Below are 282,974 nucleotides of genomic sequence, written 5' to 3' on the forward strand. Positions count from 1 at the left end.
AGATGGTGTTCAAACCCAGGTGTGGCCGATCCTTGATCATGTCCTAGCTTTGTTCATCTAGTTTACAACTGGTCGCCTTCACCCGGCTTTGTCTTGTCCCATGGCTGGACTTTGGAGCTGTTCGGTTGCTGTGGGCCAAGTGGCGGTTGTGGGAATCAAGCTGGTGAGAGAGAGCAGGGTTTGATCTAAGAAGGAAGGAAGGTGATGTCGTCTAACTGATTGTGCTGAAGCTGCTTTCATTACCACTTCAGAAGACCAACCTAGTGCTTAGGGTTGAATCTGAGCTGGAGGTTTGCTGCAGGTACCAAAGAATGGGGGGGTTGGGGGTGGGTTAGAAGCCAATGTCTGATCCTATGGGCAGTCTGAATGCTGTCTCTTTGATAGCTTGTAGGAGGGATTTTATTTTGGGTTTTGTGTAAGGTGGTATAAATCAATCCCACGCAGCCGGAATCCAGAGGCAAGGCTGTTTATTTTAAGGCTATGAAGATCTCCATTCCAATGATAACTATCTTGCTGCTGCAGTGGTAGGTTTTATTTTGCTGAACAAAAGCATTCCCTAGGGTGGGAAAATTCCTGGAAGAATCCCGATGGGCTTGAGGACTGTTTTTATCTTTTTTTTTTTATCCCTGAAATGGGCTGAGTGCAGTTCTCAGAAAGCTGGGGTTTGGAAGCCAGGGAGCACTGAACTGATGGGTCTGAGAAGGTTCCTGACAGCAGGGCTGGACTGCAGATGTGGCTGCAGGTCCTAGAGGGAGATGCTGGCGGTTGCAGGGGGCTGGCCTCCCTCCTTTTTTGAGGGCACTGTGTTCTGTACCAGCTGCTAATAACTGTTTTCTGTGAGTAGGGCTGATGGCCCATCAGCCTGTGTTCTCAGAGGAGCCTGCAGGAGTCCCTTACGGAGAGCTTTGTGGTATCTTGACAGCCTTTGACATTTCCCAGACAATGCTTAAATCTGCCAATTGACAATATTTAACACTATCCTCTGCAAGAGCCTTCCAGCAGTGATGCCTATGAACTTTAGTTTTCCTTTCAAAGAATTGTTACCAGAAGCTTCCGTGTTTTTGTCACTTGCCAAATGCCACCAGTAAATCTGTTTCTGTTGCTTTGGGCTTTTACATGTTGCCTTTAATGAGGATGTGCGCTTTTCTGGACAGCGGCCGATGGACTACTCTGGTGAGCAAATCCAGGAGAAAACCAGAGGAGTTGCTGTGTTCTTGTGCTTGCAGGAACAATCCTTCAGCCCAGGTGATTTTGGACCAGCAGGCAGCCAGCACCCACCACCCTGGCACGTATTTCTCAAGAATTGCTGCTGGATGGGTCACGCTTTCCTGAGGAACCACCACGTCCCACTGGAGCATATTTCCTTTCCTCTTTCTTCTTCTCTGACTTGCGTACCTTCTGGTTGATTTTTTTTCTTCCCCAGGCACTTTGTTGCATCAGATCAAATCTGAATTCTGTTGTAGTTTGCATAATGACCTCTGTGACAATTAATTGATAAGTTTTGCTGCAGCTGGTTTGTATGTTTAATTATCTTGTCATATAAATCTGTCTTGTATCAAGAGTTAATATGCAGACAATCTCCAGACATGCATAAATAACCTGAAAGAAGAAACATTCTCTTTGAGTTGCAAGAATTTATTGATATGCTTAATTGTCTTGTAAGATGCAGCTGTTTTAGGTCAAGAGATAACCTGAAGGAAATCTCCAGACATGGTTGGACAACCTGAAAAAAATAAACATTCTTTGAGAACTTACACAGTTCTTTGTCTAAAAGTGTATACGCACTGCCTTTGTAAGATGGGATGCCCTTTTTTAGAAGAGCATCCAATTCAGCGCTGAATTCTATAACAAAAATATTATTGCCTTTGCTTTGAAGACTTTGTCCTTTTCAATATTTTACCAGTGAATAAGTGTTTCTCACACCTTGACAGTATTGAAGGTATCGGACTGGGATCTGTTTTGCAACTTTGAGAAGTTGTGACTCGGAGTGCACCCGAGTATGTTTTATGATTCTGGCTGTGTCCAAAATCAATACTGCATTTGAATTTACTCTGGGAGATTTGCTGCTCTCCAATTCGCTGCACAGTATCCAAAGAATCCTTTCCATTCAACCTTTTCGACTGTGCCGGTTGGGGTGAGCCCTAACATTACTGGTGTCAGAAGAGGGATGTACAACCGACTCTGCCTTCTCTTTTGTGGGGCTTGGGTGCTCCGGCAACTCTTCCTTCTTTCCTTTTTATCAGCTCATTTACCTCAGGCTCTGAGATTGACTTCCAAAAGAAGGACTGCAGGATCACAACACTCAAGTTTCTTGGAGGCTGTGCTGTTGCTGAGGACAAATGTATCCCTGGTCGCTTTCAAGACAGTTGATGCCGTGAAAAGCCAAACTCAATTAATGCCAATTTGATTATTAAGCAGGTAGTCCTTTAATAAATGGCACTGGGGTACACATGGGGTAAACCACCTAATGTGTCCAACTATTGAGACTAGTTATGTGACTTTTATACTGGTTAAATGTACATATCCATATAGATTCCCAGAAACATGTTACATGTCCATTTTTTTTCTGGGAACTTACTATCATAATTTATCACTCACTCTTGTATGCACATCGCGGTTTCTTTGTGTCTTCAGAAGCCTCTGATGGTCTTTATCTTATCTCCTTCGTCATTGTGTCCTCTTGGTGAGCTCAGGTTTGTTCCTGCTGCTGGATTTCCCTTTCAATACTTGATTTTTCCGTTTCAACTAATAAACAAGTTAAGCTTCTGCTACAATCACAGTCTTTATAACTGCAAGCTGGTCAAGATTTGATTCTTATTATTATTCTTACTCTTGCTTAAGCTAATTCAGTCCCTTAACATAATGATTTGTTCCTTCCTTCACAGGTAAAGGCTTACGTGACCCAGCGAGGTGGGGAATCTCCATCGGTGGAGATATTTAACACTGCTGGACACATCTGCTGTTTTAACATTGAAATTGTCTGTTTTGTGTGGATGAAATTGTCTGTTTTGTGTGGAGGGGTTGTACTAGAGACATCGGAAATCTCTCCCACCTACGTTTCTCCATGGTTCTTTGCCTGACCCTACTGATGACTCGTGTGATGTGCTCCATGAGTGAAAGAAAGAGGGGGGGAAAAAAACATTATAAACCATGCGGAGTCGCAGCAGTGTTGCTGTGCCGCGAGCCCTGATGGGGAGCAGGTGCTAGCTGCCTTTTCTTTCCTCGATGAATTTATTTTGCTGGAAAGCCAACTGCTGTTGCCAGATGGACCTGTACGTAGACTTGGGGCAAGCGGGAATGTTGAGAGGGGGTTTTGGGAAAGCAAGGAGCCCACACTGGCAGCAGCCCCTGCCCTACCAGGAGACTGAGCAGAGCTCTGGGAAGGCTGTGCTGGGGATCAACTTGTGTTGCTTCTCTCTTCAAGAGCAGCTCTTTCAGGTTTACTTGGATGATGACCATAATGAGAGAGGATTTCTTGGGGGCATATATACCCAGGAGTCAAACCTTTATTTTCATTCCATATTGGGTGTTTCAAGGCCTAGGATTTTTGCTCAAATGAATGGTTAAATCAAGGAGTGTGAGCATAGGATTAGTTCCCAGGGAGACAGGATGTGTGCAAGTGTAGTGCTGTTAAAGCTTTTGTGAGAGACAAACAAGCTTTGTGGGCCAAGAATAGCAGGGCTAATGATGGGCATTTCTAGAGGGTTATGTGCCTTTAGAGCTGTCTGCAAAAGTCAGCCAGTTTGTCTGCTGCCCTGCAAACTCCTGGGAAGGAGAAATCCTCCCCTCCCAAAGGAATGCTCCACCTTGACTGCTTTTCGGTGCACTTTGCCACTGAGACTAAAAGAAGGGGGCAGCCCTGTGTGGTTGCACAGAGATGCAGCCCAGCGAGCTTGAAGGGGCTGGTCTGACCTCCCCAAGGTCTTCCCGGCGGACAGGGAGGGACCGGCTTGCCTAACAAGGCAGAAAAGCTTCCTGAGCAGTGGAGAGGCACGAAGCTTAAGCCCAGGGACCAAAGCTGCCTTTGCAGGTCCGAATTCCCTCTCTGAAGGGAGGTTTGCTCTCTCATCTGCTGCCCCTGCCTGGGGAGGGAGGGCATGCAAACCCAGGAGGGCAGAGCTGTGCTCTGTTAGCAGCTGGAGCCTTCCAGAGCCAGCCTGCAAAGCTGTCACTGCATTTGCTGGGAGAAGTGTTATTCACAAGCTGGCTTGCTGATGGGTCTCGTTGCTGGGCTGCTTGCCCAGGTCTGCTCCGTAAGGAGCTTCATCAGCTCCCTTTGCAGCCCAGCTAGTCCTTGTGAGGGTTTGATGTAGCTGGCTTGGTTAATCCCAGGTGTATCTTTAATGAGAGATCATTTGTAAAAGGACATCTCGTTGCTGGTGCAGCCAGCCGGGGGGGGGGGGGGGAAGAAAAAACCCAAACCTGTTTTCTAAGCAAGTTTGGAAACTTCTGCCTTTTAGTCCTAGGAAAATGAAACTAAAGCCATCTCTCTGCACTTGGATCAGCAAGTCATGGTGATGCTGAGAAAAATCAGCATCCAGTGCCTAATTAAAAAGGTGGGAGTGGTAGTCAGGGAGGGTTAAAAAAAAGGTGTCTGCCTGGAGGCTGTGCTAAAGAGAAACTAGATATTTGTTTCTCAGTTAGAAGTTCAGGTGATGGATACCAGTAGAAAGTTGTGCTTACGCATAATTTTACTTGCCCTGTTCTGTTTTTCTTTAGAAACAGGATGCTGAGGGCTGTAGGCGTCACCTCGATGCTCAGTGCCCTTCTCTTTCCCCTTTTTTCCCAGGTTTTCAAGGGGGTGACCAAGCAGAAGGCAGGCAGCTGTACCTGACCTCTGGTGTGCTGGACATCTGACCCCATAGCAAATCTGGCGTAGGAAACCTTATGTGTCTTCTAGGGGACAAGACCCTGCCTGTGGGCAGTTGCTGGAGACAAGCTGCTGCATGATAAACTTACTGCACAGGAAAATCGAGGTATGTTATCTGGATCACAGTCCTGTTCACAAAGCTGAGATGCTTTTCCCCCCCCCGCCTTTTGGGACTGCTGCAGGCGTGTGTTTTAAAGATAGGTGCATCTATCCAGTGTGCTGTAACGATATGGATTAGATGAGATTTGTCGGTAATGCTTTTTGTTCCCATCAAGTTAATCTGGTAAAAAAATAGTACTTCCTACTAAGAGAACTTATTCTATATGTTGCTAAAAATATTGGGCTGCTCAGACAATACAGAGAGAGAGGGTTATTACTGAGAGAGAGGCTGGATAAACCTCTCCATGGTATTCACAGCAGTGTATTGAATGAGAGTTGTTTGCTAGTCCTTGTGACTTTGCCTTTTCCCAAATAAGTATTGCTGGTGTTTGGAACTGCCCTGCAGGAGGTGGACTAGACCTGCTGAGGCTGTGGGTGACTCACTTGTTGTGAAGCCAGGAGCCAAGGACACCAGTCCTCCGGCAAATGGATCTGCCAAGTGATGTCAGAAGCTGGGATTGCCAAGGACCATGTTTATGGACCACGTGAAGCACGTGGGGATGCTGGAGGAAAGACTGCTTATGGTATCTAGTGTGATCTTTGGAGCTGACGGAGCGAGGATAAACATGGGTTTTGATTTTTGCCCTGGGAGTGTCCTTGCTGGCCTCCGGATTGCCACACAGAGAAATGAACCCACACCCACCAGTCAGGCCTGGAAGCGAGTGTGTGGCTTGTGGGTTTGAGGTGTGACACCATGGCATGGTCTCCTTAGTGGCTGCCTTGCTATCCTCCATGTCAGACATTCACCTTGAGCTGTGGCTGCTTCTTGAGGCTTGGAAGTTTTCTTCTACATTCACACAAAGACAGCTGGCTGGATTAAATGGTTTTGTAGTATTAAGGAAAAAGAAACGGTGGTGTTATGCTTGTTGGGGTCAAGGACTTGACTTTGTCTTAAAAAAATACGGGATAAAAAAAACCCTGTTTACTCTTTGGATATCGTGGCTGCAAACCTAGTGTGAGGGTCTCCAAACTGCAGGCATTTGAAGTGTTGTCTTGATTTAGAAAAGAAGTAGAGAAGCAGTTCAGGGTTTGGAAGTGAGATGTAAAAGAAGCAAAAAAAAAAAAAAAAAAATGAGGAAACAAAATTGATTCCCAACATGGGGATAAAAAGGGAGAAAGCCAACAAGATTGTGCGTTGAGGTCTGCGCTGCTAAGATGATCAATGTGGGATTGCATTGCTTGGAGGAAGGCAGGACAGACGTGGCTATTTTTCTTCTGAGAAATAAGGAAACTGCAGATATGAACCCTGCTTGAATTAGAGAGGATTATGGGCTGCGTGATTGGGACTTCATGAAGTTGCAGTTAAGTGAGTGGTCTCACTGCAGTTACTCCATAGGAAGTGTCTTGATAGCATCTGAAATGGAGTGTTGTGGTCAGACCTTTCTTTAACTGAGGACCAGAGTTCTTCCTAAATGGTAGTAGTGAATGCTCCCATCTGATCGTGTAAGCGGTCTGTGCCAGCATTTCTCCCCTCTCCTGGGATCCCCAATGCAGCCCTTGTCTTTGCCTTTGCTGCAGCTCTGCCCTTTGCAGACACCAATCGAGTCCCACTTTTCTGTGGGCCTGACCCGGTGCATCCAGCAGGGATGGCAGGAAAGCTGTTTCTGCTGTGCCTGTTTCAGGGCCCCCAGGGGCTCTGGTTTTGGTGTTCAGGAGCCAGGCAGTGCCTGTGCCATCAGGTCTCATCTCAGAGCCCGTGGCAGGGCTTTTGGGGGACACTGGATTGTGGTGCTCTGTGTCCTTCGTGCACTGCAGCAAAGGAGAAGGGAATAAGGCAAGATGCCTGCCTGTCGCCCTTGGCGGTATGCTCGTTTGTTTCTGCAGGAGGATAAGAGCTATGTAAACAGCTTTTCCCAGGGGATGTGGGGAAGGATTTTCAGCTCTGCAGAGTTAGCTGCACAGACTAACGGTTTCCTGTACCTTCAAGGAGACAGGGCCAACAGCCTGGTTTGGTCAGACCCTGCCAGGCTGGAGAAGGGTGGCTTGTCTGAAATGCTGAAGTGGCCAGTGTGCTTCTGTGCTGGGCTGTATTCTCCTCTCTGCTTCCCTGGGAGTAGCTGCAGTCTGTGCTGCTTGAAATGGGTCATTCTCGGAGTCAGAAACACAGGAAGCCAACTGAGGGCCAAGCGTGAACTGGAAATGGTGGCTCCAAGCTGAACGTAATGGCGATGTTTGGATGTTGTGAAGGAAAACAGGTGAGCTTATTGGGCAGAGAGGGTGTTAGTAAGGGAAGTGGGGCTTGTTGGTCCCTGTGGGAACAAGGATGGCTACGTACAACCCCAGGAATGGAGAGGAGGCAGTGAGATAAACCGCACACCTTCTGAGTCCATAGTCTTGAGCATCTGAGGTGGAGTGAATTTCAACTTCTGGTCTCTCTTTTTGAAAGCGTGGGTCTCCCCTGGGGTGGATTGCTGCTGCTTTTTGTGCCTACTTTTCAAGCCACCATTTCCTCGAACTAGTAAGTCCTGTCCTGGGGAAGAAGCTAGAAGAGACTTGGTCTGCCCTCCACTTCCCTGTCTCAGCTACACCTGTGTATCTGAACAGCCAGCTCTGTGAGAGGGCAGTCCTGTCCTATGGCTTTGCCCTCTCCAAGCATGGTGGAGCCCAGGACGAGGTCAGAAAGCAATTACTGCAGTCTTAACGCATCCTGTGGAGTGTCCTGAACTGCGTGTGCAGGTTTGCAAAGTGTGTCCACTCGCATTGATTTTAATTTCAGGTCCATTGCTGTGCAGGAATGTCAGCCTGGCAGGACTGCTTGCTGTCTGTAGCCATCAAGAGCCATGGTTATGGTGAGAAAGCTGCAGAACGAGCTGACTGTGGGTTCCTCCTGCTCAGCAGCCGGCAACGAAGGGCAGTCTGGCTGGTAGCGTACACCTGCAATGATATCACCCCTCTGTGCTCTCTGGGAATGCAGTGTATCCCTCTGAGTTGCTGTTAGACAAAGTAATAATCTGTAGTGTTCACTTTCTCTGCCATCAGAAATTAAGCAGCTTTGGCAGAGTGCATGTTTTGCAAAATGCCAGGGATCCTCCCAGGGCCTTGTGCACAAAAACTGAGTGAATGGGATAAAGCTGCTTTTTGCAGAGAGCACCAGTCCCTTTCTGCTTGATCCCCAGGGATTCGGCTGCTCCCCTTTCACAGAGCTGCTTCAGCTGTTACCTGCTCCCTGCCAGGATTTTGTCTGGGTGTCTAAGGCCCTGGCAAGGGGAGTTTACCTCCCTTGGGGTTGGAACATGATTTCGCAGGAGATATGCAGGCTCTCCCTCCAGTGACAGATGCTGCAGGGAGGTTGAGGAGCCTGGCTGAGCCAGGGGTGGAACTGGGGCACTCTGAGCCTGTTTCAAGAAAAAACCTGCTGGCACTTTGTGCCATATCTTGAGATCTTGATGGGTTTAAATGTATAGGAGAAAATCGGCTGGAACAGCCAGGCTGTGGTATCCATATTGCAGTGTCTGCCTGGAGAAATAAGGGTGAAGAAACTGACCTTTGTCTGCCGGTGTTGAGTCTGGCAGGAGGGCAGCAGCAGCTGGGAAGATCTGCAGGTCCCATCTCCCCTGCTTCCCTGGCTTCGGAGCCCTGAACTCCCCTCTCTCTGGTAACAACAGGAGCATCCATCTCTACCAGCAAAGGGAACATAAGGGAAAAATCATAGAATTATTGGGTTGGGAAAGACCTTCAGAGTCCAATTGTACCTCTCCACTACTAAACCATATCCCTGAGCACTTGCACCTGTTCTTTGAACACCTCTAGTGATGGGGACACAACCGCTTCCCTGAGCAGCTTCTTCAAGTGCCAGATAATGCTTTGGGTGAAAAATTTTTACCTACTATCCAATCTAAACCTCTTCTGGTGCAGCTTAAGGCTTTCTTCTTTTACTATCCCTCGTTACTTGGGAGAAGAGACCAAATGACTCTGTCCGGCTGCCCATGGGGCTGCCGTTGGGCCACCTGCAGCGCAGCAGCAGAGCTTGGCACGCAGGTTTTCCTGAGGCTGGGAGGCATCGGGGCAGTGGCGAGGGAGCCGGGAGCTCTCGCGGGAAGCCTGGCTGTTGCCAGGGCAGCAGCGGTCGCACTAGGAGCGACGCGGAGCTCTCGGCTCTTGGTGCAGGGACTGCCTTCTCCTGCAGCTGGAGGTGAGTCCAGGTGGAAGGTGCTGGGCTGTGGTGCCCACCTGGCTGAGTGGCATCTACTGCGCTCGCCAGTACAGGTGCGGCCCCACAGACTGAGCTCCCAGGAAAACACGCAGCTGTCAGAGTCCCGGGCTGCAGGCAGTGCCAGAGCCTGTCCCTGAGAGCCAATGGTGGCAGAAAGAGCAGCTGGGTGAGGGATGGCAGGGGATGAGCTGCCCCTGGAAAGAGAAAGGCTAAGGAGCACCGGAGAGAGATGGGCTGGTGGAGCCCTGCACTGCCCTCCCCGTGACAGGAATGGGAGCATCCACGAGCACAGAGATCAAGGGGATCCTGCATCCCTACCCCTCCCTCTTGTCTTGGGGATGAGGGCAGTAGCCCATTGGCAGCAGGACCTGCTGTGTGTGTCCCCACGTGCCCTGGGGAGTGGGAACATACAAAAGCTAGACTACTCCAAGAGGGTGCAGATTGCTCATCACTGGTTGTCCAGCCTTGCCATTTGACTGAAGGGAGGGGAAATAACTCAGGGGTCTGTTTCTATGTGTCTTAATTCTGCTGCTTTAATATGGTTTAATCATGAAACGGGGTGTGGAGGCCTTCTGTTGTCCACTTAGGAAGGATGCCAGAGCCTAGAGACAGAGGTGTATCCTTGGGTCTACCATGAATGGGATTCTGGATTTTTAGTCCAGTTGTTGCTCCTTCCACATGAGCTGAGACATGGCATCTGGCAAGATCCATCAGTCTGTGGGGTTCTCCAAAAACGCTGATGCATTCCAGAGCAAAGTGGCCGCATCTCTTAACTGGAAGCTTGTGAAAGTAACAGAGAAGCCTCTAACTGTAAGTACCTGCCATGGCCAGGTAGGAGCTGTGTTAAGGCTGAGAAGTCCTCCCTGTGTGCCTTCTCTGCCCACCCCTCCTGTGATCCAGCACCACTGTGAAGGTAGATGCCACCTCCACATCTCCTCACTGCTGTGCTTCTGTTGGAAGTGCCTGTTGTGGTGCAGTGGGGTCTGGACTGTGTGTTGCTTCAGGACAAGTCCAGGGTCTTACCTGAATGTGCCCCTGGAACCAATTTAAATCAATGTCTCAAGCATTGCACTGGAATAGTTGAAGTATGAGCGTGTGCTTCTTTCCATTCTCTTTGGGTGGGCAGTAATAGCTGCTGTCGTGTTGGTATACTTACAAGTGCTGTTTCGGCCATACCTTCCCTCCAGGCAGCTGGACAGGTGGCAGACAGCTCAAGCTGCCTGAAGACTTGAGAGATGTGGCTCGTCCCAGGTAGAGTGGGTTTCAAACTGGTTACAGTCAGTGTGGAGCACAGATCCAGCCCTTCAAACAGCAATGGAGTTGGGGCAGTTTCTCCTTCCCATTCCTTTTGCTGACTGGAGCTCACTCGACTGGAGATGACCTAGTGCTGAGGCTCTGTCAAGGAGATATCCCTGTACTTCTGTGGAGAGATCTGGGAGGCCAGAACAGACAGAAAACAAATCGTAATTTAAAAGAGATAATGAAAACTCATTCCACATCAGTTTTGGCACAATGCTGGTTTTTTGCTTTCCTCTGACTCACCCAGCACTGACATCCCCACATGCGTGTTGGTTGTGAGCATCGTGCAATGATGGAGTTAGGGGATTTCTGATAGCTCCTCCCCACCCTCTCCAAAGGTCACTGGCTTAGCCCAGCACAACTAAAGAGGAAACAAATGCCTGAAGAGCAGAGGTTCCCAAAAATGTCACATCACATCATGAGGGAGAAGCTAATGGGACATAGCCACTTGGTTAGTGCATGTGTATCATTAATTTACTGCTGTTAAATATTTCAGCAGGGAACTTGGGGGATTTCAGGACTATCCTAGTGGCTGTGGTCACAAATTATTCATCAGTGGCACTTGAACAAGAAAAGCCTTTCCGAACAAAGGCATTTCTGTAGTTCTTGTTGATATTTTGTATTTCAGCTGACTCCATCTGCCTTCATGAAGGAGATGTGTCTCACCACTGAGCAGAGGCTGGCCAGCAGTCAGGAGGTGAGGCAGCCCCAGATTATCCAGCTTCGAGACATGAGTGAAACCTTCCATCAAAAGGTAGCCTTTTCCTGCCCTTTTCCTTACAATTTGATATGACATTTGAAGAGCGTGCGTGCTTGTGACAGGCTTGCCTCCAGCTTACCTAGACCTCAGTGACTAGGTCCTGTTGTCCTTTCAAACTACTAGTGGTGATGGAGTTCCTTCTGCCTTTGGTCGGAGAGGAAGGGAAAGCATTTTTCCTGGCGAGGCACTGAAGTCCTGATCTGCACTAGGTCAATATCAATAGCCTCTGCTGAAGTTGATGGGTTTTGCTGGAGTTGAGCTACTACGGCTAAAGCACAGTACTGGGGGGAAGGCTGAGGCAGGATACAAGGGCGTTACCTTTCCATTTTCCATCCTCTTGCTGAAATAGCCACCTCTTGCTTTGGTGTAGTCACTGTCAAATGACTCCCTTCATGGTGGCAGCGTTGGCTTTTGAAGGCTGTAGGGCTCTGTGGTATTTTCTCAAGATTTAACAAAACCATTACATTCATGCTTTGGGTTGGGACAACACGTGGGACCCTTAAGAGTGTTAGGTTTGGAGGCTGCAGGATGCTGCCAGATATACAGGGGAATCACCCTGGGCAGAGTGAGGATGTGCCTTATCTGGATGGATGTTTACTTAGATGTATATTTAAAGCTGTTTCTTTTTTGTGGGACTGTTCAGTATAGCCCATGGGCCAAATGGGTAGATTACTGAGATAGGCTGTTAAGCAGAAAATTGCCAGCAAGAGACCTGTAACAAATTGGTTAAGGACTGCCGTAGACAGCACAGGAGGTTAGGAATGTATCAGATGAGCACACAAGTAGCTGTCAGTGTCCTGCACCTACTGGCTTCAGCATGACCGTGATCTCTGTGGAAGAGCAGGAGACCTGCCTATGTCTTTAGAGTGGGAACGCTGCAACTGGAAGCAGGGAGACAAAACAGGGAGGAATTTTCTCAAAGTAATGTCTCTGTAAACACTTTCTGTTAGTGTATATTTTCAGGCATGCTTCTGCAGTGGCATTAAATCGGCCAACAATAATAAAATACAATAATGCATCCATTTAAAGGTTGCAGAAAAAGGAGATACCAAGCCCAGTTTTATTCAGGTTGCCTGGTTGTGCTGAGAAGAGCTGAATCTAATCACCATTAAGCATTCATAGAATCACTAGGTTGGAAAGGACCTACTGGATCATCGAGTCCAATAATTCACATCAGTGTTTTTGTGATGTGTGTTACATTCTAGGCTTCGTATAAAAAATGATACTTGGAGCCACATGGGGCTTGGTCCCCCACTCTCAGAGTAAAGATCATCCCAAAACTGTCTCCCATGGAGTCTTGTGTAAATTCTTGTTTCACTTGCTCTATGAGCGCTCATGGCTCTTTCAGTAGGTGCTCTAGAGCTGTGTGACCACATGAGCACAGGGCTCTGCTGGAGATAAGTGCTGCCTTGTGGTTTTGAGGAAGCCTTTTGGCGAAACACCTACCAAAAATGATTTGTGGCTTGAGCCTGCTTAAGGTGATCCAGAATCCTTTGATCTGCTCAGAACACAGAGGGGTGAGCTACTGTTTCCCTAGAGTGAGCCAGGCTGATGTGGTCACCAAGAGACTGCACTTAACTAGAGATCAGCGTTGGATGCTCCTTGATGATTCATCCAGCAGCTGAACCTCTCCTTGCTGTCTATCTTTTATCTCCAGCACTCTGCAGGTGACTGGGAACAGAGTTCATTTCAGCCTTTCCCATTAGAGCTGGTATTTCAGAACTACATCCCCTGTGAGGTCTATGAAGTGCCACTGGTTCTAAAGAACGATGACAAGGTAAGAGCTGGGATGTGAAGGTTTGATATCGTGCTGGAAGAGAACAATACACTTCACGTGCTGTCGGTTACCTGCTGCAGCACAGCACATCCAGAATAAAGTATTTCATTACCTGTATTTCTCAAAATGGTGGAAATCTCCCCATGCTGGGGATACTCCCCTGATTTTGTCTGTGTGTTGGTGGTATCTAACCCAAAGGAGCTTCTCTGGTCAGCGTCCTTCCCCTGGAAAGTCCTGGGTTGATGGGACTGTTGAGGGCGGTACAGTTCTTGCCTGCTGTCATGCTTTACCTCGAGAGGGTGCACCACGTCATGGTGGCTGCTTGGTTCATCTTGTTTTCTGGCAGGGCATCTCTGCCTCTCCCAGTCTGTTTAGCTGCCTTTGCGTAGCTCACTGTCAAAGAAGAGAGGGGCTGAGTCTTCTCCACTTCATACTGGAATAAGTTATAATTAGTGGCATTAGCACTGCAGGAAAGGTGTTTTGTGATGACACTGGAAACAGATGGACTTAGCAGAAGCAGTGGGAGGCCTTTAGGGGACCCCTTAGGCTCCTGCGTAAGCTTAATTCACTTCTGCTCAGGTTTTTCTAAGACAATGTGGCACTCTGCTTTCCCTTCGGAAAAACACAGCACATGCAGAGTAATGTGCTCTTGAAGGTCTCCACCTTTACTTGAAAAAGTTGTAATCATTTTTGAGACGTCCCTAGAAAGCTGAGAAGGGAAGTTGAAAAATGTTAGCAATTTTGTTCCACTGTAAGGGGAAGATCGAGACCTTTTGAATTTCAGCTGGGGAAACATTCACTGGAATGAGGCTTATGCCAAAAGCAAGCTGGTGGGAAAAGAAAAGAGGGAGGAAAGGGACTGAATTAGAAAATGCTCTAGGAGGGAATGAGGTACGCATGAGAGTTTCTCTTGACACCTAACATTAAGTGTACTGGAAGCAGGGAAAGGTCAGAAAAAGAAACATGTAATTAAAGGTTTTCTTCTGTAATGAAGAGTGAGATATATATGTGAGAGAAAGGCAGAGTGGGAAGATGGAGGTATACAACAGAGCAGGTGAATTAACGCTCTCTCCAAATCTGCCTGTTGGTGGAAACAAGCAAGTGGACGAAAAAAAAGGCTGTAAGCTGTAAGAGGAGGAACAACAAGAGGAGTCGGTGTGTTCTGAGATAATAGGTTTTGACAAGGACATTGTTGAAAATGGAAGACCCTTTAGCAAGGAAGGGTGCAGGTGTGGTGCCTCAGTTATTCCAGGAGGGAACTGTGCCATTCCTGGTCTGGTGCTTAGCTTGGCAATATTGGAAAGATGCAGCGTGTATGCCTATGCCCAATGGATACTATTGGCATGGTCCACACTGGTTCTGGGCACTCTTTGCAGGAGGTATCCTCTTTCCTGATTAAAATGTGCCTTAACTTCTCTTCTCCTGTGACTATTTCTTTCCACCAAGTCTTTTGGCTTCAGCTGCTCCGTTATCCATGCAGCACTTCAAAATGTTTCTTTGCCTGTTGGCTGGTAGTTGGCAAACAGCTCATTTGCTCTGTTCATGCTTCCTCAAGTGGAAAAGAACACCTGCGCCAACATTTCTGCCATTGTACAGCTGCATCTTGGGATTTGTATGCCTTGCATAGGTGAGGCAATGTGTGAACCATTGATTATTTTATTTTTTTTTCCCAAGGTGAATTTGTTTTGAAGCTAGTAAGACCTCAACCACTGAACAGCACTGGTGTCAAAGTAAGGTCAGCTCTAAGGCAAATCCTTGACATATTTAAGAATACAAAGACAGAGGTGATAATCCCAGGAGAGGTTATTGTATTCTTTTTTGTTGGCCTTTGATAATGTCTTGGAGAAAAGTGACATTGTGCTCTGTCTCCAAGTTTTCTCACCACTTTCCCAGATTCCTCTGGATTGTACTGACCTACACTGCATGGTAGCCTGAGGTTCTCTGTTCCATAAAAATCCAGCTAACAGCAAAGTCTATTCTAAACAGAGGCTCTGTGATCATTCAAACACAAGTGCTTCACTGTGTACTCACTCTTACCTGTGTGCTGTAAAATTGTTCTTCTATCTTTAGGCTGTTCCTTACCATCCTCAAAGATGTTGTAGGTGGCTTTTGCTGAAGGTCTTGGCCACCTGTGCTCATCTCCCAAGGGACTTGATGACCAAAAAGTTTGTCTGCACTGTGGAATTGCCCCCTGGAACTTGCTGTTCCAGGACATTGCTGGAAGCAAAGGGTGTTTCGAGAGTTCAGGCCTGCTTTGGCCACGATTATTAGCTTTGGGTGGGTGGTGCAGAATGGATCTCCATTTTTGCCCAGCCTCATGTGGGTTTATCAGTGAAGCTGCCTGTCAGTCAAAAATCACCTGTTATAGACTTTGTGAGATGAGATTTGGTGTTCTGGGGTTGATATCTGTGTACTAGAAAATGCATGTTTGCTGTCTCTGTGCTCATGGCATCTTAGAGGGCAGAAACTCGCAGCAGAGTGCCTGCAGGGACTCCTGGATATGGGGAGGAATACCCAGAAATTTGGCGTTCCTGCGTGCGCTGGCAGCTGCCTGGCTACCATCTCCAGGCAGCAAGAGCCTCCAGAGAGCTGAGACTGGCTTTTAATAATGAAGCCACACTGTGAGTCAATGCTGGTCTAGATCTCAAAGCAGGAGATGCCTTTGAAGCCTAGAATTGATAGACACAGCCTTAGGGGTTGTCTGGCTTTCCATTCTTTTGGTAAGTTGACTGCTCTGGTCTTCTGCATCAGCCTTTCCTTGTAAAGCATGACACTTCTCCCTTGCTTCTTTGCAGCTGCCTTGAAATTCTCTTAGCTATCTCCTTGTTTCTGGAGTTGTCTCCATTTCGCTGTTTCTCCTTTTGATCTTCTTCAGTTTGCTTTTATTCCCAGTAAGGCCACAATATCTGCAGTCTCCTCTTGCTGCTCTGTGTGCATGACATGGAATGCGTGACTGCATGGATGTGCGCAGGCAGAAGCAAGCAGGTTCTTCGGGCTTGATGATGACTTTTGATGGTTTCTCTGTACTGGTGGCGTATTCCCTGACTGGTACTTCCTTCACAGCCTCTGCCCTAGAGCTGTTTTGCTCAGGCAGAAGGGAGTCAAGTCCACCCTTATATATTATGTACAGCTACCTCTAGAGCAGAAGTTGCTTTGGAAAGGTGATGAAGAAATGATGTCACGAATATGGTCAGGTCTCTTCTCATGTTTCCACAGGTAGAAAAATTGGTTTCGTGTTTTTCCTTGCAGGTTCCTCAGCTAGTGAAGGTCATCTTGGAGAGCTCGCCTTACTTCAAGCTGGTCAGTCCCAGTAATGGGTACCGTAAGGTAGCACCTGGCATGACTTCAACCTTCCGCATCCTTTTCACCCCTCTGGAGAGCAAGGTGAGACTGGAGGTCCCAAGAGATTGGTGTCCTCAGTGGAAGCTGAACCTGCAGGGCTGGATTTGTAACAGGGTATTTGCTGTGGGTGTTGAGGAACTGTTTTGATTTCAGTGGGGTGGAACCGAGTCTAGAATTGGTGAAAGTTTCCCCGTGGTGAAGGATGCTGTCATAGGCTGGAGGCTCTTAGATGTTTCAGACAGTTTTTATCCTTCAGCACTGGCATGTTTAACATAATGTCTGCTGGCTTCAGGGATGAGTCTGCTGTCTGTGGTGGCGCAGCCTCTCAAGGTGTTAGTTTTGAGTATTTACCCATTGCTGCTTCATTAGGGGTTTGCTCCACTAATTATAAACATACAAATGTGTTTAAAAGTTACCTCTTATTAAGAGGACCTAGAGTGAGCCTGATCAGAGTGAGGACTACTGCCTTTGAAAACTGGAGCTACCTTGAAGTATATCACGCTGGACACAGTAGTGAGACAGCTGAATGTTTTGTCCAAAGCCATCATTACTTTTGCACGCTGGTTATAGCCCACTCCCTGCTGTGAGCTCTGCTCTGGGCTGTAGTTGGGCAGCCTGCAGCTCATCACAGCGTTATGTGGCGCTGCTGGCCACTGCGGCAGGGACTGACAAGCTGTTCTTTCTGGAGTGTTTGTGAATGAAGATGCATATGGAACAGTAGGAACGTAGCAAGGAGGGGTGATGATGTTTAGCTATCTCCCTACTCAATGATAAGGGTTTATTTATTATGGAAAATAGTAGAGAAATCAATCCAGAGAGTTTTTCTCTTCCCTATCTGGCAGCCACTGCCCTGCCTCACCCTGGACTGGAGCAAAGATGGTGCTTTTTCTTACTCTCTGTTTTCAAGCCTTGCAGCTGTACCATCCCCAAGGATCCCTGCCAGCCGGCAATCCAGCTATGAACCTAGGGTAGAGGGAGTGCTGTGCCTGTGGCTGGGAGCCACCCTGGCACAGACACACTGAGCTGTAAGTGTTCCTAGCTCCACAGGAGGTTGATGTACTGCCGATGACAGAGCCATCTGCCTTGAAAGTGCATGTATAGGAATAAATGGGCAGGTACAGTCTGCAGGCAGACACGTTATTACAGAACCTGAGGGCGGTAATCCTGGCGTGTTGGTGTCTTCATGCATGTTACTGGGATTGCTCTGTCAGCTGGCACCTATTCCATGCTGGACGTGCCATGTTTTTGCTTAGAGGTTTGACCATCAGTGCTGTGGTCCTGGCAAGTCTGATTCTCAGTGCTGTGGCGTGAGGGGATCAGTGCTGTTGCCTGGCGGCCTGTTAATACAGAGGGGCTTAGAACATGGCATGGACGGGAGGAAGCATTGAAGGGAAACGAAGACAGACAGGCTGACTCCACTGGCATCATGCTACGTCTTAGCATGACTTTGTTGGAGAAGTAAGATCAGGGGATAACTTCAAGCCAGCAGATGTTTCTGCAGCAGGCCAGAGGTGCAAGATCTTTTGGGGTATACCAGTTTTCACATCATTCACTTGCTGTTTAGATTTAGTTTACAATTTTGTGCCATCCTCAAACAGCACAGATACAGAAAAGTAAAGAGGAAATGGGCCCTAGCTCCTCATGCTTGTGGAATAATCTGTTCCTTTGGAGGGACTGAGAAATGATTTAACGTGATTAATATTTAGGGTAAAAATTACCTTGGCCTGGGGCAGTTCTCCAAACTACCCAAGTGACATAAAGAGCTTAATCGCACTGAAGCAGGCTTTGCGGAGTACACTGGTGCCTTGAAAATGTGATGTATTAGTACTAATTAGTGTTCATTTTTGTGGCATAAGAGGTAAATTGGTGCCCCTGAAGGACGAAGTGCTGCTCTTTAGGTTTAGAGGCAACAGAGCAACATATGAACATTGCCACAAGCTGAAGCAGGGCAAGACAACCCTGGAGAGCAGTAACTTCCAATACTTTGTCCCTTGTTTTGCCCTTGAACTGGTGAGTGTGGGGAGCAGGGAGCACTGCCAGAGAGAGGTCCTCTGCACAGCTTCATCAACACCCGGGTGGCTTCTGCTGAACTGGGTTTGTGCTCCTTGCAGGACGTTGGGAGAGGGGTGTGCGCAGCAGCACGTGGGGACTTACACAGCAGAATTAGAGTTTTGTACAAATAGAACGTTTTGTCTCATTCTCGATGGACTGCAAGTCAGCGAAGTACCAGGGTGCTGCAGCTCAGCTAGAAGTGCATCAGCAGCACAGTGAGGAGGTGCACAGCACCTTGGAAATCGTTTATCCCTGAGACAGCCTTTGGGAAATGGTTCTGTAAAGCTACTTGCATTGGGCTCGCAGTTGCCTGCATGTACAATAACTGCCTTTCATTTGTGGGAGGCTTTTAAGCGCTGCCTTTGGACCACTTCTGCCCCTCTGCTGCTGTGTGATCCACAGAGATTGTGGATAATCCAGTGAACTGGAGTGTGGGTACAAACCCCTCTGTTAGGGCTGGAGAGAGCTTGTTTGTAGAATTCTCTCGCTTTGAATCTTTTCTTTCCTGGAGTAGATCTGACTTCAGTGAAGCCTCTCTTCGTTCAAGGGAGTGAAATTGTGGTGAAGCCCTACATAAAGGGGATGTGTGCGTTGCTAGGGGCTGAAATGCCATGTGTCACAGAGCCCTTTCTTGAAAAATGAGCAGTTTTCTACTGTCTCGCAGTCATTTGGGAGCGTGCCGCGTGATGGGACATGTCTCTGTTTACTGGCACTTGTGTTATAGATATGAAATGCTAATTTTTCTGCTGGGCCACATTTCCAATTAATTACTCTTGCTGCTTCTGATTTACGCATTTCTGTTATGGCTCTGATTGTACCGTGTGGGTGTTCTCGTGCCATCCTGTGTTCCTGGTATCTTTGTATTATGGTCTGACAGTCTTCGCCTAATTGGAAACAGTTGTGGGGCAGGAACACTTGCATTTGTGTGTCCTTCAGCTTGTTAATAGATTATCTTGAAGGAAAAAGGAAGTGAGAAGCATATAAAAACACAGCACAGGCTATTCCATTTTGTCCTCTTGCTCTTTTCACTGTAGCAGTACAACATTTTCAGGCAATACCAGTTCAGTCTGTAAGGTTTGCAAAATTCATTACTGATGCTCAGTGGAGACTGAAGTGATGCTCATTGATTAATATAAGAGATGACAGGACAATGAGTTATTGCATTCCTGAAATTAACTCCTTTTAAAATTCAATCCAGCCCTGTTAGATGTTGTGTAGCACACAGAAGCTATTCCAAGTATACCTCTGAGAAGACTCTTGAGAGGAGGAAAGGGGCAGCAGATGAAGGCAAATGGCCTCTTGCAAAATGAGCCTGGACCAAAGCAACTGATTTCAAAGCCTCCTGTGAACTGGTAGCGGAGGGAGGCAGGAAGAGGGATACCCCTTCTGCTGTGAAGCTCTCTTCATCCTCCAGTCTCATTCTTCTCTTTCAATGACCCTTATTGTCCAGCTTTTATACTATTATGCTTTCAGCAGGGAGCTTTCTCCGCTTTGCGTAGTTGCCTCATGCTACAAGGATCTGTTCTTTGCTGTTGTCTGCTGCAAGGAATTCGGTGAAGTATTTAGGATTGGTTATGCAGCAAAACTGACCTCAGTTTGCTGGTATACTGGGTAGCTAATTACTGGCACAGCAATAACAACCTTATTGTTAGCCTGCGCTTGCAAAGAGCCTGAAATGACATCTCTGCTATAAGCATTTGCTTTAGTTTCAGTGGGTGCCAATTCAGATGCCAACGCTGCTACTTGGAAGGCCAGAGCTTGTAGCTTATTGCTTATCAAAGTGAATAAGAGAAGAGGAACCATCATACAGTCACGTGCATTTTCCTTGACACAGAGGAGTGGTATGAAGGAGGAAGATTGTATTTTCATGGTAGTCTGTAGCCCGAAGCCGCATCTAAACACAGCAGTCTTTAAAACATGGAAGTGATGCAACCCCCCGCTCTCTCTCTCTCAGGCCTGTTTCTTTAGAAACCTGCAGTGAAAATGTCTGCTAAGAGTTTGCAGTTGCAAAGTAGAACCCAACTTTGAAATGGTTTCAGTTGTACCCCTGGGCTGCGAGTGCAGAGCAGAGCTGGTGACGCAGGGCAGTGCTGCAGTGAGCACTGCAGCCTTGCTCTTCTCCCAGGGGAGAGTGATTCAGCTTTCAAAAGCTTAAAGGGCTGTGGGTTCACAGCAGCACCAGCCGCCAGCTTCTGCCCAGCATCTGTCTTCCCTTGTATTCCCACCGTTTCACCTGACACAGCATTCAGCTTTGCACCATCAAACTTTGGTGAGGTCCTGGAACGTGACTGAAGGGTTGGCACACGCCGAAGTGCTTTGCTGAGCCAGGCTTTGTGTGGGAAGCTGTGTCCCTGGAGAAGGGGCTCGGCACACAACATGCCTGTGCGTGAATGGCAAGTGGCAGCTTTCTCTCTCGAGGTTGTGGTCGTCTCTGAGTCCATATCCTTATTGCTCTGCCTTGCCTTTGCATTCCTGGAGAAGTCCCTTTCCCCATGGATTTTTGTGCACGCTGTCCCAGTGCCCTTTACCAGTAGTGGAGCTGGAAAGGCTTTTGGGGGAGGATTTATTCCTTGGGCTCTTACTTACACTGCTGTTGTTCCCCTTACTCCTTAGCAATGACAATGACTTGAAAATGGTTTCCTTTTACTTCCCTCAGATACCTCCAGTTGTTGACATTTCTTTTTTCCTTTATCCCTCTGCTGATCTGAACTCCTCGCATCCTCCTCTGTCTACCTGGCATCTGGAAGGGTGAGATAAGTAACTACGGCATGCCAAGACTTAATAAGGCACGCAGCTTTCAATTGGATTTACAGTGCCTTTATTACAGTAGTGTGGCCAAAATATCAAAAAAAAAGTAAATAGCATTCTTCCTTTGCTAGTGCGGTGTCTGTGGATCTAAACAGTCCAGAATGTGAAGTACCCAGAGAGTAGGTGCTTTAAATTCACGTGGACTGCCCACAGCTTTTATTTTAGAGAGCTTAGGCTGCAGGATTGAGTATGAAATTGCTAATTCAGAAAGACTTGCTGAAGATGAAACACTCTTCTGAAATGTGATATTAAATTTTGTAGATTGTTTGCTGCAGTTCCCTTCCTGGTATTTTACCTTCCAAATATGAGAGGTTAAAGCCCTGCTGCAATTTCCAGTGTGAATATTTGAGATGGATGGAAAAAAGAGATCCTCCTTTATTCTTTTTACATCTTGGATGTGACAGCATTTGTTACTGCAACCCTAAACCCCAGCTGAGCAGGTAGTCGGTGGGCACTGGGTGTTTGCTGTTGTGTTAAAGCAATAGCCGTGTATCACCTGGCTGCCTTGGGTCCCTTCCCGGCTCAAGAAGGGGTGAATATGGGAGCAGGAAATCCCGAATGCAGAGGAATCCGAGTGTCTGGTTAGGGGAGCTTACTGCGGTGTGCAATTCCCAAATTAAATTGCGTCCTTGCTGCTTCGACGATTATCAAAGTATCAAATGAGTTGAAAGCACCGAGGACAAAAGATCAGGACAGCAAGTGAGTGGTAAGAGGCAGAGCTTGTTCACTTGTCAGTGGAAGCGCTGCTGAAGGTAATGGCTTCCAGCCCCGCTGTGACAGTTTTACCACTGATTTCACCAGGGTCAAGGTGATGCTCGCAGCACAGCAATGCCACAGCGTACATCTGGAGATGATTGCTCGGCTCAACCTTACAGTAAAATGATTTTAGTGATTCGATTTGCCTTCCTTCTGCTCAATGCCAGACAGCTGGGGGTGGGGTGGAGAGGTGGAGGCTATCTGGCTGAACAAGCCAGTGACTGAGGAGAGCATAGCTGAGGTTGCTGTGGTGGGGATGTCCCAGTGTCTCCTATGTGCGTGCTAGGATGGCTGACGAGGCAGTGGGTTGCTTGTTCTAGAGATCTTGCAAAAGCCACAGATTAAGGCTTCAGCTGGGTTGTGCAGTATAGAGAAAGGAGAACCACTACCTCTATCTCCTGAAGTTAGGATGAGCTGTAAGGTGGAATAGAGGTGAGACCCAGGAAGAACCACTTTGGCGTAGGGTAGAGCTGGAATGGACTGCTGAGGGCAGGGAATCATTAGTGCTTTTAAGTACTTGTCAAATATCTCTCAAGAGTAGTTCAGGTATAGAGCTGAGCTTGGGAGCTGGGCTTGGGAGATGGATCAGATAGCTTTGTCAGGGTGCGTTTCCTCAGCCTCATCCCGATAATGCTCTGGGAAGGGGTGGGAAATACACGTGTACCCAACACTCACCTGACATTAAAACAGTTACCGTGTCCAGCTTGTTAAGTATTTCACCAGGGACTGATGGTTAATCTTGCATGTTGTGAGGGGGCTGGAGAACAAGTCTTATGAGGAGCGGCTGAGGGAGCTGGGGTTGTTTAGCCTGGAGAAGAGGAGGCTGAGGGGAGACCTTATTACTCTCTACAACTACCTAAAAGGAGGTTGTGGAGAGGAGGGAGCTGGGCTCTTCTCCCAAGTGACAGGGGACAGGACAAGGGGGAATGGCCTCAAGCTGTGCCAGGGGAGGACATCAGGGATGTCAGGCTGGACATCGGGAAATATTTTTCACAGAAAGGGTCATGGGGCACTGTCAAAGGCTGCCCAGGGAGGGGGTTGAGTCACCATCTCTGGAGGTATTTAAAAGATGAGTGGATGAGATGCTCAGGGGTGTGGTTTATTGGTTGATAAGAATGATTGGATTCGATGATCCTGGAGGTCTTTTCCAACCTTGTGATTCTGTGAAGGGTGTACCTGAAGGGGTAGCTGAGCATCCCCTGCCAAGGTTCAGTGATGTTGCTGCATTGCTGGGATTGGAGCTAGTGCTGTGGCACAGCTGGATTCTTAGTGGTGCCTTTTGATCGTATACACAGGGGATCGAAGGTAGGTTCTTGTTACTGTGGTAATCCCCTACATGAAATAACTCTGTTTTGTTGCCTCAGAATCAAAGTATCAGGTAATTTTGTCTGGTTGTGCCAGCTTCCTGCAAAAGGTAGATCAATAGGTTTGTTTCTTCTTGGCAAGTTAACAGCCTTGTGCAAATTATGCTACTGGAATGGAAAGCCATTAAGGTAAGAAGTATTATTGCATTATTGAATGCTGTGGTTAGCGTCATACAAAATAGCAGTTTTTCTTCTGCCGTGGGGATGGTACTAATTGCATGATGCTGAAATGGATTCTTTCCTTGCAGGATTATTTCCACCAGCTCACCTGCATCACAGAAAGGGAAGAGTTTATTGTGCCAATCCGAGCTATCGGTGCTCGAGCTATCCTGGACTTCCCTGATGAGCTGAACTTTTCCGTCTGTCCAGTCAAGTACAGCACCCAGAAAACTCTGTTGGTGCACAACATTGGTAGTCGAGTGGCCCACTACTGCATCAGTACTCAGAGGTAAAGGAGCTCATCTCTTTTGTGTGAAACACTGTAGTGTGGTAATATAGTTGGTAAACAGGAACAAAAAGGAACCAGAGCCTCTGAGCTGCTGTGTTGCAGCCACAGCTGGAAATAGGCAGGACATGCAGGTTTTGTAGTTGGTTACAGTGTTCTAAACACAATGCAACTGTCAACAAAACACTGCAAGTTGCAGCAGAGTTTTATACTGCAATGTTGTCTCCAACACAGCATCCAGCAAGACTTATACTGTTAGATTGAAAGAAAAAAACAATGTAAGAAGGCACCTGGACTGCCTTTGGGCTGTCTAGGGTGCTCCATGGCAGGCAGCAGCTCCAGGAGCTCAGCTCAGGTAGAGCAAATGCAGCGTTCAGAAGCGGGTAAGGTGTGAGCTGGTGAACGAGGTATTTAAGAATTTGTCAGCAGCTATGTCTATATTAGTAAGTGCAACCAGAAATGATCGATCAAAGCATGGTATTGAGGCGCTGAGAATAATACTGTGTGATCTAGGAAAATGGTTTTGCAGTAGGCTTGGTCTGGTCCCTGGGACCAAATATTCTTAAGTAGAATGAGCTTTTAAGTGGACATGAACAGGCAGTGGCTCCAAACCTACGTTACAGCTCCAAACCAGAATGCTGATGAGGGCACAGACAGAAGATGCAGCAAGTATTTGGTGCAGGAGTTGAGGGCCTTGTCTTCTAGAGCTTGATCTCCTCCAGATATCCTGGACAGAGCTAGAATGTGTTGATAGCTAACTTGTAACCTCCTGGTCAATAAGTACCTTCTGAAATGCTTATGTATCACTGTCAGCCAAAGTCTGCATTGCTCCTTTCGGTCTCCAAAGGCAGTCATCAGTTTTCCAGTTTGCTGAACTGGAGGGGGTAATGCTTTGTTAACACCACATCTGCAAGGGAACCGGCTCAGCTGGCTGGTGATTAGCGGAGAGCTGCGTGGTCCCAGAGATCTTTGCGTAGGAGCTGAGGTCAAGACTGCAGCAAAGACCTGCTGTCTGACTTGGGTTGCCTGAGTTGCCTCAATTTCTTCTGCAGGAAAGTAGGGCTTGAAAGAGGACTTGGCTTTTCTCTTGTGAACTGTGAGGGTCAAAGAGAAGCTTCCCTGGAAGCCTGGCGAAGCTAATAAGGCAGGCTTCTAGGATGCTATTTATGCAGAAACAGTGCTTTTCACTGTGGACTATACATGCAGGAACAGTGCTTTTCACTGTGGAGTATACAAGCAGGAACTGCAGTTTTCCTTTGGGTTTTCCAGATCAAGTTGTCACCACCAAAATAAATACGCAGGAAATGTCTTGCATCTTTCTGCAATACACTTACCAACTATTGAGCGATACAGTGTGTGTTGAATCTTACTTGATAGGCATTCTAAGAGTTTCTGAACTTCAGCAATCAAGCATTGCAGTCTTGATTTGCAATAAAGAAGTGAGAAGCATTACAAAAGTTTTATTTTAAACTACAGAAAAAAGTGTTCTGGATAACCATATTGCATGTGTACAGAGATCAAAAGCTGATGTCATTTCCCTTGTCAGCTGAGGGCATCTGTCATCTCCTCCTTTTCATTAGGAACTTTTGAAAATCCATTTGAAATTTCCAACAGATGATTTAAATCTTTTAATATAAGCAGCATTTTATTTTAATTAGGCTGCCCCCTCTTTCATTCAGATTTCTTTTTAAATACTCTGAAGTTTCTGTGTTTCTGTTCTCTCTTTTGGCTTTCAGTGGAATTTCAGAATGAATTCTCCAGTGGGAACTTCCATAAAGGTCGAGTTCCTATAATGCCTGTCTGTATACCATCTGTCTGTACTTATGTGTGCGATTTATAGGAAAGAATAGAAATTTGGGGAACATGTCAAATGGAATTGGACTGATTTAGAAGATAAAATCGTAGAATATTCTTGGTTGAAAGGGACTTCTGGAGGTTATCTGAGGAAACACCCTGCTCAAAGCAAGACCAGTGTCAAAGTTTGAGATTTGCAAGTAACACAAGTCAGACCAGCCTTTATCTTTCCTTCTCAAGTCTATACAAACCCATTTATCTCAGCATCTCCCTGTGTGTCCTGTGCTCTGGCCCCTAAGGTAGCCTTCTGTAGAAATGCTTTCTATCCTATCAGCACTCAGCCTGTACTGCTAGGGATTATTCCATCCCAAATCAAGGATTTAGCATTTTCCATCTCTGATGCTACACAGAATTGTTCAGCATAGGAGTGGCATCTCGGATGCCTTCACATGACAGACTGGGTTTACTGGAGTAGTTGCTCTGCTTGACTTTGGCTGCTATACCATTGCTGAAAGTAATAAATGCTGAGATTAAATTATCTTTGGGCTTTTCCTGCAGTAGATCTTAGTGGACAGATGAGGCAGATCAGTCACCCATAGACATTACTGCCTTCCTTGGGGTTGGAGGTAACTTTTGATGAAATGGATTCTCCCCAAATGAGATAATTTTGTAATGCGAATCAAGGCATCAGTAGACTAAGGAGAGGTTTGGTTGCAGAGGGTACACATGCCACGGGACTTGAGGAAAGATGTTGCAGCCTCCTTGCTCACTGCTTTACTAAGTGTATGGTTGCAGGAGAAAAGGTAGCATGGTGGTTTGAGAGCCTGAGTCACAGAATTGCCAGTTTTGTTCACTTGTCAGTTGTGTTTCTGAATTACGTCAGGAGCATTTGGTTCTTGGCATCCTCAGGGGGCATAACTTTTGCAGAGCTCTGTAAAGAAGGGGAGCCGATGCCTGGTGAAAGTAAGCGAGACATAAATGCCAAAACAGAGCATTGTGAAATGGCTTACAAACTCAGCGTTGGTCCCTTACTGAAGGGCAGTGATATGCAAGATCTCAGCAGGTGCTGGTGGGAAGGTCATTCCTAAATTCGTGTGACTCGATGAGTTTATACAATCTGGGCATTGCAAGGCGCTGTTGGGAGGTCTGGACCTGTGAAAGTTTAGATCTTATACAACAAAGCCAGCGTATAAACGGATATAGTTAAAAAGCATGTCAGAAGAAAACAAGCTATTAAAAAGCCTTCCAAACCATGTGTTTTCTGTCTTTCAGGAGTGGTAGTGATTCATTAAAAGGGTAGATGTAACAGTTTGAGAATTGTCTTAAAGAACAGCTCACAATTAGTGGGTAGAAGGGCAAAGCTTTGCCTGCCAACTTCATCTCTTGGCAGTGGTTTTTACTTGGCTATTACAATGTGTCAGGGATGTCTCCTTAGCATCTTCTCTTATCTGTAGGCTGCAGGGAAAAGCTTGGTGATGTTGACTGAAATTCAGAGGACATAAGTTTAACCGGGGAGATTGCATCTTTGGGCCTTGGAGAACCAGCTCTATGTGCAGGATGAGGAGCTCCTGCTGCAGCAGTAACGGGGTTGTCTTGTGCTTACAGCGTGGGGTGGGATGTAGGAGATGCAGTGTCTGATTTGTGCTTGGTTTCCCAGTCCTGAGAACTGGCTCTTGAGCTTGGCTGGATCCTCTTCCTCTTGTGGTAATTTGACGATATGAAGTAACCTCCTTTTTCAGGTGTGCCCTGCAGTCACCCCCAGGAGTGTTATTTCCATTCCAGCCATCGGAGGGCAGGAGTGTGTCGACATGGGGGAGAAGTAGGAAGGTGGTGGGATGGGTGGTAGTGCTGAAGTGTTGCTGGGGTTCCCCTTAACCTGGTGGCTTTTCTGTTTCTCGCCACGCTTCTGGCATAAGAAAAGGAAAAGAATCCTGTGAGTTTCTCGCACCAGGCACTGATCCCACCCAGAGGTACCAGCAGAGACCAGCAGCAGTCCTGGCAGAACTATCGGTGCAGATGCAGGACCACGGAGTAATCCAGTTCTGAGGCTGATGGTGCTTTATCTTTTCTCCTCTCATAAAAACCTCAAGGTCCAGCACATAAACATTGCAGGCCCAATGTTTCTCCATTAGTCACTAGTTACGGTGGGGAACAGGTCAGGCCCATCATTACAGCGATGTCTCCTTAAGGAGCAGAAACACCAGCAATTCCATCGGGTGTCACTACTTCCAAGAACAAATTTCAGCTGGTGTGTGGCTCCAGTTGTTCTCATTATTTTTGTGTGTTGCATTCTCTAATCATGGTAAAACTATCCAGAACATGTTTTTAAGGTGACGAACCAACCACCAACAGAGCACTAAACCAAATAACTTCTGTTTTCTGAGTGGGACTGTGCAAGAGTCATGAAGCCCATCTGTCATTGCGCAGGAGCATGTTTCATCTGACATATTGCTCAGCGTTAAAGCCCTGAATTTTGTCTGTCAGTCGAGAGCTGTTTAGCTGGTGACAGATTATAATTGCTCATATTGAATCCAAAGTACACGAACACATTTTCATAATTATTTCCAAAACATTGTACAGAATTTGTCTGGTGGGCCAAGCAAACAGTTACTAAGCTTGGATTACAACCCAGAGTCCCAGATTGCATTGCTTGTGAACACATAGAAAACTTCCTATTAAATTGGCCTTGATATGCTCCTGTTGATGGTGCTTGATTTATTTAGGGATTTAATTGTTCAGGCTGTAAATGAGATTCTCATTTTGTCTTGTTTCCATGGCATGGTTATCATCACTCTAATCTGCATTTGCACTCATTCAGATTTTTCTGAGTGTTCTTAGAGCAGCTTTCATTGAAATGCTGATAAACTCACCCTTTCTTGGGTTGAACCAGCACGTTTTCAAGGAAAAAAATTAATGCTTCAAATTAAGCCATAATTATTTTCTGGTCTTCAAGGGAGACTTTTATTCTGTCTGATATTTGCCTCTCTTGAGGTGGGGTTTATAGGTGGCATGAAAAGATGGATTCCTGAGGAAGTCAGCGTCAAGTTGTGCATGCAAATAGCTCTTACCACCTCTGTGCTCTTCAGAGACCATTGATCATGTTGGTAGCAGACACTTGAGCCTCACTGGAGAGTGCTGCCTGGAGAATATGGGGGAGAGAATGTTATTCTGTAGCATTCTGAGTGCTGGATCCCTTCAGAACAGAGAATGAGTGCTGTTTCTGATCCTATATGTTGTCTTTTTCTTCCACTGTCTGTGTTTTGGTTGCTCCTCGCTTGCACAAGTGAGTTGAAGTGAACTAGACTGCAAAATGACTATAGTCGACAAATTTCCTACAACAGTCCTGATATCTCTGTGTTGCAGCCCTTTTTCTGCTGATCTCTCCGTCGGGACCCTTGGGATTGGTGATGCCGTGCAAGTAACAGTGGAGTTTCACCCGCTGAAGTCTGGGAATTATTGCAGTTCCCTGGTAGTTCACTATGACACAGGTAAGTGCAGGGCACTGCATGATGCACGCTCTGTGTCCTTCAAGAGTCCTTTCTAAGCAGAGTAATGTTAAGCTTGCTTTGCAAACTACTGTTAACGCATTTTCTTTCAAAACCTTTGCATGTTTTGGTGCCTAGAAATGAGCAGATGAGAGGCAAAGGCTGAGTTCTTCTGTGTCCTGTCTTGCTGTGTGCTGGCCCATCCCTGGAGGAACTTAATGTAAGCAGCGTGTTGTCCACCCAGCACCCCCCTGTGATGATCAACTACCATCATTCCTTGTTGTCCCAGCCAGTTTACTGCCCGCTCCAGAGGCAGTCCCTCTCCGTCCCAGCTTTACCTCAAATAAAAGTGAAAAACAGTTGGTGATGAGAGGATTGGTAAAGCAGATCCTCTCAAACAGGAATGAGGTTTTGGAGTCCTGTTTTGCTGGGAGTTGCTGAGTGCGAGGAGGAATTCTGTTTCTCCATCAAGTGTACATATGCACATTATCTTGTGGTCCCAAATGAAACACTTTCTCTGTTGGAGCAGTGCGTTTGGTGTGTGTTTTCTCTTGCCTGGAAGAGTTTTATTTTGTCCCTTCTCCTGGACACTGGTCCTGGGAAGCATGATGTCCTAACTGTGATGCTTGAGCCCAGCAATGACTGTTTTGGTTGTTTCGAGTTTGTAGAAATCATAAATTGGCTGCTATATATTCCAAATACTCTTTGCACCCTTATGAATTATCACAGCTTTGTTTAATAGTTGTCAGTTGATGACATATTCACAGAGAACAGTTTATGCCCAGCATGAAAAGCTTGTGGGTTTGGATAACGCTTTCTTGGAAGAACTACTGAAATTTCAGATGGAGAAGCACTAAAAGCTCCTCGCTTGTGTGCATGTAGAGAATCTATAGGGTAAAATTTGGAGTGCTAGGTCTTTCTCTGGCCTAAATTAAGAGTAACGCTAGAGGTTGGGCTGTAGGATTTATGCTTTGTGAATGAGAAGACAGAGTGAATAATCAGGGCCAGGATCGTCACGGCTTGCTTTGAAAACCTGAGTCGTCTTATTACTGGACCAGAAACACTTTGTTCCTCTATGGTTAATCTTTGCCAGAGTGATTTGCATAGTTAGGCCAGAGGGATCGAATTATCTGCTGGTTCTGAGATGGGCGACCTCCTAGGAACATGTGCAGCTACCTGGGAGATAAACCCAGGATTCATTCCTGCCTGTCAGTACAATGCTGCAGTTACTTTAAAATAAACTGTGGATTAAGAGGGAAAGCAGGGGAATAATTGAGGGATTATCTCTCTAGGTTTGAAGCATACAAATAAGTAAAAGGCTGCTGAGATTAATGGCTGAAGTGAAACCGAAACATTTAATCAATCAGTCTTAAAAGCTGCTTAATGCAGGTGTAGAGCAGGGCTCCGGGCATTATTACCCAACCTCCACGTGGCAAGTCCTGTCTACTTTGTTCTGCACTGAGTCAGACTCCCTGTGACTTGCATACAAAGCAGCTGTGTTGATTTCGTAGCCACCAACAGGCTGTTTATTATGAAACGGAAGTGCTAAGATCATAAGAGCAGTTTAGGAGGTTGGGAGGCATCTTCCTTGCTTTACTGTGTACCTGCACTGACTCACTCGGCTCACAAGTGGCGGTACTTCCCAATACGTCAGGCTGTTGTTACTGCATCTTACGCAGCATCAGGTGCATGTTGCATTGGTTTAATTTTTACTGAAGTTGAGTCAAATCTGTCCCTAGCATCGCTTAAGCCAGTGTTAAGCTCTTCAATGTGAATGTCAATTTTCCCTTTGCCTATGAATTGGTTGATTTAAACTGTGCATCCTTCAGACTCTCCTGGCTAAGAATGTAGGTACTGTCCCCTGGGTATACATTATATACATATGCGTGGTCCTGTTAATACAAACTTCACAGATTAGTTAGAAGAAAACAGCTCTGCTGCTAAAATCATAGTGATTTACGACAGTTTCAGTGCTTTACATATTGCAGCTCCTCCATTTTGCCCCATGCATATGCATCTAGGCATGAAAAATCCTAGCCCATCCTGAAATGTAGGTGACTTGGGATGTTCTGGACTACTCGTCACCTCTGTTCTTCACCTTAAAATCAGATGATGGTGTCAGAAGGGGTTCCTGAAGCCTGCACGCCACCCACACATGGTGGTTTGGAAAGGGTTCTGCGTTCAGGGCCATTTGAAGGTCTGGTTGGTGGCTTGACCCTTCCCAGGTGACTTCTAGTGCACCCCATGTGGACGCAGGGGAAAAAAAAAAGCCCTATGGGGTTAAGTCTAGTTTTAACCAAGACAATATTCATAAAGCCTAGATATTCTTACAGCTCTTAACTGAGATGCCCAAGCTGGTTGTACTGAGTGCTGCTGTTTGCACGTCAAACTCATTTTGCTGCAGTCACAACGTTCGCTGCAACCTGACAGTAAAGCACAAGCTTGGCACGGGAGGGTGAGCTTTGTTCAAGGATGCCAGGTTAAGGAGACATGTGACAGCTTCCCTGAGCTGTGGTAGAGGCACAAAACAAACTCGCCAGTCCCACAGCACCCAGAAACAATAACATCTGTGGCAGATGCTCCATGCAAGTGAAGGAGGTTGACATAGACTGGATGTGCTGGGAATTGTGGAAGGAGGATCGGTCCTCTGCTCAGAGGTCCCTAAATCCTGCCTCTTGCTGGACTCGTGCTTCCAAGAAGCATCTATTATGGTACGATGGGTGGTCTTCAAGGTGCAAGCTTGTATGAGTGTCTGCGGTGCCTGTGGGACCCTGTGTCAAGGTGCTATAAGGTGCTTCTAGCCAGGGGATCTGTTGTGCAGCACTGAAAGTCCTCTGTGCCATTTTATTCCCATTGGTCACTGCATCCCTTGGGATCCCTTTGTCAGCACGGGAAATTTCAGTAATTAGCAAAGCCTCACTGAGCTTGTGCGTGGCTGACAGACCCTATATATTGAGATGCTTTTATTGCTGTCAGTAATAAGAGTAATTATGCAGATCATTTTCCCTCTCTGGTTCTGTGAGACTGTAAAGCAGAATCAAAAGCCTGGGGGCAGGATATTACCCTCTTTGAGGGGAGAGATCAGAGACAGTACTTATAAGTGACTTTTAGGAAATGTCCTATCCAAACAGAGCAACCCCTCAAGCAGGAACATCTACTCTCTTGCTGACCTCTTTCCCCTTGGTATAGAGCTATAGAAGGTAGTGCCCCTGAAGAGGTAGGTAACGTGTGTCTCAGGAATAGTTGTCAGAGCCTCCAGCCTCATGCTAGAAGCCTGCTGAGAAACTGTCTGGGTGTTTGTCAGATTAATGCCCTGTTTTCCCTAGGCTTCCTGCATAGCTTTTGGGAGGACTTGACAGTTCCTGAGCAGGAACTCTCCTAAAACAAATATTGGCTTGTTTGGCGAGGATCACAGAGCCAGTTTCAGAGCATCCTCTGCGGCTCTGCACACCCAGGGCAAGGAAGGGAGAACTCAGCCTCTGCTCCTTGATGAATAACTTCAAGGGCAGGTAGAAAATGCGGTCAGCGTTTGTCTCTGGCTCTGTGGTTATCAATCAGATTGGTTGAAATTTCCTGCATTGGGTTAGTTACTGTCCTCATAGGAAGTGGATGATGTAATGAATCCTCTCTCAAGCATGGAGGAGCAAAGCTTGCTCTCTGCCAAATTCAGGTTATACCTGTATGTGAGAAGAGAGCAGCTAGATGTTTCTCTAGTGCAGCACACTCCAGAGTTGGAGATGATGTGGAGCTGAGCTCGCCCTGCCCTGGCTCAGGCCGCCTTGTTCCCCTGCCTTTGAGCTGTGCTGTCTGGCAGTGAAAGTATGGGGTTGTCCAGCATTGTTTCCTCGCCATCGCTGCGTGCTTTAGATGTAAAGCAAACCCATCAGCCTCATTACGTAGCATCAGGCTGCAGCGTGGAGAAGGCAGCCCTGGCCTGAGGTGTCTCCTTGTTGGCAGAGCCTCTCCAGTCTCTTCTGTGGTCTCCTCCCCAATCCAGGTAAGTAGGCTGGCTATGCTAACAGGAATAACTGCAGGTGATTTTGGTGCTGAGCACCCGAGAGCTGGCTTGATGTGCAGTTGGGGTTGATCAGTATCTGCCTGTATGGACTATTTCTGTGGCTGCTGGCCCGATCACTGGCCCTGTCACTGTCTGGAGTGACCAGGAATAGAAGGTCTGGTCTGTGACTTTCTGCTTCCTTTGAACCAGCACAAGTGCTTGTAGGGGAGATGCGACTTCCTTGGGGCAAAGTAAGAAGAAAAAAATGAAAAGAAAAAATTCTAGGGCAGATCATAAAGCAGTGAATGGGAATCACTGTACACAGTGTGCAGCAATGCTCGGGTCTTTACAGGGGGTATTGGAGATGAATCTAGGTCTTCTACTCTACATGGAGTGCCCTGACCCACTGCCTTCAGATGCTTCTGCCCTTGATCTAACCAGCACCTCTGAACATCTCAGCTACCCCAAGGATAAAGCATCTGAACAAAAGCACTGCCTTGCCATGATAACTCGCCTGTGGTGTGTGTAGGCTTTGGAGAACACAACCACCTTTGCATGTCTGTTCCCTTTCCTTTAAGAACACCCTTTCTACCAAGGATCTTGTCATCAGTGTTTGCAATCAATGGCTTCCAGGTACTTGTTTGAAAATGAAATGAAAATCCTATTGATTTAGTCTCTAGATCAAGCTTTTTTCTTTTTTTTTCTTCTTTGTAAATCCCTTGATGGATGTGGCTACGCAGCAGGGTTTAACTCAGGTCTAGTCCTTGTTGTGTCACATTTTCTGTTCCTGAGATCACTTAAGCTGTTGAGTGCTATCGGTTTGTACTGACTTCAGCCAGAGTGGAGGCAGAATGAGGGAGGCTCAACACTTGTTGGGGCAAACTCTCTGCTTCATTAACATAAATATCTATTAATCTTAGTCATGCCCATGTTGTGCAGAATACCAGAGTGGGAACACCAAAACCATTTTCTGGTTTTAGTCTTAGCCTTGTGAGTGTTTACAGGGGCTCTGATGTTGCTGTGAGTAGCTTTACTGCTGTTGAGCACAATTCGTGGCAACAGACCCTGAGCTTCTGATGGCCACTGCTGTGTGCCATCGCTGTTCATGTCTGTGATTGTTCATCTTCACACAGTTCTACATCCCTTCAACACCAGGCAGACCTATGGCAGCTTCTTAAAAGTGCTAAGAGGTGGGGAAATCGCCTAAGTAGCAGCCTCTTTTGACTTAGAAGCTTCCCTGTAGTGCACAAACTGATGTGATCTTTTTAGTTTGTTCAGTGCTGACAGATGCTTAGGTAAAAACTTACCTTATTCTGAGTTTATAAAGATCTTGTTTCCTATGTTAACCTAAGTTGTAAGGCAGACTGTGATGCTGTAGCTGTTACAAGAAGCTTCTCTAGTTTTTCCTTGGACTGTCAGGCATGTAAAAACTTAGCAAAACAATAATTCTTTTTGCTTGTTGCAGGTGGTGAGTGCAGGTTGTGATTTTCTTCCTTCACTTGTGAAAATTCCCAGCAGCATGGCTGGTTTCTGACTTTCATGTTCTTGTATGTCTGCTTCAGAATAAGTAGAGACAGGCATGTATTGTAGACACATAAGGTGTAAATAGAAGTTTGTACAATTGTAGTGTTGCAACAGATGGAGGACTATTAACTGGGACTTTATACAACTGATTGGTTATAGGCTTTTATAGTGCAAATCAGTTAGATTGGGTGAGTCTAATTGCTCTCCAAAGCATTCATTTATGTCAAAACAACTAATGAGTAACAACCGTTTCCTGTCTTGGTTTCCCTTTTTTAGAGCTGCCTGTGATAATGAGGGTTCTTTTTGATTCTGCTTTGGATAAGGTTGTTCTGCTTCTTACAGACAGAGTATGGCCTATGCCCCCTTGCCAGGGCCTTGTGTTGCAAGACCGATGGCCCAGCACTTCAAGGGTAGATGAAGGGCAACTAAGTTTGTGCTTCATTTGCTTGAGGTTTGGGGTTTTTTTTTTGCACAGCTTTACAATTCCACAACTACATAACACCCCTCCTGCAAAAGCCCCTGCTGAAGCAACCCATGGGGTTGACTGCATGAGCACAGACTGGAGTGTCTGTACCAGGAGGGTCATTTGGAAGTTAAAAATCTCCTTTTGGCTCCTTTGATCATCCCCAGGTATGCTTTGATCATCCCCAGGGACAGGCTTCCATGTGACTGTGCATATCCCATTTTTAGCAGACGAGATTTCTAGAAGGAAGTGGGTTTTATCTCTTATTGCTGATCATAGTCAACTACAGTTTGTCTGTCACCACTGGAACTCACTAGTATGTTCTTAAGTGTCATTAACTCGGGATGCATTCCAGGGCAGAACTGACCATTCATTAGCTGTCTTTCCTTGTGGATCAATCAGCATCTGCTGAGAATCAGAAGAGCAGCTTGAAGGGTGATTGATTTATGAAGTGCTGTATTGGGCATGACTTTGCCAGGCCATCAGAATGGAAGTTCCTGCACTGTTTTCCCCAGGGGCCAAAAGAATTGTTTCAGCCTGTCCGGTAGCCCACTGTATCATTGCTGTAGTAGCAATAATGATTAAAAATAGCCTGCGGCATCCTGGATACGCGGCAGTGCCGCCTGTCATCATCTGACTGTTTTGTTATCCTTCTCAATATGTTGTGAGGCTCCTTCACACTGACTCCCAGATACTCCTGTGCCAGAGTATTTCATCCTGTAACAAGGAAACTTGTTCTTTCTACGCAGAGTGCAGAGAAGATAATGGGGAACACACAGGGAGTCTGATGGAAAATGAGCTGTCTTTTGATGTGCGAGAGAGCTCTCTGAAGAGCCCGCAACCTGTCCCGTTGACCACCAGTGTCTGGTCGGTGCCTTCCAACTCCCTCTTCCTCCCCATCTGTTGTCTTATAGGTCCTTGCAATGCCTTTGGGGTGTGGAGACTCTCCTCCTGCCCTGAGCTTCGTGGGCTCTTTGCTTAGGACTGGGCTGTGCTGGGGGTTCTGGGCCATTAACAGCGATAATTGCAGCAGTAGTACTGATTAGGATGCTCTGGGTTTTGTTGTGGCCTGGGAATGATTCCTCGGAACGCCCCCTGCTAGCAGCAGCAGTTATTTAGTGGTGCGGTTTATAAACCAGCTGCTCCTGGGGCTGGAGTAAATAACCTGATGATGTAACAGGCTGTGAAGGTAACTCATGAACACCGTCTTGGAGAAACACTTAAAAATGGTTCCTGTGGCTCTGTGTTTTTCTCTGGCATTGGCAATACAAGCGTGGCCATTGACAGATGGCCTTTTTCAGGCTGATGGAGACCAGCGCACCGTGTAGATGATGCCATTAACTTCCCTGAGAGCCAAACAGCTCAGAGTGATGCTTCTGGTTCTGATCTAATTGTAGCTCTGTGGGCAGTGCAGGAAAAAGCATATGGCGGGGAGGGCTGGGTGCAGCTGTAGGTGACTACTGTAGCTTTCCAGGGATCACTTAGCTTGGTGGAGTGGCTTATTCTTTGGCTGTGAAGGGATAATAGCAGTCCTCTGCCCGCTGTGTGAAAAACACAAATATGCCAGCAGTGATGAGGCAGTTGGGTATGATAGTCGCAGGAGCCAACGAATTACTTATTGCAGATCAATGTGGAGGTACGTTAACACCCTTCTGACTGAAGAGCTCTGCTCTTGCTGCTTGGTGGTATTCTCAGTGAGAAAGCAGCAGGACCTCTCTTCAGCTGCGCTCACATAAGAGAGGAGAACAAGGCACAGTCCTCTGTCAGACTGGGCAGTGGAATTAAACATGCTTTCCATGCTGCTGAAGTAGTCCAAATTTGACTGTTATGTTCTCCTAAAAGGATTTAAAATCCAAATTCAGCAAAGAGGGAGCAGTAGGGATAAAGAAGGAATACCTTTCAGTGCAGACAAAATGGAGCAGGGTGCTGTTTTCTTTCTATTGAGTCTAATCCATCTGGCCACCAGCTTCCTACTATTCGGAGCAATAATCAATGAAGGAAGATGTGAGCTGTCGAATACTAGGAAAGTGTTCTTCATAACACCTAAAATTTGTTTTGATATCTTGTTCAAGGGTTTGTTTATCCATTTATGTAGTTGTACTTTCAGGTGAAGCAGAATTTGTCTTTTTTCTTAAGAACAATTTGCACTGCTCTGAAAACTATTCCGTCTTGCGCCGGGATGATCATGTAGCATTAGAAAAATTCAGAAAGGTGTTATAGCTCTTCGATAAATTCCCTTTGCAATTTTTTCCCCTGCAGAATAGCCCTCAGGAAGGATGACTCAATATTGATTTCCTTGCTTCAAGACGAGAAGAAGTTGTGGTGTGCTAAGAAACCTGCATCTGTAGTCATGCAGGTGGATGCTGGAATAAAACAATGGTGTTTCTGCTATGTCCAAGAGCATCATTCAGGAGTATGCAACCCAGAGCATCTGCCATACTGCTGTATGAAGAGTCTAGCTTTTAATTCCAAGTTCCACCGTTGCTTCATTTGGGTTGCAGAGAGCGCAGTGTCTTGCCATCTGTAGGAAATGTATCAGAAGCGTGTAAGGATGGGAGAGTTGACAGCCTCTAATAAGATCACCTTATCTAAATAATGACAGGGCAGAGAGGTTCAAATTCAGGAAATGGGCTTCCGTGGCAGCAAAGCATCCCAAACACCGCTCCATGGACATTACCCTGTCAAGTGAAATACCTGGTGCTACATCACTGTTAGAGTACAGAGATGGTTTTTTTAAACTTACACATTAAACTACCCAGAGTCTTAAATGAAATGTCACGTCTAATTTGGCACCCAAGACATGAAGGCTGCCGCTGCCCTTGGCCAGCCCTGACAGCTCTGCTCTCTGTGTCAGTTCATCTGCCTGGCAGACGGATTTGCGGCTTCCTCCTGACTCGCCGGCATCTGTGCACACTCTACTGTACCAAACGACTTGTGGGTTTTTCTATTCCACATGATGTCAGAAACATCTCTATGTAGTTGAAGGTGCTCTGGCAAACTCTCCAGCCTTTGAAAGAGCCTTCAAAGCTTGTGGCCAGGAGCGTAAGTGTAGCTGTGTCCCCAGCTCCTCTCCAGGAGAGCAGCCACAGGGATGCTCAGCAGACCATGTGGAAACAGGCAGTGCATATGCTTTTTCTCCCCCATGGAGTCTAGAATTAGCAGTTTTCTGTGCTGGAAGCTTCATTCTCATGCTTGTTTAATAGCTTCTGATGGTTTTATCTTCCAAGCATTTGTCCCATTGCTCTCTGGATTTATAGCTGTTAGTTTCTACAGCCTCCTATGGCAATATGTTCCAAAGGAAGGACTATTCCCTGGAAAAGTACTACTGCTTTTGCGTAGTTTCTGACTACTAATGTTATTTCAAGCCCTTGGGTTCCTGTTTTATGACAAACTGTGACAAATTTTTCCTTGTTGACATTTCCCAGACCCTTTCTGCTTTTACAAACCTCTCCAATTTATCTTCCATATGACTTCTAGGCTGAGGAATCCTAGTCAGTCTTCCTGCAGAATCTTCTCTGTACTCTTATTTGTAATTTCTACTCTTCTCTATTTAATTTCAAAGATTTCAGCTTGTTTTCTGAGATCAGAACTATACCCAAGGTTTCAGGACGCAGGTGGCCGTGGGTTTAGACAGTGAGGTGATAATAGCTTCCATGGTGTGTGTTTTATAGTAGTTCCTAACCAACAACAAGGTGTCAGGGGAGATAAAACATTAAACCTGCAGGAAACCCTGGGCAAGGTCTCACCCATGGCTGAGGTGAGACTCCAGTCACCTGAATGACTTTGATCCAGAGTGACCTGAGTGGGATGGCAACTCAAAGGCCACCTGGGAACATCTGAAAAATCTGTCAGGAGTGTCACCGTGGGGATAAACCTCTAGAAACACACTCAGAAATAAGGTGCTCAAGGTGCTATATGCACACAGCTATCTGGCTGTGATAGATGTACTGGTCTGTGGAACTGGTAATATTCTGAAGAGCTGTAATGCTTTGTTCTGCTACTGGCAGTTTGCTTTCTTCTATTTCTGTCAGCAAGTAAGGTGAGTGAAGGCACTTTTGTGCTTTGTTGCAGGTGAAGATATCCACACAAACCTTTACGGAGAAGCTGTAGATGCCAGCATCGAGCTAGAGAAGAGCTCCTTGACAGTTGAGAAGACTTACCTTACTCTGGCAAACTGCAGCTCTGTGGTCATCCACAATTGGAGTGAAATCACAGCTCACTTCCAGTGGAAGGCTTTTCTTACTCAGGAAGAGGAGGATCAGCAGAAGCTGAGGTTTGTTTGAAAGATATATTTCAGTATGATATACTGCTCAGGGGTAAAACTAACGTATGGGCCTCAGAGGGGTGTTGATGCTTTTGAATGACTTAGGATGAGTAAACCATCTGCAGTGCCAGGGGATGTGTCACTGAGCTTCGGGGTAATGGAGCTCAGCATTTCCATTCCAGTTCACGTACTCCAGCTGAGGATGATGTTTTGGAGAGGGAAGCTTGATTGCAGTGACTGGATAGCAAATTTGTGCATAGTGGGAGCACAGACCGCTGAGGTGCAGAGATCACTGGGCTACAGAGGGAGCTGAGGGAAGTGTCACTATTCGTTATCTGGGACTTACTGCAGGTGACCAACCTATGTGAGCGTCGCTGCAGTTGCTTCCACTTCAGCTTTGATAAGGTGTCAGGCCTTTTTCCCAGATGTATGCAGGGTGGAGTGCTTTGGCCCAGAAAGTTGAGGTCATCCTGCTGCAGGGCATTGAATTGCCTTGTACTGTCCTGGTTTCCAGCAGAACAAGGTATTTTTGCCCTCCCTTTGAGGCTGGGTAGAGTTTGGAGGTGGAAGGTTCTGCAGAGGAGGTAGCATAGCACAGGATTTGGAAACGCATTTGGGCATCAGCAGCCTGTGTCTTCGTGGTGTGAGATGGGGTGGGTTCTTCAAAGGGTCTCTTTGGTGAAGCTTTGTGACTCCCATTTTGGGCATTAGAGAAACACTGTGGGTGAACTGGAAATGAAATATAAAAGCTTGGGTGATTCAGGGAATCCTTGTGTGACTTCTCAGACTTGGGCGGATGTAGGTATATAGGAGTTAGTCTGAACTCATGAGTGATTAGGAAACTGCCCTAAACTGGTGCACTTTTGAAGGGCTTCTGAGCAAATAAAGTTCAACGTAATTAGGTCGGAAATGCCTTGAAGGCCAAAACTAGTTTTCCACTGTTCTCTGTTTTTAATTACGCAGTGCGTGACTTCTGTGCAAGCTCAATGTGTTAAAAGAAAATCTCATGACCTTCTCTTGGTATTTCCCTGGACCATTCCTTTCCCGTCTATTCCCACCTGCCTGTCTCAGGCTGGACCCTGAGTGATTCTCTTTGTCCTCAGAAGAAACTAGGTGCCCCACAGTAGGTTTTGGCCTGATTTTTTTCTCATTACATTTGACCATATCGTGCCTGTTTGTGTCCTAGACACTGACCAGGATGTTTTGTTCTTCCTTACTTAAAATATTAGAGATGGTCATAGCTTCCATAGCAGGCTACTGTCCTATTCTTGGAGAAGCTTTTGAGGTCTTGGAGCAAGGAGGACTTCTTTGTGGACAGAGGCAGTGCAGGACCCTGCACTGGGATGTGAACCCAAATGACCTGGATCCTTAGAAATTCTATCCAGGGATTTGCTCTGTCTTTCTCCGCTCATTGCAGTGGCCAGAAGCCCTCCTGATGCACAGCATTGTAGGTCAGCCATGAAGAAACATTTCCCATTGCGCTCTGTGGGGAGCTTGCCAAAGCATGTATTTTTGGTGATAGCATTTGCCTGCGGCTCTGTTGTGTGCAGGTCATAATGTCCATAACTGTATTTCCTTTCTAGCTGTATTTGAATTTAGCTGGGTGATGATTGCTATTCTGTTAATACTGCAGTGCCTCGATTTGCTGCATATGGAGCCTTCCGCTGATTCCTCAGGGTTGTCACCTACTGATTCTTCATAGCCACAGACTGAAGCGTGAAAGGAGGACAGCAATATGCCAGCTAGGAGGCAACTGCTCTGTAGCAGTTCTCCCTTCTCATCTCTTGGTTTTGATCTTTAAACGCTAGAATGATTTCTGCTACAACTACAAGCAGGGGAGAGGTTAAGTGTGTTAAAGCACTGCAGAGAAGGTGAAAGAGGTAAAAGCAAAGGTAGTTCAAGGCTAGATTTAAAGGTTTGGATTCAGAAAGTGCCTGCCCTGACTTCTTGGGTGATGCTGGGCGAAGCCCTTTCCTTTCTCAGGGCCTCTTTTTTCATATGTGTAAACCCATTAACTTCACCTTCACCGAGGTGATATAATGCCTGAATTCATTTGTTTGCTTTTCAGCTGCTCTGGGATCCTCTGGTGGAAGCCAGTGTAGGGAACAGAGAGCCTCCTTCAAGCAGCTCTGTGGAAGGAAAAGCCAATTGAGGTTGTTGGTGGATTCTCCATCAGTTGTGGCAGTGGCTTTAAGCCAGGTTGTGCTCTTAAAGGGCTGCCAACCGTCAAAAGTCCTCTTCTTAGCTTTTAAGTGTAGAATAAAATTACCTGCCATGCCAGTGGACAGCAAATGGTAGTCAGATCCGTTTGGACTCCATGGCTCAGGGTCAGTCCCTTGCTGAGCTGCTGCTGTTCCTCCTCCTTGAGTGTGTTGCTGCCCCTGCGCTTACATGACAGTGTCTGCAAATACGTTGCTTATTAAATTATCTGCTTGGTTTGTCTCCCCCCGTGGCTGCGGGCTGTGTCACAGGCTGCAGAGGCAGGAAGAAGATGAGAGAAATTATTTTCTCAGGGAGTGCATGGTGGACCCCACTCTCCAAGAACACTTTTCTCTTCACTCCTGCACCTACCAGAACCAGAGGACAACAGTGCAAGGAGACTCCATGCTTTTCTCCGATGATATTTTCACCATAGACCCGGTGGTAAGTGGTAGCTGAGAACCACAACCTCCTTTCCTTCTCTTCTTCCTCTCCCCCCTGAATGAGGTCACTTGGGCAGATCCACACGTCAGCTGGTTTGATGTGCTGAGATAAAAAGACATCAGGTTTATCTAGTGAGGCTGGAAGAGCTTGTTGCAAAAAGCATTACTGAACTGTGGGCTTCTGACAGGCGGTGAGAGCCTTCCTGAAGCTGAGCTCTGCTGCAAAGGCTATAAATTAAGGGCACTTAAGTGTCCTTATAGTCTTCAGAGGTATTGATTATTATATGTAAGGGCACACCTTATGGGCAGTGTATGGGGATTAAAAAAGGGTATTACAGCACTGTCAGTTCACGTATTGACTGGAGGAATGAAATGATCCTCTGTGTAAAGGGGACCAAATTCAAGCCAAGTTTAGTCATCATCATCAAAGCGTTGGTTCCATTATTTATGGAAGAATTGGTTTCAAATTTAGAGATTTTGTCCAAGTCTGTCTTTCCCCCCCCCCCCCCCCCCCAGCATATGGGTGTCTTTGCATCAAGTGAGTATTTTCTCCTTTATAGCAAATGTAGACTCTGAAAACCCGCAGCCATTGGCTTCCACACCCTTCTCTCTAGTGGTGGCCTTGTGACATTTGATTTGTACAGGAACCCATGCAAATCTGCTGGAGAGGCCCCCCCAAAATTGGGACTATGCTGCCTCACAGGTATTCTAGCCAGGAGTGGCTGCTTTCCTCTTCCCACTGATTCCCCTTGATATCTGGGAGCACCCTGTAGAAATACTCAAAGCGTTGTAACAAGTGACTGGGAGAAGTAACTGCTTCCAGAGGTTGGGAAGCTGATGGAAGGAGGGATAGTAGTCTTGGAAAAGCTTTCTGGGCAGGGTGACTTTGCAGGGTTTGTGCTGATGCTCTGCTGGGTAAGTGGACTGTTAGCTGCTGCTCTAGTCGGGTGTTGCTGTCTGTAGAAGCTGCAGCAGGCCACTTCAGTCTGTATAGGGTTAACTTGCTGATGAAAATTATAATAAAAAAGAGGAGGCAGTGATTTTTGGAATTACCATGCAACCATGAACATTCTGAGCAGCCGTCCAAGCCTGTGGGAAACAAGCTGTTATGCAACTCTGACTTCCCGAGTGCATCTCAAATTTGATTTAATTTATTCTTGCAAATACACGTGATACGTCAGCAGGAGCAACCGTGTCACAAGCCCAGGTGGCTACCGAAGGGCAGAGTCCTTGCTTTTTACTGCATCCTCCCCACCACAGCCTAGCTGTAAGTCACATTGCTGACACGTGGGAGCTGACTCCTTGAAAATGGAAACCAGAGAGAGGACAGGGAGGACAAGGATTGGTTACCATTGCACTGACCTTGACAAGGCACCACTGTCCTGTCATTGCCTGGTGGCAACTCCTCAGTGTCACATGTTAACTGTGAGCAGATGGAGGTGGTCTTCAGGATGTCCAGGTTATGAAACTTCCACTGTTGTTGATCCAGAGGTTGGCTCAGGAGGTAACGGCATTGTTGGTTCTTGCAAATCTTCACCTTGTCTGGGGAACCCATCCAAATGAGAGGTTACTGCAGAGCACGTCAGTTTTTGGCAGAAAACACCATCTCCAGTGGGAGCAATGGTCCATCCAGCACCTTGCTGTGGGTTCAGTTATTTATGGAAAGAGGCAGATGTTAGCTTTGGCACTGCCTTTCTTTTAAGTGGCCTGAACTAGCAGGATGCACTTCGGGTGTTGTTTCAGTACTACTGTTGCCAGCTCTGTCTTTGGTTTCTTGTCTGCTTTAAGCAGTGATTTCCTTTCGGTGGATCACCTTCCCACTCTGCAAAATTAAGTAAGTGATTTGGCCACCAGTTGGTGGTGCCCAGCTTTTCAAGACCAGCTTTTTTTAATTCAGGCTGGTGGATATCTAACAGATTCTCATTATTTAGGGGTTGAGGGAGGGGAAAGTAGTATTTATGGTTGGGCTTTTGCATAGAGGTCATCTGTAGCTGTGAGTCATGGTGTGCCACTCCATCCCATATCACGTTGCTTTTACGCTGTAGCAAAGCCAGAGTACAACAGCTGGAGTTTCTGTGCTGTATCCTCACACATCTCCTGTCTGTTTTTTAAGCCACCTGCCAGCTGCAGCCTATCTGAGGCTGACAGTAAACCAGAAGCGTTGCAATATCATGTTCACAGCACCGCATAGCTTTATTTCTGCCCTGGTTAGCGTCCACTGGAGTTTTCTATGCTCTGACTCAACTGCCATCCTATGGAGGACATGCTAGCCCAAGCAGATCAGTCTCCTGAGGTCTCAGTGGCCTGCAAGGGTGGGTAATGAAGCATATGCTTTTAACCAGCAATTCTTTTTTCCCTGTGGGGTAACAGGAATCTGAGGAGCCTCTTCAACAGCCTATTTTAATTTCCCAAGAGAAATAATGGACAATATTTTCTCATTTTATAGTATGACATAGAGCAGTAATGAAGAGAGAAATGACAAAAGTTTCCCAGAATAGTTACGTCTTTAAAGAATTTGTTCTAGCTATGAAATAGTAGAACAAAGAGTAACTGATTCTTTCTTCTTGCCTTCCACCTTTGGAATCAAATGGTCTGGCTTACAGCTTCACTGACAATACAGGGAAGCTATCTATGGATGTACTGCCAAAGGTTTCCATCCAGATAGCATCAAATCCTGCAGAACAGTGATTTCATATCAGGAACTCGGAGACTTGAGTCTATTAACTGCTAGTGCAGCTTTTCTTGGGAGCGAGGATATGAACAAAAGGCTCCAGTAACGATGCTGCAGTCAGATTGTTCCAGAGAGCTATGCTGAGGCGCATAAAAGGATAGGGTTTATTGGTAATCCGTAGGCTTGTTTCCTCTGGTGCCTTAGAGGACTCTCATCTGACTGTGCCTTGGGATCCAGCAGCACCGCAGAGGTGCCAGGGATATGTCCCTTGTCAGGATCTCGGTGCATCACTGAATGGTTTCCTGGAGCATGGCGAGGCATCATCTCCAGCAAAGGGGGTTTGTGTGCTGCACCCTTGTGTGTTGCAGTTTAAAAGAAGAAATAATACCTGCCCAAAGCTCTAGGATGTCTCCCACACTGGTTAATTGTAGAGTGTACTGAGATCCCAGCAACATTGCATCAGTCGCTGTGATCTCAGTGTTGTTGAGGAAGTTATCCCACTAGGAACTCAGCCCGTCTGAGTAACGCCTGCAGGGACTCAGTGCCACTCCCTTGCTTTTTGAAGATGTTCATTTGTGATCTTCTCTCAGGTTCTCCCTGGAGTTATTTTTTTCTCTTTTGGTGCAGTGGCAATTCACTGTTTTGATGTTTAGTTTTGACTATCTTGGAGCAGGATCAAATTCCAGAGTCAGATTAATGCTGTGCCAGCACTGACCCAGCTCTGGTTCCTCCTCTGACAGCAATGATGATGCAGGAACGGGAGGAAAGCAGGATAAGTAGGGCTTTCTGTGTCGTGAGCAACGTCTCATATCCCACGTGGAGACCGGCAGGCAGCCAGAGCAGACTGCAAACCCCTGATATTGCTTCTGCTGTCTTCTGTGCCCACTTGTCCATAAGCAGAGGGAGCCTTGGACAGGGAATACTGTTACTGGGGGAACAGTATTGTTGTGTCTAGCTTTCTAGCCAGCTCTCTGACAGGGCGTTGCCTTTGGTTATGAACTGGTTTCCAGGTATTTCCTGCTAAGGTGAAGGGCAGGCATGGTTTTTCTTGAGGGATGGCCTCATTGCCTGCCTTTGACACAAACCTCTAGTATCCTAGGTTGGTGTAGGACCTGGGCTGTTTATCTTCTACATTCAAGAGGAATATAGACTTCGTAGGCTGAGCCTCCTTGTAAGATGATCCAAGTGAGATAGCCAAAGTGTGGCAGTGTGAGTACTCCCTCATCTCCCCTCAACACTCCAGAACATCCAAGCCTTGAAGATTCAGCCCTCATTCCATCTGCATGTTGGGACCTCCTTGGAGACACTAGGGCTGACAGTGCTGCCCTGCTGCTGAGGAGCTCCTGGAATGTTTTCACTGATCTGAGAGGAGCACTGGAAATACCGCAGTAGCCTAGGATGGGCTCTGGATGAGTGAAAGGCTTGCAGTTCCTGTATGCTCCACAATAGGAAAGTGGAATTGACTGAAATACTTAGCAGAAAGAAGACTAGCTTTATAATCTCCTTGCTGCTGTAGTCACAAACGTCTCTCTGTATGCGTTCACTGCTGCAGTTGCGATCATTGCTGTGCAAGTCACGTTAGGGGCTCGGGCACTATCTGGCTGCCAGAGCTTAGTGAAAGAAGAGGTAAGTTTGCCGTCCTGGCCCGGTCCACCCAGAGCTCATCTCCATACATGATGACCAGAACAGGACAAGCGCAACTTATAGCAAGGCAGAGCTGTTGTGAGCATCAGATGTGCTGTTTCTGAACCATCTCCCACTCTTGTCCCTGAATTCTGGCTCTGTGTTGCCTTTCCAACTCCCCTGCCTGTCAAAGTCTGTCGCTGCCTCCATGAAGCATTGCTGCTATTAAGATCTTACCCCGTTGTTTTGGAGCAGTGTCAGTTATTTCTGTTACAGATGTGCTGGCCTTGGAGTGCATTGAATCCCAAAGTCAGCTAAACTCGCTCAGCTAGAAAACCGCACTGTTGTTAGCAGATACATATTCATCAGGCCAACAGTTCTTTTTAATTTCTTCCTTTCCTATTTGCCATTCATAAGCAAAAATGAAGCTGTTCCACTTGCTTCCATTAACAGGAGATGTATTGCCTCTGTCAGCCCCTGAATAATAACTACGCTGCCCCAAAGTGTCCACAGGGCCAATATATATGAATGCAGCTCATAAAATAGACCAGCGAGTGCCATGAGCTTGCAATCCAACAGAACTGAGCAGCAGAACAGTACTTACAATAGTTGACCTGAAAGACTGATATTGCTGCATTAGGCCCAAAGATGTTTGGGTTCGGCCCTCAGTGGAAGGAAGGATGCTCTCTGAGTTACGCAGGAATGATTTGGTGCTATGAGACCTTGCTCCTGTTTCTGGGAATACTACTTCAGAGCAGTCAGTGCTACACTAAATAATGATGTCCTACAAAACCTGACTCTGTGTTTTTCAGATAGATCCCAAAGTCTTGCAAGAAATAATGCAGTCCCAGTAAATCAGATACTCGGTTTGTGGTGGGCATTGCCTGCCTGACAGCCCGCACAGGCTCTGAACTGCCTGCTCCTGGCAATCCAACTGTGCATAGACCTCATGAGCCTGATGGCAGAACTACAGTCAAATCCTGGCATCAGTTTTCACCTGCAACCTTGCTGGTCCTGTCCTGTCCCGTTTTGAATGCCCTCTCCTCAGTTTGCTCTCTGGCATGTGAGGCGTTACAGAGCAAAAGGAAACTTTTCCTTGAGTGATCTGGGTGGCAGTTCTGAAATGGGGCTCATCTCGTTCTCGCTTATTTTTTGACTTCTCTCCCTTCTGCTGAACCTCTGTGTTTTGTTCTTAAGGCACAAGATGTGCTGTCCTCCCTTGCTTTATGCCCCTCTAGAAGATGAAGACCTCTAGCACCTTCAGTGCTCTCAGGATTTCATTTACGTCCTTCCTCAACGCATTGGCAGTGATGGTTCCTGTAGCTGATGGTGCTGCTAAGCCTGGCAAGGCAGTGTTTGCTGTGCAGGAACCAAATGAGCTGCTGTCTGCAGCTCTCTGGGAAGGAAGCCACAGCAGCTGGATGATTAAAGAGCACCACTGGGCAGCTCATCCTATGCAGCATCCTTTAAGGAGGAGCAGCAGTACAGAAGGCCTGTGAGCAGAGATGTTTGTTCAGCTACAGCCGGCAGGCTTGAAGTGAAGGCAAGCAGCTGCCTGGTTCTTCCTTCCTTTCCCAGGGATGCTCTGCCCAGGGTGAGAACTGAATCCAGTCTGTTAAACACACAGCAAACAGCTGGGTAGTGAACACTGGTGGGTTATTAGGCTCTAATTAGCCAGCCCAGGGAAATCTATCAGAGTGGGTTTTTTCAGTGGCTGCTCAGGCACGCTCCAGGCATCAAGGCAGAGCATACATTATTTCAAGCACCCTGACTACTCTTGTTGCTGTTAAGTCCAACACAACTCCGTGGATGCTCGTGAGTCCATGCAGCATCCCTGTGGTTCCCAAAGGCTCTGATATCTGGCACCCTGAAGGCAAGTTGTAGGCTGATGTTCCCACTTGGCTTCCTCAAGCAAGTGTGGTGCTTAACAATAAGGCTTCATCTTCGACCAGTTGCTTGCTGGATAGAAACACAAAGTACATTCAATCTGGCAAATGTTTGCTCTGGGTTTTGAGAGAAATCCAAGTGACTTTGTTTTGAAACTTCCCTTTTCTTCTTATTGTGGTGGTGATGGTTTGCTCTGTCTGTTTTTTCCCTCTTTGTTGACTCTTAGCAGACTGTGCATTAGGGAATTATTTGCAGCTGCAGCCCAATAACTCACTGTGTCACAGCTCTGTGATTTTTGTGGGGACTGTCCTTTGAGCTGTTAGCGCTAAGTTGATGGGAGGTGTTAGAGTTATTTAATATTTATGTTGTAGGAGTGCCGGAGGCTCCCATCAGTTTAAGACTCTTCTGGACAAAATACTGAGGATACTCAGTAGGAAGCAAAATCAAAGACTCGCTTTGCTGACAGAAAAATAACTCTGTTCTTTTTGTCTCCTTCTATAAGCTAAATTTTTCATTCCTGGTAGGGGAGTATTACTGCTGTCAGAGGTGCATATATTTGTCAACAATGCGTGAAGAGACATTTGTAATGCTAGGAGCTGAGGGGATGCAAGCAGTGCCTTTGTTTAAACCAATTACAAGAAGTGAGCGAGAGCCTTTAGAGCAAGGCTCTGTGGAACTGAACACCAGTGTTGGGGCTCTGTTGTGAAGGGAGAAGATCTCGAGGAAGCAACAGGTTGTTGCAGACACACTGGTAGCACGGTGCAGGCTTAAATCCCTCAGCAAGAGTGTGACAAGGAAAAGAACTTGTTGGTTGAAAGAGGTGTGGAGCTGTAATACTTGTTTGGGCCTGTATTCAGGGAAAACAGAGATGGATGCACTTTGCGGAGAGAAACAGGATGCATCCAACTCTTGACTCCTTTCTCAGGTCATCTGTCAGCTGGAAAAGCCTGGTGTTGGCTCACGGCACAGGGCAAAAGCAGCCATCAGTGGGAAGGAGTCTGTTTTTCATTGATGCCCAAGCAGGAGGGCTTGTTCTGCCGGATGCTGAGAGCCTCAGGTCACCGGAGGACATAATATACTCTCATACATATACAGGTGAAGGGTACAAGAGGCTGCACCTTTATAGCTAAGAAAGGAAAAATCCATTTGGCTAAATCTTTTCTGATCTGTGTAGAAGTATTCATATAACCATAGTGATAGAGAGATACAGCAGAAGATTTGGAGGAGAGAGGTACGTTTTCCTTAGACTGGCTGGTACCTCTGAAGAAATCCTGCTTAATTTGCTGGCGTGTGAGCCAGTTTGGTTGGTTCGTTACAGCCCTAATTTAATTAAATTTCTCTAGCGGGTGCTGGTCAAAGTAAAGGGCTTGGAAGGTGGTATGTGTTTTTTGTTGGTTTTTTTTTGTAGCTGCTTCCAAACTCACTTATAAATTTTGTTGACAAGTATTGCTTGCTCCTTGTTCTTTGCTGATGCTCTAAATATTGGCTGCAGAGCTGTGGTTGAAAACAAGAAATGTAATGTTTGAAGATAAATGGTTTGCTGTTTGCTTCTGTTTTAGGAGGGAGATGTCTGGCCAAATTCTTCAGTTGAAATCAATGTGATCTTTAAACCCCAAGAAGCCAGGGTCTATCAACAGACAGTCTACTGCGACATCTCAGGTATGGCTCCTTTGTCTCCTGTTAGGCACAGTGAGCAGGGTCTCTGCAAAAGGATTTCCTCTGGCCAGCACGTGCTTCTCTCCCTGCATGAGAATTGTCACCTTGTGGCTCCAAGTCTATGGTGCACATGGGTAGTGTTGCACCGGGCTTGCTGTACTCAGCAGGCTGAACACCCTCCCTGGAAATCAGAGATCAAGCAGTCCGCTAGACAAGCTTTATGCTCATCCTGTCTTTCAGAAGTGCTGTCAAGTCTTTTTCTGGGAGCAGTTGTCATTGACCCACCCAGCTTATTCCATCTTTGCCCTTACGGAGGCGATTGCTTTGCTGTGCTAGCATGGAACAAGGAATGCTTGTAGCAAGCTGTGTGGTTCAGGTTATCTTGTCCTTCCTCTGTGTCTCTGTGTGGTGCTGCTACAGGTGTTTTTCAAGAGTGAGAGATCGCTGTCAGCCTTCCACCCAGGGAACACGGTTTTACCCATTTTAAGAGAAAGAGGTGCAAAGCCCGTGGTCCTCCAGCAAGCAGCCTCCCAGCTGCTTTGTTGTTTTCCTCACTAGTCTGAGCTGACAGACACAAATGTCATGGAACAGCTTTTTATTTATACAGTAATTGTGCAGTGTTTACTGGGCAAATGCCACTTACAGTAATTACACAGGGCTTGTGTAAAGAAACTCTTCCTGCCCACCAGCTGCAGTTGCTAAAGCTGTGGAAGGAAAGGATTGATTCAGTAATTTGCTCCCAAGGGATTCCTTGCTCAGTGCTGTGCTCCTGGATTCTTGCTCTGGTGAGGGGGGTGTCCCTCGCTTTGCTGCAGGGATCTCTGAAGGTTTGGGAGCGTTTTTGTTGCACAAAAAGAGGAAAACTACTTGCGAGCAAGCATTGATCTAGTCTGGGAGTTACAGGAAACAGAGTGGGGAAAATGATGCGTGTTTAGCAAGAGGAGCCTGCTCCTGATAGACCCTTATGGACTCTGGGAAGAGCTTAACTCTTACACTTGATCCTTGGAATAGGACCCCTAGGAGGTAATTTAAATGATGCACCTACCCCCACCTGTTACAAAGTGGACCTCATCCACTGTATTATCAGAATGGAAACCATCCCAGAGTTGAGGTGCCTTGCTGCAAAGGGTTTAAAGAAGAAAACTACAATCTTTAACTGGAGCATCAATTAATTCTGCTTCTTGGTTTCTGTAAGAAGCACGACTGCCTCCTCCTTCATTTTGATGCCAGTCACAAATCCCTTTGCAGTGTGATGTGCAGGTGGCATGCCTGCCCTTTGCTGGGAATATTTGGAAGCTTTGCCCTAGTGCAGCACGGAGAATTGTGCAGCTGGATCTCCTGCCCCACTGGAAAGGGGGATTGCTGACCTCCACATTTTTTGCAGGTGCCTGAACAAATGGCTTGGCAGATGCTTCTGGATCAAATATTTTACATAGCTAATCTGCGTTGGGCACCTTGCAAAGCTGGCAGTTCAGAAGTGGTCCGATATTTGCTCTTGGCAAATATTTAAGCTCAGAATTAACTTTCTTAGTTATTCATGCAAATAAAGCTGTTGCTCTTGAGGGCTGGAAGGGAGCATGTTATGGGGATCTCAGGCACCTAAAATTCATTTTTGGGTTTGTCTGCGCACAGAGTTGTATTGGGTTATGCCTTCCAAAACCACATTGTAAGCTGTTCTTGTAGGGAGCTGTGGAATGACAAAAGATGATTGCTCCTTTACCTTGTGACAGAATTGTCCTGCATCATGTAAAACTGTGGGACATGGTCAGATGAGAATTACATTCAAAAATAGCCACAAACATAAGGATATTCTGTGAACAAGAAGCTGAGTCCCAGAAAGAAGCAGAAGTGAAGGAGTTTGGCAGTGAAGCCCCGTGCTGTTGGGCCACTTACACTCCTGTTTATTTAAAAGCGAGGCAGCGATGCCGGGTTGTACACCCGACGCGATGTGCCACAGTATTATTCCTACTGAGATCCAAATTCCCACTCCACAGTACCAGGGGTGAACTTGGGATGAGCATCTACAACTGATCCCTTTCAGCCCAGAGTCAGCAACTAGCGTGGAAGCAGCCCAGAAAATCCAGGATAACGGAGATAATTATTTCACTGACATTTAAATATCTCCCCAGGCCGTGAGACCAGGTTGCCTCTGCACATCAAAGGAGAAGGCATAGGGCCTCAGCTCCACTTCAGCTTTGACCAGCTGGACATTGGGAAGGTTTCTGCTGGATCAGCCCACTGCTACGAGGTGAGCAGTAGGGTTTTGTAGGGATTGGGGTGGATCCAGGGAATAGCCTCGTGGACCTGTGAGATTTTTGGTAACTCAGACAGTTATGACCAGGGCATATTTGACCTAGTGCTCAAATGTGAGGATTTTCACAGATTGTGGGTATTGTTGATGGGGTCCAAAAGTATACGTTGTTCGTGAAGCCCTAATCCCTGCTTTTTGGAGACCTTCTTTGAGATCAGCTGGGAAGCTTTGTGCAAAAAAACACTTGACGCGTGAAAGCAACACTGGGACAAAAAGATAGGTGTTCAGAGGCTTTTGTTTTAGCCCCAGGTGCAATGCCCCTTTGTGTTCTGGCTGTGAAAAAGTAGCTGGAACTAATTTACTGTGCTTGAACTCAACTCCAGTACCAACAGTTTTCAGTTAAGTCCATCTTACCAATTCCTGGGAGTTAGAGCAAAGCCATCCATCCTCCTGATACAGAGACGTCCCTTGCGAAGAAATTGCAAGTGTTTTCTCTTGCCAAGCAGTGTCTTGCCACACTTTAGACTTGGTAAATCTCTGGCTTTGTAAAGAGCAAAGCATTTTGGGAAGTGAAGCAAAGAAACTTTCTATGTATTTGCCTCCTCCACCTCAGTGGTGTCAAGTTTTTTGCAAAAAAACAAGATCGCACAACCAAAAAAGGCAGAAAATGGGGCAATACATCATGCCAGATGCTTTCAAAAGCTTGAGTGTGGCGTGGAAGGACACATTGTTCTCTCTGTACATTTTTGATTCTGATACTCTATTGATTCTCTCTGTTAATTTATTATTTTCATTACTTGAGAAAATGAGAATAAGTAGATGATACTGTTAGTGCTGTACTAAGCAGCAAAATTAGAGGTAAACCTCAGCTCAGCGCAGGACTCCTAAGTGTAATTTGTAACTAAGGTGTAAAACACTGGAGGAGAGAGTAGTTTTCAAGTTACCATTGCAGAGTTTGAGTATGTGAATGTTTTTAACAGTAGCTGAAAGATTAAAAAATAATGGACATCTCTGCTTCTGTCTCAGCTCTTTTCCTGACATGTCTGTCTGAACAAAGACTAAACTTGTCAGATTAAAGAAAAAATAAAAGAAACCTGAATTATGTACTGTAGCAGAGTTGGTGAGTCCTTTTGAGATTGATGGATTATAGAGCTGTCCTGAGGTGTCTTCTACATGCAGTAAACTTGGCTATAATGGAAGCTGAAAGTATTCTGCCCTTGGAAGGACCGGCTTCATCTGGAGCATAAGAAGTAGTTGGTGATTCACTAGGAATGCTGCAGCTGGCCTTTGTGGTGGCTCTTGGGGTCAGGTTTCAATTGACTGGGTGATCCTGTGCAGTTTCTCATCACTACAAATCAAAGTGGGCTGCTTTGTATCAGTGGCATAAACCTGGAGTCCTTCTGTTTGTGTGAAGTTATCACTGCTTTGCATGAGAAAACCCAAAGGCAGAACTTGTTCTGTTGTATTTTCTTTGGTTTCTGCCAAGCAGCAGCACACAGCATCTTCTGCCTTTTGTAGATATCAAGTCTTTAATTAGAACGCAATTCAGCCTTCTGTATAAAGGAAGATTCCTTCTGTTTTTCTTTCAATTTTCTTGCTGTTGCAGGTTGTCCTGTTTAACAAAGGAGCCATTGATGCTCCCTTCAGCTTGGTCCCTCCAACTACAGCTCTGGGCTCCTGCTTCACCTTTCTGCCTTGGGAGGGCATCATTTCACCAGATGGGCTCCAAGTCATCAAGATGTCCTTCAGTTCCACTGTCCTGGGGAAGTTCACAGAAGAATTCAGGTTCAGTGTGATTGGATCTCGTGAGCCTGTGACTTTGGCTGTCAGGTGAGGAGGGTTATAAGAGATCAGTGGCCACACCTGTAGTCATTGCTGGGTAATCATCTCCCACCAACCTCATTTTATGGTGAAGCAGAGGGGAAAAAAGGTCTTGTCTAAGGTCTTGGTGTGGGGTTGCTAGAATCAGAGCCAAGATGAAGAGCCAAGGCTTTTAACCTTAGCTCCAGTTTGAACCCTCCAATTCCCATAGCAAATGTAGTGTAATCTGTGAGGGGAAGTCACCGTGCTTCCTGTGCTCTCAATGCTCAGTCTAACTCTGCAGGTCTTGGGTCCCTATGGGAAGCAGCTTTGCCTTCATGGTTGAGCTGGTTGGCTTTGTGACTTTCCAGGACGCTGTTCACACAAAGTTCAGCAACAGCAGATTCCTTCTGTGACCTTTTGCTACCCCTGTGTGAGGACCCCAGGGTCCTCACACAGTGACACTGCCTACACTGGAGAAAAGTTGGCCTGGAGGCTGCAAAGGAAAGATGTGGAGTTGCCTGCTGCCTAGTCTGGGTACCCAGGAGCTGGAGTGACTCCATTCCACATGGAGCTCACTCCCCCTTGGGCCCTGGCAGACGGTGTGATGGTATCAGCTTTGGGCAGCAGATGGTCTGGGATGTCCTGCCTAAACACGTGGTAAGGCCACCAGGGTCTTGGAGATGGCTGGGGGCTGGGCCCGCCTTGGATGTTTCTGCAGCCAGAAGCAGTGTTTTTAAAATCCTCTGTTAATAACCCATACAAAATGGGTAGCAGCAGCCTCAGCTCATCTCTCACGCTAATGTGTTGGGACAGGCTGTCTTCCCAGCTCTTGTGCAGCGAATGCTCCAGTGCCTTCTTTCTGCAGGCAGAAAAATGCTGATGCAGGAGTCGGGGAGCTCTGCAGCAAGTGCTGTCACAAGGACTTGGGCATCGTCCCATGGGCTGGTGCCACTGCGAAAAATAATCCTCACCAAGTAAGGGGGGAAAAAGCAGCTGAAGATGGGAGCAAAGCTCCCTTCTTGGGACCCCAGCTGTCCGCAAACTTGTCCCAGCTAGTCTTAACCACGGGCTGAGGGATAACGTGGTGTTGGCAGGAAAACTGATGCTGAGGGCTTTGAAGCTTTGGGCTTCCCTCCTGGGCTGCTGCTGTTGGGAGGCATTAGACCAAAGCAGTAAAGAAATGAAGAGGATCAGTGTCAATTTTAGCAAAAGGTAGGAGAAGTTGATAAAAAGAACAACAAGGTTATACTATGCAAGAGAAGTGGAGAGTGGTTCTGTTGACCTCAGTAGAGAAACAGTCATATTCGCTTTGTGTTTGGAGGGAAAAGGTTGGGTTTTTTTTTAAATCAAAAGGGAACATTTCACAAATAATTTGTTCTCTGTTCCTACCCCAAAATTGGCCAAGAGATGTTATTGCATAAGCAGCTTTCTCCTTGAGCAAGGGCAGATTTTTCTTGCAAGGATGTGCTTACCATAGGTAGAACAGAGTTTTTCTTGGCTAGTGCCCACTGCCTCTGCCCTGCAGTGGCCTTGCTCCTGAGGGAAGGTGTCACGCTTTAGCTGGTTGAACCAGAACATAGGGAAGGAGCAGTAAGAAGGGTAGTTGTCTTTTGGTTTCCCCAAATGAAGTGGTCCTTTTTTGCCCACTGATGCCTTGGTTTCCAGTGCCCAGCATGTTCTTTCCTTCTCTGCGCTGTTCCACCAGCACAGCCCTGAGCTCAGTGCAGATTGATGTTTCTTTCTTTAATTTTGTCCTCATCCTTGTACCCCTCTTTTCCTGGATGGTGACTCCTATGCAGCCCATCTGATGGCACCCCAGCATCGCCATCTCTTCCCATACAGCCGTCCCTTAGCAGTAATTCCCGTTGCAATCTGCTTCTCTCTGAGGTGTCATCTGCCTCCTTGATTTCAAAGATCCCTTATCTCTTTATTCTCCAGCCCTACAACTCCAGGTGTTTGTTTTCACACTCCTTTGAGATGCCCACCTACCAGGTCAAGCTGAGCCTCCCTCTCTGGCAGACTTTGAGCACTGGATTTAATCCTCTCTGGAGAAAACGCTCCCAGTTACTTTGAATGAAAACCAACTGGCTGGTGAGGCACTGGACTGCGAAGGAAGGAACAGGGATGAGAGTTCAAGTGGTTGCTCTCTCACTTTGTGTTGTTTTTTTGTGCTCTGCAAGGACCCTGATCTGCATCAAAAGTGCTTTTTTTTTAATGCTGCTGTAAACCGTTGTTGTTGCCAAACCACTGCCTTTCCCTGCATTTTCTTGCAAGCTGTGCTGTTATTGGCTGAGGTGCCCAGAGCTCTGGGTTGGCTCCTTGCCTGAGCCTTCTGGGCAGTCATTCAGGTGTACTTGCACACAGATGCAGTGCCCTTAGCAGAAACGGCAGTCGGTTCCCCCCTTGCCTGGCAAAGCTCATCCTTGGCAGTGTCCCAGTGTGATCCCCAGTTGTGGTTGGGTTGGCAGTAGTTTTCCAGCATCTCCTGGCAAACGTTGTGATGGAAACTGTGTCTACTGCCTTTACTCTGTCCAAAGCAAGCTATTGCACTTGGGAAGTTAGGTCTGATTCCACAATGTCCTTGGAGAGGGAACTTGGTGGTCAGGAGGGATTTTCTACTTAACTTATCCTCAGGAACTGGTTTGGCTTCAAGAATCAAGACTTAGCGTTGGATTGAAGCTCCTGAGGGTCAGTTTTGGGTGTTTTTTGACTATACGATCAGAAGATGCCCAAAATAGGCAATAATTTTTTTGTGTTTGGAGGGAAAAGGTTGTGGGTTTTTTGCAATCAAAAGGGATTGCTTGTTTCTTTGATGTTTAGAAAGGCTACTGAATGTGAGGATGGATGAGAAGGTCTGATGGTTCAGGACTCCTGTATTTGGTTTAAGACATGTGTCACTCTTGGATGTGTCAGCTGGTGAACTAGGGACAAGCTGATACTTTCCTCCAAGATGCACTTGTCCACTGTGCGGAACTGTTACTGCTCTTGTTTTGGTCAAGAAGTGTCTGACCACTTCCCTGGATTCACATCTGAAAGTCCTGTCTGCCTAATGGTTATGTGGATCAAGATTATCGAAGGAAAAGATGTTGATGTACTCCATGGAAACACCAGTTCAAGCTAAGAAAAATGAAAACAGGGAGCCTGCAGCTGAGAAGGCTGGTTGCAATTAGTCCACTTTTGTGTAGACATCTCTGTCCATTATTACAGATGAGGAAATTGAGGCATGGAGCAATTATTGGTTCAGGGTCCTTCTTGGGGCCCGCAGCAGCTTGGGGGCATATCCTCCCTTACACGATTCTCTCAGCCACATCAGCAGCTCTGGTGTCCTCTTTGCCTTGGCGGCCTCCTGTCCATGTGCATGCCATGCTGGGCGCAAGGGTGATGGGATGATTTGAAATCCACCATGGTTCAGAGACCAACTTTAATCAACGTGAGTGATAATGCAAGCTGAAAGCTTTACACTTCTCTAACTAAGATGACGTCTGTCTTTGTCCTCACAGGGGCTGTGTCATTGGACCGACTCTTCATTTCAATGTACCCTCCCTCCACTTCGGTGACATCTCCTTCGGTGAGTGCACTCTGGGCTTGGACATCTAGTTGAGAAGTCCGTGCGTTACCAAAATGGAGCATTTCAACATCAGAGCTTCTGTCACTTGTGTTCCTTGGTAGCAGCCTTCAGGTGTTAAAAACAGGGCTGCTGGTTGCTAAGGCAGTATTTTGCCATCGTGAGATCAAATAGGACAAAAGGGATAGGGAGATAATATTTTCTGGTGTCCCTTGTAGTCTGTTCAGCCCCAACCTCCCAGGAAGTGAAAGTCCTTGTCCCAGAAGGGTCCAGGCCATGGGACTACAGGAGAAGGGACTTTATGCCTGTAGCTGCTCGGGGTGAACGTTCCTGTTGCAAAGCAAGGCCAGCATTTCCCATCTGAGGTGTCAGGGCACCTCGTTCTCACCTACTGGGCAGTATGTCCAAGCAATAGATAGCTCTGCTTCAGGCACTGATGTCCTTAGAGATGTGATCTCCTTCCCCTTCCTAGGGAAAGGCCAGCTCTGCTGATGGAAAGCATCCAGAGTGTCTCCATTGAAATGCAGGTTCTGGTGCTGCATCTCAGTCTCACAAAAGGCTTTTTATTACTGAGATGATCTGAAGTTTAAGTGAGAAATCAATTGTGTATTGGATTGATTGAATGGCCATTATAATTCTTTTCCCAGGATGCCTCTGTGCTTTCATGCTGTTTGTGGACCTTATAAGAAAACTCATTACCTCCCCTTCCCTCTCTACATTATTGCTCTGCCACTTCTTTGTTTCCTTTTGAATAAACAAAACAACAAGAAATGCACCAGGCAGGAATTCGTTTGTGTGACAGGAGATTGGTCCTACTGGGTCTGATTTCATTAATAAGGCCTTTTCAGCTGAAGACAGTTATTGTATTTTTGCTTTTTAGCTGTGCTGCTAACTGTTGTTTGTGTCTGGAGACTTCGGTTCCGTTTTGGGTTGTGAAGTCCGTGTTTGGGTTTTTTTGCCCCTTTTGGCCTCCCTGCTCAAGTGATTGCTGGAGGTGGGCAGTGGTCACTGTCGGTGGAGCTAGATGGTTTTCCTCCCCATCTGTATTCCAATAATGCTTGGTAAGCAGGCCATGGGAGATGCTTCCTTCTTGCACCCGGTGGCCAGCCACGCCAGGTGTCCACTCCACAGCAGGTTGTGGGCTGATGTCCTGTTACTGCAGAACATCCCCACCAGGTGTTGTTGTGTCACTGGTGGGTAATGGGAAGATAGTATGAAAGCCTAAGTGATGTAAACCTTTATGCAGTGTGGATGTGACGTCCATCCTTGTCCATGACAAGGTGAGATGGTTCCTGCTAATTTTTAAGCCCCTGTCCTTGTTAAGTAGGATGCAAGCTGTCATGTGCTCGGTTCAGTTGGGTCAGACCAGGCGATGCCTTCTCAGGATCCTGCCTGAAGAAACTGCATCAGAGTGCTTTGCCATCACACTATGGTTCCCAATTTCCTCCATCCTTTATCTTACTGTAGCTTTTCTCCTTGATGACAATGCAATACTTGTTCACAAAGTTAACAGGGAGTTTTATGGATTGAATTTTCAGAATAAGTGATCTGTCTGGATGCACCCTCATAACTCAAAAATAATTAGTGGTGTTTTGGGGCATGTGAGAGAGCTCTTCGGTTAAAGGGATCAAAAATTCTTGTGTTTGTCATTGCTAGGAGTGGGCATTGCCAGGGAAACAATCCCTGTGATGAGCAGAAAAGGGAACTTAAGTGACAATTTGATTCCTTGCTTATCTTCTCAGTCAACTGTAATTCAGATTGAAAAGAGCCAAATTGCGAGCATAGTTTTATCATAATAGGATATTCACAGCAGGAATCATGGGGTAATCGGTGCACAAATGAATATTTCTCTTTTGATTTAGGCTTTCCTCGCACTTTGTCCTGTCGCCTCACTAACAGCTCCCTGGTGCCCATGACCTTCAACCTTCACATTCCGGGGGATGGCTCAGGGGAGCCCAGCGTTAGCAGTTTTGTTCAGATATCGGACAACACTCGCCCATCCTGGAGAAGGGGAGCTCAAGGGCATGTCAAGCCAACTGAATTTACCATAAGGCCTTGCAGAGGGACAATCTGCCCCCAGGGATTCATGGATATCCAGGTATGAGAAGAGTGGCCATACACGCTTCAGTAGGCAGAGCTGAAGCTTCAGTGATGTATGTGAGGGCTTTAGTGCTGCTAGAATAATACAAGTAAAATATACGCACCATGTTAGGCTTTTGTTGGCTGGGTTACTCTGGTACATTACTGAAACAGCACAGTTTTGTTTCCAAAACCATAAGCTGAAGGTCTTGTACCGTATAGTCAAGTACAGAAGCCATTTGTGTGGTTTTGAAGCTGCTTAGAGCAATTTCTTTGATTTACAGTAGTCAGAGGAAGAATGAGGACAGAAGGTGCCTGTTCAAAAGAGAGATGTCATTGTGTAAAGCAGTTTGCTTTTCTTCTCAGTCTGGTTTCAACTCTCCTGTTGAGCAGAAGGAACTGTATTCACTGCAGTGATCTCCAGTGGAGACTGGAAAAGCTCTGGCAGCTGTGAACTGCACAGAATCTGCTGGGGCACGCTTTGCCTTCAACTTGCCATTGTGAAGCTAATCTCATTCTGTTGAAGTCAACAGATTTCCTCTGAATTTATGTTATTGTAACTGAGTCCCTTAATTTTAGTGCAGTGGTGAGTAGAGCATTAGTCTGTGCTTTAATTTAGCTTACACATGCCGTGATAACTGAACAGTGTATTTAGCAAAGCACTTACGGTCAGAAGACCTTTCTACACATCGGCCGGCAGAAGAATTAGGACTAAATCCTTCCTTTCCTTACTGTGGAAGGAGAACGGGAGGGCACCATGCACAGCCAATGGCTTTTGGGAAAGGTGAAGTATTTGACCCTCTTCTCTTCCACCAGGTCACCTTGTGCTCCAACACTGTGAGGAGATACGAGTTGGCACTTATGGTGGACGTGGAGGGTGTTGGCAAAGAGGTGTTGGCACTGCTCCTTACAGCCAGGTATCAGCGCTCTCCCTGCAGCTCATCATCTCTCCTCATGCATTCACCACCAACACACTGCCTTGTATGGTTTGCTGGCTTCCACTCCTAACGAGAGGTGCTGCTTAACGAGCCAGCTCTGCCCAGCCAGACCTGAAAACAGCAGTGCTTTGAAAGCAGCCCATGTTGTGAAGCACCTGAGCTCAGCAGGAAGGGACAGCCCTGAGTCTTTTTCTAAAGGGAACAGTAATTATATTCATTATTGGCCTGCTTTTTGGTGCTTGAGGTGTAACAGACTTTGAAAGGGCCGTGTTTCCTCCTTCCTGGAAGTGGCGGACTTGTGCTGGGTAAAGACCAAAATCAACATTTGTTTGTGAGGCAGTGAGCAGCCTGCTGAAAGCTGGTGTGTGGTTCAGTTAATGAAGATCTGTGCAAATGGGGATGGGGCTTGTGGCAAGACTGGTGAGGGGAAAATAAAGGCAAGATCTTAAGGGAAAGTAATCTTTGATGTGGAAAGTGAGCTTACGGTTCTCTGGTTATTTTGAGTATTAACATTCTCAAAGTTGTTTTTGCTGCAGTCAGGTTCAGTCCTGCTGTGCTGCAGTAGGTGTCAGTTTAATTACAAGAGGGATGAGATTCCCTCTCCCAGGCAGAGCCATCCAGTCGGTGCCTGGGCTGCAATTTCGTAAAACAAGATGAGAACAGACAGTGTGTGGACCCACGAGGATGGAACTCGGAGGTGGCGATCACCCAGTGCATAAAGCAGCTGGTGGCTTGTGCCCTCCATCGCTGGGACAAGCGGCTGAGTTTTCAGGCAGGGCAAGGGCAATATGGGAGAGGAGGGAGTTATTTTTACTGAGATGGAGTCTTGTGTTCCCTGAGCTTTGGTGAGTACTGGGCCTCAGTGGGAAAGCTCTCCCAGGGCTCACGCCTTGCTGGGACCATTGGGAGAGTTCTCGCAAGCCTCCTGGGACGAAGTTGCCCATCAGACAGCTTGGACGGGGCACCGTGCTCTGCCTGGGCACCTGGCAGTCTCTGTGATGCTAAGTTTCAGGATTTGCTCCTTCTTACTGAGAGGTTATTGGGTAAAAAGAAATAAAAGGCTATTGCTATAGGGGTATTAAATGTCTATTTGGCAGTGACAGAAGTGTTATGCTCCATTTCACACTATTTGGGGATTAAACAAATACTACATTCTCAGTATTTCTAATTCCCTTTTGGCCATCTCTTTGCCTAGATGCGTAGTTCCGCTGCTGCGAGTGCTCAACCCTCTTGTGACATTCGGGCAGTGTTTCCTGAAAGTCTCCTATCGGCAAGTGCTGACCCTTGTGAACGACAGCAATCTTCCAGGCTGCTACGGGGTTCTTCCTCAGGTTTGGCGTTGCATCTGCCCTCAAATTTTACTGTGGGATTTACTAGAAAAAAATACAAAGGGTTCTGGATAAGGCCTTGGTGTGTTATGTTCAGGTAGGTTTCCGAGTTCATATTCCTACCTGAATATTAAACTCTTTAGGAAGCAGCTAAATAGAAACCTATCTGAATATAGACTTTAGGAAACTAAACAGTTCTAATATTCTAATTTTTGGGGTACTTCCATGCCGGAGAACTTAAAGGGTTGTGAAAAGCTGTTACAAGGAGGCTGCCAGCACAGCAGTGGTTGGTTGTGGATGCAGCAGTTTTGGATCCCCTCAGAATGCAAAGCCCATGCTGGTCTTGCATCTGGATTTGTGCCTTTCTGCATTCTCTTAAGGATTTTTTAAAATGTGTTAATTGCTGTTGTGGTCGGTGTCAAGAAGTTTACTGTTTCTTCAGAGATCCTAAACACAGGTTTGATTCTGTCCCTTGTAGGAACACAAGGATGGTGCTGCTGTGTGGTACTCCAGCCCCATGCCGTGTGGGATTATCCAGCCTCACAGCTCCGTGCACGTCCCATTTACACTGGAAGCCCAGGTGATGGGAAAGCAGGAAACTGTTGCTCATGTCGCAGTTTTTGGGAATGAAGAATTCCCACTGGTGAGTGCTAGGGAAGATGTGTGCCTTTATCACTCATCTTGGTGGGGCTGAAACTGTAGAGGGAATCTTCCTGGGAAAACAAGAACTTGTAATAGATGGCTGGTGTGGACAAGGACAGAAGGGATTCATGGCATGAGCAACAGGCAGTGCCTAGAGAAGGGTGGTGTCCTGTTACGTGATAATTGGAGTGTCTGACGTAGCATTTAGTGATGGAAATGTGAGATGGGATAACAGGCTCAGTCTGAAACCCAGCACAGTCCCTGGGTCTCATACTCTGTGATATCAGATGACAGCAACTGCTGCTTCATTAGGACTTTTTTTCAGGAGCACCCAGGGACATCCCTGAATCCTGCTAAACCAAATGCTTGAAAGAAACTGTATTCGAAGTCAGGCCCGTCACGTCTAAGAAATATCTATCGTCTCTCTCTGCCAAAAGCCCCAGCCAAATATACCTCTTGCTTCTGGAGCACAGAAACTTTTTTTTTTCCCTAAGGTTGGAACTGGATGAGGCAAAGCATTCCTGGACTAAAGTCTCCTGAATGACATTGTTTGCATTCAGGTGTACACAGCAGCAGCAGTGACAACAAAATGTAGGCAAAAGAAGGTTGGTTGCAGTGTCCTAGCTTCATCTAGCTGAAATCTAGAACAAATATAGTTAATTGAACTTCATTTTAAAATGATACTAACTTTTGAAGGAGTTGTTTTAGAATGTCTGATCAGCTCTCTGGACATGAAAGAGGATCTCAGAAGATTGCTGGGAACCTTAAGCTTTCTGTAACAGAAAGGAAGACTGGCATTCTGAAAGTAGCCTAAGGGATTTAAACTTCCCTTAAACTGAATGGAAGTGAGGCTGCTCCATCCCTTGGATGCAGCTGAACATCTCAACCTGGGCCTTTGTGGATGTGCATGTAAACCAGTCCAGAGGAAGTCCAGGTGATGCAGACTTTGCAGGGAAGTCTGAAGTTTGACAAAACAGTTGCTTATAAATATAGGTATGCTTCCCATCACAGATGTTATTCTGCTCATCTCCAAAGGGCTGTGCCCTGCTTTTGCTGTTTCTGCCCTGCTGCCCACCTGGAAGCAAAGCCAGCTGGCGAGGCACGGCTCCTCCCTCCTGCTCCTCCTTCCCGGGAGCTTTGGGCAGCATCACCCAGACTGCAGCTCTCCACACCTCTGTTCTCCCGGGCTGGGGTAAAAGATCCATCATCATGCATAGCTTCAATTCCTTACTTTTGAGGTACCAACCCTGGTACATGATTATTTTGCTCGCCCTGGCAGTGTCCTGTCAAGGACTGAGCATTTCTGGATGTTGCTGCTCCTGGCTGAGTTGGGCAAGTGATTCTGACAGCTGTCAACGCCATTTCCTTGAGTTAGAAATCCGTAAAGGTTTTACATCTTGGAGGCTGGTTTCTTCCGTGGTTAAATAATACACCGTGCCCTCCAGTGAGTCATACAGCATCTTGTCAGTATTGGGAGTTTCATGCATTCAGATCCTGTTTTTAAGAGTTGGGGTGTTTGGAAGCCATGAAATCCAGCCAGGCTGGATAAATTCTCATTGTTTTTAGTGATGTCAGGAGGTAGTTTAGCAAAGGGACCCACATTTCTCCTCTGATTAGCTGCACTGGATCTGCAAGAATGAATCTTTTGGGTCTCAGACTGTCAAAAGGGAAAAAGCAAAACAAAAGAAATTGCTTGAATGATGTCATTATTAATGTCTGTTATTCATATAATACCAGGAGCACAATCAATGGCAACTGACTTGCATGATCTGAAGAGCATGCTTTGCTCCTGACTTGCACTGGTTTTCCCAGCGGCCACTTTGGGAATGTTAAGGAAGTTAGTCTGCAAGTGTGGCTGTGCAGTCAAGAAGGGTGGTTTGGGGCAAAAGAGGGCAGTAAAAGGGGTGGGAACAGGCACAGGGTAGAGGAAGGAGAGCTGGTGTGTGGAAAAGCTGTGAAGAATTAAGCATGGGAAATGGTTTCTTTATTTGCTGATAACAGGAGCCTTTCAGAAGGGATCACTCTGGATCCTACACTTGCTCCAGACCTTCTGTTTCAGTCTCACAACACTGAAAATTTCAAACCACCATAATCATCCCTGGGTCTAGGACTACCCGTAGAGATGTCCAATCATTTTAAACTTTTGCTATTCTTTTTGGTCTTTCCTACCTGCTTCCTGGAGCAGCAAATCCGTTTAGTGAGCATTGGTGAAGGACCAGTTGTCTACGTCCATCCGAATAAGATAAATTTTGGCAGTATCCAAGTTCTACTAGATGCTTCCCGAACTCTCCACCTCTCCAATCAGACTGTTGCTCCTGCATCCTTCCAGGCAGAGATGGTAAGTATTTGTAGGGCTGTTTTCCCAACAAAAATGACTAGTCTATAACAGCTTCTGACTTGATTTTTAGATACAATGTTTTTATATCACTATCGGACAGAAAGCAAGCTATTCCATCACAACGTGGCAAAGGAAGCCTGGCTCTGGAGGCAGTTTTAGCTGGAGCAGCCTTCAGTAAAATACAGAGTTTAAATGGACTTTTCAGCAGAAATGACTGTGGATCATTTTGACAAGTTCTCCCTTTATTTTGTGGAAAGTGTTTAGCTCTCAGTGAAGCCTTTGGAGCTCTAGGAGATCAAGGGAACACTGTGGTCCTTTGCTCCTGAAATGGCATAGATTTCCCTCTGATTTCCCTGTTACGTCTACTTTTGCTTTGTGTCAAACTCCTGTTAATGATAGAGTAGAGCATGAGGTCTGTCCACAAGCTGCCTGTGCTGAGGTGATGTTCACAGCTCTTGGTGGTCAAGCCCAGCTGGATTGTTCACAAGAAGGTACTCGTAAAGGTTGTGTACCTAATGGCGTCTGTAGGCTATGTAACGTTGCAGAGCACCTCAATGAGCTCCAGGAAAAAAAATGTATTTAATTCGTGGAGGCTGCTTAGTGTGACAAGCTGAGTAGCAGAAGGAGATTGGGTTGCTCCCCTGGCAGAGGGAGCAGGGCTGATGCAGTCGGGGAGGGCTCGTGTTTGGAGGCTGGGTGGGATGTGCTCCCTGCTGGCAGTGCATGTGTGAGGGGCTTGAAACCAGGATTTGTTGGAATTATATTTGCTTTTCAGTGCTGGGCGGTTTGAACTGCTGGAGCTGGTTAAACCAGACCTGGCACTGTGGACTTGGTAGTCTCTGTGGAAAAAAGCATCAGGCAGTGTGTGAGACTGTAGACTCCGGTTCCTGGGCCAAGGAAGAGGGGAGGGCTGCATTTCCCTCTGACTCCGTTCCAAGCTGTTTGAAGGATAAATGTAATCTTGAATTGGGGGGTTCCCAGGGCAGCTATCTTTGACTTCATGGTGAAAATCTGCTTTCCATCTCTGCAGAGATCAGGCCACCTCAGAAAGGTGGTACTGGTTTAGTACTGGTATAGTGATGGTTTTTGCGCAGTTGTAACAGACACTGACCCACGGTGCTTAGGTACTACTGTTCCAGTGTAATGCCTTCCTTCCTCCCCTGGACAACTTAGAAGTGTACCCAGAGGTGCTTGCATGGATGTATCTACCTCTCCATGGCCTCAGGACCCTAATGCATGGGATTGGGCAAGAAATCCTATCATGCTTCACTGCGATCTCTGCAAATATTTTGGCTAATAAATAAATGGACCAATAATGTGAGGTGTTCCAGGGATGATTTCTTTCCCTGCAGTAAACATGGGCTCTGCTGCTCTGTAGCTTTCCCCCTCTGACTCCTCAGAGTTGAGTGACCCCATGGTGAGCAGCTCAGCTTCTCAGGGCAGCTGCTGATATCATGGAGGTGTTCAGGGACGCAAGTCCTGAGAACCTGCTCAATCGGCTCTTTCAGTGAGGACTCTTCAACACAGTGATGCTGAGGCTGCCCGATGGGACTGGCACTGCAGCAGGCAAGATGTGCTCAGGCTAATTCCTTGTGCGCCGCAGCTGCCTAATTTGGTGCTGGTTTGCTCCCTCAGTTGAAGTTTTGCCCTTTGCTGCTGCCTTGGGCTGCCTGGCCATTTATTGATGGGAAGAAAAGAGGACTGAATGGTTTTAGAGAGAAAATTTGAGATGCAGTCAGCTGTCAGGGTGAACTGCACATGTCCATCTGAGAGCAGAGCTGGCTGTGGCTGTCCCCTAGACCAACTCGTGGGTGACTTGGGCATCCCTCATTCTCTTGTGACCCTGAACCCGAGTCTTAGGTTCTCCAAGATGCCCAAACTGCTGCTTTGATTTCCAACTTGGAGATTGCTGCAGGGAGCTGTGATTTCCCTATCTCCTGCATGTGGCTAACCTTGAAACTGTGGCTGTTTGCAGTTAGGCTTATAGATCACGGTCCCCACTTGAAAGAAAGAGCTGCTGATTGACACTTTCGTGACAGCATTGGATCAGCAATGTTACAGCACGCTGACTGGCAGCTCAACAAACTGGATGAGGTTCAATTAAGAGGCAGCAACAGAGCAAATAAAATGCTGGTGTCTTGTTGGAAATAAATAGGAAAATGTGATGGAGATGGCCATGCTGCCACCTTGGTGGTATCCTTAACCATCACACGCAAATTGCTGTTCTGTAAGGTCAAGCTTTCTTCTTGCTTTACAGCAGAAGAGAGCGTGAGCCAAGCAAGCAGAGATGCTTTTTTGTGGATAACTTCACTTTGGGATAGTGATTTAAGCAATGACCTGGAGTACCCCTTGCACGCAGGCTTCCCTGTATCCCTCTTCCCTTTGAGTTAGTCTATTCTGTTCTATTCTGTGAGTTGCCAGGAGCAGCACTGAGCATCTCTGTTCCCAGAAGAAACTAAAACTTCTCCAAAGATGTTATTGTGATGGGGCTTTTTGGTTTTGAGGAGGAGTGTAGGGACTCCACACCCTAGACCTCTGCTGGCTTATCCCTGCTTGCCAGGGTGTCTGCAGATCTGTGACCCTTGGGACCAATGCATCATTCTGTGCTCATTCACTGAAGCCCATGTCTGTCTGATGTACTTTTCCTTGTCAGATTGCTTTCCCAGTGATGAGGCAGCCCTGTTAGAGTATCCTCTGGATCCAGCAAGGGAGGAGTTTGCCTTGTTCGTGGGTAGAAAACATGGAAGGGGGTCAACATGAAGGAGCCATTGCAACTTAGCTAGGGGGGCTGATGCGACCTGCTGGAAAAGCTGTCTCTTTCTCCTGCTGCCGCTATAATCTTTTCCTGTTTCCCTAAGTGTCTGATTCTTTCCATATTGACTAATATAAAAAGATTTGTATTGATTAATGGAAGTGTTTGCTCTCTGTGCATATTTTTTCATCATTTCCTACTAGTTCTTTGTCACTCTGTCTTCTCTGGGATCTTCTATTCGGCTACTAAGAATGACATCGCTCAGCATGGTGAAAGGCAGCTGCATATCATGCCTGTGTGATCAGGAAAGCAAAGACAGTCCTAGGGTGTCATTTCTATTAGCAGTGGCAGCTTTCTTTTGTCTGCATCACCCCTGTGCTGGGTCTGTTACGCTTTACTGCAGGGAGGCTAATGGTGGTTTCCTGGTGCCTTGTAATGAGGGAGGGAGAAGAACTTTCCTTAGGATTTTCTCTTCTTAGGACAGTCCTAATTTGGGATTCTGTGTCCTTTGTATCTTACATGAGTTCATGCCCTTTCAAAATTGCTTTGTTTTAGTAATTGAAGGAATTGTTAATCCCCTTGTCTAGGGAAACTAAACTTGTGTTGTGCTACCATCTGGCCAGCTTGATTAAAGAAGGGTAGAAGTCTTCAAAGCAACTGTGTTCCTACCAGTAAGAGTAACTCAGCAGAGAGCTTTTCCCAAAGGAAATGCAAAAGTTTGGTTATTAAATGTGCTTGGGATCAGCTGGCCAAGCCCTGCCTGTGTCCTGGGTGGTGAACCCAATGTGCAGAGCAGTGGCAGTGGTCTCTTCAGCCCGGCAGGGAGGGCAGGGAGGGTCTGGAGGGGAGAGCTGTGCACAGGGGACACAGACAGAAAAAAGCTTCGTTAGCTCACATAGCGGTTGGCTATTAGCTGAACCAAATGTGACAAATTAGGCTCCATTGTTAATGCCAGTGAGTTCCACACTACTTTATATTTTTATGAGCCTTAGAGGCTCTGCATTCCAATTTCATAAAGTGTCTCCTTGATGGTGCTCTGGGGCAGAGCCTAAACTTGAGGTAGTCCCCATGCTTTTGCCAAGAAGGTGCTGGTGCTGAGGTGCCAGAAGGAGGCTGATTCTTGGCGAGAGCATCGTGCTCTGTTCTCTGCCTCCTGCTAGGGCTTGGAGTGCTTTGGGGCTGTTTTTTGCCATGGCAGTTTGTGCAGATAAAGAGTTGCTTTGAAATGAAGAACACAGGGTCCCCTACTTTGGGGCTGGTAAAACACCTGGGCAAAGCTCTGTCCACATCTGATGTAGGATAGAGGTTTGTTTTCCTGTTAATCTGCAACTTCTGCGAGCGATGGGGTCTGCCTGACAAGGTGTTGTGCTCTCTCACTAAAGAGGTAGCTTGGCAAATTCAGCTGCATTTTCCGTGTTGAGTTCTGCTTCTTCTTTTACTGGTGCAAAGCCTGAATGACCCAATCACTTTAATTAACTAGCCTTAAGTAGCTTCAAGAGTGGGTTGTGGTAGCTCCTCAGCCATCCCTTAAGGCAGCTGTCCATCCATCTCTGAGATGCACTCTGGTGTCCACTCTAACTAAATTTTGGCAGCTTTATTCACAATGGAAGTCTGTCCTGGGAGGAGCTAATGATCTCAGCATTGAGCTTCTCAATAAGTGATTGATCCCCACCCTTGCCTAGCATTCAAGGATTGATATCCAATAGCGCAAGCTCTTACAGGGACAAAACCAGGTTTTGTTTATCCAGTGCACGCAGCTGTTGTCATTTTCCAGAGCATTCAAGGGTAAGCAAGGAGCAGGGATGCTATCAGAGGTTAGAAGTTGGTCTTCAAAGAAGTTCCAAGAAATTCTTTGTCCCTAGGACACAGCCTGGGTCAGTGTAGGCAGAAGCAGACCTAGAAACCTGGGTGAATCTGGTCTGGCAGAGCTTCTTGGTCCTGGCAGGTCTCCTGTTCAGTGATGTGCTGTGCTGCCCCTTGGACCCACACCAAATGCTAACTGAAGGAATGAGGACATGATGCAAATCATGTTTCTCTGGAGTGGGCTCTTGGCCTGCAGGGCATGGTCAGTCTGTGCTGGGTCACCCTGGGAAATTGAAAGTCTGGCTCCATCAAGACAGCCTATCATGACTCCTCAGTAATAGTTTCTTGGGTACAATGTACTGCCCGGCTTGTTGCCAAGCTTTGATAAATGAGCTTTGTCAGATAGCAGACTTGCAGATTCACCTCTGGAGCAGAGATATCCGGTCTCCTTTTCAAAGTGTGTCAGCACAATCAGAGGAAGAGTTGTACATTAATGTCAATGAAAACCTGACGCCCACTTGGCTGGGTGACCCAACTGTGACCACAGCTGTGCAACTGCTGTGGTGGGGTTTGAGTAGCCCAGGCTTCCTCTGGCCTAGAGCCTTTATGCAAACCCAGCCACTGTTGGGAGGAAGAGAGGAGAGGTAAAGCAGCTTTTCTTGGCATTCACTCCAGAAGAGAGATTGAAGGGGGAATAGCCTGCTCCTGAGGATGAGCATCCCTTGGGCTGGGCAAAACAGAATTAATTAAATAAGTCTGTTGCAGGAGGGTAAAATACAGGGTGTATGAGCTCCCACATAGTTGCTGTTTTCAGAGACGCTTAGATTTAGGGAAATTAAGACTTTGTTTCTTAGCTTTGTATCCTTAGTCCTTTTTCCTGCAGTCCACAAGTGACCAGGGTTCATGGTTTCCATCGTAAGTTTGTTTGCCTTGTCTTACAGGCTGGCAAATGCTCTTGCTGGAGGATTGAACCAAGCAGAGGAGTGATCCCCCCTGAGACTGAGGTGTCTGTGACTGTCATAGCAAACTTGGATGACACCAAGAAATTCAAGGATGAGGTGAAGGTGTTCATAGAGAACAGCAATACCTATGTCATCCCTGTAAAGGCTGTTGGCATCGGCACCACAATTGTCACTGACAAACCCTTTGCTCCGGAGGTCACCTTGGGGCCCCGTTTCAGGTAGAGTGTGTCTCAGCTTCCACTCCTGTGGGCTCAGCAAGGAGGAGTTTTGCTGTAGTCCTTCAGGCTTGTTCTTCAGCACTCAAGGTCCCGGCTCTATTTCACTGAAACTGCAAGAATTCCTTTAGAAACCCTTTATGACTATGTGAAAAGTTGTTAGATATCCTCAAAAGGCACTGAAGTGGAAATCGATTGCTAAATTTTCTCTAAATTGCCATTACTTGTAATGGATTTATTTCTTCGCCTTTTTTTCCTCCAAGTCTTGGATGCAGTCGGTCCTAGAAAAAGCAGGCCTGTAGCATCAGGTAGAAGATGCTACATTATGAGTATAAACATATTTCGCTTTGTAATAACATTGCTTCCTTTTTTCAGTCACTATAGAGCATCCTCTCACAATAGCAGCAGACTTTGGTGGGAGCTTGTTAGCAATTCCTTGACTAAATTAATGGTTCTATGCGATTACCCCTCTGACTAGGAGTCCTGGAGGAGCAGCAGAATTTGTCTTTGCCCTGTGCTATCCATCAGTTCCCTTGTCTTCCCTGGCTCCCTCGCCAGGCTGCTGTTGATTAGATGTACTCATCCTCTCCTCCTTTCTCTCGCCTGCTTTCCTTGCTGTCTCCTCCATCAATGCCCCAGCGGCAGCCGGAGGCGCGGGCAGGCGAGGGTGGCTGCATGACCAACTCTGCAAGACAGAAGAGGAGTCCCTTGAGGTTGGGTGGCATAAATTGAGTGCTAATTCAAAGAGCTTATCTCAAGGAGGCGATTCACTGATCCTAATGCACGCGTCTGAAACCAAGCACATTTTTACAAATGGAAACAAAATAAGCCTTTTCAAAGTGCTGTATCCCTGGTGTTGGATACCTCTTGGGACAAGAGTAATGCTATTCACAAGGTGGCTGTTCCTTTCCCTGGATGCAAAGAGGGTCCAGGACGCTCTGAGTTGTAGATTTCCTTGATAGAAAAGGCAGGTTATTCCTACCTTAAACTTTTAGGATAGATTTTGGGCGCTTTAATATGCACCCACCAGCCATCCACTTAAGCAGGGAGGTTGGTGCTTGTCCAGTGTGTCCTGTACTCTGTGCAGCTGCAAATTGGCTGCAAAACAGAGGGCACAGCATCAATGTGATTCATGTCATCATCCTCTACACGTCTTTGCCTGCAGGCTTAGTTTGGAGTTGTTGCCGTTGCTGTTGGCTTCAGAGCTGCCACTGAGTGAGCTGAGATGGTACCCAGGTAACATCTCAGACCCAGGTAACTGCTCCACCTAAACCTGCATCTACCCAGAGCTTCTCCAAGCTTTCATCTGTTGCTGTCCACAGCGTAAACCATTCCATACTAAACTTGCATCCGTCATTTTTAACAGTCTGTTTCAAAGACCAGTTTGTTCTACATTGTCCCTTCTCTGTTCGTATTTAGGTGCTTACTGCAGACATGCATTTGTAAGCTGCATAGTCTGTACCTTTCAAAAAGGCAGTAACTGTTCCAAGAACAATTCATTTACTGATCATGGTTGGATTTATAGAGGTTAAAACAATGATTCCACACTAGCCAGCAGTTAGTGTCTCTTGATATGAAGGAATTAAATTTTATTGAATATTTGTTTTGTTTCATGTCTGTCACTAGTTGTTCATCTCTTGTTGTCGCTTCATTGCCTCAGCAGCTAAACCTGGTTTTGCTGCTATGTTCCTTTAGTGGAAACTTCTGTTGATCCCGAGTTCTCGCAGTGCATCTGTTTTCCCAACCCACAAACCAGCTGCAGCAGTCAGGCAAAGGGTGATCTGTTGTGGCAATGAGGGCTGGCTGCTCCTGAAGGGACGAGGAGGATAACATGGGTGCCAGAGCAGGGGCTCCACCAGCAAGGCAAGGCGTGTCCAGATCACCAGATTAGCCTGTATACTCTGCAGCTCTCAAATAGCATCTTCAGCAGAAAGCAGCTGAGGCAGCAGCACCCAAAGGGAAAGCAAAGCGGCAGTGAGCTTGTTCCTCCGTCGGTTTGCAGCCAGGACAGCCCAGCATGGTGCCTGATGCAGAGACACCTGCAGGAAGCACCTCAGAAAATCCCTTGAGTACTTGGCACCAAAGGCTGGTGATGCCTTGTCTGCAGGGACTGAGATGTTCTTCACTCAGCTTTTCCTTGCTATTCACAAACTGAACAGCTGCTGGATGGTGATAAGCCTAGGGGCAACCAAGGTCTGGCTCTTGCTGAGGCTTTGAGCTAGACCAGCCTTTTTGGAGATGGCTTTACTGTTGAGTGTGCAGTCAGATAACGCCGTTGGAGTGCTGAAGCTGGGTGACCATTGAGAAATAGCAGCTCCCATGACATTTTCAATCTCTGCTTCTCTTCTAGCTTGGTTCCCTTCTATTACTGCTTCAGAGTGATGAACAAAGGACGACGCACCCATTTGCTCTATTGGACGACAGAAGATGTTTTCACACTTCATCAGGGTCATCGTCTCCCTGCCCTCAGTAATCCTAAGGGCAAAGATTCCTCCCAGAGCCCCAAATCTGCCTGCCCTGTGTTTAAGCTTCGACCGCTGAGGATGGAGCTGATGCCGGGCAAGAGTATGGAGATGGTGCTGGAAGGCTTCTCCAGTACTCCACAGGTAAGGCCCCCACAAGGGCCGAGTCTTCCTCATCAGATCATCTCTACTGTGACTTTTTCTGCAGCTCCTTGACGTTTGCCTGAGAAGATAAGCAAATGCTTTCAATAACCTGTTTTTATGCCACAAGTTACCACGGCAGCACAAGTTGCTTTCCTCGCTGGCCACCATCAGTTGCTAAGGCATTTTTGTGTTTCTATAGCTACCACAAACCCAACTCGCTGATACCAAAATACAAGTTGAAGGAAGCATTGCTGCTTTAGGGGCAGACAACAGGTTACGAGGTGTCGTGTGCTGAGGCAGAAAGGGAGGGCAGAGATAATAAGTTACGCTTAGACCAGAAGCAGAAAGTGGATTAAAAATAGCAAGGTAATATATCTGGGGAAAGCAGCGAGTGAAACAAAATGCTTGTGAAGGGAGGGACTGTCTGGGAGTAGCATTGTTTTTCTTCTGTAGACAAACACGGAGAGAGGGCTTGTCTAGCACCGAGTCCTGGAGGAGAAAAATGAGCACAGTGTGTCAGCTCTAATGATCAGAGTGACGTTCTCCATGTGGGAAACTGTTCCCAGAGATCATTATAATTGACAGCTTGACTTTTATCAGTATTTCCGTAACAGCTCATCCCAGTCTCTCAGTCAGCCCAGTGTCCCAAGGGCAGCCAGATCTTGCAGCACCCTTGGATGGCAGCTCGGAGGGGGAGAATTCAGCAGGGTCATTGGATGTTCTCTCTGGATCCTTCTTGCAAGAGGAAATCCACCTCTGTGGAGAAGTTGCCGGCTAACTCTGGTGTGCATTCCCTGGCTGTGGGACCACTGGGCACGGTTGTTTAAGCAAACGTGAAATAAATCTACGTTAAGCTCCTGCCAATAGTAGTGTTTTGAAAGGTGGTTTGAAGGGTTGCCTTAGTGGTAGCTTGAGCCAGATTTGATGACTCACGTAGTCTGCTGCGGTTCTGAGCCCCAGGGTTTTGCTGAAGAGGAGAAAAAGGTACCAGAAAGGAAATAAAATGTTGAGGACACTGGTGAGGGTGTTTTGCCTGGAAAGCCAGAAGGGCATCGGTGAGCGTAGCTGTGGCTACCTGGCTTCTGCGGTCAAAACCAAGACTCTGGGAGTGGGCTTTGCACCTTCCTTGGGTGTGGAAAACTTAATACTCTTCAGGCTGGTCAGAAGTCCAACTCTGCATTGCATATGCAACACAAGTGATTTTAAGGCTGTAGGCTTTGAGGAGAAGATGGGTTGTGGTGTGGTACCAGAAGGAAGAGTGAGAAAGGAAGGGAAGAATCTGAGGAAGTGAAACCATGAGAAGTAAGGAAAAAGTCTTGAATAAAAACATCAAGCTTAAGTAGAGGGTTTTCATGTGAAGTGGAATCTGTGAGCAGATTTCTTTTAAAACCAGCTGTTGGAGGGCACAGTACATCCTAGGCATGAGCAATCCCTCCTTTATCGGAAGGCAGGCTAGCTATTTAGGGATTTCCCCTGTATCCTTTCCACTAAGCTTTCAAGGGAGGGTTTGCAGGCATTGGCCCTTCAATCAACTTTGTCCCTTAATAGTTATATTTAATTTTTCTTTATCCATTCCTACAGCTTTCTGTAAGCATTATGTTAGCAATGGAGTGTATTGAAACATTAATCATTTAGGCCAGTAATTATTTTAGCTGTAGACAGCACAGTGCTTTTTGTGCACACTCACCGTTTTGGTGGATGTTAGGGTGTAGCGGTATGGGCGTTGGAGTGCAGAATAGATAGGATGCAGCCTAAAAAGAAAGGAGGCTTTTGAGGAGACTGGTGACTGTAACTTTATGGCAGTAATACCTGCTGAAGGTTGATGGCCAGGATCCCATGGCATGATTTTTATCCAAGCTATCAAAATCCTTTATGCCCACATCCAGGCAGCTGGCCAGTGCCGTGTGCTTTCTGGATGCCCCGCTAGCACCCACTGGGTGATACGTGACTCTCGCACACAGGTGGTGAAGGAGCGGCTGCTGTGTCACGCCGTCGTGGGGGGCAAGGCAGAGAAGGCACAGATAATGCAAGTGGATGTCACGTGTGAGTTTGTTGCTCCCATTCTGCAAGTGTCCTCCAGAGAAATCATTTTCCGGGTAGAGAAGGTAAGTCTCTGGATTACATCCTGGTCTTTAATAGCATGGCTGATGACTGAAATCCTGTGGGGGAGTGTGTGCCTGCGTTCAGAGGGAGAAGTTAAACAGCTTCTGGAATTCCATGGGGCTTTGGCAATCAATTTGAGTGGGACAAAGCTTTTGTCGTTAACACTGAGGTCGTTGTTTCACCCCTCTGGGGTTGGGAACAGTCTCACCGGATTTCTTCTGCCTTTCCTGATATGGCGATAGAATTGAACCGCTGAGCCAAGGGCATGGGGTGGAGATGTGTGGGACCCACAAGAACAGTGTGGGCTTCGCACAACCACCTTGTGTGCTGGGACTGCAGCTGTGAGAACAGATCACTGCAGCTGAGCGATGCTAAACCCCCTCCTTGCCCCTCCTGAGGTGCTTTGTACAGTAAGTGAGGACGTTTTCAGAGATACGATTGTTTTTAACTTCACCTAAGGAAAATTGAGATTACAGCTGCTCTGCCAAGGGGGATCACGGCCACTTCTAGAGAGACACCAGTTTCTGGACTCAATATAAAGGAATATTCCAGGATGCTCCAAGGCACTGTGAAGTCTGAACATTGCTCCTGTAGGGAAGCTGAAAAAACTGTCAGCTCTTGATTCCGGTCAACTCCTCAGACTGATAAGGAAAACTTGTAATCTCTTCTCTCTCTTTGCCTTCTCTGCTGTCAATATGGATGCTAGCTCTTTACATTTCCCCGAGCCTCACCTTCTTCAAAGGACCTGCAGGTGTTCTTCAGCTGCAGTGATAACACCAATGCAAAGCAGAGGCCCTTCAGTCTCTGGAACCGGCCTCCTGCATCATCTTTCCCTCTCCTGCGAGCTGTCTGAAAAAGTGCAGATATTTCATTATTTAGTTTGTGTTTTCAGGTGTCTCCTCCTGTTCTCAGACATCCAGAGAAGCACAAAATCCTGTGAGCAGGGAGTTCAGGTTTAATTAAAAGCTTTTCAGCTATCCCTGATGTCTGCCTGAGGTCTGCTTGGTGCTGTGTGCTCCGATTTATCTAGTGCTACAACACTGCAGCTGTTTGATATCAATACATGCAGAACTAGTTTCCCAAGCACTCTCTGGTTTATATAAACCACGCAGGAAGCCCAGAGTAGTGCATAAACAGGAAGAAATGGCTTAGGCTGAGCTTAGCTTTGAGACTAGACACCTTGTTCAGCGTAGCAGGGGCTGTAGGGGTCATGTTGCAGTCGAGCTGTCAAGGTTCCTAGCTGACTGTATGTGTGTGTAAAAGTTCAAAGCTAACCTTAGGCTACTGCAGGCTCTCCACTATGGGCTAAATGCTGCTTGCTTTTCTTCTCTGACTAGCCTCACTGCTTTTTATGAGGCTACTAGAACCAATAAAGTGGTAAGAAATTTCTGTATGGGAGTGAAAAACATCTTGTGCCATTCTGCCCAAGGGAGGATACGAAACTGGATGCGGATGATCTGGGTTTGCTTTCTGGTTTTGACATTGCTCAAGTAGTTGCCTCCTCTCAGTGTCCTATTCCCTCAGCTCTGTGTGAGACTGTTTCCTTGTTCCCCCAGGGGATGCTGTAGTTTCTAAATATGAAAAGCATCTGATACACTTAAGAGAAAAACCTTCTAGAAGGGTACAAACTAATGAAAACACAAAGTGAAGATGGATGCATTTTTGGGGTTGCAAAATTTGAAATGCGTCAGAAGGGGAAGGATGGTCGTGGCCATTTCAGGTTGTTTTCTTTCATCTTCCGTTTCTGTAGCAACCCAGTGATGCCCTGACTCTTCAGTACAAGCCTCTTTCTTTAAAAAATGCCTCCTCCCTGCCCCTAAGCATTGTGCTGGCCTTAGAACAACCCTTCTTAATCTGTGATGTGGACCAGCAGCCCCTCTGGACTGATGTTCAGGTGAGCAGCCGAGGAGCTTCTTGCTGGTGGGTTTTGAACAGGGGATGAGTATGGTGGTGCCTTTCTGTTGGGAGAAAAGAAGTTTATTCTTTTAAGGGTCAGCAGTAGACTGGCCTGAACTAAATCAAATTTGAAACGAGCTGCTGAAGGAGACAAAATATCATCTGAATTGAGGAAATACTTCTTGGCTCTAAGGCATGAAGAGAAGGGAGCACACGATTGGGTCTGAGCAAGCCATGTAGTAAAGGTGTCTGTTGGAGACCATCCCAGCACTCTCAACAGCCATCCTCAGCTAACCACAAGAGCTGCTTGCTTTCTTTGAGGGCAGCTCTGCCTTCATGAGGTCTGAGGAGCCTGGCACCTCTCTCATTGGAAGGTGTTCACACGGACTCTACTAAACACATGTTGCTGTAGGCACAGCCACCACTTCTGTCCCGTGCTGGCGACTGGCCCCCGCAAGGACAAGGATGCAGTGCCATTGCCCTTGTGTTGAGTGTAAAGATAAAGGAGTTCCTCTAGAGTCAGGGCGAAGAGTGGCTTGCCAGAGTGCTTATTTGATAGTGTATTTAGCATACAGCTTTTGTGAGTGCAGAATTCAGTAGAGCAAGATTTGTTTCCCACTTGTATTGATGCGGAGCACAGAGATGTGAGCCAGAGATGGTCTCAGACAAGGGTGTTGTGGTGCTTGCAGCCAGGCACGCACTGTGAGGAAAACGAAGGATGAACTGAGAAGCTGACATGGGCGTCCCACTTTGAACATATATACATTTTATGCCATCAGACCTTGGGACTTGATCACACTGGTCGTTAATATTCTTCATCTCCTTGCAGCCTGTGAAGCTGGAGGTGGGGGAAGAACTTCTTCTCTACGTCAGATTTAATGCTGCTTATGAGGAGGATTTGAATATACGAGTAGTAGACAAGACTCTGAAGATACGGTTTCTTGAGCACCCTCATGAGGAGCAGGTCAGCATTCGGGGAGAGGTCTACTTTCCAAATCTCCATATCCAGACCACGGACCTGGACTTTGGCTGCATCTTGAATGACACTGAAGATGTGCGTTACATTGAGATGACCAACTGCAGTCCACTGCTTGTGCGGTACCACTGGTTGCTCCTGAAAGACAGCCGGGCAAGCCAGATGAGGTATGTGCTCTTTTTCCCTCTCCTTGAAGCTCTTCTTCCTGGTGTCCTGTTTGTACTTTGCAAAGGTCAAGGCTGTTTGCCTGGGATCTGACGAATGGCTTTCAACTTCCCTTTGTGGAAAGGACACCTACCAGCTGTAATCACGGCAGATGGTCAGGGGATGGGTAATCACCAATTTGATGCTGGGAAGGAGGTGATGTTCTCCAGCCAAGCTCAGCTGTACGCTAGTACCAATCCCTTTTTTGCGTAGCCCATAATCTAGAATCCTGCTTTACCTCTGGAGCTGTAAAGCTGTACTTAGACACTTGGACAAGCAGATGTATATAATGTGACCTCTTTTCCTTCCCTGCCAAGCCTGTTTGTGTTCACCTCAGACTAAGAGCCTACACAGGTACTGCCACCAGAGTGATGTGCTGCTGTCCTACTCTCTTGCTACTATTTTGCTGTAGCCTCAGTAGTGCTTCCTCTGGAAAGGAAAGCAAGTGTGGAAAGCTGCTTTCTCAGAACTTCGTGACTTTAGGCAAGCACCAGCTTGGTGAAGTGAGTTTTCATCTGTGAAACTGCATGCCACATTCATAAACTAGATGTTAGTGTTCTACAGCAAAACAGCAGGTTCTGCTGCGGCTTCGGGTGCAAGTGTAGATGTTATTGTCTGAATGTCCCTGGGGAACAGAGCCACCCAGCACTGCTCTGTGGTTTCCAAGCCCAAGTGCAATCTTGCAATCATGCTGGAGCACGTCTATGAACACAATTCTAGCAGTGCCTCCCTCTGTGGCCTCTCTACATGGTACCAAAGTCTGGTCTGGGCAGTTTTAATTACAGTAGCAAATGATTTTTCCATAATGCCCTAGGAAACTGAGCAAGGTTAACCATCCTGCCTTGAAGTGCTGCTGTTACAAATAATAGAGATGGTCAATAAACATTTTTGTTTAGAGAACTGGGACCTGTCTCAGACGAGGCAACCTATGGGGGGAATGGGAAATTACCGATGACTATGAGGAGGGCTTGGGGGAGAAGATTTAGTCACTGGGGTAGCCCATTCACAGCTGGGTCGTACTGAATAAAAAGTCTTTCGTGTGGGCCATTTTTGCTGGATGTTACTTCAGAACAGACTCTCAAATGCAGAAGAAAATATACAAAAACAGGGAAAGAGAGGTGGTCAGGGAAATGGAAGCAGGGCTGTAAGCTCTGTTTGGAGGTCTCTGTCATCCCCTGGTAAATTAGATTAGGGTTTAAACCACAAGTTAAAGGGAAAATTTAGTTTCAATGGTGGAACAATGTATATATTTTGTAATATCAGAGAATAAGCACATTAGAGTGAAGCCTGTGTGGAATTCAGTTCCTCTGGGCCCGTGTGTTGGCCAGTTGCCTGTTTACTCTTATTTTTTCAGAACCAGTTTAGATTTTTGGAAATGGGAATGCTGAATCAGTTTTTCCGGTTTTAATGGCTTTGTCTTCACTTAAATCAGCTTTTCTGGACCTGAGCCTGCAGGTGCTCATTCTTCAGCAGATGCTGAGTCACCCGGCTTTGCTGCCTCAGTAGCGGTTGAGGGTCCCAAGCACCTGGCAGTTCAGCAGCCTCCGCTCCAAACGGTTTGGTGTAGCTCCTTTGCTGGCTCGTTAGCTCTATGAATGTTACAATAGCTCCTTTTTCTGCTTTGCATGTTAATTAAATAGTAACATACTCTCTCTGGGCCCCTCAGCAGAGGCCATGTGATCCTCTGTGGCAGGACTGGAAATGAAGATGGTCTCCAAGCTATTAACACCTCAAATTGCTCATTCAGAACCTGGCAGAAGGGCAGCATGTCAGATATTATTTCTGGTCCACATTAAGCACTCTTGGTATTCTAAATTATCAGATCGAACTAACTCAGTCTGACACTGAGGGAATCAAACATCAGGTCTCATGAAGGTAAGATCAATAGAATTTAACCATCCATGCATCTAGCCTTGCTGGAGCTTGTCATCAGAGACTCCCAATTGGACACACACATTTATTTTGGCCAGGAGAGAAAAATGTTGTTTCTTTGCCTGGATAAGACTCTGTACTTAGTTTCGGGGTCTTTTTCTTATAATTGTTCAATCCATTTTTTCCTCCTTACTCTTTAGTTATTGCTTCTATTTTTTGCAGAGCAATCACGTAAGTGACACGGTCCAACTCTTGCTGTGTGGTTGGGTGTACCCAACTCAGACCAGTCTGCACCCCTTTCTTGACAGAACTGAGCCATAAGTCTCTCACGGTTACTCCTCTTCTAGACCTGTGTGGTTAAAGACAGACTGAAAATAGTCTGTCCTCGCCCCTTGGACCTTTGGTAGCTCAAAGGTGAATTAAGCCTTTGCACCAAACTGTTTTCTGTGGTGTGGGAGTGGATCCCCGGCAGTAAGAATACTTCAAGAGCACTTTAAAGGTTCCTTCCTTAAGGACTGGTTTGTTCTCCTTTCCAAGGGGAGAATACAGCTCCTCAGCTTTGTTTGGGATTCCCATCAAAAGGAAGATGTGAAATCCAAAGGTTATACAAGGATTTTCTTAGAGACCTATGACAAAGGCTGACAAAAGCTCATCCCCAAACTTAGCTGTTCTCTAGAGTTTTCATCTGATATTAAAGATCTATTCATAGTCGTTTGCTTTGAGCATTGCTGTCCCTGCATCGCCTCTTCGTCCCCTTCATGTGAGACGTGTTCCCTCTCTGGGACAGAACCCATGGATCAAAACCCCTCTCTGCACTGATCTGATGTCTCTGGAGAGTGGGAACTTCTTGGCTACAAATCAAGCATAACGAATTGCCAGTGGATTCCCTGGGGAAAGGGTTTGTTGAGCTAAACATGTAGAAAATGACTCTTTCCATCCAGGATTTTCTCTGCCAATTAGTTTCTAACAAACTAGGAGCCTTTCTCTTCTCAAGCGGGTCTTCCTATAGCATTAATAATCTCTTTTCCTCTGCCCTTCCTCTTTTAATAATCTCTTTTCCTCTCCTTCTGAGTCCCCTGGCAGGCTGCATGACAGGGACCCTGTGAGCCAGATCCCAATTCTGTTATATTTGATGGGATTTTTGCGTTGTTTTTATAACAAGGAAGAAATGGAAAATGCAGACAGTGAAAAACAGTGGAAGGAAGAAATTTGACAGCAGTGCTCTGTCAGCCACTGGAGGGGAGAGATAGCAATGTGGGCAGCAAGAATATACATCAGAAATATATACATCTGCTGTGTTCCTGATGCTGGGAAATCTCTAGCTGAGTGATAGCAGATCATACCCCCATCTTACCCTGAAGTGTTATCGGCTCTTTGGGACAGTACATTGTGAATTTTGGTAGCTCTGTGGATGCTATTTTTCTTGCCTAAATCCCATGGGTACGTGTGATATAGTGATGCTTCATAGAATCATAGAGTAGTTTGATTTGTAAGGGACCTTAAAGGTCATCCAGTTCCAACCCTTCTGCCATGGGCAGGGACACCTCCCACTGGATCAAGTTGCTCAAAGCCCCATCCAACCTGGTCTTGAACACCTCCAAGGATGGGGCATCCATGACTTCTCTGGGAAACCTGGGCCAGTGGCTCACCACTCTCACTGTGAAGAGTTTCTTCCTAACATCGAACTCAAATCTCCTGTTCTTCAGCTTAAAACTGTACCCTCTCATCCTATTGCACTACCTGATAGAAGAGTCCTTCCCCAGCTTTTCTGTAGTATCCTTTTAAGTATTGGAAAACTGCTATAAGGTCTCCCCAGAGCCTTCTCTTCTTTAGACTAAACAAGATCAACTCTCTCAGCCTCTATGTCTTGGAGGAGTAGACTGCAGGCAGGAGAAGTGGAGGAGAAAGCTTGGGTGAAAAGTACTGCAAGTCCCAGGTGAGGTGCTGCCAGGCAGCTGACTGTCTCCCTGGCTTTGTCCTGTGCTCTTGGATTGTATGGGCGTTGCCTTCAGGTTTTTTTGCCTTCAGGCCAGCAGACACTGGCGGGAAGGAGATGACTTCTTGCCCTGCCAGTGATGTTCAGCCAGCAGACCTGGGGAGCAGCCGGCTGGTCTTTGCGTTCTGAACATCTTCATTACCCAAGGTACACAGTAGGAGACTTGGTACATTTGCAGAGCAAACCGCATCCTTCTCCCCATAAATGCCATTATGACTGTGCTGCCTGGGTGGCTCGTGCTTTATCCCCTCTGGGCTGCTGCTCGAGGCCTGTCTCTGCAAAGCTTTCATGTTTATGAAACAAAAAGCTGGTTTTTTTTTTCAATTTTTTTTTTAGATTCTGTTTGTTCTGGTTTGTGGGAGCAGCTTGCTATTGTAGCCTGGTTGAGGCAGAGTGAGAGCCTTGATTCAGGAGCTGCTGCTGTCGCTTGCACTTCATCTCTCTGGCAGAGCAGCTGTCAGATGGAATCGGGGTGGCAGGATAGGCTATTTACTCCTGTTTGTTTGCTGACCTGCTGGCACTGCATGTGGCAATGATGAGTAAAGTGACATAACTTTCCAGACCTTGTTTCTCTTAATTTCCTCAGATGTTTCTCACCTCACTCTTCTGCTTCCTGCGAGCTGTACATCAAGCAGATTTCCTTAAGAGACAATCCTTTTGAACCCACTGGCATCACTCTGCCCAAGAGTGTCATTTCTAGTATCGCTGTGCTCTTTGTTGGTGCATCCCTGTCTTTGCCGGGTAGCTGAGAAATCTTGAAATTCTTAGGAGTAGGGGCTCATGTTAGATTTGAATCCATGTGTCGCATTGTCATGTGTTTCTGGGTATAAATCTGCTCTGGGGATTTTTGTGCTGATTCTAGTCCAAGGTTCTTCCTAGTCCAGAGGTGATGGAGAGTCCGGTGCTTCTGCTGCTCCTGTAGTCAGCCCTGAGCTGGCTGCTGCTGAGACAGGGAGTCACAGCAAAAACCTTTCCAAAGAATGAGGATTTTGTTCTGTGTGAGGCTGGAATCTCACAAGGGTGAAGCTGATGCTCATCGTTCTCTACAGCTACTCTCTTTCCCTACTTGTGTGAGTTTCGGGTCTGAGGCAGATCAGGAGTTTACTAGCCAGGGGGGATAGCTTCCCAAGACATCGTATCATGCCTTTTTCAGAAGGGCTGAGATCTGCCCAGCAGGTGCCAATGCTCTGTTCACCTGGTGTATCACAGAGGATGCAGGAGGTAGTCCCGGAGTGGAGCAGAAGCAATGCCTGCTGTTCCTCTAGAAGCCAAGTGGCCAAAGCCAATATTTTAGTCTCCCAGTTGTTTCTTTGCTAGTGATGCTAACGAGGCACCTCATGCAAGAGCCCTGCCTGCCTTGAGATACCAGCTCTGCTGGGAGAGGAACTCTGCCGCCAGCTCCGTGTGCCCTAGGTGAGGAGGTGCCTTGCGCTGCAATAGACTGTTAAATGACCTGTGAAAAACCAAACAAACCACCTCCCATCCATTTGGTGCAACACTTCAAGCATGGGTTTAAGAGCTGCGACTACTACTGCCCTTGGAGCTGCACAGGAGGATGGATGCATAGAATGCCTCTGGTTGGAAGGGACCTATAAGGATAATCAGATCCAACTCCTAGCTCCTTGCAGGACTGCCTAAAACTAAATCATGATTAATGTCATGGTCCAGGTGCTCCTCGAACGCTGACAGATTGCTGTGCCGCTCGCAGAAGTGAGTGGATTGGTTTTGCTAACTCAGAGAATGAGTAGCAATTGGGTTACCAGATAATGGACTCTTGTGTTTAAACATCCCAGATGAGGACTTTGGGATGCAGACATATCATCATAAGTCTCCATCACCCAGCTCAGAGAGGAAGACAGCCAGAGGCAAAGAGGGAAAACCTTTAGATCTCTACAGCACAGATTTAATGAGGCTCTGCCAACAGACCACCGAGATGCCTACTCCAGAGATAGTGATGTGGGAATGTGCAAGGATTGGTTTATTCCCCACTGTCTGCTTCATGTAGCAGAAGGAGGCAGGAATCTTGGCGGGAGCTCGGGCACCCCGAGGGTCCTTTCGGGCCAGCTGGCATGCCATGTGTTTTTAGGAGGGCCTAATTCAATGCTGCCTTTTCAGCTGCTCCGCCCTTGGGAGAGTCATCTTTCTCCTCCACAGGAAACCTTTCCAACTGTGAACTTGCTTCCTTTTCAGAAGACTGTATCTGTCTTCTTTTCCTCACCCACTTGCCTCTATCACCCCACACTTGTCATCAGCTGTCCCTGGTGTCACCTGGACCAGGCCAATTCCCTCTGCTTATCCTTCACCCTGTCCTCAGGAGCTCAGTGGGGCCATTGGTGCATGAGCCTGTTCCTGGGTGTATGTCTGTCTTGCCCTTGATAAAGTGGGGGGCATTTACGTTGTACTGTGCGAGTTCAGCAGCGATGTTAAAACAGTCTTTTACACAGGGCAAAAGCTGCGCACAGCCTTGAACCTGTGTGAAAAGCCCTGCTCTTTCTAGACAGGATGGGCGTACTTAATGGAGTGGAGCTTCAGTGTCTGATTTATTTTGGGATGTGACTCTAAGAAGAATTCTTTTGATTTGTTTGTTCTGAATTTATTGTCGTCGCTGCTTTCCCCGCAGTGACCCTCTGCAGTCCTGCTGGGAGGGCTCGCTGGGCTGTGGCATCCTGCCTGCCTGGGATGAGCTGGGCAGGCAGCAGCAGAGCAGGCCAGTGGAGACACCTTCTGGGGTTCAGCAGAAGTGGTTGAGATGAGTAGGGATATTTCCTTCTAGGGGGGACACAGGGACACACTCCATCATTTCATCTCCCTCCTTTTCCTTGCTCTGCTTTTGGCACTTTAGGGGGACAGCGATGCTGGGTGGCAGGCAGAGGGACTGGTAGCTGTGCCGTGAGCTTGTCCTTGTGGTTTGGTTTTCCCGCAGTGCAGCTGCAAGCTGCTGTGCTCCAGAGGTTGCTTGGCCAGGGGTTGCAAACTCTTTGCAACAAGGCATCCAGAGCACAGCGGTGCCTGGTCAGAGCCCGGGTACGTGCTGGTCCTCATCCCTCAGGATGCCTCAACTTAGGCTTGAGCTGGTCTTTGGCTTCCTGTAGGGTGAAGCTGGCCTGCCAAGCCCACCCAGCCTGGTCCCTGCGATTTCAGGTTGTGTCCTGTTCATCCCTTTCACAAACTTGTTGAGATCCAGCTTTGGTCTCCTGCAGCCTTTACGCTAAGGAGAAGATAAATGAAGAATGTGTCTTCCTACAGCTGAGAGGCTTCTGTTTCTCTGTGTAATGCACCCGGGACCGTGCTCCAGGGAAGCAGTCCCAGCACTGTTAAAACCCTTACATTTAATGCAAAGGGGTGGTGGCTTCAGCACAAGTCCCTTGATGCTGGTAGGGGCTTTGGGGAGTTTGGGCATTCCTGTTGCAGTTTTGGGGTGATGATCCTGATGTTGGTGGCTCTCTCAGCCTGAGCCAGCAGGGTCACGTCATGCCACGTGAATCTTCACGTGTAGTTCACAGAAGCTGTGTGAATTCTCGCTCCTCTATTTTGGGAGGCGGGTGTGGGAAGCAGTGGGAAGCTGTGTCCCTAGCAGGCTCAGAAACCAGGAGACAGGCTGAGATATCTTTTCCTAATATCTCAGAGTTTGGGGACGGTGGGGGGCACAAGGTTGTCCTGGCTTTAGCAGGAAGGAGTCCTCTGTCCTGGGTGTCATTCCACCTGTGCTCCCATTGAATCCCCACTGTTAAATCTTGAATGCATTTTATCTTACCTGAGGGATGGTCAGGTTGGGTGAGACAAACCCAAGGTGGGTAATGCTTTCAGCTCCTTCAGCTCAAGCATCTTGTTGTCTTCTGCTTCTTTCTTGTTTTTTAAGATAACTCCCTTTCCTTCAGTGCCAACAGGATTCCTTGTGCAGGGGGCAGCTTTCTGTTGACTGTTGAGGTTCCTCACTCTCTTTTTCATGTTACACTTGTTATTTGTTTTGATTTTCTCCCACTGGAAAAAGTCCCTCGCTGTACTTTCTGATTCGTGGCAGCAGGGCTTGCTAATCACATCTCCCAGCACTGGGTCCCAGAGGGCTTCTGCTTTAGAGTGAAAAATATTGTTGCTGTCTAGGCACTGCCATCCTGTGAAGTTGCCTCAAACCATTCTATAAAACTAAAGTTAATTCAGTAAATGATTATGGATTTTCCATCTCAGGGGGTTACTTCTCCTCAGGACTTGTTATTAATCCACAGTATTTATCACAAGCGGCTCTAAGAGCGATGGTTTCATTTCCTCGCTATGATGGATTGCAGCTCACAGTTTTGGAATGGTCACTGTGATGACAGCCAGACCTGTGCGTGACTGGTGCATGAGTGGTGTGTAGCTGGAGGGCCTTGAGGTGCTCCTGTTGGTACCCCTACAGTGCAAGCACCTCCCTTGCCTCCAGGGAAAGGTGGCATTCAGCTGCAAGTTTCCCAGAAACTCTAATTGTGAATCACTGACTGGAGTTGCTAAATGCATCTTTCTGTGTTGCTGGTGGCCTTGCGTGCGCGAGGGTGTTCCATGCTGGGCTCTGTCCAGTCAGGTCACAGCAGGCTGTGGGCTCCGTCATGGCTCCTGTTTGCACTTGGAGAAAGCACCAGCATCACCACTTGCTTGTACTGACCTGCAGCGGTGGGTAATTGTCAGGGGAAATATTCAGGGTGAGTATCTAGCACAGCTGCAATATTTCTGGCTTTGGCCCTCTGGATGGGGAAGGCATGGTCTGCAGAGGTGGATGCTTTCAGGAGGGCACAGGTGGGTCTGTATTGGCTCATTGCTGTCCAGATCCGTCCCTTGCATCTCAGTCTTACCTTTTTGCGTAGTTTGTGTCTCTTTTCCTTTACTGCTGTGCTTCTTAACTCTCCACAAGGTGCTCGACTCTGTCCTCTTCCATTTCTCCTTGCAACCAGTTGCCAGCACCGCTGCTATAGCAGCAGCATCCCTGGGTGGCAGCCTCAAGCGCTGACCATCTCCATCCTGGTTTTGGAGCTCCTGGGTCAGACCCACTACTGAGCTCACACCACCAGTGCCCACCCAGGGGCTGCATCCTTCTGAGGAGCTGCTCGTGCAGGCTTCTCTTTCTCTCACTGCAGGTCTATAATCAAAGTTACATTTTTCTTCCAGGTTCAGCTCTCCAGCGCCTAAATTTTTCATCAAACCCCAACCACCAAAGGAGAAGAAAGTCTGGTCGGACCACTCGGCGTCTGCAGAGAGCAGCTCCAGGAATGGGAGTGTGGGGGAGCCATCAGGTGCAGATGAGTCCCTGAAAGCAAAGGTAGATATTCTCCTACACCTACCACCAGCTTGCCACCGAGAAGCCATGCCCATACCAGCCTCCCTTCTTGCTGCCCTCCTGCCCTGTGCCCTGAGAGCAGGCTTGGCTGTAAGGCCAGCAGCTGGACACAGGGCTTCTGCAGGGGAGAAGTACGATAGTTTAGTTTGGGTTTGAGATATTTTTGCTTTCCTTTTTATGACATCAAATGAGGTTTTTATCTGCATTGTGATGTTAAGGCTTCCAGTGTCCTTTCTGTATTGAGCTGTGCCAAGTACAGATCTCCATGTATAACCTTCTCAACTCCAGCTAGAACCACCCATTTCTACTCTTCTGCTTTCCCTCAAGACCCCGTACTGTAGTGACGGCAAGAGAACAGACTCATAAAAGAAGGCTTTGCTGACAAAGTCGCCTTTGATCTGCTGACCTTCCTGGAAAACCTTGCTGCTTTGGAGCTTGACCTTGGTACCGGTGGGAGCTGGCACTTTGTTCTGCATTGTGTGGGACAGAGGCTGCTTCTGGGGCAATAAAAAAAGGGTATAAGAGAGCACGAGAGGTTCTGAAGGTGCCAGCATTGGAAGTGAGTTCAAGAATAAGGGTTGCACCTGCTCACATCTAAATATCAGCAGTTTTAATGTTAGAACTCTGCACATATTTTCTGAATCAGGAAAATTGACACCCTGTAGCTGTAAAGAATAGCGTGGCTGAATGTTTTTTTAATAGAAGCATGAAATCATCTTTATTTCCTGCTTTGTTGTCACGTATGCACAAATAAACCAGGGAAATACAAGTGGTTGTGGCTAAGTAGGATCTAAAATTGCTTCAAAGGATACATCTGCGTTGCAGTTTCATCTTCAGCTTGTGTCACTGAGTCAAGGTGATACCCATATAACCTTCCTGGGCAGGTGGGAGACTGTAGGCCTAGGAAAGGTGTGGTTAGCATCTTCAGGAATATGTGCTTGGCAAAGACTTTGCTGGGTTTGAAAATGTGGGGATGAATACTCTCCCGTCCCGAGTGCTTTATCTTTTCTCCTGGGGAGATGGTAGCCTCTGATTAGGAGTGAAGGTGTCCCATTAATGTTCTTGCAGGTTCTTCAGGAGTCGAGGGCACAGCACAAAGCGCTTCCTCACATTATTGAAGAAGCCGGTATTCTTCAACTTCAAGAGCCATCATAAAGCCCTTCTTTATAAATAGGGGTTTGTTGCTGGAATGAGTTTCCTTTTGAAAGATGGCATCTCTGAGGTTAAATGTGCTCTCAGCTGTTGCAAGACAAAGAAACAGCTGCCTTCGTACTGCCCCGGCAGAGATACTCAGCTCTCTTGCACTGATGAGTGCACGAGATGAAACCTAAGCACCATCTGAAATAGGGTACTTGTGCCAAGCACATTTTAAGTCCTTGTTTTCCTGGGTTTAATACATTTCCTTTGCAGCTGTGTTCCAGCTTTTGGCAAGGAGAACCTAACTTGTCCAGGCATCAGGTTCCCAGCATGTTCCTTGGGCAGGAGTGAGTGATGCCAGGCTGGCACAAGAGTGCAAAATGCCCTGAAGTTCTCCGCCAGGAGTCATTGCTGGGTGCACTGTATTTGCTTGAGCAGTTTTGCACATGGGAAGTGCAGATGGAGCCACTGTCTCATCGAGGGGTGGTCTTGGACCTACTCCTGCTTGATTTGCACCCAGGTCCCATTTTGGCTGCTCCTGCTTTGATGAGGTGATGGAGTCTGCAGCAGAGTGGTCTTACCCAGACCAGCCAGTTGCTTCCTACAGGACATAGTCCTTGTTTTCCAGGCACTACTATCCACTGCTGTGGAGCTCGAAGGTGCTGCAGAGACTCAGAGCTTGATGAGGATCCAGAGAGGGATGCAGTTCACAGAGGCTAAGGCCCACACCTTGGGAGTGGAGGAGGTAAGTGGGAAATGGTTGTGCTTCTGTGTTTCCGGTGTGCCCAGCAGTTATGTAGCACCTGCTCCCACTAGTGGCTCTTGGTGCCGCTTAGACAGCGACTTTGCACCCCTCCCAAGTGTCCCTCAGCACTGCTAAAGCACCTGGTCATGGAAGGGGATGTGGGATAAGTCATAGGGCTGACCAAGGATGTTACCTGGGCACCAGCTGTTAAGGGCATTACTCGTCTTGATATTCGTCAAGTGGTTGATATGAAATTTCTGCAGTAGGTTTTGCTGTAGGTTCTTGAGAGAGCGCAGCCTGCAGCTTCATCAGGAGTCAGATGAGTTAAGTTGGAATCTGACCCCTGACTCCAAGGGCTCTCGCCTCCAAGCCTCGTGTTTCTCTAAAGGCAGCAAAGGGTACTTTTGAAGACAAGTTCTGCAGCAGAGAGAATTTATTGTTGACAGAAGACCTTACAAATTACTTTAATGTAGTGTGTTAATTAATGCATTAAGTAGTGAGTACAGGAGAAGATTTTTCCCGTGGTTCCTCCAGTGGAAAGTATAATGGATGAGATGAGGATGGTTTTGCCTGTGATTGAGAAAGGGCCCCCTCCAGCCACATCTACCCTTTGCTTTAAGCCACGGCTGCACTTCTGCATCGATTTTGATGCTTGACATCTCAATCTCTCCTCCCTTACCTCCAGGTTTTCAACATTCTGCCGCTGTACGGTGTGTTGCAGCCAGGGAAGAGCCAGCGGGTCACATTCACTTTCTTTGGCCATGCAAACATCATCGCCCACGTTGTGGCACTGTGTAGGGTGGAGGGAGGTCCAACCTACGAGGTTGTACTAAGTGGGGAGGCTTCGCTTACCACCTACCTCCTAGACACCACGGAAATTGACTACGGGCTGCAGGTACCGTGCACTTGTCTTGGCAGAGGTTCTCAAAACGATCACTGGTGGGTTGCTGCCCACCTAGATCTAGGGCTCTCTCCAGCTACTTTATTGACTGTGTGCCTTAGAAGTACAACCTTTGAGTGGTACGTTCTGCATCCAGGCTGGTTTTTAATGGCCATCTCTACCCACCTCAAAGTTGGGAATTCCTCCCCTGCAAGCTAACGCTGCCACCTGGGGTAGGCAGGATCTCAGTGGTCATCGCCAGAGGAGCACGTCCCCAATACATCCATTCACTGATCTGCTTCTAAAGCCTGCAGTCTAAGGAGATGCTCTTTTTCAATTATTTTGATTGATCAACAAAATAATACAGGGAGGAAAGTTAACTTGGTCTTAGCAGTTGCTGTAGCTGGAGAGAACATCCCAGACTAATCCATACTTTACTTCATTTCAGTTAAAAAACCCACAGATGCTTCTGGCTGCTGGGCCTGTGTGCGTTCCACTGTCTCTCCTTTTGCTGTCACTGCAAGCTCTGCAAATACTTGAAAGTGCCTTTTCTTCTGCTGTGCCTTGACGCTGCCTCCTTTGTTCCAGCAAGCTGCGAGGTGACACCTTAAAGTGCAGAGGACTTGTATCCTCTTGGGTTCCTTCATTCCTGATCTTTTTGGGGTTGGTATTGTCCCTCTGCATGCTGCCACAAATATCTCTTCCTGTGCAGTGCGAAGAGGCACCTGGTGGCTGTGGGTTTCCCAAGTTAACCCGAGAGAGCCAAGTGCCTCTATCCCTCAGACCCTGTTTTTCTCCTGTGTTGTGTTCATTTGTTCTCATACTAATGAAAGCTGAAGGAGAATCCCAGCATCAAACCTGTGTCTGTAACTTCCCACTCCTCTGTGCTCTCTCCAGCCATTTAATGAAGTTGCCGAAGCAGAAGTCACCCTGTGGAACAGCGGGAAGGTGGGATTCACTTACACGGTGTTAAGCCCCAGCACGGGCACTGCAGACTGCCCGCAGCCCGGTGTGCCGTTGGTCCTGCCCAGCATGGTGAGTACAGAGGTAGCACAAGGGATTAACCCTGGGCCTGTGTCAGGCTGCCCCAAATGGGTTAGAGCGGGAAAAAAAAAAAGGAAGAAAATCAAAAGGAAAAAAAAACCCTAAAATTATTTAAAAAAAAAAACCCAGAAACCAAAAAAAAACAACAAAAGGGGAGCAGGTGCTGAGGGTCCAGCTCTGTGTGCAGAGGGTGAGCTGAGGACAGCTGCAGCTGTGTCCTGTCACCCAGAGCAGTGTTGCTGTCTGCTTGTATTGGCTCTTGACCTGACTAGCGTGAGCCAAGCTGGGGCTCAGGCAGCCCTTCCGGAAGCCTGGAGAGGAGATGTCCTTGCCAGCACCACCTTCTTTCCTAGATGTTGTCCCTCTTGTCTGCTCCTGCATTTCCAGGGACGTGTGTTTGCAGTCTCTGCGAGCCTAGATAGTGCACCCTCAGTGTAGCTGCACAGGCAGGAGGTGTTTGGTTGGGGTCGTTAATAAGGAGTTAGGCTCCTCGACAGCAGCCTGGGAGCCACTGCCGTGTCAGGACAGGAACTGCCAGTCCTGCTGAGAGTATGGGCACTTCACTCAACTTCCATAGCGGTTGGTAAAAAAGCTTCTACTTTTTCCATCCAACTCTTGCTAGCAGAGAGTGGGCACCATTGGCAGAAGAGCGGTGCTTGTGCTGAGCAAGGGACTGTCCGTAGGTCTGGCTGGGGGAATGCATCCCTTCATGTCCTCTGAAGGATGTGTTGCACCCTGGTGCAGGTGACTTCTGCTTCTGAATGCAAGAAAGCTAGAATGTCATGTTGTCTGATACTTCCTTAGGTATGAGAACCTGCCTTCTCTTCTTAGTGTGTCTATCGTCTGAGCCATCCCTCTACCAAACCCTCTTTGGTGCGTTCCCTCCCTCTTCTCCTACGCGCTGTAGGGTTACCTTGGACCTGGCAAGGAGCAAGTGCTGAAAGTCTACTACCTGCCTGGAGTGCCTGAAGTCTTCCACAGGATTTTCCAGATCCAAGTAGGTCACCTGGAACCAGAAGACATCTCCCTGAAAGGAGAGGGGAGCTTTCCCAGGGTCTCCTTGGACCTTCCCACGAACATCAAAGGTGACCACTGCCTGTCTGCTCCCTAGGAAGGTTCTCTGTTCCTCTCCCCATTCCCGCTCCTCCTGCCCTCACCCTCCATGTCTTGCATCCACAGGGCAGCTCACATCTATCCTCTGCCAAGCCTGGAGATTTTGGTACTGCCAGACTAACACTCAGCCTTCTGTTTCCTTCTTGAGTCTGTAGCATATGAGGCTGTGTGGGCTTCGCTCCAGGTACTAACCAGAAGAACTTCCCAGCATATCTGTTGGAGTCCTGGAAAGACGATGGCTAGACAGAAATGCTTGGGAAAGCTGTAATAGAGGCTGGCAGGGGTTTTGGCAGGGTCGGACTTGCATCAAATTGCAGGGCATGACTTGGTTCTATGTGGGAAGGAAGACTGAGTGGGAATGAACATCAGGATTCAGAGCGGAGCAGCAGCATCCACTTCGTTGAGGAGTGTGTTTCTGGAAGAGGCCAACCTTGGGAGAGTGGGTCTTCCTAGCTGAAATGGGAATGACGCTGTGCCCGTGCTTCTATTTGTGGATGTTTTCTTCCTTCAGGAAACAAAAAATATGAGGAGGTCTTCAGGAAAGCAAAAGAGAAGATGGAAAAAGACAACCAGAGAGACAAAGCAGTTGTTCTGGAGGAGGCAGTGGCTGCAGAGGCACCCACAGACAGCTCAGTCACTGTGGTGAGAATGGCTGTTGTTCCGTTTGGCACATGCCACCCTCCCCCTGTGTCATTTGGTCCCGCTGCACCCCACAGCAGGCTTCCTGGGGCCCCGTTGGCACTGGGGACCTCCCTGCCCACGCAGGGCATGTGATCATGCATCAGTTCAGCCTCAGGGGCTGCCCAGCTCTGATAGTTGTCCTCTCATAACTGCACCAGTTTCCTGATTACCCCAGGGAGAGGTGCTGAAGGCCGTGCTGAAGTGATTGAATTTATGGTACTTTGTGATGGAAATGCAGTTCATCACTGGGGTATTTGTTGCTCACAACCCAAGCCCTACAGAGCTTAAGAGCAGCAGCCTGACTGCGCCCTGGGATTTTGTCAACGTTCATCTCCAAGAGGCACCGGCTTCTCTTTTCAAGAGAGCTTCTGTTTGAGCTGTTTTGGCACTGGCTGGGGACAGGCAAATAATTTGTAGTTCTGAAAGGTTCCTGACTTGTCTGTCTGGCCAGATCAGCTTTTAAAAGTCACTAGGCAGGCAAAGATGTGGAGTTCTTTTCCTTTGGGGTAAGGTCCTGACTAAGAGAGCAGGAGGTGTCACAGACCCTGAGCAGTGAGACAGAAGGACCCCATCACCGCTCTCAACAAGAGCAGGTTGGGATCCTCTCTGAGAGACCAGCCTGTGTCTTGGGAAAGACCTTTGCTAACCAGCCACTGTGTTTCCTTTCCTTAGTTGGACACTCGGCTGCAGATGCAGATGGAGCAGATGCTGCTAGAAGAACACGCTCTGGAGCAGCAGAAAGCTCAGGCCTCCAGTGCCCCGGAGGATGCTGCCTTTGACCAGTGTGCTCGTCGGAGGCTTCTTGAGTTAGTAGGGACTCCAGTACCCTATTTCCAGGTCCCCTGAGGGTAACACCCGGTAGTGCAACCCTGCTCCTGAGATCTTTCATCTGCGGAACTGGGAATAGCTGCGAACTTCAGAAAGGGTCTGATCCTGGTAACTTAAACATGCTCCCTGTGAGCAGCTGAGTGGCCTTGCTTCCAGAGTGCACCCTAAGCTCTGGTGATGCTCAGCTCCCCACAGATACTGAGTCCTGCTCTTGGAGCGGAGAGGGCCCAGTACAGACCATCAAGCCGTTCCAGACAGATGCCATCCCTTCTGACCAGCTCTGAAAGACGCAACTCAAAGCTGGTGTCTTTGTTTCAACTAACACACCGCACAAAGGCAAAAGAGCAGGGGATCACACAGGTTGACAAAACACTTGTCAAGCCCTAAAATGGGTGGTTTGAATGTTGATGGGCCCGTGGTGCTTACCTAAGTTACCTGGCCCTTCCCTTTGCTCCTTCATGGTGAGGGCACAGGTGTCGTAGGCTTCCAGTTCAGGAAGAAGATGCTCTGCAAAACAGATATTTATGTACTTCCTGAGCAGGATTGCTCTGGAAAAGGATTTTCTCACAGATCTTGTAGGTGATGATGACTGCATTTACCAGTGCTGCTTTGGGGACAGATCTGTTTGAGGGGCGGTGAAGATTTCCTGTGCAGTTCAATCTTATTGCAAGGTCCTGAAGCACTTTCAGGCTTGGCCTGCACACCAGGTTTAGCAGTTTATTTGAGACCAATGGAGGTCCAGTGGACTTAAACTAGGATGGCTTTTTATAGCAGAGGAGCCACAACCAGTATCCATTTTAAACTCGTTTTGTTTTAAGGTCCCATGGGTAGCTGATAAAACCTAGGACCTATGCTCCCTGTGACTTATTACCAGATGGTCAGTCTTTGGGTTTCATGAACTTGAGTTGATTTTTTTTTTTTTACAGCACTGAATACAGAAAAACCCACTATATTTGCATCTTCCATTTGCTTGGAAGTGTTGTCAGGCTGTAGTTTAAGGGTTGTCCTTATTCCTCCTTTCAGAGCTGAGCTGCCCGAGTATGTCCTGGACTTTGGCTACGTCATTCTCGGTAGCATCCACACACACATTGTGAAGATCACCAACACTGGGAATTTCCCTGTGTCCTTCTGTGCTGATGGAGGGGTCCTACATGGCACAGGTAACCACCACTGGGGAGACTTCACGTAGGCTTAAAGGAGCTGTCTCTGACAGATTAGCTTAAGCCATTGAACACAGGAGGTTGAGTGCTTGTTTATCTAGCCTTTTCCTGCTTGGGACCCTCTGCTTGGTGCTTTAGAGCCTGAGTTCTCTGGCCAGCAGTGCCGGAAGACCTGGCCTGCCTGTGACTGCCTAACGCTTCATTGCAGGGGCTATATGGAGGGACCACCTTGGTCACCTCTTAGTATCTTCTGCACTTGGCTACCATGAGCATCATCTGAGTTTCTCTGTGCACTCTGTGGGGTTGTGTTGCAAACGGATGGACCTTTAGTGTTTTGGAAGTGCTTTGTTTAAAGTTCATAAAGTAATGGTGCTGCTGTTCAGTCTTTATTAAGAAAATGGCCTGTGAAGTCAAGCCTTGAGGTACGGTTGCAGTAGCATCAAATGGTGACTTGCCGTATCTGAAGGGTAATCAGGTGCCTCCTGTAAGTTGTTTCCTGAGGGTCATCATGGCATGGGGGAATTTTAGTTGGAAATTCTTGTTTGGAGAAGTCTGCATCCTTTCCTGGGATGCCTGATGAGGGAATTGCTGGAGCTCCTCAACTGATGTGTTCCCATTTTACCATATGGGTCTTGGATTCTGGCCGTGCAAACCCTTTCTCCTTGTGCAGCGGCAGGCTCCTCCACAGATGCAAAGGGGTCCTGCACAGAGTTGCCAGCCAGAACACCCATATGGCCTTAACTTGCTTGTGACACATTCATGTCAATTCAGTATCTCAGTTGCTTTATTTCTGTCAATTCGAGGTTTCAGTGTGGAGCTGGACCGTGTGAAGCGCCTGTCCTGTTGTGAGACCGATACTTTTGAAGTGTGTTTTGACCCACAAAGTGCCAACCTGCTGCTGGAAGAGGTGGATGTGCTTCTGCCCATCAAGGTACCATCTGCTTCCTCTCCCCCTCTATGCCCTCACCCCTTTTTGGGGCAGGCGGCAGGTCGGGGACAGCAGCAGATGTCACCTGGGCTCTCAGCTGGATGCTGTGTCCTTCACTAGGTAGCGGGAGGCCCCACACTTCACATCCGCCTCCATGCCAGTGTGGCTGTGCCGTCCCTCTGCCTCTCCAGGGACAGACTGGATTTCTCTGCTGTCCAGTGTGGGCAATGCCAGGAAGAAACCATCCAGCTCCACAATCAGCTCCAGGTTCCCTGTAAATGGTTCATCACCATCAATGAGTCTGTCAAGAAGGTAAAGCACAGACAATGTGTAATGTTTTACTTTTTGGTTGGGTTTTCCTTGCCTCTTTTGCATTTTCTGCCACTGTGGCCGCTTGAGCGCTTGGGCTACAGCTCGTTTGAGGGTGCTTCTCAGGGTACGGACTAAGGCTGGCTTCACCCAGACCTGTTCATGAGCTGATGCTTCGCTTCTCTGCCATCTTCATGCATTTCTTCTTTTCTGAGGACAGTGCCTCCCCATGTGCCTGTCCCGCCTACACGTTTTCCCTCCAATTTCAGGACAGGGGTGGCCGTGGCTGCTTTGAATGTGAGTGCTCTCAGCACTGTGACACTGTTTCAGAGCACTGCAGAAATGAGAATCTGTCGTCCCGGACCTCGCACGATGTTTTTTTGTGTGCTCAGGTGAAGAAACAAGTGCCAGGGAGTGTGCGCCAGAAGCTGCTTCAGAAGCTGAAGACCAAGCCCCGTGTTTTCGAGGCACTACCCTCAGCTGGAGCCCTCACTCCAGGACAACGATGCAATGTGCAAGTCAGGTTTTCACCCGTGGAAGAGGTGAGATCAGCAGGTGTCACCCCCCAGGAGGTCTGGCAGAGCCCTGTGGTAATGAGAGCCTAGTGCAGGGAGCACGCGATGAGGTCTCCCATCTTTGTGGAGCTTTCTATACTCACTGTGCCTCAGTTTCCCCTGCAGCACCCTCTTCTGAGAGGCGCTTTGAAATCCCAATGATGAGCTTGCACGGAGAGCATCGCACTGCAGTGGGTCTCTGTCTCTGCCCACGGGGCTGTCTGCCCATTGCCCCTCGTCTGCCCCCTCGCATCGGCGTCTTTGCAGGCCGCAAGGCCCTTGTGCAGAGCAGCTGGCGCGTTCGCAGGGGATAACCTTGGAGGGGCCAAGCTAGGCCAATCCTGCTGCTGGTACCAGCAGGCAAAACAGCCACCAGCCACCTTCCTGGGCATGGCAGGACAGTGTCCTGTAGCAGCACGGTGCCAGCAGTCGCTCTGGCTCTGGCCCGGCCTTCCTGCACATTGCCAGGCAGTTAAGGGGCAGCATAAACAACGGAGCATTGCCAAAGGCACTTTGCATGTAACCATGGTGACTTAGAAATTGGCATTGTGTAACAGTATGGACATGAGTGCTTCCATGCCCGGGAACTGTCCCGGGGATGTTAAAACTGCTGGTAGAGACATAACCATCTTGTCTCTGGCTGGCATTGACTGGAGCCGAGCACTGGGCAGAGGAAAGCTCTTGTTTCTAGGCAGTGAAGGCTCATCTGCCTCTTTATAGAGCTGATGTTTGCCTGGTGCAGCAACGCCAGGACTGTGTCTAGGCAACATAACCCTGGTGACTTTTCTCCAGAGCATTATGCTCCCTCGTGACTAGGTAAAAACATCTGCTAGACCATTCTAGATAGTCTAATACCCAAACACTGGTTAGACTTCATACTAGGATTCATCTCGATTCCTCAGAGCCAGCCTGCAGATGCTGTAGTCCCTGCTATAAGTAAATATCTGTTTTCCGTTCACCTTAGAGGTACTAACAACACCCCAGTCTTGGAGAAAAGTTGAATTTGAGGCCCTGTCACTTGGTACTTCATGGAGGAGCTTTCTATGCTTGTCTCTTTTCAGAAGTCCTACAGAAGTATGCTGAAGATTAACATTTGCCAGAGCAGCCAGCACCTCAAACTGCAGGTCTCGGGGCACGGGCTGGAGCCACAGCTGGAGTTCAGCCCCACAGTGCTTGAGCTGGGGCCGCTGCTGCCTTACAGCCACGGGGCGGAGGGAACGGTGGTGGTAAAGAACCCATGTGAGTTCCCTATCGAGTTTTACTCACTGGAGTTTGACCAGCAGTACCTTGCTGAGGAGCAGGTGAGAGGGAAGTTCTGGTCCCTATGTGCATGCTCTCATAGCTTCACAGCATTCCAGCGTTCCCAAGCTTGTGTCAGAGAGATAGAGGCATCTCCAGGGAAAAGCCCAGGGGTGGGTCAGGGTCAGCCAGCTCTGCTGGTCGGCTCAGAAAGGGCTTGGAGGATTTGCGTTGTTGGGAGGAAGGAATGTGGGTGAAAATAGGTTGGCTTTGGAGTCTCTTGATGTGATGAAGTTCAAGAAACGTATCCTATATATGATTTCTCTTCCCTATATGCACAGATACTGCGGACGCTGAAGGACTATGATTGTCACAATACCTTGTTGCTGCCTCCACGCCTCCCAGGTGAAAAGCTGCCCTCAGAGGTGTTGGAGTATTATCAGGAGCAGAAGAGGCTGCAGGATGAGCAGGCAGAGTCCAAGACTAGGGAACAAGCAGGACAGGATGATGGTGAGGCATTGGCATTGGCTGCCCTGAGTGTGGACACAGCAGGGAGTCCAGCCCATGTACCCTGAGCTCTCCATGATCTTGTTATCCATAGAAAGCCCATGCTTTTAGCAGCCATCTGCTCCCCAGCTTGGTGGAGGAATTCTCAGGTGAAGGTCTGTGGCTTGTAACGTGCATCCTCTATCAGCCCTGACTGCAGCCAAAGCAAGCTCGTACCTGCCTGCTGTGGACTGGGGAAGCTATCAGGATGTCCTATTGTGTCCCTCAGTGACAAGGAGTAGGATGAGATGAATTCTTGAGACAGTAGGACCAGGTCCAGTATCACTAGCTTTATTATATTTGCTCCTTCTCAGCAACAAAAGCACAAGCTCAAAATTCCCTTGAGGGCAGAGGCAGTCTGGACAGGCTTCTCTGTGCCTGGGGAGTCTCCTTCCTTGGGAAATTTTCTGTCTTTGCATATGACCATGCAAAGTGGTGAAGGGCAGGGAGCTGATTGCCTGGCCGTGTTCACCCACTTCTTCCATCCCTGTGTACTTCCTCCTCAGGAAACTTTGAAGATGTTCATTCTCTGACAGACGAAGGAGGCAAGCACTCTGTTGGCATTGTTCGTACCACCTCATCCCATAGCTCAGTTGTTCCTTCCTCCATTTTTAATGAAAACAAGTCCAACAAGATGGACCATAAATTTGAATGTGGAGAAAAGGAAGGTGTTGAGAAAAGACACAGGACAGGTAATAACCCTAAGCTCTCCACCTGTTTTATGTCCATTGTGGCAAAAGGGCTTTGGTGGAGCCCTTTTTGGTGTCATCTCACTCGCTTCATTACAGCCTAGTGCCATCTTCACTCCTATAGGCCCTGAATCCACTCTCCTCAGGATCCTACAGATATCACATAGAAGAGTCTGGGGCACGGACAAGTGAGAGGCCAGGGAGGCTTTCCTCAGCTTTGTCAAATAGGCACCTTTGCCCCAGGAGCTGTTGGGATCAGGGTGATGCTGTTCCCTTTCCTAGGCAGGGCAGCACTTTTGGATGTTGCCCAATACTCATTCTTTCCTCCTGCCACCGTGTTTGCTATACTCCAAACAGGCACCTTCACCAGCATCTAGGGCAGACCCTGATCTGCACAAGCCTAAAGGAGGAAGGGTATAGTGAAACCTCAGATGTGATGTTGGTTTCAGCAGAGTCTCACCTCCTAGAATCTGAGGGGATGGGGAGCAGGATGATCAGGATGACGGTTAGGGAGGAAGCTGGCTTTTCTACCTGGTTCTCCACAGCAGAGCATCGGCAAAGCACTGCCAGCAATAAGGAGGCCACAGGAGAACTGGATGACAGCCCAGTCTACAGGGCCATTGCCCGCCACCTTGGCATTGATATCTCTGCAGAAGGGCGTGCAGCTCAAAGCCGCAGGGGGATCGTCATCATTGTCCATGGAGCACCCCTCACAGGTACTTTGGCTGCAAGGGGGTAGGAAAATTGGGAGAGGCACATCCTGGTGGACCATGATACTTTGTTCATTGGTCAAAACAAGGTAGGCCACAGCTCTGCTGGTAGGTGAAACAGTCCTGGGCATTCTCCTAGCTGGTGCAAGTGGTGTAGTTCACCTTGTGTCCGTGCAGCTAGGCTCTCGTTTCCCTAGACAGGGTGGCCAAATGAGAGGTTATTGTTGTCTTGTGGGGCCACATTGCCTTGTGGGAGCAGTCCCTTGCCCACACTGACCCCAAAATGTGCCCAGACGTTGCCTCAGACAGTGCCAACACACACAGAGGCTAGTAAATGGTTGGAGTGGTGGTGAGACAGGGTTTGAAACCCTGGTTCAGGGTTGAGGTCATGAGAAGGGATAAGTCCTCAGCTGAACATGATGAGGAGTTGATCCACCTGGCTCTAGAGTTTGAAGCTTCTTGCTAGGTTGAAGCTGCCTCCCTTGTGGTGTCTGTTAAAGGAGCACTTGCTTTCTGATCGTCCTTGAGAATTTGAAATCCTGTTTGGGAGCATTTCAGACCCCATGTCTCACATGCAAGCGTTACCAAGCGGTGTTACTTTCTCTCAAGGAAAGACATCAGCAGCAGTTTCCCTTGCCAAACACTATGGTGCTGCCTGCTTGTCCATTGATGCCGTGGTGACAGAAGCCATCTCAGACAGGAGCAGCTTGGCAGGGCTTCGTGCGTCGGAGCTATGTGTCGGGGCTGCCATTGAGCAGAGCTGCAAGGAGACAAAGGATGCTGGTAAGGAAAAACAGTGAATCCAGAGTAGTGCTTTGGAAACCCACCATGAGCTGCTTGCTCCGGGGAAGTCTGCAGCCCTCGAGTCTCTTAAAGAACACGGGTGCAGTGTGTGGAAATGCAAAGAAATTTCAGAAAGCATCTCTGGTTATTGAAAAAAAGGCTTATTTGAAGGGCTCAGACAGGGGTACTTTTTACCGCCCCTGGGCTTCTTGGTACATGTTCCTTTTTCTAGGAGCAATGAAATACACCTGTAATTGATTGTTTTATATTTCCTCAAAGCTGAATCCAGCTCTGCTGGGCCATCTGGCAGAACTGCTGCCCCTTTTCACAAGGAAAAAGCTCTCTGAAGTGGCTCATTAAGTACTAGATGGCTGACTCTGAGTGTGGTTTCACAAACATGAGAGGAAGGGAAGAATAACCTCCCAGGGGAGTTTCAGAAGAGAGACACACTGCAGATGAGCTCTTCTCTCCAGAGATTTTCCTGTGCACGCTGTCAGGTCATGCAGCTCGTGCATGTTGTGCGGTTCTCCATGTGAGACTGGAGGCTTTCAAGAAACTTTATTGGGCAGCTGGTGCCCTGAGCTGTGCAGGGTGAGGCCAGACCTTGGGTCTGGTGGGAGCAGTTTTGCATCGTTTGGCTTTGAATATCTTTGGGTTGGGAGCTGGTGAAGGGCAAGAGGGGCTTGAGTCCCAGCTGTGGTTATCCCACATGGAGGATTTATCTCCCACAGGGATGGGTGATGGAGGTGGGGCATGTTACAGTCTCCATGTGAGAATATAAGATAGATAGTCTTGTTCTGAAAGGAATGGTATAAAGATTCTGTTTTTCAACAAAGTTTGAGCACTTTTCTGCTTGCCAGAAGGGGTCACTCCTGCGATTGCAATCACGAATGAATAAATAAATAATGCTATTTCACAAGATGCATGCCTCAGTTTACCTATTTGAGTTGTTTCTCACAGTATGGACGTTATGGTCCTGGAAGACAAAAATCCTTGGCTTGAACCACAGGGGAGCTCCCGTTCAAATGGTGCTGCTTGCACGTGCACATTTGTAGGAGAGACACAGGGCTGTGCAGTGAAAACTGTAGCTTTAAAGCCCAGTATCTGATTGTGTGCTTTATCGTGCTAATAAGAGAAGCGAGGAAGGAGCTGCTTCTGGAAGGCGGTGCTGCTAGTGCCCAAGAGGCTGAGGAACTGTACTGCATTCCTGCTAGAACACAGGGCTATGCCCAGTGGGGTGGAAAGTGCCTGCTTGCTCTCCAAAGCCTGAGGCTGTTCTCAGCCTCTCTGAGCCCTCTGTCCCCTCTGCAGGTCAAAGAGCAGATGTCTCCTTCAGCCGGCAGCTCAGTGCAGAGGCCAAGCGCAGCCCAGTCATGAGCCAGTCCAGCTCTGGAGACAAAGGCAGCCTGCAGTCCATCAGCTCCCGAGGCCAGGCAAGCACTGCAGCAGGCAAGAGGAAGAGGGGTGGCCAGACACCTCGGTCTCAGAAACAGCATATGATGGATCCGTCGGGCTCTCAGGTGAAGTGAGATTGGCACCGGAGCCTTTTTGTTGCCTTTGAGAATCATAGCATCATTGAATGGTTTCGGTTGGAAGAGACTGTTAAAGGTCATCTAATCCAACTCCCCTGCAGAAGCAGGGACATCTTCAACCAGATTAGGTTGCTCGGAGCCCCATCCAACCTGACCTTGAATGTTTCCAGTAATGGAGCATCCATCACCTCTCTGGACAACCTGTGCCAGTGTCTTACCACGCTCAGCATAAAAAATGTCTTCTTCATGTCTAGTCTGAATCTGCCATCTTTGAGCTTAAAGCCATTACCCGTTGTCCTATCACTACAAGTCTTATTAAAAGTGAAGAGAATCATAGAATCACCAGGTTGGAAAGGACCCACTGGATCATTGAGTCCAACCACTCCTAACGCTCCCTTAGACCATGTCCCTAAGCACTTCATCCACCTGTTCCTTAAACACCTCCAGGGAAGGTGACTCCCCCACCTCCCTGGGCAGCCTCTGCCAGTGCCCAATGACTCTTTCCGTGAAGAATTTTTTTCTGATACCCAGCCTGAACCTCCCCTGGCAGAGCTTCAGGCCATTCCCCGTTGTCCTGTCCTCTGTCACTTGGGAGAAGAGCCCAGCTCCCTCCTCTCCACAACCTCCTTTCAGGTAGCTGTAGAGAGCAATAAGGTCTCCCCTCAGCCTCCTCTTCTCCAGGCTAAACAACCCCAGCTCTCTCAGCCACTCCTTGTAAGACTTGTTCTCCAGCCCCTTCATCAGCTTTGTTGCTCTTCTCTGGACGTGTTCCAGAGATCCAGTGTCCTTCTTGTCATGAGGGGCCCAGAACTGAACAGAGGCCCCTCAAGAAGAGGCTGCATACAGTGGAGGCTCCATGTCATGCAGTCTGGTGCAGGGCTATACCGTGCAGAGAGATGGTTGGGCAGGCTAGGGATGGTGTGGGATAGGAACAAAACCCTGCGTTCCAGCAGAACTCCTCTACTGGGTCTTACAGTTAGTTGTCAAAGTCCTGGCTAATCTGGCTCAAGGATGCTGCACCAGGAGCTTACAAGGTTGGGTTTCTGCTGGCCAAGGGATGTCATCCCCAGGGTTGAACCCCGGAGCTGGGTGCCTGCAGTTCTGTTCTGGTTTCCTACTAGTGAGGGACCCCAGCTCTAAGCCCAGCAGCTGGAACTGTTCAGGGGGTTCCAAAGTGTTGTCTTTTCTTGTTGTGCTCAACGTTGCAGGGCTCACGCAGTTCTCACCTCACCTCTCCCCTTCCCTGTGTTCCCGCACCGCAACGGCTGAGCGTCAGTGGCAGCACAGCAGGAGAGATGGGCTTTGTGAGCTGTGTGTTGCCTGAGGACTTGCTGGTAGCCATCCTCTCTGAAAGGCTGCAGGTACGTGGAGTGGGGGAAAAGGATACCTTCCTGCTACAGTGAGACAGGCAGCAAGGTACAGATTGGAGAGAAGGATATCTGCTGCTGCTATTGGAGAAGTCCTGAGCTGTGTGCAGGCATCCTTGGGTGAAGCTGCAGATGCCATAAGTTGGAGTGCAGGGAAAGATCAGAGCTTGTCTGAGCTGATGCACTCGGAAGAATGACGGCTGGTGCCCTTTGATATTTGGGTTAACTGACTGGCTGTGAGCCTAATGCATGCGATAGCTGATGTTTTCTTCCTTTTTGACATTATCCTCAGTTGAGTGACTGCTACCAGGGAGTGGTGTTTGATGGCCTGGAGACCCTCTTTGCGCACAATGTGGCATCTGCTCTTCTCTGCCTGCTCAAAGCTGTCGGAAATCGGCCTTCTATCTATTTTGTGAACCTGTTCCAGGATTATGTTTCTTTGAGAGCCAGGGAGATGGCCGGGAAAGAGCAGGAAGGTGAGATTTCAAACCCTCAACCTTATCTGTGTGGAACTGTGTTAACAGTAGAGCTTGCAAGAAATGCTTTTCTTAAATAAAATACAGCACATCTGAGGCAGGAAGACTTGCCTAAGTCTGTAATATTAGAACTTGGGCAAGTTATTGTGGCTCAGTAATTAAGCACCTGTCAGCTGTCCACAACAGTGGTGCGTGTGAACCACTGGCACGGCATGGGAACTCCCTGACTGGGGAAGATTTGGGAGATTTTTTGAATTTTGGAGCAGGGCTGTGATCTCCCCGTTACCTTTTGGCAGGATGGGCATCCTGGGCTGAGTTGGGACAGAGTTGTGAATCCTTGCAGCTCACCCAGAATAACAGGCTCTGGTTGCAGTCACTAATGGTTTCTTCTCTGGCCTGTGCTGAAGGATGGGAGCAAGAAGAAGCTGCCAGGAGGGAGAAAGCGCGTCTCTGGGAGATGGATGAGGAAGAGTATGACACCCTTACTGACGAGCAGAAAACTCAGTTTAATAATGATATACGACAAATCCAGCGTGAGAGGAAGAAGAGGTCTGTAAGCCTTCCATGGGTGACTCCCCAGGGTAGTGCCTCTCAAGGGTTTCTCTGCCCCAGAGATCTTGGTTGAGCTCAGAGGTGTTATGAAGTAAAGGCCAGAAGTGTCTATTCCAAGCAGCATAAAGATGGTTCCAGTTCCACCTCCCTGGTTCCCAGTGGAGGAAGGAGCTTCCTCTGGTGAGATGAGAACTTCTATTTTAGTGGCCGGCCCTCTGGCTTAGGCACTGGCTGCGGGGATCTGGGCTCTGTGCTTGCCTTGCCACTGCACTTCTAAGTGTCTTTGAGTTAATTATGTTGATTGTCATCTTCTGTAGCCTCTTCTTCACCAAACCACAGAGGCTGTGGTGTGAGGTGCAGTTGTGCTGGCTTGGTTTAGATAACAGTCCAGCCATAGGCAAAGTCCTTCTAGGGCTTTCTTACTGAGTGTCACCAGCTTTTCTGGTGGATCTTAGGCTCACCTTTAGCTGCAGCAGCAGGTGAGCCTGGGAGAAGCTCTGATAGGCAAAGCAGCCCTGTTCAGGAGGGTGCATAGGGTAAGCATGAAAACTGCAACAGGGACCTGCTTGAAGCGAGCATGTGTTTCAGCACTTCTTTCTGCCTAGGCTGAAGTTTGTTGCCCTGGGAGGAGATCACTAGGGTTGATTCAAATTGTGATTTCCAGGACAGACAACACAAGTTTCCTATAGTAAAGGCTGGGTTCCAGCAGGAAATCTGGAAATCAGGACCAGCTGGGATTGCAGCAAGCCCAGATTTTTAGTGGTGATGTGGAGATAATTTTCTCTTTGGCTTGCTGAAGGGAGGTGGTGCAGCTGGGTCAAGAGACTAAGCAAAAGCACTGGTGGGAGCTCAAATGCTTGAAGGAGGAAGAAGAGCTGAAGAAGTCATCTGAGCCGGAAAAGAGGCTGCGTGGAAAAGACAAAGATAGTGCTTTGAAAATGAAAAGCCAGCCTCGAGTCATGCAGGTGGGTGGTTGTGTTTACAGAGGTGAATAAAAGCTCTGGGGACCTTCCCACTGAGCTGTGTTATTCCCCGAGAAGCCAGCAGCCACACACAGTGCTGGGGATGATTACCTGGCCATGTATAACACACAGGACTGTGCTGGGAAATATCAGCTGGTGTTGGATCAAGCTCCTGCTTCACCAGGGGTGTTTTCCCATGTGTTTGTAGGAAAGCTGCTCTTCTAGGATCCATGCTGCCTTGGAGTCATGGCTTCATGTAACATTTTGCGTTCGATGTGAAGCCCTACGTAGTTTTAGTCCAGCTTTTCTCCCCACTCTGCGCATAACTTGAGTCTCTGAGCCATGAGCCATCTGGGATGTGGTGTCTTTTCCTACATGTCTGGCAGGGGATACCACCAGGCCTTAGGTATTTATTAGCAACCAAGAGTTCACAAAGAGTCAGCCGATTGTAGGGATGTTCAGCATACCAAATACAAGCCCAGAGGACTGCACAGGAGTAAGGTGTCTTTAAGTTCCGTGTTTGGGTTGGGAAGCTGTTCTGTTTCTCAGCTGGTTTGCAGGACTCCTCATCAGTCTGGCACTGGGGAGTTTGGTTTCAGTTGAATTACACTGGGTACCAGATATGTTTTGAACTGGGAGTTGTAGACCACCTTGCACAGGTCTTGGACAAGGCTTGGGCTGCTTGCAAAGGCTATCACTATCTTACAGCATTTGAGGTGGTGTTTTGAAATGCTCACTGGTTTTTTTTCTGCTCCTCCTGCCCAGAACAAAATCGCATCCACCAGCAACAGCATCGCATCCACCAGCAATCGGTCCAATGGCACCGAAGGGGTAGGTGAGAAGGGGTCTGTGAGGGAGCACCCGAGCTCTGTTCCAAGTGACAAGGAAGATGCAGCGCAGCAAAGCGAGGTTCCCCTGGTTGCTGCCTGCCCAGCAGTGGTTGTGCAACCTGCAGACCTAGAACCAGAGGAAACCAAAAATGAGGCCCCGACTGACAGCGAGAACTTGGCCCTCAGGTTTAAGATTTACGAGGCATTTCAGAAGGATGTGGTACACATTTTGTCCTCCTGGGACAGAGTTCAGGGTATCCTGCTGTCTCCTCTGAACCAAGAGGACGTGAGGCACCAAGCAGAAGACCAGCACCAGCGTTTATCCAGCCGCAGAAGCCGGAAGGGCAGAGAGAAGGAGAGGCTAGAGAAGGAGCGCAGAGAGAAGGAGCGCCTGGAGAAACTGAAGGCTCTTGAAAACTCCAAGTTACCTCATTTGGAAGGGGAAGGTGCAAAAGGGTCATCCAGAGGCCAGGATATTGGGGTGCCCTGCTTGGACATCCTGGTGCAGAGCTCAGAAGATCTGACTAGGAAGATCCTGGGGAGTGGCAAGCTGCCAGCAGCAGAGCAGGTAAAGCCTTTCAAGGGTCACAGGCTGAGCCTGCCATGGTGCACGCCCTGGTATCTTGTATCCTACCAGGTGATAACAGTACAGAGCCTGGTCCAGGCCACTGGTGTTGTTCTACAGTGGGTCCACAGCAGCCATGGGACTAGGGAGGTTCTCGGCATCCCTCAGATAGGTGAAAAGAGAGCGCGCTTTTTCTAAAAACAGCCTGTCTTTTCAGAGAGTTTTCCAGTCTGGAAATCCATGAAAAATGGTCCCAGGGCAGGGCAGCTGATGCTCATTGTTTCCTTCAGCTGAGGCACTCGAGAGAAGTTTCTCTCTAGGACTGGCAGGTCCTGGCACTGCTCTGGAGCCCGGCAGCCCCACTGGGCACTGTACTCCATGTAAATAATAAAAAAAATTGCTAAAAGCTTAATGCCTTTAAGGAAGGAATGTGAAGATGAAGGTGATGGGAGTATACACAAGGTTTTCTCTTATTCCTTAGATCCTGGATGACCTGGGATTAGGTCCCTCAGGGCCTCCCATTCCCCCTACGGCTTTTTACTCCGTGATCCGCTACCCGGAGAAGCGGATGGCTCCTGTAGCAGAAGCCCTTGAGCACTTCATGTTTGTTGTACCAGACGGTGCCATTGTGGAAGAAGAAAAGAAGGATACTGCAAGTCTGTCGGATGCCCCTGCTGTGCCCGCAGTGAAGGTGCCAGGGCATGGGACCAGGATGGATGGGGGCGTGGTGGGGATGAGGATGGAAAAGGATCTCTGTGGATGGACAATGAAGTCATGATAGGGTCCTGTGTCTGCAAGCATCCCTTTAGTCTGTCCAAATGAGACAGCTTTGCTTGAGTCATCCATTGTGGAGAGGATCCTGGGCGAGGAGAGGTGTCATAGGCAAAACAAAATCTAATAAGAAAGACCAAGTTCTTGGGCAAATGCAAAACCAGTGGACACTAGGTATTTATTTATTCTACCTCTTCTTTGTTAACAGACCTGTAGCTTTCTTTCCAGGATGTGGGATATCTCGGGGCAGATCTCACTTTTCTCTTCCTTTTCTCTCTTCCCTGGGTGTGAAGAAGTCGGAGGAGCAGGCCACCCCTGCCAGGGGCTTGTTGAGGAAGCAGAAAGCCACAGGCAGCCGGAAAGCTGCCAGGGAGAAACCAAGCAGGAGGGGTCTCCAGGGGCCAGGCACAGGAGCACCCACATGCACCCCTGAGGTGAACCAAAGCAGTGTGGACACAGTCCCAAGCCCAGGGAGATCTGTCAGGTGAGCTGTGGGGGAGAAAGTGCTCCTCTGCTTCACATCCATCTCTACAAATGGGGTCTGTCACCCCCAGTTCCGCAGGGACCCTCTGCCAGCGCCTCCATGGGATGGCAAGTCCACGACCCTTCTCCTTGTCTTGTTTGCTTGTTAACAAGGTCTGTAGCCTCCTCTTTAATTGCCAGGCTGAGTAACTGCCGGTGGATCGTGCCTGCCCACGGCGAGGTAGAACTGAAGGTCCACTTCAGCTCCATGGAGCTGGGCCAGTTTGATCAGGTGCTGCATTTTGAGATCCTAGGGACAAAGCGATGCTACCAGTTGCGCTGCAGGGGCACCTGCCTGTATCCTGCCATCAGCCAGGACCCACGGTAAGGCTGGACTGTGGAAGCTTCCCATGCTGCTCCCCCTGAACTCAGAGTCAGGGCTGCCCCTTGTATCCCAGTGACCTTCTGGCTTGGGCAGAGCGTGCTGCAGCATTGCTTCCTGTGCTTGGAACTGGGAACCAGTACTGTTGCCTCTGCCACCAATAAGGGTTATGGCTTTCTGACTGGGTTTTCTGTTTGGAGTATCTCACAGCTCCTCGTTCCGTTTTCTCTGCCCAGGCTGGTGTTCCCTCACTGGAGGAAGAGCAAGGCAGATGATGACATCATTTTCAAGCAGTATGTCATGAACACGGGTGTATTCCACTTTGGACCACTGCTGTGTGGGAAGTCAAGAGACTGGTAGGTGCTCCCCACCCCACATGAACATCCTGACGTGCTATTCGCTTAGTGAGGCATTGAGATAGGGTCTCCAGGGCCTCATGCTTTCATGAACGTGCTGGGAGATGTGCTGTCCCAGTGGCACAATTTGGGGCAGGCCTAGGCAGAGAACTGGGAGATAGATGTGGCTGAAGGACCATGGATGTGTGAACTTGAGCAGAAAACAGGCACATGAGTTTTTGAGGAGCTGAGAAAAGATGGAACTCATCTTCCTACCTGACGGGTACCTTGGTGGTCAGAGCCGCATGCTGCTTCCAGCCTAAAGGTGACTTGGGGCAATTTGTGTCCTTCCTCCACATCTCAGCTTCCTCACCTGTGAAATGAACTTTGTAATGCTTTTTTAAAGTGCTCGGAGCTCTGTGGGTAGACTGAAGAAGCAGTTATTCTGCTGGCAGTTTTGTAACCATTCATTAATCTGTAATTTTAGTAAAACTTTATGATTTGACTTGCAAATGTGTGTGTGTGTGGAACCTGCAGAGGAATCAATATGGGAATTAGATTTTCCTGATCTCACTACTGGATAAAGTCTGCCAAAAAAACTTGTCATTGTAGCTGCTGACATTTTTCTATTTTTAACATTGTTCTAATTTTTTTTCCTTAATATTAGAAATGAAGTTTTTTTTTCATGGGAGCTCTGAAGAGCTAATGGTATTTTGACAAGTCAAGTAAATTAAATCCAAAAAAAAAAAAAGAGGTTCTTTAGCTGGGCTGATGAATGTTCTGGTATTTCTGTTTGCTTTTATAAGCCTTGAACTCAAAATTCTTTTCCGAGAAGGGACGTTTATTTAATTTAGCATTCCTCTTAAGAATTAATCCTTTCTTTTTCCTTCCCTGAGACTTTGAGCTCACCCTTGAAATATAAGTTGGTCTCATTACTTTTTCAAAAGAGATAAGCTAAACTATTTTTAAAACCTCTGTACAAAAGCGTTTCCTTATACTCTGCAGGGAAGGAAACCCAGCAAAGAAAAGGGAAGAACCGTGAGCCTGGTGTACTTTTATTTTTCCATGTACCTTTGAATTTGTGTTTTGTAAAATGCTTGTTAAGTGGCCTGTGCATCGTCACACTTCTGGGCTGGGGGCACCAAATACAGGAGTGGACATCAAAGTAATGCAAGGGTGAACACTCACAGTTGTGCAACATCCCCCTGAAAGTGATCCTTGGTCTTAGCCTGCTTGATAAACCTTGGTCTTCTAGTGCACCTTCCCACTGTGCATTTTGCGATGTGTGATAAAGGCAACAGTCTCTTCTGCAGCCTTTTCCCCTTTTGTGAGCAGGTACAAGGCACGGCACTATCCCAGCAACTGTGAGAAGATAACCATCCTCAACGTCACTCCCTTGGAAGCAGAGGTGTATTTCTTCTTTGAGCATGATTGCAAAGCAGACACATTCCTTTTAGATCCTCCCAGCATGAGGCTGAAGCCTAATGAGAAGCAGGTAGGAGAAGACAGGCAGGTAGGGCAGGCACCAGCAGAAGTGCCCGGGAGCTGTTTTTCCTGCTCACTGAATGCTCTCTGTGTTTCTTTTTGTGGGGATGGGGCTAGGAGCTGAGTGTTTGGGCGTACCCCACTTCAGCTGGCCTTGTGGAAGACAACCTTATCTGCCACATCAAGGAGAACCCAGAGCCGGTGGTCTTCCGCCTGTGCTGCCAAGGGGTGCAGGTGGAGCTGGGGGTCAGCCCCAAGCAGGTGCATTTCGACAGGCTGCTTCTGCACAGGTCAGTCATCCCACGGCTGCTCTGCTGGGGACGAGAAATGGCTGCAAGGTCCCCTTCAGTTTCTCTTACTGGCTGTATGGCCGTTATATCCCTCTTTATCCTGGCAGTTCCCAGTCTCTTGCTCACCATTTCTTGCTAGCTTGGGTATCCCATGACAGCCACCAGCTCTGTCGCCCCTCAGCAAAGCTGTGCAATGAGCATCCTGTGTCCATTGGTGTCTTGTCTGCTGGCTCAGAGAGCAGTCAGTTGCTTCTCCTTCTCTCCCTTTTGGTGGATCCACTTTTAGCACCCAGCTGTCTCCCAGGACCTCACCTCTGAGACCTCTGACAAAGAGAAAACGTTTAAATATGGCTTCAGAGGCCTGGATAGGACCACTCTGAGTTGTGTTCAGTTGCAAGACTAGCATGACTGTCGTGCAGCCGGTGCCGAGTGCCTCCCTGTCTCTGCAGAAAGGACAGCAAGACCCTGGTCCTACAAAATCGCACCCCACTGCCTGTGGCCTGGCGGTTCGGTGGGCTGGAAAACCTCAGCGAGGATTTCTCCCTGTCACAAGATGCAGGCATCGTTGGTCCCCGCATGGAGTTTGAGGTGCAGCTATATTTCAAGGCCACAAAGGCTGTCAGCATTAAGAAAATGATCCGATTAGAGGTGAGAGGAACTCGGAGTGATCAGCCCTGTGCTCTTGGGATGGAGAATGTGCTTGAAGGGCACCCTACAAAGAGGGCAAAGGGATGAGCCTTCATGAGATTCCTTTCTACCTGCATTGCTTTGTGGGGTTGAGAGCAGGCCTTTAGCAGCATGGGACTCTCGCTGAAGGATAATGTCAGCCCATGAGATAAACAGGTTGATGGTTCACAAACGCTTGTCGAGCAGGGGAGGCCATGGTGGAAGCCGCTGGCAGGGACAGGGACTCATATGTTGTCTACCAAAAGGATTTAGGAGGATGGCCTAAGCAGTGTTTGTTTCTTGATGCCTCAGGTTTCAGATGCAGAAAACATCCTGGGGATTGTTCAGATTGAAAATATCCAAATCCTTGCGGAGGCCTATGATGTTGCTCTGGACATCAATGTTTCTAAAGGTCAGTGGATGCCCTCAAAGTCTGGGTGCATTGCATTGCTTTGGCAGATGGATAACTAAAACTCTTGGGATGGAAGGAGATAGCACGCAAGCATGTCATGAATGTGTAACGCATGTATCCTGCAAGCAGCCAGGAGTGAAGCACTGTCAGGATACAGAGACAGCCTTGAGTCTCACACCTCCAAACTTGGAAGCGTGCAGCTTCACGTGCAGATTGATGTGGGGGCTTTGAAATGACAACAAGCAGTTGGCAACTCCTGAAGGCTCATCATGGCATGTAAAGATGTTGGATCTGTGCTTGAGTGCAAGGAGGTAGAAACCAATCTCCTTAGTTGCTAAACCCTGCAGATATTCTCTGAGTAAGGGAGAGGGCAGCAAAGCTGCATGAGTAAACTTCCACAAAGGGAAAATTGCCGAGAAAGGGAGTTTTGCTGCCCAAGAACTCCAAAAATGTATCTAATCATTTGGTGTATTCTACTTGAAGCTCACAAATATTCATTCTCTGCGGGTTTTCTGCAGGTGCAGATGGCAATGTGGATTTTGGAACTCTTCAGGTCCTGGATGATGCAAAGCAAGTGCTGACTCTGAAAAACAAAGGGAAATATGAGGTTGCATACGTGTGAGTCCAGCTGCCTGGTCTGTGAATGCATGGTGCCACCATCTGCCCAGGCCTGTATTCTCCTTTTGTCTGTGACTAGAACCTGTTCCCATGCTGGCTACCTCACAATTTTGGTAAAAACAACATCTGGTCTCTCCAGTCTCAAATATTTTAATAGAGAATCCAGTAACACACCAGCAGTTCTTCACAGCTCAGCAGGCACTAGCAGGAGGGATCCTGAAATTTAAGCTGCTTGCTGCTGAGATTTGTTTTCTGTGTCTGAGGGTCAGCTCATTTCTTTCTGAGGCTCCTTAAAGGAGGGAATGAAAAAAATCGGTGCTGAGGTTAGCTTGTGACTGCAGAGGTCTGTTCTTTCCCATTCTCTGCAGTTTCAAGCTGGAAACCGCAGATACCAACGTAGCCGACTTGGCATCCCACTTCACTATCCAGCCACAGAATGGTGTACTGACTGCCTCCAAGCGCCTCATGGAAGTCCAGCTGCTCTTCCACCCCAAGAAGGAAATGAATATTGAGGACAAACCCATCCTGCACTGTCTGGTGAGCTGCCTGGGCCAGGCAGTTTTAAAATACCATGCCCTGAGAGTGTAAGCAGGACGTGTCTCTTCTGGAAGTATGGCTTTAGCTTAGGGAATCCTCTATTGTACAGATGCAGTGAAGACTTTCAGAAACAATTTGTGATGCTTCCAAAACAGAGCTGAAAATCTGGCTCTGGAGAAGGTGTTTAAACAGTGGGAGGTGAGCTGATAGGGTCAGGGAACAGAGGTAGGGGTTGGCCTCTGCTGTATTACCAACTCCTCCTCTGGTTGCAGGTGATTGAGCCCAGCATCTGTGAAGGGGGTGAGACCATTGCCATCATCCCAGTGAAGGTGTCGGCGAAAGCTGTGTTCAGCAAGTACAGCATTTACCCTGCCTCGTTCTTCAACTTCGGTGCCATGCTCAACGGCACCAGGAAAACCTGTACCTTCACGCTGGAGAACAAAGGCATCCTTGACTTTAAATTCCTCATCTACCCAGCAATGCCAATGAAAAGGTGAGATATCTGCACCACTGTTCCTACCTGAGGAAGCACCACAGCATGGCTGGCATGTGAGAGGCAGCCAGGACATGTAGGTTATTGTCCATTTGTGTTGCTGGCTTGTGAGCAGAAAAATGCCTCAGTATCCCCATGTGTGTGACAAAGCTGGTGACAGGGCTAATCTGTCTGTAAGCTACAGGAGTAGGTGCTGCAGGCAAGCCCTCCAGGAGCCATCTGGAGCAGGAAGAGATAGGCAGAGGGAATTGGCTTTAGAGATACGCAGAGGAAACTCAGCATTGTGGATGTTTTCTGCTTTCCTCTCTCAGTGTGCATCAAATGAAATCTGCCCGCTCCCGTGACAGTGAAGACTTAAGCAAAATGACTCAAATTAAGTCCTCACCGCAACAGGATGCAAAGGCTGTCATGCAGGTGGGTGGCTCCTGCTCCCAACACGTGCTGCTGCAGGTGGTGTGGGGGGGACGCTGAGGCCTCATCACCATGGGATGGGATGTGGTCTGCCTGATGGAGGTCCATCATCTCCGGGCCACAAGCAAAGGCAGGAGCTGCTCTAGTCCCATTGGCGGTCCCGTGCTCCGGCTCAGGCCGGGAGTTGTGGGATTGAGAGAGGGGAGCAGGTCCTGCATTCTGTAGCTTCTAGTAGAAATAGGTCTGTGGAATGCCCTGATTGAATTCCCAGTCTATAGACACCAGATGACCTTGCTTTTTCTTATTCCTCATCCCCTCTTTCCTCTCCCATTTCTGACAGTTCTGCTCTCCTGTTTGACCTGTGGAAGTAGAAGGATTCCAGCTACTACCTTCACCCTTTACACCCAAAGTCCTTTCTTTGCCACCCAGGACAGGCCTGCAGCTCCTCCTGACTTGTTCATCCCATCCTGGGGCTGCCTTTGGGCCATGGAGTCATCCCTCCCTGTCCTGGGACTGGGGGCTTGGGCCCAGCTGGAGGCCAGGGAGTGCCACGCTCCTTGCTAGGGATGCTAACGGTAGGGCTGTTAGGCTTCAGTTTCTCCTGGAACTCTTTTTGCAGGCTCGCTTCACTCTAGGCATGTTCACAGTGTACCCTGGCTTTGGTGTCATCCCTCCTGGGGGCCGGCAGACGATCACAGTGGATTGCTACGCAGAGCCACTGGGGACATGCAAGGAGCACCTGTCCATCGATATCAGTCACAGAGACCCGAAGGACAATCCGCTTGGCATCCCTTATACCCTATTTGCAGAGTCATGCTTCCCAGGTACGCTTTCTCCACTGATTCTCATGGCCAGACCTGCTCCTGATCAGCACCTAAACTTACTCTTCAGATAGAGAGGAACCCTGATCCTAAAGTCCCATCTTGAAATCCTCAGAGGTTTCAGTCGTTTTCAAGTCTGCCAGTGGGGAGAAGCTTGGAGGGATGCTTGAAAGGATAAAAGTAAAGCTATACCCTTTAAGACTGAGAGTGACTAAGCTGCATCCTCACAGCCAGCTCCCCTGCCCAAGGTTAGATTTTGCAGTGACCTGGGCAGAAAGGGCTTATCAAGCCTTCTGAGAGGCCAACAGGCTCCAGATAAATGCAGCAGGAAGGCTTCCCTATTCTCAGCCCTACCTCTGGTCTACTTTGCAGCATTTGTGGTTGACGACATAGAGTCCATCTTTGAGGAGCATCGAATCTGCAGCAGTATTGACCTCTGCCAGATTCTACAGACAGTGAAAGATGAGGGTGTGTTCATCACAGATGAGAACAGGTTTATCTTCACCAATGTTCTGGTTGGGCACCAGGCCACAGCCCGCTTCAAGATCCGCAATGTGGGCAAAGTTCCCTGTGATGTGATCCTCTCCATCAAACCCATCCCCAGTCAGGTAAGAATGAGAGGATAGGCTGTTGCTCTTTAAAGGCTGTGTGATAGCTTGCCTTGTTCTCTACATATATTGTTTCTCCTTGCCTGGACCAGTCCAGCTCAGTGCAGGTCGAACTACAGGTCACAGCAGCAATGCTGGGGTGACAGTTGGGTTGAATTCAGCATGTCTCAAGCAAGGTTTTGGCTTGCCCCTTTGGGTCTTTGGTGGGAGACCTTTTGAGTATCTCTTGGAAGCACTCTCAGAGAGTGCTTTTCTACTGGACTGATGTGCCAGGGCTCAAAGCAGACCATTTCCTCAGGCTCCCTGGTCTTTTCCTTCACTGTAAAGGCCAATTTTAGATTATTTGCAGGGTTCTCCCTGCAGTTCCCATCTCGCGTGTGTGCTGAGGTGGCTGCCAAGCACTCAGAGCAAGCTTTTGCACTCCTGCGCTTTGTGGCAGCTCCCTGTGACAGGTCATCACCACTTGGAAGTTCCTCTCTGAGCTGGAAGGAAAACAATGTCTGTGGCTGTTCCCCATACTGCATATATGAATAAGACTGCAGCACATTGAAGGGTGTTTCTTCCTAACACCGTTTTGTGGGTTCCCCCAAGCTTAAGAGCCACATTAGTGGCATTTTCGAGGTGGATCCCATTCGGATGTGCGTGCCCAGCTGTTCCCACACCTTTGCTACAGTGACCTTCACTCCGCAAACTATGCAGAACTACCAGTGCACTTTCAAGGCTTCCCTTGATGTCCTGGCAAGGTAACTCACCCTGTCAATTTTTTAGGGGATGGGGGGGATGGGGAATGCCTTTCTTATAGCTGCTTCTCATCTCGGAGGATGTAGACCTTTTGCTAACCCTTCAGCAGCCTTAGGTAGCATACATAGCATTAGATAATACAGGAGGCAATAACTATTAGATATAGCAGAGCAGAAAATAGTGGTCATAGTTTAGCCTCTGAGTGACTATGAAGACTGTGCAACAGCAGGCAGCCAGCTGGAAGCTGCTGAATTGAAAAGAAGTGGAGGTGTACAACACCTGAGCTGGGGCTTTGCAGGTACAAAGGGCTCAATGAAGAGGTTTCTGTGCCAGCAAGCATGCATTATTTCCACCTGTGTTTGTTAAGATGAGATGGTCCTATGTGATTACCTGAGGTATGCTATAGTACTTTGTTAAGGACTGATCGGACGTCTTATAAGAGACAAGCCTAATTCCTCTGTCCTGGGGCTCTGACTTGCTTCTCCCAACCCTTTGCTCACTGAATTGGGACAAGATAAGTCATCTTTCTGTCCTAATAAGCAATTCCTGGTTTAGGAAGTAGTGTTTACTGGTGGTGTTATAATATTACTTCTTGCTTTTATACTATTTTCATGCTGTGCTTGTGCTTTTTGCATGCATCTCATGTCATGACAGCCAGTGAATTTGCCTCATTCTTGTCTGTTTATTATTTATTATGTCTTATTTATTATTTAATTGTTTTATGGCATCATTTGATGTAGTGAAAAGATTTTTAACTGTTATTTTGAAAGGCTCTGGCTCTTCAGAGCAGATTCCTCTTGTGAATCGTCCTGCTCTGACTGGGAGGAGGGGGTGGAGGGGAAGTTGTGTCATGAGGTACAGGAGCGCCAGCCAGGGAAATCGGTGTGTGGCACTTGATTCATTGCTTGGCAAGCAGGAAATGGGTTAGTGCCACCCCTAATGATGTCTCCTCTGCCTGTCCTGCAGCCCTGCAGCAATTAAAACACAAAGCCTGAGCTTTGGTATCAGTGGAGATGGGAATCTCCCTCGGGTGACAGTCCTGCGCCCAGTCCATCACAACGAGAGAGGGAACCCTCTGCTGCTTTTCAAGAAACTGTTGTTGGGTGATTCAGAAGAACTCCCTTTGGTCCTTTGTAACAGTGGCAACATACCTGTCCAGGTGAGGACTTGCTAGGGAATGCTGTGCTCTGGACACAAGTTCTTGTGCCATGGAGGAAAAGTGCCAGAAACCATGGCAGAGATGCACAAATGTACCACCACTCTGTGTGCAATTGAACGCCAAATTAAACTCTTTCCTTGTGTTCAGAAACACTCCGTCACAGGACGGTAACCCCCTCTGACTTTCTGGAAGAGGCTTTGGCAAACTAGTGGGAAAAGTGTCATTGCTTAGCCAGATCCTTCTAAGAGAGTTCCATCAGCCTTTTATCATTGTCTTCATCTCTCTTACAACCACTGCTGCTGTCTTTGCTACTCTTGAACCCACTCTTGGGTTTTATGCCCTTTTTTTTTGTTCCACTCTCTCCACTCAGTGCCTCAGTGAACTGCCTGGGAATGGGTCTCAGAAATTCCTTTTAAGCAAAGGACTGCTTCTTTCCAGCAAAGTTGTTTCTCTTGGAAGTGTGATTTTCTGACCTATCCATCCTTTGCAGTTCAACTCAACACAAGAAAGCTGAATGGGTATTTTTCCCCATCTTTTCTTGAGCTTCCGTTCTCGTATGAAAGTGTGATGTCCTAGTTATATTAGATTGCATTTGATCACATTTTACTACATCATAATCAAACACAGTTGTAGTCTAATCACGTTCTGCTCGTGGCTTTTAGTGCTCTCAGTCCTGTTTGGTTATGTTTTAGTTATATTCCAATACCTCTGAACACTTTTTTTTCTGTTTGAATTCACTTAAACTTTGTGCTACGAGCTGTGTCTGAGGCGGGGAACTGTGCTGGGTTCTCTGTGCTGGACCAGCAGCAGTACCGTGTCAATCCATGTGCCGTCATGTACTCACACCAGTGTGATCATGCTCTTTTCTCAGTTGACGATAGACCTGTTGGATGAAGCGGGAGTTTTCTTCTTGAGAGCCAGGCCCACCACACAGTGCATCTACCAAGCTGCGGACATGGAGTACTCCTCTCCTCGTGCAGGTAAATTGATTAACCATGAGGTGTGGTCATCCACACAGGGGAAAATGAGTGCCCTGCTCTGGGCAGCAGCCAGGTGTTAGACATAGTTTCTTTTACAAGGTTCTCTACACCTCTCTTTTTTTGATGTGGAATCTTTGGGGGTTTCCTCCTGGAAAGTTGTAGGAAGTTTTCCTGTTCTTTTGGACGTGGTTTGTTGACTTGTGGGGAACTTAGCAGCATGTGAATGGACTGCCTGAGATCTTTGCTGCATGTGGGGAGCTACCAGCCTCAATAGAGGCAGCCCTTGTGCCCACAGCCAGCCAACGAAAGCCAAAACCGCTCTTTGACTCAGCTTTACGTGTGGCAGGAGCTGGCTGAATGCGATCTGAGTGAGAGCTGGGTGTTAAGCTGATGTTAAGATGTTGAAGCAGTGATACACAGAGTGTTGTCATAGTCTTGTGAATATAGGAGGAGAGTCTGGAGCCAGCGGTGGGAGAACTTGTGCTTAGAGACAGCTCCTTTTGACCTTTTATTCCTCCTAGATCCTGTGGAAATAACTTCCTCTGTATCGCTAGTCTCTGATTTCCATTGCTGTGCAGGGAGGAAGCCCCACACTACTTCCCTGGTGCTGTGTAACGGGGAATCAGCGGAGTTTGATGTGCTTTACAAACCCACTCTGGCCCAACGTGTGGAAGGGAAGATCCACTTGTCAGTGGTGGGCAACCCCTATGAAGAGATCAACATTCATCTGGTGGGTGAAGGCTATGAGGATGACTTCACGCTAGATAACATCCGTGGACTAGTGGAAGACAGCAAGGAGAACACTGAGAGCAGTCTGGAGAAAGATGTAATTGAGGGTAAGAGAGGAGAGGCTGACAAGATGGAGCAAGGAACAGGAAGACAGACATTTCTGCTCACCCTGTGCTGGTGCAGGTGTGATCCAGACTTAGCAGACAGATCGTGGTGGCTTTTGTAGCCTTTGGAGCAGCCTCACTTGAGAACACAAGGGAGGATCCTCTGTCAGGGAGGAAGCATGCAGGCTGGCAGGAAAGGGTAAGAGTTAGTGCAGCCAGGTATCTCTACAAGGAGATCTACCAACCCACAGTATCTAATGGAGATGAAGATGTTGCGTGCTCAGTTGTCTCCTCTATATAACCAGGGCTTTGCTGTCACGCTGTGAGTGTGCCAGCTGTGTGCACAGAGACAGTGCATGCTGTATGGCATGTTCCTCTGCGCAGGCATAATCACCTGTTTAGGGACATGTCAAGTGTTTCCCTGGAAGTGGTAGGATGGGGAACTGCATCTCCCAGAGAGGGGAAGTCTTGGAGTGAGGAAAAGAGTTGGACATAAGATCTGTGTGTGTGCATGTGAGAAAAGCAGATGGACCTCATCTCATGCAGAGGTCTCTTGCTCTCTAACAGCTGCCAGAGCGGATCACATCCTTTTTGGGGACTGTCACATCGGGACACCCTACACCGTGACCTTCACAATCACCAATCGCAGCAGGGTAGAGGCAATGCGGTTTGAGTGGCTGGCAGACACCCCATTTCACTTCTCCCCCAAGGTGAGCTTGGATAACTTTGCCTTTCCCCACTGCTTGAGCACTGCCTCGTGAATTCCCAGGATCTAGCAGGAAGTCGCCATGTACTGTTGAGAGCCCATTTCAGTGCTACGTGGAGGGTGCAATCCCTGGCTTTGCTGGGACAGGGCTGTCAATCCCTCCATGTTGTGGGAAGTGGTATCTTTTGTTTATACGCTTCTCTATTGAAACTCGGAGAAACGCAAAGTAAGATGCAGATTCCTGGCACAGCTTCTCACTACGTCAGTCCCTTTGCTGTCAGTCTTGCCCTTGCCAGCGATTCCAGTTTGATCTTGGCTCTCTGGTTCTCCTTAGGTGGGACACCTTCATGCTGGCTGTGCTAAGAACATCACAGTGACCTTGAAATCGGATGTTGCGGTCACCTTCAAAATGCATCCCGTGAAGTGTAAGGTGGTTAGGATCGCCTTCCAGCTACCTCCAGAGCAGGTGACTGACTGGGATGACCGCCTGCACACTGTCAAGTGGGTGGATACCACCAGGCAGTCAGCAGCCAAGTGGCCTCTCAAGAAGAAGGTGAGAAGCACAATGGCAAAAGCTGTTGTAGCCTCCACAAAAGGAACTGCTGATGGCAGCAAGCTGCTGTCTCCGCTGGCTAAGCAGCTTCTGCTTCCTCCTGATGTTTAATTCATCCGTGACATTAACCAGCAGTACATTTTAGGGGAAGAGGTAGATACATGATGGCCTGACACACTCACAGAAGTTTGGGAAGTCTTTTTAATAAGAGACATTTAGCCACATGCTATTTAGCTACAAACTATTTGTCTCTGCCAAAAGCTACCGTGTTGCAGTCTGTGTTGAATGGGAAGTTGCATTTTACAGTATTAAAGTCTCTTCACCTGATTCAGTGACTTTTCACCAACAAGGAGTTAAATCTATTGCATTGTTTCTTGTTTTGAAGTGGAGAGCAACACTAGCACTCTTCATGTATGCTGGCCCGCCAGCGCGCTGTGCGTGAGCGCTGGGATCTCTCTATGATGATACCAGAGATTTTGGTTGTGGTCTCTATATCATGTGAGATGTCTCATGAAGCAGCCCAGATACTGTAGAGCAGTCTGGAGAAGTAGTATCATCTCCAAAACCTCTTGTTTTTACTGTTGTTATTGCCAAACATACTTATCTTGGGTGATGGTTCTTCTCTAGTCTCTAAACCATTGTAAGATGTGTAAACCAAAGGTTTTTACCATCCATGACATCAGTAGTCAGACTTTCCTAGTGAGTTCACTCTCATCCCAAAATGCCCATCCCCAGCCTCCACCAGTGTGACTGCTGCACATGACATCTGGGAAACGCTTTCTCCTTAGACAAGAAGGAAAACGTGCTTGCTTAGTTTTGTTCATTCTTGGGGTTCTCCATCTGCAGAGCTCCAGCAGGGGAACTTAATTCTACCTTAGAGGCCTGCTGGATGTATAGGGGGACCAGGAAAAAGGTCACTCTACAGGGTTGAAACAGAGGGACTGATACCTGTTCACGGTCCCCTTGGTTCTATTCGCAATCGTGGTGGTGATTGCTTTGATCAGTAGGTAGAAACAGATACTGTAGTGGAAGGGTGAAATGTTATCAGCTTTCCGGGGAAGTAAATGGGAATGGTCCTTTCTAGCCCCAAAACATAGCTGATTCTGGAGGCCAAAAGACTCTGTACTCAGCCTTATTTTGTGGGCTCTGCTTAGTGATCCTTCCCTGTTCTGTTTGGAGGTGACGGAGATAAACCCAGAACCAGCTTACACTGTCCTGGAGAAGAGCAGCCGCGAGGTGGAGCTTCGCTTCAGTGCAGTTGTTGACTATGCCGAGTTCAAACTGGATACGGACATGATTCAGTTTGAGGAGACTTTGCTCTTCCAAACAAGGATGTTCACGTGAGTGGTGGAAGGCAGGCAGGGACCAGCACATGGGATGCTGCTGCCTGCTGGGTCTGGGGTTTCAGCTTCCACGCATAATCTGGCACATCCTGGGGGCTGGATATCTTCCACGTATGGACCCAAGTCACTTTTAAGGCTCAATGTCCGATCTAGCCTGCTGTTGATGGCTTTAAACAAATCATTTATTCTTTCATCCTTTCCGAGTCCTGGCTGGGTGCTGGGCTCGTGTATTTGCCCACAAAGCCAAGCAGGAGATGGTGGCTGCCATCCTACCAAGACATGGCAGAAGAGGTTCAAGTGTTCTGGTGGCTTTCTGCAGAGAATAACCATGGTTTTGCTTGCATTGCAAGGTTGCTTGTCCTTAGTTGCTCGAGGATGGGTTTGGAGTCAAAATAATGTCCAACCAAGACGTGAAGACCGGAGTAAGACATTTGGATTACGTCTCCTGGGCACCACATCTGCCTTCTTTTCTTAAACTGGAATCCAGACTTTGAAATACCTTGTCTTGGGGAAGCCCTGGGCACTGATCTAGACGTGGTAGAGTTGGTTGGGAAAGAAGATGCTACTCAGCTTAAAGAAAAGGGTGACAGGAGCCCACTATACAGTGCTACTTCTCTACTTGCTTTGTATTTATTTGGCTTCTTATTCCTCCTCCTTGCTTTTCAGTTTCCACCTGTCCAATACGGGGAATGTGGCCCTGGATTACACCTGGATGGCAGCTGCGGAGGGTGAAAGGGCAGCAAGCTATACTGAGGAGCTGCTACCACCCAATCTGGATGGTAGGCACTAGCTCTCTGTGGCATCTGGGGGTGCCTGAGGTGTTTCGGTTGATAGCTGAGCGCCTGGGGAGAACACTGTGCAACTTCATCCCAAAACCTGAATTGTTTTTTCATCCCTGTCCAGTCATCCACTTTCATCAGCATCTTCTCTGCCACAGCTGGGGATGCTTTCTCCTTGCGCTTTCTCTGCTTTTTCAGACCCTCCTGTGCTTGCTCTGCCACTTGTGCTCTGTGCAGGAGCTGAGCCTGGCTCCTGTGAGAGCCACGTAGTGGGTCAGGACTGGGAAGGAGGACATCAGGGCATCTCTTTGGGAAGTCTCTGACACTGGGAAAACGGATGCTGTAACGAGTTAACTGCAGTTGCTGTCTGTGTGCGGTTTCCCTGGTCCAGGGCAAATGCAGAGTTACTATCCAAAATTAACCTCTTAACTCAGGCACAGGTCGGGGCAGCTCTTCTCTCAACACCATCAGTGCCACCCCACTGTTCTCTGTTGAGCCCTGCAGCGGCACAATCCCTGCTGGCGAGGAGCAGCTCTTCCAGATGAAGTTCTCTCCATTGTACGTGGGGGACTTTCAGAGCCATATGCTCTGCAGGTAGGAAACATTTAGGCGCTTTTCACCTCATGCTTCTGATTGGGGTGGGTGGGAGCACGTTGCTGGGGAGAGGCAGTAGAAACAACCACCATACAGGGACAAAGAAAGCTGATCGCCCCAGCCTTGGTAGAAGCAGGTATGGAGACATGGGGAAAAGACATTGTAGAAAATGTGAAACTCCTGGAGGGCTGCAAAATCTGGAATGAGAGATTCAGAAAGGCTGTCAAGGGGCCAACTGGTCCCTAGTTGTGTTTCCTTCGCACAACCACAATCCTCCCTATCTACATAGAAACCTGTGTGCTGCAGTTCCTATACAGTTTCTGTATGTCTCTAGACGTGTTTCTGCCATTTGACCTCTGCTGCCTCCATGAAGGGTGAACACAACTCTGTTTGATTTGCTGATCGGTGCTGGCACAGAGCGAGGATGCGATGCTCTGCCTTCCGACGAGACAGCAGCTGGCTGTCTGGAAATGTTAATCTGGGTAATAGCAGCCCCTTCCTTCCTAGTATTCCTAACCTGAAACCAAATCAGAAGGGCCCAGAGGTGGTTGTGAAGGGAAGAAGCGTGATGCCAAACTGCCACTTTGAGCTGGAAGATTCTGACTACATCACTGCAAAAAGGCACAACCCAGAGTCGCAGAGACCAGCGGGAGCGACGCTTGATGTCAACGCAAGAGTCATTGAGTTTGCAGCAACTGGACTGTGCAGCAGGAACAGCAGGTACGTGGGGTTATGGCCTCTCCTGTTGATGGTCTCCTAGTGACCTCCTTTAACCAGAGACTTCTACAGCTACTTTTCCAGGCTCCAAGGCACATCTGTACCTTGTCAGCCATCTGCTGGTGCCTGGCCACCAACGTGTTTGAGGGGCTATAACAAGCTGGTCACTGAAGACCGGCTGGCCAATTTTTTGTTCTTTGTCCATTTCTTCAAGAAGGTGTGGGTCAGTCTGGGAGGACCACGCATCCCCAGCCTGTGCGATGTGGCCAATAAAACCTTTGTCCCTTTGAAGAGCATCCTTGGAACATTGTTGTTCCTTTGAGATACCAGTCAGACAGGGTCAGTGAAGGCTGCAACCACAGCAGAATGCCTTCTTCCAAAGGAGTCTTGCTGGACTTGATTGTACCGTTTTTGCTTGATATTACTGTTTTAACGTGCAAGAGTTTAGCAATATCTTTGGTAATTTCTTCATCAATAGCTGAAGATGTTATTCTGCAGCCATCTGGGAAACAGAGGGTCCCTAGAAAGCAGGTGAAATTTTGTTTTAACCAGTGTCCTTCCCGTATACCAAATACCTTCTTCCAGATGGCGACTGGGACTGGTGGTGCTTTATGTCTGCTGCAAGACAGAGTCATTAATGTCCCAACATCACCTTAGTAGTCTGTTTTGCTTTGTGTGCCCAGGACCTTCATGGTTATGAACCCAACTGCTTCTGCATACTCCTTCCACTGGACTTGCCAAGATTCTGAAGTCCCACCAGACCAGGTGGCTTTCTTCTGCCTCACAAAGAGGGGTCAGATCCAACCAGGAAAGAAAGCAGAGGTGGGTGTGGAAAATTAAGAAGGCAGATCCAGTACGTATGCCAGTTTAACTCTGGCTACATCTACACTCACTGTGAGCTCACCAAGACTACGAAGAAACCTTTGACTGCAGTGTAAATTAACTGGCAAATGAACCTGCGCTCCACATCTGCCATGCTTTTGGTCTGTAAGTGGCACAGCAGCGTATCTATGAGTTCACAGGAAAGTAAGAGGGAGATTCCATGTGTTTCTTGGTGGTATAGCCTGCACCCTCTCCCCTTACCCTGCCAAGGGCCGCAACTTTCCTTCATTTGCCTCTTTCTCCCACAGATGAAGTTTGAATTCATCCCTCGCCACCTGGACATCACAGAATCGTTCTGGGTCTTTACAATCCCTGAGCAGAGCATGTCAATCCCTTTCTTGTTGGTGGGCAATGCCACTGACCCACTAGTGATTCTGGACAGATCCCACCTGAACTTCCAATTGCTGTTAATCGGTGAGCAGAATGGTTATACCTCACACGCTCAGAAGTGTACCTCTCCGGGGGCCTAGAAGTCCCGTTGTTCCAGCAGGCTCCTACAAGAAAGCTGGAAATGGGCTCTTGTGAACAGAACACCCAGCTCCTCGCACCCAAGTGTATGAGGGAAAAGAAGGGGAAGGGAGGAAAGCATGTGTCGGCAACGTCCCATGTTGTCATCCTGAGCATGCTGTGCTGCGGGCAGTGGTCCTCCCTACAAAACTGGGCAGGAGCACAGTGGGAAGGGGTGGTCTAGTGGCCAGAGGAACAAAAGGTTTTCAGTGGCTTCTTTGCTCTCTCCACAGGACATGAGGTACAGCAGACTGTCTATATGATCAACAAGGAGAAGGAAGCCTTCAGCTTTGCTTTCAGAAAAAGCTCTCTGTTCTCAGAGGGGCGCAATGCCTTTGTGAAAGTAGAGCCTCTGGAAGGCTCTGTTGCTCCTCTTTCAAGGTAACGGAGCTCACAGTCCAGATTTCCTCTCCACGTGCCAAATGCAGTACTGTCATTTTGCTTTTGAGGCTCTTTCCCCCCTGCAGTCACCAGGTGACTCTCAGCCATAGCATACATCTGCCTTGTTTCATCCATTGCCAGTAGGGACACGATGAAACTGCAGGCTTCTCCATAAAGACTCTGTGTCCGGGTTATCCCAGTCTTCTCTGCACCCTTCCTGGAGCAATTCAGGTGTTGGATTTTCGAGACATGTTTTGGGGTTCTAACCCTATGACCTCCCAAGTAAACAGTCCTAAGTGCGCAGGGTCTCCTCTCTTGTGTTCCTTTTGTGACTAAGCTTACCACACGTGGTCTCAGCAAAGCCACCGAGAGCAGCAAAGCACACAGGCAGCATTTAAGCTCATCATGGAGGACAGCAACAGGCTTACACAAGTAGATGTTTTGCAGGATCACTTGTCAGAAAATGGATACTCTTTTCTCATAAACTGCAGCTGTAAGTTGTGATGGGACATGATTGCAGGTTCAAGCAGCTCATCTGCTGATCCACCATGGATGTCCTTGTGCCTGCTTGTAGTCTGCCTGGGTGTAAGGAGAAGGTGTTGCTTCCAGGCAGCTTCGCTGTGGCTTGAAAGATGCTGAATTTTGGCTTGCCACTGGATGCGTGATAGGAGAGCACCAGAGCACCCTGCATCAGTTGCTGTAGCTCACTTGAGAAGTGTTAATGGTTTCAGTCTCTGTACTTCGGTTGTGTTTGATCACATACCCAGAAATTACATAGAAATTACTCATGGAAATTACGAAGAGGCAGTTTAGTGGCTTCTGCATTGCATAGCTGTCACAGGAACGGGATGATTTCTCTTTGCAAAGAGGATGTTGCCCTTGTCATATAGGTCAGAGAGACTGAGCGTGTATGAGTGCCCTTCTCTGTGTTCAGGACAGACGTGGGGTCTTGTAGCACATGGACAGGGCAATAAGGTCAACGTTAGCTCAGGATTTCCTGCCTCGTTGTATCCTTTGCTATTTCATTGTGTGGGATCATCACACTCTAAACAGTCCTCACCAAGGCTTGCTCCATAGTGGAAAGTGCTGGCAGGGCACAGCGCTACTCCTGGTTTCTCCCAGGACTGGGGTCTCAACCCAGCAGTGGCACAGCTGCTGTCCCATAGAGCGGGCACTGGGAGGCCGATAAAGCCAAGAGGCAGTGAACAGAGCAATAAGGGTCTTCTCTCTCCAGGTTTCCCATTACAGTTGTTCTCACACCAATGCTAGAAGGAGCGGCAGTCTTCAACCTCAAGTGCGATGTCGAAAGGAAGAGCCAGCCTCTCTCCTTGAATATCAAGGCCACTGGCTATAGCAGGAACTTGTCTGTCAGGTGTGAGGATAGCGATGGCCGTGTCACTGAGCTCAGCACACAGAAGATCAACGTCATTGATTTCAAGGAGGTGAGCAGTTCCCTCAGCTATGTGCCCTATGAAGCCCTGCATGATTGGAATGCCCCACCAGGAGCTTTTCTGATGTATTTGAACAAGAGGGAATGTTTTTTCTTCATTTATGGGCCTTTTATGGATCTTTCACACGAGTTATTGGCTGAATGTTAAAGATGCAGGAGAACATTTGGAATGAGTACTCGCTAGGACAGCTGGCATTTCACATGTGCTCCAGCCCCTGATCCTCACCACCTTCTCCCTACAGGTACAGCTAAATGAGAACATCAAGCGTATCTTCAGCATTTGCAATAGCAGCAAATTCAGCTTCACCTTCTCGTGGGAACTGAGTGGCCCTGCAGCCTGTAAGCAGGTCCTTACTGTCACCCCTTGGATGGGTGTTGTGCAAGCAGAGGGGAAAGCAGAAATCCAGTTGGCTTTTCACCCACAGAAGACGTGCTCTTTAAAGGATGTGGAGCTGACACTGCAGGTGAGGCACCAGCATTTAATACAGGACCTTTGCCTTCCCTGTGCAGCAGCTTGGCGGTGGAAACCCAGAGGCAGGGATGAAGCTTCATCACTAAAGATGATGAATGAGGCAAAGAGGCTCCTGCTGCCAAAATAAAGATCTTGGCAGCTTCTGAATGGAATATTTTAATAAGTACTTATCCAGGACCACTTTGGGAAGTGCTTTTGTGGCAGGACATATCCCCCAGGCCTTTCCTGCCTCTAATTTGGGGGATGTCCTAGGTGTGCATGAGGACAGAGCTGTCTCTCCTTGCTGGGCCCCTGCTGAGTTGGGTCCCATAGCTCAAAAGTGTCCCATCACCACGTGGCCCCACTGCTCAGCACTTGGCTATGCAAAGCAGGCCCATGACTCTCCAAAATGCCTTTCGCTCTCAGACCAGACTTTCTGCCTTCTATTTCTGTTCTGAGATCCTTAGGCACTGCAGCCAACTGCCCCCCGTCCCTTTCCACAGCTGTCTCTGGTGTTTGCAGTTGTAATTCCCATCTTTTTAGCTGGATCATGTTGTTTCTCACCCCACCAGATCAGCAAGGGTCCCACATTTACCTGTGTGTTCCTGGCCACTGTGGTGGTCCCAACTGTCCATTTCACCACCACCAGACTCAACTTCGGAGCCTGCTTCATCTACCACGCTGGGATGCAACCTGCCCAGCAGACCCTTGTCATCACAAACAAGGCAGACAAGGATGTGAGGTAGGCCTTCTCCTCACACTCCTTCAGAATGGAGCGGAATTTGCCTGCTCTATGTCCTCATGATCCCTTTGGGTGAAATCCTGAGGGTGCAGGGAGAGGAGACAGGAGAGCCCCAGGTCGCTCTGAGTGTTGACATCTAAACACACACAGTCTGGTGACCCTTCTCTTTGTGCTTTCTGCTAGTTTGAACTGCTTGTTCACCAGCACTGCGCACCTGAAGGTGGACTTCCCAGGGTGCATCCTACATCCAGGAGGGTCAGTGGAGGTGCCTGTCACTTTCTGTCCCAGAGAGGTTGTGTCTTACAGCGAGCTCATCCCTTTTGAAATCAACGGTCTTTGCCAGCAAACTGTTGAGGTCCGAGGAAGGGGAACAGAAATGAAGGTGAGATAAAATCTAGATCTTAAAACAACTGGTGACAGGCAGCCAGCCACTATGGCTTTCCTTCTAATTTTTCTAGCCTACAATGTTTTGGTTTTCTGCCCTGAGAGTGACAGAAAACCTTTTGTCCTTCTTTTCTTTCACTCCATTTTAATCTCTCCTGCCTCAGGTTGATGTTGTGGAACCACAAGGAAAGGTAGTGAAGCTGGGAGCCCTTTTCATTGGACGGACAGTGAAGAAGATTGTCACCATAGCAAACAACAGCGCTGCCCCTCTCACTTTTAAGCTCAGACTCGTGACCACCATGCCAGAGCTGCAAGAAGATGGGGTAAGGCCTCTTTCTTCACTGGAGAACAGTTTGGTGTGCCTGTGGGGATGTCTGCAGGTAGCTATGAGCTGCTCTGGAGCTGGTAGCTAATAGCCATGGTGTGCTGTCCTGTGGTCCCTGCTGGGACAGCTCTACTACCATCCGTTTGCAGTGTGAATGCCTCATCTGAGCTAGGTGTCAGGACTCCCCTAACAGCCAGAAGTGAGGGGCAGGCATGATTCCTCTGACCTGTTTTAGACACATAAATTAGGATGTAGCCATGTGTTTTAGATCTGGAAAGATGAGGGTGATAAGGGCACATTTAAAAACTCGGAGTTACATCTCTATTGGAGCTTACATGAAATTCCTTTAGAAGATATATTTCAGCTCACTATGACCAGATGGACACATCACAGGAAAAGACCTTTGGTACCAAAGGGTGTTTATCAGGGACCGAGTGGGATTGAGGCACTTTTGGTGGGAACAGAACTAGAACCGAAAGACTCTTCTCTGACTCTAGTAATGGAGGCCTCACGGCTCGGTTGCCAGATGTAGGAGTCTCCACTCATTTCTTTGGGCAGGTGCTCTGCTTGAAGCCCACCAAGGAACTAAGTCTGAAGCCCAAAGGAGATACCTGTAAAGTAGAGGTGACCTTTTCCCCAAAGTGCTGCATCCAGCCGTTCACCGAAGAAGTGATGTTGGAGTGCAACAGCCTGGTGCGCTCCCTCTTCATGGTGCAGGGTTCCTGCCGAGGCACCAGTGTGAGCTTGGACCAGGAACAGCTCAGCTTCGGAGCAGTGGTGCAGCAGGGCTACACATCCCGGCGCATCGTCATGGAGAACATGGGCGACACAAGAGTCAAGTAATGCAAAACCCTCTCCTCTCTGAGAGCTGAGCTTGGATGAGGGTTGGATGGAGTTGTAGCTTGCCAAGATAGTTCCCTTTTGCTTTTCTATCCTAGTCATGTAGCTAAGGCGGTGCAGTTAGCAAGTTAACAAGGGGTACAGCCAAAAGCTTGTTTACAGATGAGTGCACCTGAGTCCTACCCAACCTGAAGCTTTATTGCCAGGTGTCTCGGCACCATGACTGAGATTATGTGGAAAAGCCCACAAGAGACTTAAAACCAGCACCCTGTTTGCAGCTTCTCAGTTGCTAATCCTTCCTTTCTTTCCTTGTGCTTTCCTTGGCAAGGTTTAAGTGGGACATCGACAGCTTCAAGCCAGATTTCTCCATCAGCCCTGCAAGGGGTTACATCTCCCCAGGAGTGGATGTGCCCTTTGTTGTGACCTTCCACCCCTCTAAACTGAGCCCTGCTATCCATTATGAAGGCCTGCAGTGCTTCATCCAGGGCAGTGAGCCGCTCCAGCTTACGCTGGCAGGTTGCTGCACGGAGACCCCTGTGACCAAAGAGGTAACGGGAGCACAGACAGCGTGGGTGCCCATCCTGCTCCACCATTTGTGCCACATCTCTGCTAGGGCGGGGACTGGAGGAGATTTACATGCATAGACTCACTCCTGCCTGTCGTTCTGCTTGGGTATCCCAGAGAGCTGAGAAAACTACTGGGCAGGATCCCCGAAATTTCTGAGCCTCATGATTGCCTTCCTACCTGTTAAAGGTGCCGCTTCTCCAGCAAGCACCTCGGCTCTCCTGGCTCTGCAGTGCAGCACCCTTGCCATGGGGGCACCCCACAGGGCTCTTCTGAGACCCTCGCCGCAGCCACACTGTTCCCCCCTGTCAGGGCAGGGGAAGGTATTCAGCACTAAGAGTGTGCAAAATTTCTACATCCAGCTCCTGGGGCACAGGGATGGAGTGTGGAGGACACCTGGCCCTCACAGGTGTGCCAGGAGGGTGCAGCGGGGAGGTGTGGCACTTGCTCCTGAAAAGAGAGCCCAGAGCAGCTCTTCAGCCTGACCACAACATGTCATCCTTGCACAAGAAATTTTTCTTCCAAGCCTCCCCATTTTCTTTCTCCCCTCCTTGGGAGGCAGCAGGCCCCTTCTCCCAGCATGTGAAAGACTTGCTTCTCTTCCCCTCTTTAAGAACAAACGACTTCCTCCAAAAGCTATGGCCCAAATGGTTATTTTGTGTATGACGAGGAAAAGCTGCTCCCTCTGCTCTGTGTCCTGGCATAGAGCTAGTCAAGAGTCTGAGAAGAGTGGCAGGAGTTCCTCGGTGTGACCAAGCAGTCTCTGTGCTCCTCTGTTGCAGACACTGACTTTCACATGCAGCGTGCGCAAGAAGCACAGCCAAACCATCCTCCTGTCCAACCCAAGCAATGAGGCCTGGATGGTGCAACCTGTCATTGAGGGGGAGCACTGGAAGGGGCCTGAATTTTTTCATCTGGAGGCCAATCAGCAAAACAAGCCTTACAAGGTCACTTACAAACCCTTAACCATGAGTTCTGAGAATAAGAAGCATCAGGTATGTGAGCTGAGCCAGCGTACGGCCCCTCATGGCTCACCCAGCTTTGGGCAGGAGGTTGGACCAGATGACCTTCGAAGGTCCTGTCCAAACTGAAGTTGTCCTGTGATCTAAGTTGGAAGCTGTGTTTCTTGGTAGCTGGAGGTCAGACATAGGGGAAATAATGGTGGGAAGTCTGGACTGACCTATTGGAGCAGCTAACCTAGAAAGCCAGGTTTTCTGAAGGTCCAGGAAGCAAAGTTTGTTCTGTGTGGTTGCTGGTCCCTGCCTGTGCAACCCAGGGAGCACTTGGAGACCCCATGCTCGGCCCTGTGGGCTGTACAAGGCCCCCGGGCCCTGGGCACAACCACTTCTGCAAGCGCTACCCTGCCGGCATCCTCTTGCCCTGTTGCAGAGAACGAAAGGGTGGAGCTGCCATGCTGTTTCTCCGTGCCCCCCCTGGCCAGGGGTAGATGGGTGGGAAACCACACAGAAACCTGTCTTGACATCACCTTCAGTAATGCAGGAGCTTTGGAAAGAGCCCTTCCTGCAGGTCTTGGGCCAGGCAGATAGGGTGACCGACTCCTCTGTTGCCATGGGCAGTTTTGCTGGCACAGAGCAGGGCCGAGCTCATAAATCGAGGGGATCCACTCTGAGGGGCTGGAGCAGCTGCGGCCTTGTCCTGTTCTGGGCCTCAGTCTCCAGAGTGCTTCACAGACCTGTGTCCTCAAGGGCTGCGTATGCTCATTATCTCTTTAAGCGCAGCCCTGCATGAAGTCCTGCAGGGTTCAGCTGCTCTGGTGGGACGGGAGGTGTGTCGGTGGCCCAGCCCTGCCGTGCTAGCCTCCAGGCTGCTCTTAGCACTAATACTGGGGCTAATCCCAGCGCTGCTGCGGCGGCAGAGCTTAGCAGGGACTGCCACCAGCTTACCACAGCTGTCTCTGCACGAGCACAGGGCTGGCGGTTGATGTGTCCGTGTCAGTCAGGCAAAGAAAGGGCATTAGGGTGGTCAGACCAGCTCTGTTACTGGGCTGGTGTTTCCTTGCTTTGCCCAGACACGCTGCCTCTGTGTCCTGTAGCTGTGGTGGCCCGTGTGGGTATGGTGTTCCCATCTTCACCTGCACAGGACACAGGGCTGCGGTCACAGCTCTGCCAGCTGGCTTGCTCATAGCTGTTCAGGTGACAGCCCAGCATGTGGGACTGTCTGGGTGTGCTCAAGAGCCGGTGACCTGTCTGGACAGAGCAGGAAGGCTCACTTACGCTATTTCTCATCTCCAGGGCTCCATCTTCTTCCCAGTGCCAGATGGGACAGGTTTGTACTACCTCCTGCAAGGGACTGCTGAGCCCCCAAAGTGTTCAGGGACCATTTTGCGGCAGGTACCGTGTAGGACTTCATACACTGAGCTCATCCCTGTCTCCAACTGGCTGGATAGGCCACAGAGGTGAGTCTGGCCTGGGAAGTCTCATCCTGTCAGGAATCCCTGCAGCAGTGCAAGGAGGGGTTTCCTGCAGCCTGGAAGCTCCTTTCTGCAAGGTTTTTGCTCTTCTTGGTAATCACTGCCCATGTTCTACCTTTGCAGACCCATCCTGGAGGACTTTCCTCCAAGGTGGATGACAACTGGCTTCTTCTGCCTGCAGCATTGAGGCTGAGAAGGGACTGTGTTGTACCCTCACAAGATGCATATCCTGTAGGAGTCCTTTCTGCTGACCTTCGCTGCATTCTTCTCACCCACAGGTTCCTCGTGGTGGTGGACATACTCAAACCAGAAAGTATGGAAAGTAGTTCTGTGCTGCAGGGTCTGGAATACGTTGATGTCCCAGGCTCTGCCAAGACAGACTACAAGCTTACATTCTTCTCCTACAAGGAAGGAGTCTTTAATGCAAAGGTAAGCATGGACACCAGGCTGTGGGCCCCTTCAAGGAACTGTTGGCTCACTGAGAAGCTATACGCCTGTTTTCACATCTCCATGTGCCTCAATCTCTGTGAGGATCCCACTGAGAACTGGTGAGCACTAGTGGGTTGGGATATTGGTGAGCTGGAAGCAATGGGCAATCAGGAGACTACAAAGTGGAAGTATCACACGTGCCTTCCCCAGTTTGCACCCTCCCTAGGTGGCTGCTCACGGCCTTTCTTGGAAGCTGGGTGCTGAGCTCAGGGGACTCTCTGGGCTGGCTTGGCACAGCTGTGCATTTTTATGTGCAGGATGACCAGTGCTTCCCTTCTTCTCTGATTAGGTGACCTTCCTCAATGAGGTGACGAAAGAGTACTTGTTCTACATGGTGACTTTCAAGGCCACCTCTTCGGGACCCATCAGCACTATTGAAATGACCACCACTGTTCGGCAGAGAGTGTCTTCCACCATCAAGGTGGACAACCCTCTGATTGTCCCGGTAACGTTTGCCATAGATTGCAAAGTACCCGATGTCAGCGTTCCTTCACATGTCACCATTCCTGCACAGTCAGAGGTAGGTGCAAAGCTTGACCCACACACTTTTCTCTCCCTGCAATCTTTCTGGGAGTGGGTGCTCTTGAAGGGTGATGCCCTACATGAACCGTGCAGGGCTGATCCCCAGTTGGTGACAGCTCCCACCCACTAATAATCCAGCAGGATGTTTGCAGCCTGGATTGACAGGAGGTGTTGTGTGCCCTGGGGGAGTGTAGGGGCATTCTAGGGTAGGAAGCTTCTGGGATGGCTCTGGAGGGCTCTCAGCTGTTGGGGATGGTCACCAGTGAACTGTACCCCATGTGCAGCAGGGCCCTGGCCTGGAGAGGAGCTGAAGTGAAGGAAGGTGCTGGGCTGCCTTCAGCACTGTGTGAGCACAGCAGGGACCAATTTCCATGTCTCTGCCTGACCCCTTGGCTTTTACCCTTTGTTTTTCCTAGGCTGATCTTGTTTTTGAATACCAACCCTTGAAAATGGGTGAGAGCACTGGGCGCCTGGTGCTCCGGAGCAGCAGCTTGGGCTCTTTGTACTACAACTTGCACCTGACAGCAACTGCGAGCAAGCCGGAGAAGCCTCTCCATTTCTGCACCACGCTGGGCTCTAGTCAGACCATTAGTGCCAAAATCATGAATTATGCCCAGCAGAAGACAGACTACCGCCTGCAGGTGACCCCAGCCTGCCCTAGGCTCTTGAGAGGGGAGGCAGTTCATAGGACCAGCATCAGCCCTCTCCATGGAGGGACCCTGTCCCTCTGACTTGGCCTAGCATCGCTGGGGTGGCCACGGGAGCCTGGGTGTCACCAGCGCTGGGCCTGTCCCCTGCTGGACTGTCTTCACTTGCAGATGTTCTCTGCTCTCCTTGTTGGAGCTGCTTTTGCAGGTTCCACCTTAAACCCCAGCTTTGGCAGGAAGATCCCTTGGGCTTGGGTGCTGGGTTGTCCCTGTTTGGCACGTTTGGGCAGCCCCTGTGGCTGTCCATTGTGGGCACTCGGTCACCAGGGACTTGGTGTTGGGGGACCAGGTGCTGTGACAGGCAAAGGCCAGGGACCTTGGCCACTGCGATGGTGGGAACCCTTGGTTTCTTCCTAAGGTGCTGGCTCTGCTTTTGTGATCTCTCCACCACAGTCATCTCTTCTCTCCTCTCTGCAGACCGACTGTGCTGACTTCCAGACAGAGAAAACCATCACCATGGCCCCTGCCAGCCCAGGGGGCTCGGAGGTGGGTGTGGAGGTAACCTATGAGCCCTGCCAGCTGGGCGAAGCCAGGGCCACGCTCCAGCTCTCCTCCTCCCTTGCCGGGGAGTACAGCATCCCTCTCATTGGCCTTGCCCTCCCACCCAAGCCCCAGGGCCCCTTCTCCATCAGCGCTGGTGACACCACCTCCATCCCCTTCAAGAATGTCTTCCTGCAGCCCACCACCTTCCAGTACGTGGTGGAGCACCCGTCCTTCACCGTCACAGCCCCAGAGAGCTTGCACGCTAAGATGACCACCCTCATCACCATCTCCTTCAAGGGTGGCCCAGCGCCCATCACCACCAAGATGGTGGTGTTCCCCCGGGGTGCTGGCAGGGTGGGTGTCTCCTGGGTGTACTACCTCCAGGGTCTGCCCTCACACAAGTGACCTCTGTCCCTTTGCTCACAGCAGGCTTTTGTTAATTAAATGAGAGGGTAATTAATCCAAGTCTCTGTTTGGAATCAACCCAGCGCCGCACTAGATGCTGAGGGGCTGATCGGGGAAGCTCTACAAGAAGAGGAAGGTGATGGCCCACAAGATTGAGAAGGGAGAGGTGGAAGGAGTGAGGGCGATCCAGAACTGTGAGGGGAACTGGAGGACTGGGGAGTAGGGGAGGCAGTAGGAGATGGCTGGGATTTTGGCGGGGTCTGGCTATGGGAAGAGATCCATCCAGCTCTGTGGTGGGGGCTGCGGGCTTCAGGAAGAGGGGTTCCCCTGAAGATTCACTGAAGAACTCTCCCCTGGAGTGAAATGCGCAACAGAACAATCAAGTCAAGGGTTGAGAAGCTCTGGTTTTACTTGAAATGGCTGTAAGATCAGCTGAACAAAAGCTTTGCAGGAAACCATCTGGTCTGGTTTGACTGGTCTGTCAAAAAATGCCAGAAAGTTCTCTTGCCCCATAACATCATATTTTCTAGCATAGCACACGGAGGAAAGCCAGCTATTTGAGTTCAGCGTCTCCACAAGTAGCTGCTGCCCTTTACTTGAACTATTGTTCCCTTCAGTGGCTGCAAGAGCAGCCTGGCTTTTCATGGCTAACAAAAATTTGGCTGCTTGGGAAAAGGCGAGCACCTTGGTGGAGGCAGTGTTTGTGCCGTGCCACCATGGCACAGCAGGTGGAACAGAAAGTGCCCCGAGGCAAAATCCTTGGCTGACATAAATCTCCTCAGCATCAGGGACATCAGCCCTTGAATTACGCTGTCAACCATCTATCACAGCAATAAAAAACACCAAACAAAACACAGGGAAAACCAGTATATGTACAGTCTTTGTGGGAAAGTAAACACAACGTGTTCTCCCAGGACCAGTTTTTGCATGTGGATTTATCATTCACACAGGTACAATATTTTCACTTCAGACACATACCGGAGGAAGCAGTCACGGCTTTGAGCTACGCATGGCAAACCAAGGTCTTAGTGATAGAAGAATCAATTCTGCTTGGGGTATCTGAAATCTCCCTCCAAATCAAAGTAAATGTAAGGAAAAGTGATGAGGATTTGAGAATTGAACCTTTACAGAAATACGATGAAATTGTATTTTAACAAAATTCAAGTTCTTCTGTACTTCCAAACTTTCAGTGTTGCTATTTTACAGCCTAATTATGAAATAACAACAATGTACCACTAATAGCTTCTTTACTTTGGAGTTCATATAGTTGCTTCAATCAGGATAATGTTTTGTTGAACAACAGAAATCCTATCATCACGTTTCCTTTGTTGCTCTCACAATTCAAATGCTTCTGGTTTTGTCAAAACATGCCTCATGGAAAGCCTTAAAACACAGTGCAGCTTGAACCTTGGAGAAAAAAAAAGGTATGTACTCCTGCTTCCAAACTCCGCAGATGCACCTCATCTTTGCTGAAAGCTGAGCTAAAACTCTATCCAAAGATCTGCCAATGCCGGTTAGTATTACTGCTAATCCTTGCATTCAGGCCCCTTCTCAACTTGTACTAAAAACAGAACAGCGGGATGGCTTGACATCAAGTGTCATGCTATGTAAACTACCCTGAAATTGCTTGGCATGGTTTATTCTTCGTCCCCTCTCAAAGCCTGGTTTTATGAAATCTTAAGTCAGAACCACAGCATTTTTGTCAAAAGGCATTTATTTGCCCTTAACCTACAGCATTTCCAGTCACCTTGAGCCTAGCATGGTCCAGTAATGCTCAGAATGTTGGTTATGAATTGTTGCCGTTCTCTTCCAGAATTCAGTTCCCCTACACCCACTGATTTCCCGTAACTATTAGTCAGTGCAGGACAAAAAGTTCTGTTTACAAGTATGTTTTAGTTTTGGTTTTGGTTTTCTTTTTTTGGCTTGAGCAGGCCAAGAAGCAAGGAGCGGCCCTGAATACTGCTCTCTGTCTCGGTTTTTCCAGTTTAAAACATGCCTTTGCAAGGACATCACTTCTGAAAAGAAATCTGAAAGGTTAAAACCTTAATCACACGAAGCTGGGAGTCCAGCGACTCCTTCCAAGGGCATCCTGCTGGGACAGAAATAATCGTTAGGGGACAGAAAGGGACAAGGCATAGGTAGTTCTCAGCACTTGGACTTGCTTCGATGAGACAAAGCTCCCAGAATCAGGATGGAGATGATTTTAAGCAGAATGGTTAAAACATGAAGCCACATTACTTAAAGCAACTTTTGCCAAGTCACTACATTATCCTTGTTCGCTACTTCAGACATCTCATTTTGTATGCAGGAGTCCCTTGAGCAGGATGGGGGTCACCAACTGTAGACAGCTTCAAGATTTTTGAGAAAATTAGGTCTGTTGAGAGGAATTTATCACTGCAAGCATCACAAGACACCTTTATTAAATGCTTAGAAGCAAGCTTACGTGAAAACTGATCCCGGCTCTATGACTGTAGAGCATCTCTAAGAGTAGGTCCTGCTCTGGTGAGGCCCCACAGTCCCTGGCAGTCCAAACTTGTCCTTGTGTGGCTTGACTTGCACAGGTGAAAAGAATAGGAAGATTAAAGTCTGATGGCTTTCATTAGTGCCTAGGAAATTCAATTTCAAATTCAAGAGAGGCCCTGAAATGTTCAGACTTACTTTTTTTATAATCACTGAAGAAAGGTTCAAGATTTAACTGCAGAGAGAAACTATTTATGCAGATGCCTGTCTATCTGCCAAGCTCCTTCCTCTGAAATGGAAGATAATGGTTTAGAGTGGAAGAAGGATGAGCAATACAATATAAGGCAACTCCCATAATTTTTTTAGCAAAGTTGCCAACTGACCTTTAAGATTTGGAATTCTCAAATGTTTATTAGTCGGCAGCATTCTCTGGCTGGTAAAGTTTCTTATCTTTTAAAAATCTTACTGCTTTATTTGCTATGTTTATTTGCACTCCCTCTCATTAAATGCTTGTCTAGTCTTCCACACAAGTCTCAAGAAATCTGTATGAGCAGCATGAATGTAACAAATAATTGTCACTATTTCAGCAGGAATTTCACCTGTCCAGTGAAACACCGCAGTTTTGGTTTTGCAGTACCATACTGTGTTACACATAAAGATAAAATAGAAAACCAGCCTTTTGTTAACAAATTATTTTAAAGCATTTCTGAAACATGAGAATGTTGCATTAAATTTCCCATCACATTTGCATTTCTGAAGTTGCTGGGTTTTTAAGTTCTACCACAGTCCTAGATCAGTAGTTGCTCTCTGCTTTCCTATCTAACTTCTCCTAAACGCTACTCGCTTTGCTACATTTTCAGCTCCAAATTTTGCTATTAATTTATTTCTGATGTGTTCATCATCTTTTTGCAATTCCAAATCATCTTCTCTGCTCCATACAGGGTACCCATCTAGGCGCTGCCCCATCTCCAGAAACTGTAAAGTAGGCTCCACTTCCCCAGAGTTCTTCAGAAAGGCCTGTGTAACAGTTAACAGGTCCATGCCAAGCTTCTCCATGAAGTGCTGCATAGTTTTTACTACTTCTCCCACCTCACCAGAAGAATAGCAAGTGCTTTTTGGTCTTTCTTCCCTTTGTAATTGAGTGTCAGGGAGAGCAGGGTCCTCTGGTCCGGTTTTCAAACCAGATGCTCGTTCTCTTGGGGACTTTTGCTCTCCAGTTTGTGCAGAAAGTTCTTCTGAAACATCCGAAGCATCACTTCCTGACTAAAAGTAAGAGAAGTCATTAATTAGACATGGAATTTTCTGGCAGGTTTCTTTTATCACTGCTACCCGAACACCTTCCACTGTGACTTTGCAGTATATATAAAAAACTCAGAAATTACTAAGCATAGCAAAATTCAGTGACTGAAGTGAAGCTGTACGTGTTAATGAGGATATACAAGATCACAGAATAGCATGAAATGTGAAGGAGAATTTGAACAAAGAAATATGAAAAGCAAAAGTAAAATGGGCTTGTTCAGCTTGGAGAAGGCTGCAGGAAGACCTTATAGCAGCCTCCCCGAGGGAGGCTTAAAGGGGGCTACAGGAGACTGGGGGAGGCTCTCCTTATCAGGGAGTGCAGGGACAGAATGAGGGGCAACGGTTTTGAGCTCAAAGAGGAGAGATTTAAATGAGATATTAGGAAGACAACTTTTCCTGTGAGGGGTATGAGGCACTGGCATAGGCTGCCCAGAGAAATAGTGGCTGCCTCATCCCTGGAGGCCAGGTTAAATGGGGCTTTCAGCAACTGGATCCAGTGGGAGGTGTCACTGCCCATGGCAGGGGATTGGAACTGGATGGGCGTTAAGGTCTCTTTCAACCCAAACTATTTTATGATCGTTAATGCAACTGCTTGAACATTTTATGCCTGAAGGGAAAGACAACTTCCATTTGCCAAACAGCTTTTCATGTAATGACTGTCACATTAATTTCCTCAATCTGACTTAACCAGGGAATCAAACTAAAAGAATATGCTGCAGTTTGGCACATTTCATGATGAGCCACGCAGTTCACAGCTCACATGAAACTTCCATTTAGCTACAGCAGAAGAGATGTTGTGGTGCCTAATCACTTAGGAAATTAATGATGACTTAGAATCATAGAATCACAGAATGGTTTGGTTTGGAAGGGACTGGTAAAAGTCATCTAATTCAACCCCCTGCAGTGAGCAGGAACATCTTCAACCAGATCAGGTTGCTCAGAGTCCTGTCCAACCCCACAGTGAGTGTTTCCAGGGTTGGGCAAGGAGAGCCCCAAGCCGCTTGCTCACCTCTGTGCTTTCAAACTCTTGATTTGCTGCCTCGAACAGACCCGGGCTGCGGCGGGGCTCCTCGGCCTGGCGGGGCTCTGTGGGAACGTCAGGGTGTGAGCAGGGGACACGGTGGGGCCTGGACCCCGGGCACAGACACCCCCCCCCCCATCCTCGTCCCTGTTTTCTCCCGACAGTGTATGTGTGTCCCCATTAACGAAAGGGCCTACAGGAAACCTGGAGAGGGGCTGTTCACCAAGGCCTGTAGTGATAGGACCAGGGGCAACGGGTATAAACCGGAGAGGGGCAGATTTAGACTAGAGGAGGAATTTCTTCATGATTAGAGTGGTGAGGCCCTGGCCCAGGCTGCCCAGGGAAGCTGTGGCTGCCCCATCCCTGGAGGTGTTCAAGGCCAGGGTGGATGGGCCTTGGGCAGCCTGATCCAATGGGAGGTGTCCCTCCTCATGGCAGAGGGGTTGGAACTGGATGATCTGTAAGGTCCTTTCCACCCCAAACTACTCTATGATAACCCCTCGCCCCTCTCTGTTTCCCATTTTCCCCCCGGACACCCCCCCGTTCCTTGCCCTTTCCTGGTTCCCTTCTCCCCTCGGCCCTCGGTCCCCGTTTCGCACCCATTAAGCCTCTGCCTCTGCTCCCCGTTCCTCGTTCACCCGCAGCTGCGGCCCCCGGTCCCCGCCCCCGCTGCTCCCCGTTCACCCCCCGCCCGCTCCCCCTGCCCACTCCCATTAACCCCCCCGTCCCCAGTCCCCGCTCCCTCCCACCGCTTCCCGCCCCTTCCCCTCCAGCCCTTTATCTCTCACCGCGGGGCCGGAGGTGCCGGCGGTACCTCTCGCGCATCGCCTGCCAACTGTGTCGCGTGAGCGCGCGCCGCTCCAGCTCCCGCCACAGCGCGCGCCCGCCCGTCCCGCCGCGCCCCTGCACCGCGCGCAGCAGCGCCGCGTCCTCCGCCGCCGAGAACGCCAGGCGGCCCCGCGGCGGCGGGCACAGGGGGGACGACGAGGAAGAGGAGGAGGAGGACGACGACGACGACAGAGCTGGAGCGGGCAGGCGAAAGGGCTCGATCGGCAGCCGGCGGTTGCGCCGCACGCATTCGGTGACGAACTCGGCCGACACGGCCCCGGCGGGCGCCGCCTCGCCCGGCTGCGCCAGCAGCACCGCGCCCGGCTCCTGCACCCGGCACAGCCGCCCGCCGCCCGCCAGCACCAGCGGCGCCAGCCGCAGCTTCGCCAGCCCCGGCCGCACGTAGAACCGCATCGGGCTCCCGTCCTCCCGCACGAACAGCGCCCGGGAAGGCGCCTCTCTCCCCGCCATCGCCGCGGCGGGCGCGCAGGCGCGGCCGGAAGGGACGGCGGGAGTCGAGGACATGGAGGAGGCGGCGGGGAGCGAGGCGCGCCTCAGCAAAAAGTGAGGGTGGGCGGGCAGGGGGAGCCGCGCCGCCGCGGGACGGGGAGCAGAGCGGAGCCGGGGGGCCCTATGCTCGCCGCCGCCGCCCGGGCCGCGCGCCGCGCCCTGCACGGACACAGCAGGTCGGTGCCTCGCGGCCCGCGAGCCGCGTGTGCCCGGGGGCCGCCGGCGGGCTCCTTGATTCGGGTCTGGCCTCCTCTGAGCAGTCCTGTCCCCTCAGGGGAAGGGAAGAGTGCGAAGGAGAAAATGCTTCGAGGGTGACGGTGGCGGAGTTGGATTAGTTTGGGAAGAGTCAGAGAACTCGGGTGAACTAAAGGAGTTTGAAGCAGAAAATGCATAAATTGGCTCACGGGTTGTGACAGTTTGATGGTTTGGGCGGAGTCAGGAATCTCAGATGAACTGAAAGAGTTCAAAGAAGAAGATGCTTAATGTTCTCAAGGGTTATTGTGGTGGAGTTTCATTGGTTTTGAGTAGAGTCAGAAATCTTGGGTGAACTGAAAGAGTTTAAAGAAGAAAATGCATAAAGTGGCTCACGGGTTATTGTGGTGGTTTGGGCAGAGTCAGGGAAACCTCGTAAAAGGTGAAAAAGTTCAAAGAAGAAAATGCTTAAACGTTCTCAAGGGTTATTGTGGCAGAGTTTGATTGGTTTGGGCGGAGTCAGGAATCTCAGGTGAATTGAAAAAGCTTAAAGGAAAAAAGCATAAAGGGGCTCACAAGTTGTTGTGACAGTTTGGTTTGGGCAGAGTCAGGGAAACCTTGTAAGAGGTGAGTGTTCAAAGAAGAAAATGCTTAAACGTGCTCGAGGGTTATTATGGCAGAGTTTGATTGATTTGGGCAGAGTCAGGAATCTCAGGTAAATAGAAAGAGTTTGAAGGAGAAAATGCATAAATTGGCTCACAGGTTGTTGTGACAGTTTGATTGGTTTGGGCAGAGTCAGAGAAACCTCATGAAAGGTGAAAAAGTTCAAGGAAGAAAATGCTTAAACCTGCTCAGGGATCATTGACAGGGTTTACATGTTCTGGGCAGAGTCAGAGAAATAAAAGGGAAACAGTTTGAAGAAGAAAATGCTTAAATTGGTTCATGGGTTATTGTGACAGTTTGGTTTGGGCAGAGTCAAAGAAACCTCATAGGAGATGAAAGTTTAAAGAAGAAAATGCTTAAATGTTCTCAAGGGTTATTATGATAGAGTTCCGTTGGTTTGAGTAGAGTCAGAAATCTCAGGTGAACTGAAAGAGTTCAAAGAAGAAAATGCTTAAACGTGCTCAGGGATCATTGTGACAGAGTTTAACTGTTCAGGGGCAGAGTCAGAGATGTCTCATAAGAAGTGAGCTGAGAGTTCAAAGAAGAAAATGCTTAAACGCGCTTATGGACTGTTATGAGAATTTGATTGTTTTGGGCAGAGTCAGAGAGATTACAGGGGTATTTTCACTGTAAGCTTTTGGCAGAATCCTGCCAAGTGCTTCCCTGCAGAAGTATCCGATAGCTGCTCCATCTGGTTTTCTTCTCTCTTGCAGTGAGCTGAAGAGACGTTTAAAGGCTGAGAAAAAAATAGCTGAAAAAGAAGCAAAGCAGAAAGAGCAAAGTGAAAAGCATTCAAATAAACCTTCATTTACTTCTGATGCCGAGAATAACATTGGTGCTGATGAAGAAAGCTTGGATCCAAATGTGAGTGCCTGGCCTTGTACTTGTTACTGTCCTGAGAAAATATGTTACTGATTTACATTAGATTTTTTTATTCAAGGGAAACTAAATGGTTAAAAACGGAGAGACCTACATATTCCTTTATAGGGGGAGCTGTGTTTTAATTTATGACTTGTAAAACAGTTTCGGTTTCTCAAGGAAATAATTTGTTTTTGTTTTTTCCTGGCAACAGCAATACTTCAAGATCCGTAGCAATGCAATCCAGCAGCTGAAGGGCACCAATGAAGATCCCTATCCCCACAAGTTCCACGTAACCACATCTCTTTCAGATTTCATAGAGAAGTACAATCATCTGCAGCCAGGAGATCACCTGAAAGATGTGACTGTGAGAGTGTCAGGTAAAGGCTTACCTGGGACACAGAAGGATGTCTCGTTGCTTTGCTAAGCCAAGTTGTGGCTGCTTTTAGTGATCAAGTGGTCTGTTCAAATGTTGCTGATCCCCCGTTACTCGGTCATGAAGTCTGTAGCAGTGTTAGACTGCTCAGGACATGTCCTTTCAGACTGAGTGAACCCATGCAACATCCCTTACAGCAACAAAGATCAGATTGTGATATGGGCTCCAGGGCCCAAAGGTATTTGGTCTTTTATGGTATTTTGAGACCAAGTCAGAGCCCATGATCACTTTGTTCAAGTGATAATACTGTGACTTTTGCCCCTGCATCCTTTCTGTTAGGGACTCTTTTCCTGACGTCCTGCATACTTTGATATTTAGGTCGAATCCATGCAAAGCGTGCGTCCGGAGGGAAGCTGATTTTCTATGATCTTCGCGGTGAAGGAGTCAAGTTGCAGGTCATGGCAAATTCCAGGTAACAAGGGTATTCCCAGTAACATTCTAAACTGAACTGTATTCTGGGACCTGGAGATTTGTATTTCAGCATTGTGTTCCTTCATGTCCTTTGGCTGTTGGTCTGTGGGTTGGCCTAGACAGCCAGATAACCTTTTGCTTAGGATATTGTGTTGGCTTCCCTGCTAGAAGAATCCTTTATTAAAGGATTCAGTTTGGGTAGAAACTTGCAGGGCAGTTTGGAATGTTGAATGTTAAACAAAACTGCTTACATTGGTGTTTTAATTACAGTCTTTACAAATCTGAGGAAGAGTATGTACGCATTAACAACAAGCTGCGTCGTGGAGACATTATTGGTGTAGAGGGGAATCCTGGGAAAACAAAGAAAGGAGAACTGAGTATTATTCCTACTGAAATAACTCTGTTGGCTCCATGCCTGCACATGTTGCCTCATCTTCACTTTGGCCTCAAAGATAAGGTAAGTGTCATACCTGTCACTCTTAGAGGGAGTTTGACAGAAAGGTCTGAATTGATGACCTTTTATATCTGCTTGTTAGATAAGTCACATTTTGTCTAGCTTGTTCTAAAGACGCTCGTTCTTTCCAGGAAACTAGGTATCGTCAGAGATACTTGGATTTAATTCTTAATGATTATGTGAGACAGAAATTTATAACCCGTGCAAAGATCATTACATATATGCGGAGCTTTTTGGATGAGTTGGGCTTCCTTGAGGTAAGCTTTGTTGTTTATTTCTCTCTGCATACTGAATGTGTTTAGAGCTTCTCACCTTCAAGGAAGCTTTATATTCAGGCTCATATGCAAGAAGCGAGGATACAGTTGCTTTCTGGGCTGCAGGCACACATTGCCAGCTCATTAGATGAAAGCAGGGCATTGAGGTATGAGCCTGGAAATATTTATGCCACTGTTATATTAATTGCTTTTGTTATTATATTACAGATTGAAACTCCTATGATGAACATCATCCCAGGTGGAGCTGTGGCAAGACCTTTTATTACGTACCACAATGAACTGGACATGAATTTATATATGAGAATTGCTCCAGAGCTTTACCATAAGGTAAAATACAAGTACCTCATGGCTACGCCTGTGTTCTTCAGACTGTTGTGATCATATTCTAAAACATCAAGTGTAGCTAAAATGAATATTAAATCTTCTTGAAGAAAGGTGAATTCATTGAATTGGAGGAAACAAATGTGTCTTGAAGGAGATATGTTGCAGTTGTGTGTGTTTGAGCTCTCTTCTTTTGAAATGTACTAGAATTTCTTTTTGTTTAGATGTTGGTGGTTGGAGGAATGGACAGAGTATATGAAATTGGGCGTCAGTTTCGGAATGAGGGAATTGATTTGACTCACAACCCTGAGTTCACAACTTGTGAATTCTATATGGCTTATGCAGACTACCATGACTTGATGGAAATTACAGAGAAGATGCTTTCAGGTGATGTATGCGATATGAATTTAAAAAGAGTAAGAATCTCGGGAAGAATTGCATATTATGTGGCATGCTCTTCTTCTAAACTTCAGATTCCTTTCTTTAGGGATGGTGAAACATATTACTGGAAGCTACAAGATCACTTATCATCCTGATGGTCCAGATGGACAGGCCTATGAGATAGATTTTACCCCTCCCTTCCGGCGAATTAGCATGGTCCATGATCTGGAGAAGGCCCTAGGAGTGAAATTTCCACCTGCTGAGCGTTTCGAAACTGAAGGTCAGATGCTGAGTGTGAATGTGGTATACTTCCTGAAAAGAAAGGGGGCTAAAGGTCTCAAGTTCTAAGCCTGCAGTCTGTCAGCCGCTTTTTTGAGGTGGTACCAATACATCAGATTGCTTTTCTCTGTTTTTGTCTGTTACTCAAGAGCCCAGAAAGAATCCTTAATGCCTTGCAGTCTTTGGCAGGATCTGACCCTTTTGCCTCTTCCTTTGTTGAGTATATGTGATGCTATGTACTCAAGAGGTATGATTGGGGGAGTTCCTCTTATATTGAAGAGACCCAGCTTTTTCTTTTTTATTTCTTCTGTCTTTCGTGCAGTTTAGTCTGTATGCCTGTGATTGTCGGTGAGGAGTAGGATTATTTGGGGTTTTCTTCAAAATGTGTGTATGTGCCGTTTTATTCCTGAAATCCAGAGCCATAAGGAAACAAGTCCATAAACTTTTTTTGTGATTTTTGCCATCCAGTCGTCTTGTGCAGCTGTGCTCAACAGTTGCCAAGTTTCTGAAATAGAAAAGAACATGTTTTAGTGTAAACCGATTAATCTACAAAAACTGTGTTTGTTTTTGACATTAAAGCTCAATGTTTTCCATGACGTAAACCATTAAGATCTTAAAAATCACTCTTAAGACACATTGAAGGATGCAGAAAGAAAAAAAACATGTTTGCCTGGGTGGGTTTTCCAATTTTTGTCTACAATTTCAGAAACTCGCAAGTTCTTTGATGACCTCTGTACAGAGAGAAACGTTGAGTGCCCACCTCCCAGGACAACAGCCAGGCTTCTTGACAGAGTAAGTAAAGGTCATGTTTTTACAATTCTAATTTCGTTGAGGTTCTACTGTATCAACAGAAGTCTCTTTGGAGCGAAAGTTTAGCTGTATCTGGAAAAAGAGACTGAAATGCATTTTTGCTGTTTCTGTATCACAGTAAGAAAACTTGCCGTGTCAAAACCTTTTTCTGTGTTATGTACACCAAAATGTAGCATGCTGATGTCTGCTTAATGTGAGCGCTACAGGACTTCAGTTTGATAACTGGTCTCTTGTGCTTAAAGCAGATCTGCTTTGTCTTGTGTCAGTTTTGTCTGAGATCTATGTATGCATTTGTAACTACCCGACTAAACTGGTAGACTTACCATATAGTTCTTCTTCTGTCAACTGTATTAAGTCTTTTCCTTTGTGCCCAAAACGTTGCCTGATAGCTCATAGAATTATAGAACATGCTGAGTTGGAAGGGACCCACAAGGATCATGGAGTCCGACTCCTATCTGTTTACAGGACAGTCCCAACATTCACATTGTTGTGTGTCTGAGGGTGTTAATCTAAATGCTTCTTGAGTATTGTGAGGCTTGGCACTGTGACTGCTTCCCTGGGGAGCCTGTTCTAGTGCTCCACTAGCTGCTTTTTCTGTTTTTCTGCTGCTTTTCCTGTTGGCTTATGTTGGAATGTCTGATTTGAATTATGTTGTTGCTATTTGCTATGTCGTTTCTCTTATTCAGCTAGGACATGCACTCTTTGTTCATGAAGGCAGTACCGTGGTAAGGAATTATTAGTCAGGAAGCTTTTCAGTTTTGTAATTACCCTTTCCAGTTAGTGAAGAAAGGGAAGCAGGATGTTTGGGAAGGGCAGTGCTTGGCAAGTGATACTGTACTCCACATAATTGTTTTGCTTTCATTTTCCCAGTTAGTTGGTGAATTCCTGGAAGTCACCTGTATCAACCCTACATTCATCTGTGACCACCCCCAGATCATGAGTCCTCTAGCCAAATGGTATGAGCATGAGCTCTTTTAACCTTTTGTTCCTACTTTATTAAAAAGAAAAAAGGAAAAGAAAGTTAAAAAGTCGCATATGTGAAAAGAGAGATTTTAATATTTTATACTAGTTTGTGAATTCTGGCACCAAACAAGATAGACTTTGGTTTCTGAGCTGTGAATCCCATCATCCAGGAGTGTGCTGATGCTCAGTAGTCTGAAGTTTTGACAGTTGTCACTGCTTAGTGTGGGCAATTCCCCTGAAGAAATTTATGTGCTCCTTGCTTCTGTAAAGATGTTTATCTGAAAGTATGGTTGGTTTGTCTTCTTCACCTAGGCATCGCTCTCTTCCGGGGCTAACAGAACGTTTTGAACTCTTTGTAATGAAGAAAGAAGTGTGCAATGCATACACAGAACTTAATGATCCTTTCCGGCAGCGGCAGCTTTTTGAGGATCAGGCCAAGGTATGGAGTCTTGCTGATAGTGAATCAGTGATAAGCAAAGAATGTTTCCTGTGTCTATTCCAAATGTGTCCTTAGTCCCAGCTGCTGAAAAGGGCCCTTACGAACAAGTATTTCTTACTCAAATGAAAGCCTGTGATTAAAACCTCATTCCTTTTAAAGGAATCTTGCTTTTTAAGGTAAACAAGTAAAAAACTTGCTGATGAGTTTTTTAGTCATGTGACTTTATTTTGGCATATCTTTACTTTTATTCTACATGAAGTACTAATATGAAAAAAAGCAGACGTGCGAAGTGTTTTCTCTGCCTTCCTCAAGTCAAAAGTTACTTTTCCTCAATTAGGCACTTACGTAGTTATACAACATTATACTTCTGGGTTCTTAAATAAATTTTCCTGTCTGGTAGGAATTTGAATGGTGTGTAAGAAATAATTTGCTGAACTGAGTTACGTGATTTACAGCCTTATGCTTACTGGCTATCTTGATAGTAAATTTCAAAATGTTGAGTCAAAATGAAGATTACAGATTTCTTTCACCTTTGGCCTGTTGTGCATATTTGCTGCAGTTGTCTGTCATGGTTTAGCTAGGCTTTGCAGTCATATGATAACACGTATTGAATGAAAAATCTGTCTTAAAAATTAACATTGAGGTGGAGATTAGGGTGAAGTACGGCAGTTTGCATTTCAGGATTTCAGACTCAGTAGAAGAGTTTGTGTTAACAGTCTTTTGCAAAGTCTTCCCTCAAACTGTGAGCAAAGATAGTTGTTTCAACACTTACACTTGGCATTTTCTAAATCTGAGAGGGTTTAGTCTGTGTTTTTATTATTTCTTTTGGCACTTGGGGCTGTCAGGGTCAAATCCTTTAGTTACCATCTCGGTGTAGGGCTTTTTAATTTTTCTGCTTGTGGAGAAAAAAGCAATCCCTATGCTCTGTTTCAGGAAGCAACTACTGATACTTTGAACAGTTATTCTGCTTCATTGTTTCTGTGAACATGAAAGGGGGAGTGGCAAGCAATAAAGAATCATGGAATGACCTGGGTTTGAAGGACCTATAAGGATCATTGAGTCCGACTCCTGTCCCTCCACAGGACAACCCTAACATTCACACTGTGGGTCTGAGGGTGTTGTCCAAATGCTTCTGGAATATTCTCAGGCTTGGTCTCATGCCTGTTTCCTTGGGGAGCCCTTTCCCAGCATTCCACCATCTTCTGGGTGAAGAACCTTTTCCTAATAACCAACCTAACCCTGCCCTGGCACATGTCCCTGTCATTCCCTCGGGTCCTGAGAAGCCTTTGAAAGAATTTATTCCATTGGCATCTGGTGCTGTGCAGCCCCAGAGATAGCTTTTACTGAAGGGAAGGAACTGGGCCTTTGCCAAGAACAGAAACTTGCAGATTGGAAAGGAATTGAGCCTGGAACTATTTTGGAAGCCCCTGAACAAGTTATTATAGCTCTGCAGGTGCTGCGAGCTTCTCTAATCTGTTACTTACGCTGCTGCACAGGGCTTTTTTTTCCCTTAGCAGAAGAAGTGCTGTCTACTCTGTACAACTCGCCTTTTATGATTAATTTTCTCGCTTAGGCAAAAGCTGCGGGTGATGACGAGGCCATGTTCATTGATGAGAACTTCTGCACCGCGCTGGAGTACGGGCTGCCTCCCACCGCCGGCTGGGGCATGGGCATCGACCGCTTCACCATGTTCCTTACCGACTCCAACAACATCAAGGTAAGCGTGCCAGCTGCTGGCGGCGTGGGAGAACAAGGAAAGAGATGCCACCGGCGAAAACCTCCTTCCTTACCGCTTCCTCAGCGGGCGGGGGCGCTCCCGGGCACCGGTAGTCGCGCCGGGGGCAGCTCTCGCGAGACTTGCCCGCGGGGTCCTCCCCATACAGGAGGGAGCGGTAGTTCTCGCGAGACTTGCCCGCGGGGGCCTCTCCATATACCAGGGAGAGGCAGCTCTCGCGAGACTTGCCCGCGCGTCTGCTCCATGTAGCGGGACGAGGCAGCGCTCGCGAGATTTGCCCGCTGGGTCCTCCCCACATGGCAGGGGAGCGGCCGGTGTTGTGATATTTACCCGCGGGGCCTTCTTCGTGTAGTCTTGGGGGGCCGCTCTCGCGAGAGTTGCCCGCTGATCCGCTCCATGTGGCGGAGGTGGCAGCTCTCGCGAGATTTTCCCGCGGGGGGCGTCTCTCCGCATTGGGGGGAGGTCTGTCCGTCTAGTGGTCGCGGTGGCTCTCGCGAGACTTACCCGTGGTGGGCTCTCCGTACAGTGGGGGGACGGTGGCTGCTCTCGCGAGAGTTCCCCGGGGGTCCTCTCCATGGGGGAGGCGCTCTCGCGAGATTGCCCCGCGGACTTCCCTTGCATATAGCCGGGGGGGGCACTCTCGCGAGACTTGCCCGCGGGGTCCTCTCCATGTCGCGGGGGGCGGGGGTGCCCTCGCGAGATTTCCCGCGGGGTTGAGGGGCCATGATGGCTGAGGTGGTCTGTGTCCGCAGGAGGTGCTCCTCTTCCCCGCCATGAAGCCGGAGGACAACAAGAAGGAGGCGCAGCCCGAGCCGCCTGCTGAAGGCACCTCCGTGTGAAGCCCGGGGCGGCGCGGCCCCTCACTGAACGCAGCTCAATAAAGGCGTGTCTCTCCGCCCGGCTCCGTGTCTGTGTGCGCCTGCGCGGGGGCGGCTCGGCCGGGCCGGGGGAGGCGCGGGGAGTCCCGCAGTGGCGGTTCTTTCTCCTGGGGACAAACAGCTTTTATTTCCTGCGATGCGTTGCTCGCAGAGCCCGCGGGGGGGGGGCGGTAGCCGCGGGGTGCTGAGGCCGTGAGGGGGGTCCCGCTCTGCCCGAACCCGCCCCGGCAGCATGTGGTCCGCTGATGGCATCGCCGAGCTGTGCTACCTGCACTACAGGACTCGGCTCCCGAAGCAGGGGAAGCCGGATCCGAACAGGGAGTGGACGTCGCTGGCGGCTGTTGTCAAAGTGGAGCCTGCAGCCCGAAGCGAGGTTCTTGCCGGTGCGGGGGCTCTGCGGGGTAAGAAGGGGGGGGGGGAGAGAGAGAAGGCGGCAGTCTTGAGACTTTGCTTTTTTTATTTAAGATACGCTTTGAAAAATAATAATACGCTTTTTCCTGTCCCAGCCCTGTCTCTGCCCAAATTCTTTACTCTGAGAAAGTTTATTACTACGTTCTGTCTGGAAAGTGGTGGAGTGAAATGCTGTTCTTCTCAGACTGTAGCTAAGACAATGAAAGCCCGCATTCGGCTGATGAATTAGTGGCAGAAGGCTAGGCAGGACCTGAATATCCACGTAAATCCTCGCAAAGATGCGTTTGGCTACTATTTGAAAGAATCCTAGAAAGGTCCCAGTCGGCTCTCCTTTAACAGGCTGTGGTACTGCATTGTGTGTTTGTGTTAGTTTTCCACCATCCCCTTTTCCCTTACAAGCCCTTCCATGACTGTATCCCGTGCTTCCTTCTTATGTGTTTGAGGAATCCTCTGCTAGTGCCCACTGTGTTGTCTAGTGTATCAAGTCTGTGTCAGCACTCTTGCTATGGGATCATAGATTTTTCCCAGTACTTTCTGCCTAATGTGTTCAGTTCTCCAGCTGTTTGCCTTTCGGAATGTCCGTTACTCATCTCCCTGTACTTTCCCTTCTACACAGTGTTCTTTGTGCTCTCTCACTGGAGTGGCTGTGTGAAAGCAATGCTTCTGGCTATAGGTTGTTCACTTGATGTTTCATTTTTCAGAAACTATGGAAGTTGTTGCTCTGGGAACTGGAACAAAATGTATTGGCCAAAACAAAATGAGAAAAACTGGTAAGTGTGATGTAAAATCCAAGAACAGAGTACCTACGCTACTTTCTTTCTTGCTGGTCTCATTAGAATCAAAAAAAAATGTCTAAGGCATTAAGTTTGTACTTCTGGAGTGAAGCCAGAAGTGTAAGGCCAACCTCACCTCGTCAAGAAGAGGGGCTAAAGCAGCCAGAACTGCTGCCCTGAAAGTTTGCTGCACTTGCTGCCTTAAAGGTGAATAAACTTTTTGTATATGGAAATGTGTAGTGTAAACTCCGAGTCTGTGTACTCGAATGCATAATAACGAAAAGCAAAATAGAACGTGAGCAATATAATTGTGCTTCAGTCTACGTTTATCATGGTCTGATGCAAAAGATGGCGCTGCTGAGTTATGATAGGGCTGACAACACAGCTTACCTGTGTTCTGCAACTAGATAATTTTATCTGCTCGCACAGTTAAGTGTATGGGTTAGATACATGACTTCCCACAGCTGCCATTTCTTACCATTTATTATAGAACTTCCCCTGCTTTGCATGCCTGGTTTTTATTCACAATGTATCTGTCTCCTCTCTTAGGTGAGGGGAAAAGCCCTAATAAATACTGCTGAAAAGTTACTAAGGAGAAGTGTTTGTGACTACGTAGCTACAGGACTTACTACCTTCCTTGAACTTCAGAGAGGAGGAGGAGGAGTAGAGCAAAATAGAAGAAATGATTTTGCGTGCATCAGTTTTAGACTGCTTAGTGCTCAGTGTAACATCTTTCATATTGAAATGAATTAGTGGAATAAAAGAGATGGAAATAAGTTGTGTGAATTAAATTGTAGGACGTAGTGCAGCAAGAAAGTTCAACCAAGGCTTGACAAACACTTGGCTTTTTCTGGATGTTAAGCTTAATCTGAGAGTATCAAGATTTACTGTTTACTATTAAGAACAAATATCGGGAAGGTTTTGAAGGAAGACAGTGTTTCTTCAACTGAAAGGATTTCAGATATCAGAAGAGTTAAAATTTTGTATTTAAACAAGTCTCTGACTTGCTGTGAAGTGAAGACATTTTTTATTCTTCGTTTGTGTAGGCTATTGACCTCCTTTTGTAGTGACTGGAAATTCAAATATCTTCGAGTAACCTAATACTGATGTTGAACCCTCATACGTTAGCAAAGCTGCAGAGCTGTTACCTGTCAAATTCTGCTTGCTTTGTTCGTCTCCTTTCAGTAATGATGCATATGTTCTCATCTGGTTGTTCCTTCAGGAGACATTCTGAATGACAGTCATGCTGAAATTGTGGCAAAGAGGAGCTTTCAGAGGTGAGGCAACAAGTTCACATGCTTTTATACAGTGCCAGTTGAGGTGGTCGTAATACAAATAAAAAAACAGCCAGATTTCATAGCTTCAGGGATGAGAATGTAGTGAAAGAGAGTTACTTTTGTATGGGTAACAGTATTCCCTTTGTTGGCAGAATTTTAACCTAATATTTATACTTCTAGGTGGCGTTAAGGCCCTTTCACAAAAGCTTGTTTCTTCCTCATTCTTGTAGAGCTTCAGTACAAAGAAATAGGATCTAATTTCAGTGCGGGTCTGAGGATTAGCTGTGAAGGGTAGCACTTTGCTGTTTCCCACATACCAGTCCCCTTGTTCACATACGGTGAGCTGGTATGAAGAACTGAGCCAGGAGAGTAGTAGTGCTGCAGAAATTAATATATTTCTTGTGGTTTGATGCGTCTAAACTGTCTCTCACGTAATCAGATGAGTTGCAGTGCTGGTAAAAATACAGAGTGCGAGGAAAGGGTCTTAGACAATTTGAAGCGATAGTTAACTCCACCGAATCCAACTCTGAGTTTTGTTACTAAATTTCCAATGATGTGTTTCTGTTTATGTTGGATCCCATCTATCTGTAGAAGCATAAATGATGGCTCATCAGATTATATCAGGAAAGAACAGGTGCTACTGGGTGTCTATTTTTTTGTTTTCCTGTGCATCAAAAAAATGATGTAAATGCTTCATGAAAACTTTCTGCTGAACAGGTATCTTCTCCATCAGATGTGGTTGGCAGCTTCCCATCAGCAAGGCAGTATTTTTATTCCAGGAACTGAAATTGGGAAATGGAAACTCAAATCAAATATCGTATTTGTTTTCTTCTCCAGTCACACCCCCTGTGAGTATGCTGGAGTGAACCAATATAATAGCTCCCACTTGTAGAATCTTTTCTGCCCTTCACCTTTCTTTTGTGTCTCTCTGGTCTGGAGTGAGGGTGAGGCAGTGACTCATGTTATCAGTATGTGCTCTAAGATGTACTTGACTGGTCCTCCACAGATACATTTCGCATTTAATCACACTGCATGTGATTCATGAAAACTCATTAAGTCCCAAACACTGCTTCACTTTCTTTTTAGGCAATACTGGCAACTATTTTCTCTGTCTGGAAACTAATGTACTTGTCAGAGGTCCTGTCATATCTCTTGGTTGCTTTCCTTTAAATGTTGTCTCCTTGGATTCGATTTTTAATAAACATTGACGTTTACCACAGTTGCAAAAAAAGTAAACAAAACCAAAACCCAAACAACTGCAGGAGGGAGGAGGGAGGCAGGTGCAGAACAGCACCCCAAAACCCACCAGCCACACAAAATACCCAAACCATCAAACAAAAAAAAACCCCAACCAACCAAAATCCCCAAAAACCCATGAACAGCTTCCATCCCAAATAAATGAAAAAACAAAACCAAACTCAAAAAAAGCAACTAAAAAGGCCCACCCATGAAACAGGGCCACCACCCCTAACCCAAAACTTCTTATGGAATGGAATGCAACAATGCAACTTTTTGATTTGTCCTGGAAAATGGTTTTTTGTGTGTTTATTGTTTTAAAAAAAAAAAAAAAGAGCACTACAGAGATGAGAATCTGTTGGCAAAACGTAGGAATGTGACCTCTTGGTCTGCCAGCTTATCAGACATCTGGATCTTACTACACTCTTACCAGTATGTTCTTCAACTGGCAGCCTGTTAGCAGAGCAAAGAAATAGAAGCACTCTCAAAATATGCCTCATCCGTACTTCACATAGTGAATTAGTTGGTCATTATTTTTGTGATTCTGATGGCATTGCTGAAATATGCTATGGTTTTCTTTGTCAATGTTATATGAGAACAGAATCTACATCTCCAAATTTAATAGCAAGAATAATTTCCAGGCTGCTTTTTTTTTTTCTTTTTCACGTGCCAGTCAGGTTTTTGTTTGTTTTGAGCTGAGCTCCAGAATTTTGGTTTTGAGCTTTAGTGATACAGATTGCAATTTCAATCCTTGTTCAATAGCTTATTCTTTAATTAGCCTTTTGAAGTTTGTTTTGTTTAGATCAGACTAGTTCTCCTATGAGTCTTCAGCCCTGCTTGTAGTCTGTCAAATGTCTTTGACACCTTTTGCTTTAGAGTTTTGTTTTTTTGATTGCTTCTTAAGTAGAATGCAAAACTTGAAAATAAATGTACATAGGCTATAATTTCAGCAAAGCCTGATTTCATCATTCTACAGGGCAACATTGATTGAAAAGTGTTCTTGCAATTAAATTTTCCTGAGTGCAAATCTGTGAAAGTTAGCAGTAGTTGTAACATCACTGATGTGATGTGTCCCACTCAAGAGAGATGCATTTTTGGCCCATTTGGATATTACTTCTTTTGTTCTAGGTGGAGATGCTTCTATTATTCCAATTAATGAACCAGAGAACCAGCTTACTGAGCCACTAACTGCAGATGATGCAGCTGGACAGTCAGCAGAGTGTAGGAGTCACCAGGATCATTTGGGTCCAGCAGATAAAAGGAAATCAGAGGAAATGGCAAGCGATCCTATAATCAAGAAAATGAAAACTGACAATGATGTTTATTTTTCCCCAACCACTGAAGACCTGGCTGTTCAGGAAGTAACTGAAGCAGATCCAAAGAGCTGTGAATGTTCTGCAGAGGTGCAAGCAGCTAATAAGGAGACTGACTTAGGGAGACCAAAGGTAGTAGATGTTCATAGAACCGGAGCAAAATGCGTGCCTGGAGAGCTGGATGATGCCCGATTACCTGGGCTAGGGTATCACTGCGTGGGATTGTTACGAGTGAAGCCAGGACGTGGGGACAGAACGTGCTCTATGTCCTGCAGCGATAAACTGGCTCGCTGGAATGTGTTAGGGTGTCAAGGAGCTCTTCTGATGCATTTCCTGCAGCAGCCAGTGTATCTGTCAGCAATTGTAGTGGGGAAGTGTCCATATAGCCAAGAAGCTATGCAGAGAGCGATTATTGAAAGGTAAGTGCTCTCCTTTGGAAATCAGATGGTGTGAATGGAGACAATGAGCTATGGCAGGCAGCAAACATCACACAAATATCAAAGACTTCACACCAAAGTTGCTTGCAGACAGCATGAATTTCTGCAAATTCATGTTTTCAGAAAGAAGCCCTGGGTAGGATGGAGAAAAGGTGACTGCTGCTGCTGGGTCAGACTTGGAGAGTCACAGAGGAATTTCCCTTAGATGCCTGATCTCCTTGGTTGTCCCTTCATGAAGCAGTGAGAAGCTGTTTACCCACCTGAGTTTTTCTAGAAGCCTTCCAGCAGAAAAAGCAGCCGGAAGGACACAAAGTCAGTGTAGTCACGTTTTTTAGCATAGTGAAGTTGAACTTTTCTTACCTTCTTCCTGTTTTTATATTCTCAAACAGAGTCAAGAAAAGTTTTAGCTTTTTGTTATCCATACTCCACAAAGTCATTTTGAATATCTCTTAAGTCCCTTTTTACAGAATTGTGTTGGTGAGCAAAAGCAGCTTTTATTTCTGACAGGACCATTCCTAAAATTAAATTAAAAAGCCTCCAAGGTTTCATTTTTCTCCCTGCTGTGAGTAGTGGAGCCGTGACAATATGACCAGGGGAATTTATGTGTTAAGTGAGGTGCACTGCTGCTAAATGAGGAAAGTCACCTGCTGTGCACTGGCTTTCTTGCTCCTCAGATCCTTGAGTTGATGAAAACATTGTCAGCTGCAAAAGGATAGCAAGGGAATATTTCTCTTGCTTCCAAGTTTGAATCAGTGCAGCAAAGGAATCTGTAAGTATAGAGGAGAGTAAACGGAACTGGGCAGGGTGAGGGAAAGGACAGCAAGGAAGAAACCGGGGAGCTGAACCGCTCCCTTTAAGAGGCAGTTGCTAGACCAGTTCATCTGAAAGATTTTACTTCATTTTGTAACTCCTTTTCTCTGTAGCCTTGAAGCCTTCTAGAATGGTTATAAAAGAGGTCATAGTATATTAATAGGGGGAATGCTAGCTACCTATCCACTGGAACTTACTGGGTAATCCTTTCCTCACTCTATAACACATGGGACAAGAAATTGCCCGCCCTCATTCGTCTTAGGGTGCTGTGTCATGCACTTCTTCAGGTTGTTACATCTGAAAACGTAACCTCAGTCTTAGTTCATTCACTGCTCTATATAAATATGATGATTAAAACCAAACCCTTTTTCCTTCCTCCTATGATCCTAATCCCATTCAGTGTGTAACAGTTATTTAAGGTAACAAAGGTGAAATTATATGTGGAACTGCAAGTGTATTTTTTTATCTTTCTAGTTTTTGATTACGATCCTTTAGGTTCATTAAACAGTCGTTAATGTAATATAATTGACTATGTAAATACTTTATGATTATTTTTCATGGTGATTGCGGGAGTATAGTGCAGGTTTTATCCTGCGTACTTGACCTCCATGGTTTATACCAGCTTTTTAGACCTTTTTTAAAATCAGTTCATCATAGTTTTTGTAGGATGGACGAGGTCTTAATAAAGTATGTGGCTTTGTGTTTTTAACAAATACTTTTTGGAAAGGAAAAAATGCCCCCAAACCTCTTTGTCTCACTTCTGTAATTTGTGTTTAATTCTATTTTAATTCTGTTGCACAAAATCAGTTTGTTTGGGAAGACCAGACTCAAAATCAGTTGCATTTTTCTGTGTTTCCTTTAGGTGTCGGCACATTTCATTTTTACCAGATGGTTTTTTCCCTCAGGAGGTTAAGCTGCTGCAATCGGATCTTCAATTTGAACACAGCCGTCAGGCAATTCAGGAAGTTCAAACTAACAGCAAAACAAAACTTGTTCCTTGTAGCGCAGGTGAGTTAACTTGGGCTGGTTGCGTAACTGCGTGCAAAAGTCCTGATATAAATTAGGTGGTTTCTTAAAGCGGAATATCATTCATTGCTGGTGCCAGAGGCAAAGTGTGACTTGTAGCAAGAAATTAATTTCGGGTCAGAACTTAATTGTTAATAATTAATAATATTCAGCCAAACCCTCTAATTCCCTGTAGGGAGTTTTCAGACTGAATGAACACTTGGTTGTTGCCATTAAGAATTTATGATCTAAATAAAGATGGAAAATAACCAGTGAAAGCAAAATTTCGGAGAGCAATAAGAAAACAAAATCAAAAGTCTTCTTGTTTCAGTTAGTTTTAGTAATGAACAGGAGACCTGCCATGCTGAGTTAGGCTTGTAATTGCTCCAGAGATCTTGAACGTAGAAAGAATACAGAGTAGGATAGTGTAAAGGTTTAATTGATAGAGGATTTGGACATTGCGTTTTTTGTAATGGTGATGAATTAATATGCAAGGCACGTTGGGATTTAGCAACATGGTCTCATTTGGGGAAGAAGCCAATGGAACTGCCACTGGATGTGTACGGTTAAGCAGGCTTTTTAAACTTGGACACGCCTGCCTTCTGCTGTTATACATTCTTCTGGCTTAACTGGAACTGGAAGTTATTCTGTTACAGTAGAGTTGATGATAAACTAGAATGGAAACAAAGGGTTCCTTAATAAAAATCAGGTTCGTTAAATTGGGTTTATTTATAGGTGCCAGGAAGGAAAAGATTTCGATCCTGTGAGACGGGAAACAAAATCCATCATTGAAAAGTGGTGCCAATTCACTTTGCAAACAAGACCTGAAACCAGCTGGGACTAAATTCCTGCATATGCCTTTCTTTCTGTACAGTTACTCAGGTCATTCTCTTAAATAAAGATGAATGATGCTTTATCACACTTTTCTTGCTTATATGAATTATGCCAGGTTGATTTTTTTTTTCCTTGAAGAAGTGAAAATTGAAATTAACCCAAAAATCTGGACTGTTACATTGAATATTGAAATATACTTGGTAGGAACATTTCAGCTGATATTTTTAAAAATAAGAATAATGTGTTCCAGGTAATACTTTGAAGTTTGCTGTAACTATGAAGAAATAAAAGAATAGAAAATGTTTTCATATTTAAGTAAATTATTATCTGCTTGTCAGAATCTGTTATCTTCCGACCAGGTGGGTTTAGATACTTCATACATGGAGGATTTAATGTTTAAATACATTAAAAATACTAAATAGCGTTATTTGACATTACATGGGATTTTAATTTAGTAGAGTGATACAACATTGTACTGTCATCACAATGCAAGTACGGTTCACATTTTAGCAGAAGATGGCAATCGCAGCGTACAGTTGAATCATAATACAAGCATGATTAGCGTAACCAGTTTCCATAATATGCTTTATAACGCATAGTTTTTAAGCATCTTGATCAGTAAGATGGTATCATGAAGGAGAGAAGCTGTGAAAATTGACTTCAGAGTTAATGCACATGCAACTGTTTTGCTTATTAGGAACACAGAAATGGGAGAACTTAAGAAACAAAAATTAATCCAAGGCAGTTGAAGTTAAAGGAACTGTCGTTAGGCTGTGGGGGGGAAAGACTGGGCACGTCAGTCGGCTTTGTTTCTGTTTAACATGCTGCTAATGCTTTGCTAGTTATTAATAAATCTATAAGATATTGTATGCAGAGTTTTAGCATTACGAGTTTTACAGTTTAAGATGGTAAAAAGGTTACCAGAATGCTGCTAAAGGATAAGTTTATTGGCACTTGCTATCCCTTCCAACACATTATTTTTATTTAACTACTAGCTTATAACATTTTTCAAGTGAAGTCTACAGATATTTGATGTATGTCAAATGTAGAACTATTTAGAATATTAAATATACAATAAAATAATAGCACACAATAAATTAATAAGGAAAACATGGAGTGACTGCTGCAAATAGCCTGAGGGAGTATTTCACAGCCTGATATGAAAATAAATGGTCTGACTTGGAAATTTCTTCATGCTTTGTCCAGGCAGGATGCACAAAAGAAAGTAGAATTCACCTAGAAAGGGGAGAATTACAAAGCTGGAGGCCAGATATTTAAGGCATGGATTCTTGAAAGCTCTGTGTGTGTTTGTGTATGTATATTTATTTATTACCACACAGAATTTACCTGTTCTTTTAGGTACTGGAATCCTGACCTTCGAGAACCGTGGTCCTCTTTAGATTTTGAATTATTTTGGTAAACATCGTGGTGTAATGTAAGCCCATAGAATGAAAGGAACTGTTACGTTCTGTTTCGTGATGAGTGCATCTCCCTTGTTCATAATCCTTTCTTCTACAGCTATAAGTTGGAGTGCAGTCCCTGAGCAACCTCTGGATGTCACCTCAGATGGCTTCCGACAGGGAACAACAAAGAAAGCGATTGGGAGCCATCAGAGCAGGTAGGAGAATGTTATGGTATCTGGATGCATCTCTCTTGTTTGTTAGCCTCTGCCTCTGTCAGCTCACATTGTGGTGTGCAGTGCAGTGTCAGAGCAGAAGGAAACCTAGGGAGCAGGGAAATGGGAAGAGTCACTGTTTAAGGGGGAAAAGGGGAGTTGGAATGACCAAATATGAGAGTTAACAAGTTTATCCTATTTCTTTTTTGTCACTGTTGATTAAAGAGGGCTCCGTAGGTAATGGTGGTGAGCGACTGATTAATTTTTATTAAGACAGCTTATTTATTGGTGAAGTTACCAGAATTTTTGCTTTGTATCTTTTGGGTTGATGGCTGTGAAGGAAATGTGTGAGAGGTTGAGAGGAGTTACTTGTAGACATCTGCAGACAAATTTCTCTCTCTGTCTCCATTTTCCTTAATTTAGGTGAGGTGACCAAAATTATCAGTGGTCTGTGGAAGTTCACCCTCGGGGTTGGGGTCATGTTTTGGTTGTTGGTGGCTTCTACTACCAATTTATCAATGGTCATATTGTTAATTTTTCCCAGGCTTTCTGGGAGAAAGAAGATAATCCTGACAGTAATGAATACAATTATAAGTAGACCTTAGACAATTCTGTGGAGAATTCGTTCACATGCACATTCTGAGCTTCTCAAAGTTAGGCCTGACTTGACTCAAGTTTATCTTGGTATATCCTAGTATTTAATTTTTTTTCCCTGGAAAGAAGAGGACCAGGAACTTTCTGTTTTGTGACCAGTATTGGTGGCTGGGATGTTGTTAGCACAGGTGATATGCATGACACAGTGTGTCTTTTGAGACAGGCTTTCTATGCCCTGTAAAATATCATTTTCCCATATGCAGTATGTAACATATTCCAGAAGACGTGTGAAATATCAAACAAACCAACCAACAACTCCTTCTCAGTAGGCTTAAATTTGTTACACAGCATTTGTGTATCAACTCTAAAACTTTAGAGCCATCTGCTAGCTGCCGTTTTGCACAAAACTAGGAACTTTATTACAGATCCTCTTTTTAACATGTGCTCAAAATTCACTACAACATTCAAAATGTATTAGAGAGGGCCGACAAGACTGCGATTGCAAAGGTCTCATTTCGTTAGGAAATCAGCATTAAAAACAATGTCAAGGAATACGTAAACTGTTTATGCTTTCGTGATACACAGTCGCAAAAGTAACTCTTATCATGAGAATAAGGAATTTATAGCCTTACTGGGGATTGTGTGTTTAATAATAAACAAGACTTGTATTTCAACTCTGGTGTTTGTGCCCTCAAGGAATCTCAGAGTGATTGGTGGGGAGTGTTGTTTAGGGTTTTCCCTGCCTTAATATGCTAGTTAACACTAAATATCAATGAAGGTAAAGCTCACTGACTGAAAGGAATTTGTAGGTAGATTTCTGGTATGTGCTTTTGTTAATGCTTCATTACCTAAACCACCAAAAACTATAATATGAAACATTGACAGCTGAAATTTTAAAACAACTTTGCATGCCAGTTTTGGGGTTCTTAACATACTAGCAAAATAAGAAGGTTTTTTGATTTAATGGGGTTTTTTTCAATGCTGCTGGAGAGTCGGCTTGTGCATCTTGGAGAACTGAACCAGTCGTTGTGAAGACAAGTGTTTAAAGAGAACTTATAAATGGAGAAGATAGCCGAGGCTTTCAAATACAAACCATGCTTTATAAATCACTCTTCTGATTGTCTTCTCCTTGGAGAAGAGAAGGGCGTAAAGCTCACAGAGATGCATATGGTATCTTTCAAAATTCTTTCAAGCTTCAACTAGCTTTATCTTTTGATGAGCCTATTCCTGTTTAACTGCCTTGCAGTTGTTGAGTGTGTCCTCGTCACCATTGTGAAAAGGACAGCTTGGTCCCAGATATTTCTGCTGGTTCTTTTATTTGTTCTGAATAATACGAAGTTGGCCAGTTTAAACAAGCCTTTGGAGTCCTTCTGAGCTTGTTTGATCCGTTCTGGGTGTAGTCCTTCTGGCTCAACCGTCCTGTAGCCGTGAGCTGACGACAGTGCAGTCCCACACAGATAACACTGTGGGGATATTAAAATGTTCCCTCTCCCAAGTGACGCAGCGCTGGCTGGGACAATGGGGGCAGTGCAGCATTTTGTCACTATAACATATAAAAAAAGGGGGAAAGGCGAGTGGGCAGCTTGGATGGGGTAGGAAAAGTGAAATTGTGGAGGACTTGTTACATTCATTGAGAAGTGAGCATAATGTTTTTTACCAAAAACATTCAGCTGGGATGTACTGCTGTGAGCTCTAAGACAAAGTGCATTTCTGATTTCTTTTTTCCATCAGAATTTTTATTTTTTTTTTTTCCATCAGATCCAAGATCTGTAAAGTGGAACTTTTCCATACATTCAAAAAGCTGGTGTCAAGTGTTTCACAAGAGGATCTGCCAGACACTCTTAGGTAAAGACATTTTTGTTATATTTAGAAGAGTGAATTTATCATAATGAAACCCAGGAATCTGTGATTTTAGCAGAGTCTGCTCATGAATCTCATCTTAGATAAGTTCATTGTTAAATTTGATACCTGAAAAATATGTCACCTGGTTGATGGGTTAGGAAGACTCTCTTTCTGGTCCTTTTAATCACTTCCTTAGAGAAATAGCTATCGCATCTCATATATTAATGACAGAATGAAGAAGCTGCAGGTGGTTTGCTTGTTTGGAGTTAAGGTGAGAATTTGTGGCAGCTGATCTCTTCTGAAGGCTCACTGCTTTTTGAAAGGGTAAACTCATACCAGATAATAAAACATGTATGAAGGAAGTAGAAGGTATGCGTGGCTGAGAACAGGGGAGGCACACCACTTCTGCCTTTCGTGGTACCGAGACATGAGATTAACTTAGCCAAAGTAAGCACACCCTGCGTCTTTAGTTATTAGATCTTGCTTTCTTTTGAGTCTTCTGAATTAAAGATTGCAGTTACCTTTTGTGTCTGTAGAATTGTCTCACGACTGTTTTAAAGTTCTGATGTCAACGTGAGCCGTGTTGTTGATAAAATAGTTTCAACTGATCCTGTAAGTAGAGATACGCTTTATCCTTAGTTCAGTTTTGAATATAAAATTATTGGCCTCCTTTGGGTGGGAGTTTGTCTTCAATTGTTTAGGAATCAGAATTTCCTCAGAGTAGTGTGAACTGGTGTGTTGTTGGATAGGTGACTCATTGTGCTGATCATGTGCTGCTTACATAAAGGCAGTTCACCTCAGGGCTTTTCTAGACTCCAGTGACTTTGTAATTTCCTTTGTCTTTTTTGTCCTCTACCATTTTTCTGTCTGGGCTTCTAACAGAATCCAGCTGATTTGCAGATGTGGCATCATTTTTAGGCTGCAGAGACTCCAGTAGAGGTGCTAGCGCACCAGTCAGCTTGTCCAGTTGCTTTCCTTTTGAAGTCTTTGTTTTTCCTAGTCTTAAAAAGGAAAATAAAAAGTCTTTGTATTACTGTTTTCCTTCTTCTTACCTTTCCCCTTCTACACAATCTACAAAGATCGTGTTTTATTTAACCCTTCCTTCCTCTACTGTTGTCCAGCCTAGGATACTGTGGCAGTTAAAACTTTACATGGAGCTGATACACTGGGTCTCACGTTCTTCTGTTTTCTTCTTTCTTGTGTCTAAAGCTGCTCCTCCTGCTTTTTGTGCCTTCTTTTCTGTTTCATTTTTCACTCCTCTCCAGAGGATCCATGCAGGCGCTGTAAAACTGGAACAGGTAGAGAGCAGAACTTTGCTGGCGTTCCTAAAAGGCAAGTTTAGGAATTTGTAGTGGCGTAGCTTAGCTAAGATGCTAAACGTAACATTCAGACGGGGGTTTTTTTTGGGATTTAGTTTATTTGCTTTCAGCTGAGACTTTGAGAAGGAAGTGGTGTTTGACTGGCATTAGCTACTTCGTCACCAGGAACCAGATAGAGCTGTATTGTGCTGTCCCAGTTTCTTTCTTCATCTCTAATAGTTCTATGATTGCTGTCCTCTGTGCCCTACTTAATGTCTCATCTCCCTCCCTGGACTATCAAAAATTGTTGTTTCTTTCTTTATAGCCTCTTACCTCCACCTGCCATACTTTATTCTCTTCTATTGACTTCCTCTGACGTGTTGTATTGTGTTAATGTTTTGAAATTCCTGGTACATATTTTTCTTTTCATGCTTTCTATGCTCACTGTGAAAGGAATCGTGACAGTGTTGGGCAATGTTGTGCCGTTGCTAATGTGAATTGTTAGGTAAAAATCTCCGCGGTATTGTTTGCAGATCACTTGGTGGTAAAATAGAAAAGGAGCTTTTTCGCTTCGTTGGTTTTATTCCCTGATGGTAGAAAAAAACCCACACTTTTTTCATCACCTGAGGAAGTGAAACCCTTCCTTTGTCAAACAGTGGCATCCACCAGACAGTCACCAGACACTGCTGGTTGTGCAAGGTGTGACTGGCTTTGCAAGTCTTTATCTGAACCTAAGAAAGACTCTGTAACATAAACCCACCCTGACTTCCTTGCTGGGCTTATTATTATTAAATGGATGACTGATCCTCTTTTCTCTTAAATCATAGTCAGGCACCACCACAACTAAGACTGTTTTTTCTCCCTCCTTCCCATTCCATCTGCAGTGCAGACGATTCCAGTTCCAGTGACGCTTAACTGGAGGAGTAGACTGGTTGTGCAGAGGAGTGCCAGGACTTTCAGATGACTTTAAGCTTTAAATACCTAGATTAAAGTATAGAATCTTCACTTGGGCTTCATGTTTAAGACTTTTTTTTGCCAGTATTCATTTGTGAAAAACAAAAGGATTCTTCCAGGTGACCACTAAATATTTCCTGCTGGAGTGACTGAAGATGATTGTAAGGAATTGTCAGCCTAAGGAAAACAACTGCTATGGGAGAGGTGCAATTTCACTGTTACTGCTGTTCTCCAGTAAGAAATAAAAACCCAACCACATCTGGCAAGAATTTTATTGCAATTTTCTAGTCCCTTTTCAATGTTCTTTTTAAAGTTTGTACATTAAATAGATCCTGTGATGGTTCTACCATTGCGCAGAGACCTGCAGGACAGTTGGGTGTTGCAGCAGTGTGTTGTTTTCCTCTGCAGGCTGCCTTGCGTGGGCCCGATTCCGCTCAGCTTTGCATGGATTCGCACGTGGATTTTTCAGACATTACGGTGATTTTGTGTAAGGCTTTTTCCAAGCGTGTGGTACTTTTCAGAATGAAATCAGTGGGTCACCTCTCGCATCTCTGGCACACAGCTATCAGAATAGCTCTCTCTCTTTCTTACACAGTAGGGTAGGGGCGAGATCGAAATAGTAGAGGGAAGCATAAAAGGAATGTAGTCAGGCAGACCTGGATAGGCTGGAGATCATATGATTGTACTGGACTTTGCCTGAGGCAGCAACGTAGTGTTCACTTCTGCCAAAAAAATGGTGCAGGTTCTTCATTACTAATGCTCAGAGCCTTTAATGGCCCAAGTAAAGCTCAGATGTAGTCAAATCACGTGAGGTTTTTAGGCAGATGTAATGTACTTTGAATTTGAAAGCAATTTCCCATATATATGTTGAAAATTTCTTAACAGTTTAATGCAGAAGTTGGGCATGAATTAAATAAATCTGTTTGATTTTGGCAGCTCTTTGAGGAAGCTGTTTATAATGCAGCTTTCCGTTGCATCCACTGTTAAATCCTGTAATGCTGTTGTCTGCTTGGAGAATGAGACCCCAAGAGGCTGCGGTCACGTGTGCTCTCATAGCTGCTACAGGGGGGTGAAAATACTGAGCTGCTTCTTAACTGCCTATCGTGCTTTTGTGCTCGCTGTGCTTTTCCTTAGGGTCTACCGTAACAGTTTCCAAACAAAGGTCTGTTGGAATAATCTAGGTTAGAAAAATCCCATGTGTTTTAGTTAAATTGAAGCAGACTGCCAGGTATGAGTCGCAGAGCCGTCAGTTTGCCAGAAGATTCAGGAAAAAGAGTAACATTTAGCAAGGAAGAAATGAAGAACAGCCAGGCATTGGAGTCTTTATTTTGGCTTAGTGGCAGGTGGAGTCTGTCTGTATGTATATATATGCAGCCATAGCAAATGCAAGGAAAACCATTAATGGGATTGAGCCAGTCCAAAAATCTGAGTTGTATAATTCTCTTTTTGATCTTTAACTATCCTAAATGTAAATTCGTAAGAACAAGTAGCTCTGTTTTGAAGACGTAAACAGCATCTGATATCAGCTGTTCTATGATAAAGGACAAATCTAAGTCATTAGATGCATTTATAGTGAAGGGCAGGATCAAAGTCTTAAATATGTCGGACGTGCTTTAAGTGAAAGAAGCATGCCAGCGTAAGAGAGCTTCCTGCTAAAGAATGATTTGGTCGTTATCCTTGAGTGTAAGCATGCATATTGCTCCCCAGAGAGTGGTTTGGAAGTGGAGGAGAATGTGCAAGTGGCTTGTACTGTGCCTGAGGTCCATGTTGGAGTACCTGGGAGAGAAACGGCTTGCTTGTGCGGAGGATTTGGAGCTGGTTGTGGTGGGTTGACCTTGGCCCTTCTTGGACCTGTGTTGTGTCCTGAATGCTGCTTAGGCAGAGGGTTGCTGGTCTTTTGCCTGTTTGGCGATGATCCCAAACTGTGATCTACCATTGATAATGGGGTTCTGTGACTGTTCCACTGGGCAGGTGGACGACTGTTGCAGTGGGCCCTTCCATGGGAATTTCCAGACCAAGCTGAAGGTTAGTTTGATTAATGTGAAAGAGGTAAAGAAAGCAAAATGGACGAGCTGTGATAAGAGCGCGGACAGGTTTGTATGAGAGCATACAACTCCCTTGTTCAGCAATGGCACAGGTTCTTCACTCTTGTACTTTCTGAACCTAAGTCTACAGGATAGGTTGTATTTCATGGTTTGCGATGCATATCACGGTGTTCTAGAAATATTCTTATAATAGAACTGCTAAATGCCTGCAATACAGCCTCTCATGGTCTGCTGTTACTTTTTTGGGGGTTTGTTGGGTTTTTTTTGGGGGGGGAGGGTGGTGATCAGTATCACCTCTGCCCATGAAAGCCTGTTCTGGAAGTTAGTGCAGTGGTTCTCAGCCTTTTTAGATTAGGGTTCCTGTAGTAGCTTGGCTTTTCTTGATGAAGGTCGTGTTGCCTATGATCTTCCCTTCATATTGGGTTGAATGTATAAACATTGTGAGCCCCATGTGGCGGACAGACTCTTTGGCAAAAGGAGACAAAAGAAGCTGCGGAAGGAATGCAAGGAAGGGAAAAAAGTCTTGATTAAATTGTCAGAGGCACTTGTGTTCAGATACTCTAGACCTGAATTTCCCTATAATACACACAGCAGAGTGACCAGTGGTTTTGCTGAGATTGTGGAGAGAAGGTTCTACGTGAGGAGAGGGAACAGAGCACCAAACCCACCGAGTCTGTTTTGCTATAGGGAGAAGATTAAACAATATTTCTCTCCTTTGTCTCACTCTTTCCCATTATTTTGTGTTGGGGAAAAAAACCCTATCCTGTCATCCTTGTCCCCTTCCAGCCAGCAATCACATCCTTTCTTCTAGCAAAACAAGGCTACTTCCCCCCGTTCAAAGCACCTATTCCTGGCCACCTTTTCTCCTTTGCTTTGACATTTTTTGCTATCATGGAAGTTTTCTGTAACCTATTGTGACAGTCAAATGTTGACACTTCTATTGCTGGAGGGTGTGTTTGAAGAATGGTAGAGGAGTTGTTTTGCTTCCTTTTGTAAGACTGCTGACAATGTCTGGATACAGTAGCTTAAGAGCCTGGGCTTTTCCAAGTCTCCCTAGATGCAAAAGAGAATTTCACTTAATAGCATGAAAGTGCTCAAAGAGCATCATCATGTTCTTAGATGTTTGATTGCTTTTTTCATTTTGCGACGTTACATCCAATAGGATAATAGAAATTCTTTTGTTGTTGTGCATTTTCTGTCAGGATGAAGACTCTAGAAACCTACTGGGACTACAAGGAAGCTGCGTTAAATTATCAAGAAGCCTGGAAAGTGCTGCGTAGCAAAGCCCTGCAGGGTTGGGTCAAGAATGCCAAGGAGTATCTGCTCTTCACATGAGAATACGTGCAGCGATGTAAATCCAGCAATAAGCCCTGGTGCACAGCACATATCTCTGCAAGGGTCAGGAAAAGACGTCCTCTAGTTCCTGTGCTGTGAGGAGACAGGAGTGAAAAGGAAAGCAATTTAGAGAAGTCTTTATTTTGGTTGAGTTGAAGACCCATTTATATTGAAATATAGAAATGGGTCATTGCAGACTTAAAATTCTGAGCTGCGTGGAACAAGGTGGCTCCAAAAGAAAGGCAGTGGTGATGTGCAATCCTTTGTGAGCTGAGGATATGATCCGTTAGCCATAGCACATTGCAATGGGAGCAACGTCAACTGAAAATGAAGCAGTGCTATGGGAGAAAGGCTGTAATTGTGAAATATTAATGCTGCTTTTTTCTTCCACTCTTCATAATGTTATGGCTGGTTTTATGTTGCTGGGACAACCCTAATGTATAGTGAGTGATATTTTTATAACTCTTGGCTCTTTTTGTCTGGTGCCTGGAAGAATTTTCCATGTCCTCCAGCCCAATTGCTTCTAATTGGAAATACTAGTTCTGTTAAAGGAACTTTTTTCTGGGAGTCCTTCATATAAGCTCCTATTTACTCAGTTTAGCCAAAGCAGAAGGAAAAGGGTGCTGGGAATAAGGCTGTGTCAAATAATACCACTTGTGATATCCTGTGCATTTCTCTTGATTTCAGAACTTTGACAGATGCCCTTTCAGCTGCTTTGCTCCTGTGGGCAGGAATTACCTGGTTCAGCCCTGTCAGTGCTGTGTAATTCCACAGGCAAACATTTACCTGCTTCTCAGTGTTTTGAGCACTGGCCATCCCCCGTCCCCCTGTGAAACATGGTTAATTAAAAGCAGGGATCCCTTAGCTGTTGGTGTCACTGTTTCCTGGCAAGTGTTCATTAACAGCCTGGCAAAGGTGGAGATGCTTTGGGAAGGACTGGAGGTAGTCTCTGGCAGTCTTTGCCTTTACACTTTTTTACCAAATAACATCTGCATGGCAAAACTGTCAACGTTGCGAGGTGAGGGGAAGCAACGGGTAATTCTCCCTTAAACCATCTGTCCCAATTATTGCCTTCTGTGACCAAGTTCAGGACTGTGTAACTGCTGCTAAGCACGATTCCCTTCTGCACTGTTTCTGTTGTAAACCACAATTCATAAACTATTTGGACAGTGCGATGGCAGGGTGAAAGAAATGGATAATTTAGAACTTAGGATTCTCTAGTGATTTGAGTTTTTTGTTCTTGGGTGTCTTGATATATTTTTGGATTTGAAAAATGGGCATAGCAGTTCTCCAAACAGCCTTTACAGTCCACCCACGTATGGGACTGAACAGGACATGTCACGTTTCAGTTTGAGGTTAGGTTGACTTGTCAAATAAGAATAGTTCTCTCTTACTTGTTGAAGAAATAATGAAGAACTTGAATTCTGTGTGTATGGTCCTGTCCTCTCAAATCCAGCTCTAATATGCAGAAAGATCGGTTGTATTGGTGAGGAGGGAGTCATCGTTGTGTTTGTAGAGGACAGGGGATTATGGAGCACGGTAACTTGCGTGAGTTATTGGAGGATGAAAGATGTCTGGATGCCGTTGCAGTTGGGCTACAGAATGAACTGCTGAGGAGAAATGGGAGCAGTTACTGTAATTGAGGAAACAGGGCAAAATCCTGTAGTGGACTAAAGAGATAATCAGTAAATTTCCAGGATCCTGAAACCTTTGTCCTTCCCTGAAATGCTGCAAAAACTGTAACATACCTAGTTGCTCTTTGTTAATCAACAAAGTCTGTAGTGAACCTGCTGACCAGACTGGAATGTTCCCATTTCCTATCCAGCTGCAATATTGAAATGGGTTACACAAGGCTAGTTGTTCTGTAGTCTTGGCATCAGACTAGTTTTCAGATGAGCAGTTCTATGATGTACATTCTTTTAACTCTTTACAAAAGTTTGAGCCTGGCTGGGAGGTGAAATTGTCCCTGGTAAGATTTTCCTGCACGTTTGTGAAATACTCGTGAACTGTAGATGCTGCCTTCTGCTCCGTGTCAGGTTTAACAGGAGTTTTAGAGGTGAACGCTGGTGTCACCCTGGCTTTTTGGATGGAGCTGAGGATATATTTAAGCATAGAGTGAATCAATATGTGAAAAGAGGAAAGGAGCTAAAACAAAGCAGATAAAAGGTTGAAGGACTAAGACTGCAGGATCTTATATACAACTGGATGGTGGGTTTGGGCTTGAAAGATAAGTGTTTCCATGCTCTACCAGTTTAATTCCAACCCGTCAGGAAATGCTGTGGGCAGTACCGAGAAACTGCTCTAAAAAATCAGGAGGGGAAAATGCAGAGGGAAGAGGTAACACAACCCCTACTTTTGGAAGCGGTAGGAAACTGAACTTTCATCATTGGCAGCTGATCTTTGGATTAATTGCTCCTGGAAGGTAGCAGTAGACGTGTTCCAAGCTTGTGTCATTCCTTGTATCCTCAGCTGATGTACTGAAAAACAAAGATAGAGAAGGTGTAGGGAGGCCGGTGGAATGCAGAGACTTTGACAAAGGGGAGCAGAGTTGGAGGGGAGTGAAGTAGGGTGAAGGAATTACCTGCAGCTCATGGCTAATGAGTTGGTAATGGGAGCTGCAGAGCATATGAGGGCACTGAGATTCCTGAGGCATGTGTAAAATGCTCTGCGGAGCATACTTGTGTTACCCTGACAGGTCCTTGACTTTCTTAAAGTAGCACGGGGACCAATAGTCCCTGTTTGCCAGAGTAAAGAACTGTAACCATTATTTTGAGTGGGACGTCTTGAAGAGCTTCACTATTGTAGCAATCATTCTCTTTTCAATCACAGTAAGAAGGCAGGGCAGACCGCCTGAGTATCTTTGAGGAAGTCAAAACCAGAGCATAGAAACAAGTGTTTCTGTTCAAATGTAGACGTAAACAATGTTTGAGCTGGATGCTGCAATTCCATGAGACAACATGCTAGCATCCCACTGCCTTTGAAAAAGCAAGGTTTTGATCTTTGCAGTGTGCTTCTGCTGCTCGCCTTACTGAGACTGGAGCGCTTACTGATCTCAGTATGCTCAGAGTAAATTGAGGACTATTCAGGTTACTATCTCTGGAAAAATAAACCATGAACCCAGAACTTTTCAATAGGAGGTAAATCAGCTTTGCAATAAGCCAAATAAGCAGCAGAGGAAAGGGAGAGCTAGGGCTGCACTGCTGAGGGCAGAAGGAGGTGGACCCAGGCTTCCTTTCCCTTGTTACAAGCTGTTAGCTGGTTATGAAACCACACCTGAAGAAAATGCTTGAGGCGTCAGTATAGAAATGAAGTGTGAGTTACTCCTGGGATGCTACTGCTGGTAAGGAGGAAAGAAAGGTGGTGGAGTAAACCAATATTGGGAGCCAGATGTAGTTGAGGGGCTGAGCAGTTCTTTCTCTCAAAGCATAACCACCCCAAGAATCTGATAATGTCATTATAAGAGGGCTGCAGCAGTGGCTTACAGGTGGAGGCAAGATAATTTTTGAGGAAAGACCATCTAAATTCATTTAGAGCTGGTTTAATTATATCAGAGATGACATTTTAAGTTAGCTTAAAGATAGGCGATGTAGAAGTGTTGCTGTTGGAATAATGAGGTATTTTTTTTTCATTTTCTGATCAGTGTATAAATTGAAATACCCTCCCAGCCCTGAAGGGTTAGCAGAAAGTGAACATCATATGGGACCCAAATGCTTCTAATAATTTTACAAGAGTGCCCGTACTATCTGAAGGGATGCATTTCATCCATGCCTTTCAATAGGAAACGTTTTGATGTTTTATGGGCTTTTTGAGTGCAGATGAAAAGTAAAGTTCTGTGGCAGAACGTTAATCCTTGCATTCTCTGGAATTACTTTTGTACCTCGGCTCCTAAATCTATACAGGGCATTACACAGACGTTAAAGAGAGTAGTTACATGGGGGTTTTTAGAGGCTCATGAACAGTATTCCAGAAGTCACCTCGATCATAACATTGGGAATAAAGCTTCTCTTGTTTTGTTTAGACAGATCTGTGTGCTAGCATGTAACTAGCTTTATCTAGCAGGTGTAAGTTGCATTTCTTACTCTCCTGTTAACAGCTAGCAAAACTGTTACTTACTTGATAACCAAAGACGAACTGAAGTTTCAGCTTAAAGGAAGCAGAACATTTTCCGGTAATTAAAAAATCATAGATGAAATACACTTTTCTTCATTCTGAATAAAAAATGCTGTTAAATGTTAATACTAAATGTGTGGAGGGGGGGACGGTGGAAGGAATCGAGGGTGGCAGCAGTGACAGAATGTTTACTAAAGCAGTGCTGCACATTGTGGTGCTGTTTCGAATAATGAAAGGCTTACTGAAATCAACAGCACGTTTTCCAGTCAGCACACACAGCACTGTTGCGATGACAAGCCTCAGTCACGAGAGTAGCATCCACATTTCACAGGCTTTTACCTTCTCATTTCAGAGTCCTTCTGCCAGCATTTGCCACCAGCTGTAGAGCCAATGTGATTCTAGACGTAAAGAGGCTTCACAGGAGTTTGAGTTGGTATGATTTTGATTTCAGCTTGGAAAGTGATAAATGTGACTGGAAACATTTCAAAAACCAAACTCTTCTGTGCCACGTAGTGTGAAAATGAAGTAAAACTTTTATTAGGGATCTAAACTGTACTTACTGTTTCCTTGGTGGCTTACGAAGTTCAGTGATGCAATTTTTCCAAACCAGTGTTATCCTTTAATACCAAAGCATGAACTCGTGTAATGTGCAGTTCGATCATTCAGAGCCACAAGTTTGCCTCTTAGCTTGTAAGCAGAGGTCTCGCTGTAACTGTGGTGACTTCATTTGGAGAGAAGTCATGAGCCTCATGAATAACAGCTTTTTTTTTTGTTTTATGGCAAAGCCTCTTTACTTGTGCTGTGTATGTGCTTGGGAATAGTGCTCGTAAACTGGAAGAACTGATCTTGAATTCCTTACCTTGCATGCAGCATTTCTAATTCTAGTTGTCTGCCTCAACTAAGGAGAATCACAGAACAGTTTGAGTCAGAAGGGATCTTTAAAGGTCATCCAGTCCAACCCCCCTGCGTGAGCAGGGACATATTCAACCAGATCAGGTTGCGTAGAGCCCTGTTCAACCTGACCTTGAATGTTTCCAGGGATGGGGGCTTCTACCACCTCTCTGGGCAACCTATGCCAGTGTTTCACAACCCTTAGTATAAAAAAAATGTCTTACATCTAGTTTGAATCTACGCTTTTTGAGTTTAAAGCCATTAAAAAGTCTGGTCCCATCTTTCTTATAAGCCCCGTTGAAGCACTGGTAGGCTGCTCTAAGGTCTCCCTGAATGCTTCTCTTCTCCAGGCTGAACAACCCCAACTCTCTAAGCCTGTCCTCATAGCAGAGGTGCTCCAGCCCACTCATCATCTTCATGGCCACTTCTGGACATATGCCAACAGGTCCGTGTTCTTCCTGTGCTAAGGACTTCAGAATTCCAGGTAGGAGTGAAGCAGAGGGACAGAATCGCCTCCCTCGACCTGCTGGCCACGCTGCTTCTAATGCAACCCAGGATCCTGTTGGCTTTCTGGGCTTTTTGACAGCCTGTGGGCAGGCACAACTCTTCTGAAGAGATGGAGTAGCTCTGAAGCTCTTGGGTTTGGAACCTACAGATAGCTCCTTGTTTATTCCTTGTATCATCATCCACATAGTAAAGGCTGAGAAGCTGTACAGCATCTAGCAAATGCGATGTGTAATTTTCTAGCAAAAATTAAGGTAAAGAAATGACAGCACTGCCTTTTTGTGACAGGAATTTTTATTGTACTTGTTTGTTAATTGAGAAAGAGGAACATATTAGTTCAATCCAACATGACCAGCATCTTGCTCCTGCCTAGGATAAGCTACCAGTGTTGCCAATACTAATTTAATGCTTTTATTTTTTTAAACTAACACTTCAAAACAGAATAAATGTGTATTCTTCTTTTCATGTCTCAGTAGCCCAACTACATCACTTTATTATGTCATTGAACGTATTCCCCAAAGGAGTGAGGCTCTGGGAAGTCACAGCCATGAGAAAAAAAAAAATGCACAAAACCAACAGAACTTTTTTTTATAATTTAGCAGTCTAATAAAACAAGACCTATCAATATATTAAGAAATAAATCCAGTTACAAATGCATGTATATAGAAGGAACTTCTGTGGATGTCAGAACAGAAAATGATCAGCTATTTACAAGATACACAGCAGGATAGTACAGTAGCCAAGACCCACCATTCAGAAACCAAACGTGTTCTCTCCACTGTAGGCAACGTACAAGAATCCATCCTCATCCTTTTCCTTCTCATAAAGTTGTCCCATAGTTAAGCTTGAAGGGAAAAAGAATGAGAAACCGTTTGCTTGGATCATGACAGATACAAATCATTAACAGTTAGAACCTCACATAAACAAGGATTAATAAAAGCTAAAACTTATAAGTCTGTGTGCAAATTAAAATAGAAAAACGAGGACATATAAGAAGCAGTTGGCTCCTGAGTTGGCAACATGATATCCTGGGCTCTCTGCAGAGCACTCAGGTTTTTGTCACTTCTTGACAAATGCATTTGTCAGAATGCTTCCTTATTTTATTGGAAATTAGTCGCTAAAGGTAGTTTGGGTCCCAATTCATGCATTATTGATGCAGTGACCAGTACCAGGATCAGGAGCCTGATAGCACCTTACTTGAATGCAGCTGCATTAATGTCTTGCTTCTTGTGTGAACAACCTGATGTAGTTGTGAATGTTCAGCTAGTCTCAAGTCTATCAAACCTGCTTTTTTTTTCTTTGGGATCTAGGTTGTTTTTGGGAGTAAAAGCTTTGTTTTCTATATTGTTAAAAAGCGATGACTTAAAATTTGCCAGTAACAAAATATTTGGGTAATAAATTACAAGCTAGCCAGAAACTAGTGTTTTTCATTGGATACAGGTTTAAATCTTTAATCAAATGAATATTTTCTTAAACTGGCATGTATACCTTCACAGTCTTTAGCTGCTGTCTTTAGAGCAACGTTTTTATTTTGAAAACCCCAGCAATTACTTGGCCAGATGAAAGAGGCAGTTGACATGCTTCCTCAGCTCACCTCTGACTTCCCAAGACTGAGAAAAGGTTAGTGAACTGAAAGATGCAGTCTGAAAGGGAGCGACAGGGGAACGAGAGAGGAGCTGGGAAGAGTTGCAGGCAGCACTTGAAATGTAAAGGAACTGGTGAATAGTAGACAAACTGAATGAGGAGAGGTTGTTAAGCATTAGCAGTCTATGTAATAAACTCAGCCTATAAGAGGAGCAGAGCCATTAACAAATTAGCTTTTTGTTTATCTGTTAATCAGTAACCATTTTTGCATTAATATTGGAGCTTCAAGCTATTTTACCAGACATCTCATCACGAACATGTGAGATGAGACAATGTGCCCTCTCTTCTTCTTTCCTAGCAGTTCTAAGCACTGTTAAGAAGATGACATACAGCCATTCCTAATACCCTTTGAAGCAAGCTAGCAGAAAAAGATGGCTCCCGCAGGTCCCTATTGTGTATCACAAAGTAAATAAAATATTCCTAGCTGGATCTGGACAGGTTACCTGGAGGGATTGTTACTGTTACGCAGGTAAGAATTAATAAGAATATTATTATACCTGAGCCATGTGCTCATGACGTGCTATTTCCTCAAATACTACTGAAGTACCCCTATAGAAAGCAGTTGTAGTAGCTGCTTCTGCTACACATTATATGTAGCAGACAGCAATTAAACTTATTCCTATAGAAAAGCAATGTGAAAAACACTTCTATGATTATTTTGCATTTTGTGTTATCGAGAAAATAAGAAATTTTAAAACAAGTAACATTGTTTGTAACATCATTTCTCTGTCAGCTGACAGGTTAATGTTTTGTCAGAACACTTTATGGTGTTTGCTTTTCAGTATTTAACATGCAATTTTCCTTTTTGTTACATTAAGAATGATTATTTTTGTGGCATTGACGGTGAAAATGTTCTTGCACTCAGCCAAAGATATAATAACTCCAGATCTTGCCCTCTTGCCATGGAAGCAAATAATAATATATTTTTTAGTCACCTTCCCTTTCAGCCTAGCTCAGGAAATAAGACGTTTGTCAAACTAATGAGAAAAAAAAATTATCACAGTGAGATTAGGAATATAATGAAACACCTCCTAAAATCATCAAGTAATCCTCAAAGAGGGGAGTTACATCCCTCTGATAGGCACAGGCTTGCTGAAATGGTTCTGAACACCAACTGGATAGCCTCTCACCTGGATTGTGGGACAGTCTTGTCTACAAAGAGGAATATTGCTTTCTCAGATGGCAGCTGAATCCTCTTCCTGATGATCCACATGAACTGGGCCACGGTGATGTCAGATGGAACTAAGTACTTCCTCTTGTCAATATCAACAATCTGAGATCCTGAGACCTTCTCCACTATGACCTGTAAAGTGCAGGTGCGAAGGTCAGCCTTTTCAGGGTTGGTATGAACAGACAGCTCTGGTCAATCACTTGCTGGTATGGGCTTACAACAGTGAGCAGAGGGGAGAAGGAAAGGTTTCTTGACTGCAAACAAATGAGAGGTAGGCCTAGCTCAGCACTATAAAACCTCATTTTACAACTGCACTGAAAACTACGTTCGTATATACAACAGCTCAGAACTCGCTACGCCCAAGGTTGACAGTCATGGAATAAAGATGTAGTATGCTTAAAAGAAAACTGTGACAGGAAAGCATACACATCTTTTAACTTTTTGGCTGTCTCTGCTAACAGAAAGCAGGTAGGAACCCATGCAGAAATCCAAGGTAAGATGTTTGCAGCATCAACAGGCTTTTGTTTGCAACTTTGAAAAAAAAGACTGCCTACGTTAATCACTGTTTTAGGATGTTTGTAGACTCACGTCTGCAATAACATGCTGACTTTATCACTGGAAATGCTTATTTTGTGTTTGGCTTTAACACGTTATTCCAACTATAACTACACTCTAAGGCACATTGTTCCACTGTGTTATTGCTGTCAAGGTCCAACTCATCGATGTCATCCTCTGCTTTGTATTACACTGAACTGACAAGTAGGGCATCTTGCTTCATACCTCAGGGAATCAGAACCTGACTGCAGGAAGGAAAGATGGCAAGATGGCTGCAAACAGAACAGAAGAAAAAGCAACAGGTACAGGAGAAAGAATTACTTCTGGAAAAAGCCTGATGCTTATTGCTCCACAGGGGCTAGTTCAAAAAAATAATGCAGCACGTGGGGAAATAAGGCTTACAAGAAGTTTCCGTGTCCCTGTTCCTTATCTCTGCATTCCCCATCACTACAGCACACAGGTAATGCTCAATCGAATTGTCAAAATACACTCTGTTACGATCTGGAGAGGGTTTTCCTTATAATTTCTTCAGCTCTGCCTACAGAACAGATGGAGAGCAGAGTAACTGCCTCTTGCAATTCAGTTTGAGGGAACTGTAAAGAAGGTCAGTAACAGCCTGAAACAAATGTTGAAGCTTTAACATCTCTTTAAAAAAATATTATTCAAATAAGGTATTTTAGCTTCATAGTGCAGAAACTCATAACTGGAAGTCAAGGCTGTCAGTGAACTTCTTGTAGTAAAACTTACAGATACCTTTAACCTTTAGGTCACTTGATTCCCCAGGCAATTTTAAAACTGTAGCACTTAGCAAGCGTGAATTTCTTTCACTTCTCATTTTATTCCTAAAAGATCCACCCTAGGGCAGAGGCACACTGTTTGTATATTATTTTAATAGGTTTGAACCACGGAAACATCTCTAAATCCAGGCAGACTGATACAGCAGCTGAGAACTGAAGCCACTTTGACCTTTGTCATTCTGGATGCAGACCATAATGTGGAAAGCAGGAAACATACATTAAGTCTGAAAAACCCTTTTGACTATTAAATGCCAAAAATATATTTGAAACCAACAATTTTGTGAAAGGTACGTGGCTCAATCTGAATCATCAATCAGAAAACACATATCAGCCCAGACAAGCATCATACTGCAATGGAGATTTAATTCCCATATCCATCCACACCTTGCTGTCCATTCCTGATACAGCATTGTGTAATTCTGACTCACGTCATGAGTTTTGATGTCTTTTTCCCTTAGGGTTATGACAGATAGTCTCAAAATGGACAAATTAATTATCTATGGAGATGTATGGTCATTGGCATGTCACAGTCTACATATGAGGGGGTAGTTACCCAAGCAGAGAATGGCAAGGATCGGATCTGCTTGTCAGACTACAGCTGGAAAAGATGCTGTGACTAGGTGCAACTTGGTAGCCGAGACAGTCAATGGGATTAGAGGTTCTCCTCTGAGCTCCACTGTCTAATGGGTAAGTTATTTACCAAGAGCTCAGGCAGGAGTGGCACTATTTGGCACGTGGTCAGATAGGATGTGGGAAATTTTACTCAGAAGCAGATAAGTTGTGAGTGTGTTGTTAGCTGCTACATAAGGATGTGAAGTGTGGTCATTTCAATGACTGAAACATGATAAAAGGGATTGCGGCACGAAGAAGAGATGTTGTTCACTATTTAGCAGGTAGGTAGTAAGGCAGGAAGGAGGGTCACCACTTGCTCTTCAAACAACAGGGTCTGCATGGGGAGATGCACCACATAAGACTGGTTATAGGTCTAGAATACACGAGGAAAAGTCATCTTCCTCATATAGCCAAGATGGAAGATTGTCAAGCTTTAAAGAATTTATGATCTCTCTTGGATCAGGCACAGAATGAATCCTCAAAACGCTGAAGATGTTTGCTGGGCTATAACTTCCATTAGAAGAAAACAGGATGCTGATAAACCATAAACATGCCCGGAAAGCATTTAGAAAGTCAGGCAATTGTCAATACGCACTGGGGCGGAACAGGGAATGCTGGATTAGTTAGATGTGTTTGGGGCCTCCTTACAACATCTAAGAACACAAAAGGGAATACGATTTATTTCGCAGGGTCTGATCAAACAAGAGAGGGCAGGAGGGAAACAGCTTATCCACCCCTGCCTCTAAATACTCAGACGAAGCTGGCTCGGTTACTCACCGGGACACGGTCAGGGTATTTGGCTCGAATTTTTGCCGACTCGACACATCTGTGCTCTGCGAACAAAACTCGTCATTAGTCACGGCGGGGCCGCCGGTGTCCTGTCCCCCCGGGAGGGCTCTCGGGCGTTCGCCACCCCTCGGCGAGGCCGGTCGGTGCCCGACCCGAGGCGGGGACGCCAACCAGGCCTACGGAGCCGGGAGGCCTCGGGGAGGCGGTGGCGCCGGCGGCCCCACCCTTACCCAGAGCGTGGTCCTCCTTGAACATCCACTTCATGGTGCGGGCCGGCGGGGCGCGGGGCAGAGCAGGAGGCCCGGGGCGGGGCGGGTGGCGGCGGCCGGGCCTGGGGCTGCCGCGCTCCCGGTCACAACAACAACAGCCGCGGCTCGGCGGGCGGGACTTCCGGCCCGCGCCTTCCCTAGCAACCGCAGCGCTTCCGGGACCGCCCGTTCCCTAGCAACCGCAGCGCTTCCGGCCGCGCTGGGGGGGGCGGGCGCATGGCGCACGGACGCAACTGATTGGCTGGTGCCGGGCACTCTGGCTGCTGATTGGCTCTCGCGGCCAGGCGGGCTCGCGCCGTTGCCGGGGTGAGGGCGCGCCATGGCCGGCGTGGAGCTGTTCTCGCACCCCGCGCTGCACGCGCGGTACCGGGCCGGGCTCTGCTCCGCCGCCGCGCTCGCGCTGCTCCTCATTGCCCTGCTCACCTACCTGCCGCCGCTGCTGCTCGCCTACCGCAGCCACGGTGAGCGCCGAGAGGGGCCCGTGTGTTGTGAGGATCCCCCCGCCCCGCGCTGAGAGGGACCTGCATCGTGAGAGTCCCTCACGCTGAGGGTTCCCCGCGCCTAGAGGGACCCGCATCACCAGGGACCCCCTTCTTGAGAGGGACTTGCATCGTGAAGGGACCCCCTTCTTGAGCGGGACCTGCATCATGATGGTCCGTGCGCTGTGAGGGCCTCGCGCTGAGAGGGACCCGCGTGCTGTGAGACCCACACTGCGAGGACCACCTCACTCCCCCAGCCAAGAGGGACCTGCATCGCGGGAGACCCCCTTCTTGAGAGGGATCCGCATGGCGAGGGTCCCCCTTCTTGAGAGGGATCCGTATCGCGAGGGTCTCCCCTATTGAGAGGGACCCACATCGCGAAGGCCCTGCACTGTCTTTGCCTGCAGGTTTCTGGCTGAGGCAGAGCACGTACCTGGAGCAGCCCACGGTGCGTTTCCGCTACGAGGTGCTCTTCGTCGCCACCCTGGCGCCTGGCCCCAGCAGCTTCTTGGCATGGAGCACGTTCCCAGCCTTCAACAGGCTGCAGGGAGAGCGGCTGCGGGTGCCGCTCCTGTTGGTAGGCCTGACCGGTGGGAAGTGGGACCGAGAGCTGCAGGAGGGGCTGTAAGTGAGTGGCTGCCCTGCACTGCTGCCCTCAAGCAGCAGCAGCTTTGTGCAGAACCTCGTTTCTCACAGCAGCATTTGCTTTGCACAAGTGATTTTTAACCAGTCTGGTTTTACTCTCTTTGTGTTGCAGGATCAGAGTCGTTGAGGTTGGAAAAGAGCCTTAAGATCATCAAGTCCAACCCTTAACCTATCACTACCCCATCCACTACTAAACATGTCCCTAAGCACTACTGGTGCTTTGCATGAACGCATCCATTTACTTTCCTCAAATTAATTGTGCCCCCACCACCTCCTGCTATGTGGCTTATCATTATCTGAAGTTTGCAGGGGTTGCTAGGCAGGTCTTGGAAGCAGGTAGGTGCTTTCTAAAGCACACAGCTTCTGCCCTGCAGCCATTGTTCCTTCTGGGATTCAGTAGTGGCATTTTTCTGCATTACCTCTGTTAATGAATCCTGTTACGCTTGGAAATATCTGAAGTACTGGGCACAAAAGTGTAGCAAGCCTTGGTTCACAGCCAGGAATTGGCATTCAGAGGCTGTTAAGAGGCAGGCTGCAGCGTCAAGAGGCAAAAGCCTGACTGTCAGTCACACGTTTGCACAGGGTGTGACAGAAGATTCAGCGCTAAGGCATGCTTTGTAGCGTGCAGGGCTAATGGTTGGAATGGCTTAGGGCAGAAAGGGCCTTGATGAGTCTGATGAGCTTTCCCTCCCTGGCAGCCATGTGAAACTTGTATAACAGGCAAAATTGCAGGCTTCTTGCTTGTCTCTAGTCCTGTGTCTATAAAGTCCAGCAGCTTTTTATTGCTTTCTAACTATGCAGTTTATTTGCTTCCTTGGTACGGGCTTGCTGTGGTTGTAGAGATCCCCTGGGTTTTACCATTTTGATTATTCTTTCTAACAGAAGTTCCTGTCTTTTAAAAAAAATCTTACTGATTCTTTTAGACTAGAGAAGAAGACAAGGATCAAGATGGTAAAGTGGATCAGTTGCATTTTAAATTGGAACTTCCGCTACAACCTACGGAGCATGTAGTTGGTGTTCAGCTGATTCTACTCTTTTCCTACCAGCTTTATGTGAGCATTTTTAGTTTTACTTGTTGTGACATACGGACGCAATGGAATATTCCAGTGGTGGTTATGCAAAGGATGAAAGCACCTTTCCATATTTGAAATTCCTATCTAAGGGATTGATTTTACTAAAATATTGAATTTTCTCCTTCTGTGGTAGGTCTGTCCTTCTGTAGTTCTGTTGACTATTGTGATATGCTTTGTTAAAGTATTTCTTTTGAAGCTGTATATTCTCTTCGTCTGTAGTGCAACACAAAGGACAGAGATGCACAACAGTCAATATCAGCGGGGGCGGCATCAGGAGATAACTGGGAGTCTTGCAGCAGGCAGAAGGATGTGCATTCTTACATACTGCTGTCTTGACATAGCCAGTTAGCTTTCTGAGGCAGAGGGGCAGGCTGTTGCAGCAGCCTAAAATTCCATAGATTTTGCTTACTTAACAGCTCTTGAAGCAATGGTAATCATCTGCCGGCATCTTTGGTATCTTGTAATTGGGAGGGAGGATACAAAGCGCTAGAAAAGTGTGTTGTGTTTCACCCCGCCCCCCTTCTAAATTCTCTTTTCTCATGTTCACAATTTCAGAGAATGTCAACACTTGTGATGCAGAGCATGGCTTTTCTTCAGTTCTTTTCTCCTGTGCCAGGGTCTCAGTTCTATACGAACGGAGACCTGAAATTGAACCAGAGGCAATTACTTCGCCATTGTGGATTGGATACCAGATACAATGTGAGGAAACTTTTTTCCTTATGCATCAATTTCCCCCTGTCTTTATCCTGCTGGTACTATAGATGACACTCTTAATTATTTGTACTCCTGCACAGAGTGGACCTTGGAGCTTTGGAACTGGTGTTTTCTTGTTAGGCTGAAAGGTGGAAGAGGTTATTCTGCCAAGATGTTCAGTCTAGTGTTTATGTCCATTCCTTCAAGGGCACAGTTACTTTGCGTAAGAAACTTGGTAGAATTACATTTTTGAAGCATGGACAAATAATGGAAGTATCTCCTTGGTGTAACAGGTGTCTGTGGTCAATGGCACAAGTCCTTTTGCAAGTGATTATGATCTAACAAACATCATTGCAGCATACTGGGATAGAAATGGTAAGCTTGAATCACAGCCAGCAGTAGTTAGCATATTGGCAGCTGTTCTGTATGGATTTGAGTTCTGTATTAAGACTGAAAAGCGCCTTAACCTGGACATTTCCTTTCCCGTTTTAGTGACAACAGTCTTTTCAGATCCCAGCCCTGTCTGGATGACTGGAAGAGCACCAGATTCACCATTTGTCATTAACGCCACTATTCGTTACCCAGTGGAAGTTATCTTATATCCTTTGAAAACTGCATAAACTATGACATAACTGGGTGGCATTATTTGGGCCTGCACATATAGGCAGGAAAGAAAACTTTTCTTCTGGACTTGTTCCTAAAATTCTCTTTGTTAGCTAAGCAAATGCGGTTGTTCTGCATGCCTCTTCCTCCAGGTGGTTCTGCTTGCATGAGCACTTTTTGCTTTTCTCTACTGGGAGCCTGTGTTGCTTTTCAATCTTACTAAAATGGCCTTTGAGGCAGTTTCTTAGCCATTCACAGTGAATATCCTTTGTGGTCTTGCTTTGCTCCTGCAGCACCTGCTGTCTCAATCTCTCATGGATGCCACTGGCACAGCATGATACTGTATTCTGTGACTTAAAGCAAATCATGAGAAATCCATCTGCAAGGTATGCTCACCAAATAATTAACTGCTGCGGTGGATGTGGCAAATCTGTTACACATGCAAACACACCTGAAATTTTTTTCTACAAAATAATTCTTCATTATATTCATTACTCATGTGTGCCTGCATCTAAAACAATCTGTATGGAGCACATTTCTTATGAGATTTGTTTGCCTGCCTGAGTATTACCAGTAACTACATTCTGGTGAGTCAGGGATGAAACAGGCACTTTCCACAGATTCTAGGGCAGACGTTCTCTACAGCTTTTGTTACATACTACAATAAAAGGCCTTTAGAGGTTTCCATGGCTCAAAAGCTTTGCAACTGCAATACAAACTGATCTCTAATGAATTTTTTGCCTTTCCACCTCTGAGTTCCTTTGTTTAATTATTGCAGTGGTAGTATCAGAAGGCTCTTCATTAACACTCCTTGACTTTCTTTAAATATCAGCCAGGATTTTGGGAAATGATTAAATTTGCCTGGATCCAGTATGTCAGCATTCTCCTTATCTTTCTTTGGGTGTTCGGTAGGATTAAAATCTTTGTGTTCCAGAATCAAGTGGTGACTACAACTCCGATAACACCAGTTCTGCCAGTGTCTCCAGGACTGCCCTACAAACAGCACCAGTTCTGAGGAGGTGCCTGAGAACACTTTAAAGAACTGCAGTTAAAAATAGATACCTGCTTTTATTCTCAACACACTTTTTACTTCAGAAGATCAGAAGATGGTACCTATGTTCCAAGTATCTTCTGTTCCTGCTTCCTTTCTAAAATACCTGTTTGTTGATCTGTTTCTCTGGAAATACTGCTTTGGGACTGAAAATTTTAATATTTTTGGCAGTTAAAGAAGAACCTACTTATTTTATTGCAATTGGAACTCACTTCAAAAAAACAGTAGACAGCAATAACACTGTTTTCGTATGATCTTAATTTTGCTAAAACTTGAAGACTGAAAATAATATGTTAGCAGTAACAACAAAACTTACTGTCTTGTAAATAATTTCACTGCTGAGTTTCATTTCCGTTGAGCTATTTGTATGTGCATTTATGTGCACTTAAGAGTGGAAAAAATATGAGGACTGTGAAAAAATGTATGGATGAGTAAGTGTTAGAGCCACACTTCTGTAACTGTATGTGTGTACTTGTTTAGTTATTAAATTGGATGATGGATAAATTCAAGGTTGATGTGAGAAACTGGGTTGTGGGTGATAATATCTGCAGGTTTTGTACAGTCATTTTCTATTGGCATTATTACTATATTGCTGGACCATTAATTGTGAATTGGGACTAGTAGAACAGAGAAGCCTAGTGTTTATGTAGAGAAAACTAACAAAAAAACTAGCAGAGAAGCTTCAGAGTTCTGAAGCAAGTGAATAATTACTTTCAGAACTTAAATGCAAACTCAGAACAGATGAAAATTAAATCAGTTACAATCACCTAGTGAGAAGTGAAAGACTGTCCTTCGTTTTTGGTGGTGGTGACATAGAAGATTATTTTGGTTTATTTTCTTTTTCAGGGCTTACTTTTTATGCCAGACAAGCTTAAAAAGGAGAATAATAAAATTTCCGTTATGTCTTCAGTTTTGTAGCTAAGATTTAATTCTAGCAAAGCAGTGTTATGGCATGAGAGAGTCTAAAACAAATCTAGATGTTAGTTAACAAAATTCTGAGTGTCTCTGGATCTCTTGAACTCTTATGACGCGGTACAGCTATGAAAAGTAGAAGAGCAACTTGCACAGCAGTATCTCATCTTTTTGGCCGTTGTCCTCTAGAAGCCAAAATCCTGGCAGTGTGGAGACCTGTCTGTGCCTTTTTCTTTCCTCCTTCTCAAAACAGCCAGCTGGGGAGGGGCTTTATAGCAGGAAGTGCAGGGGTAGGATGAGGGGGAACAGTTTTCAGCTGAAAAATGGGGAATTTAGATTAGACATTAGGAAGAAATGTTTCCCTGTGAGGGTGGTGAGGCACTGGCACAGGTGGCCCACGGGAGTTGTGGATGCCTCATCCCTAGAGGTGTTCAAGGCCAGGTTGGATGGGCTTTAAGGTGCCTTCCAACCCAAAGCATTCTACGATTTCTTTCTTCCGAAGGAGGCACATTCCATGACTGGGACTGGTAAGTTAGTGTGGTGTGAAAGGAACAGTAAAGGCAGATATTGACTACATCACTTTTCCCCTATTGACTACATGAAACTTTTCCCCTTACTACATCAGGGGGAAAAGACTGTGATACCTCTGCTGGGGTGAGTTCCTGCATCACTAATACTATACTATAGTTCCTCGTTCAAAGTTCTGACTCCTTTTTCAAGCTTGGAGAGGCATTCTACTTCTGTAAGTAACCAATCAATGGGAAAAAAAAAAGGGTAAAATTTTGTGGCTGTACCAACAAACAGAAGTTTGCCCTCAGACACATGGTGTGAATTTTGGAGTTGTCCTATTGCAGGGACAGGAGCTGGACTCTGATCCTTGTGGGTTTCTTCGAACTTGGGACAGGACGTTCTATGAAGTACAGGGGAAATATATACCCTGGAATCCACTGCCACTATCATTAAAGGCACTTTAGGAAGGAGTAGTCTTTCTTGGAAGACTCTCTAAGGACTCTTTGCTTGCTAAGCAACAGAAAATTAGAAGACAATATAAACACCACTGCCATCTGCCACAGTGCTGCCACCCAAGACTGTGCTCACATGTGCCAGAGCCTGTCTGAGAGCTGCTCACTGAGGAAAGACACAGAGGCACATCGGGACTGATCAGGTTTCTGTAGGTGACCCTGGAAAAAGTAAGCGGCTAGTTAAAAGTGCTGTGCGTGAATAACAGGGGATGTGGATGTGCGAGAGCCGTGCTTAGGGAGATTTTTGAGGTGTGATGCTAGGATGAATGAAGGCACGTGCCTGCTCGTTTCTGAATTACCATTTTGTGTTTTTCCATTCACCCCGCAGGGAAGGGCAGGAGGCAGCGGGCAGTGCTGTGGGCGCGGGGCAGGCAGGGGTGGGGGTGCTGGGGTGCGCGTGCAAGGTGGGCAGTGCTGTGGATGCTGGGGTGCAGGGCTGGCAGGACTGTGGGTGTTGGGATGCAGGTGCAGGGTGTGGATGCTGGGGTGCAGGGCTGGCAGGACTGCGGGTGTTGGGATGTGGGTGCAGGGTGCGGGTGCTGGGGTGCAGGGCTGGCAGGACTGTAGGTGTTGGGATGCAGGTGCAGGGTGCGGGGCTGGCAGGACTGCGGGTGTTGGGATGCAGGTGCAGGGTGCGGGGCTGGCAGGACTGTGGGCACTGGGGTGCAGGCACGGGGGTGCGGGTGTTGCGGTGTGGGGCAGGCAGGGCTGCGGATGTTGGGGTGTGGGCGTGGGGCTACGGTGCTGTGGAGTGGGCAGGACTGCGGGCACAGCGCTGCAGCGCTACGGGGTGGGGAGGGCTGCGGGCGCTGGGTTGCGGTGCGGGCAGGGATGCGGGGTGCGGGAAGCGATGCCGGTGCTGGGGTGCAGGTGCGAGGCTACGGGGTGCGGGACTGCGAGGTGCAGTGCTACACGATGCGGTGCTGCGGGGTGCGGGCAGGGCTGCGGGTGCTGGGGTGCGGTTCGGGCGGGGATGCGGGGTGCAATTCTGCGGGGCGGGCAGTGCTGCAGGGTGCTTGGTGCGGGGCTGCAGGGCGCGGGGCTGCAGGGCACTCACTGCGGGGCTGCAGGACGCTGCCCGCGGGGCTGCAGGGGGCGGGGCAGGCAGGGCTTTGGCGCCGCGGGTCGCACCGCCCCCGGTGGGCTGCGCCTGTGCCCGAGGATGCTCCGGGTGCGGGTCGGCCCCTTCCCAGGCTCCTCCCGCTGCCCCGGCGCCTCAGCCACGTCTGAAAGTGGCTCATTGTGTGCCGGCGGCGGCGATCGGCGGCGGAGCCGGGCAGGTACGGGCGGGGGGCGCTCCGCGGGGCCAGCTCAGCCCTCGGGCGCAGCGGTGATGCTTTGGCTTTGGTTATTTGGACTCGCTCGGGGGCCGAGGTGCAGCCGGTCTCGCCCCGGCGCGGCGGGAGGCAGGGGGGAAGCCGCTGGGAAGCTCCCCGGGAGCGCCGGGTTCGCCTACTGGAAGTGGGGGCCGAAATCAGGTGCTTCGGGACTTTTCCCGTCATTCCAGGAAATCTCTATCCATTTTCTCAGCTGTTTGAAGTGACAGTGACATATGGAGCAAGGGATCCGTGCTGTTCCCTCCGTGCAGCGGTTGCAGCCGCGGGGCTGTGTTTTGGTCAATTCTAAGTACGTGAATGACACCCATTCAGCTTGTGTGGTTGTTTTAAAAGCAGCATTTCGTGTGTGACAGCTCAGGCTCGGTCCTTGCTTGAGTTTGGGGACAGGCTGACATAAGGGATGAGTACCGGGTGTCTCCCTGTCACCCCGGTTCTGCCATCCTTAAAACCAGTAACAATTCCTAATGAACGTACCAACTGCGTAGATAGCATTGCAGCCGCTGAAGGCACTTTGTGATCTCCTCTGCTCTGCAGTAGGTGTTGTAGGGCCATGCCTTGCCTTTGGACACGCTGGACAACTCTAATTCCAAACAATATCAAGACAATAAAAAGCCTAAAACCTTTTTAAAAGTAATTGTTGTGGTCATACAATGAAATTTACGGTGTGCTTTATTTTATTGTACAGTAATTGAACCTGACAATTACCTGGAGGTGTTCCAGCCTCATTTTCCACTAGATTGTAAAAGGTGGAGTGTTTGAAAGGCTAAGTTAACACTATTAGCTGTAATGATAATATAATGCCAGAATTCAGAACATCTGATTACAGCGCATTTCCCTTATTTACATTCTGTTGCAGTTTCACTGTTGCATTAAAAAAAAATTAAGCAGGCATATTAATTCTTTCAACTGTTGAGCAATGATGAGTTATTTGAAAGACTTTTTGAAGCAGCAGTGGCTATAGAAGACATCCTTCAAACTAACATTTTATTTCCCCACTCAAAGACCAATCTAGCTATTGTTGGTGATAAGGTAAGCTTTTGCCCTGTGAAATGGGCCATTTCGAGCTGTGGAAGGGCACTGCAAAGTGGCATTTTGTCAGCTGGGCAATTTATAGCAAGAACGACTAGTAATACTGGGCATTTTTCTTGGACCAGCTTTGTCACGTTCCTGCATTTCACTTTTTTGAGCAGCGAACTATGTTTCTAATATTAGGTCATAGAAGCCATTCTGGCAGTGGTTGCATTGGTGTGATGCTTTATAGGGGAAGTTTGTAGGGAGTAAATTTCTCCATAAGGTATAGTAGCCCTTCAGGTGACTTTTGCTCTGTTTATCACACCATGCACCAACATTTTCCTATTATAAAATTCATGATGACATCATTATTCTTCTCACATCAGTACTGTTGTGTTTTGGTCAATTATAAGTACATGAATGACATAAATAAAGCTTGTATGATTGCTCTGAAAGTCAAGTATTTTGTGTTTGACAAGCACACAACAAAATTTTTGGCTAGCAAAGGATTGAGCACATTTTACAGCATTAGGTATTCATTTCTCAGTGGAAGAGATTAATCTGGGAAATTAATTTCTATTTTTGCATTTTGTGGAAGTTGAAGTAATTTCTGTGAAGGCTTTGGCTTTAGAAGTGCTGCATATACTGTTCTAAATGAAAGTATGCTGGAAATTCTCTCAAACACAAAATGGCTGGGGAAGACTTTGACAAAGACAGCTAAGATTCAGTTGCTCAGAAGTCATTTTAGTGGAACAGGTACTTGCAATTCTTCTCTCAGTTGTTTTCAATTCTTTTCTTTATTTCAGCCAAATTTTTCAGGCTTCCTGCAGCAGTCCCAGATCTGTTTGTTCTGAGGGAATCTTTCATCCCAGCCTTTTGTCCCAAGCTCAGAGAGAGCCCATGTATCTTTACAGTGCTAACGTGAGGCTCTGTCTTTCAACAGTTTTTAGTATCCCCGAAGAAAATGTAATAGGAGGATTTTTTTTTTCTAGCTATAAAATTATTTGGTTTTTATTTACTGTGTCTCTTCAAGTTGAATTCTGTACTGAAAGGAAGTTCACTGAGCATTCGTGCTCCTGTTAGTGCTGACCTGCAAAGATCTGATTGTTCAATTCCATCATTACTTGTCTTACGTGACAAATAAAAGTCCTTGAAAGCAAGAGCTAAATGATCATTCCCTGCACAATTTATTTCTTTTCTCCTCCATTCTTTTCTATTACTCGGGGTCTGAAAAGTGTTCTGTTCAGAAAGCAAACTTTTTGGGGTTGATACTACTGCTCACTGTATTTTTATCCTGCCTGGTAGAACCGGATAGCTTTCTGTGATGTATCTAGCCTCTGGGCAAGCACTAGCAGATGCTACTGGCCCTGCAGCTCAGCATTATATTTAATGATCAGTTTAAATGATCAGTTATTATATTTAATAATCAGTTTAAATGATGAAGAAAATCACTGCCCTGTTGGCTCGTTTGTATAATTGATTTCCTTTGCACAATCTGTAAGAATAGTTATTCTGGGGCAGATGCAGGGTTCGTCCAGTCCAGGATCTTCTTTCTGTTAGTGGATGAGCCCAGTGACAGAGATTGATTCAAGACTGTCAACTAAACCATTAGTGCAGATGCTTTTCAGATCACATTTTGAATGTTGTATCTGCTTGTGAAGAGATGGTTCTGCCTTAATAATTTGTTCGAAGTAGACTTTTGATTATTGTGCTGTTTGTCAGAGCTCTTCCTGAGGAAACAGCATCACAAAAGAAGTATTAGTACCTGAAAGGAGGTTGTGGAGAGGAGGGAGCTGGCCTCTTCTCCCAAGTGACAGGGGACAGGACAAGAGGGAATGGCCTCAAGCTCCGTCAGGGGACGTTCAGGTTGGATATCAGAAAAAAATTCTTCACAGTAAGAGTCATTGGGTACTGGAACAGCTGCCCAGGGAGGTGGGGGAGTTGCCTTCCCTGGAGGTGTTTAAGGAACGGGTGGATGAAGTGCTGAGGGACATGGTTTAGGGAGTGTTAGGAATGGTTGGACTCGATGATCCAATGGGTCCTTTCCAACCTTGTGTGATTCTGTGATTCTGTCACAGAAAAGGATTAGCATTTTAACTTGTTAAAATAATTTCTTGTAAGCAGTATTTATTATGTCCAAAAGTATGTATTGTGATGCCACCAAGTACTGCAACACTTCAGACATCTCAGTTGGGAATGTGAAGGAGGTCGGAGTACTCGGCTGTCCCTCCGTCTGTTTTTCTGCCTCTTGCAGCTCCCTTTGCCATTTCTGGTCAGTCCAATTCCATGAGTCGATGAGGAGGTGCTTGCTGGAGGGTTTTGTGGCTGAGATGGCAGCTGAAGTGGCAGTTAGGCGAGGACATAGGGCACCTCTGGTGCTTCTCCCTTCCCCGCCATGTTCTCAGCCTGGCTCTGAGGCAGGCGCAGCGGCACTGCTGGGAGGCAAAGAAGGAGGAGGGGAACGAGCCCCTTTTAGCTCTCCTGGGGCGGGCAGGGCTGTGGGCAGAGGAGGGGGGCACTAGGTAAAAGAGGGGAGCGAGTCAGACTGGCGTTTCACCAGGCAGCTCGTGGTAACTCATTGCTGGGCTGACAGCACCCTCTGCCGAGTCCTGCAGGGGAGTGGATGGAGCATCAGAAGCAGTCGCCTGTGTCCCTGGGTTCTGTCCCTCACAATTAAGGCGATGGTACAATGTAATCTATTCAGTAGATTTATAAAGTTTTGCTGCAGCTGGTTTGTATGTTTAACTATCTCGTAATATTCATCTGTCTTGTATCAAGAGAAAATATGCAGACAATCTCCAGACATGAATAAATAACCTGAAAGAATAAGCGCTCTCTTAGAGTTGCAAGAATTTATTGATATGCTTTAATTGTCTTGTAAGATGCGGCTGTTTTAGAATCATAGGGTTGGAAGGGACCTTAAAGATCATCAAGCTCCGACCCCTGCCATGGGCAGGGACATCCCACTAAATCAGGCTGCCCAAGGTCAAGAGAGAACTTGTCTTACAGCTACGAGAATTTATTGATGTAGTTGTCTTGGGTCAGAAGATAACCTGAAGAAAGTCTCCAGACATGGTTGGATAACCTAAAAAAATAAACATTCTTTCAGGACTTACACAATTCTTTGTCTAAAACTAGTACACATACCCACTGCTTTTGTAAGATGGGATACTTTTTTTAGAAGGGCATCCAATTCAGCGCTGAATTGTAAAATAAAAATATTATTGCCTTTGCTTTGAAGACTTTGTCCTTTTCGGTATTTTACCAGTGAATGAGTGTTTCGCACAGGGTTATCCAGGAGCTGCTTTCTGCCTCAGCTAACATTTGTGAAAAACCATGGAAGAGCTTGGTGGGTTGTGCACCCCTTACACATTAAAGGGGTGCAAGTTCAACCTAGGCTTAAAGCACCTTAACTGCAGGATGCGATTGCAAGAGGTAAAGGAGTATTTACAAATAAATAGAATTACACAGTGCCCAGTGTGAGAAATGCAGAAATACAGGGCACCTTTTATAGAGAAAAATTCAGTGAACTGGGTGTATATTTGCCCTCGTGAACTGAAAACTGCCTGAGAGAATATGCTTACAGATGCTGCATTTTGTTGTGTAATTGTTCTTTGTGGTGTCTGCCTGCATGCATATTCCTTAGAAACATCCCAACTTTCCCCAAAGGGTTGAAGAGGAATCTTAAATACTGAAAATGGGTATCCACTTAGTGCTTTATTTTTGATCTCTCACTAACAATTGGGGTTTTTAGTCTGGAGACAAAGAGACTTTATCACTTGCTACAACTACATAAAAGGAGGTTGTAGGCAGGTGGGTGTTGCTCTCTTCTCCCAGGTAACAAGCAACAGGACAGAGGAATGGCCTGAGGTTGTGCTGGGGGTGTTTAGGTTGGATATTTGGAAAAATTTCTTCACTGAAAGGGTTGTCGGGCACTGGCAGAGGCTGCCCAAGGAGGTGGTGGAGTCCCCATGGCTGGAGGCGTTAAAAAAACCGTGTAGATGTGGTGCTTGTGCTTAGGGACTTGGCAGTGTTAGGTTTACAGTTGAACTTGATAATCCTAAAGGTCTTTTCCAACCTAAATCATTCTATGATTCTGTATCTTACAAGTGAGAGATGGTACTTCTGGAGAAAAACTTCTGCAAGCAGGTTAGTACCTTACTCATTTGGATTAGTCTCCTTACAAGGTACTGTATGATAATGAACGTAGATGCATTTATTGACTATTTTTTCCTACTCAGTTCATATTTCTGCTGTTTTTCTTGGCTTACAAACAAAAGTTTAGTAGCAAAATTGGGTTGATTTAACATAGAACCCATTTCTTTATATCTTGAAGAGATGTTTAGGCAGTGGAAGGAGTTACAACTGACCATTTCTACTATCATCTCTTTCATTTGACTATTTATTTCAGCTTTTAGTACTAATTAATAGTTTTTTTCATGTTTCATTAGGCACTAAGAGCATAATGCGTTTATTATGTCAAATTGAGCTAATCTGCATGGCTTACTTTCACGAGTCCAGAGTGTGTTGATGTGTGTACCTTTCACTGTAAAGAAAAAAAATTGTCTAAATGCAGTCAGATATCAAATGCTTCTGTGTAAAACTCTCAAAATGGTCTTCATACACAGGGATTCTTATTTTCCTAATGCTGTGCCTGCTGACATATACAGACTGCTCACCAGTGGAATCTACAGATGAGAGCACAAAGGGATAGGTGCTAAAAACCTCTGGTACAAAGATGTGAGGAGTGCATGTGGCTTGAACTTGGACTTCAGAGTAAAATAAGAGTCCATGGGGGGTTGACATGCCTATAATTTTCCAACAATGGATAATTCCTTAAATGCAAACTTGGAGTATTCAGTCACGGGGTATATGCGTTCCAGCCCAAAGACATACATCAGCTGCTTTTTCATTTTAACGTCTGTAGCCAGATCAGGCTTCAGGTTTGGAGTTTTCACCCTTTTCCTTCAATATGGAAACCAGAGGTTTGTACTGAAGCATCAGTCGGTGTGGTGCCCTGCTCTCTCTGCACGGTGTAGTGCTCGTGGTAGATAAGAAGACAATTTTTATTTCAGTAGTCACAGTTATTGATGTTCACACCTACTTTTAAGGAGCCTTTGTAATGCTAGACTGAAATGGGAATACAGTAGAGCAATTCAGAAAGGCTTCTTTTCCCTCAGCAGTATTTACTAGAGTTCAAGGTTGAGGGCTTTCTGTATTTTGTAGATTTAAAATTTTTTTTCTCCAGCAGTTGAGATACATTAATCCAAGGTTTCCTTCAGCAACAAACACTTGCTCCAAACTTACTTCTGCTGTGATCTTGCTGTTACTTACTTTGTTTCTGACACCTGTCACCCGCAGATAAAGATTTCCCAGTGCTGCTGATTAAGGAAGTAATAGTGCCAAATACATGAATATTTGCATAAAGGTTTTACTAATATAAGAGTTAGTATTGTGTGAGTTTATCATCGTTGTGCCACAGGAACAATGGTTCACCAGCATTTTCCTTCTCTTTTTCAGCTTTTTTTATTGCTTTTCCACATTGAGAATGGCAAGGATTCGGATTCCTAGTGCAATCGTTATACTGTTTGTGACAGTTCAGACTGGATTCTTACTCTTCATGTATACCCGGTACAGTAGCTTCATGCCTCATTCTGAGGAGAAACCATCTCAAGTCCACGTCCTCATTCTCTCCTCCTGGCGGTCAGGATCTTCTTTTGTCGGTCAGCTTTTCAGCCAGCACCCCAGTGTCTTCTACCTGATGGAGCCCGCATGGCACGTGTGGGTTACGATGTACCAGAACAGCGCCAAGGTCTTGCACATGGCAGTGCGGGACCTAGTCAGGTCCGTCTTTCTGTGCGACATGTCTGTGTTTGATGCATACATGCCTTGGAAAAGAAACTTATCTGATCTTTTCCAGTGGGCAGTGAGTCGGGCTCTGTGTTCAGCTCCTGCTTGTGACTCCTTCCAACGTACTGACATAACCAGTGAAATGGCATGCAAGACTCTTTGTGGACGGTACCCATTCAGCAAGGTGGAGGAAGCCTGTAAAACTTACAGCCACGTTGTCATCAAGGAGGTTCGATTCTTTGACTTGAAGGTTCTCTATCCTCTTCTCACGGATCCGTCTCTGAATCTCAAAATTATTCACTTAGTCCGTGACCCTAGGGCAGTTGTCAAGTCACGAGAACAATCGGTCAAAGCATTAGCCCGTGACAATGGAATTGTTTTGAGTACCAATGGCACTAAAGTAGAAGACAGCAAATACAAAGTAATGCAAGAGATTTGTAGAAGTCATGTTCAGATTTATGAAACAGCTACTCTAAAACCACCGAATTTCCTTAAAGATCGCTATTTAATGATCCGTTTTGAAGATCTGGTCAGAGATCCATTGTCTGAAATCTCAGAAATGTATAAATTTGCAGATCTTACTTTGACACCTACGCTTAAAAGCTGGATCTATAATATCACACATGGAGAGGGACCAGGAAAAAAAAAAGAAGCCTTCAAAATCACATCTCGAGATGCCGTTAGTGTTTCACAGGCCTGGAGAAATGTTCTTTCCTTCCAGAAAATAAAGAAAATACAAGAAGTTTGCAAAGGTGCTATAAACATGCTTGGCTATCAGCTGGTGGATTCAGAAAAAGAACAGAGAGATCTGTCATTGGATTTAGTGTTGCCAAGACGACAAAATCAATTCAGTTGGTCATCATTTAATCCAAAGCACTGACAATTATTTTTGAGAAATTGAGGCTGGGGGGGTGTAGGTGGTTGAGTATTTGTCTACTGTGCAGCATATAGGAAATTTTTAATTCCTTGGCTGATTAGTTTAACTGCCTTCCTGTCTGCTGTTTTTCCATAATGGAAGGATGTTTTTTATGAGTTTCTTACACAGCAACAACAAAGAAAAAGCATGAGAAATGCCGCGAGATACTTGTCAGGTTGCAAATTTACAGCTAAGTTGTGCTGTTCTCAGCATTGTTTTAAAAATATAATTTAAGTGCTTTCTATTAAAAGATGAATTATCAAAGATATCTTTGTTCATTGATAATAATTCACTTCTGGGTTTGTGCTTTAAATATTTAAGAATACCAGTTTTTAATTTGTATAAATGGAACAAAGTAGAAACTAAATTCCTTCACTTTCTTCCAGAATCGCTTGACTTTCTTCATTTGTTTTAAAGCAGCTGTGTATTTTTTTAGACTTCTCTTCATGTTTTAAATGTTAACATAAAAGTTCTCCAAGAATTGGGGCAACTGCAGCAGTTCTGTTGTAATAGACTTAAGCGGGAACTTCATTTTTTGATGGATATATTAGTGCTTTCCCTGAAATTGCAAAGTTTGCATGTGATGTTGACAGGGACTGCATAAAAACAAAGGAGATGAAGAAAATTTGAGTGGAATCCCTGTGGAAACAGCTTGTTAATGGTCTCTCAATTGTTGATTTTAACGCTGTCATACAGAGTAGGCACACACTTGCAGCACAGATTCATATAATTATCCTTTCTCTTCAGAACTACAAGTTGTTAATGAAGATCACTGTGAAATTTAAGGTGCCTTGGAAATCTGCATATTGGTTATACTGCTGAATGGAATTGATCAATTCAGACAACTTTGAGAGCAGACATAGACATTTGTGTACAGAGTTCTTGGTTTTGGGGGGGGATTGGTTTTCTTTTGCTTTGTTTTTTAATACAGCACATCTTGGGATGGACAGTGACTGTTTGATGCCAGATAATCCCGTTAGGGTTAGCTGAAGAACGCTGTGCTGTAGCTCAGCTAGGATGAGCACAAAAGCTCCCCACTGCCACTGCTGTGATCTGCTCTAGGAGGTGGATGTTCCCAGGACTGTAGATGATAGGAGGTGGGCCTGTCAAAACTGTGTCTCCTTGGGGTTCTTTAGGGCCACATCCATTGCTTCTGGGGATTTTCTTAACCCAGAGCTCTTGTGGGACCTATGGGATGGGGTTTTTTTTGTGTGTGTGAAATGCTGTGGTTAGAGTGCTGTGTGCACGTGGGGTGCCGGTACCTCGGCTGCTGTCTGTGACCGTCAGTGTTTCAGGAGCCATGAGAGTGATGGACTTCACTGTGCGTCCCACAGGAAGCTCTGGCTGACCAAGTAATGCCACAACAGAGACTGCAGCCATCAGCTCTGCTGGGTGCTGATAATGACTAGCACAGGTCTCACGCTGGGCTGTTGTTTTCCCTCCTACTTGCAGTGGATCTGCAGTGGCCTTACAGATCCAAAATATCTCTCAAGTCTGCCCCATAACCAGACTCTCCCAAACCCTTCCTCAAAGCTCCAACTGACCCCTAAACACTCTTTCAAAGACCCCTTAAATACCTCTTTCCATTCCTCTGTCTCCCCATCCTTTTCATCCCCTTTCTGGATTCCTATTCCTCAGTCAAGCTGAAGGTCTGACATTCCTTTTTGAGGGGCCTTCAAAGTGCCAAGGGTGGGTTGGTCCTCAGTGTAGTAGACTAGCAGAGAATGAAAGATGCTGTTGAACTGCTTCATTCAGACCAAGTCTAACACCTCTCCAGAGGTTTTTGTTGCTCGGTCACGGGGCTGTGGCTGCGCATTGGGGGAGCAGCAACGGGCCAAGATGCCGTGGGAAGGGTACGGTCAGTAGTGAATAGGCTCCTGGGGAAGGTGTTGGGAAGACAGAGATCAGTGTCTCTGGGTACTTGGGTGTTAAGACAGGTGCCTGTAGTAGCTTAGACTGGAGGTACTGTCACCTGTCCTCCACGCAGGCTTTTACACCATCTTGAGTGCCTGTGTGCAGATGGGGCTGACACGTAGTGCAGCCTGACTCATGCATGGGATATTGGCACAGAACCCGATTTCCTGTTGGATCTGTCTATGTAAACAGGTATATTCCTTGCATCAGCCTCGTTCTGCTTGTCTTCAACCTCTCTGCACTAGATTCAGCCTTTGGGCACACTGTTGAGTCACAGGGCTTCCTCACAGGGTCTCTTTGACTTGAGCTACTTGGGTGTGTTAACTTATGGAAGCAAAGCAAAACCTTGCGTCTCTCATTGTCCCAGCTACAGTGTGTTTTCCTGTCAACTTAGTCTCTCTAGTGCTTGGAGTTTTAGAGGCTGCTTTCTGAATGCTCTGGAGGTGAACAAAAGATTCTGGTGCCCTGGATGTTGTATGCTTGGTGTTCCTGTGTGAGAAGGGCTAGGGCAGTGCTGACTGAAGAAGCACAGGGAGAGTGTGGGAGACAGAGCTGGCTTCCTCGCTCTCCAGTGAATGAGAGGGGTGTTTCTGGTGGCAGTGCGCTGGGTGCTCCTGGGCACGGCAGTGAATGGTTGCTTGGGAGTCTGAGAGTTCTTAGCTTCCCTTCTCTTGCCTCTTGTTGAATGAGAAAGTGGTCCGGTTATAGTGCTGCTTGTTTCTTCTTTCGATGCTCAGTGTTCATGCCAAGTAAGACAAACAAACACAAAATTGCAGTGTCTGTCTGTCTGTGCTGCGGTGTCCCCGAGGAGTGCCATCTGCCAGAGGCTGCAGACAGCTCGGTGCCTGAGCGGTTAGGTAGTCTGGGACTAGAAATGCTCACAATGTGCTTAACAGGCTGTCCCGGTTTGGCAACTGCCAGCCAGGTCAGTAGCCAGAACTGGGCAGCTTTCAGTCCTGATCCCCGCCTATGGGAAAGGGAAAAAGGAAATGAGAGGGAAAGAGACTTGTGGGTTGGAAACAAACGCTGAAACAGCTTTAAATGAAACAGCAGTAATAAAAGGTAGACAATCATAAGGGAATAATAAAATATATACAAATATAGAAACCCAATTCAAACTCCCCTGATAACCTTACAATAACCATACATGACCACATAACCATACATCCTCACCTTCCAGCAAGGAAGGTCCTGGGCTGGACTTCCTGAAGGGTAGGAGCTGGATTCAGGAACATGTGGATGGGTTCAGGGGCAGACAGGCAGGTGAGGTCCTCCCTGAACGCCAGCCATCAAAGGAGAGGGCCGATCCTTGTGATTCCTAACTTTATACATCCATGGCATAGAACACCTCATTGGTCAGAGCTGGATCACCTAGGCCACCCCTTCTCCACAACATCTGGAGGTGGCCTTAATTTACATGGGAATAGGTGTGAGCCTCTCTCACCGATAACCAGTTACTTTGGCGATAAGCTTAGCTGAAAAGTCAGAAACTATGTTGTAGGTACCTTCTAGTAGTTAAAGGGGGCTACAGGAAAGCTGGGGAGGGGCTCTTTTTCAGGGAGTGCAGGATAGGGCAAGGGGGAACAGTTTTAAGCTGAAAAAGGGGACATTGAGATTAGATATTAGGAAGAAATGCTTTCCTGTGAGTGTGGTGAGGCCCTGGCAGAGGGTGCTCAGAGAAGTCCTGGATGTTCCCTTCCTGGAGGTGTTCAAGTCCAGGTGAGATGAGACTCTGAGCAACGTGACGGTCGTTGGTAAAAAATCTGGTTTCAAGCAGCTCCCCGAGAGGCATCCCAGTGCCAGGGGGAGCGTCCCAGTGCGAGGGGGAGCGTCCCAGTGTGAGGGGGAGCGTCCCAGTGTGAGGGGGAACATCCCAGTGCGAGGGGGAGCGTCACCGTGCAGCCCGGCTGCCCAGCAGGGAAAGCCCAGAGAAGGCTCACTGGGGCTGTCAGATTTATGGGATAAGAATGGTTAACTCATAGTCAAATTGCATATAATAGAGAATCATAGACTTGTTTGGTTGGAAAGGACCTTAGAGATCATCGAGTCCAACCGTACCATAGTCCTTGAGGACCTCGTGCACCATTCTTTTCAAGACCTATGAACGAGGCTCTTTAACAGCGTTCCCTGTGTTGCTGTGCTCCTTGCGGAGTTCTCGGGGGAGTTCTTGGCTGCGAGCAGCCCTTTTCCTCCTCTGGAGCCCGAGTCAAACTGGGGAGCTGGTGGGGTAAAGGGCAGCCGGTAGGTGAAGGGGGAGCTGCTGGGGCTAAAGGGGGAGCGGTGGGGTCAAGGGGGGAGCTGGTTGGGTAATGGGTGCTGCTGGTTAGAGGGGGAGGTGGTGGTTAACGGGGAACTCGCAGGTAACGGGGAGCCGAGCGCCGCGGCGCGGAGGGCAGACACACGCAGCCGCCTTTCTCTTCTGCAGGACGAGCCCCGCCCGCCGGCAGCGCTGCCTGTGCCGGGGCGGTACCGGGGCGGTGCGGGGGAGGTGCGGGGGGCGGTACCGGGGGCGGTGCCTCTACCGGGGTCTCCGTGCGGCCATGTCGGCGGGCAGCGCCATCCAGATCCCGTCGCGGCTGCCGCTGCTGCTGACCCACGAGGGCGTGCTGCTGCCCGGCTCCACCATGCGCACCAGCGTGGACTCGCCGCGGAACATGCAGCTGGTGCGCAGCCGGCTGCTGAAGGGCACCTCGCTGCGCAGCACCATCATCGGCGTCATCCCCAACACCAGCGACCCCACCTCCGACTGCGAGGACCTGCCCTCCCTGCACAGGTGCCCCGGGGTGAGGGGAGAGCGAGAGCGGGGTGGGACAGCGGAACGTGAGCCAGCAGCGAGCCCGGGGCGCCGAGAAGGCCAAGGACATCCTGGCTCGTGTCAGCAGCGGCGTGGCCAGCGGGAGCAGGGAGGTGCTGGCCGAGGGCGGGCACCAGTGGTGACCCCGGGGCTCGGTGCCGGGGCCAGTCCTGTTCAGTGTCTTTACCAGTGAGCTGGGTGAAGGCATTGAGTGCACCCTGAGTGAGTCTGCAGGTGACACGAAGCTGGAAAGAAGTGTCGATCTGCTGGAGGGTAGGGAGGCTCCAAAGGGATCTGAACAGGCTGGACTGATGGTATGAGGTTTAACAAGGCCAAGTGCTGGGCCCTGCACTTGGGGCACAACAACCCTGTGCAGCTACAGACTGGGGGGAGAGTGGCTGGAGAGCTGCACGGAGAAGGACATGGGGGTGTTGGTTGACAGTGACTGAACATGAGCCAGCAGTGTGCCCAGGTGGCCAAGAAGGCCAATGGCATCTTGGCTTGGATCAGAAACGGTGTGACCAGCAGGTCCAGGGAGGTTATTCTGACCCTGGTGAGCACTGGTGAGACTCCACCTCGAATCCTGTGTTCTGTTCTGGGTCCCTCACCACAAGAAGGATGTTGAGGCTCTGGAGTGTGTCCAGAGAAGAGCAACGAAGCTGGTGAAGGGGCTTGGAGAACAAGTGTTATGAGGAGCGGCTGAGAGAGCTGGGGTTGTTTAGCCTGGAGAAGAGGAGGCTGAGGGGAGACCTTATTGCTCTCTACAGCTACCTGAAAGGAGGTTGTGCAGAGGAGGGAGCTGGGCTCTTCTCCCAAGTGACAGGGGACAGGACAAGGGGGAATGGCCTGAAGCTGTGCTAAAGGAGGGTCAGGCTGGACATCAGGAAGAAATTTTTCACAGAAATAGTCATCAAGCACTGGCAGAGGCTGCCCAGGGAGGTGTTAAAATCACCACACCTGGAATTATTTAAAAGACTGGTGAATGAGGTGCTTGGGGAAGTGGTGTAATGGCAAATGGGAACAGTTGGACTTGATGATCTTTTCTTGGTCTCGTTGGTCTTCCTTGGACTCATTGGTCTTTTCCAACCTACTGATTCTATGATATCTGCGTGCAGACCAGGGAGTGAGAGGCTAGAGCCCCATGGGTTCTGTCTGGGAGCGGGTTAAACGTGAGCCAGCAGTGAGCCCTGGTAGCCAAGAGGGAGACCGAGCCCTGAGGTCACCTGCACGGGATGCGGGTTTTGGGGTCTGGTCAAGGGAGGGGATTGTCCTGCTCTGCTCCTCCCTGTTTGGCTCCACTTGGAGTATTAGGTGCAGTTTTGGGTGCATGGTGCGAAAAGCATATAAAGCAACCAGAGAGCATCCAGAGGAGGCCATGAAGTTGGTGAAGGGTTTAGAGGAGAAGCCACGTAAGGAGCAGATGAAGTCATTTGGTCTGTTCAGCCTGGAGAAGAGGAGATTCGGGAGACCTCCTGGCAGTCTGCAGCTTCCTCACAAGGGGAGGAGGAGGAGCAGGTGCCGAGCTCTTCTCTTTGGCTATCAGTGATAAGACCTGAGGGAATGGCAGGGACATATGCCAGGGAGGTTTAGGTTGGATATTGGGAAAAAGGTTCTTCACCTAGAGGGTGGTGGAGCACTGGAACAGGCTCCCCAGGGAAGCAGTCACAGTGCCAATCCTAACAATATTCAAGAAGCATTAGGACAACAGCCTTGGACACACGGTGTGAATGCTGGGGTTGTCCAGTGTCGGGAAAGGAGTTGGACTCCACAATTCCTGTGGGTCCCTTCCAGCCCAGGACAATCTATGACTCTAAAATGTGGTCACAGAACACAGACCAGGAGTGTTAAGGCTGCAGCAGGTGTTGCCAATCATCTTTTTCTCCTAAGAATCAGTGGGGGTAGTGACCTTCTTCACAGGTGAAGACAAGTTGTATTACCGTGGGATAGAGCATGGGTAAAGTTAACACATGGTAATCGCTGCTCTCAAAATTTTATCAGTAGACTTTGTACAGTTTTGCAAGAAAATAACTTGTTTTTCAGATCTGCTTAAACAGGTACATGGGGTCCAAAACATTCAACAGGAGGCTGACAGTGTCGCTAAAGAACTGTAAATTACAAACACTCCATTTTCCAATGTGTACAGCTTAAGCAGAAATGTCAGTGTTCCTGTCCATGGCAAGATCCATTAAATGATGAACAAATTACTTATGTTTCTAAATTGGGTGACTGTACTATATTATCCTAGTTAATTTATCATTTAGCTTATTAATTTTCAGGTTTTAGAGTTTGGTTTTGTAATCCATGTTACGGAGGAAATTGTATAATTTAGTTGCCATTCATGATAACTGTGACACAGAAGGTTCTTGAAACCTATGGCTTGATTGCTTCTTGATAAGGGACGTGCAAAATATTCCGTGGAAGGTGCCCATTAATATGAGGATTTGATCTGTTTTTAGGATTGGCACTGCTGCCTTGGCAGTTCAGGTCGTTGGTAGCAACTGGCCCAAGCCTCATTACACGTTGCTGGTTACGGGTCTCTGCCGATTCCAGATCCTGCAGTTGCTGAAAGAGAAGCCGTATCCTGTTGCTGAAGTTGAACAGTTAGATCGACTTGAGCAGTTTACTAATCAGCATAAATCTGAGGAGGAACTTGGAGAGCTGTCAGAACAATTCTACAAGTATGCAGTGCAGGTAAATTGTTTTAATCCTGCATATCATATATCAGTACATTTATGCATATATTTGGGGTGTGTGTGTTTATTTCCTATCTACCCTTCTCGTTCTATAGTTCTTCAATTTTTCAGTGACTACTAGTGAAGTTTCAGTACTTCTGCTACAAATATTTTTGTTATAGCTTGGAGTTTCTGCGGTAAGTTCCAGGGAGTTTACGCAGGTCATTACAGAATGAGTCTAACTGTGTGTATTAGTGTTATGATAAGTTGCTATCCCCTCTAGAGCCTTGATTATGAACGGATGTCCCCAAGCATAATGAATTTGAGTTTAAAGGATATATAGAATAAGAGTCATTGTAGTGTTAAGGTAACTGGGAAAGTTTTTAATCAGGATGTGTGTGGGAAATAAGAGGTGTAGGCATTGAAAAAAGCGCTGCAAACAGTGATTATGTTTTTGAACTTCTCGAACAAGCAGAAAGCCCAAAGTCTTGATTGCTCTCTGCTGAGTTAGTACCTCATTCGTGAACTTGTTTTGTATTTATTTCAGTAGCTTTTTGGCATAGCACAGCACCTAGACACATGTCACACTGAAAGACGCAATCCTTTTTGGGGTAGGCACTTAAATAATGTAAAAAGAAGCGTAGCAATGATGAATATTGGTCATTGTGTGTTTCTTACAGTTGGTTGAGATGCTGGATATGTCTGTTCCTGCAGTCGCCAAGCTGAGACGTCTATTGGACAATCTGCCTAGAGAAGCTTTGCCAGATATACTGACGTCTATCATCCGTACGTCCAACAGAGAGAAGCTTCAGGTATTGTGTTCCTGAACTTGTTTAAGGGGAGTGTGCCTTTTTTTTTTTCTTTTTCTTTTTTTTTAACAGTTAATCACTTTTAGATAATTTTGAAATTGCTTACACTTGAGACTGTAGGATGTTAATGCCAAGAGGTGTTTGTGTTGCAGCTGAGTAAGAATATTAGTAAAAAGTTTAAGTTGTTTAAAGTGCTTATGTCAGAACTCACCTAATAGGTAAATTAATCTAGTTAGTGTTGGAACTGTTTATTTTGTTAAACAATGAATACAACATGGGCTTCCTGTTCCCACGGTAAGGATGCTAAATGTCTCTTCAAATTGTGTTGAAATCTTGCTTACTTATCACAGCTGACAGATCATTATACATCTCTTAATACCAACAGGTTCACAGGCTGTTTTTTTAAATCTTTTCAAAAATGTCTTGAAGCGTGGGATTTTTAAAATACCGAGACACTGGTTAAATTGGCATCATGTGTCAAAATAACTTAGTTGCAAAAATGATGCTTATGGCTTGATGCTTACTAGTCTGGTTTCTATATTTGCTTGCTGCGTTTGGAAGGATTATCCTTTTCTTTTGTAATTACCAGTGCTGCGCGTTCAACCTTGAATTGAAAGCATAAGTTAGGTTCTTTCAAAGCACAACAAATAGAAATTACTGCAGTAATTTGAAGTGAAGGTGTGTACTGTAGCTGAATATCCTGCTGGAGGAAGGTGCATTACGTATTAAATTTACCATGTTCTTTTTTTTTAATTAGAAGTGCTAAAGAAAAGAGCAGTCAGTGGAGCTATGGGAATACAGAAGAACCAAATTCTACCCATTTCCACATATCAGTTTCATTAAACACGAGAATGGAATAGTGTATGCAGTTTTAAACAGACAAACAGAATAAACAAAAAAACCCCAAAAGTCTCAAAGTTAAGGCAAAAGGTGATTTTTTTTTTTTTTTTTCCCCTGGGTTAACTAAGGAGATCGTGCTGTAACTTTGAGAGAGCTAGCTCTTTTCTGAGGCTCAGTAACTTAAAAATAGAATGCTGATAGATGTTTGCCACAGAAAATGCAATGGAAATATTGAGGCACTTTAAAAAGAGACAGATAAAAGACTTCTTTTCTATTTTGGAGTGCTTTGTAGTTTTGGCATCCAGTCCCTTGAGGCTGGATTGTGTGTACTGTGTACTCATTGCTTTTCTTGCTACCTTTTTTCTGAAACCACCTATTCTGTAACTGTTCAAAAGACAGTAGCAGTACTGTTTTGCGGAATCAAATCCTATAACCCAAAATGAGTTATAAAGCAGGTATGTTTATTTACAGCGCTGAGGTGCAAGGGGGTTCTTCTCTTCGCTTGCACACCATATAGCTTAACAAGCAGCTAGCCTGCTGCTCGCTGGCTCCTTCATTATCAATTTCCAAGGTCTTCAATGCGAATAACGCCAAGCTCTAACGAACGCTCCCAGCCCCCCTTGTCTGCTTTTGCACATCAGTACTCTTGGTGTTCCCCTCCGCCAAACTGATGATCCATCTGCATGATCTTGTTGACTACTTAAAACTTCTCGCTCTTAGATTTTAGATGCTGTTAGTCTGGAAGAACGGTTCAAGATGACTATACCATTGCTTGTTAGACAGATTGAAGGCCTGAAGCTGCTTCAGAAAACAAGAAAGCCCAAACAGGATGATGATAAAAGGGTATGGACCTTTAAATGTGGAATACTTACACATCCTAAATAAGTATGAAGACGCACTTTCAAAGACGCTGCATGATGTTAATCTGTGCAATGCTTTAATCGATAGTCGTAGTGTTTCATGGCCAACCTGGACCTGTTTAGGTAATACCTAAAACAGAAAATATTTTTTATAAACTGCCAGGGCTTTATTTCTTTTATTTTTTTTATTTTATTCATTTATTTATTTTAACCTGCACACATTCTGACATTGAATAAATGCTTTAGTTTGTTCAAAGAGTCATTTGGTGCCTACTTTACTTGCATGATATGAATACACTGAGTTTTGCCTCATGCAGTGAAAGGTGTACCTTTTACTAATGGCACTGCAGGTGAATCGAGCTTTTGAAATACAGATAAAGAATGTGTGCTATAAAATGTAGCTTTCTCAGCTAGGGCAGCTTAGACTTTTGCTGTGTGTAACTATACTTAGGCAGGTTAGTAAACAGGAAGTAATTAAGAAATAAAAAAAAGATAGCAGAGAAGATTTATCTATTCTGTAAAGATCAGGCTTATTCTCCTTGACAGGATGGGCCAGAATGCTCAAAAAATCACAGATAACTCTTTTCAGTTTTGTTCTTGTCTTCCGTTGTCCGCTAATTTAGGATACATGATAAATGCACTTAGGAAATATATGCAGTAAAATAAGAACTGTAACTTTTTAAAGCAGTACTGATAACACCTTGAAGTTATTCATTGAATTAAAATCTCCTGATTTTTTTCTGTGATGGAGGCCGTCCCAGCACCTTATATGTCTTAGTAATGGTTTCCATTCAAAGCTGAAGCATGCACCTATTTGAAAACCAAAACCTGGTACTATTTTCTGGCTCTGTGTTCCATTTCCTAGGTTGTAGCTATTCGTCCTAATAGAAGAATCAATCACATTCCAAGCACTGCAGAAGACGAGGAGGAAGAAGAAGATCATGATGATGTCGTCATGCTGGAAAAAAAGATTAGAACATCCAGTATGTCAGAACAAGCTCTTAAAGTTTGTCTTAAGGAAATAAAGAGGTAGGAGACTTTGTAAGAGTGGTTTCTTCTTATTTTTGCTTCTTAAAATAAATCTTGCATTAACCTTTTCTTATTTGTTGATATGTTTGCATTGGTTGTGTTTTGGAAGTGATTTCAAAAGAATCTAATAGAGCACTGTTTTTTGCTCATAAATTTAATCATTTCAGCTTTTTGGAACATCAGAGGTGATGACAAAGAAAATAGAGTCTTGTAGATATGGTTTATACGTTAATGTAGCATTGAACTGTATGCTCTAAGCCTCTATGTTGTAAACTGAAGATCTCAAAAGCTAAATAACACTGCAGTTATTAATAATTAATTAATAAACTGCCCCAGTGATGGAGTCTTTTTTTTTTTTCCTCTTTTTTTGCTGAGAGGGTAACTGTGCTATCCGTGGTAACAGGATGGTTAACAACCTTTTTTTCAGTGAAGATGCATATATAGTGGTGCATGACTTTTATCATTTCTGTTTGTATCCTATAAGTAACTTATTATTATGCAAAGGCAATTGCCTAATTGAGTAGTGACTTGTAGTGACTAAAAGAGTAGTGACTTGCTTTTTTTAGTATTAGATTGTCAGAAAGTAAGAGGATGTGTTGATGCCCTGAGGTTTTGCTAAGCTTCTGTTATGTCTTGTGGTGCAGAAGAGTCTTACTTCACAGTTAATTCCTGATTAGCCTTTTGAATTCTGTGCATTCCAGATTAAAGAAGATGCCTCAGTCGATGCCTGAATATGCTTTGACAAGAAATTACTTGGAGCTGATGGTAGAGTTGCCATGGAACAAGAGTACAAAGGGTAAACCCTTCTATTGTTGATTATTGCACAGACATTTTAGGACAAGTAACCATCATGTAAACAATATGTACTTAGTTTTGTCTTGCAAATGTCTGTCTCATTGTCTGATCATAAAAATGTCATTAATGTGTTACTCAAGTCATATAGTCTACCTGGCTTAAAGTTCGACCTGCATACTGGATAGCCTGTGTGACTTAGTTGTACATCCAAGAATGTGAATTTAAAAAGTATTAAGAATATCTACACAGAAAAATGAAGGAGTTATTATTTACGATCTGTGCTAGCATGTATCTAAAATCATGAAGAAAAGAGCATTTAGTTTTTATGTCAGACAAAAAAGCTTTTGTGCATTTCTGTAGCATGAGTCTTCCCGAAGAAGGATCTAGTTCGGTATGTCTCAATTTAATCAAGTTTGGTAAGGAATGAAAGGATGAAAAAGCACTATTGTAGTTAATTTTAATAATTACAAGTTCAGGTGTAGTAGAAAAACATGTCAGCGTTATACAGTAGTTTTCAAAAGTTGTGATTAGAAAGTAATACATATGGGAACAGTATGCAAAAATAGAGAGCAAGGAAAGAGCAGAAAACCAAACTTCTCCTACTGACCAACTCAAGTAGATGAAGTGGGCAAAATGACTTTCCAGAGGGTGTGCTGCTGGAGAATAGGATTTTAATTCCTCCTAGCAGCTACTGAAGAATGAGGCTTTTGAATGGCTTTAAAAAAAAAATCTGATTTTAAAAAGAAATATAGCCTAGCACACCAGCAGAAACATTTCTCTATCTTTTGCCTTGTTAATACGCGTGGCGATGAATTTTGGCTATTTTAAGCTCTTGTAAATATTTTCTTCAATCATTAAATTGCAAAAAGATTTGACTATGGATCTTTGCAGATCTCTGTGGTATTATTTAAAAATGAGTCAGGTATTTATGGACACTCATGTCTTAGCAAATTTTTTTTTGTTAAAAGTTGCTCTTTGATCTTGTAAAATTATGCCATGTCACAGGGAGTTTGAAGTTTTTACTTTAAGCGAAGTCAATTTGCATTCACGTGGGTGATGCTTTGGAGTCTATAGCTTACTTTAAGTGTTGCATAGCAAGTAAATCCTGCCTTTGAAGCCAGTAAGGTCTTGCTCTGCTTGCACAATAGTTACAGTCTCCTATCATGAGTAGATGATGAAGACATAGGGATGAATTTGTCTTTTGAGAAGAACTTACAGTCTCAGACTTATTTCTGTGAGAAAGCAAATATTGAAACGTTCAGTTATCATTGAATCTCTGTTCTAGAATAGACACCAATTTATTTTGAACCAGATTTGAATCTGTGACACAGTGAAAAGGTGTTTGTTTTTTGTTTTTAATTACATTATTGGTACTCTGATGTGTCTAGCTTATGTCTGATTTCCTTATTAAAGGACAATTATACCCTTGTTTACATTGTCCGAAATATAGGTGTGTGTCCAGGGGTTTGCATTGGTGAATGTGTTTTGAGAATGTGTTTGTTTCGATTGTTTGTAGAATTAGTTGTTTCCATTTTTAAAGGTAAATGTGCTGATATCTTTTCTGTTGTCAATGATTGATAGATCGCCTTGAAATTCGTGCAGCTCGAATTCTTTTGGATAATGATCATTATGCTATGGAGAAGTTGAAGAAGAGAGTTCTGGAGTACTTAGCTGTTCGACAGCTTAAAAACAACCTCAAGGGACCCATTCTTTGCTTTGTGGGGCCCCCAGGGGTTGGTAAAACCAGTGTTGGAAGATCGATTGCAAAGACTTTGGGTCGAGAATTCCACAGAATTGCTTTAGGAGGAGTCTGTGATCAGTCTGATATTCGAGGCCACAGGTAACTACTATTTCCTTTACTAACTGTGATGTTTTCCTTTCGTTGTTTCAGAATGTATCGATTATTTTCATTGTTTAGCTAATACAGAGAAACTTTGCTTATTTCAAACAGTGGTAGTGATTAATTGTTTTTTCTTGGTATTTAATGGTATCATTCAGGAGAGAATTTTAGTAATGGAAATGCAGGTTTAGTCTTGAGGTACAACCATTATTCTTTCCTTCTGCTGCTGCCCTTTGTTGTCATAGGGGAGAATGGAATTTCATCTGTAGCCATTTCTGTACTTTGAAGCAATTCAGTAGAAAGTCTAATGCAAACTCTTAAGAGTTGGGTCTGATTTTTCTACTTTTTAAGAGGAATTTAAAGATTTAGGTATACGGAATAGCCTGTGAGTAGCAATGCATTACTTTGTACCCATGTTTGTTGCTAAAACAGGAGGAGAAACTGAGAGTGATAGTTAAAAGTTGCTAGAGGATAGCAACTGAGTTAATATCTCAGACTTGTTAGTGTACTATTTCCCCATTTTGAAAGAAAGTTTATGCAAGGACAGCTAAGCTGGAAGATTTCAAAGGGTTTTTTTGAGTGACTTCTCTTAAGACTTACTTTTGGTCTTGCATCTCTTTGTGTCTACTTCTTAATCTTTTAAACCTATTTGTTTATATTAGTCTATTCTCCATTCCTTGCAACTGGAAGCATAATGAATGGGTAATGTAAATAAGTAACTGCCAAACCTCAGTGCATCATTTTTGGTTCCATTAAACATATTTCATACTTATTACATGCAGTGTAGGAAATGTGGGATAATACCTTTGTTAGTGTTCTAAAGATCTTTAAAACCATGTGGTTTGTTTTTTTAAAGTCATGTTCTTGAATAAAATTTCACCTTAAAACAGCAGGTAAATTATTGTAAATTAAAGCTATCTGTTATTTCTTTGATGACATGCAGCAGTTAATTTTGCTGAATGCCTGTGCTGCTACTTTCAGTCATTGGAATATACCATCATTCTTTCTTCAGTTCCAGGTATTCTGTAGGTTTTTTCTGGTTTTGAGGCATAGAAGGGACTATAGAAGGGACTATTGTTATTCTTATCACTTCCCTGTGTAATTTTAATGAAAACTTAAGTGCTGTAATAAAAGTTCATTTTGTGATATCAGACTTCAGACTTTGGACTGTGTAAGCTAGTTGCATGTGTGAATGGGTTGTGGAAGGTGACAGTCCCAGCTGGAAGGAATACGGCAGACTTACTGTGAAACCTTGTGCTGAACAATGCTTAAACTTCTAGGAATCTGGAATATAATGTATTTCTAAGAATCTAGGGAATAATATACTGCTGATTACTTCTTAGACCAGAAGGGGAGAGATGAAAAAACAATAAAACATGGATTTTGTACTTGATGACAACTTGAAAATTCAGAGTTGTTTCATAACCCTTTAGTTGAGCACCATTGGTAAAATGAGCAACGTGCATTTATTCCTGCGCACATTCTTCAGTGACAGATTTGCAGGAGTTTTGTTTTCCTGATTGCTTCATAGAGTCATAGATTCTTAGAATCACTAGGTTGGAAAAGTTGGGAAAGACCTTTGAGATCATCAAGCCCAACCATACTTGGACACGTTTGACACTTAAGAGTTTGTAGCTTGAAAGAATTATCTGTGGGTTTTTTATTAGTTTAGATTCAGTCAGCGTACCCAGCACCTACTGAGGGTTTGTAGATGTGTTTATTTTAACATGGTAGTGCTCTGTGTGTGGGTACGCAATTGTTCTGTAATTGTTTGGCATTTTTACCCATTTACTTACACAGGACTGTGAGGGGAAGTGGAGCTCTGCCATTCTCCTGCATTATTTATTATCTCTGCAATTCACAAACTGTGTTGTTAATCACTCTTTAATAAGTGAAAATTCTGATGTTTCAGATTGTTTTGATCCATACCATAAATAATTTAAAATGTGATTCAACAGCACGTTGCTATTCGAAATGAAACCACTAGAGGCTGTTGAATGCCAAGCATTATAGACATAAGTGACTTCTCCAGGGCAGAGCAGGACTGAAGCCTTTGTAACAGGGAAACCACGTCTTTGAAATAGACTTTATGAGTAAAAGTAAAACTACCATTGACTGTTACTCAATTGCCAGTAATTAGTTTCCCCCCCTTTGTTTAGTTTTGTTTTGTTTGGCTTTCTGTCTTGTGCTTAGACCTAATAAAGAATAAAGATAGATAGAGTCCTGTGGTATTAAGGCTTTAACAAACTTCTAAATTCAGATGTTTGTCTGTCATTGTAATATTTTTGATGGCATTATTAAACTATTAATGCATGTTAGAAAGTATAAGATCATGTTAAAAACTTACTTGAAGTTAGCTGACAGGAAGTATTTGATAAGACAGTTTCTTTTGTCATCGGCAAAGGAAAATGATGTCTAGAATTAGCAAGAATGTCATGTGGTTACCCTTCAACAGATAAGCGCATAGTTTAAAAAAAATCTTTAAAGCAGTGAGTGCAAGCTTTTTGTTGTTACAATCAAACCCAACTATTGCATATTTTTTTAATTCTTATTCGTGTTTTGCCCTGCTTTTCTGCTTCTCAGAATAAGATTTAATCGAAAATACAGCTTTTGTGTAGACCTCTCTCTGTAATGTCCTTTTGCGTGAATAAATCCTCCGAGTTATTCTCAGTCAAGTGAATTCATATTGTGCATCTGATGGCACAGAGAAGAATTGCAGAGGTATTCTAAATGTGGAGGAAAGAGGCTGCTGTTCTCTGAGTTTTACTGTTAAGTAGGCTGATTTTCTAACATTGCATGTAGGAGCCATTCTTTTTCTCCTAAAAGCTCCTTATTAGGCTTTAAAGCTTAAGTTAAGGATTCCACTAACATTGCAGAATGATACTCTGTGTACCTACTAATGTACTCAACATTTTAAAAATGTACTAAATGTGCTAGAACATCAACAAACAAACTGCGGTTCAGTTTCATTTGCAGGCAAGTACTGCCTGAAATAGCTTTCACTTTGGCTGCTTATTACTGTTGTTGGTGAAAGGTGCAGACTGATGGGTTCGGCAGGCAAAAAGAAAGATATTTGAGGGCAGCAGCGTGGGGAATGGTGTTTCAGAAATGTGCTGGTCCGTGTGATGTGTAACCAGGGCAATCGGAAATGCGCAGGTTTTGCCATTCTGCTGTGGGTCATGTGCCTGCAGCTGGGGTTTGTGAATCCTTTTTTGATCAGATGAAGAGTAGCAACCGCTGTTCTGCATTCCCAAAACAAAATCATCATCTTGGTACAAAACCAGAGCTGTTCTATTAGATGTCCTCCAGCTGTTGTTTACATTTACTGCTCATCTATACCATACGTTAAAGTTTGCTGGTTTACGTTTGTTGTTAACTTGTGTTAAAAAAGAAAATAGTTAAAAAACCCCAACCCACCCTGAAGGATGACCTAGAACTTCTTTCCAAGCAGATCGCTGTGTTTAAGATCTCCTCAGTACTGGTGTTTTGTTTTATACAGGAACGCTGATCTTCTCTGGGCCATGTGGGTGTGGTTTTCTGTTCTCAAAAAGGAAAGATGCAATTGCACCGTTTATTTTTAGTGGTGCTGGTGAGATCACTGTGAAGCTCTTTCTTTTTCTCTCTCATCTCTGTGTGAAGCACTGTACTGCCTTTGCTTTTCCATTTCTAGAAGTTTGGGTAGTTTATTTCTGGCATAGGGCTGTGATGGAGGCTCGTTCAGGTGCACCTGTGTGAGAAAAGGTATGACTCCTCACCAGTGCAGCGATGCTGGCAGGAGGACACAGCACAGCCCTTTGTTGCACTAGAAAAAAACAAACCTCAAACAGCTGCTTTCACCTCTGAGAGGAATAGCTTTGCTATTAAAAAGATGGATACATTCCCATATGAGGACAGGCTGAGAGAGTTTGGGCTGTTCAGCCTGAAGGTGACAAGGCTCCTGGGAGACCTTACAGCAGCCTTCCAGTGCTTGAAGGGGGCTATGGGAAAGCTGGGGAGGGGCTCTTCATCAGGGACTGCAGGGACGGGATGAGGGGAAACAATTTTAAACTCAAAGAGGAGAGGTTTGAATTAGATATTAGGAAGAAATATTTGACTGTTAGGGCGTGGTGAGGCACTGGCACAGGTTGCCCAGAGAAGTCGTGGATGCCCCGTGCCTGGAAGCGTTCAAGTCCAGGCTGGGTGAGGCTTTGAACAACCTGATCCAGCGGGAGGGGTTGGAACTGGATGATCTTTAAAGTCTCTTCTGACCTGAACCATTCTATGATTCTATGTTTCTGTTGTTGAAGGAATGTACCAAGCAAGAAAGAAGAGTGTTTAATGTTAACTCATTATGCTATCCTATTACTGGCAGAAGTAGAATGTTAAAAAGTCAAGCTGCATTGTCTCTGAAGCATATAAAATTATTTACTAGTGCAGTAAGCACCTTTTGTGGGGAAAAAAGCCCCAAACCACCACCACCAATAGAACTGCCACCAACAACAGAATCACCTCCAACAACCAAACAACAACCAAAACTATAAACAAAAAAATAACAGCAAAAAACCCCGAAGAAACCCCAAAATTGCTACAATGATTAATTTGGTTGCACTGGTAAATTATTCACTTCAATTCTGTTTCAGTCTTGTAATTTTCTGATCGCGTTTTTCAGAATCCTTTCATTCTTTTGGCAAGGTTGAATGTGTGCAGATGGAGAATAAAGTGGCGTGCTAGTATAATAGCTCCCCTATGCAGATTCTTGATCTGTAATAAATGTTATGTAGTGTAATGCTTAGCGGTGAGTAAGACTAAACGAAAGCAGTGAGGTGATAAACTATTGCCTGCTGGCTGCTCCAGACTTTAGCAGCTGTTTCATGAAGGTGGTAATAGGCAAACTGAAATTCTATTGCATTTCTGGCTATTTAGAAGATCTTAAAGACTTTTATTTTTGCTCAGATCTAGAAGTAAATACAGTAACTACAATTTGTTCCCTCAGTGGTTAAATATTACATGGAACTAACACCATTGTTGTGTGGTTTGAGTTGGTTTTTTTTTATATTTTAAGTCTTTAGTATCTTTTCAAATTACTCCCATGGTATTTTTGGTTTTGTTTTTCTAAATGTCATCCTGTTTATTTTGGACTGCATTAAAACAGATCATAGAGCAAAGCAGGCCTGTTCTGCCTGTCGGCTTTGTTAAGGTCATGAGATGGGTGCTATAATTCAGCACTTCATGTATCTCTTTCTTCTTGAGGGACCAATATTTCATACTCTTCATTGTAGTATTTTGTTTAGTTATGGCACAAGCAGAAGTGACTGTGATAAATGAAGCAAACAAGGGATATATATACATGGAAAATGTAGTTACTCTATTCATTGTTAGGAAAGTTTTTTTGAATAAATTCAGACTCATAACTTTTTTTGTTCTGCTGCACTGTGTAAGTTTTTTATTTCATGTTGAAATGACATCATAAATACAATTATTCTTTGTGGATATTAATTAAAGCATACTGTACATACAGGGGACATGGACAGTTCAGCATGTGGGGAATTTTGCCCTCATTTGTAACATGCTGTGTAAACTCTGTTGTGACAAACCCCCAGTATCATAATTATTAAAATGTTGGTATTAGTGAGGTTCCCAAATCTGCTTCTGCTAGTTCATACAGTACAAGGATGTTTGTATGAAAACATGTAAGATGCCTGCGAGCCATAAAGTTTGAATATACTTTAATTCATAATGTTTATCCTTCCAGGCCAACTAGTACACCACGGAACTGGAAGTTTCATCTGCTGATATAATTGTTTATATCACTTCAGATGCATATTCTGTACATTTATCAACTAGTTCCAAAACGTTTTACTGCTTATTCTTATATTTGAGTTTTATTTTTATGTGCCTGGCCTCTCTTTCCCCATATACATTTATTTCTCACAGGCGCACCTATGTTGGCAGTATGCCTGGCAGAATAATCAATGGACTGAAGACTGTTGGGGTTAACAATCCAGTATTCCTGTTGGATGAGGTTGATAAACTGGGGAAGAGCTTGCAGGGGGATCCTGCAGCAGCCTTGCTGGAGGTAAGAGATGTTGGACTACAACCATTTTTTCATTTGTAATTAAAAATAATTAATATACTGGACTAGGAAGGGAAGGTTCACTGGACAAAAGATAGCAGGACAGTGCCAGCTTTTTTATTCAAATGCCAGCTACTATGTTTTGACATTGGATTTCTGTCAGTTACTTGTGTACAATGCAAATGCTGTTGTATAGTCTGCAAGGTGAGATGACTCTCAGTGATTAAATACGAGGATGTATTTTGTGCTAAGCTTTTTGTATATTTTAAGACTGTACGAGCCTTAAACATCACTTACTTGGAAGACTTAAAGACATTGTTTTTTAGTGACCAAATGCTATAAGAAAGAACTGTAGAGCAACTGCGTGGTAGCTGGACTCTTTTGGGTTTTACCTTTCTTTCTTGAAACAATTTTAATGTGTTTTTGAAGCTTTTGATGGTACAAGCTTATACAGGAGCTAAGCATTTTACTTAGCATCTAATATGGACTAGTTGCATGTTTGTTAGCAGCAATACTTTAATTAGTGGTGTGATTGACTTTCTGAGCTTAACCTTTTTATTTACGTCACAGATCCTCACTCTGACTGATTTTGATGTTGTGTTTGCTTCCTGTGAGAGTCAGCTACCGAGTGTGGGTTTTTTTCTGAAATTCTGGGACTCAGACCAAGATATAAATGAATCCAATTTTAAAGTATGTGGTGTAGTTATTTTATCACAAGTGTTTAGAGGTGTTAAAGTTGACTTGGTTAAAGACACAAGATAAATCTAGGAGATACAAGTAAGGACTTCGGTGAATGAGACCCTTGTTGGAATATTTTGTAAATCCATCCGTTGTTGAGGTGTTATTTAGGTTAGTTGTTGGCATTTCAGGAGGCTAAAATTTCAGTGATTATGAAGTTTAATTGGGACCTATGCCTTGCAGGCTTTGTGTTTCAGAGGAGTCTGTAGCAGAGAGCAGTAATGAGTTGCCAGAACCTTCTTTCTCTCTTCTTTTTCCCAAGAATATAGTACATGATGATATCTCAGTACAATTACTTCTTCCGCTGACTTGCACGTTCAGCAATTTCATTCTAGCACTTTGCTGGGGAGAGGAATGAGCATCTCCTCAGGTATGAGGGGGAGATGAAGAACATTGCACTTCCCCAGCATTTTAGTGCAGAAGGCTGTGTACATCTTCCTGTATTAGCACTGGTGATGAGGAAAGGAGGGAATGAAGAAGGTAACGGCACAGCAAGGCTGAAATGCTTGAGGATGTCCAGAGCAGGTGTACCACAGGTCCACATTTAGAATTTCTGCTGTGTTTTTACAATGTCTCACTCTTTTTTTTTTTTTTTTTTCTTTTTCTTTATGGCTGTAGGATCCTATCACTATTTCAGCTGAACTGCTTCTGTGATTGTTCGTTACTTCTTTCAGTCAAAAGGAGTTGGGTTAATAAAATAAATTTATGCAAATTTTGTTGGCTAGCCTGGCTCACTTTCACTGAAATGATTTAGAGCATAAGCCTGGAAGCATCTCAGTTGTCAGACATCAGGTGTAGTAGCTTGTGTAGCCGGGCAGTTGTAGGTGGGGATGAAAGTGGCTCTGTTAATATTTGCCTACAGAGTCATTCTAATGACTTTTTGACTGACAGTGCTTAGTACAGTAATTTGAGTATGAAAAATGCTCCTTAATTTGAGGTGTCACGAGCTCATCTGTATGCTCTATGACTTATTGCAAATGAAATGTTAATTGACATTCTACAGATATCTTTATTTTCTTCCTGCTAGGTAGTGTAAAATTACTGTTTTGACAAGGCCAACTAGTTCTCTGCGTATGAACAGCTTATCATTTGAGAGCTCTGTTTTGATCTTTGCCTGTTAACATGAACTAGTAATAATTTAATTGTGCTAGAAAAATTCCATGGCGTCACTTTTTTAGCTTTTAAATATGACAGTTATGGTCCTTTACCCATATATTTCTCAAGTGTGTAGTACAGATTTCTGGGGTGGATGAAAAGCCTCTAAGTGCAAGGAAAACAAGCCCAGGGGAGTGTAACAAATGTTTAAATGCATTTTCTTTGTACTTTTCACTTGCATGTTTTTATTTACTCTTTGCTGTTAATGGTAATGAGCTCTGTTTCTGAGATTGCTTCTGTCATTTCTCCTTTAGATATTGAACGAAGTTGGCGTAAATCTAGTCAATGCATGGATAAAAAATACCTGACAGTGAAATTATGTCAGCGTATTGACTGTTGTTTGCTGGACAGTCAAATTCAGTAATAAAGCAATAATTTGGCATTTCTTGGAAAGAGAATAACTATTTTTGGAAGTGTTCCAATCGTGAATCCAGATCTGTAATATTGTTAATTTTATTCAAACTTTGCTGTTTCTTTTAATTTGTTTTTCATTTCCTGTCTTGCAGTAGAGAATTAGCATTTCTGTTTGTCTATCACATCAAGCACCTGAGGGCAAATGGAATTTTTTTTTTTAAATTTTTTTGTTTGCAATTTTTTATACATTGTTGCTGCTTTGCAGTATTTCTATTTCCCATATTTTAAAACCACATTCTTGGTGGTATTCAACTCAGCTCCTGCAATGGATTATTCCAGTTGAGGCTTGTCAGATTAGCTTCCAAGTGTCTGCTTGGGCTGCAGTCTTTATGTAAGTCGTTGCTAATTGACCATTAGTTGCATCTGGAGAAGTAATTACTCTATTAACCATGTCTGGGCTGCTCCCCTGTGAGATCTGTATATCCCTCTACTGCTGTCTAAACATCCTGAAGCAGGTGTTTTACCTCTTCTAATGGAGAACTCTTGCCAGAACTGTTATGCCTGGGCATAACAGCTTAATTTTCATCTGCCTGGTGTGGTTTACATTGTTGGAAAGTCTATCTGGAATGAACAAAGGTGCTTATTATGTAGGAGAACAAACAATAGTAAGCAGCCACCTAACTGGCACACTTGTTTTTCAGACTACTGTTTCCTTTTTGGTAAGTGCCATCATTAAGGACAAAAAGATGTGCCTTAATGTGTAGGTGTGTTAAGTTTTCACTGACTGTTTACAATGGGATATATTCAAGAAGAAAATTGCTGTACCCTGTAAGCTTGGAAGCAAAGCTCGATGTTTTATAATTGCCAGATATGTGTTTATTCCTTTATTCCTAGTGCTTGTGCAGAGTTATTGCTTAAGCAAAACAGAATGTCTTCCTATTTCCAGTTACTGTTCATCTGCAAGAGAATGTTTTAGTCTAAATTTAGATGACCTCTGTTTAAAACAGAAGAAGACGGAAATGAGTCCAAGTGCTTGATAGTGAGTATTTGTATGCAGGAAAATTAGACCAGGAGCATAGCCAGGGAATTAAATGTTCATGGAACTTATTCTGGGTTTTGTGGTAATAAATACAGAGAAGCCTTTGTATGCATGTGAGCTGTCAGCTGTAAATTAACCAGGATCTTTTGTTCACTGAATGTTCTTTTTGTACTTAATATTTTTGTGTTAGTTGAATATCTTTGAAAACTTCTGGACTTTAGCATAGACACCAACCTGAGGAACAGCTGTACTAGCTTTGGAAAATCTGTTTTAGAAGTGTAGGCATGGTAGTATTTTATGTCTTATTTTAAGAAATAGTTACCATGACAAATCTTATTAGTGCAGAGAGACTCTAGCCCTTGATTATAGTTTCCTTTTCCTTTATTGGATAGTACAGTTTGTGCTTGAGTACAGTATCAATATTTTGTGTATATATATATATATGTAATATAATCACCAGCTTAGCACTTACTAGGGTTTGTTTCTTTCCTAACCACCTAAGAAGTGCTCAAATTCAGTTTTTTAGAATTATCAACACTGTTCTTGGCTATGATTCAAGTTGCTAAGACAATGGGTGCGTTCATGTGGGTATAGGCAGATAAATTATTTTGACGGCAGTGTGCTATTTCTAAGGAGACTCATAGGTCCCATTATTTGTAATGTGAGAAATATTCATGTTGGTGTATCATTGAGAATTCATCATATAGGAAGGAAAAGCGTGGCACTACTTTAAAGGGGGTGTGGGAATGAAAGTGGTTTTAAGTGGTGATACAGAAGCCAAGCATAGATTGCTATATGCAGTGAACTTCCAGTGTTCGGCACTGTTTAAAAAACTACAAGAAGGCACTTTAGTACAGTCACAATCCACATGTATAGAACATTTATCACCTAATGTAGAAAAACAGGCTATTCAAGTAATAGCTTAAATGTATGCAAATGTTGCATTAGCACATATAACCAGTGCTAGGAAGACAGCAGGAAGCAATAGGAAGGCAATGCTGTTATTTAAGCTGTAGTACTACTTATGCAGTAAATTTTTGAGGTTAGTCATCCTGTATGTTGTTACTCTCTAGTGCTGGTTTAATTTTGTCTCCGTTTTTTTTTTTATCACAAAATTTGGGGGAAAAAAAGAAAAATTCAAAGGTCATGTTAAGAAGGCCAAGGTTCGCTTCGAATTGAGATTTGCATGGAGGGCAATAAGGGGAGCTTCTACTACTGTATTAGTAGTAAAAGGCTGGACAAAGCTGAATGAGTGGGACAGGTGATTTAGTGACAGCAGGTGAGGCTGAGAGAATCTGTGTTCTCTTCTGTGGTCTTCACAGTGAGATCTCTGAGGCTGATGTGATAAAAAGCAAGAAGAGTTACCAGCAGGTGATGAGAGTTGGAGTCAGAGATTGCTTGAGAGAATTCTACCCATGGGAGCACATGGGCCACTTTTCCAAGGCTGCTGAGAATCCTTGAAAGGCCCCTCTCAACCATCTGTGAAAGGTCACGGAGATAGCTTACAGGGGGTACTTGATGACTGGAGAAATGCTGCAGCCATCCTTAGAAAAGGATAAAAAGAACTAATGGGGAAACAACTTTTTTTTTTTTTTTTTTGCATGTGGCGTGGAATGTAGTTGCAGAGTCATTGGAGTGAGGCAGGTTATTGAGGGTCAGGTTTTAGTAACATTCATAACATATTTTATGAGTGTAAAATCGGATTTGACAAATCCAAAGGGATTATAATGAAACCTGCATATTTACTTCTAATTGAGCAACTGTATCAATTTTGTGTTCCCTCTTGCTAAGGTCTTGGATCCAGAACAAAATCACAGTTTCACTGATCACTACTTGAATGTAGCCTTCGATCTGTCCCAAGTCCTTTTTATAGCTACAGCCAACACCACAGCTACCATCCCACCTGCTCTGCTGGACAGAATGGAAATTATTCAAGTTCCAGGTAACACTACAGTGTTTTTCCTTAAAGTGGCAACTGCAAGCCCTTAAACAATGTTAGGGTGTTTTTCCTAAAATGAAAAGCAGATCCTTAAGGTGAGCCTACCAGGAATCTAGAGTGAATGGCCAGCATTGTTAAGAGATGAGTTGGGCTGCCTCCATTATGGCCTCGGTTATGAGAATGAAATTTAGCTTTGCATGTAGGAAAATTCACTTCCAGATATGTGGAGATACAGTGATACATTCTATAACAATGTTTTCACTAATTGATGTGTTTGTATTCTAACTGGCTGTGGACTGATGCATCTTTCTAAGATTCCAATAAGGAAAGAGCTTTGAAACACTTAAAACATGAATAACGACAAAGTACCAGACCAACAGCCTTTTAAATTAGAGCTGGTTTGGGGTTTTTTTTGTTTTGTTAAATTCAGTCAGGTATAATTATAAATGATAGGAAATCTGATTATATTGTAGTGCATAGCCAAAAAGATTAGTCAGTCTGTGCTTTTTCTTTTGAAGGATACACTCAAGAAGAAAAAATTGAAATTGCACATAGACACTTGATTCCTAAACAGCTTGAACAACATGGCCTGACTCCACAGCAAATACAGATTCCACAGGTAACCACTCTGGACATAATTACCAGGTAAATCTGTTATTCATTGCTTTAAGTTTAAATAATTCCTTTTTCTGGTAACTAGAAAATCATTTATAAAGTGATAATGCAAAACATTTCTTAAGATCTGTTGTCCTTAAGAGCTACAGAAGTTCAACAATTGTTGATTTATGGAATTGTGCTTTCCTGAACTCTGTCTGGCTCTGTGATCATCCTTCCCGTTCTAGACAATTCCTTGCTCTGGCTCAGAGTGTGGCTCACAATCAGTTCTGTTGACACAGTTGGCAAGGCACTACGGATAAACAAAACCACTTGAAGCTGATATTGCTGCAGTGTTCGGGGTGTGAAGCCCTGGTATTGGCAGCAGGCAACCTTTATTTTAAAGAATGAAGTATTTCCATAGAAAAAATGGAAATTAGCATTTTGTTTCTTGTGACTTGATGGGCCACATTTGTCTAACAATTGGAATTAGGTTAAAAAAATGTTTGTTTTTTTTAAGTAGCTCATATACCTTAGAACTACGTTTTTGTTAGATATGAGAGTGAAGATATTAATCAGAGCATCTTTCAGACTTGAAACTATCTCATTTCCAATGGAAAAAGTGTATCAGTATTTAATGAATTGAAGTAGTTTTAAGACCAGAAATGGCATTTTGGCATTTAGTGAGTATTATTGTCTGGCGTTTCTTTTAAAATCATAGACTGACAGAAAATATTCTTTTCCAGTCAGTTCCTCAACTTTCAGTGAACTGTATTTTGAGTTTTGAATTAGTTCTTCTTTTTAATTTCCACGGATCTGAGAAGAGCTCAGTGCTATTGGAACATTGTTTGATATTCGCTAAGATTTGACATCAGGTCTTAGTCTTGTCTTCTTCCCACTTGGTAGTTAGTTTTTCTTTACAATTTTATCAGCAAGCCACGATTATTTTGATATAGCATGTGATATTTTTTTTCCTGCTTATTAGAGTATCCCAAGGTCTCACTGCCTTTCCCATCATCTTATTTGGATGTATTTTTAGAAAGAAAGTGTGTTTACATGCAAAGGAAATCACTTTTACAAATTGTCTATTCTAGATACACTAGAGAGGCAGGAGTTCGCTCGCTGGATCGAAAGCTGGGAGCTATTTGCAGAGCAGTGGCAGTGAAAGTGGCAGAAGGACAGCACAAAGAAACAAAGCCAGATCGTGCTGAAGTGGGTGAAGGAGAAGGTGTGTATCTTTTGCATGTTTTATTAAAAAGGAAACTTCTAACGTAGTCACTAGGAAGCTGATTTATCACCCTTTTCTCCTTTTTTATGCTTAAGGGCTCTGTTTTTAAAAGGTCTGCAAATATAGTGACATTCTTGTTATGCATGGTTCGAGTAGTGCTGAATTATGGTTTGGGACCTAAGTAGAGTAATTTCAGCCTGCCAGGTTAGTACTTCAAAAGTACAATGGATCTGTTTCATATCTTAGGTATGTAGTTATGATTTGTGTATGTTTTTATGTCTTCCTAGACTTCTTTATCTAAATCTTTCACTTTTTTTCTTTAATGAGGACTAAGCGTGGCTTTAGTTATTCTCTTGAAAGAGGTTCTTAAACTGTGCCGTGCACGCTCCGCCAGCTCAGAACTCGTGATTTTGTAGTACTGTAAAATAAATGTCTGCTTGAAGACCTTTGGAATCAGAAAGGTTTAGTGGCTCTTTTTATGTGCCGTTTAAGACTGCACTTGCTCTGAGTGACTTACCAACTTCAGTAAGTCTGTTCTTGTTCCCCTTGTATACAGACAATAGTGGTTTATCATTCCGAGTCAACCAACAGACTGAATGAAAACTAAACATCAAATTATCAAACAGTAAAAATGCTCAGGTAAATAGAATCATAGAATGGTCCAGGGTCAGAAGAGACCTTAAAGGTCATCCAGTTCCACCCCCCTGCCATGGGTAGGGAAGGGGAAGTCAGGTCCTTAATCCAGTTCATGTGCTACATGCGACTAGTGTCTGCTCCCTTTTTCATCCCCAAATTAAAGTTTGGTTTAATAAAAGTGAACATCCATACTGTCTTTGGTAAAACATACCGTGCAGAGCATAGATGGGTGTGCTTTCATTCCAACCAGTCGCTGATGGAGCAGTTTTCTGTTGAAGGCTTTGGAGTGTTCATTGCAGCACTGGGTGTCTGCAGGAGCCCACAGTCGAAGGCAGATGAGGAGTGTGAAAGGACAGAATCTGAACCTGAAGCTGCACTTTGAAAACATGGATAGTCTTTATTGTCTGTAAAATCTAGCAAGCAGAGCGTTGGATGCTTTGTTTGTTTGTGTTTCGTTAAAGACTTCAATGAGTCTGGTTGATGCTTTCTGACAAGAATACTGCCACACTGTCAGAGAACAACTGTGTGCCAGAGGAGACCGGAAAGCAAAAACTGCAGAATGGCTGTTTACTTTTGCTTCAGAATACTCACAAACTTAAAATGTTCAACATAACGCCTGTTGGTTTGATGTTGGGAAAGGTTCCACAACTAAGCTGATGTAGAAGAAACCTTCAGGTTTTAACATCTGTACATCTGGAATAGCTCTGGACTGGTTTAGAGAAGGACAAATAAGGAGACTCTTATCTTTTCCGTTAAAATAAGGCAGCTTACAAGTCCCCCCCAGCTTTCAGAGAGTAAGTCCTGGAGGAGGAAATGTATAAATGATATTTATACAAACAGTACTAATAATTAGAGTATATGAAGAAGAGTTTTACTTATAGTAAAAGCCTTTATAATTTGTCTCTGGAAATCTTTTTATTGAGTGATCTTTAAACTTTACCTGGCCTTTTTTTCTTAATTCAGTATTCCACTTAGGAAAATCAAATCTTCTTTTACCTTGTTGAGCGTTCTAAGATCATCATAATGTCTGTGGAAACAGCAATACCAGAAGATTGAATCTGGTGTACCAGTCAGTCTAGGGTCAAGTAGATTCAGCTCGGTTTTCTCTGAATGTTTGACTTGGAGAAAGCAGATACTCACAGTAGCAGTGGCTGTGCATGCATGAATGGCTGTGCAGTTTAAATTGTCTCATCTAGATTAAATGGAAGAGTTTTTAAGATATATTTATTTGTATTTTCCATTTATATTATGTACATCTTGTCTACCTTCTCTCTCCCTCTGCTGGATAAGTGTCATTCTGCTCTTCAAGCCTTCTCATAAAATAAATGAAAGGTCGGTTCAGAGCACAACTGATACTCTAAGAAGAAACATTTTAGTAGTAAAGGAAAGAACAAGAAGAGGTCTCCATCCAGCGAGAGAGTTATTTACACTGTTAAAAGTAGATGCTCTTAAAATTAGTACTGGTTTTGCAACTTACCAAAGCCAAGTGCAAAGAGAAACTGAGTGCTCCAAAAGAGGGCAAAATGCCAGCATTTTTGGTTGACACATAATTTGCAGTAAGCCCAGAGGAAACGAGCTGTGAAGAGTTGCCTTTGTACTGACCATAAGAAAAAGCTGCGTTAACAAAAGGGAGTCCAAGGGACAGGTGGCTCCATAGTTAAACTTTGGTATTAGGGAGACATGGATAGAATGCTGCAGGCTGCAAAATGTGTTTTATTTTGTACTAAGAATGTGCTTGTACCCTCCTGTATTTTTAGTAGAACATGTCACTGGTTGGGAGTGTATGAAAGTAGGACACTTTAAGAAAATATTTTTGTTTAGTTTTCACTCAGTCTTTTGGAAATAACCAGGTATTTAAAATAAACCTCGGAAATACCCCCAAATATTTGCAAGTTGATGCAAGTAATGGGGTTTGTAGCTTAAATTTATTTCTTGGGAACTTTTTTCCTCTTGATTAGTGGACGTTCGTGCAGTTGTGCATAGTGATGATTTTTTTTTAGATTTCATATAATGAATGTCACTGGAAGAACAGTTAATCAAGTTGTTGTCGCTTAATAGTTTGCAATTATTTCTTGATTTTTCTGTCTTTATTTGCATGTAAAGACCTATAGATAATTTTTGCTTTGCATGTTTGTTTGTTATGGATGTCAGATTGAGCCTCTGCAGTTCATAGGTCATGAATTGTGAGTATGAGAGAGCAAGCTACAGGCTTCCCTTGTAGATTCTAACTTGTTAAAGCATCATTTGTATACGATTCATAGCATCAGAATAGTAACATGGTGCCTGGTGTGTTTATTCAGCTGAGTGCCTCCTGGCTTGTGGGTTTTTAATAAAAGTTGAAATACATTAGGTGGTAGAACCACAAAATTTCCATCATTACATTGATTAAATCTGATGATTAACTCTAAGTGGAGCATCTGTTTTCAAGGCTTTGTAAACACCAGGCTTTTGACACTGTTTGATGGTAGGCTCTAAACCAGAGGGCACCTGCCGCAGCAGAGCTGATGCTGGGGGAGATGCTGTCCAGTCAGGTTAGCGCGTTTCAGAAATGCATGACTGGAATACACTGGTGGCTTTGTCTTGCCTTCCTCGCTCCTTTGATTCCTGTGCTTTAGGATGAAGTTGGCAAGTGGAAGACTGTTTGCGTCAGTCATTGAATTTGTACAGTGAACTTCAGCAAAAGCAGATGGAGTCGTTTTTCAGACCTCTCCAGGGAGTCATCCTTGTGTACAGTAACGCTACCTGATATTTTACTGAAAAACTATCTTAGATTTATGAGACACTCATCTAGTCTCTTTGACACTAGAAGAAATTCTAGGAGTCACAAAAATATGTGAAACACTCCTTCCTATTTTAATGCAACTGCCGTGAGAATACAATGCAGCAACTGTGCCCTAAGGCATTGTATCATGATACAACAGTTGAAACCCGGAGTGGAAAATTATTTGCCTAATTCAGACTTGAAGGGAAGTTAGGACAGGTAATATTTAATAACTATATGTGATAAAATGAGGATTCTTTCTATGTTGAAAGCAAGGCTTTGAGAATACTTAAAAATTTACATAAGCCAGTAACAAAGTGCAGTTTATTCTGCTTTTTGTGGATGACGCAGCCACGTGACAAAGCAGTGTAGGTAAATCTGGCCAAAATGCTCCTACTTCATTTGACAGAACTTAATTATTAGTGTCAGAAGTTAAGCATGTAAATGCTTGCAGAAGGAGACCACAGAGAGCGCATGTAAAACATATGTAAGAACAACAGTAGTTGTAGCTTTCAGTGTTTCCACATCAGCTCCATATTCTATATTACACTACATTAAACATTAGTCTCCTACAAATACTGATTCTATGCACGGATGTGATGAAAAGTGCCAAGTCCTAAATGAACTTAATGTGTTTTGGTATTTGACCTAGTTTAAAATGCATTTAAGCAAGTAAGTTGCATCTGTCAGTGCCCTAGATTTAGTTATTATCTTTGCAGAAGAGTTAAAACATGTTTTGGCTTAATAATTAAATTTTGATGCCATATTATCTTTTATTTGACAAGATTTTTGTGAAAGATGGTTTAAGCAGACTTTCATGAACTTTCTGAGCATTTCTTTGCATATTTTATTTTTAATTCCTGCGCCAAGAAAGGCTGCTACAAATCCTAAATGAGATGTTCTTCTCATAGATTGCAAAGAGCATGTCACAGAAGATGCAAAACCAGAATCCATCAGTGATGCAGCTGACCTGGCTCTCCCACCTGAAATGCCGATTTTAATTGATTTCCATGCTTTAAAAGATATCCTGGGGCCACCCATGTACGAAATGGAGGTAACATCCTCATTTGTTTCTCTTTGGCTGCTGTTTCTGTCTGGTTTGACTGGTTGTTTATTTTACTGATATCAACTGAGTCTATACAATATTAGCTTTCTAAAACAATGTGTTAGCAACAGAACTGTGTTTCTTTTTGTTCCACCAAGTGTTTTTTTCAGCCAGAGAGGTTTTTATTTTGTTGTAATTCAGTGTACATACTAACATAATGGCATAGCTTTCTCTTCGGAAAGATGCCTGCGGCAGCACTCTAAGAATGTGGTGGTGTTTTTTTCAGTTTATAACAACTTTGCTTTTGTCTGGGGGACGTTTGGTGGTCTTGGGAAAGATGCCAAAAGTAGAATCCAGGAATCCTGTCTCTGAGGCAGCTGTGTTAAGGATTGTCCTGCATACCTTCTTAAAGCCAGTCAGCATTTTGGGGTATTAAAACCATTTCAATTTGCACCAGAAGTTCTCAGACATTCTTTAGATTAATATGACTCACAGCTATTAGAAATGTTTTATGATCAGTCAGGCACCTCGAGCTTCCTAGTACCTGCTCTGTTCCTCGGTAGACATATTGCAGGATTTTTCTTGTTTCCTCCATCTGTTTTTGGCATTTTCATAGAACATAGCAATCAATTAAGAGTAGTCTGTTATTTTGGGATTCTCTTTTCACCATTTACATTGCAGTTAATCTCTGCTTTACTTCAGGTCCATGTGAATCGACCAAGTGTAGGAGTGTGTATAACACTATGACAGGGAACCAGTTGCTGATGGAACACTAAATTTTTCTTTTATCCTGGAGAAAAGATCAGTAAAGCACTAAGTTATGGAGAAAATAGAAATGCAGGGAAAACTTCCAGAAGAGACAAAACTTTTAAGAACTTTCTTTTGATAATTCTTCTCTCCTGCATGAAAGAACCAGACACCAGTGGGATTTGGAGGACAAAAAGAGTCCAAGAACTATAGGGGAAAATGAAGGATCCTTAAGGAATGAGTCAGTTTTTAGACCTGAACTGAGGTTTTTGGATATGAAGATTTTATCGTATTCTTAATGAAGAGACAGAAATGAGGAAACAAGTTGAAAGAAGGCAGCAGTATTGATTGTGCTGGAGGAGGATGGTGGTTGCAGTGGAGGCTGGGGGGAATGGGAGGCAAGGAAGATCAAGTGATCGACAGACCAGTACCTTATGACTCTCTTAGCTGAGTTTTTTCACACTGGTCGTTTGTGTTCCGATTTCTTTTACTTTCAGAAATTAGAAGAAATTGCTCATTAGGCAAATGACTTTATTGTAAGCAACTCATGTTATTTATTTTCATCCCTCAGAAACTGCTATACCCCATAATAAAATCACACAAGACAGTTCAGTGCCATTTTAGTGAAGAAAGTGGTGTGGCTGTCAGCTTGATTTGCAGTGACTGTGGCCATCAGATCATTTGTAATACTCCTGTGGACATGTTTCCTAGTCAGTCTGATCTCTTTCTCGCTACCTGACTTTTATAAACAGTCCTGAAAAATAACCTGTGGATTCTCTGTCTGAGAAATAACGTTCTATCTGAATTTTCACTTTGAAATACACTGCAGACTTCAGACATCTGGTCTTTAGAGCTAAAGCACTGCAAGGTAACATGGCTTTTTCAGTGCTTGAATTGCAGCTGCACATAAAGCCGTTGTAGGAAATAGATCTTAATATTCAAGGAAGCGCTTTGATTTCTACAAGCGGTGTTTATTAGTTTCAGAGAGGTGCTAAAAAATAAATTGAATTTTGTAAATTTGTACAAAAGTTCTGGTTAGTTGAAACCATGCTTCTAGTTCCCAGTCAAGAGTAGAATTAATTCAAATAAATACAAACTTATTACACTTTGAAAAAATCAGATTGTAGGCCAAGAAATATGCTTGCCCTAACATTCTGCCGAATTTTCAACTTTTTTGGGTTGATTATTCATTGACATTTGATACTGTGGCTGTGTTGGTAAATAACTTCTGCTATTTTGTCCTTCTTTTACAGGAGTAAGGAGTGCAAGAAAAGTTCATAAAGTAGGGTTCTTAATTCCAAGTATACATATGCACAAGTGCTGGCTTGGGTTTTTTTTGCATGAGCAGTTGCCAGGAATACACATACAAGCATTTTGTGGATCTGCTGGCCTGTAGAAGCTGAAATAGCACTGACTGAAGCTTTTGACCTGGGTATCAAAAGTTTTTTAAACGTCTCCATATTTAGAAGCAAATTAAGTAGTGCATAAATAGAACGAGAGATGAATCCACACAGTATCGATTCCCTGGGCAGCTCAGGATTTATTTTCCTGTACTATTTACTGGATTTATTATAGTGACTAAATAATTTTCAATACATGATTTATGATTTTTTTTTTTTTTAGTATAAATTTAGTATAAATTGTTCAGATAGCCACATAACTCCTGCTCTGATGAATTTCCCCAACTAGCCTGGTATTCCTCTGAATTTTCAAGTGCCCCCAAGGTCCTTTCAAATGATGAGCATCGCTCTGATCTCACTGACGGGCATTTCAGATTGGCTGCTGATGTTGTTTCTGATTTTGTAGTCTGTCTCCTTTCACTATCCAGCCTCGAATATTGAAAGCTTCTCCTCGGACCTGTGTTTTGCCCTTTATAATCAGTTGAAATAAAGATACAATGGAGGCAGCCACCGTGTTAGTACTTGGATGAGACTGAGTAAATAGAACTGAGAACATGACGTGACTTAACTGATCTGTTCTCCTTCAGGTAATACCTTAAAGAAGTGATTCACCTTTTACCTTTTCAGCGCATTGCTTGTATATTTTCTCCCAGCAGAAAAGCGTGACAGAATACTCAGCTCATCCTTGTAGGATTCATTCATTTATCACAATAAATAATCTTGTGTGTCACCCTACAGAATAAATGTTGAAATAAATTACACACTAAGGCTTTGGAAAAATAATCTTGACAGTAGTTTAAAATGTCAAAGATTTAATGAGACGTTTCAGCACAGCACACTTTTGGGGTAAAGGTTTTGTAACGTAGCCAGAGTGTTGATAATGAAGTATTTCTCTTTTGACGTGGGGTGTAGCTTCTTTTCCTTCCCCTTCTTTCTTTCAACTCGTAATTCTTCTCTGTTAACAAAACATTACCGGCACCACAGGAAGGCCCGTCAGGATTAGGCTGTGTCATCATGATGTGGGTGAAGTTGAAGTGGCAGAAGCTCTAGGTCAGTGACATTGCCTGTTCCAGGAGATGAAAATGCAGATGCCGTGGAAGAATCACTCTATTGCATGGAACATATGCAGTTCTAAATATGGAACAAACCAGGCTGTCTTTTAGAAACAAAACCTGTACAAAGCACAGGTTTAGACAGGCATTTTTCTCTGTGGTGGTATTTCTGGGAACTCCTCCTCTCCTCAAGGGAAGCTGCTGTTACAGATTTTGCCTGCAGTGGTTTGCAAGGGGATGAATCAGCAGAGCAGAGGAGAAAAAAGGGTTGTGCAGTTGGGTTGGGAGAACCTGTGGAAGTACAAGAAAGATACTAAAGGCCAGCAAGTAGCTTCGGACTGGTTCTCATTTTCCTGTTATGAATCAATGTCTTAATAGGTTTTTTGTCAATTACACTGACTGGGAAAGTAACTCTAAGCCTGCAGACGCAGATGATGTCTCTTTTCCTTTATCTTGGAATAACCTTAAATATTTTAAAATAAATGACTGCACTAAATGTTAAGGCTTTAATTTTGTAGTGTCCAGGCAGCTAAGATGCATCTGGCAATGTGTTCATCTATGCAGATTACAGCTAAATCGTAGCTGGGTTGGTCTCATCTGCAAAAATTTTCAAAAAACAAGACTGTGCATGTCAGCAACCTCTTTCTCCATCTTCTGACAGACATGACCAGTCATCAGCTGATTCTCATGGTGATTTTTAATTGAAGTTGTTTAAAAACTGTAAGTAAGGATTTTTTCTAATTTAAATTCCTCTGAATTCTTGTGAGAAGAAAGTATTCAGAGGTGCCAGGAGCGATTGAGTCTTGTGGAGCTCACTGTAACACTTTATAGGTATGTTTAATATAAGAAAACATGGAAGTATTTCATGGTTGCATGGAGTTTTCTGTGTGTGTTTTTAGGGATTTTCAAGAGTCTCTTGGAGACAGGAACCAAAGCTGCCAGGTATTTTTTTTTACATCTTCCCGTCAATGTTCATGTTCAGGTGAGGAGGTCGTAGCAGAGGTAGCACAGTCTCTAGTAGTGCAGCAAGAGAAGTTGCTGGAAGGATTTTGTATTGAGGTAAGAAATAATGAGTCTTCAGAACCATTTGTTTTTTGATCTTTAGTCATGTTTGCTATTTTCTGCCCCTGAGCTCTCAGACAGTGGAATTACCCTGTGATCTGTTTTGAATTGATATAGAGTAAAAGCCAGTGCGAACATCGGAGTCCAAAAAAAGGGAAACCAAACAACTCCAAACCAGCAAACCTTGTTGGTGGCTGCTTTGGGATGGGTGCAGGTAGGGACAGTTACTCCTGTCCATTATACCCGAACTGCTCGAAACCATGACAGGCTGCCGAAATCCCTGATTGTCTCAAGTGTAAAGGAGAGTGCTTCAGGTGTGTTGGATTTCAGTGTAACCTGGATGAATTGATTTTGCTAACTTGAGTTACTAAGCAATTACTAAGCTAATCAGAGTAAGTCACCGTAACTAGTAAAATACAGAGAATGGATGTAGAAACTTATGGTAACAAAAATGAAAATGCTTAAGATGAGGCATTTTGATGCCATAGAAGTGAATCGCTCTATTATGTACAAGTTCCTTAAATGCTTGAAAAGTAACAGCCATTCTAGCTAAATGATGCTGGTAAAAGCAAATGACACAATGTCGTCCAAAATGTGTAGGTAATGGAGAGCCACAAGAGGACGAAGGAGAGGGGCTGTGTGGCTTCCTTTGCTGGAGTGTGGGATGAAGGTAGTTAACTAACTCCCGCGATTGCCAGCCTGAGCCAGGGGTGCAGCACCGGTCCCACTGGCTCGGCTGCTTCTCTCTGCTCGGTCTTGTTTGTGCCAGGAGCTCCCATCCCAGCACAGCTTGGCTGTAGTCGAAGCTGGCACTGCCTGCACAGCGCTGCTGCGCTCTGCCAGTTCCCCTCAAACCAAGAAACAGGGATCCTGAGCCAGGGTCACGTTTCAAACCTCAGTCATCAGACTTAGAAGAAGACAGCGCCTGGTGTTCGGTATCGTGTTTGGCAAAGCATGTCATACAAACCTCGAAATTACAGTCAGCGGCGTGTATATTAAATTTAATTTTGCAGGATTTAAAATGCTTTTTCTTTTTCTTCGCCATTTCTCTTGCATGAGCAGCTTGTTCTGTCACACATCTGAGTTGTCTGCTGCTACAAGTAGCACAACTTGGGTGTTTGTAAATGAGCTTATTTCTTTTTAAATGTGCCTCTCTGGGCAGTACCCCGAGGTCCCCGCGGCAGAAGGACCAATTGTTTGCTCTTACTGCATAAAGGGCATCATTTTCTGTTTGTGAAACAGGAGGGAGAAGTAAGAATTCTATGGTCTTGATTTTTATTCTAGTTTTGATGGGGATGGATTTCGGCCTAATATGAAATGTTAATGTTTGGCTCCTCTTTAGAAAAAGAAGGTTTGTTTTGATAATCTCCTGGAAGGCTGTCTCGTTCTGTTCAGGTGATCCACGCTGCTGTTGGATGTACAAAATTTCAGGCCTGTGTGCTACTTGGGAACTTGCAGCAGCATTTCTAGTGGGTGTGCAGAGAGGCATCTTCATAAGACACTAGATAAAAAAAATAGTTTGAGACATTTTAATGTAGCTAGAAATGCAGATTTCCGAATTGGACTTCTTTTACTATGGTTCTGTTGTGAGGCTTCTTTGACTTGTTTTCTATCCAAGAAATTAAATATTTCTTTAAATCCTCTAAACAGCTTAATGAAGAATTCATCCCTTCTGGAAATGAGTCAAATTAACCTTCAATTTTGCATTTCACCAAGAGACAAAATTACTTAAAAATAAGCCTATTGCTTTATTTTACAAAGACACGTTTGTCTTTTGCTCTAGACTGCCTGACAGTAAAAATTGGTCCAGTTTCTTTTCTGCCTTGTAATAAATACATAACTTGGGAGTTCAGAACATGCTGAAGAGCTGTATGATCTTTCATCAGGGTTTCTTTATCTCCTCGAAGCTCAGGAAAACAAAAGGACTTTCTGTATTATTCTAAAAGAATCTTTCAGACAAAGGAGAGGAAAAAAACCCAAACCTGGAGGTGTCAAGGACAACATCCTGCCTTTTCCCTTCTTTTAACACAGGGGAGACAAGATATTCAAAACCCTCTATTCCTCTCGGCAGTAACTGGGCATAGGCAGATCTTTAGGTCATTAGAGTACAGTCTTGAGGGGGGTGTAGAACTTTCTCAACTACCTGTAATTATTAGTGGGAGTCAGTTAGATTTCCCATCTCTCACACTCCTACCCTGCTAGCAGAGTCATGTTTTCATGATTCCAAATAATTTATAAATGTTTGAAATGAACAAAAACCGTGTGTTGTCTGACAAAAGTTTGTGCAGTGCTTTAAAACCTTCGGGCAACCTTTAAAAAGGCTTTTTGTTAACATTCTACAGCAAAACTGGTTTCTTCATGTAAGTAACAGACGGCGTCGGGGCAAATGCACCTCTAGCAGATGGATTAAGTCATATGAGCATTCAGTCAGGAATGACTAAATACTTGAAGTCCTTTGAAGAGAAAGATTCTCATTGAACTTTTAGGGGTGGGGAAGGTTTCAAGATATACCAGATGTTTGCCATTGCCTTAAGCCAAGCAGCCGCAAACCGCTTCTCTTCTCTAATGTTTACACGTAAGGCAGAATTACTGCTGCATTAAGAAGAAAAAAAAAAAAAAGATTGGGTACTCAGGCTTAATTTCTGTGTTTTGATGAGTGCTGTTGTTTTGAAGGAAACTATCACATTGTTTTTGCAATAGTTTTGTTACGACTGTTTCCTGAACTGTTTCCTGTGTTGTTTTCTTCCAGGTGTCTGAGCGCTTAAGTCAGCCTGGAGTAGCCATAGGCTTGGCTTGGACTCCCTTAGGGGGAGAGATCATGTTTGTTGAAGCGAGTCGCATGGATGGAGAAGGCCAGCTGACCTTAACCGGTCAACTTGGAGATGTTATGAAGGAGTCGGCACATCTTGCCATCAGTTGGTTGCGCAGCAATGCAAAGAGATACCAGCTGACCAATGGTAGGTGGGGAAGTGACAACAAACGATGCACAGCTCTACTGCAGCCAAGAGACTCTCCGCGTTCATTGGCCTCTTAGTACAGGGATGCACATGAAGGAAGCATTAATGTTTAATGGAAGTTAAATACCCTAAAACTTGGTATTTCTCAAGAATTCAGTGGATTGTAGCATTGCTAAAAAACTAAATTGAATCAAGCTGTGGAAATGCTGCTGGCATTAACTGTACATGTTTACCTCTCCAGTTTATACTGTTAGGTCTACAGGTTAAGTAAGATGAAAAGATGTAAATAAGAGGTTTCCTTTATAATATTGGCTAACGCTGCGTTCCTGTGGAGCACTGATTTTGTGGCGTGTTCTCTGAACATGGGCATTTATGGCTTGGAACATTAAAAAAACCCCTAAACCTAAAAATTCTATGTAGGAATTCATTGGTTTCTACATTAATCCCTACTCAGAATTTCCCAGCACATGCGAATACCAAACTCATTGGTTAAGTTGTTATGGTTTTGTCTAGGATTCAGGATGTAGAAAAGCTTGTTGGGGTTTCTTTTTGTTTGTTTTTCTAGGGCCTCTGTGATACAGTGTTTTCTCTGCATTCTGTTGAAAAATAGCACTAAGACTTTTAGCTCTTTGCTGGGCTTTTACAATAAAGACTGGATACAAAATGAGTTTAGATTTTTCACATTCAAACTATTCTTTTTTTTTCCCTTAAGCTTCTGGAAGTTTTGATCTCCTTGACAACACTGACATTCATCTGCACTTCCCAGCTGGAGCTGTCACAAAAGATGGACCATCTGCTGGTGTTACCATAGTAACCTGTCTTGCTTCACTCTTCAGTGGGCGGCTGGTGTGCTCAGATGTAGCCATGACAGGAGAAATTACACTAAGAGGCCTTGTTCTTCCAGTAAGCATCATTTGACAAAAGAGCTAAGTTGTACTAATTCTCCCTGTTCTGGACATAAAATCTGTTTGTAGCCATTTATGGAAGCAAAGTCTTGCTGGATCATTCCTTAGCAATCGTGGTGCAGTTGTAAGAGGCCGGTGGAAGCCAGTCTGCCGCAGGGCTGTGCCGCTCCTCCATCCGCTCTGCTTTTAATGCTAAAGCTTGCCTTGATGCTGGTTGCAGGGCAGGCACGTTAAAGGTCGAGGTTGGAAGGAAACCTAGAAATATTAAAATTCAAGATGGTTCCAAAATAACGTATTTTTCCATTTTTAAACATACTTCCCCAAACTATTACTACAGAAATAGCTCCAGTTTCTTTGGAAAGTCATTTCTTCACTCTCTGGCAGTAATTGCAGATCAGTTACTCTTGAAGCCATCTCCATACCTGTATTTTTAGATTCTTCTTACATGTTGTTCCTCGTATCTGGTTCAGCTGAGTGGCGTTCCCAGAGAGTTTTCTTTAAAGATGAGGGCAAACACACGTTCTCAAACAAAGACAGTTTCAGTTTGAAATATCAGTCAGAGCCCGGCGTAAGTGATGAAGCAGATACAGGCGTTATCATCTCATACCAAACGATAAACAAAGGAAGGATGAAGTTGGAAAATGGTATTGTGTTTCATGCAGCAATGAGTAAACCAGCGATAACAGTGAGGTAGCAGAATAGAAGGATCTCTGCAATAGCACTCTGGTGGCAGTCAGCCTGACACGCCTGCCTGGTGTTCAAGGCTCTGCTTTAACTCTGATCTGGGGCAAGTTCACTTCACTTTCTAAGCAAACTTAGAAGGCAAAGCGGTGGCCAAGTTGTGCTGTTTAAGGTAGGTACAAAAATTAAGTATCTATAAATACTAAACCAGGTTTACTTTCTCTCTTTCTTAGTTTTTCCCCTAAACCAAATACTGCTTTAAAATCTTCTGCTCTACTGTAGGTGCACGATTTCACGGTGCCGTATGAAAGAAACTGAGTTAAGGCCACTTCTCTTGGAAAAAAAATTCATGCAAAGTAATAACTTTTCCACTGTAGATACTCCTGTACCTGCATTCCTAGATTAATTTTTATTTTTTCCTGCTTTTTAACTGCTTTCTTAAAGGAAAAAATTTTTATTTTTAACTGCTTTCTTAAAGGAGATTGAGAACCTTTCATTAAAATTTAACTCCTTGTGATTTTTTTTTACAATAATTACTTTGTTAGATTCATGTCCTGGATTTTTTATTTATCTATATCTTCTCTTTATTAGGTTGGGGGAATTAAAGATAAAGTCCTGGCAGCACACCGAGCTGGACTGAAGAGAGTTATCATCCCTCAAAGAAATGAAAAAGATCTTGAAGAAATTGCCGTGAATGTACGGCAAGACTTGACTTTTGTTATGGCGAGCTGTCTCGATGAAGTTCTTAATGCAGCTTTTGATGGAGGGTTTGCAGTTAAGCCCAGAGTTGAGCGTTTGAATAGTAAACTTTAGGCAGACAGGCAGAGATTACTTCTGTATCAAAATTCATAGAGATCACTAACGATCAGCTGTGTATCAAGTATAACTGAGCTAAACTTGATTGTTTAATGTGAGTGCAAATGCAATCAAAATAAGGTATTACTTGAGCAGTTTACGTCCTGAAACCAGATTTTATGGACAATTGGTACTTTTTACTACATTCAGCAAAGAGTCTTTGAAAAAACACTCATTTCCAGATAGATTCAAGCATGAGAAAGCTAAAACTGCTGAGAAAGAGTTCCCTCGCTTATCTGGCATATGTGTGCATAGATGTCAGCAGCTGATTACATCTTTAAAGGGGACACGCCCCCAGACAGGGAGTAGCATTCAATTGTGAGCTATATTCGGAGAACTCTGATTACAGCAAGTGCAGCACAGCAAGGGTCGCATAGATGGGGTTGTTACCGAAGAGCAAACTGATTTAGCGCAAGATTTTACTTATTTAGGAAATAACATTAAGTATGCTAAGGTGTAGCAGCAGCATGGGGAAAATAAGGTTTTTGAAATGTAAAAATTATGCTTAAGGGATTTGAACAGAAGCAATATGGCCTAAATTAAGTTAGTAAGGCCTTTCAGCACTCAGTTCTAGTTTGTGGCAAGGTCAATGTAGACATCATTTTTCAAACCTAAATACAGGATGTAACTCCCAAAGAACTGACATGTACCACTTGTTGTCTAGGAAGGGAGATAATGCACTGGAGTTAAAGTCTGCACAGTTGTACTTGCAGCAGCAGGTGAAGCATACTGGAAAACCACACGCAAAAAGCCTGGTCATATTTTAGAAGAACAAAGTACATGTCTTTCATTCTTACCTGATAGAAGTCAGCTTGATTCTGGGATGCCTACATTGAGCAGAGTTTAGTCTATAAAAAGTAAATCCATTTAAACAATGCCAAGAAAATACGGGATCATTCAGTTGCATTAGTTAACTGCACAGTGTGAATAATTTAAGGTTAAATAAAGTTTAATAAAGTCTGTCAGTATGCTGTCACGGTTGATAATGTTTATTTCCCTTGACTGTTAGTGAAGATAAGAAATTTACACTCATGTAATGCAAGATCCTTGAGTTTTCCATTGTTTTATACCAGGGTCAACCATAAGGGAAAACCTAGTAGATTAAATTCTCTCCTTGCTCAGGAATGCCGAAACAAACTCAAGGGTGCTTATGAAATGCAAATCATATTTACAACAAAAGCTTATTATAGGTGCAGCCTATAAATCAAAAGTAATAGTTTGTTTTGTTTTCGTTTCCATATAGAAGCTGATTTAGCTGGAACATGATAGCACTGTAGTAATAGTCAGTGGGTATTTCTGCACCTGATTTACAAAAGATTTTACAACTTTCATCTAATAAAATGCTAAAAATAACCCCCCCTTTCGTGTCAACATTTTAAGAATTCGGCTCTTAATTAGCAAAGTTTCAAGGGTAAAAGAATACTTTCTGCCTTGCAGAATACTTGAACGCACAGAGGGCAAAGAGATGAGACAATCAGTAAAACACCAGAAAGGTACAATACCTATTGTGCTGCTTTGCCTTTACTGAAAACAAGTAGGGGGAGGGGGAATTCTTTACCAGACTTAATCCTGATCATATAGCAATCCTATACTACTCTGCACTAGTGAGAAAATGGATATATGTGGAATTCCAGTGCAGTCTGTTTATACACATAGAAAAAAAAAATTAGCATAAAAAAAAAAAAGTTTCCACAGCAATCTCGCTACAGAAGAACAGGGAGTTTGTCCCAAGAAAAGTTAAGCAATGACGTTCTGTCTGCCACACCACTCCAATCTGTAAGTCTTGTCCACATGGACTTAATCTAAAAGGTGGAGGGTTTGATGCTATTCTGCAGCTATTAATAGGCATTTACTGAGAGCTTTTCCTGCTCCTGCTTGCAGAGCTGACTTGGTTCTGTTACTTTGCTGAGATTTTTTAAAATAAAACAAGCATTACCCAGCCCAGCAGATACTACAGACAAGCTTCCGTGCCTTTCCTTTGCCTTCACTCAACACTTGTCAAGAATAACAACCTCTGCTGCAGCAAGAATAACCACCAGAGCAGGAGAGAACTTTTAAAGTAATTTCAGTACACTATGGATTAGTCGGCTTTGCAACTGAGTTACATGGACCTGATGAGGTCCCTCAATGCACTGTAAGATAGCTAAAGCTTGTCAAAGGTAAAAAGCAAGCAGTGGTTGCTCTTCCTCTGTCTACACTATAAACTGATACAGATAATTGTCCCACTAGTGCGATTCATGCATTAATCACAGTAGCTTGGAAAAGATACTGGATAATACAACAGTATAGGCAGCAATACAGAACAGTTTGCCTGCTTTAATTTGAAAGCACTACTGCAAAAAAGAACAAGAAATTACAGAATAGAACCCAAATATTAATATCCACATTTGTCAACCATTTTATTTTTAAAGCTGGGTTTTTTTTAAGGGTCATGAAAAGTAGCGACAGTACTGCTCATGGCCAAGTGCGAGATCTTACTGCATTTCATCTGTTAAAGACAAATTTCAGACTCCTTCCCAATACAGCAAAGTAAAATAGTACTTCCTAAAATAAATGGCTAACGGCAAGACAGTGCCAGGCTTTGTGCACTGCTTATTTTAGATAATGTAGTAAAATGTACAGATTTCGAGTATAGTTTTATATGAGTGTAGCTGACATACTAGATCCTCAAACTCTTTAGAGCAGAACAACCGAATGAATTAATTTGTCTAATCATTCAATCTGTTGATGGATGTCAAATGTTTTATACAGATTTTTTTTAAGACCAAATGGAATAATAGTAGTTCACATTACAGTCAGCACACATTATACCATAGCATTTCTCATCTGTAAAACATGAAAAAAACCTGTCTGACCAATACAAATTAGCTTCTCAGGCTCATTAGAAGTGCAATTTTATAAGTCCAAAGCATAGTTTTGATCTTCAGTCTATTCTAGCCTGAATAAAATCACACCGCAGGTGAGTGCAACAAGGTTTTAAGAGTTACAGTTCTTTAGGGACACAACAGAAGTCGAACCATTCCAAGTACAAGCAGCAGTAGAGAAAGAATTGTGGAGCTTGTGTGCTTATGCCACCCTGTTACTCTGTAATCCTAAGTATCAGACTGAGGATGGTTCCTAGCTTGATTTTCTTAACAAAACTGGAGAGCTAAAAGTCAGGTAACCTTGGCAGGCAACCGTCAGGCCAAGCCAGCCAGTCATGAGTGAGCAAGTAAGATGATGAGTCAGGGTATTCCTCTAAAAATATCTGAAGTATTTAGCCAAGTTTCTGTCAATGGACCAGAAGACAAGCCCGAGATAAACGCAGACAAGCTTATTAGCTAAAAATAATGACTGAATTTAGAAAACTGCAAACAATTAGTTGTATATTCATAAAGGAAAAAAACCCAAACCTAATTTGCATTATTTTTTGAAGCGTTTATCTACTGTCACAAGGTACATCTTTTAAAAGAAATCTTTGCACATTTAAAACAGCCTAAACATTAAATTTAAAGAAGTGAAACTTTTTACCTTCACTGTGTGAAGCCAACTATTTCTGTACTATTTTATTAATCCAAGCCAATAGTTTTTATATTTCTTACCTGTAGAACTACTTACCTCATCATGCATCAAAATAGTAAGAGTTGTCTTAATAGATCGAAGTTAAGATGCTGCACAGTAAATTACCTGTATTTTAATGTGTTACAAAAGTAGTTAATAGCCAGGCTGCCTCTCCAAACGGATGCCCAGTGCTACTGGGTTTGACAAAGACTTCTTTTGGACAGCTTGAGAGAGGAAGCAGCTTTTCACCTTACTCTCTTTTCTGCCTCTATGTCTACGTTCTGTAAACACAATTACCATCTACGTTCACAGTTAAAGTTTTCACATACAGGCAGTCTGCATAAATCCCAGTATCCTTCAGAAGCCTTTTCGGCTGGTGAATCACACCTGTAAAAGATTATTTGCATTGTAACGTGTATCACGTCACAGAAACCACGTACAAAAATCAGTTCAAGACAGTTACTTTAGCAACAACCAAAAGATGTGAAGACAAGAAACTGAGCAAGAGTATCAATGTGTCAAACTTTGAGCTAAAACAAAAAGCAAAAGTTGGGTTTTTTTAATTTGCCAGGTATTCTTTTAATGACAAATATAAAAAGACTGAAAACATCTCATTCTGACTGCCCTTTTTTTTTTTTTTAAAACAAATGGTCTGTTTTTATCATTACAAATACTGTGTAAGACAATACCTTCTTTGCACTGCAAAACCAACAAATACAAGGATGCAATCAAGTTTCTAAACGTCTCTAAATTTGAAACGTGAATTTTTTTTAAATTCGGAAAAATTTTAATTGTTCATTTTTGTTATAAGATAACTCAAAGTACAACAACATCTAGACCTGTTTTTAAAGGAGCTTTCTTTGAACATAAGTACTCCTTTCGAGTTCAGTACATTCACAAAATAGCTCAATTAAGAACAGTATCACCAATGAATTGACTACTGGAAAGAGACAAAATTTACCAAACATACAGAAATATAAGTTTCACCATAGCAATTATGCATATCAAAAGATGACACCTGTAATTAATTTTAAAAAGATACAAAAAAGAGAAAAACCTGAATTACAGAAAAGAAAGTCATATTTATTTAATGAAAAACTAGAAGTTAATAAAAATTAGCAAATACACAAAAAATATACACAAACAGCAGCAATACTATGTAGTGACTTACAAGGGGGGGGTGCAGCGGCCAGAGATCAGACCGCTCAACATGGCTTGTCAGTCAAAGGGGAGAGGAGAAAAACACAAACAAAAAACACGAAACAGTATCCTTTTCAATAGTACAATCAATCTACAAACAAGTTTTTAGAATTATTTTACAACATTTCCTGTAGAATCAATTCTTAATACAAAAGATGCCCATTTTGGGTGTATATATATTTTCAGTGGTTTACTGTTGACTTATTTTAAATATATTAGTGTTACTACATGCAACTGCGTCCTGTAATTTAACAGCCTTTCCTTTTATTTACCTTCATATATGTCTACCCTCCATCTACCAAATAGTTTGTCTGACAGTCAAAGATGGTTACCCTAGTTTCTGCTAAATTAAATACAACGGTTTTAAACACTGGCCTGAAGAGGTTCAATTGCCATTTCAACACATGGATATAGTTACATTGATGCCTAAATTGCCATTTTCTGCAAAGAGCTGTGCAATGCTGGTGTCAAAGACTAGACAGTCACTATTCATAATGGCTGTTGCAATTCCCTCATGAATAGATCGAGGAGTTGCTTCCCAAGTCAATCGCCGCCTATGACCATTTAACTCAAGTCGATAAGCAAAGTTTTCTGCTTGCTTGCGTGTTCCTATCAGCTGTACAATTGCAAAGAACTGCTGGTGGCCATCATATTTTTCCTGTTTCTCCAATACTAACATGAAATGAAAGCCAAAACAAGACTGCATCATAACCCAGTCAACAGCACCAGGAAGATTAATGTCTGTAGCAAGGAACACTATATCTTCTCCCTGAAGTGTTGTAATTGACTTATGTTGATGCATCAGATGTGGCATTACAGCATCCAGAGAACCTTGCCATTTACATGAAGCACCGGGACATGGACAGGAATAAGGCCTAAACTCACACAGCTCCTCATGGTCTGCTTTTTCTGTGTGTGGCAAAGTTATCTCGCATCCGGAAGAGGCATATTTACAGGGGAATAGTACAGAATTGGCAACTTTCTCCATAGCCAGGTTACGAATGGAGCCCAGCGGGCCTCGGCAAGTTGGACAGCAGGTAAGTTTGGGGCGACAGTTGCTACAAACGAGATGGCCACTCTGACACTGAAGAATTGGTGGCAGCACATAGTCAAAACACACAGGACACTCAAAGAGACTAGCCAAGTCATTATTGGAAGCCGTAGTGCCAGTCAGCGCAGGCACCCTCTGTGACGGTGTACACTTTGAAGTACCTGTAGGTAATGCTGTAGCAGTCTGACGGCTCATTTCTGTAACAGAAGAGAGAAAAAAGAATAAGTATCAAAACAAATTTCACTTTCCTCCGCACACAGTACTTTATGATTTACAAAGAAGCTTCAAAAGAAAAGAGATACAAATGAATGCAAAAAACCCGATGTAATGCAGATTGTGGATACATTATGTGTAGAATATCAGCTGTGCTGTATACAACAGACACCTGCATGACATGCGAATTTAACAGGTGAAGAAGTGCTGCTAATTATTCTGAAGTGGAATTTACCTACTGGAAGCTGCAAAGGAGATAAGTAAAGATACGCTAAAAATGTAAATGAAATCTGCGTAGTAGCTTGCTTTTGTACTTTAATATTGCATTTACAAAACACTCAGCTCACTTGTGTGTTGCAACTAAGAGCACTGTGGGACAACTCTAAGGCTGAATTTTCAGTTGCTATGCGTTTATTTAGATAAGAAACTAGCCATTTTTATGAAAAAATTAACTTCCAGATATGACCTGCCCAGTAATCATGTTTACTGTATAATTTTTTAAAAAGAATTGAAAAAGAGCAGCAAGGAAAAACATAGCCAAGATGATCACTGTTTTTTTCTCAGGACAAGATAATCACTTGTCATTTTCATTACTCTGTTACACAGTCCCACAGCTCATAAGGCAATTGACAGCTTCCTGAACTAAGCCATTTGTAAAGATAACAGAAAACAAAAACACAGGAATTTTTTACTGAATCTCCCAGAGAAGACAAGAAATTAAAAAGATCAAATTTGAGGATTAATTTTAACAAGTAAGTACTGACACTTCCGGTGACTTGAGAAAAGGCACTGCTGAGGAAGCTTTACATTCAGTGGAGTTTACTTGGAAGTTCTGTTCTTCCCAAATTCCCCAGACAAAAGTTAACAGCTGTCTGACCAAACAGTTTGCTCAAGCATTCAACAGAAGCGGTAAAAGTACCATATTTCTTAACATGTTATGGATGATACATTTTGTCCTGCACCCCCTAATTCTCCTCCTCCTTGTGCCAAATGAATTATTAATAGTTCTAACAGGAAAAAAAGAAAAACAACAACCAAAACCCGAGGACCACTTCATTTTGAAAAACTAAATGTTACCTTCATAGGTTAACGGATGTTAAGTAAAATGCTATCCAAAACTGGCTTCCATTACACATTAAAATTCTCAATGACCTTAAAGGCCTTCTCTGCAAGAACACCAGCTCTGTATCTGTCATGTATGTATAAAACTCTCAAAATACATTTAATCTTTAATCTCTTGATATCTGATGTGGGATTATTAGGCAATATGCAAGCTTGCCACATTTAGCAACATTTCGCCCACAAACTTGCTCATACTTGGACCAGGTACCTCAAGGCAGAATACTGTGCATGTTTTTGCAAGACACACACTGTTCTGAGTATGAAGTGAAGGACTAAGAAATGCTAACATGCAAAATAACTCATCCCTTGACATTTGAAAAGTAATCACAGGCAATTTCAAATTCTGCTACAGAAGTACCTGTCCCCAGTCCAGAGCCAGAAAACACATGAATGTCTAAGATTTGGTATTCAGTCACAGATTTTGTGAGTCTCACATGTCAAGTAACAGCATCATCTCACCCCTCCAAAATCTTTCCTTCATCTCAGGCTTGTTGAACTAGAAATAACCAGTTCCCATCTGGGAAAAACAGATACAGTGGTTTTTAATGCTGAGCCTTAACAGATACTGTAAAGATATGATAGGAATGTTCGTATCTTTTGGCTTTGGTTTCCTATTCCATTCCAGCTTAGAAGAAAATTTAAGGTATCTGTGACAATCAAATATATGTCCTGGGGAAGTGACGCCACATCAGGGATTCAAATGACAAAGCCTCTGTGACAAGCAAGCACTGCTGCTGTTTTTCCCCAGCACCCGCAGGTGGGAGGCTCATGATGGCACACTGCAGTTTTACGCTCCAGAACAAATTATACACAGAGAATAATTGCACAGGGGAGAACAAATGCTGGTCATTGTTCGCTTGGAAAGAGCTTAGAAACTGCACATGTATTCATATGTAAAATTACAATATTTAAAGGGAAACACTTTTAGAAACACACACACATTTCAGAAAAGTTTGTGCTTCATCTTGCCTGAACCTACCCATCCTGATGCAGGGGTCCTCAGTAACCCACATATAACAGTGGTGAAAATCTACTGTCTCGAACCAGTTGCCTAGGCAGTCTGACCAGCCGGGTGAGCTCTGGATGCCTTAATTACACCTTGCAGAGCCCATTCAACAGTTAAATGAAGCAACCTACAAACTTTGTGAAAGACCTGATGCGCAGATGCTCACTTCCCACTCAAACATTTTAAGCTACAGCACAGCCCTGCGTTATCACCACTTCTGTATGCAACCAGCCTTCACACACACCTGCCACAATTGAGGGCCATTTGCATGAGCGGAGATGAAAAGAAGCAAGAATCTGTGAACCAGGCTATTGAGATTAGCAAGCAAAGAATAAACTGGATGAAACTATAAACTGTAATTTATCAAGCCTAAACCTGCCCAAAGCCTACACTTGTATCACTTTTGTCAACATAAAGATGAACAATGCATCACGATGGAAAAGTCAGAGAAGTTAATTTTTTAAAACTATCTATCTTAAAAAAATCACAGAATCACTAGGTTGGAAAAGACCTCTTAGACCATCGAGTCCAACTATTCCTATCTGCCACAAAACCAATGTCCTTGAGTACCTCCAGGGCTGGTAATTCAACCACCTCCCTGGGCAGCCTCTGCCAGTGCCCGATGACCCTTTCTGTGAAAGAGCTAGGAGTTAATGACTAGTAGAACCGTTAACAGTTGAATACATTAAACTCACCAGACTATCAAGCCTATGCAGTTACAAAACAAATTAACCCCACTACAGAAGCGCAGGGGAAGCCTCTCCAAGCCCAGCACCGCTACCTTTCCCCTCGCTGGTGCTAGCTCCCGGCAGGCAGGTTCACGGGATGCCACAGGCGGATCTCTCAGTCATGGGGAACAGGGCAGCTCCCGGCAGCCCCTGCCATCCCTCGCATTGCCCCAAAATGGATTCCGAGCTTCCCTCGCCGCGCTCCTCCCCACCCTGCCCCGGCCCTGCCGCCCCGGGAACGGCAGCGCGCCGCGCACCTGCTGCTGCCCGACAGCTCCATAGCAGACACAGGCTGGTGGGTTTCATCGTCCTCCCTAAATAATTGGTTTTGACAGCTACAGAGCACACTCAAACTCTTCTAATCCATGAATTTCACTCTCTGTTCCTGCTATTCCAAGGATACTGCTCAAATGCACATCTTCCACTGTGGATCTACAAAGTACTCATTCAACAGAAATATCCTCCATTCATTTAAGCAAAAGCACAATATTATATAATCATGAAGACTGGAAAAGACTTTTAAGCTCATCCAGTCCAACATCACCACTAAACCATGTCCCAAAGTGCCACATCTCCACGTTTCTCCACCACCTCCCCGTACAGCCTGTGCCAATGCTTCACCACTCTTTCAGTAAATAAATTTTTCCTAATATCCAAGCTAAAGCTCCCCGGCACAACTTGAGGTCATTTCTTCTTGCCCTGTCACCTGTGAGGAGAAACCAGCACCATCTCACTACAACCTCCTTTCAGGCAATTGTAGAGTGCAACGAGGTCTCCTTTCAGCCTCCTTTTCCCTAAGCTGAACAACCCCAGTTCCCTCTGCTGCTCCTCATAAGACTTGTGCTCCAGACCCTTTCTTTCTCAGGGAAAGAAAAGACCAACAGATTTGGAACAATGTGGCATATCTGAACATCCACATGGACTATAAAAAAAAAAAAAAAGAACAGTTTAAGAATAAAGGAGTTGGGAACCAAGTCAACATGCTTGCATGATGCACATGTTGGGCTCAGAAAACCTCAGTCATTATGGAATACGGATGTAATGATAGTAAGATAGTGGAAGTACAAGTTTCAGTGGAGGCAAGAGAAGAACAAACTGCAATAAATTGTTTCGGTTGCATAAACAGTAAGGCTACAGTATCTGAGAAACAAAAGTTATCTTTAAAATGCTTTCCAATTGTCTGAAACTCAAGTCCTGTTCTGTGGAAGCTTGTATGAGTATTATAACCCATGCAAATAATGCCTAATTACTCTTAACAAAGCCTACTAACTCGACACAAAGTATACTTTAGCTTCACCCCTAAATGTGCAGTAAACAACATCCCTACCAGTCAAGGGGCAAGAATATTTCCAAACAAAACCAGAAAAGCTGAAGAGAACTGGTACAGAAATCGCTTTCGAGAAACTGTTCTTAAGTGTTGGAAACATGTCCTAGGCTTTCTCTCCTGCAGCAAAGCAGCTGTCCCCCAAAACAAATCCACCAGCCCTTCCACAGGTTGGCTGATACTGTGCGCTCCTTACTACACAGCGATATAACATGCAATGTCTGAAAAGAGAAAGCATTTGAAACCCCAGATGGGTAAAAAAACTACTGTGAGAGTGGGAAGACGCAATCAATTCACTTTTAAAAAAGTTTAGCTGAGGTGCAGACATAAGGAAAGCAATTCCAAGTTCAAAAAAAAGATGTGCCTCACATGCCATGGAATTAACAACAGTAGATAGGAATAGACTGATACCCTCTCCAGCTTCTCATCTTTCAAAGGTGATTGCTTCAGACACCATCCTAGAAATCGCATCTCCTGCATTTCACTGAAACATGGTGAAATTCGAGTTAACGCCATCAACTTCTCCAAAATCTTCACTCATATCAAATAGATTGGAGTTGGGTTTAACATTTCAGTTTGCCTTTGAAAGGGTAACTGAACATTAGTATTAAAAAAAAAAACCTACAAAACTTCTATATAGGCACCTTAATGGCTGTAAGGTGAAAATAATCTCATATAATGCAAGGACAGGAAAAAAATGCCTTATCACAAACGTCTATAAGTGAGGCAATAAAATCTTTTTTCAATCACATTTCAGAACTAATCAAATTCAGAGATTTCCATTCAAAATGCATTCTTAATGCATTACAGCCGTCAATAGAATAATAGAATTTTTTTAACTGTACGATAATATTTGAAAACAAGACTTATTTTGAAAAAAACAATGCCCTGTTACAAAGCATTGGAAATGAGAACATCTCATGACAGTGTTCAAAGTTGTGAAAAATACTGACAGGTTACTTTTTTCAAGATGCAATATAAGCCAAAGAATGTCAAGACTCCCAAAATGAACTGCTGAAAATACTCATTAAACAGGTGTAAATGAGAACTTAAAAGAAGATGCAGAAAGATTAGCCAGTACCACCAGATATTTGTACAATTCAGTATTGGTAATTTCTGTAAAACATTTTAAACAATAAATATTTTGTAAAATATTAGAAATGATAAATTGAAAAGATTAAAGAGTCACAAATATTCTTTTGGCAGCAGAAGGAAGATTTCTTGAATGCAACAGAAAAATGTGTGCGCGTATTTAGAAACAAGAAGGGTGTGGGGGTGCACCCGTAGAGGGTACATACTACTGTGCCCAAGAAACTGCAAGTGTTACTGAGAAGTCCCAAGTGAATGTTATCTTGAGAATGAAGGTAGCTAAAAAGCACACTGTGTTCTGATTAAACAGGGGCAACTGTGTATGTGAAGTAGGAACTTCCTTGTAATTTTTAAAGTAGCAGTACATTTATTTTATAGTAAAAACTGCTAGGATACCGTCTTTTTGAACCATAGCTGCTCTATTATGAGAGGTCTTAAATTGCTGAGGACAACATCTACAGCACTACAGAAAATCCAGTTTTTCAACTACACATACTTGCTATTTCTAAAAGTAGTTTTTCAATGAATCTACCCTTCCTCTGTCGTCTTGCATGTCTAATCATCAATGTACAGCAAAACAGAAGGGAAAAAGGTTTTAGTACGCTCTAGTGAAAATTCACGTTGCCTTAACCATCACCAAACCTACACTTCAGCAATCGAAGTGGATTATGTACAAGTGGCTCAGGGAAGAGCTTGTGTGCATGTTTGAAAAAAAAATTAGTATTTTTTATTTCTATTTACATTCTTAAAGATATTTTAGGGCCCAAAGGACCTGAGTTTTTTTTCCATTTTGAGGTCTATCATTTTATTTCTCACAGCTCTTGCAAGATGTTGGATCACGAAGCCCTGAAACAGTTAATATCGAAAGCATAAATCTGACAACATTGGACAAAGAATTGTACGTCCCAGCTTACATGCAGCCTCTGTACCTACTGGCCTACTTCAAAACTTTTAGAAGACATTCATGACATAAAATATTAATCAACTACAGAACACAATTTAGTGTCTAGGCACTCTGTTTTAAATTAATGAATTATTCATTTGTTCAACACTTCCAGAAAGTGTTTTCTTTAGTGCTTTTGACTATATGCTACTTGTTATTTCAGACACCTCACAGCTTCTCTTTCCCTGTACAATAACCAAAAGCCAGAGCAATCCAATGTAAAAGAATATTATAAAACAGACAATAAAATTTTACAAAATTGAAGCAAGCCTCACGATGATTTCCTCTTGTAAAATGTCATGTGTCCAGTTTATCTCCTTTTCATACAAAATTACACCAATTTCCACTACCTGGTAGTGACCCAGCCTGCCTGAAATTGCTGGTAGTTTTTTCCTTGCACCTCAAGACACCTCCTCTTTCCAATCATCAGGAAAGGAAATCCTAATGGATTTATATGATCACAGAATCCGTCATCCTCTTCGCGGCTACCTCTGCACTGAACCACCAGACCTTAATGCTCAATGCCTCTGACACTATCATTTATGTTCTCTTGTGTACAATATGATCACCAACTGAGTCATTGCTAGTGAGCCATCCAGATCTTTGAATCTCCAAATTCAATGCATACTACAGGGCAAAATCAGATACAAACAGAACTATGTAAACACAAGCAGTATCATTATCCCATCAAATTATAGTGACCTTTTTCCAATCTGATACAAAAACCTGAGCCTTGGCTACTGCTGCTTGACTTCTGCTGCATCTCTACCATCAACTACTTCTCCTGCCTATCTATGCCAGAATATTAAACATCAACATAGTAGGGTTTTTTCTAGCTATCAAAGCTTTTTTTCCAACTTTATAGTTTAAAGTTAAGAAGGAACAGTGTCCTACAGAAGACATACAACAATCATATAACAATCATACTAGAAAGAAGCTACTACCATGACTACAGTATTCATTTTTAAATGCAACAAAGAACTTACATAATTTTAAAAAGTGCATGGCCAGTACTGTAGCCAACCAGAATTTTCCATATTCCAGAAAATTAAGATCCAAGTTATCATGAAATACCAGAGACTATATTGCTATGATACTGCAGTCCTGCAAAGGAACAGAAGCTGAGGAACAAAGTCCAGAGAAAAAATGACTACCTGATAAAACCTCAAATTTCATTCTAGAATGAAAACTAGAAATGTCTGGTCAATAGGAAAATCCTGAGTTCGGACCACTGACCCCATACTGTATAATCAGAGAACATCCAGCTTTCACGTGTACTATAATTATACTTAGCACTAAATAAGAAAACAGGTTTCTTTGTAGAATAAGACCATCAACAAATGATTATAAAGCAAAATAGGATGTTTATCTCCCCCATATTTTGAGCTCGGAAGGAGAGGAAGCAGAACTGAAAGTAAAAGCTAGGGGAATATAAAGGAAATGCCTGAAAATTCAAGCTACACTAAGACAATTTATCATATGCCACCACTAGAAAAAGAAAATGCAGCAATACATTAACAAGAATAGCAAAAATTATTGATATTCAGTAATCTATTGCAATAAAAGAAAGTTAAGCCACAAACTAACTAGTGAAACAATCTTTCCCACTATATATAAACAAAAATACAACGAAAAAATTGTTCTTCACATACAAATAAAATTCAAACAGTTACAGTAAAAAAAGATCAGGGACCACTTTCACACTGGACTTGCTAGAAACAAGCAAATAACTTATCTCGCTGACACTGCTGAATCCCACCTACTACAGAGGCATGAAGATGGTACAGATACAGAAACACTCCTTACGGCTGCGGATACTGCACACTCTTGCACTGCACCTGAAGTGCTGCTCTGTGACAAAAGCGTTCTCTTTTCACTAGCTCTGTGTCCTCTGTGCTAAGACCGGTAGTCTGTCAATGGTTAAAGCCTTCCTTGACACAGGACTCCTGAACCTCTAGCATGCCCACACACAGAATTTACAGCATGATAAACTATGATGTGAACTCAAAACGAGCTGTACCACACTAGCCTTCTCAGATACTAAACTGAACATACCTTTCTGCTGTCAGCCGTAGTCAGAGCACAGTAAAGCTAACGGAGATAAAGCAGAGGTACAAGTTTCAAAGTAAAGATGGCAGAAACCATAGAATCTAGAAAATAAAAAACTTCATATGAAAATAAAGAGAACTCTGCACAAACCAGAAATAACAGGGAAAACATTCTTTATTTTTTAGTAATAGCCAATTCCCTTTCACTGCGCACAGAGCACAATGAACTGAGCTGCATCAGGATTATCTTTCAACAATAATTCAGCCCAGCAGTTTCTATAAACACAGGTAGACAGTTGCCTCTAAAAGCTTCAGATATAGCATGTTGCAATAAAAAGTAAGGCAGGTATACAGGAGGATCAGCTTCAAAGTGAGTAAGTAACTGCAGCAGAAAAAAGCACCTAAAGAAAAAGGACTCAATTCTGTTCTACAGGATATCATAGATGGGTTCTGTATTAAATTACACTCCATTACTTAAAAACAACCACTTCTGTAAATGTTAACAACAAATCCTACCGAATGTGACAATTTGAGAGCTGTGTTTCTTCCCTCAGTCTGATTTTGCAAAAAATATATTCTTCACTGCATACTGTAATTGCCATGCAATATTGCATCACCATTCCTGTGTCTGTGGCAGACACAGGAAAGAGGGTGTGGCATGGAAGTGCGTACCTTAATTCATGAGGCTAAACTAAAACAAGTACCAGTACTTCAACACATCAAAACATATTAAGTCTTTTTGTGATAACTATTCCAATTAAAATTCGAGACCTATTTTATGCTCAATATTTTTCCTGCGTAACTATATAGTAGTAGGGAGTAGAACATTAAATTAAGCAGATCAGATCAAGGAGGACCTGGCCTATAAAGACACTAAACGTGACACAGAAAGCTGCTTTGTAGGAGGAGTCAGTGCAGGGTTATGTATGTTTACTGTTTTTATAAAGATCTTTCCATCTTGTGCATTGCTTAGGTTCATACTTATTTCCATCTTAAATAATAATTTATTCTTGCGATCCTTAACTGTATTCCTGCATACAGTCCTGATGAGTGCGGAGCCCTGTGAAGAATGGCAATCTGACCTGGCAAGAGTGAACACGCAGAAGAGGGCTTGGATGATAGAGATTCTGATTCCAGAGTACAGACCTTGGTGCCCCAAGGTATGTCAAACACGAAATCTACACCTAAGTACATCCAGCAGCACAGAGCATTTCTGTAGCATTGTAGCTGTACAAGGATTCAACTGCTAGCATTAAAAATCTTTTTTTAAATAGTTATAACACTGTTACTCAAATTCTTAAACTTGGCTATTAAGCGGTCTGCCAGGGTCACATTCAAGCACAGAGCAACAGCTCTACTGCTTTTCAAGTAAACATCAGTTTTAGAACGTGGCTTTATCTCAGATATAAGAGCACTCTTCCAGCAAGTATTATCAACCTGAGGCAAAGCAGCAGAAATGGGGTGAACTGCTGAGTCCACAGACCACCATTTTACTCAGGAAGACTGAGCATTCCTTGAAACCTTAAAAAAAGAGACTACTAGAACAGCAGTCTGTGGCCAGGGAGAGCTGGATTAGGTCCCACTCCCTCACAAGTTTCTAAGTCACCACAAGCAAGTACTTCCCTGCCTTTTAGAGGTACCACCAGTAGCTGGAAGTGTCAGACATTAAAGCAAAGGGGAATTAATTAACTCAATAAGAACACTAAATTAGCTCTGTAGACCCTATCTAAATTTACTTCAGGTTAGCAATAACTAAATAGTTATATGCTAAAGGACACTATGTGGAAGTATTTAACATCTCAGTTTTTACAGTCAGCAACAGTCAAACTTCAACGACTGTTTCCTTTCTGACACCTGATCACAAATGGATAACTGCCCTCTATTCATTCCAGTATTTTGTACATCATAGAGATGAATAAGGGAGACATTGGCAACACCATTCTCACTGTATCTAATCTGAAGGCCTCCTTCTAACTCCATACAGACATTTTGCAGGAAAACATTCTTTCTTCAGCTTTCTTAGTGAAGATCCAACTATCCAGCTTTTGAAACAAGGGATTCAAATTCAGCAGAAAAAGAATACTCTGAAATGAGAATTTTGTGGTCTTTTACTGCCATTAAATTCTGATTAGGAATATGTCAAATGCTAAGTAAAATGTACTCACTACTTCACTTATTTGTATTGCCTGGGAAATGCTTCATGGCATACAACATTAAAATTCACTCTGAAGTCAGGCCTGAGCCTGCATCAGAAAATAAAACATAAGATATTATAAACTGTTTGGAAATTACAATAGATGAACCTTCCTGCTATTTCATGCTCTCTTTATCACCACTTTCTAAATTCAACACCGACCACTACGTCCTGCTCTGCAAAATATTGTCCTTTCTTCTGTAGTTAAAATCAAAAGTTGAGTCTATGTTGCAGTGGTGAATCTCAAACCTCAAACCCTAACAATGTGGCTCACTCTCTAGAGTGCAACTGTAAAATTCAGTACTTTTTAGCCTTCTACTAGGAGAGTGTTACAATTATACACAATTACAATATCTGGTTGGAGGATCAAGCACTCGAAAGTTAGGAATTAAAAAAACTAAAGTTTCACATGCAACCCTACTTCCTCATACGCACAGTCAGGAAATCTTTTTCCTCACACTCAGCTCCTTCGGTAGATGAACACTTGTACATCCATGGAAGAAATATGACTGTACAAGAAGCAACAAATTTTCCTGAAACGGAACACTTGATTTTAAAGTAAAGCTGTTAGGACAGCAGCAATTTTTAATATGCATAAACATGCACTTAAAATTACTGCTTTTCAGGTGCTTGTATAGAAGAATGTCCACCTCAACTTCTATTATAGAATGGGTACTTTTCATTTGTAAAATTTCCTTTCTATTGATTATACCTGACCTAGCAGGAAGCCAGACTAAAATTTCGTAGTACAACAGAGCAACATCTGCCTGCCAAATTATTCCCTAGTCACACCTGTACAACCAGTCTTCAAATTACAACCTTAAGGTACTCTTCTAATCACACAGATATCGGCCATGTAGAGATGAACCCTACACAAATTAACTCTCAACTGTGTTGACATCTTCATACAAAGAACGGGGGCAAAAATTCTGTGAATGAAAGTAATTTGTGACTCTAACGATCTTATATATCTATTTCTACAAGCATTTTAACTATTTAATAAATATCAATATCTTATTATAAATATATAATAGTAATCAAACATACTTTATAAGAACATGTATTTAATACAAACGAAAATAAAATAATATCTAATATAAACATTAATATACTGATATTTCTATATTACACATGTATACATACATATCTATTTCAAAATGCAGAGTCTTTCAGAAATCAAAATATTAGCTGAGCAGAGCTTTCACAAGAAGTGCACATAAAAAGGAAAAAACCAAAACTTAAGGCTCATATATAGGCAGAAGCGAACAAGTTCACATGAATTTAGAAACCAGCAATAGTTAAACATGATCAGGAAGAGCGAGTGGATGAGGTCCTCTACAGCCAGATCAGTGCAGCCTCACATTTGCAAGCCCTGTTCCTCATGGGGGACTTCAATCACCCCAATTATCTGTTGCAAGGACAACACAGCAGGGCATAAGCAATCCAGGAGGTTTCTGGAGTGTGTTGATGATAACTTCCTTATCAAAGTGATAGCAAGAGCCAACGAGGAGAGGTGCTATGCTGGACCTTGTTTTCACCAACAACAAACGGTTGGTGGGTAATTTGAAGCTCAAGAGAAGCCTTGGCTGCAGGAACCATGAAATGGTAGAATTCAATATCTTCAAGGCAGCCAAGAGGACACACAACAAACTCACCACCTTGGACTGCAGGAGAGCAGACTTTGGTCTCTTCAGGGATCTGCTTGGTAGGGTACCATAGGATAAAGTCCTGGAGGGGAAAGGGGACCAAGAAAGTTGGTTAATATTCAAGGATCACTTCTTCCAAGCTCAGGAACGATGCATCCCAACAAAGAGGAACTCAGGCAAAAACATCAGGAGGCCCGTATGGATGAACAAGGAAATCCTGGAGGAATATAGAGAAACTGTCCAAGCAGTCAGGGATCAGGTTAGGAAAGCTAAAGCCCTGACAGAATTAAATCTGGCCAAGGACAACACAAAAAGCTTCTATAGGTGGTGAAAGGAAGACCAGGGAGAATGTGGGCCCTCTCTGGAAGAAAGTGGGTGACCTGGCTACCTTGGATATGGAGAAGACTGAGGTACACACCTTTTTTTTTGCCTCAGCCTTCACCAGCAAGGGCTCAAGCCTCACTGCCCAAGTTGCAGAAGGCAGAGGCAGCGACTGAGAGAAGGAAGAATCACCCACTGTGGGAGAAGATTAGGTGCAAGACCATCTAAAGAACCTGAAGGTCCACCAGTCCACAGAACTCGATGAAATGCATCAGCAGGTCCTGAGGGAACTGGCATATGAAGTTGCTAAGCCATTACCCAGCATATTTAAGAAACTGTGGCGCTCCAGTGAAGTTCCCACAGAGTCGAAAAAGGGAAACATAATCCCTATTTTTAAAAAAGGAAAAAAAGAAGACCTGGGGAACTACAGGCCAGTCAGCATCACCTCAATGCCCAGCAAGATCATGAAGCAGTTTCTCCTGGAAACTCTGCTGAGGCCCATGGAAAATGAGGTGGTGAGTGGTGACAGCCAACATGGCTTCAGTAAGGGCAAACTGTGCCTGACAAATTTGGTGGCCTTCCATGATGGGGGTACAGCCTGTTCTGGATAAGGGAAGAGTAACTGGCATCACCTATCCAGACTTGTAAAACGCATTTGACACAGCCTCACATGACATCTTTGCCTGTAAACTGGAGAAACATGGATTTGACGGATGGACCACCCAGTGGATAAGGAGTTGGCTGTGTGGTCTCACTCAAAGAGTTGTGGTCAACAGTTCAATGCTCAAGTGGAGACCAGTGACGAGTGGCATTCTGCAAGGGCCAGTACTGGAACTTGTGTTGTTTAACATCTTTGTCTTACACATGGACAGTGGGACTGAGAGCCCCCTCAGCAAGTCTGCTGGCAACACCAAGCTGTGTGGTGCAGTTGACACGCTGGAGGGAAGGGATACCATCCCGAGGGACCTTGACAAGCTTCAGAGGCGGGCCTGTGTGAACCTCATGAAGTTCAACAAGGCCAAGTGCAAGGTCCTGCACCTGCGTCGGGACAATGCCAAGCACAAACAGACTGGGCAGAGAATGGATTGAGAGTAGCCCTGATGAGAAAGACCTGGGGGTGCTGGTGGATGAGAAGATCAACTTGAGCCAGCTATGTGTGTTTGAAGCCCAGAAAGCCAATCGTGTCCTGGACTGCATCAAAAGAAGTGTGACCAGCAGGCCAAGGGAGGCGATTCTGCCCCTCTACTCCACTCCTGTGAGACCTCACCTGGAGTCCTGTGTTCAGTTCTGGAGTCCTCCGCACAGGAAGGACATGGATCTGTTGGAGCAAGTCCAGAGGAGGCCACGAAGACAATCAGAAGGCTAAAGCACCACCCAGACAAGACAGGCTAAGACACTTGAGCTTGTTAAGTCTAGAGAAGATTCTGGGGAGAACTTATAGCAGCCTTCTAGTACTTAAGGGGGCCTACAGGAAAGCTGGGGAGGGGCTCTTTATCAGGGAGTGCAGGGACAGGACAAGGGGGAATGGTTTTCAGCTGAGAGAGTGGAAATTTACATTAGATATTAGAAAGAATTGTGAGGGCAGTGAGGCCCTGACACAGGTTGCCCAGAGGAGCTGTGGAAACCCCATCTCTGGAGATGTTCAAAGCCTAGTTGGATGAGGCTGTGAGCAAACTGATCCAGTGGAAGGTGTCCCTGCCCATAGCAGCAGGGTTGGAGCTGGATGATTTTTAAGGTCCCTTCCAACCCAAACCATTCTATGATTAGTTTGTCTTGTACACCTTTAACTGGGGGTATATATGTGTCAAAATACAAATGCATATTAAAGACTATTAACATATCTGATCATAAGATTGTAGCAAATTCTAAATCCCCTGTCTGGACAAAAAAATGCAGGAACCAATGAAGTTTCCAAAAATCTCATGTATTTAAGCTGATACACGGAGATACAGTCACTATCTTTAAAAGAGAAAGTAGCACATTAAATGTTTCAAAGGTTCTCAGATAGTTTAACAGTACTTTTAAGAACTGCACAGTTACAGTGCTTCTTAAGAGCTTTTAGATACCATTACAAACAACTGAAGAAAATGGTTCATGTATAGCACAATGAACAATCCCGCCAGACACAGGCTTCACAGCACCAGGCATGCACAGACAGTGTGTCAGAGTCCAATTCCACCATTTTTACAACAAACAAAAGCAAGCTGCCACCAGAAGGAAGGGCCATGCTGCCTGCCTTTTACTCATTAGTTTTCTCTCTTTTTAAGATAATGTATTCAGCAAGATCAGTCTTGCACATGAGTGCTTAAGCTCACACACCAGGAAGACACCAAAACCAAGTTGGCAATGGAGAGCGAGATCTTTCTTTCTCAGCCATAAGCCTGCACTTACACTGATCCTGAGCACACCCACTACGGCAGAGGATGGCATCTCTTCCAGTAGCACTGGCTTTTACCTCAACAGGCAGCAAGGTACCCCTTCCCAACAGGCAACCAGTTTTCAACTGATCTTGAGACTAAAACTGGCCCATTTCTCGTTCACATTGGTGACAGCAACACTGCAAGTTATTGCCGGCAGGCTGGACAGAAACTGTCTTTAGCTATGGCAGAACTGTATCCTGGATGTGCCACAGCTTGTTCAGTGCTACATCTTCTATTATTTTTCTTTCCTAATACTGAAATGTTAACAGCAACTAAACACACATTCTACAAACAATGCTAACTCACCTTCAGAAAAATCACAGGACAAACTAACTTTTAAAATCCACTTCAATCTCATACCTACATTACACTTCAGCACAATGCAACATGTAATAAGATCTACAAAACAGAACTTAAAAATCTAGTATTTGTCATCCTCTTGCAATATACAGAAGAGACACAGAACCTTCCTTCGTGAAATATCTGTTCTACAGAGTAAACAAACAACGATAGGCCTTTTAACACACCTCCATTTCTAAGCTAGACACCAACTCTAGCAATTTTTACATAGAGGAATTTGGTTTTAAGCTTTTCCTCCTCTAATTTAACATTAAATTAATTTAAAATACTCCTACACCAGTTAAACCTTTCTCAACCTTTCAGCAATCTCTACATCAGCAAAATTTAGCAAAATTTGACTTTGTAGTTTTGCTTTGACATAGTTCATCTGAACACTTACCTGAAAATAACTTAAAAAAACTTGTGGCATTCTAAATGCTACTCCTTGACAGTGTTCAAAAAACCAAACACAAACACTGGAAAGCCACTGTGGTCTTTCATCAAAGACTAAACAAATTTTTGCCCCGTTTCATACTATATGCAAGAACTGTAGGAAAGAACTTTAAAATAGTAACTTAAAAGATTCCATGCCACAAACCCGAGCTCAAAGAACTGCTGTTTAAAGGATCCAATGACTAATTCTTTAAGCAGCAGAAGTTATCACTACACTCTCCTTGTTTTTCTTCATGTCTCAGCAAGGTCATCATAAGAAAAGATATAAACCTGTTTCTAGGTAAAGCAAACAATAAAGGAAATGGTCAACAAAACCTATCTGTAGATGAATTTGCTGCACTTTCAAAATAATTTTGCCGGTATGAATACAGCCACAGTAATTTTTTAAACTGCATTTCCAAACACAAAAGGATAAATACAGTCTTCACCATTCAAACAGTGTTTTACTTTCACACTGAAAATACAACACCCAACCTTGGCTTCCGTATTCAGTTTTTACAAAGAGAAACAAGTCAAAATCAGAAGCGTGCCACTTGGTTAACTGTAGTTATCTAGCACTTTATCTGATTAAAGCACTGTCGAATTAGTAATCAAATCCCTCATTATTCCTCTGACAACACAAAGAATCCCCATTTTATAGATTAACCCAAACAGGCATGTATTTAAAATAGTTATCTTGGGCATTACAGAAACATACTATGCGGTCTGGATTAGAACTAGAAAACATACACACACACATACGCACACACATATACAAAGTGTGGCATAAAACCTAAGAGTATTAACAGGGTATTAATCCCAGGTTTTGTTGTCTGTCTTTACAGTTAACAGCTAAACACACTATAGTATGGTACAAAACAACTCCAAATCAATGACATGGGAAGATTTTTTTTGCATGCAATTAAGCATGCAAGGAAAAACTCCAGTAAATCTGCAGTAACATCTCACAGTCATAACATAGTGTTTACGTCTATCTCTCAATTTCTAGTCCATAATGTGATGCTGTACACACAAAACATACATTAGAATTGCATTTTTATCATGACATTGTACATTTAAGACTTGAGCAGACACTTTGAAAAAGAGTAAATTGCTTACAACAATCCTTATTAATGAACAAAACATTTTTATTAATCTAACAATATTTCTCTACTTGTCGCATATTTTTGTTAAGAGCCAAAAGGGCTCTCTCTTACTATTCTTTTTTAATCACAATTAGTTTTCATTTTAATTAAAGCTCATTTTCCTTCAAAAACCAAAGCAATAAAAAAAGAAAAAAACCCAGTAAGAACTATCTCCTGCACCTACGATGCTCATGATGCTCAAGACTGTGAACTTCAGAGAAGAGATCCTAAGCTTTAGGCCCTAAGCAATGGCTGAGACGAACTAGAGCTTGCCCGTGTCCTTACTTGACTGCTATTGTTTTCTGCAGCAGGTAGCACTTAACAGCACCAACCAGGGAATTCAGGTAACTACGATCAGCAGTTGCAAACACAATTTTCACTTTGGCTTTTGGTAGACTGCTTCACAACTGCAGAACTGAGTTCCTTATGTGTGTCCAGAATGTCAGATACCTTGACTATTCTGGTTCAGTTTAGCTCCTGAAAATGAGACAACCTTTAAAGCAACACACACTGATAATCTGTTTAGCAAAACTCAGTCAAACAGCTGACAGTTACAAGACTACAAACATTATTACAAACAGAAAAATAAAGCACCGTGTTTCTCATAGGAATTGCACGTATAGTCTTCCAGAATGTTTTATGTGAAGATCAGTGTTCGTAAAACTGTCCTACTTGATTTCTTTCAGTTCTCAGAACAAAAAGAATTCGTTCTTACGTGAACATGCTCGTGCTCCCCTCTCTTCCACATCAGAGGCAATTGTCTTTTGGCATCTGAGCAGCACCTTTCTCAATTCACACTAAGCAGACAGCAACAACTACTCAAACCTAGTATGGAAAGTACTTGTGTTATTTAAAATATTTACTTTCCTTAGTTCACACCTACTTAGCTGAAGCCACCGAATTTCTGACATAACTCCTCTAGTACGGTCTAATTAGACTATAGCATTAAAACCTTACCAACAAGCACGACAGATTAATGGATAAGATAATCTGTCATGACATGAACTTTCAGGACCAAAATGCTCATCATTTTCTTAGTTTCAGAATTCCTGGGTCACAACAGAATCCTAGAAATATACTGTGATGGAGGATTCTTATTCTTGTGCTTTCCTGTATAATTTTTCACTGCTGTGAAAAGTGCTAAAGCTATTTAAGAACATTAGTCTCCGCTGAAACTAACACAATTACCATTTCCAGCACTCAACTTTTACATCAATGTTACAGTACAGAACAAATTAGGAAAGTAGATCTATTTATCCTGTAGGTATACAGCCCAAAGTTATTTTCTGCCACAGATGACTAGTCCAGAGACCCAAATTTTACCCTAAAAGCCTCTGTATCAGTTTACCAATATTGCAATACCTCAGATCTTCTTGAAGACCAGCTTGAATAACGCATGGTTGAGAAGAGTCCCTTCCATTTATCCTCCCCTTCTGGAATGCATTGTGCTAGCCTCAGAGTTCAAAAAGCAGATAAACACACCCCGAAACTATATGCCACGCGTGGAAGATCCCATGTCCTCCATGACCTAGTCCAATTAACTACGAACTTCCTAACATTCACTCATCTACCACGTTCAACAAATTAGGTCGCTTTATCTATTTATTTAGCATACGATCAAACTGTTTTTTAGAGAGGAAAGACAGCATTCACACAAACCAGTTACAACAGAGCCTGATGAGAGAATATGGCAGAAGTATCGTGTGTTTACAGTTCCAAACGAAACGCGAGCTTATAATTAAAGTGCCACCAGTTCACCGGCGGAAAAGTCAGTTCTTCTCTCGAAGAAAGACGCTCTGCCTTTCGCCAGAAAAGCCATTGTTTCCTATCCTTTTAGCACAGCGGAGAAGGGGACAGGCCGGAAGGTCTCCAGCCTTTTAATTTCGCAGGAGCGAGCAAGAATCTCCCCCGCTGTCGGTTCTCAGCGGATCAGAGAACACGCAGACCGCCTCCCGCCCGGGCAGGCCGCCCTCCGCAGCCCCTTGTGCTCGGGCAACCTGTTCCGCCGCGGCCGGGCCCGCCCTTCCCCTCGCAGGCCCCGCACAAAGCGCGGCGCACGCCGGGCCCACAAAGGGGCAGCCCGGGCCCCGCGCCTCGGCCTGGCGCACAAAGCCCGGCCCGCCCCCCCCGCTCCGTCCCCGGGAGGCCCCACAGGAAGCCAGGCCGCGGCGGGGCCTCATGGCCGCGCGGCCTCCCCCTCGGCGCTCACCTGCGGGCGCTGTGCTGGGCGGGCCCCGCTGAGGCGGCCTGGGCTCGGGGCTGCGGGGCGGCGCCGCTTCCTCGCCGAGTCGCTGCGTGTGGTGTGAGCGGGATGGGGTGGGGGGTGGGGGTTGCCCGGCGCGAACCGACGGCGCGGCTCCCGCTCCCTCTGCCTCTCTCTGTCTCCGCTCGCTGCCGGCCGAGGAGACTCCGCCGCGGGGGCGCGCGCAGCTGTGGCGGGGCGGGCTGAGCCTGCCTGGGGCCGCGCGCGCGCGCGATCCCGGGGGAGAGGGGGGGAACAGCGCGCACGCGCGTTCCCGGGGAGGGGGGGCGGGGGGGAGGAGAGGGGCAGGCAGCGCGCACGCGCAAACGGCGGCGGCAGCGCGGGCCGGGCGGAACAAAGGGCGCCGCGCGTGCAGAGCGGTTGAGAGAGGCTCGTGTTTAAACACCCAAAGAGCCCTCGGGAGCGGCCGTGCCGGCCTCAGGGAGAAGAATAATCATAGAATAGTTTGAGTTGGAAGAGACCTTAAAGCCCCTCCAGTTCCACCCCTCTGCCATGGGCAGGGACACTTCCCACTGGCTCAGGCTGCCCAAGGCCCATCCAACCTGGCCTTGAGCACCTCCAGGGATGGGGCAGCCACAGCTTCTCTGGGCAGCCCGGGCCAGGGCCTCACCACTTCAGCGTGAAGAAATTCTTCCTTATGTCTAGTCTAAATTTGCCCTTTTCCAGTTTATACCCGTTCCGCCCCAACCTATTACTACAAGCCTTTGTGAACCAGCCTTCCTGTAGTCCCTTCAGGTACTGGAAGATCACTATAAAGTCTCCTCAGAGCCTTCTCCAGGCTGAACAACCCCAACTCTCTCAGCCTGTCCTCATATAGAAGGTGCTCCAGCCCTCGGATCATCTTTGTAGCCTCCTCTGGACCCGTTCCAACAGCTCCATATCCTTCTTATGTTGAGGATTCCAGAACTGGACACAGGATTCCAGATGAGGTCTCACAAGAAAGGATAGAGGGGCAGAATCCCCTCCCTTGCCCTGCTGACCGCGCTTCTTTTGATGCAGCCCAGGATGCGGTTGGTTTCTGGGCTGTGCGCGCGCATTGCCAGCTCACGTCGAGCTTCTCATCCCCCAGCACCCCAAGTCCTTCTCTGCAGGGCTGCTCTCTATCACATTATCCCCCATCCTGTAGTGAAACTGCAGATTGCCCTGTCCCAGGTGTAGGACCTTGCCCTCAGCCTTGTTGAACCTCATGAGATTCGCACAGCCCCATTTCTCCAGCTTGTCCAGGTCCTTCTGGATGATGCCCCATCCTTCCAGTGTGGCAACTCAGTTTGGTGTCATCTACTGAAACTACTCAGAGGTTTACCAGAGGAGAGCCACTGTTTATTTTATTTTCAGTAAAATATTTAAAAGCATGTGTTTCCTGTCTTATTTCCATTTTTGAGTGACTGAAGCATTTTCTAGGCTGGCTTAATTGTTTGTCCAGATGGTTTGCCATATCCTCCTCATTCCTTTTGAGGACCAGAAAGCACATCTTTTTGTACAACATTTTTATGTTATAGACTCATAGACTGTCCTGATCCCACAAGGATCACCGAGTCCAACTCCTGTCCCTGCTTACGACAACCACAGCTTTCACACCGTGTGTCTGAGGGCATTGTCCAAAGGTTTCTTGAATATTGTCAGTCTTGGCACCATTGCTTCTTCCCTGGGAAGCTGTTCCAGTGCTCCACCGCCCTCTGAGTGAAGAACCTCTTCCTAGTATCCAACCTAAACCTCCCCTGGCATATCTTATAGAATAATAGAAATGTTGAATCTGCCAAGTCTGCACTTATTAGGAGATATTTGGGATAGGTTTGAAAGCAGATTCTTGAAAATACATCACTGAATTGATGCGGTAAAATATGTATGAAACCTACTATTTAAGAATTCTCCCAAGTATATAGAATATAAATTATTTATTGTCAAAGCATGACAACTATAGGAGTGTAACTTCTTTGCACATAATTTGTCCCTGAACACCTTGTAGCTATGCAGTGGTTATTGAGCCTTTTCCTTTAAGTGTTCATGAGGAGTGATAACATATGGCAATGAATTGCCAACCCATAGTTGGGTTGACTTACTGAATACTTGAGGAAATAACATTATGATTAAGTGAAATCATATTTTTGTCCTGGATAGGAAGGATGCAATCCTGATGTAACACGTTACCAGTATTAGAGTTTTTCCCCACCCTGGTTTTTATTAGAGTAGGAACAATCATTTGATGTATTTTTAAACATATGAAAGTCTATTCAGTAGTGGAAACTTCAAAAAAGGCAGTCTCCTATAGAAAACAAGGAAAAAAGCTTCTCTAATAGTAGCAATTAGTATTTTCAGAGATGAGAACCAGAAGGCTTATCAGTTCCAGTAGTCTGTGTGGTTTCTTACAAAGTATCTCTGCGGTTAAGCCTTTGATCTTGCAAACACACAGTAACTTTTTGCTAAAAAGAGGCAAGTTGACAGTCTTATAGTCCTATAACAGATCAATGCATTGCTAGTGGTCCGTATTACTAAGCATGTTTGCCTTTCACTGAATAGAAACTAGTTCCTTGAGCAGGAAAAGTAATTAAGCCTACTTTCTAATAGATTTTTCTCCTCTCTTTCCTCACCAGAGGGATCTCCCATTTCACTCCCATGTTCCTGCTGACCTCACTCCTGAAATACGTCCAATCTGCCCATGTGCCCTAGCACTTTGGAGCACCCTGACACTCTCACGTCTGTACCCGACAGCTGCCCCAGAAGGAGCACCCACACTAGCTGCTTCTCAGCTGGATGCATAAACCCACTGCTCTGTCACCCAGTTTGCCTCCCAGAGCTCTCCAGCTGGCAGAGCAAAGAATTGTATAGAAAGATTAGGAAGACAGAAGGATTTTTAGTTTAGCAATGGAATCTTTTGGGGAGACAAACAAAAAAAAATATTTTTAAAATGAAAAAGATATGAATTTATTTTAAAAATATATTCTGGGGAGGAAACGGTGCCTTGTTCTCCTTTAATTCATATAGACATATTAAAGTATATTACAGAAGCATTTTCAGAACTGGAGATTTTAAGCAATACCAAATCTACTAACTTTTCAGAGGCACTATATAAGTTATCTAAGACTCGCCTTTTTCCCCAGCTTCATCCCTCCTGATAATGGCCAGCATCTTGGCAGTTTCTAGATATCCTCACATACAGGAGTCACAGGATTAGGTTGCACATATTTTTTCTTTGTGTAGCAGTTATTTAGAAAGTACGTTTTAATAATCTATCAGCCAATTATGGATTATCTAGCAAATCTGATTATGGAGCTCCACAGAAATGTTTCTGATCAGTGTATTTCTAGACAATTATTACCTTGCAGCTTTAGAGAGAAGGAAGTGGCTGGCTGCCAATGCAGTTGAAGTAATTCATCTAAATTCTGTTGTAGAACAACAAGATCTAATTTCCAAGGCAGAAGTGGTAGATTGTTAGCAACAGAAAGAGCCAGCACTAACGCTGTCCTCCCAAGGATCAGTATGAATCCAAGGGAAGGCTTAAGACCATGAAGTTATTTTGCAAGAATTCATAAGACAAAATACAATTCCAGTCAGCCCTGACCTGTTTTAGATTCCAGCTAACTAAATTTAAAAGCCTTTTAAACCAATTAAAATCTCCTAAATAATCCAGTTCTTACTGTGCAAATACGCGGCCTTAACTCCTTCTGAGTCAAAAATAAGACATGTAATTATATTGCATTTTAGTTTGTACAACACTGGAAAAGTTCTGTGGACACATAGCACATGATAGTACACAGAAATAAATTCATAACTAGTTGACAATTCAGTATGTCAATTACAGGATGAAAAACTGATTTTAAAATAGTGTGGAACATACATAATAATTTTTCCAGTTTTGAAATTAGCATGTCTGTAAGCTTGAAAAAGGTAAGAGGGCATTTTTGAGGGTATTCATTTGGCAATGTTTTTGGGAGGTTATGCCTGCGTGGAAGAAATTAGTCTTACAACATGCTCTGAAGAATAGCATAACTGGAAATACTAGGTAACTAGAAACAATATCAAGTAATAAGTCATCCAGTAAACATTTTTTTTTAAGTCAGCGGCTATGACCAGATCTGCGTTAGTTTGGCAGATTATCTGTATACACAAATAATCAGATGCCAGCTGAAGTCTAAACATTTTATACAATGTTCTGAACCAATCTCAACACATCTTCTGTTTAATACAAAACCAAACAGCAAACAGTGTATGCAAACACCACTAGCTGGCACAAATAAGTCAGTTTCCTAAGAGGTACACAAACATAGTCCCATACCAAGCACATTCAAAGTAGTTCCTATCTAAATTCTTATGGTTTCTTTCACTGTATTTCTATTCGTGATTCAGGCAAATAGCCAATATTTTGAATCTTCTTAAAAATCAGGAGGAAATGTGTAAAGGATTCTGCTGTCCTTGGCATAAGCCTATTTGTTTATTAAATAGTTGCCTTAAACAGATTGGTAGGAAAAAGGAGAGTGGCATCATTTTCCTTGCTCACAAATTCCCTTTTTTGCTTTTGTGAAGTACCCCTGACAGAGGCTCATGGCTGCTCTTCAAGTTTTCTGATGAGAAAACACACACTAATCCCCATTTCTATACTGACAACCAGTCTCCTGAGGCACATGATTAACACCTTGCCCAGATCCTGCCACGTCTACCAATTCCTACTGTTCCAGCTCTCTCAGTACACATGAATGTTTCATTGTTTCCCTGTTCAGCCTTTACTTATTGACTGTACTCAGGTCCGTGACTGAGCACAGTCACAAACGTTTGCCAGAAAAAGAGCATTCTGAGAACACCTCCAAAGAAAAAGGTCATGCTTCCACTCTTCCCTCCCCCCCATCTCTTCTTCCCCTACCCATATAAAGAGTGACAAAAAGTCTCCTGCTTTTCATTTTCTGCATGAATCAGTAAGAATGAGAGCACGACTGTTGGGAAGCTTGGCTAAAGAAGCAAACTTTGCATGAAGCTTTAAATGAAAGGCAATTGGGGAGTTCTGATCTTTCCTCATCAGTAATTTTTCAGAGTTCTGATGGTCACCAAGACGTAAATGCAGCAAGATCACGTACTGCTGTAAGGGTCCACTTTATTCACATTCCTGTTTATGTTTGAAATGAATTTAACCATCATTATTATTGTCAAGAAACTCTTGTCACCAAAAATATATTTAGCCAGTACATGATTTGCTGATCTAACACTTTATATTAGGTGTTCTGGAAACAGTGTAAAGCAAGGATACTTATCATCAGGTATCCTTTGCCATGCAACATTCCTGTTAATTTTACTGAGGGTTATTCTGAAGAGACACCAGAGTGTGGAATGAGGTTTATAAAAGTGAAAGGGACACCTCACTGAAGAAGCTGTCCGCATGAAGAAATCTGATTATGTGCATTACCCTCGACACTTCTGATTTACCAGAGAGGAGGGAAAATTACAAAATAGAACATTCTGGTTTTCATACCCCAGTACAGAGAAAGCTTGAGGTACTGTAATGTTCTTTGATACAAATTTCACACTGCATGTCTTCCTTCCTACTGGAGTATCATTCACCATTGCATCATCTCTTTTTTCCAGCCCTCCCTGCTGACAGCCACTGCTGCATGGGAAAGCTTTTGAGTCACAAGCTTCCTTTTATTCAGTGAGGTCACTATACCAGTGTTATCCCTGGTCTCAAGAGAAAAAAACCCAACAACAACAAAAACCAAACAAAAAACCCACACAGCCTGGTTTGCAACAGGATAATTCAGAGAATGCAATATGACAAGAATAGGTTGGCCATCCCAGTTAGAATGGTGACACTGACCGCCAATAATATCACCATCATTTTCTCTACTAAACACTGTTTTAAAATTGCTATTAACGTTTGTTGGTTTGGGTTTTTTTGTTTGTTTTGGGGGTCATTTGTTTTTTTTTTCATCTCTCACTTGTGCAGAAAAGGCTGCTCCCTGGCTAAGGTGAAACAGTTTCTAAAAAAATTATTAGACTTTATCAAAGATTAAGCACATACACAAAAGTAAGCCCAAAATGAAATATGAAATCTTTTTGGTAGTTATAAATAAACGCATACTTGCTTTGATTATTTTGTGCGTTTGCTTAAAATGAAAAGCTCTTGGGAAGATCATACTTTCGCAAAGCTGCCTGAGAGAAAATTTATAGCTTGTCAGCTGCATAAAGATATCATCTTCCGAAGTAGTTATGGGTGACATGGTAACAACATTCAATAAGACATTAAACAGAAATCCTTTGCAAGCTGTGCCTGTGTTCACTGTGATACTGCTAAAACGTTTATTTCTCTCTAAATGAAAGAAAGCAAACACATCATTTGAACATCTGTACAGTGAAATATATATCCTTTTTCATAATTATGGAGCAAATCCTGCCCTGGCTGGCCCAGCGGGGATAAGCATTGCATATTGCATCCGTTACCAGAGGGACCCTGTAGGCTAGGACTGGATTCCAACAGGCACACCCCAGGGAGGCACTTCAAGACATGATAAAATACCAGAGCCCTATCTGCCTGCATGGCTTATATATGGATTAGGGAAACCTACAATATCACTGTCTCATTTTAAATAATATGCGATTGAAGATATATCGCATCAAGTAGAGGCCTGCCACAGTCTCTGTCTTGCTGTGTCTTAACGTATTATTATAACACAGGCTTCCTTAAAGATGTATGAAAAGAGTCGTAATGGAAAAAATCCCCAGTTTGTTCAGAAGAACATAAGCTCTAGAACACGGGGATTTCTTGCTGCCAAACTATTTTGGGCATCATACACATTTGCAAAGTTTGGATGGGTGGCAGAGGAAGCTACCGCTTTAGCAAGAAAATCAGTCATCTCTGCACGTATCCTAAACTGCACTACTCAAGGACCAATTTAAAATTAATTGACTCCACTAGTTTCAACAAAAATGCCTGTCCCTTTACTCATCACGCTAGACAATAATTTTCACGATTGATGAATTTCATCCATGAGTTTCCAATAATGGTCCTTAGAAGTGCATTACAATGGGACGCCCTGGAATGTGACCTATCCTGGTAAGTAACCAAAGCAGAATCTTCCCCAGCTGCACATCAAAGCAGCTGTTAAACTGCTTTTAGCAAGGAATTAGAGTTCATGTGAAAAAAATCCAACTAATATACCCTATCAAAACTCCTGTCATCGTTGATTGTAGAGTTCCTATAGTGCTGCATCCAAATTTTGTTGTTTCTTCTTTGTTGTTGTGGAAGGTGGCTTTTTTTTTGAGGCAGAGATGAATGCCAATATATTCATGGAAAACAAGAAATAACCTCTTGTTATTTCAACTACTAAATTTGCCACCTCATTTCCAATTTCATTTTGACAATTTAGCTTCTTTTTGCAGTGACTACTCTCTCTTGAAAAGTTTTATTCTACTGTTCAGGTTCAACTTTTCAAAGTGTGCATAGTGTTTTTCTGGGTTGCATATCTTCCTTTTTCTCCTCAATTAGGAAATCCATTAGGAAACTACTTTAAGACATGCCCACTTTTTCCTTTTTTTTTTTTTTTTAAACTTGTGTTTACCATAAGTTCCCAATTTTATTGTCTACTTCAAGATTGTTGTCTAACAATTAGACACTGAAAAACAAATGGATATCTGGAGTTTCTATCATGGAGAAAGTAGCCCCTGGAAATGAAAAAGAACCCACAGCAGCTGCATCTGCTGAATTCTAATGGAAATGAATTTAATCTAGTTAGAGGATAGACACCAGGGCATATTAGTGCCAGAGGCCTTCTGAAGTGTGTACATGCTCATCACAAACTATTTTAAATTTCATTTATCTTTGTGGCTTTCTAGTTTTGTAACTTCGTTATAACGTGATGCTTAATGAAACCATAACAAAATCCTTTTACTATGCAAAACTTTTTTCATCGTGGTTTTGTACAGTACAAACTGACAACAAACACAAATAAGAACTGGGTGGCTACTTGATACCTGTTTATACCCATACTGCTAAATACATGGTCTCAGCAGCCTAAACTTGCATGTGTCAAACCCGAAACCACATTTAAAATACTATCCCAGAACCTGCTTATCCCAAAGAAGTCGTGAAAAGATCTTATCCTAGAAAGGAGGTAAATCTCTACAGATTATCTGTACAAATCAAGCAGGCAGGTTATAAATTGCCATCTCTTGTGCTCACAGAGATAAAAAAAAGCAAGCAAAAAAAGTCAATCTTGCCCTAAAAATCTTGGTCCAGTTGAGGCACTTGGTAAAACCATTCCAAGTTTATCATGTTTTTACCTTGAGATTCGAACTGCAGTTGCAATGACAGAAATGTAAATATTGTGATCAGACTTAAGTATTGTTAAACCACTATACAAGTAACTAATTTGAGCCAGTAGGCTAAGAAATGTCAGATTCTCTGCCTTACAGATCAGTTGCAGCATGCATTTATTTTTTTTTTGTGCACCAGCAGAGATTAGCTCAGAGCAAGTGCTACAACTACATATTATTACCCATACAGACAAGTTACAAGGCTTATAGAAAAGTATAATTTACTGTTTTGGAGATCTAACAGATGTTATTTCCTAGATCAAAAGGATTATATTATCTACAACATAAACTATGAGTAATGTATGCATTATAGCATGTTAGTAATCCGCTGAGATTCATCTAGACAAGCATAATCTGGGAATACTCTTTTTAATATATCTTCTTTTGTACATATTTAATGCAAGCAGTACCAATCTTCCATGGTCTAGGATAACCTGAATTCAGAAACTAAAAGAAAAGTAAAATAGGACCTTAAATCCTGTGTCTCTGTTCCCAAGAGTGGGTCCTGTGTGTTCTGAGGGAAGATGGAATAATCACTGCACTTCTCCAGTTGCAATTTTCCCTTGTCTTCATGTGTGCATAAAAAGGCAATGGATACATTTGATTCACTGCCCTCACAGTACTCACAAGAGGACTAGGAAATATTCTACTGTAATCATGACTGTAATTTATGGACTAACCCTCCTGAACAACCAGGACATTAGGACAGTGATGGACCATTTCTCATCCTTTTGATGTCACAAATGTTATCTACAAGCAAGCCCACGGTCTAAGTCATACGTACACTCCCTACAAGGGGTCGGCTAAATTTCTGTGACAGAAGACCGAATTTAGTTCTTTCTTCTGTACAAGCTGCAAGTGACCACATCTTCAAATTATAGGGCACTAAAGTGTTTTAGGTAAAAACATATAATTTAGATTTTCAGAGATTTTGGTATGATCACAGATCCCTTTACATAGTCTTAATAGTATCAAGTCCAGTTTTGCATCAGATTAAGTTATGCAGGTTGTTCTTCTTTTATTAAATGCACCTATGCCTATGAATCCTAAACATATGTCAGGGCTTCAGTTCTTCAATGAACATAAAGTTCAGACACTTCCTGCCCCACAGAGACTTTTGTATAAGATGGGATAGAGAAGAAAATATGGACAAAAGAAAGTGGCAAGACAATAAAAGCTAGCAATATCGGAAGTAGTTACAGTATGTTGACATCCTGATATTTATCCTCTCTTTTGCAGGCATGACCAAAAAAATATGAGGCGCTCCAAAAGATTACTGGGATTTGAATGAAAATAGCAGTTTTGTAGATGCTCAAACCCTCTTCCTTCATGAGGAATGTCATAAAAAAATGTGAATATTTGAACTAAGCAATTAACTAAAAAGGCACAGATCCTACTGAGCTGAGGTTATTGGAGGAAGGATTGAATCGTTCAGCACCATTCAGAGGCAACAGACAGTAACAGAGAGGCTGTGAATGGATCTGAGGGGGAGGATGCTTTGTTTGCCTGATACAATACACAAACCAGAAGCATAAGACCTCATCCAAACCAGAAGCATAAGACCTCAGAAATGGATCATATTCTCAAACTTGCTGTCTAGAAAAAGAAAAAAGGCTTTAGCAAGACAGACATTGGCAGAGTGAAGTGCTGGAATACATTCATTTAATATGAGCACAGATACAGAATCTTAGAAATGCAGCTGTGTTGTTTTTTTTTTTACTCCGGACGACTTACTGTATTCATTAAGCAATAAGTTATGTACTGAGAATCAATCCTCACAGTGTGGTTTTGGAAAGCATTTCACATTCACCAGCTACACGCTTAAGCAGAAGGATCCCCTGGCATCACCACTGGCTTACACACAGATTCACTTAGATACACTCCATTTTTCATGAAGCTCCTGCATCAGCCGTATCGCGTTACTTACACAGAAGCCTTACTGATCTTTCTACTGTGTTTTTAGGAAGACAAGGGTTCCGTTTCCTCTGGGTCCTACCATTTCCTCTTTGTTACTTTACATCCTAAGGCACAGAAGAGCATTTGCTGCCTTTCATTGTATTCCTCTGCTAGTACTAAGAAGTAATTTTCATGCTTGGTGTACACAAGACCTTAATTAGGAGAGATCAGTTTTAGCCAGAAGATCTCTCTGGTTTGGGAAAAAGTTTAGGTTATTTATTCTGTTGCATCTCTGTCCTCACCAAGGAACTGTATTAGGCCTTCCCCATTTGCTGAAAGTCTAGCCTGAGTTTCATCTTCCAGAGAAGCAGATCACCATATGCTTATCCCTCTGTATAAACAGTTACATAGGTGGACTTACAAAGGTGGGATTCCAGCTTATAAAAGGCCATGGAATTCCAGTGATATCAGAGTTGCATGAAGGGCAGGAAATATTCATACCCCATTCGTGTTGTGGGAGCACAGCCCTTTACTACCTACGCAGCAGGCATGTGGAAAGATTTGGGGGTCTTTACCAATAGCCAAAGTAGAGCCAAACGGAGCTCCCAGGCTAATTCATACATTTAATTTAAAATTAATGTTTTTGTCTCTCTGATGATGGTGCAATGGTGAAGAAAACAGCTGTATGAATACTCTGCACCCTGCTTCCAGTTTCACGGAGAGAATGGAAACTGATGTCATAATCCTTCTGTACACAACTGACAATATCTTCCACAGGTTTCAATATTTGATAGAGAAGGGCTGAAAGTGTTAAGCAATTTTACAATTTTCATCAGTAGTTTTGGACATTAACCCTGTCAGGCAGCAGATCTTCAGGGAGCTCCCCTGCTGCCTGTTGATAGTCCTTAGGAAAAGTTCTATTTATTCCTTTAACGAAACATGGGCAAGAGGACTGCTTTTCCGTTTTCAGAAGAATCTCCAACAAAGCCTGTGCTAGAATTTCCATGGCTTTAGCGATTTGAGCCTAACAGGCAGACTAATTACTTAAGTCTTTGAATCTCTCAACTGGAAAGAGATTGCTACCTGTAATTTAATTTAATAACTGTGCACATACCCTTAAATCTCTATAGCAATGACGTAAAGCATAAGAAGGGGACTAATACATCTTAAAGTCATACATTGAAGTGGCTATGAATTAACTACCTCACAGTTACCACATAATCCATCATATTTTGCCTCTCTTTTCCTCTACATATTTCTGAAAAGCCTGCTAGATTAAAAGGAAACAAAGAGAAATTGTAAAAAAAATAGAAAGGACCACTAACACAGTATCTGGATATGCACAGCAGGACAATGAAATCATCATCAACATCCAGGTTTTCACTTTACACTGCTAATCTTTGTATGGAGATTCTGCAGGCAAATTCCATCTTGGAGAATAGCATATAAAAGTCTACACAGCAAGAAGAGGCTTTCTAACCTAGAGCAAGACGTGGTACAGGACACACCATACATGCTCTCGCTATAGTCTAACACCTCTGTTCAAGGTGGTGCACTCGTGAAACAGAATAGCGGCAGCAGCATCGCACCTCTTGCCTGGAGGAAGATTTAAATAGGAAAGTAATACTCTTTCTAAAAACACAATTGAAGAACTTACAAATTATTAAAAAGTAAAGTTTTGGACTTTGTATAACCTGAATGTGCCCCCCTTTCCAGTGACCATAATCTAATTTCATCCATAGCAAGATCTGAAATAATTTAATTACTGAAGTGGTAAATTATACTCTATATCTGTAAGTTAATCATGAGGTACGAAGGAAATCTTTTCTTATAGCTCACACAGGAAAATGAGACTATGTAATCACTTTCCATTCTATTAAATAGTGTTCTCCAGTGTAACAGATCCAGAGTTTTCTGGCTGCATTGTGCCTACGGTCCCTACTGGAACAGCTAACAATACAAATTAGTAACTTCTTGGATAACAACTCAAAGAATATATTTGTCATGCTAGCAAATTCCTGCCATGCAGGATGGACATAATGTAAATCTTCAAAGGTAAGTCAGGGTTTGAAAGTACAGGAATAAATATAATCTCTTAAGCTTTCAAGGGAATGTGAAGACAGTATCCATTAAGTTAAAGACTTTGTGAGCATTATCTTGTTATCATCTTATTTTAACTCTTTGTATTGATTTATTATAATCATCATCCTTCTCTCTCTATGTGCCATCAGTTGAGCTACAAGGGAACGTCTTTACTTCTTGTAATTAATATAGTGCTCATAGTGGAAATTTATGATATTGCCAACGTTTGTATTATAATTTACGCTGCAAGACAATGCCTACAAGTGAACTTTATCTGTCCATCCATCATCAAAATCTCTGAATACCATCACATAATTCTGATTTTCTCCCAAAATACAACTTGTGTGTCTTCTGTATTTTTCCAGCATTCTTTTTACAAGGAGAAGGGGGTGTTGAGGGTTCAAAAAGTAAGCCAGGATAGATTTGAGTATGCCATGGAAGAACACCTAATCTCACAGCATCATACAAAGAACCAACATTCAGCTGTGTTATGATACAGATAACCTTTCCCATTATTTGCCACAAAAAGTACAAGTGTTTGTTTAAACTACATATAGCCATATCAAATGCATATTTCTTCATTTTATATATGTCCGACTGAAGAATACTGAGAGCTTTTTAAATTGTTATTATTAAGATAAAAGATATTTTCCTTTTAATGTGTATTTCATGTACTTTGACATAATCTGGGAAAGTAACCAGGAAACAAGAACTAAATAGATTTATTTACACAGCAATATGCTGCCAACAAGTGTTGGATACAAAAGCCAGAAGTTGAGTTCCAATCTTCTGAGTCAAATCCACAGGAGAAAACAATGTCACCACTTCACATTTTCTGGAAATAGTGTCTGTCATTTTTGCTACCCACTTGTCAGCACTCCATCAAGCTTCTGCCACATCATAATGAACTGTCAGCTACCTCAGATCATTCACTGTTATTAATGCAAGATCTTGCACTATTTGGCTGGATATTTTTGAAGCCTCATTAGCAAAAGTTACGTCATTAATGAAGATTTAGTCCTGGAAAGCATGGTCTGTTAGAAAGAAAGGATGAGCTGTTATACCTTATAGTAATATTATAAGCGATATGAGCTTTACTTCCACACTTAGTACAGCTGTGTTTATTTTCTTGGTATGAGCAGAAAACATAATTACTAACAAAGATTCACTCTTCAAGCAGTGAAACCAAGTCTAGCCTCTGGTTTGGTCTGGAATTTGAGCACTTGTGGCACCTGATCACTCACTATCACAAATATAGTAAGAAAAAAATCCACCTTCATCACTTTTATAGAACCAGACAGTGGTGTGAAAGCTGACAACTTGAAAAGCAGCTGAAAGAGGGCAGAATCTCATGAAACTCATTTAACTGGAAAGCCAAGCAAAGTAAATATCAGGTCCTAATCTAGATTATTACATCATCAAGATATTGTAATATGATTCAGGATGTCAGAGCAATAATATTTAGAAATCAGCATATTAAATGGTTTTATTAAGTAAATAAATAGTATTAAATGGTTTCATTAAATGCTTGCATGAAAGCAATGTAAGTTAAAAGTTAGTGATATGATAGAACATGCTAGCATTAAACACTTAAGAAAATACATTCAATAGATTCTGCTCGTATCACCAACTGCAGACAGCTGATACACACAGGATAAAAATAAGAGAGAACTCTGAAAATGCCTGCTATCTTTAACACACTATGCTTCTACTGTCCACTGCAGAGATAGCTTAAAGCCTAGAGTTTACTCAGATTTACTTTTCAGAGATTCTAGAAGCTCCCGAAAGGACCTCCAGATGCTGGTGGAACACCTTTAATTCATCTTAAAATGCATAAGCCAACTGCGTTTCAATTGCTGCTGAATATTTTCCACCATTCTTCCCCTGCTGGCATCACACTCCCTTCACAGACCCTGAGTTTAGCACGTCGCAGCCATTAAACTTATCTTGACCCATGCAAGGGGTCAGAAGAACTGAATACAGAGGCTATTCTCATTTCTTTACCGTCAACTTGTGAAAAAAGGTCAGTATGCTAAGTAGGGGTGGGTCAAAGCCTGTTGGCACAGACAGCGATGTCACATAGGTGCACAGCGATGGAAATCTGCACAGGAAATCGCAATTCCTGTCTAGTATCAGAGGAAGGTCACACATAGCACAAGTCCCTGCCATTGGTTTGGTTGATCCCAACAAAGAAACTCATTAAAAGATGGTGGAACCGTATCTACTTTCTTCCTCCACTTTGCTTTCAAGAGCAACATAGTGCAAATCCGGGCATTGGGATCACTTTTATGTGAACGTGGCCACATACCCCAGGCTGCATCCTGCCTTGAGCTAAATTCTATCTTAAGTCACAGCAAAACCTCTGCCTCATGTAACATCTCGTCTGGATAGATCCTACTCTACACACTTTACCTTCAGCCCCTTAAATTTATTTTTTTTCAGCTACATCCTTTCCTCTTGGCATATGTTTCAAGGAATGTCAGTAGAGTTTGCTTGAAAGAAGGGTTAATTATATGGTGCCTAGCAAGTGGTATTTAACTTTACATAGAGTTATATACTATGATTAGCAGCCTCTGTAGTAGAATATGCTTTCTAAAGCACACATATGTAATTTTGACAAGATATCTCAAATTAATCTTTATATCCTAGATTGTGCAGAAATTAAAATATCAAAAGTGAAATCTCCCAAAACACACTTTCTTAGCAACTGATGAGAAAGTTTTTATTTCTCATTTTGCATAACAGTAGGCCCTGCACTCTCTAGTATATGCATTTATTAATATTTCCTCCTGAACTCACACGCTCAGGAGGGAGTTTCCCGAAGGACGGCCTTCCAAATAGCATTCTGTGCCAACTTCTGACTCTGAAGCAAACTAGCTGACGTGCCGATATCTTACAAGGGTGACATATCTATTGCCCTGATATATGAGCACCTTGAACTCAATGTCATGTAGTCCAAATTGCAGGGATGACTAGATCATGATACAATTCTGCTGATTTAGTAGGATTGCATAGAGGTGTATTTGGTTTGTGGAACTCAGCAATGTTTTCATCTCTATTTTTAAAGCGTACTGGAGAAAGACAACTCCCCCAGACTGTTCAATTTTCCCCCCACTGCTAGCACGTTGCTTTGAGAGATGTTTAAAAACCAAAAGACTGCAGCATGCTGTTTAGGTGCTATTCCCTTGAAAGCAAGCATTTTGCTCCATTTCTGGCACTCTTATTTTTAATACAGTTGCCATCTTCTAAATACCTGCTACAGTTTGAAATCATGACCCTTTCCTCCTCCTTCTTTTTCTACCCCCATAACGACTATCTTACATAGATAAGGACAAAGTATAACCACAGTACAGATGTTAGAGTTTAACCTTTTCTATACACAGCACTTATGGATGGTATCAATATAACAATAAAATCATCTCCTGAGGAATTCAGTAGCACTCTTGCAGTCCACCCAGGTCAATGAACATGCAGGAAAACAGCATTTGTCTTATAATAAAAATGTCTCAACTATACATAAACAAACTTTCTTCAAAGAGCCATTTAGTTTTCTTCAATTAAACTCTTTTTGTTTTTAAACAGTGAAATTTAGTCTGCCAGTTACTTAGTTCTTATTTCCAGATTTAATATCTTGTGTTAGTAGAACAGTTTTGAAAATGTTATCCCAATCTAATAAAGAAGTAAATAAAAAGAATTTTTGAGTTGAAAATTCCCCTCTTCAAATGTAGTACTAATACTTGTTACAACACCACTATCTTTTTTTTTTTTTTTTTTTTTTTTTAGGAAAAAAGTGTGTATATGCATATTTACATTTGTGAGAGATTTTTGCTAGGTAATATGAAACAGCTGAAAAGGAATTTATGTGCAAGGCACACATTCCTATCATCAGAGGCTAAAAACTCAAATCTCATTGGGGCTTTCCTCTGTTGAATAAAACCCACCGACATTGACGACCACTTTCCCTCACCACGGACCCAGAGTCACATACAAACAGGGTTTTAACATTCCCTGCCGGTCAGGTCAAATCTCTTGCAAAACCATTATGTTATTACCTTGTCATTTATTCCTGTATTATTTGTTCCATTTCTGTTAATGCTGCATTAGTACAGAGAAGAAGGGAGAGGACCAGGAAACGTGACCTGTAGCTGGTACATCCAGAATCCTCCATTTTCAGAGAAACTATAAAAATAATTAAGCTTTTTATATGATGACATTCTGCTCTATTCTTATGGCAAAACCAGGATTAACTATAGTAGCGCCACTCATAGAAACACAGAACACTTTAGGTCTAATCCCCTGCTCAAAGCAGGAGCAAGCAGATCTTTTGGAACAGGGCTTTGTCCTGTCCAGTTCTCCAAGGACAAAGATCCCATGACTTCTCTGGTCATCTGTTCCAGTGTTTGATCATCCTTACAATGAAAACATTCCATGTCATATGTAATTGTAGTTTCCTGTGTCCCAGTTTCCATTTGTTGCCTTTCGTGCTATAGCTCTGCACCCACTGGGAAGACTCGCCCTGGGTCTTTTCTATCCCTTCCCGTTAAACAGATGTAGAGAGCAATAAGGTTTCCCCTTCACCTTCTCTTCTTCAGGTTCAAATAATCCAGCTTGCCCAGCCTCTCCTTCTAGATCATGTACTCAGTTCCCTGGTTATCTTAGTGGCCTTTTGCTGAATTAACTCCAGTGTCAATGTCTTTCTGCTACTGGAAGCCATTAAGAGTTTTCTAGCACTTGTGTACCAGACAGATGCACCTCAGTTAAATGACTCCAAAAGGTTTGAAATTCTTTCAAAACCAGCAATAGAATATTTTACAAGTGGATCAAACTGTCATTCTTGTGCATTTTATCTCTTCCATCCTGTACAAAGCTTTTACACTAGAATATAAATGATTTTATATATATTGATAGAAGAAGCTGTAAAATTATTTTCTAAAGTTATTCTGCTGAATTAGGAACTGGAAACTAGGACACTTCCTCTGTAAGCTTTACCTTCACTCACAGTCAAAAGAAATATTAACAAGAACATCAGGACTTCGAAAAGTATCATAGCTTTGCTGTCCTAGATTTAGAAAGGAAATAGCGATGCGGTGTCTGCTACACTGAGACTGACTCCTGGGAGCCAGAGGGAAAACAGACGTAAGGCAACTTCTTTTTTTTTAAATGACAGCACAGGTTTCCAAATTTAAACCTCAAAATAGAGAGATCTTGCAAAGATCTTAAAGTGATATTTTATCCTACTTTTAGAAACAATGATTTATTTTGTAGCGCTATTCGTACATACAAAAATAACCGCACAGGGATTATGTCACCTCAAAAATACATAAGAGGATATTCAAGGATTCTGTGCTTCAAAAGGAAAGGTGGTGCAAACATCAGCCTCCTCTTGGTTAATATTGACATAAGCTAAGCCAAACAAACCTTCTCTTGCTCACAGTGTACCTCGGGAAGTGTCATTCCAACGGGGTGTGCGCAAATGGCAGAAGCGGAGGCAAGGCAATGGCCTCACGTGGGATAGCGCGCTGGAGCAAACACTGCTTCCTTCGAAGAGAACACTGCATAGATCCCTGTGTAATACCACACCTGCCTCTGTCTCATGCTAGCAGAATGCCTCTCATTTTCTCCAGTTTTTTTTTCCTGAAGCACTCAGAGGATCTCCATAGCTCCAGGCAGCCAAGTCACATACAACAAATAAATCAGGAGCCTGCTAAAATGTGCACTCCGCCAATAATACAGCTTTCAAGCATTTCTGTTTTTTAAACCAGTGGGCACCTGGAGGCAAAATAGGGATTGAAGACCTCTAAATCCCATATTAGATTGCTGATTAGATTACTCAGATACATTAGCCTGCATTGTAGGCACAAAATCTTTGACCTCATTTAAGCTACTGCAAAAGCAGAGGCACAAAGATGGCAGTGAAAAACACATTTAAAATTAGACACTGAGATATTCAGACATCATGTGCTAAATGCTGTTTTATTCACTGTCAGGCAGGGAGTGCTGGAATCAGGAAGTTCCATAAAACCCAAAAATGACAGTGGGTTGTGTATAAGAACAAAGTGAGAAGTAATCCAGCTAGCTTCTCAGTCTGCCTACAGACAACAAAATTCTTTGTTTGTTTTTGTGATTCTTCAAAGGGTTTAGCTCTAAAGGGGTAAGATTTTCAGCCTCTGGCACACAGCTAAGGCTACTACTTAACAGTAACAAGAGTTAGAGACTTGCTGCAAACTCCTTGCATAAAAAGCTACAGCTTGCATGCAAGCCTCTGACCTTTGTTAAAAGTCATACCAGTGTAAACAGAAGTGTTGTCTTTCCATAACAAGTACTTGCATAACTAGGGCAATCCCCTCAACAGATGAATTCAAGTACCTTTACAAGGGAAGCAATACTATAGCTGGAAATGACCTGACTTGCAAAGAATCTCTATTTATTCTGCTTTCATTTATACTTAAGGAAATAATCAGAAAGGTGGTCACTTCCACTGCTATGTGTTGTGGTTCAGGAATATCCACCAGCTCTCCTGATTTTCTTTTTCCACTAGAAGAGGATCTTTTTTCCCCCCCATGGTATTGCCAGTCAGCCCGTCACATTCCAATCTCACTCACTGTAGCAGTTGGTCTTGTTTCCTTTAGCTCATATTTGGTGCTGGTTAATATTCTGATTTTCTACTCTTAGCTTCTGGGAAATTAGATGTTAGTGGCATATCTAGCATGTCAGACTTTTGCTGTGGATAATGATCAGTACAACCGGTGGAGCTCTTAAATATCATGGGAATCTTAAAATCTTAAAAATCATGGGAAAACTACTGAAGAAAGGGCTTTCATCTGAATTGCTTTAAGATATGTTGGAGGAAAAGAACCCACTCTGCAATTCAATAAGAGAAAAAAAATACAATCTAGGCATAAAACTTTAAAATAAATTACTTTTATCTCCAAAATATTGCCAGTGCCAATACTATTAATAGTTTTCTGAAAGACACCAACGCCTGAAACTCTTTAATGATCCAACTAGTAAGACTACACAGAAAGGGCAGGTTTCTTTGTGGTTGGTTTTTGTTTGTTTTATTTTAAGAGCTACTAACTGAGAAAGAATGCACTGATTTGAACTGTCCTGTTCTTATTCTTTAGCTAAATATCTGAGGAGTGCACAGCTATCTGCCTTCTTGACACAACACTGTTAAAGTGCATCTTTGGTCTTGCCCAGTTAACCACACTACTTTAGAACCTTTGTCCACTGTACCTCTGAATAACCTGAAAAAGAATTAGAAATAGAACTATACTGAAATTAATTCAGAAGAGTCATAGGAGGAAATAGGCAGGGAAGAATCTGTTCCTTTTCAAGACAACATTTCGGAAGAGACAAAGTATATACAGCACAATCTCAATCATTTAGTTGCCAACAAAATAATAAATTTGTTTGAAACAAGTGATTTATTATGGTCTGCATAGTCCATTTATGCACTCACATCCCCCTACAGGGATCTGGATACCAATGTCACATGGACCTTCATCTACTACAAACTGGGAAGGAGGCCAAGAACAACCTTTCCACTGCCCTTTGATGGCTGTGTTTTCTGTCAAGCCAAGGAAAATTACAGAAGGACAGTCAAAAAGTGAATGTATTTATCTGCTTCAAAAATCTGGACTGATTATTTTTGTAAAGAAAAACCCTTATAAGATCCATGTGACATTCACACAGTTGATGCAGACAAAATGGATCCTGCATCCATGTTCTGCACATCCACATTGCTGTAGCATACGATTTTTCACGGTATTGTAAAAAACCTAACACGGAGCCCTTTGATTTATATTTATTGTTCGATTTCTGAATGTTATTATATTTTCTTTCCTGCCGGTTGGTAAATGCTGTAGAGTTTCCCCAAACATTTGAACTTTAGGTGAAGTGAGACAGCGCATCTCAGCAAATATATCAGAAAGTGGCCTGATCCACCAGCTAGTTCTGAAGAATCCCTCTGGCCTTCCGGGACAGCGGGAGTGTAAGATGTTAGGATCACACCTATAGCATTTACTATTTAGAATGATTGTGAAACATACGTCGCTTCAAATCATTAAAAAATGCATTTAGCTATAACAGAGAACACAAAGGATATCCGTTCACTTTAAGAACAGGCAACTGCAGTAGAAGTGAAATATCTTAAATGTCCATTGCCTCATGACAACTATGTTTTGTCAACTGATTCATGTCTCAAAAATGAAGTCCCACAAACGAAGAGAAGTAGGACAGAGCATGCAGGATTTGCGCCCAGTCTGCTGTGTCTAAGGACCTGTCTTACACTGACTGCAAACCTTATGAGGATGTAACAGTGCTTAATTAGACCTTCAGGTAGCACTTTCCACAATTAGGAAAATTTACACAGCTGTTCTTTATGACTTGTAAGATATTAGCATATCATAATTCTACAAATTCAAACACCATTTGATTTCCTTAACACAAAGGACTACAAAATTGCCAGGAATCAGGATAGAAAATTGACTATAGCAGTTTTATGCTCGAAGTCAGTGAAGGTCAATACAGGCCAAAGTACATATGTTCAGCTAGACCTTTCCCCATCTCCTTGCTCCCCAAAAGGCTTTTATTACATATGGGAACAGCTTCCTGTGTTGTTTATAAATTGCAAAATGAACATGACTTGATCATGCAAATTAAATCCAATCGAAGAAGGACCATCACTTTGAAGTTAAAGCTACATTTAAGGAATTAATCAACAATACCGATGTCCTTCATGGCTACTAACGCTCATAGACAAAACCAAATATTATAGTAATCGAGGGATATTTTCTTCACAGGGTCATGACCGTGTTGTTGTTTCATGTAGTACTCAGTACCTCAAAGGAAGATGGCTGGTACATCTCCAATTCAGTCATAAAGGTCCAAATTACTTAGAGGAAGTAAATTGGAAGTTCACCAAAGGCTAGCAAAGCAGCAGGTGTATGTCTGTTATGACATCAAATGGCAAAACCCAAAAATAAATTCAGAGTAAAAACTTCCATGACCCAGGATTAAAGATTATTTTACAGCTATATCTTTGCAAAGTGATTCCTCTAATGCTTTCGTACACCTTTATTACAAATCCTATGGTTACAACACTGCAGTAGCATTCTGCATGTGAACCTGAATTTAATTTTCCATTTTTCCTTAAGATACTAAGTACTAAAGAGCACTTACTGCATCTCAATTAGTTGGATTGATGGTAAATTTTATCTCAGAAGAGTAATGCAAATGAAGTATCCAAACCTCCAGACACCTATTGCAGTTCACTGGACAGTTGCCAGTTTTCACTCACAGTGTTCTTTGGCTAAATTGAATCCAGATGTTTACATGGCATAAAATTTTAACAAATGTCTCCCAAGGGCAGCCAATCATTATTGAGTGCTTTAATAACCTAAACCAAAAATTCTTTAAGGTGACAACTAGCCTTTAGCCAGAAAAATACTTCTGTTTATGTGACTTTTTTTTTTTTTTTTTAATAACGCAGGGTGTATTCTAATTTAATTCCAACTTGTCATCAACAAAATACTTATCTGGGATAATTCTGAAAAATCTGTACAACAAACCATTTGTGAAAGCAGTACTAACTTAGTTCTAAACATATGGTTCCAATTTTTTTTTTTTATTATAAACATAAGTTACTTGTTGTAGTTTTATTTTTGTAACACAAATCATATA

The 282,974-nt window shown here is 44.6% G+C and overlaps 9 protein-coding genes across 27 annotated transcripts in view; 6 read left to right on the forward strand and 3 right to left on the reverse strand.

Moving 5' to 3' along the window:
• The first annotated feature begins 9,872 nt into the window (after nt 1-9,872).
• LOC104068383 (HYDIN axonemal central pair apparatus protein) lies at nt 9,873-135,356 on the forward strand. Its single transcript, XM_054079080.1, is given in 85 exon segments — nt 9,873-9,992; nt 11,110-11,235; nt 12,899-13,018; nt 16,268-16,402; nt 23,589-23,788; nt 28,943-29,067; nt 39,120-39,321; nt 41,244-41,268; nt 41,797-41,955; nt 49,695-49,794; nt 51,921-52,039; nt 53,649-53,872; nt 57,346-57,413; nt 59,273-59,508; nt 60,306-60,406; nt 61,623-61,758; nt 62,234-62,398; nt 64,583-64,735; nt 70,232-70,470; nt 72,818-73,073; nt 75,035-75,178; nt 76,927-77,070; nt 77,902-78,215; nt 87,257-87,434; nt 89,191-89,307; nt 89,993-90,202; nt 91,085-91,222; nt 92,139-92,316; nt 92,856-92,986; nt 93,698-93,831; nt 94,877-95,013; nt 95,817-95,944; nt 96,062-96,253; nt 96,643-96,792; nt 97,866-98,105; nt 98,385-98,553; nt 99,096-99,281; nt 99,824-99,994; nt 100,598-100,771; nt 102,083-102,291; nt 103,512-103,664; nt 103,963-104,146; nt 104,554-104,695; nt 105,498-105,663; nt 106,426-107,058; nt 107,537-107,746; nt 108,120-108,310; nt 108,490-108,672; nt 108,907-109,026; nt 110,341-110,500; nt 110,608-110,780; nt 111,230-111,428; nt 111,759-111,858; nt 112,377-112,476; nt 112,845-113,013; nt 113,286-113,506; nt 113,818-113,920; nt 114,537-114,741; nt 115,111-115,346; nt 115,938-116,089; nt 117,054-117,246; nt 118,118-118,226; nt 118,805-119,062; nt 119,627-119,769; nt 120,100-120,318; nt 121,498-121,658; nt 122,328-122,450; nt 122,801-123,034; nt 123,542-123,754; nt 124,435-124,573; nt 124,882-125,047; nt 125,374-125,521; nt 126,756-126,963; nt 127,214-127,435; nt 127,995-128,164; nt 128,348-128,546; nt 128,713-128,871; nt 129,432-129,712; nt 130,042-130,261; nt 131,060-131,272; nt 132,530-132,693; nt 132,987-133,137; nt 133,487-133,717; nt 134,136-134,360; nt 134,844-135,356. Coding segments are annotated over 85 exon segments (15,273 nt in total). The 3' UTR covers nt 135,315-135,356.
• Nucleotides 135,357-135,705: 349 nt separating this feature from the next.
• On the reverse strand, nt 135,706-141,393 carry TERF2IP (TERF2 interacting protein). The gene is made up of 3 exons (XM_054078303.1): nt 140,883-141,393; nt 140,083-140,159; nt 135,706-139,037 (listed from the first exon to the last, which is right to left on the reverse strand). Exons 1-3 carry the CDS (start codon nt 141,391-141,393, stop codon nt 138,594-138,596), a joined length of 1,032 nt encoding a protein of 343 aa, XP_053934278.1. The 3' UTR covers nt 135,706-138,593.
• On the forward strand, nt 141,308-150,544 carry KARS1 (lysyl-tRNA synthetase 1). Of its 2 annotated transcripts, none has more exons than XM_054078294.1 (14): nt 141,308-141,486; nt 143,001-143,151; nt 143,360-143,525; nt 143,900-143,993; nt 144,263-144,449; nt 144,578-144,703; nt 144,929-145,048; nt 145,267-145,429; nt 145,530-145,703; nt 146,409-146,494; nt 147,383-147,468; nt 147,788-147,914; nt 149,488-149,631; nt 150,402-150,544. In XM_054078294.1, exons 1-14 carry the CDS (start codon nt 141,446-141,448, stop codon nt 150,486-150,488), a joined length of 1,752 nt encoding a protein of 583 aa, XP_053934269.1. In that variant the 5' UTR covers nt 141,308-141,445; the 3' UTR covers nt 150,489-150,544. The 2 variants fall into 2 exon arrangements, with proteins under 2 accessions (XP_053934269.1, XP_053934267.1); XM_054078292.1 differs by having other exon boundaries at nt 141,475-141,608.
• A 54-nt stretch (nt 150,545-150,598) lies between these two features.
• On the forward strand, nt 150,599-176,579 carry ADAT1 (adenosine deaminase tRNA specific 1). Of its 9 annotated transcripts, none has more exons than XR_008451987.1 (10): nt 150,599-150,928; nt 151,640-151,708; nt 152,934-152,988; nt 153,706-153,836; nt 155,353-155,956; nt 157,647-157,792; nt 160,142-160,241; nt 162,591-162,677; nt 173,658-173,791; nt 175,754-176,579. XR_008451987.1 is itself a non-coding variant. In XM_054078296.1 (10 exons), exons 1-9 carry the CDS (start codon nt 150,760-150,762, stop codon nt 165,405-165,407), a joined length of 1,434 nt encoding a protein of 477 aa, XP_053934271.1. In that variant the 5' UTR covers nt 150,599-150,759; the 3' UTR covers nt 165,408-165,413; nt 168,174-168,310. The 9 variants fall into 9 exon arrangements, 7 of the variants coding, with proteins under 7 accessions (XP_053934271.1, XP_053934270.1, XP_053934274.1 ...); XR_008451986.1 differs by lacking the exon at nt 175,754-176,579 and adding an exon at nt 168,174-172,849 and having other exon boundaries at nt 173,658-173,950; XM_054078296.1 differs by lacking the exons at nt 173,658-173,791; nt 175,754-176,579 and adding exons at nt 165,335-165,413; nt 168,174-168,310.
• On the reverse strand, nt 174,088-179,788 carry GABARAPL2 (GABA type A receptor associated protein like 2). Its single transcript, XM_054078304.1, has 4 exons — nt 179,610-179,788; nt 179,368-179,423; nt 176,586-176,758; nt 174,088-174,655 (listed from the first exon to the last, which is right to left on the reverse strand). Exons 1-4 carry the CDS (start codon nt 179,641-179,643, stop codon nt 174,565-174,567), a joined length of 354 nt encoding a protein of 117 aa, XP_053934279.1. The 5' UTR covers nt 179,644-179,788; the 3' UTR covers nt 174,088-174,564.
• Nucleotides 179,789-179,929: 141 nt separating this feature from the next.
• On the forward strand, nt 179,930-185,077 carry TMEM231 (transmembrane protein 231). 2 transcript variants are annotated; one of them, XM_054079013.1, is made up of 8 exons: nt 179,930-180,109; nt 180,535-180,751; nt 180,885-180,900; nt 181,696-181,824; nt 182,401-182,544; nt 182,832-182,913; nt 183,031-183,136; nt 183,967-185,077. In XM_054079013.1, the coding sequence occupies exons 1-8, from the start codon at nt 179,968-179,970 to the stop codon at nt 184,154-184,156; spliced, it is 1,026 nt and encodes a 341-aa protein (XP_053934988.1). In that variant the 5' UTR covers nt 179,930-179,967; the 3' UTR covers nt 184,157-185,077. The 2 variants fall into 2 exon arrangements, with proteins under 2 accessions (XP_053934988.1, XP_009569550.2); XM_009571255.2 differs by lacking the exon at nt 180,885-180,900 and having other exon boundaries at nt 180,535-180,704; nt 183,967-185,075.
• A 923-nt stretch (nt 185,078-186,000) lies between these two features.
• On the forward strand, nt 186,001-195,506 carry LOC104068337 (carbohydrate sulfotransferase 5). Of its 2 annotated transcripts, none has more exons than XM_054079011.1 (2): nt 186,001-186,294; nt 193,995-195,506. In XM_054079011.1, exon 2 carries the CDS (start codon nt 194,023-194,025, stop codon nt 195,202-195,204), a length of 1,182 nt encoding a protein of 393 aa, XP_053934986.1. In that variant the 5' UTR covers nt 186,001-186,294; nt 193,995-194,022; the 3' UTR covers nt 195,205-195,506. The 2 variants fall into 2 exon arrangements, with proteins under 2 accessions (XP_053934986.1, XP_053934987.1); XM_054079012.1 differs by lacking the exon at nt 186,001-186,294 and adding an exon at nt 187,253-187,406.
• A 4,149-nt stretch (nt 195,507-199,655) lies between these two features.
• Nucleotides 199,656-237,021, forward strand: LONP2 (lon peptidase 2, peroxisomal). The gene is made up of 15 exons (XM_054078390.1): nt 199,656-199,927; nt 202,405-202,639; nt 203,301-203,432; nt 204,990-205,112; nt 205,995-206,158; nt 206,860-206,954; nt 208,535-208,793; nt 214,707-214,848; nt 219,923-220,073; nt 220,589-220,715; nt 221,759-221,892; nt 226,201-226,343; nt 233,345-233,552; nt 234,265-234,455; nt 235,730-237,021. The coding sequence occupies exons 1-15, from the start codon at nt 199,695-199,697 to the stop codon at nt 235,949-235,951; spliced, it is 2,559 nt and encodes an 852-aa protein (XP_053934365.1). The 5' UTR covers nt 199,656-199,694; the 3' UTR covers nt 235,952-237,021.
• Nucleotides 237,022-239,553: 2,532 nt separating this feature from the next.
• Nucleotides 239,554-282,974, reverse strand: part of SIAH1 (siah E3 ubiquitin protein ligase 1) — a 46,127-nt gene continuing 2,706 nt past the window's right edge. For 2 of the 8 annotated variants that reach the window (XM_054078395.1, XM_054078394.1), the window contains exon 2: nt 239,554-241,981. In XM_054078395.1, the coding sequence (XP_053934370.1) occupies nt 241,131-241,979 (849 nt within the window). In that variant the 5' untranslated portion in view covers nt 241,980-241,981 and the 3' untranslated portion in view covers nt 239,554-241,130. Of the gene's footprint in view, nt 241,982-254,106; nt 254,180-260,413; nt 260,833-260,963; nt 261,119-282,974 lie in introns of those variants that run through there. The other 6 variants (XR_008451994.1, XR_008451993.1, XM_054078392.1 and 3 more) reach the window with 6 other exon arrangements.

The sequence above is a fragment of the Cuculus canorus genome, chromosome 13 (genome assembly GCF_017976375.1).
Source record: "Cuculus canorus isolate bCucCan1 chromosome 13, bCucCan1.pri, whole genome shotgun sequence".
In the NCBI taxonomy this organism is placed as follows: Eukaryota; Metazoa; Chordata; class Aves; order Cuculiformes; family Cuculidae; genus Cuculus; species Cuculus canorus.

What these genes read in the sequence shown, in the direction of transcription:
- TMEM231 (XM_054079013.1), top strand. Translation starts at nt 179,968, where the DNA reads ATGGCCGGCGTGGAGCTGTTCTCGCACCCCGCGCTGCACGCGCGGTAC. An exon ending in GCTCGCCTACCGCAGCCACG is followed by an intron (nt 180,110 to 180,534) that starts GTGAGCGCCGAG and finishes CTTTGCCTGCAG; the next exon opens with GTTTCTGGCTGAGGCAGAGC. An exon ending in AGCATACTGGGATAGAAATG is followed by an intron (nt 182,914 to 183,030) that starts GTAAGCTTGAAT and finishes TTCCCGTTTTAG; the next exon opens with TGACAACAGTCTTTTCAGAT.
- KARS1 (XM_054078292.1), top strand. Translation starts at nt 141,556, where the DNA reads ATGCTCGCCGCCGCCGCCCGGGCCGCGCGCCGCGCCCTGCACGGACAC. An exon ending in ACTTTGGCCTCAAAGATAAG is followed by an intron (nt 144,450 to 144,577) that starts GTAAGTGTCATA and finishes CGTTCTTTCCAG; the next exon opens with GAAACTAGGTATCGTCAGAG. An exon ending in ATGAGTCCTCTAGCCAAATG is followed by an intron (nt 147,469 to 147,787) that starts GTATGAGCATGA and finishes TTCTTCACCTAG; the next exon opens with GCATCGCTCTCTTCCGGGGC.
- TERF2IP (XM_054078303.1), bottom strand. Translation starts at nt 141,393, where the DNA reads ATGGCGGGGAGAGAGGCGCCTTCCCGGGCGCTGTTCGTGCGGGAGGAC. An exon ending in CCGGCACCTCCGGCCCCGCG is followed by an intron (nt 140,160 to 140,882) that starts GTGAGAGATAAA and finishes ACGTTCCCACAG; the next exon opens with AGCCCCGCCAGGCCGAGGAG. An exon ending in AAGAGTTTGAAAGCACAGAG is followed by an intron (nt 139,038 to 140,082) that starts GTGAGCAAGCGG and finishes TCTTACTTTTAG; the next exon opens with TCAGGAAGTGATGCTTCGGA.
- LOC104068337 (XM_054079011.1), top strand. Translation starts at nt 194,023, where the DNA reads ATGGCAAGGATTCGGATTCCTAGTGCAATCGTTATACTGTTTGTGACA.
- LONP2 (XM_054078390.1), top strand. Translation starts at nt 199,695, where the DNA reads ATGTCGGCGGGCAGCGCCATCCAGATCCCGTCGCGGCTGCCGCTGCTG. An exon ending in TCTGATATTCGAGGCCACAG is followed by an intron (nt 208,794 to 214,706) that starts GTAACTACTATT and finishes TATTTCTCACAG; the next exon opens with GCGCACCTATGTTGGCAGTA. An exon ending in GGAAATTATTCAAGTTCCAG is followed by an intron (nt 220,074 to 220,588) that starts GTAACACTACAG and finishes TTTCTTTTGAAG; the next exon opens with GATACACTCAAGAAGAAAAA.
- GABARAPL2 (XM_054078304.1), bottom strand. Translation starts at nt 179,643, where the DNA reads ATGAAGTGGATGTTCAAGGAGGACCACGCTCTGG. An exon ending in CAAGGAGGACCACGCTCTGG is followed by an intron (nt 179,424 to 179,609) that starts GTAAGGGTGGGG and finishes TTTTGTTCGCAG; the next exon opens with AGCACAGATGTGTCGAGTCG. An exon ending in AAGACTGTCCCACAATCCAG is followed by an intron (nt 174,656 to 176,585) that starts GTGAGAGGCTAT and finishes TTTCCCTTCAAG; the next exon opens with CTTAACTATGGGACAACTTT.
- ADAT1 (XM_054078295.1), top strand. Translation starts at nt 150,760, where the DNA reads ATGTGGTCCGCTGATGGCATCGCCGAGCTGTGCTACCTGCACTACAGG. An exon ending in CAGAGAGCGATTATTGAAAG is followed by an intron (nt 155,957 to 157,646) that starts GTAAGTGCTCTC and finishes TGTTTCCTTTAG; the next exon opens with GTGTCGGCACATTTCATTTT. An exon ending in ACTTGTTCCTTGTAGCGCAG is followed by an intron (nt 157,793 to 160,141) that starts GTGAGTTAACTT and finishes TTTCTTCTACAG; the next exon opens with CTATAAGTTGGAGTGCAGTC.